At 43.4% G+C, this 288,358-nt stretch overlaps 10 protein-coding genes across 16 annotated transcripts; 6 read left to right on the top strand and 4 right to left on the bottom strand.

The window, feature by feature from the left end:
* Window positions 1–86,927: 86,927 nt before the first annotated feature.
* LOC112562026 (tensin-1-like) lies at window positions 86,928–119,625 on the top strand. The gene is given in 29 exon segments (XM_025234990.1): window positions 86,928–86,946; window positions 87,186–87,246; window positions 88,365–88,429; window positions 89,115–89,212; window positions 89,515–89,565; window positions 89,790–89,880; window positions 89,883–89,976; window positions 90,192–90,275; window positions 90,559–90,732; window positions 93,899–94,101; window positions 100,763–100,831; window positions 102,689–102,799; window positions 103,169–103,372; window positions 103,817–105,523; window positions 105,823–106,088; window positions 108,592–108,763; window positions 109,692–109,739; window positions 110,707–110,928; window positions 111,732–111,906; window positions 112,082–112,239; window positions 112,382–112,465; window positions 112,947–113,075; window positions 113,361–113,453; window positions 113,764–113,844; window positions 114,064–114,147; window positions 114,559–114,727; window positions 115,493–115,561; window positions 115,878–115,922; window positions 116,332–119,625. Coding segments are annotated over 28 exon segments (4,905 nt in total). The 5' UTR covers window positions 86,928–86,946; window positions 87,186–87,235; the 3' UTR covers window positions 116,480–119,625.
* Window positions 119,626–119,756: 131 nt separating this feature from the next.
* On the bottom strand, window positions 119,757–125,414 carry LOC112562083. Its single transcript, XM_025235086.1, has 8 exons — window positions 125,255–125,414; window positions 124,469–124,666; window positions 124,028–124,123; window positions 123,441–123,606; window positions 123,061–123,138; window positions 122,341–122,578; window positions 121,887–122,026; window positions 119,757–121,550 (listed from the first exon to the last, which is right to left on the bottom strand). Exons 1-8 carry the CDS (start codon window positions 125,260–125,262, stop codon window positions 121,548–121,550), a joined length of 927 nt encoding a protein of 308 aa, XP_025090871.1. The 5' UTR covers window positions 125,263–125,414; the 3' UTR covers window positions 119,757–121,547.
* On the bottom strand, window positions 125,309–127,811 carry LOC112557959 (uncharacterized protein PB18E9.04c-like; the record flags this gene model as incomplete). Its single annotated transcript, XM_025228162.1, has 5 exons — window positions 125,309–125,441; window positions 125,987–126,146; window positions 126,466–126,524; window positions 126,837–126,952; window positions 127,367–127,811. Coding segments are annotated over 4 exons (726 nt in total), but the record flags the coding sequence as incomplete, so codon positions are not given.
* A 5,938-nt stretch (window positions 127,812–133,749) lies between these two features.
* Window positions 133,750–141,789, bottom strand: LOC112562091 (protein FAM207A-like). Of its 2 annotated transcripts, none has more exons than XM_025235104.1 (6): window positions 141,702–141,789; window positions 139,361–139,506; window positions 138,636–138,825; window positions 138,109–138,259; window positions 137,688–137,747; window positions 133,750–134,060 (listed from the first exon to the last, which is right to left on the bottom strand). In XM_025235104.1, the coding sequence occupies exons 2-6, from the start codon at window positions 139,490–139,492 to the stop codon at window positions 133,937–133,939; spliced, it is 657 nt and encodes a 218-aa protein (XP_025090889.1). In that variant the 5' UTR covers window positions 139,493–139,506; window positions 141,702–141,789; the 3' UTR covers window positions 133,750–133,936. The 2 variants fall into 2 exon arrangements, with proteins under 2 accessions (XP_025090889.1, XP_025090881.1); XM_025235096.1 differs by lacking the exon at window positions 141,702–141,789 and adding an exon at window positions 139,963–140,073.
* Window positions 141,790–141,982: 193 nt separating this feature from the next.
* LOC112562060 (neurexin-1-like) lies at window positions 141,983–158,550 on the top strand. Its single transcript, XM_025235052.1, has 4 exons — window positions 141,983–142,832; window positions 156,887–157,101; window positions 157,724–158,161; window positions 158,411–158,550. The coding sequence occupies exons 1-3, from the start codon at window positions 142,079–142,081 to the stop codon at window positions 158,099–158,101; spliced, it is 1,347 nt and encodes a 448-aa protein (XP_025090837.1). The 5' UTR covers window positions 141,983–142,078; the 3' UTR covers window positions 158,102–158,161; window positions 158,411–158,550.
* A 1,153-nt stretch (window positions 158,551–159,703) lies between these two features.
* Window positions 159,704–177,125, top strand: LOC112562040. 4 transcript variants are annotated; one of them, XM_025235029.1, is made up of 13 exons: window positions 159,704–160,014; window positions 160,887–161,205; window positions 161,436–161,773; window positions 162,023–162,313; window positions 163,571–163,594; window positions 166,576–167,106; window positions 168,167–168,389; window positions 168,666–168,828; window positions 169,164–169,455; window positions 175,177–175,403; window positions 175,978–176,109; window positions 176,668–176,826; window positions 176,983–177,125. In XM_025235029.1, exons 3-13 carry the CDS (start codon window positions 161,602–161,604, stop codon window positions 177,013–177,015), a joined length of 2,247 nt encoding a protein of 748 aa, XP_025090814.1. In that variant the 5' UTR covers window positions 159,704–160,014; window positions 160,887–161,205; window positions 161,436–161,601; the 3' UTR covers window positions 177,016–177,125. The 4 variants fall into 4 exon arrangements, with proteins under 4 accessions (XP_025090814.1, XP_025090797.1, XP_025090823.1 ...); XM_025235012.1 differs by having other exon boundaries at window positions 166,495–167,106; XM_025235038.1 differs by lacking the exon at window positions 163,571–163,594.
* LOC112562033 (neurexin-1b-like) lies at window positions 177,020–190,504 on the top strand. The gene is made up of 17 exons (XM_025235002.1): window positions 177,020–177,280; window positions 177,945–178,295; window positions 179,643–179,835; window positions 180,392–180,609; window positions 181,127–181,235; window positions 181,588–181,877; window positions 182,279–182,543; window positions 183,113–183,277; window positions 183,695–183,820; window positions 184,241–184,428; window positions 185,120–185,291; window positions 185,564–185,662; window positions 186,036–186,147; window positions 186,435–186,770; window positions 187,046–187,152; window positions 187,764–187,930; window positions 190,375–190,504. The coding sequence occupies exons 1-17, from the start codon at window positions 177,212–177,214 to the stop codon at window positions 190,381–190,383; spliced, it is 2,976 nt and encodes a 991-aa protein (XP_025090787.1). The 5' UTR covers window positions 177,020–177,211; the 3' UTR covers window positions 190,384–190,504.
* Window positions 190,455–196,849, top strand: LOC112562068 (vegetative incompatibility protein HET-E-1-like). The gene is made up of 7 exons (XM_025235064.1): window positions 190,455–190,590; window positions 191,348–191,506; window positions 192,114–192,290; window positions 192,562–192,717; window positions 193,083–193,313; window positions 193,651–194,043; window positions 194,310–196,849. The coding sequence occupies exons 2-7, from the start codon at window positions 191,474–191,476 to the stop codon at window positions 194,556–194,558; spliced, it is 1,239 nt and encodes a 412-aa protein (XP_025090849.1). The 5' UTR covers window positions 190,455–190,590; window positions 191,348–191,473; the 3' UTR covers window positions 194,559–196,849.
* A 3,963-nt stretch (window positions 196,850–200,812) lies between these two features.
* LOC112563104 (inorganic pyrophosphatase-like) lies at window positions 200,813–212,085 on the top strand. The gene is made up of 12 exons (XM_025237254.1): window positions 200,813–201,021; window positions 202,574–202,692; window positions 205,582–205,701; window positions 205,847–205,933; window positions 206,136–206,199; window positions 206,483–206,545; window positions 207,526–207,566; window positions 208,805–208,891; window positions 209,153–209,244; window positions 210,032–210,101; window positions 210,276–210,315; window positions 210,779–212,085. Exons 1-12 carry the CDS (start codon window positions 200,853–200,855, stop codon window positions 210,811–210,813), a joined length of 987 nt encoding a protein of 328 aa, XP_025093039.1. The 5' UTR covers window positions 200,813–200,852; the 3' UTR covers window positions 210,814–212,085.
* A 565-nt stretch (window positions 212,086–212,650) lies between these two features.
* On the bottom strand, window positions 212,651–276,489 carry LOC112561450 (protein pangolin, isoforms A/H/I/S-like). Of its 3 annotated transcripts, none has more exons than XM_025235202.1 (10): window positions 275,669–276,489; window positions 275,464–275,524; window positions 257,486–257,571; window positions 230,560–230,674; window positions 229,889–229,982; window positions 229,430–229,615; window positions 228,072–228,267; window positions 225,830–226,010; window positions 225,530–225,602; window positions 212,651–219,402 (listed from the first exon to the last, which is right to left on the bottom strand). In XM_025235202.1, the coding sequence occupies exons 1-10, from the start codon at window positions 275,816–275,818 to the stop codon at window positions 218,976–218,978; spliced, it is 1,569 nt and encodes a 522-aa protein (XP_025090987.1). In that variant the 5' UTR covers window positions 275,819–276,489; the 3' UTR covers window positions 212,651–218,975. The 3 variants fall into 3 exon arrangements, with proteins under 3 accessions (XP_025090987.1, XP_025090136.1, XP_025091791.1); XM_025234351.1 differs by lacking the exon at window positions 228,072–228,267 and adding an exon at window positions 227,795–227,990 and having other exon boundaries at window positions 275,669–276,482; XM_025236006.1 differs by lacking the exons at window positions 228,072–228,267; window positions 257,486–257,571; window positions 275,464–275,524; window positions 275,669–276,489 and adding exons at window positions 227,795–227,990; window positions 242,963–243,787.
* Window positions 276,490–288,358: the final 11,869 nt, after the last annotated feature.

Here is a 288,358-nt window from a genome sequence, read left to right as displayed (position 1 = left end):
AAATATCTGTATTTAAATATTTTAAACAGACTTTAATATAATACTATTTGCAGCCTTTTTTGGGGGATATAGTTTGAATAATTACACTAATGACTTACTTTATAACAACGATGGATAGAATTCAAGCAGAGACGTTGCTTTATATGTTATATGCCTGTGCTTTTAACTTATATGTTTGTTGTTTTAATGTGTATTTACATAGATTCATTTATCACAGTTTCAGACTGGTGCATTTGTGAGCATTGTGAGGAATGGCCACAACAAATGTTGAAGCATAAAAAAATGTAGAGTAAAAGCTTAAAAGTGAATTGTCAGAAAAATTTCCCTATACATCATGAAAATTGTTCATTTTATCCAAATCCAGTTATTGGACACACTTCATATCAGATGCATCATGTATCTGACATGAATTGTAAAATAAAATCTTCCCTTTGTTAACATTAATTTCTTTTATTTGTTCAACTCAGGTATGGACACACTTTATCTTTATGTCCAAAACAAATCTTGCATGCATCTGACATTTTTATTTTACAAACATCATTTCTGAAATACTTGGTGCTGAATTTACCTTTCATTCTTTATTTTCTACAAACTAATAACAATGCAAGGAAAACTGTGTGAGAACTGATTTCTTTCTTTCACATAATATACAGACATGTGGCTTAATCTTTTTATTTCCTCAAGTTCCACTGCATGTGAATTTCATTTGATTGCTCTGTAAGCATTTAAAACAGTTTCAACAATGTATTTTGTCATAATTTTCTTAATTCTTGCACCAGTTATGGATTCCAATAAACCAAGTGGGACAATTTGAGATACATGTGTGTTTGTACTTGTCAAAGGTTGAACATTTAGGAAGCCTAAAAGAGTGTGGCTGTGATGTCCAGGAGTAATGATGGCCACAGGAGCTGTTCTTGGCATATGGTATAAATTTGACTTCTATGTGACACTCATCTATAGTTGTGATAGAGGGGTTGCTACACTGCCTGCAGACACTCAGCAGCTCCTCCAACTTCTTTTTCGTGAATGATAAATTTTCTTTCCAGGAAGGGATTTGTGCCCAGTTCATCTTTCTGAGAATTCCTAGAGACAAATATCGAGACTAAATCATAGTTAAAACCATAAATCATTTTTATAGCTAAATATCAGCTTAAATTCTTGTGCTAGCATGTTCTGATATAAACTATCAAGTACTGACTGTTTGTTAGTAACTGCAATATAAATTTGTTTACTGGTGCTCCTCGACTGCTGAATTATTCCACTCTGAGGTGTCATTTTTCATTTTCTGACTCCATATCAATATCAGGATCACACCTAGCAGACATTTATAGACACAATTTCCTTCTTTTTCATTTCATTATGAAAAAATTTATCCACATAAAAATTTTACAAAGCCATATAAAATTATTTTTTTATCTAAGTGTTTAAAACTGCACATATTTTTGGCCTTGAATATCCTTATAAGAGAAATATCTGGCACAGTTGTGGAATTCATGCCAATTTTAGATAAAAGAGATGTGTAATAGAGAAAAGAACTAAAAAGTGGCCATTACCTTTCAGGATTGGAGCTGAGATCTGGGTCTGGACCTCTTTATTTAAGCACAGTTGAACTGTTTGTTGTGACTGACTTGTTATAGTCTGAACATTAAAGTTTTATAAAGTAATCATTCCACAAAACATTAAAACAATATAAAAACATGTATGATTATACCATGTGATCAAGCTATTATTATTTTTAATTCTTTACAGTATCCAACATAAAACACAATCATTAATATTACTCTAATTTTCAAATGTTGAAATATCAATTCTAACTTCCGCAGTGTACTGCACATAGATTTCACTACTATTGTTGATAAGCTCATTATGTAGGAAATACCTTTCACATGAATTTCATTGTTTTTAGATTTCATAAACAAATAGGCTGTCTTTTCAAAAATATGAATTTAAAAATATTTCATTTTATAAAAGCAAACAATGATTTTTAAAAAAATAATGTAACAAGTGACAGGATTTCAACAATCATTTCTTTACACTTTCAGTTTTGATGCTGACATTTTCATTTATTATGCATGTACTATGAATTTTACCTATTGAAACACGCTTATTATAAGTACCACATAACACGTTTATTGTTTTATAGATATATACAGTCTTTGATATATGTATATTGTAATGTTATCTACCAATAATGAAAAGTGCATTTTGTAAACACAGTAACAGTACATAGCACTGACACTGACCTGTTTATGCTGTAGTCGTTTGCAAGTGAAACTCGTCTGTCAGATAGATCCTTCATTCTTTTTCGAGAAATTTCATTGTGTTGAAAAATGGTCGGAATTGCATCTGGCAGAAGCTGTGCCTTGAAGGCCAAATCTAACTGTTCGGACATTTCGGGTCCGGCTAGTAAAGCACTGATCGTCAACAAAATGCTTGCACAACACCTCCCACTCTCTGGGCTACCAAACGTGTGGCATCGAGCCTTGTTATTGTATGACACACTCTTTTTGTAAGGCTCGATCTGTCTTTCGGAAAATGATGACAATGTCGAATCTTTTCCAATTTTTTCGTGGCAATCGGGTGCAGGAATGGTTCGGTCTCACATGTAAACAATCCTACTGAAACGTCATAAGGTCACGTGACCGAGAACGAGAGTTCGTCGAAGCAGACGAAAGAGTCCGTGTAATTTCTCTTCTTAAACGCAACATTCTACTACAAACCTTCAACTTTTTTCACATGAACAGACATGAAAATAGACGAGATTCAAATTGATCCTACTATTTACGAGTTTCTAAGCAGTTTAATTTTCCCTTTAGTATCCCTTTAAGGACAAGGACGAGATGAATTAAAGAAAAAGACAGCAGTTTGCATTAACCAGGAGGCTAATTTGCATCCACCCAATGTCTAGAGATCTGGGTTTGCGATTGATCGTTGGCATCGTCAGAATGTGGAGACAGTTGGGAGGTCAGAAGGATCATGTCAGTAAGCTTACTCGTCTTTTAGTGTGTACTCTTCTTTTTACTGCTGCTTTTACTTGTGTAACAAATGTCAGTTTAGCTGCTGTTGTGTAGATTGTTCACGTGACTGATAGTTCAGATGACATAAATGAATTACCAATGCATGCTCTCACTGTGCTTCTCATACGCGTGTTTCGTCTGTTCCGGAAGTCCGTGTCTTTTACGACGCATGCGCACATAAAATTAACGTGTAGGAAAATGGGAAAGCATTATCAGCGAGGTCAAGCCAGAACGATTAGGCGAAATAGGGAGCTAATGAGGACTTCTAGTCTCTATATGTCAACAAGGGAGTCCTTTAAACTCTGAATGTCGCTCTGCAATGGAAGTCAGACCAGCAGAGTTCTTGCCAACAGACGCTGCCTTCTGCTTCCTCGCATTGTTGCAGATGCATCAGTGTGTGGATTCTTCTGTTTAAAGAGAGAGTGTGTAGGGGAGGGGTGTGTGTGCATTCTTCTTGCTCTTCTGAAGGATTCACGCACCAGGATCACCGAAATTAATAAAATAAAGGAGACAGGAGCAAGATAAGCGCAGGTCACAACAGTCTAGTAGAAACTGGAGCATGTGTAAATGAACGAGCGACAGAAAAATGTATTTCTGTGGCTGGGTGAGTGCAATGGGATAGAGAGATGAACAACCATCAACAAAAACTAAGCCATAAATTCTTACTATCAATTAAATAACAAAAAGCAAAAAACAAATAAATAAAAGGCCTTTGTCACGATGAGCCAGATGCACGATTTGGCTTGTTGGGTGGTTTTAGCTAGCAGTCTTATGTAATGATAAAATATCAGTACCCAGTTACAGCCTTTTATATGTATTCAGATTCATTCTTAATGTTGAAGCTGTATACACAGGGTTGTCCATGGGACATATTTTTCTATCCCGTCCCATCCCGTCCCATGGCAATTTATGCCTGTCCCATCCCATCCCATCCCACGGGACGTTTCCCATGGGATTCCCATGGTATTAACAATCCTATGGACAACACTGAAAACCACTTTTCGGCTTTTGTTCTATAATTCCTGCTACTTCACATACAATAGATGATTCAGAGGAAAGATTTAAATCCTTGATGAATGAAATAACAGTAAATTTATTTTGCAATATCAAGTATCGACTACCATGGGAAATACAAATGTGTGCTGTCCCGTCCCATCCCATCCCATGGGACGTTTCCCATGGGATTCCCATGGGATTCCCATTCCTATGGACAACACTGTGTATACATACATCAAGAATGTGTTGTGCGACTTTACTCGTCACTGAAGGTTTGGCCGATTACTTTCAAGCGCGATAACTTCTCCACTTTAAGGCCGTCCTAATGTTTGAATAAGTTTGACAACTTTATTTATTTTTTTTTAATTTACACTACTTCTATATACAGAAACTTGTTCCAAGACTGGCTAAACGTTGGTTCATGCTGTTTGCCCGTTAAGAAGGGGCTTTAGAGCGGTAGCTAGAGGTGGTCTCGGTTGCTTCCCTTACATTGTCGACCCTCCTGCACGCAGGCGTATTGCACAAGACTTTCACCATTAAGATAGAGAAAATCAAATGTCGGGATCAGATTTCACCTCAGGCACAAGTAATTTCTTTTTTCGAAGGTTGGACAGACTCGCCGTGATATGACCTTAGTCCCTGACCTTTCCTGTACTGTGAGGACTTCGTGTTCTCTCTCTTGTGTCTTTCTCTACATCACACGTCTGATGTTTCACTTGTTTGAGCAGAATGTAGAGTCGCGTGTCTGCACTGACGGAGCTAACATCATAGTTATCTTTCTCTTTCTTTTTAATTCAACAAAGAAAAGATCTGGTCGTTGGATGAAAACGAGAAATTAGAGACTTCAGCCTGGACCGAGGTCACGTGGTGCTCCTCATCTCTCTCTCCGCTTCCAAATGTCTCAGATATATACATTTCACCAGTAGCTAAACACCACACCGATTTTATACACCACTCTCAAACAACTGTCCAAAGCTAACAAAGCTGCTTATTTTTATAAAGATAGAAATAGTAAAGTAAGTGCTACCATGTATATATACTTTTCTTCTGTACTTGCTGCGGATGTTTATCACACGATTATAAATAGGTTATAATCATTGCGCTGTATTTTGAAGAAAGTATTGTAACGAAAACTCTTGTGAACTTCCCACTATGCAGTGTATTTTAAAGCACGTGCACAGCAACTTCATCCAAACCCGAAAACGTGAATCGTAGGCGGTTCGATACCCGTGTGACGCACCGCACTTTGCGCAGTTGACGCAGTTGTAGAGTGGCTGCCCGAGTCTTTATAAGGTTGGGAATTATAAAGCAGCCAGATGGAAGAGATGGGCGCAATCATCACAAAAAAAAAAAAAAAAAACAACAAACTGGCCGCAGGATCTGGAAGACCTCATTCCTCAACAGCCGAAAGGCAACAACATTGACCTTTGGTTAATTTTTAATATTTCTGTTTAAGAGAAAGAAAGTGGACATAAAGTGTGTGTGTGCGTGCATTTCCCACCTCGTTTGGGCGCCATTTTGTCTGTTATTCCCCCATCCTAGCGTCTTGTTCTCTCCTTTCTTTCTTAACTGGGCAAGACGCACGTGCATAATCCGAAGGAAGGAACGAGAAAAGGACTCAGGAGATACCCACACGTACACGTGCAAACACATCAACGTGTGGTGCGCATGGACATATGTTCACTTTCTTTGAACAGACTGGTGTTCACACGCTCTATTTATAGCACACTGGTGTTCACACGCTCTATTTATAACACACTGGTGTTCACACGCTCTATTTATAACACACTTGTGTTCACACGCTCTATTTATAGCACACTGGTGTTCACACGATCTATTTATAACTCACCCCTTCACACACTCTCTCTCGTGCATGTTATTTCCTCCATTAGTTTTCAGTCATCGTGACGATGATTTCTGTGAAAACGCAGACCACAGCTTTACCCTCATCAGCCCCGGAAAACAAATGTTCACGCCCATCCTGTGTCACAAGGTCGCACTGACTAGTAGTCACGTGATACCATCCTGTCGTCTGCTGTGGTAACCTGTCTCCCTATGTGGTAACCTGTCCGCGGTCATCACACGGCTGTGGGAGGGGCACCTGTCGACCTCCCTGGCGCCGCACCGTTAGCACATCAAAGACAAATGCCGCGAGGCCGACAACCGACAGCTAATCCACTAGTTCCTGACATTCCCATGACGTCACTGAGCTAACGTCATTACCGGAAGGAAAGAAGGAAGTAGCTACTAGAGTCAGGGGACGCCGAGGTGGCTGAATGATTTTCTCTCACTCATTCGTTGGTACCACTCGCTCTCAACTCAGCCCTCGTTGTTACTTATGTTAGTCGGGACCTATATTTAAACTGTGGGGAAAGGAAACATTTACTTGTAACGATCTTTTCCCCTTTCGTAAAAAGCGTATTTCCCCGATCAACCCTCATTTTGAAGTTTAAAATAGTTTGTCGGTCTCTCCATCGTAGTGTTGTTGTTGTGGCGTCTACAGTCTCTTGGGAAATGTGACAGAAATATTTAGTCCTGCATGTCCAGACAGACATATTATGGTTTAGATCAGTGGTTCTCAAAGTTTTTCGGACCGCGGACCACTTTACTTAAGTAAAACCTACGGCGGACCACCAAGGCCTAAGTAAAAAATATGGCGGACCACCAAGGCCTAAAAATCAGTCTGTACTATGAATTTCAAATTTAAATTGGCGCATTTGTTTCATTTTAATTCAAAACTAAATGTCCTTTTAAAAGTATATAGTAATAAGTTGACATAAACTACGTATACTTCGTTATTTGTAATTAAAATGTTAATACGAGGAATACATCACTTTAAACATCACTTTGCTGACATGACGACTGTCAGCCGCGGACCACCTGACTTATGCCCACGGACCACTAGTGGTCCGCGGACCACACTTTGAGAACCACTGGTTTAGATGGTTGTGTTAGGGTTTAGTCAGCAGTCGACATCACAACTCGGTCGTCGTGTTCCTGCTTTACCATCCACATCGTCAACAACTTCCGCTTTAAGTTCGAGTGTTCGATACCGGGTGAACAGATCTCATCCGATTTGTGAAAATATCTGTCAGGGTAGACAGGCTCGAACCATCGACTCCATCCACGATTTGAGGATTGTAGATAGCTGGCTTGTTAACGGTTTCTTTCCGTCTGATATAAAAGGCAGTTTCGTACATCGAGGTCGCTGCAACAATGAAGATGCTGTGTTCGTGTGTTTCAAAGGTAAGATGCTTCTTACTAGAGAAGTAGATGAAGAAGATAGGATTGCTTATAATGGCATGAAACTTTTTTAAAATGAAAATCGTCCAGTTTCAGAGAGAAAACTAAATTCGAAATTTTCAAGAATTTAATATCGATATTTTATCAGTCGGTAAGAACACCTGTACTTAACTGGTCTCACGATGGGAGGACTTTCAATAGTTGTTGACAAGACCCAAAGCTATTAATAGCTAGTGCTACTACAACTACAACTACAACACCACTTTCACCACAAACAATCTCAAGTCCACATCTCACAGAAGAGGCTGGTGCTGACACCATCATCCTCACAATCCTTTTACATGAACACCTAAAGGCAGTGGCGGGCGCAGGTGTGCTGGTCATCAACTACTGTGGTTAAATCTTTAACGACCTTCATTACCGTGCGCTTCTCAAACGTCCTGAATTATTAATTAATCCGTTGATGAGTCGGGGGTGAGCACGTGACATAATTAGTTGCTCATCCTCGTGTTTAACATTTCCGGATGTTCACTGTGGGAAACATGGAGCAGAAATCACCACAGTTTGGTCTGATCCTTCTCCGACAAAATATTGTGAAAACGGAAATTAATTCTCATGGGTTTAATACATTTTGTGTCATTAAAAATAGAAAATTTAAACTGCAATAAATTAATATTTCATTCCACAAAGTAAATATACAAAAAAAGAACTTGAGCAAGAAAGGTAGAAAAAATAACCAGACGGACGGACGGACAGACCTGTATCAGCTGTGTGTCATCAAGGACCTCGTGTCTGATGTCATCAAGCGCCTTTATAACCAGAACTGAACGTGACCATGGTGTAAATAGTTGCCTGTTGTTCTAGCTTAAAGGCCTGATAGGGTGACTTTTGTAATTACTAGGTACAGTTGGGTGAAAGATGTTGAGTGACGACCACAGTTCTGTTCTCGAGAAACCATGTTGAGAAACAGGTCAAACAGGTCAAACTCTTCCTTTCATGTTTGTTCTTTGTTGCTGAGTTTCAAAGGGAAAAATATTCCCACCTAAAGGCGACTTCGCACTTTGGGGAGAGGAAATATATACACAGTGAAAATACTGTATTCAAATATGTCTAATCTACATATCATCCCAGTTCTCCCATTGGCTTCACGCATGTAAACGTATTCATGAACAACCCTGATGTCATGTTGTTGACTTCTTTTTGAATCTTTCAGTAAGTCGTGACAAAAGGGAAATTTGCACCCGAGTAGACCTTTAAAGACTACTCGCAAGGACATCAATATTTAATCAGATGTCGCTCTGTCTTGTCTCTCACCTGAATCCGATTAGAGCATTATAAACCGCTCTCGCTCCCCCACCTCTCTCTCCTCCACACGCACACACGCGCGCACAGAATTGTAACAGATATTCAGACATTTTTTGAAGACAGACGATCCTCCGCGTCTGGTAGGAATTATTACTCATCTTAATTGCGTTTTTTGGGGGGTGGTTGGGAGCATCTCAGGTGCGTTGTGCGCGTGCTGTTAACGGTCGCCAGCACGAACAAAGCTTTGTTCCGAGTCTGCGAGCGACACTGGCAAAGACAGGTAGTCTTCCCCCACACCTGGGTCTCAGACGACAGCAGGTCGAAGACCACAGGGAGACAGAGAAAAGAAAATTATCTCTTTTATCTGGTGGGGAAAGCAACAAGCAGTGTCACGTGACAAAGGCTGGTTACATGTTGTTGCCCCCCCGACAGATAAGCGATGTTGCAGCTATTCGCGGCTTGCTCTCCGCCGCTTTGTGTTCCGTGGCCGTTGTGTCAAGGTTGGCGAGGACAAGCTAGCTAGGGGTCGGTGGGGAGGGGGCAGACCTTCCACAGTGCGCCGCCGATCAAACCCCCGGCGCACGGTCAACGCTGGCTGAATGTTCAAGCAGGTAGTCACGACTGGCACAGACAGGCTAGCTAAAGAACAAGTGTGACCACCAGAGACTACTTCACCCTACATCATCACGTGTCGTCGGTAATTTCTGATTTAGTCGACATCGGATCGTGTAATGAGTCCAGAAAATATGTCCGGTGTCTGATCATTCTGACCTGGCATGGACGTTGCTCGACTGGCCATTGCCTCTGCGGGTGGAGATTCCTTACCTGCGGACAGAGGACGAGAGGGGGACAAACGAGGGGCCAACACCGCAGAATGTCGAGGAAACATCGTGGCACGAGAAGCCGTGAGACTCACAGCGTGCCGAACGAGTGCTTGCCCCTTTGGCCTGATCGGGCTTCAAAGACAAGTTTCGTTTGCATTGAGATTCTGCTTGTCCTGCAGCCTGAATGACTGCGACATGTGGGCGGGTCAGGCGGTTTTTGAGGACGGAGAGAGAATTGGGAGGTCAGGTGAGACAGACCTATAGCCAGTCCCCACTACAGCAGACAGAAGCTGTCTTGTGACTGACTGACCCGCGGAAGAGTTTTCTTGCCGGTAATTAGTTCGTCAGGGCGAAATGGTTTGCCCCGTTCGATCGTGCTAGACTTATTTTTCTGTGGCCTCGCTCCTACTTTGTGTGACTCTCTCCTTCCTTCGCGGGAACTAGTTTCTGCGGAACCCATCGGTGAACCGTTTAAGTCAAGATCGATCAAAATCGCTTGTATCGATCGCATAAACTACCACCTTCCTACCTTTTGCTCCTGGTTGCACCTCCTCACTCGGCTTTGTACTGATAGCGCCGGATGTTGCAATACGTTGTCAAGGCAACTGCATGGAGGTTTTATGGACTGAAAAAAAGGTGACAACTCGATGGAGGGCCTGACCACAGATGCACTGTCTGCCGGTGATGTCGCAAGTGAAACATCGAGCGCCTGTAAATGAAATACCTTTGCCGTTTCTCAGCACCTCTGCCGATAAGCTGAGGCTCCTGGATGACGACCCCGAGTCGAGTTCTGATTTCCTGGCACGGCAACGGCGAGGTCAAAGGGCGGAAACAGTCAAGGGCGTGTTTAACACGGAGGTGACATCGAGGCGAGCTTGGTTTTCGGGTTAGGGGAACTTCCCGCCACCCCTACTACCCTACACCCTTTTACAACCATCAAGGAGTATTTGGCGCCAGGTAAGACAGCGGTCCCTACATATTTACTTCATAAACATGCCGGCGCTGGCTGAATGCTGACCGTCTTTTTTTTTTTCTTCTCTCTCTCCCGTTCCGCGGTGGGAAAGCAGTGACAGAAGGAGTTAGTGCACTCGCTAGTCTCTTGACATACACAGGCGCCATTCTTCGACTCCGTGTGCCGCGCAGTTTAAGTTAACCACGAGGACGAGTCGACTGACTGACGGGGTGTATGCGTTCCTGGGACAGGAGGACCACACCTTGCCAACAAAGAATTCACGAATATCTTTGGTGCCAACAAGTTAATAAATGTTCATGCGCAGACGGAAGTAAAGCACATATCCAGGATCAGCAAGATTATGAGATTCAAAAAATAACCATCCTGCTTCTCAAAATATTTCAATAACAGAGCAAGAGACCCCCTGGTGGCTGTTGGCCTTCACCTTTCTGATACTTCTGTGAACTTGACAACTAAAGCACCGCCGTACAGATGGTGCGGAAGGTGAGGTTCAGGTACTCGACTTGCTTTAACTGTGATCTGCGATTCTTGGCGTCCATCGTCTGCTCCATTCCATTGCCTCTTCTCATGATCCAACGCTCGTAAGACCAAACAGAAGCTTGGACTAACTACATTGACCGCACAGCCTGTCGGCGACCATCGATGGATGTCACGTGACGCTGCCGCAGGTCATCACGACCAAGAGGAAGGTCAACGACTCAAGTGAACTTCAAGTGAGGCATCAAGCCGACTGGTGATTCTTGGTAGGGAGACAACTCAGCGATCATTTACAGCAGCTTCACCAACCTTGTTTCCAAGTGTTCGGCAATTTCTCGGTGAGCTTAACTCGGCCAGAGTCAATTGTCTCGCACGTGCTCGAGACACGACAGAAAGGTCGTGACCTAAGTATTTAAGCTGATTTCAAGACCCTTGAACAGGAAACCCATCTAAAAGTTTGCGAATTAAGTCAAAGTATGTCAGCTTCTGAGATCGGACATCTTGCGGAACAGTATTCTCACATAAGTAGGACTAGTAACAATTCTACAAAAAAAGGCTGTGTAGAAGTAATTTTTTAAATACCTTGACAGCGCTTACATTTTTCTTCCTTCTTCAAATTACAGTTTCGCTTTGCTGGCAGCAGAGATATTTCTTCAAAATACAACGTCCGCTTTGATAAAATGCTTCGCGAAACTTCGGTAAACAATTTGCACGCCTCGCTTTGAAATTCCTTGTCCAAGAAAAAGGCGGAGACGAATAGCCCAATTTTCGGCATGTCCACACTGAATAAGGTTGGCGAGGGCGACACCGTGCTGGTCGATATGAAGGAGAAGGTATGGCGCTTGGTGAAGGAAGAAAACATTTCCCAGACATGGCTGCTGTATGCGGGTTCAGCCTCATTATCAGCACCGAGACGATGAAAGGGAAGATGCTACAATCGCCTGCCAGGCGCTGCAATCGGTCTCACCAGCACGTGACCACACAGGGTCGTCATCGCACCTGCATGGGGAGATTCGTAACGGAGCATTGCAGTCGAAATAGTTGAAAATAAACTGTCAAAAGGGAGGAAGAAAATCTCCTTGGCTTCAATGGTCTTGGCCTAGGTACTGAACTTCTTCTGGCTGTTGGTTTTATTCCATTTGAGTTTGGAATGAATAGTCTGATTGCTCTCGCGCATTTCCTGGACTCTACCATTGCAATATCAACTTAGTCTTGTGGCTTTGCCTGTTCATGTGGTGAAACCATTTAGTGAGGTTGGCAACAACTTGGAAGTGTTTGTGAGGAGTGTTTCGCTGTGGACCTGTCCAATAAGTGTCCCTCTGGGTGGTGTCTGGTCTTGGATAACCCACATGAAGACTATGAACTCATGCAAATTCTGCAGCTGTGGCTTGGCACGACAGGTAAGCAGAGCTGAATTTATATAGTAGACATGAACATGTTAAAAGTTATACCTGTGTTTGAGGCGACCTTCCTATGTAAATTAAAAAAAAATTAAATGTGTCTTGGTGGAAGGCGCCATGGCGCAGTTCATAGGTCACTTAAGAGCTGAATTTGTTGTGAAGGCAGAGCTAAAGAACGTAGCTTGTTGGTTAGTGTGTCGCTGAATACATGTAAAGACCAGACTGGGGAATGCCGGTCCTGTGAAGAGGGCATCGAGGTGAGAGACGAGAAAGAGTTCACATGGTATTTGGTTGTACATGAAACTTCCTGAAGACACTTTTCTCTTCACGTGGATAGAGTCTGACAAGTCTTATGAGCTGGTGATGTCCATCACGGAAATCACACTTCTGCAGATTTGCACAGCGCGCAGTTGACCGGAAGTGCTTGTGGACTTATTGGGCGTTTAGTTGCTCCTACAGTCCCAGCCTCACTTTTATAAAGTTCAAGGGCTTGCACTCTAAGAATTATAAATAAAGGGGGCGTACACACAAAATAAATACAACGGTTAAAATTTCAGTATTTGCATTTCGTCCCGAGGGCGCGTTAATGATTTTGGAAGTTATTTAAATAATACTACATTCTACGCTTTGGCGGAAATTACTATTCAAATCTTAGTGTCGTCTCACACGTTTCTGAAAATAAAATCTAAAAATATAAGCTGATTGGCGATCAAAAAATTTGTCTGCTTTATCGCCATATGCATGACCTGCGACCTGTGACGTCAGAAGTGGGAGAGAAATGGACGCTGGGAGACGCTGAAGGTTGTGGTGGTTGTGGGTTGGGGAATGATTAAAGGTATGAAAACTTGGAAGGATCGGAAAGTCCTTGGCACAGAGGTATTTATCTCAGGATATGGTAGTTGTTTATGTAGCTGGCAGTCAGAGTTGTCTTAGGTTGTATTCGTCTACTCTAGCTTCGTCACTCCTTCTCCCTCTCACCCGTCACTAAATTGAAAAATAACTATAAAAAATGAACTAAACAACCAATCAAGGAGGTGAAATTTATAAAATTTTTTAAAGGGTTAGTGGAGTGTATTTTTAATGACTAATACAGCTCAGTTGCAAGGGGAGAGATAGAGAGAGAGACAGAGATGAAATCGGAGGAAGCAGAAGTACCCGAAGACAACTCCCAACGACCAGCCGCCTACACAACAAAACGTGCTTCTGTCGAGGTCTGAACTCCTGGCCCTTACTGTCTTGGTGACAAATGTACCTTTTACTACTGCTCCTGTTTCTCGGTCAAGATTTGTTCTGGGTAGGATTAAGTCAAGGTAAGGCGTTATTAGGTCAAAGGTCACGGCTCTGTTGGCGGCATTTGCAGCGCCAGCTCGGATCATGTCCGCGCAATATTTGTCAATGTTCGGGCCTGCGTGCCTTGTACTAAACTCTCCTTCGGGGAGGTCTTCAGAGGGAGCACGCAATCACCTACTTCTTGAGGTAGTCCTTACCCATACAGTTGAGGTACAGCAAGGAATTTGAGGGACAAAGTCACGTGTCAATGGAAAGTATTCTCTTCGTTAGGGGGGTAGGTAGTAAAGAAAAGGACTTCCAAACCCCGTGCATAGCTTACTATCCCCACCCTCTCTAACCCCACTGACCCAGCTGTGGGGTGGAATTCCTGACTGGAGAGGTTTGAGGAATGTAAGGTAGTGAGGGAGAAGAGATGGACACCGCCTATACAAACACTGACCTCATGATAACGAGGTTTGTGACACCTCAATTTTCTGTGACAGGAAGGTCACGTGACTACCTTTTGTATGGATGCATAACGGAGTGGACAAACTACGTCAGCACAGATAATATATTTTAAAAAAATAGAGTTGAGCTTGTACAAATGAGAGAAGGGAGAGAAAAATAATGAAAGGAAGAAGATCGACACTATGCTGGCTGAGACAACACAAGCTCTGGCACTGAAGGAGTCCAGTTGCAGGCAGTGGTTGCAGGGAAGACCGGGAGGATATTTGTGGTGACCATGTTTCAGCCTGTATCAGCTGTGTCCAGCACGCACGCCTGTCAGCCCGCACATCCATTGTAGGGACCTTGGCGGGCCGCCTGTCAACGGCGCAAATGGCTCTCACAATGATAATAAACTGTCTCCACGATACCTCACTGAGTCAAGCAGCCATAACCTTTCATCATTTGTCTTGCCATCGCCTCTATCCTCATCAGCTCATTAAGTTCACCTCTACACAGGAAAATGCTCTCCGAAGTCGTCGTCATCGTCGTCATGAAAGCCACCATCACGATGGCAGACTTCCTTTCTGGGAATCTGCTGTTGCTGAAAAGTGAAATTTAATTGAACCTAGCAATAAATGTCAAAAAAAGAAGAAAACTTCCCTTATGTGTTAACTGCATTATCAAGATTACCATGACAACACAATCAAAACACCAGGAAGGCCAAGTGAATCAATGATACAAGGAGAGTAAACACTCTTACTCTTCTCTCCTCTTGTCTCTCTCTCAGGCGCCTGCAAGAGGGCAGAAGGTTAGAAGAGAAATAAAATGTTTAGTAGCACGTGCTCACCACTCGCGCACGTGGACAATAGACGGAGCCCGTTAATTGTACATTAACACAACATTCACGAGGCGTCAGAATCCTGATTTCTTGAGAGGCGGGCTTTCATCGCCAGAGCTGTAGGAACTGCTTACTTGACCTTAACACATCGTCGACCTTTCCTTTTTGTTGGGGTCAGAGTCCTGAGTGAACTTTCCGCTGACAACAGCATTCAGTTGTCAGAATACAATGAGTTTCACAATGTTTGGATGCGAGGCCTTGGATGGTCAGGACACCTGACTGCAGACCAGAGGGCAACCAGTTAAAGGTTGTGTCCGTTCTTGCAATTAAAAAAGTCCCTTGCTCACCCAGGATACGAGTGTCTGATTTTTCAGGAAAGGTAAAAGCCATCGGAAGGAAAGGGTTGGGTTAGTCTGAACACGATGAACCACTTGCAGCTCGCTGCCTCTAAAGGAGCCTGTTATCTTCGAAACATTTGAGAATAAAGCGTTAAGTTTTCACATGGTGAATAGTGTCATTGTGTTGCTAATAGTGTCCTTGTGTTGCTAGTTTTGAACAGAGGGTGTTGGGGTGAGGTCCTCTGTTTTCATCTGTTCATACCCTTGATTGAATATTTCGTTGATTGAAATAGATATTGCTTTTATTCATAATTCACCATTTCTATGATTGCAATAAACAATTTCTTTGACCGCAATTCAATATTCGAACTAGGACTTTTGTAGTTGCTTGTAAATAATTACAGGATCCAATATTTATAAAGTGCAAATCTCGCAGCAGTTGTCGTGAGTTGGTGTAGTGACCTGTAGCTGTGTTGTTAGTTCATCACTGTTTCATGTTAGGTGCGTGACACACACACTGTGTCTCCTTTAACGGGAAAAATTTTTCTTAGACTAATGAATGTTTCACATGGGAAACATGGAGGTACAAACACAATTTGCACTTACTGCCTGGGGGCAGATGTTTACACTGCTTAACCTCCTGACCAAAACAACCGACATAATAAATTCGAAACTGTGGACACGAGGGTTTTCGCCATGAAAAAAACAAAACTGCTTCTATCAGGAAAGCGCTCCGTTTAACGACTACTTTTGCAGTCTGCTGCTTTAAAAGTTCTTTGACCTGTTCGTGGATGAGTGAATGTATTTGATGCTTCATGGACATCGCCCTTTGTGTTGTCCGAATGGAGACTTCACGTGTTGCGCTGGGCCCATACCGAGGGTCGAGGCTGATCGAGTTAATTTTATAGTTAGACGAACCCGCATCACAACAACAACAAGCAGCACTTAACAATTTTATTCATTTATTTAGAAAACACAAACGGATGGACATGATGTTTAATTTCTGACATCACTAAAAGGTCTTTAACCAGATGCTCGTTGTCGACTGTGTGACTATGTTCAAATTCTGACTAAAGGGTCGAATATTCAGTCCAATATTCGACAAACTGTGTCTGAACCATAATACTATAATAAAGCTGTTGTTGTAAGATGAGTTTTAGTCGATGATATGCCGCCAGCACGTGACATTCTTGCTGTGCATTCACTGAATCCATCACTCGGTAGTAGCTGCACTGCAAGCACTAGTCACACCGTGTGCTGCACCACACAGCAGGCACGTGACTGGACGACAGGCGGGGCTACTCTCAGTGGCGGGGCTACTCGCGGTGCCAGTGTCTTGCTCGCTGAAGAAGTTTGTCTTAGACTGGAAATCAATGTACTTGACCGAGTTAAAGGGCAACACGAGCGCAACATTTTTTCTTTATGATCGGGTTAGGTTCATTTTTAAAATAATAATTCCAAAGTATGAGTACATAATTATGGTAAAGTTTCAAGATAGGAAAGCAAGAGGAAAGCAATTTTTTTGCCACAAAAATATGAAACAGCTGATTTTGAAATACAATCTTACAGATTTGAAGTTTATGTGGAGGCTTCAACTTAAAGAAAAGTAAAAAGATCCAAACCGAATTCATTAACAAACCTGTAAGTAAATCTTCTCCTGAACAAAATTTAATGGGCAACAATCACTGCAGTCTGCATTGTATTATTTATTGGTTTTCTGTTGCTAAGTGGGTGCATTTGAGTTCAATTAAAACAATGTTTATTATTGTTAAACTCCGTATTTTTTATTTGATAGATGGTTATTTTCAACATTGCATTTTTATTTATATTTTCAACCGACTTTTGATGATGACGTTTTTACCATTAAAACTATGATAATATAAAATTTTGAAAAAAACATATTTATCCATGTAACAACTTATTTCTTCCTTGATTAGATGCGTTCAAAATTTGTAATTTACTTACTTTCATGTAATCCTGTTTAAGCATCTGATCTTTTTGTTTGTACTGGGTATGGAGACGACTGATGATGTTTTTGTGACTGAGTCCGATGTTACTTGTAGACGAGAACGATGTAGAAAGGTTCGATGTTGAATATCCGGTGCTTGATTTTATCCTCTAATTCCATTTTCTCTGAGCGCTCGTGTTGTCCTTTAAGCCTAGGCTCGCTCCAGTCGCAGTTCTTTTGAAATGTTGCTCTTTATGACACTGCCACGCAGAAGTGGTCTTTGTGAAGTTCGTTATCCGTAGCCGAGGACTCAGCGGTACCCGCCCCTTCTCTCATTATCAAACCCTCCCACACTCTCCCCCTCTCCTCCCGATGCCTTTCTATCCGCACCGAGGACCTTCCCACGCTTGCGCAATGCCAACCCGAGTAGACTGGCCAACTGTTCCATCAGGTATTGTCCGCGAACGCCGAGGTTTATTTTACCTCCGCAACGCATCCAGCCAAAGCCTGCTCTTTCCCCTCGGTGGCAGGCTTTACAGCCTCTGTGGTAAAACTGTTTCCGAGCAGAACCATTGTTCTCTTAAAAAAATAAAATGTTGACTTCACGTGGTTCTGCATCTCCATTATATCTCTCCCTTGTCCTCCAGTCTGTAGAGAGTTGCCGGACTTGTCCTCGTGTCAACAGATGGACTGAATGTTACCGAGCCTCATCAGTTCAAGCACACTGACCGCAACAAAAGATGTGTGTGTCTGTTGGAGGGAGGGAGTGGGGATGCTGGGGGTCTGTTTTGGGTGCAATCATCACCATGATCACGAGAAGCCCACCCTACATGAGGTAGCTAGTCCGATGTTGCTTCTTCGAAGAATAAACTCAGCGAAGGACTCACGGAAACAGGATCCAAAACGTTACTCACCCTTCCCTCACAACCCCCATCTCACCAGTTTCTAGTCACTGAAGGTGGTTATCATGCTCCTCTGTTGTTGGGGTGGACGGAAGCCGAGACTGGTGCGTGAGTGGACTGCTAATGCTGCTTCAGTTTGGAAAAGTCACGTGTCAGTGGAAACTGTTCTTATTGCGTTGTTCCACAGCGCACGACTCACGTGACCGACATCCGCCGGCATGTGATGAAAGCGTGAAATGGCTATTAAGTATCATTGATTTCCTTCTCCTCGTCTCCGTCTTTGCTTGTCTTCCTTTTATTGTCTTCCATTGACCGCTAATTCAGGGCAGGGCGAGTGTTTGTCGCCAGTGCCTGACCTTTCAACTCGTGTGAAGTCGATCATAAGTGTTGGCAAAGAGACCCTAGGGGTTAATCAGTCGTGGCTGTTTGAGAACTATTAAAATTTACATTATTAACCACGTATAAAGTGTCGACGGCCGAGTCAAAGTTTCCAACCTTTGACTCTATTTTTTTTTGGCTTGTTTTTTTTTTCTTTTAGTTTTTAATTACTGCTCTGTCCTATTAACATGTGCAAACAAGACGATACTAATGTGTGTCTGGTCCATACACTTTGTACCCTGAACACTTTACAGATTTATACGAGTCTGAGGTTGTCTTTGATGTTTCAAACACTCCTTCTTTTTAAATTACTCTATTTACATGTCTCCAAGGGGATTCTATTTTTCATTCATCTACTTTGTCCAATTTATCCTTGACACGGAGTTTAAGAAGTTTAGAAGCCTACTCAAAAAATATTTTGTAGAACTTTCAATAAAACTTTGAGCCTATTTCCTCTACAAAACTTTGCTTTTAGGATGTTGTCGTAGAAGCTTGTGCAGGTCCGCTTTGCATCATTAGCTGATTGGCCGAGGGTCGAAGCCACGCAATGCTGGCGAGGACTGAGATTCCCTGTTGCGTGACACGCCACCTTCCCCAGTGTGCACGAGCCTGGCAATGCGGCGAAATGAATTCATTCCTCATTCCCATTCCCCGGGATGTGGACTTAATCATATTGATGTCCTCTCCCTTCTTTCCTCCGGTGTTAATCGCCTTCGGGAACTTCTGGAAACCCATGAACTAAAACATCTTACGTATGCGCAAGAATAATGTCATTATACATCCTTTGCTTGTTTTTCCTCCAGTCACGTGTTTGTTTAATTGTCTTTTATCACGACTCAGATTTGTTATTTCTGCTGTCACGCAATATGCAACAGTTTATTACCTTTCTGGACCTGCCTGGTGTGAGGAGATATGGTGTGATGGAGGGAGCGGGGAAGGAGAGGTTTCCATTTGATCTCTCTTGCTCTGTCCTTCACAGCGCGTGAGAACAGAGAGAGGGATATAAGCAATGATGAGTTGTTATGAAACTTTGATGGGTGTGCCGGCGTGTGCGCCATTATGCAAGTCATAACTTCCACGTTGAATATCAATTCAGAAAATGAAAGGGAAGTCGTTAGTTAGAGTGCCAGCATCCAGCCATGCATGCGAGTTTTGGTTCTTGTCGCTTCATCATAAGAAAGAAAGAAAGGAAAAAAATCCGGGGAATTTTGTTTTGTTTGTTTGTTCGGTGGCGAGGACATGGCTGTTGAATATTCTGCGTTGGATGATTGATGTGCGCCCGTGTCGGAAGTCCTCTCTGTGATGCGTTCGCCGTTTCAGGCCCGTTGTCCAGTTTTTCTTGTATTTGCAGATCATCGTGACCGACTCTCAACTTGGGATGTCAGTCGCTACTAGAGCCGAGCTGACAGAAGACATACCTTGCGGGCTTTACTTTGCGATTAGCTGTATTACCTGGAGCCATAGACTGTCCCCTATGATGTAGCTTCGTCTGTATTGTGCCCTGGTTCGCTCCAAGCTAGACTATGGATCTTTCATCTGCTCGAGAGTCCTACCTCAAAATTCTCGAATACTATTCACCATCAAGGGCTCCACATAGTTAAGAGCCTCTCCTTCTACTACCAGCTCTCCTTGGACCCTTCCTTTGTCTTGATCTTACAGCCTTTAAAAACGGGGACACTAGTGACCTCATCTTTCTCCAACGCTTTCAGGAATTCCTTTCTGACTATCCTGGATTCTGTTCTACCTTTGCAGATGGCTCCAAAGTCCAAGTCGCTGCGCTGTTTTTATTTGGGCTCCTGGCCATGCTGGTATCCCAGGCAATGTTCGAGCAGACCAGGCTGCCAATGGCTGCATGTCAGTCCCCTGGCAAATTACAGTCACTAGTTTCATCAGACTGCAAACCTTTCTTCTCGGCCTACTTTCAGTCCCTATGGCAACTCCACCGGGACACTCTGGGCCAAAATAGATTACATGCCACTCTTCCCTGTCTTTCCGACCTTAGTGCTATCATGTGAGGCGGGAGGAGTTGGTCCTTGCTAGATTAAAGTTAGGACACACCTATGCCAGGTAAGGACACCTCTTACGAGGTGAGCCACCACCAGTTTTCCATGGTGTAAAGGAAGTTTTCATGTGATACATGTTTGATTGTTTATCTTGAGCTCGAAAGTATCAGCGGGCAGTTTTTTTTACAACAAATTCTTTGTTTTCTTTGTTAGGTCCAGTCCATTGGCAGCAATCTTTGCATTTTAAGGAGGATAGGACTTTACCATCAGATTTATGAAATTGTATGTCCTGATAACTGTTATCTCTTGGGTTTTTGTTGGTTGGTGGCCTTTTTGGGCTTTAACACCCTTTTACACTTTATGCACTCTTTTACATTATTTTGTCTTCCTGCGCTGGTTTTTCTACTTCACTCTGTAGCATATGAAGATCGAGTGTGTACGACAAGCTTTCGCAGCCAGGACGGAGGATATCATTCATGTCAAATTGTTTCGTTAATACAAACACAGAAAGCCTTAGCAACTAAGTTTCTCGCAGTTTGGCGGCGAGCCATGGGTCTATCAGGTTTTCAAAAACGACAAGAAATAAAAGCCATCACATCGCCTCAGCTGTGGACAGGGAACAGAGGAGAAAGCTTTGATATTCCGGGTCTAGTATCAGCGACGACGACCAGACGCCGGAGAAATAAAAAAGAACAGACAACAGCAGCAGCAGGAGTAATTGCACGGGAGCCAATTAATCCACATGATTACATCGAGCGGCCAGAAGAATTCTGAACATTTGGGAAGACATCTGAGGTCCTTTGTACGACAACATGTCGGGAGGAAACTGTCGTTGTGGTTTGGGAAACGGAGTTGTGAGAACCTTTGCCACTACAGACAAATCGGCCATACAATACTATATTATACAGCAAACATGTCTGAAATGCTACCGTTTTCTTCTGTTAATGGTCTTCTTAACCACAAAATATGAACGAATGTTTGATCAACTTTGGCAAAGTGTTTGCTTGACGGTTTAATATCAAATAAATGCCAAACTTGATTTGTTTTAAACAGGTAGTCGTGATCATATCTATTCAAGCCATGGTCCAGAATCTTCTATCTCCTAGCTCTCCCGTTGAGGGTTTCATCAGCTAGACATCGACAGACATGTTTCCTTTGTCACACGATGCCTTTGAATGAACAAAAAATAAATACACACTGCTTCTCCAGGTATCCATAAAGGTCTGCAGTAAAATGTCTACCTTCACAGGTATTTTTGCAAAACAGATCAATCACAGATAAACTAAGCAGCTCTTCCTGTTTTCTTTTCTTTTCTTTTTTGTATCAATACATTTGGTAGATGAGTGCACTAAGTTGACCGTTTAGCCGCTCTGTTGCTGAGAATAATGAAACAGCGAGTGTCCAAGGTAAACGACTCCCATCCTCATTGATCCCTCCTGGAGCCAGTAACTGATCAACTTTTATTTCTCCCATTAATTTGGAAATTGCATGGTCGCTATCTTTTTAATCCTATTACCGGGAAAATACAGAGGTTGAATCTGTATTTGTCTCATTATCTGGGAATGAAGAAGCCCCGCCAGTCGCAAGGCAGACCTGCAGGACAAACTGAGAGTAAGTGCGTGCAGTAGATAATGAATGATATACACTCGATGACTGCAGACAAAATATGTCTTTGCGAAGTAGTATGGTCTGTTATCGTGATCACCGGAGCGAAAGTATTTATTAAAAGCACTTGGAATGGTCAAGTGGTGGAACAATGGGTTAGTGACCTACTCAGTGGCATGGCGAGTGTGGCGAGGTGCAGTGTGTGGGACAAACATCGTCTCATCTGGGGGCAGCGTGGTCCTGCAGCCATTCCAGCCGCTCCAGTTAAAGTCGCATTAATTCCTCAATTACCTAAAGAAATTATAGGGTAAGATGGATAATCCTACCGAGAGGACTAACTAGATTGTTTTGCCACGTGCATGGTGACCCAGTTGACCCCGCTGGCCCCTGTTGTCGCCTGTGAGATTGCCAGTGGAGGACGTCTTTGTCAAGAACAGTTAGCATCTCGCCCTCCTGTCCGTCACTGTCCACCCTGGGGAAAGGGAGGGCGCTTGTCGTATTATCCACTTTAGTCCCTCATCGCAGGTGTCTATCATTCGGTTTGTAGAGTCTGATCGAGCAGGAGTTATCTGTGCTGTCGTCGTCATGGTCATCCTTTCGTCACAGGCGTGACCGTAGAATGGAATTTCTGTCAGGAATGTAGACTTTGTGTGCATCACGTGATGTTTTCGCTCAGAATGAAAACACAGGAACAGGAATTAATTTGTTCATGCCTGTTAAGACAATTGTCAGGTTTAAAGCAAAAGCATTGCAAGCTGGGAAGGTGAGGGATGGGGAGTGGAGAAGAATATTTGCAGCCACTTCCGGTGTGTATGAAAATAGACTTCAATGCTTGATGGGTGTGCAATGTCAGACATTTGTTTTCCATCACATTACAGTCCAAGAGACCAGTTTCTCTGCTTCTCAACTGCACAATCTCCCTAACCATCCATTTGCATCCCTTCCACAGCATTTGTTGGAGACCTTGCCTGACTCTGGGGTTGGGTGCATGGCGGTTATCATCTGCATCAGGCTGGAATTTCAACATAATGTTTAGTCGTTGCCTGACACATGTTATTAAATATGACTGCATTGCTGCATAAACTCGATTGATTGTGTCTGGCATTGTTAACAATATTGGAACTGTTCAGTTGCTGGTACAAGCAGTGAGCACGTTTGGCAGTGACAAAGGACGATAATAGGAAGGTGTGGTACCGTCTTGCTCTTCCTTTAAACCAATGGTTTCCTTTTGATTTTTCTGAATATTTTGAGAAGTATAGTTTATTAATTAATTGACTAGTAACATGGGAACAATTTTTTTAATGGCTGTCTCACATTACCACACTTTTCTCGCCACTAAAAGCGCTCATTAAACATCCTGATGATATTTTCTTTACTGATAACATGTTGAAGATTTCGTTGATGTGGTATTTCCGGTGAGGCATGGAACACCGATGTCAGAGACTGTTTTACAAACTCATACCTCAGACTTGACCACGCACTTTAAAGCAAGACACCCGACTAACCATCAAACACTAGCAAGGCTTTTGTCACAAACACCGGCATCCATTGTGCTGGCCACCACGTGACTGATGCAAGCGATGCTCGTGGCGGAGGCTGATTGCCGAAACCTCCGAGGTGCCAGTCACTCGGGCGCTGAGACAACCTGTCTTGTGGCTTTCCACAGGTTTCTGTTTCCCTCCACCAGTGTGTGTAAACAAGGTTGTGGGGCTTACTCACCGACACTCTGTCGCTGATCTTACAAAATTAATTGCCTTGCTGACAGCATCGGCAGCAACCACCGGTCTGCTTCCTTCCATGACTTCCATCTAATCACAATGTTCCTGACAGACAACCGAGTCATTACAAAGTGATATCACACCGAGAATTTACCTATTCTAGTTTACAGATACCAAAAGAACAAAACGGAGGACCAATGCCCCGTTCATTTTCTAAAGAAATTGTAAATTGTTTCCACGTGTTCCATCGTTTCTGTTCATGACATGGGGGACGTATGAACAGGTAATAAAATCAACAATAGGTGTCGGTAAGACAGCAGCTGTTGTGAATTACAACAATTATCGGGGATGGGAGAGAAGGGGGTTAACTATCTTGGCTCACTCTGCCTAACGACCTGTGTATACCTAAGGTAAGTGGCAATAACGGTAAGTAGCCACTTCACCAGCCAGCCTCTTGACAACTCATCAAGACCGAGAGATTGGAGCCCGTTGCTAGGGACACGAGAACCGAGGGCTAAGAAATGAAACCATCTTCAGTTTTTCTATTGAGTCCACACCTAAAGCTCTTTGTTTTACACTCGAGCGGCGAAGTGGGGGTCAAAGCTCTCTCTTTCTCTCATTCCCCCCCTCTCTCTCTCTGCGCATGCGTGCAAAGGCACCGCAGGTTGCTGCATGCGGTCCGTGGAGGGTTGGAGTGGTCAGAGGGTCAAGTTAATCAGGCGTTGGACGAGGAGCTCTCGTTTCGCTGGACGCCATTTCATCATTACAACTGCCAAATGGATGACCGTGGCTGCCGCTGGGGGGTTGGTGAAGAGGGGGTGGGGACTGGGAGAGGGAGAGAAAGGATCGAGAGGTATGTGTGCAACATGGATACTACTGAGCTGAAAGTGTCCAGCATGTTCTTGTCATGTTTACAATCGCCGTCTTTCTTAGTTCATGTCTATTCTTCCTGATCCCCGGAACTACTTCGAACTCCACCCAATGCAAGGCTGAGCCTAATCAAGTCACCTACCCCTCCCTCAACTTTTTTTTTCTCTTCACTTCTCAGTTGTTTTAACAAGGATCACAAGGGACGATGCTCTTGTCGGATGAAATCGTCATCCTGTTTCTCCAAAGCTCTCTCGTTCCACTCTCCCCCACCTACCCCGACATCTCGCCCTGCGACCTGGCCTCACCCTCCCGTCCCTGTGGCGGCGCGTGCCGTCCCCCCCTCGCACGCCGTTGTCCCCCGTCCTCCCCCACCCTGTGCTGTGGGTCTGCTGGCATTCCCAGTCTTTTGAGATGGCCCCCGGTGGGAGGGCGTTACAGCTCGCGGCATCTGTCCTCAGAACTCTGATCCCGCGCACTGGCGGCCCGTGTCTCCAGTCGACCATGCCTGCACTCGGGCCGTGAGGCGGAAGCTCGAGGAGCGATGGAGTCTGGATGCTTGGGCAAGAAAAAGTTCAGCGTGCGGAGATACCTGACTAGAAAGCTGCGGGTCGTGAAGGTGAGCTGCCTTTCATTGTTCTCACTTGGGGAGGAAGTAGAAAGGGAGGTAGGTACCCGCCCCACTCACACCCCGTGTAGTTTTTACTCAAGTCGCCCGTGAGACGAGGAGGAGACCCGGGTGTAGCTGGATAAGGTGTAGTAGCTGGTGATGGAGATTCCACTGACAGTGCTTTCAGAAACTTTTGCGATGAATTGTTTGCTTTGTCGATGGATTTTGATCGTCCTAGGACATCGGTGACCGTCATATTTTTTTTTTCATTTTGAAGTCATTCCGACGCAATAATGTTTGTGTTGTGAGCACTGCCAAATGATGGGTAGCAATGCTCACAGTGTTATCGTGGCTTTATGAATATTTCATGGATATGTGTTGGGACATTTTACCCTAATTCACTAATTTCTGTCTGTCCTGTCGTATCATATAACAGGCTATAGATTTATAGAGTGAAAATTGTCCAATAATTCTCATGTAAACATGTACGCATAGAAGCAAGCGGAAGACAGGAGGGAGAAAGGGGTGGGAAAGGAAGAGTAATCCTGTGTCACTACTCCCTTCCTCCCAAACTGCGCGGTCTTTTCAAAGCACCGGGTCAAGGATACCCTGCATGTAGTTCCATGTGTCAGACACGAGCATCTTATGATGTAGACTTGACGGCGAACAGGGGTTTAAAATTTAACGGGTGTTTCTCTTCCTCTTCCTCCACCCCATCCCACCCCAAGTACAACGAGGCGGAACCAGTGAGTGCACTTGATTACCGAGTCGTCTTGTGGACCAACTGTTCCACGTTCCGCAGCACCGCTCCCCCTGATGGCAGAGGCAGGCTGAACTAAGGGAGGAGGTGGTGGGGTGGTTGGGGGTAGTTGGGGTGGGGTGAGAAAACGCTCGAGGTGTGTGTGGAGGAGGGAGGGGAGACGTCGGGACGTTGTTAACGGTCGGAAAATTAAACTCCAGGATGGACTCCACGCTGCTGGTTCCTCGACATTAACTATGATGAACTAGCGAAAATCTGAGGCGTACCTCATTCCTTAGAAGACAAGAAATTAGAGAATTTTGATTAAAGTTTCTGCATTTTTTTTTAACATCGGTGAAATTAATTCTAGCAGTTATTTGTCCTTTTTATTTATTTTTATGCAAACATACAGCTCTTAAAGAGGGGAGATAGGAGAGGGTTGACGAAGAAGGTGCAGATGGCTGAAACGATAACTTCAAAGATGCTGTAGGGTTGAAATTATCCCACCCTCTCCCCCACTATCAATTCTCGACTTTTAAATTACAGCATAGAAATCGGCCCTCTGTGAGAAAATCTGGGAATTCTTACATCCATTATTCCTGGATCTTCTGTCTCAGCAGTAGACATCCTGCACCTTGAGTGTTGTGAGTTGTCGGCGGTCTGATGTGGAGAGATGCCGATAATCGTTTGGATTTGTGAAGCTTGATGATGTCTGGAGAGCTTGATACACTCTAGGCGCCATAACCGTTAGTCACGAGGTCTGTACTTCCTACAGTCGACGTGCCGACCCTGCGCCACCAAGCGGGAGGTGACAGTTATTTCCGGTTGCGTGTTTACGAGTCTCTGCTTCCTCTGGCATCAGTTGTGTGAGGATGTGCCGGGGGAAGCACTGTCAGACGGCACACCCTCGCTCTCAAAGAAAGTCGCAGCCATGATATTAATGATGGGTTTTACACAACCTACTTAATTTCGTTTAACGCTTTAAGTGAATCCAGTCAATTCAATTCTGTTCAGAAAAAAGTACTTCCTTGCGTTTTAAGTTTCTTTTCAAAGAACTGCATGAACAGAAAGTTAAAGAACAAACTTGTGTGGGATGAACAAATTTAAATCATGAGACACAGGAGAATCCTATAGTGAATGGTGAGGGAAAAAACCCATTGAATGTAGGAACTGTACTGAGAATGTAGCGTGAAATGCACTCAGTACATGTGAACCCACACCCGCAATGACTCGGGTAACAATTGTTTCATCCCCCAAGTCCAAGTAACAGACTTTCCCCCTGGTATACTGCCGATATACGAGCTGAAAATAGACAAGCACCACCTACAAGGAGCCACAGATGTCCTGGTAACATTTGGAAGTGAGCCGGGTAGACAGGCAAGAGCGTACCCAGCATCACACCTGCACCCACTGCCGAAACCTGTTTGGAGGGCTGCGAGGTGGGTGGGCCGGAGGATGGAGGCCGGTACCTCTCTCTCTTAGTCACTGGGTGACGTGCCTGTTACACACCAGCCCCGAGGAACAGCATCTTCACTTGGCACTGGGTGGGGTCGGTGTGTGGCCGGAGCACTGTGCCGCCCGCTGACCCAGCAAACAAACTAGGTTACAGCGCGTGACCCGCGTGACCGCGTGACCTCCTTCCTCAGTCCGCAACCACGGCTTTCCCGCGCATCCTCCCTGTTCAGGTACCAGCAGCAACTTTCAGTAGATGAGGACGAAGTACATACACACGGTCAACAGAATTCTGCTGTTTCAATGTTCGTTCTCTCTTTCTCTCTCTCACTCTGTGTATGTGTGGTAGACGTGTACAGAATGCTGGGCCACGAGCAGAAGTTGTCATTTCCGGCTATCAACGGCTGGGTGGTCGTTCTCAAGACCGCCTAAAGCCACACTTTTTTTCTCCCTTGCCTTTTCCTCGGTTAACTTTTATACACACTGCCAGGACTGAAGGAAGGACAGAATTTGTCTCGCTCTTAAAGCTATGCGCCTCTTGTTTAGTCTTCCTGTCTTCTATCGCTCCATCACTACAACCCCAAGGTGTGAATATTCAACTGCTTTCTAAAGGTGTTCTTGCAATGAAATACTTTTGTTGAAGATAAAACACTCGTGTCACTGATCCCACATGGCTGAATATCCATCTTGTGTTTTTCAAGTTCTGTTCTTATGTTATCTCGGACATCTCTCGTTACAGCTCACTTCTGTCTTCGGTTCCATCATCACAAAGTCTGGCTAACAATAAAACAAAGAACAGCGAGGATTTTTTTAGTTAAAACCAAGCTTTTCCTAGGATAAAGGTTTTGGTCGGCGGCTGTGAAGATCCATCCGTGATCCTACTTCGCAATTTGTCATGACAACGAGCTCACAGACTTCTCGTCCTTAATTCTGTAAAAACTTTATCAAAGATGTTGCGGGCTTCGATCACGTGCATCCACAGAAGAAATGGTCACTACAGGATTTGTCCGTGGTTATTCCATCTTCCACAGTGACAAATAAGCTCAATTAAAATCCATAGATAGGATTTATTTATGTCAGCCTTTCTCCTGATACCAGCTGAAAATCTCATCATCACAGACTCGTGATTATCATCACTGATGTCAAATGTCAAGGCAACACATTTCCATAACATCGCCATTCATTCTCACTGACTGTTAATGTATTTGCTTCCAGAGCTTATAATGAGTTGGGCTGTGAATGAATAACAAGTATTTCAGTGTGACACTTCAATTACATTCATGACACCCTCTCCCATACTTTTTGTGGAAAATCCACCCGCCCTTGCAGCAGGTAGTCCTGATGGAGATGTATCTAGTCTTAATGCATCCTTCATTCTTTTTGTGTGTTCAGTGAGCTTGTCCTCGTCCTAGCGGTGCCCCGTGAAGAGTAATTAGCATAATTTGGTGACAGATTAGTTTAGAATGTTTTTGTGGTGGTCGCCGACACAGCTGAACATCCATCGTCACGTGACTTGCAGGTGAACTGTTTCCGTAATCAGCAGCAGTGGCTGTTACACATCGTCTGTCAGCGGCCTGCTGCTTTCATCTCCGGGGTTTGCGAAAGACGAGCTCACCCAGTGCATGTCTTAGAGCGAGTGATCGATGACCCCCATCTGTTTGTTATCTCCCCTTGTTGTGATGTAGTTCCTGAGCTGGTCGGCAGACGGCGCTGTGTCCGACCTTTTTATGATTTTCATTCTTTGAGACTGATTAGTGTCGGCATCACTTGTTGGTCGACGATGTGAACTTTCAGTTCATAACAGCGGCCTTGGTGGACCTGTGCATATATCCTCAGTCTAACACACACACACCCACACATACAAACGTGCAGCATTCGACTAAAATTCTATTTTATGAGGAACCGAGCTGTCTTGAGGGATGTCTGGTTCAAGCAAAGGTTCGGTCTCAATTGAAAGCGTCTCCATCACCAACCGCTTTCGTGTTAGTCGGTGATGTCTGTTTCGAAACAAAGACCGATGCTGATCCTCCTTCAACACGGCACAGACCGGAAGGAATGGGTAATTAAGAGACAACATTATCCCTGCAGCTCGTGGTTGTGCATCTCACCCCGGAGTGTAGCCGCGTGCAGCACGGAGTCCAACGTCTGGCACCTGTGTGGCTGGCGACCCAAGGAAAGACAGACATGACAGCTCAGGGAATGTTTTAATTACTTGGACATTTAATTAACTGTTTCGGTGCCGGAGATTTTTAACTGAGCATACTGACCGGACATGCATGTTCCATGTAGAGAGCTAGGATGGAAAGGAGAGAGAAAGAGAAGGGAGGAGACAGAGAAATAGAGAGAAGGAGGCTAGGGGAGTGACATGGGTCTTCGTCGGTGATTTATAGTTTGGCGGCGGCGGTCGAGTTAGTTACGGGAAGCTATCGGCGGCGAATGGTCATTAGGAGTTGCAGATCGCTGACAGGAAATGGAAGCTGTCTACTATATTATCGCGGGACGAGACGAGCGACTAGTTTAGGATGCTGCTGCTGCTGCTGCTGGGGGGGCCAGCGGTCAGTCCCCTGCCCGAGACCCTGGGCCGTGGGAATGTGTCTACCTGATTCCTTTGTTCGCACGCACACACACACACATGCCATCTCTCGCAAGTAATAACCATAATAGTCGTCGTAGTCATCACCGTCGTCGACGTTGTCAGTAGTATAAGTCTCGTTGTTGCCCTCGGTGGCACGGTTCTCATCACTGTGGTGTCGACAGCATCTTGAACTCTACTGGCTTCCGCTGGAGACGACAGCTTCTCGTCACGTGCAGTGTGTGGAGGGGTGAGGGACACGTGCCTTATCACAGGCTGGTGGGAGTGAGCGACTGGAGGAGGCAGAGATTGCAGGATATGCACGATGTCTTCTGCACAAAGTCTGCAAAAGGATGGAGATGTGAGAATATGGTGGGTGAGTGTAAGGGGTAAGGAGGTTGAGGCTAAGGTGCCTTGTACGCTTGTCTTCAAAGCATAGAAGGTTTGAAGCTTGTGACTGGAAAAAACTGTTACCCCTTTCCACCCTATAACCTACAGGTACTTGATTGATCAGGGAATGTTATTGGCGAGGGAACGATTGATAGGTTCTGTTCTCGATTTGCCGTGCTGTAGACACGGTTAATCACTTACTGCCCCTACTGCCACTAGGTGTGAGACCCTAAACTCTTTGTTCTTCTTGGTAGAGTGAGGTTTGCAGGCAGTCCAGTCTGTGAGATAAGTATGCGTGCAGGTAGACTATGTGTCACGTATCTACGTCCCGTACTAACACCATGTGGGGCGGTATGCAGCCCTACTGCGTCCACCTCACCTGCCCCTCCCTTCGTCGATCAAGCACTACAGAGGTGCTGCCGGACAAAGACAGTCAGACTTGCGACAGAGAGACACAGCAGGTTAAACGGTCACATTGTAACGGTGTGTACCTGTCGGTGACGTACGCTCACCTGTGCAGTATAAGGGACGTAAGTCGTCACACCAACCTTGTCGTTTAATCAACCACGTTAACCTTTCTTGCCGTGTATTTTTATTTCATTTTCTCCGGTCCTCCCCTTCTCGTCTGCTGTCAAGGCGCTGCATAGAATTATTTTCTTGTTTGGCGTGAATCTGTGAACTGAGGTTTCAAGTCCATACATCAGACATCAAGTTTGGATAATATCTTTAAGTTAGATCACAATAAGACAGTTTAGCCGCATCCAGTGAGAAATCGCCGCAGGCGAGAATGGAACTCAAGGCTCACGACTGTCACTTCATCTGTCATGTGTTGTACGCGTTCGCTAACGCGCGTGTGGTCATTTTTTTTTTTTTTTGCTTTCTTTTTTTTTTCTTTATATTCACACGTGTGCATCCATGTGGGCACCTGTGTACTTGTTTTGTTTGTTTTTGTTTTGATTTTTTGCTATTTCGCGCCTGCAGTCCTGCGAGCGACACTACAACAAAGACGAAAGTCTAGATGATGTTTATTGCTTGTCACATCATGCTGGCCTGCTGCAGCCAAAACTTTGTTTTGTTTTAATTTCAGCGACGCATTTTAATGTTTAGCAAATCAGACTTGGTTACAGTTTCACATTCGAGATTCTTGCACGCACACGTACCTATTCATACATTCACATTCAGACTTGTTTGTCCGAATGAAAAAAAGAAAATAAAGACACAAAGCAGATTTCACTTGATTAGGAGCTGTAAGTGATACATCCCACGCGAATTCTGTAAACAAAATGAAACATCCCTGGAGAAAGTAGGGAGGGGATGAGAAAAGGATGAGAGAAGGATCAAATGGCTTTACCTGTCCCATGTCTACAGTATCGTGTGGCGGGGACACGCAGTGCAAGGTGTGTGTCAGGTGTGTGTGTTTGTGTGACCAACGTCCTCATCCTTAAAGTGCACGACAGGGGACGCTACTCTCGCTGTCTTGTTTTTGTTGGCAGCCGGAGGAGCCGAGGGTGTTGAGGCATCAGTTTCGTCTTTATCACTTTCGTCGCCCGCACACCTGCTTCGTCTGCAAGCAGCTCGTCTTGAATCAAGGCTCAGCGTGCGAAGGTGAGCTGTGACTCCGGTTGTTTATCAAGTGTTGTTGTCGTTCTTGTTGACTGTTTTATCTACATTGCTGTGTTGTTGTCCCGTTGTCACCAACGTTTCGTCAATACTTTGTGATGATATGACTTGCACGTGTAATGATACTGTGACTGCCACATTTTTTCTCTGTTATAGCATCCATTATTGTCTTGCAATGACACATCGTTTACAGATAACTCTCTTGTCCGTGACTACGATGTCCTCCTCATCTTTTCTCACATTCCTTATAAATAGAAATAGCCTTATAAACATCTGGCTGCTGACAGTCCTCGCTCAGACCACATGTTTATTTAACCAACCATACAAACATCCTTCAAGTGGAGCTGCACTGTCTTCTAGCAGGACAACATCGGCATTTCTCTCATCCGCCACCAAGCAGGTGGACACGAAGACTAGCGAAGTGAGACCGGCGACATCACACAGGTGTGACCACAGACCAGTTCTTTGCTTTGCCGTTAAAGTGAGACTAAAGTGGGTAAGGGTGGGACTTTAACCGATTAAATTACCAGCCCCCCACCCGGAGACATGTGGGACTAACTGGCGCTGACAGGTGCTTTGTCACAAACTTCGCACTTGATGGTTTTACGTTGGTTTTCGGAATATTTTATCGAGCTGCGGTTTGTGTAGTTGATGCAAGGCCTTTTATTTTTTTGGGTCTGCTGTTTGTACAGCGGATTTGAAGTCTGAGTTATGTTGTACCCTGCAGGTAGGATGAAGCAGGTTTCAATACATGGTAACGACATTTTATTGACGGATCCCGCCGTCTGGGTGGTTACACGCGAGTTTAAAAACCCATCAGAAATCCGGAATCAGAATCATCGATGTTCGTGGAGCTCACAGATGTTTTAAAGTTTAGAAGACGATTAAGACAATGTTGGTGGTAAGCGGACAGGTGAGTTGTTAGATGACAGCCGAGATGGGCACCGTCCTCACAAAAAGCATGAGAGAAGTGTCCCGATAGAAGATATGAACTCAGAGCCTCTCACTTCTGTGGTGACAAGAGAGTTTTAACGACTACAGTACCGGGCGCCTCCGTCTGTGGGCGGGTCTGAGGGCAGCAGGTGAGGAACTAGACTCGTTTAACCACCCGCCCAGCTACCTACACTCCCAACCTACCGCCTACACATACCACTCACTAAGTCTCTACCCACTCAGTCGCTCTCCTCATTCTCTCTCTCTCAGTGACGACTACCTTGTGACAGTAGCGAGCAGACGACAGTCGTTCTTTACCTGCTGATGTCCGAAGGTAAGGACAGCCAGCATTATCAGATAGCAGAACACGCAAAGAGGAGATTACTAAGATTTCTTTCTCAGCCACCCACACCCAGCGCCCACTCAGCCACCCGACATCGTTTTATCTCTCACGTAGACAGGCGCCGCCATGTTGTGGTGGAGACTCTATCCTCCTCTATCTCCGCGTGTCTGAACAATTTGTTTTGCTTCTTTGCAGTGTGCAAGTATATCTGTCACCGGAAATGCGAGACACAGGTGAGTGGGCGTGTTTTTCTCCTTCTGTCGCCTTCGCTTTGTCTTATCATCAAACCTCATCTCCAAGTCATCTGGGGAAGTGTTGTATGAGGGTGCGCTCTTTCTCTCATTCTACCAGCAGCATTGAAGGAATATTTAACTTTTTGGTTGTGAAGTGGTTTAGGGTACATCAAACACTGAACACCTGTAATCTGACCTGCTTGAGGCCAGGTGATCGACTGCAGTTGCCTGTCATCGAAAGCAGCGGTGATTATCTAAACAGAGAGATGATCGATAACATCCCTTCTTCCTTCCTTTACGACGTAGTTTGGTTTTGTAAATAGCTGAATGGCCTGATATCTGATCCCCTCACCAGCAGCAGTAAACATGACAGGTTATTTATTTTTTTAACTCCGTAGTTTAGCTTTGTTTGCCCGAGTTAGAGAACAATTATTTTGCCGTAAGAGGTCGGGTTATATTCCAGAATGATTCCGGTTCCGTTTGTGAACCTCTCTAACGGCTGACATTTGTCAGACAGGTTTGTGGAGTACATCAGATGGTTTGAAGAGGAGAAATCGGTAGAGAGTGCATTTTGTTTAGGCAGACATGTCGAGCAGCCATACAGTCAGACAGAATGAGGTCTGGCACCGTAATAACTTGTCCTCCAGCCATGAGGCCTCATTTACATAGGTCAAAGACCCACTGAAAAATGTCAGCCTCTGTTGTTGCATAACATGATGGTCACCTGATGATGCGAACTCTGTGTGTGTGAGAGAAAGGGAGAATTTCTGTGCAGAGTTTCATGCAGAGTGCCAAAAGTTTGAAGCGCCATGTACTTTTATTTTCGGTAATTTCATGATCGACTATCCGCTTGAAAAATAAAAGTGCAAAGATTAAACGAAGTTTTGTAGCCCCCTTCGTGCACAGCCACACGTGGGCCAGAAACCCGAGCTTGATGACTGACACGACGATAATGAGATCAGTTGTCAGGTGGAGTAACTAACCCCGTGTGCCCGGATGTTCGTACGTCACGTGTCTGTGTGATGTCACAGTGGTTAGAAACAGGTTTCTCATGAAACCATTTCCAGAACAGTCTTATGTTGCTGTCTGGCTAACTACCAACCTTTTGCCAACGTCTGTGGTCAATCTGTTTGTTTGTTTTCTTTCTTTGCTATTTTGTGTTTTGTTTGATCTTTTGTCAGGACTTAAAAAAAATTGTTATTCTGTCTTGTTTTCTGCTTACAATTTAACACGACATACACCTGTTGCTAAAATGCTTCACGAGACAGTTTCGTTCCGTTGTGCAAACCTTGCTTCAGCCCGTGTGCCAGTAGCCTTAAGTTCAACCTTAATTACGACACAGACTGTGGAGCGTGACCATCTTGGCTAAATGTCACCATTGTATATCCACCTTAGTTTATGACAATCCATAAGCGGGACTTTATGGCGGGGACAATCCGGGGCTGGTGATAAAGTCTCCAGACAGCCTCGTGCGTTGACTCCACTGCTCGGCTTACCTGTTCGTGCGTGTGTACATTGATGAAGCATTGCCAGTGTGTACGACCATACGACGGTTTGGGTTCCATGCCCACCTGTGGTCGTCAGTGTTTTTTTGTGAGCAGTCAGGAATTTTCCTGGGTTGGCGTACACAGGTCAGGTGGGCCAGGTCCGCCATGCGCATGTTTGTGACATCATCGTGACGTATGTCGCGCCGTGCTCGGGGCTGCAGTATTCACAGGCGACACACCTGTGCAACACTTTGCAACACCGGCAAGTCGCTTCTCCGCCTACCTGGGGGGCAACCCACTGTACCCACCTCTCTCCCCCCACTTCACAAGGCTTCGCCAGCTTTTGTCAGCTGTTCTGTCGTAGAGAATACCGCGCTGGTCCCGGGGTACTGGGCCAAGTCGCGGTCGCCCTTGACAACCTTATCAGCCCAGTCCCCTCGGGCCACCCTCGTCGCCATGAGAAGCTGAGAGGACGGCGCACGCTGAGCGGTGAGGATCTGTGCTAATGAAGTGAGCGACCGTTATTTTCGGTCCATTCGTCAAAAATATTGTGCTTAGTCCACTGACCTATAGACCTGGCGAGGTAGGCGGCGCCTGTCGTGTGACGAAGACCACCGAAGCGCGACCGGAATAGCAGCGGAAGACCTTTGCTAAAGTGACACAGTGTGCCAGTGGTTTACCTGGCTGAGGTGACGTGCACAGAAAATCCATTTATGCACACCTGTGAGTGGAGCGACCATTTCGCGTGCTGTGAAGTTGACCTGAGAGGTGACGGTCCAGCGGGTGGTTCTGAGACTTCTGAATACCTGTGCCAGGTGAGTGCTGTGTAAACAGCAGGATTTACTTCGGTGTTTGTGTAGGTGATAGTGGGACAAAGGTGTATACCTCAGGACATCTACCTTACCCATTGAGGAGCGAGTGAGGGGGCAAAAGGTGATTTTCGTCGCGTCAAACCTGTTGGACGTTAGTGCCGGGTATCAGTGCCTGGCAATCTTTTCTTGTCATCGGAATATACACCAGGTGTTGCCAAAGGGTTTTGTTCACTATTTGTAAAGAAAAACAGATCCGTCAACCTTGACCTCAACTTCCCTCAACGTCGCGCCCTTTGGAAGACGACGCGCGCGCGAAAGAGAGAGAGACTGCGGTAGTGGGACAGGAGACGAGGAGAGAACAAATACAACGACAACGACTGGTGCGACACAAGTCAGTTACTGGCGAGCGCGTGGAGGGCAAGGCAAGTGCACTCGCTCCTCCTGTCCTGGTAAAAGGTGTGTGCTGAACTTGTCAGGTGTGTTGAGAGCTGAAAGCACAGCGACCGTGCTGCTGGCGACCCTCCGTCTCCTCCTACCTGTCCGCACGGGTGCAGAGTGATTGTGTACCTGGCAGCGCGCTTTGGATAGTCGGAGCGCCGCACACCTGATGCGCTGTATGCACAAGTAGGTCTGAGAGAGAGAGAGGACACGAGTGTGAGCTTGTTGCTGTCTTGTCCTGTTGCTTGTCACACCATGTGATGTCACGCCATTTTATTCCTCCATACCCGTCACGCCATCTTATACATGCATGCGTGGGCGAGGGTATTTCCCTCTCTCTCTGTGGGTGTGGGTGTGTGAGTGAGATCTTTGTTATGTGTGTGGTGATGGTGGAGTGGGGACTCACATCGTGAAATCTGCTTGCTGTTTCATCTTTTTTTTCGCTATTATCTGTTAGTTTTTTTCACCCACCCAGCGAGCTGCGACTTCTCCATGTTTGTCAATGAGGCACTGAAGCAAGAATTTATTTGCGTGTGCGAGTGTGTGTATGCTTTTACAAGTATGTATGTGTACACTCGCACCTTGATTCACGTTTTCTTGTATTCCCTTATTTGGAGCCCAGCAAGTGTCGGATGATGCAATGCTCCATTTTCATCCCTTGTAGCTTCCCGCAGGTGATGTGTCCTTTGATGATGCAGGTACAGGTAACGGCATGTTGCAATGTGTGACTGTTTATAATACGAGTCATATAAACATAGTATAGCAAACATTCTCACTTTTGACATTATGCGACCAGTTAGAAGCATTTCTACAGACTGATTGTATGTTTTCTTCATCCTTGTATGTTGTGAGAATAACCTGAAAATCAACTTTCACTTTCTAGAACAAAGTGTTGTGTAAAATATAGTCTGTGCCAAGTGGAATTTTCTCTTATCCAGAGCTCAGAATGTTCTTGACATTGACCTTACCCCTTGTCTAATGATCTTTCCTTCATCTCTACCACCCTCGTTGCCATCATCATCATCACCACCACCACCACCACACAGCAGCATGGCGTTCATATTGTGCACATCGTGCATACTTGATGTCGAGGGACTTACCCTGAATAAAATAAGTGGAAACAGGTGGTGCTAAGAAAGCAATCTCGAGCTGAAGAAATAAAAAACAAATAAATAAAAAAAGGTGAAGATAACAACGGAGAAGTGTAGTGTGGACCACTTCACGCCCAGCCCTTGTTGTGATGTTTGTCTGAAGCTGTTGGTGCTGATGTAGTGTATATCAGTGTGGCTCACTATAGTCTGGGCTTGCATACTCCTCTGATGTCAGATTATATTTCTCAGATGCGCTCGGTATTATGCAGGTTCATTAATTTCCTCTGATGTCGACGCTCGTGCACAGTATGGTGGACTGCTGATGTAGGGAACAGGGGGGACCCCCAACTGCCACAGCTGCTGCAGCTTTTCTCGACAGTTTTAGAGGTTAGACACTAGCAGTGACTTTGTTAGACAGAGGTTAGACACTAGGTGATCATGGTGGAGGATTTGTGCTCAGTACAACTTGCTAGGACGAGCCTGGCATCCTGTACTCGCCCTTCTCTTGTCCTTTGTAATGTGTGGTCTTGATATTGTGTCTCCTTCACGCCCTCCTCCCTCCTCGCTCCCTCCTCGCCCTCGCTCCCTCCACATTGCTTCATACTCTCAGTTGAATTATACAGCCCACTGTCCCTGAAGATTCCAAAATGTGACGGGTTGTGATGTACATGTCTAAAAAAATGTGATGGCATGTCTGATAAAAGCAAGTTTGCGCATGCGTGTGTGTTTATGTGTATGTGCACGTGCCTTTGCCTGCATAAAAAAACTGTCATGTTGGGTGGGCGCACCTAGCACTGATTCACACTCATCTCTCCCTCATTCAGCCCCAAAACTATAGCCCGAACACGATGTTTAGCGAAATTCATACCGGCTGAGTAACTATGACGACACAAGTGTTTTGCTGGCGAGATCGCTGTGTCAGCAGACTGTTTATAACGGACAGACCCTCCGGCTTCCCTCCGTTAATTATTCATGCGCTTGAAGACAGACAACAACAATAGTGGTGTACTCTGGCCACGCCTCTTGTCGGCTGGCTTAGTAGTTTACTTCCATCTTCTCCCATAATTTCTTGTCCGTGCAGATGGTCCTCCCTGGTACAGTCTACCCACATGCGGGTGTTGATTTAATCCGATTTCAGCAAATACATCCGTTGCTGAGTTTTATACCCGCATTATGCGACTTTGATTAGTGTTGACAAATATTTACACAAATATTTCGGATACACAGTGTCGTTCAGTGAAGTAGTTTGTGCAGGTAGCAGACTTTCAAAAACAGAGTTTTGTTCAGTAAATTAATTGTTTGTAAGTGCAAGGTAGATAATCCATCCTTGACATTGTGAAATCAGACTGTTGAACACTTGTGAACACACACACACTTGTCTGAGGACAGACATGCAACAGACTTTCTCTCGCTGCAGTCACCTGCGATGATGGAGTCGGAGGAGGAGGAGGGGGAGCTTGGCTGCCGTGGCATGACTCACGGGAATCTGAGTGCTCTCCCATTCATCGGGGCACAATCACGTGGCAGATGATCAGGCGCCGCGGTGTCCTTGTGTCATGAGCTCGGTGATCGATAAGCAGGTCACTAAAGTGCCCGGTCATCGATTGACCGCTGGAGACTGTGTACCCACCATGCAGGGGAGGGGGAGGATGGGGATGTCCGGGGTGGGTGGGGTTAGGACAGTGGGGGCCAACGGTCAGCCTGATGAATGACTGCTGGATGCTTCACTGGAGCCACCCGCTGCCACCAAACATTAAGGACAAAGTTTTATTTGTTTTGTTTCCTTCTTTTGAGAGTCACTTGTTTGTCTTCTTAATCGCCGTTTTTGTTTGTTTATTTGTTTATTGACAAAACAATTTAACAGCTGCAACAAATAAATCGCACAACAACACCAAGCCCACAAAACAAAAATCGAACCAGCGCCGGTTAGACGAGTTTTCCAATCTCGATTTCCAATCATAAACGCCACCATAAAGCCATTCATCCACTTAAAAATTATTTTTTACATTTAATATTTAGAAGGAGGTGGGTTTGCTCATCAGACCTGGTTCTCCGTTGTCCTAAATGATAAAACCTCTGTAGAGTATTATGGTCTCAGAGGGAGCTGGGTGAAGGGTGCAGGGTGAGAGGTCACGCTATTTTGTCCGTGACGCGGAACTGATTATTGGGAAGTCCTTGACGAGGGGAAAAGTTCGAAAGGATGGAAAGAGGAAATCAATGAAGTACCTCCCATGCTACCCCCACCCCACACCCCAACAATCATCCTCAACCTGATTAACCTGCTTGGTGGCGCTAATGACCGAGGACTTGAGGGTCAGATGCGTATCTGTGTTTCAGGGTGGAAGGAAAATTGTGGACAAAAACTGGACAAAATTATTCCTTTGATTGAGAAGTGCGTGGTTGGTGCCACATGCCCGCAGGGACCGGGTGGTTAGAAATTAAGAGTCTATTATGGCGTCATAGAAGAGGGACTTCACTGACGGGTAAAGAGATCGCGGGGATAAGCACTCCCCAGAGCTACCCGGCAAAGGCCGTACACAGGTTTCTGGTCTTTTCTTCGTTCCATTAATCACTGTAACTACCCTGGGTCTGATGAGTGATGAACCTTCTCTCCCCGCTACTCCAGTGATGAAACTGAGAATTGGAACAGATGCGTGTGTTTGTGTGGCTTGACATTAGCACTTCTCATCCACCCTCTTCCAATCCCGATACTCATTCACGAAAAAAAAAAAATTAAAAAAATAAAAACATCGCCAAACGTACCCGGAGTTGGATGGTTGAACGGTTTCTTCGACAGGAAGTGTTGTATGGAAGAAAGAGTGAATAAGGGGGAGGGAAGTGTTACATAGGGACAAAAGCCGTTGAAAAGACGGAGATGAGGTCTGACCTCGTGACCTCACGTTGTCGCTGTTTCAGAGGCACGCGGTGTGCCGCTGCGCCGGAGTGTAGCGGGTGTGTAGACGGAGTTGCCTCCCTTGACACGGAGGGGGAGCGAGAGGCCGGGGCTTCCTCTCTTTTACTCGTAAAACTTCTTGTGGTCGTTTCTGTCAGAATTCTCAGATGGTGATGAAAATTTACTTCTCACTTCATCAAGCTCTGTCTCCCGTGGAGGAGAGTGTCTGTCAGCGGCCTCTCACTTCCACATCAATCGCTCAGCCTCACTCGTAAATGTCAGCAAGCTCTCCAACACTTGCTAACCAAGGCTGCAACATGCTGCTGGTATATTTTATTATTGTTTTATTTGTGCAAACTGATGTTAATATTTCAAAAAAACTTTACTCCCTAATTTTGACAGAAATTCTGAAACTGTGGTAAGAACTGTGAGATGAATACTTATCACCATTTGGTTACTTCTCTAAGGTCTTTCCATGTGCCACCTTATTTCTGGCCGTGTGTTTGGCAGGGTAGACTTAATGGCAGCTCCACTTAAAGAAACCAGCTACCTCCCACTCACCCAAAAGAAGTGCCGATGCTTTGTGGTCTCATTAAATGCTCTTCTGTCCTCTGTCTTCTTGTACACTGTTCATGCATCCACTTGACTATTTATGTTATGGGGTTTGTATGTTGTTTCAACATGCTTCTCTCTGTGTGTGTATGTGTGACATGCGCTCGTGAGATTAACAGCACGAGAATACAGTTTTAGAAGCTAATAATTAAAGTGTCATGGAGTGCACAGTTTCTGTAGCTGGAATGTAAGTGAAGAGCTGTGCGCCTGTGTAATTCAGGAAGATCGCATTCCTTTCTTAATTGCATCGGGACTACAGCACACACTCGGCGCTTAATTAACAACTTTTTCACTGGTGTTGCTGTTCCCACTGCAGCATTTTTCAAGCAGTCGACTGTCATTATTTGAGTTTTTTTTTTTAACCTGCTACTGTGCTACCCTAACATGCTGATGGTTGCCTCCAGTATTTCAGTTCGGAAATTCTTGTACAGAATCTCAGTGACTGTAAAACTAACCTAATGATCTACTACGAGAATTCGGCTATTTTTCAGTGATTGTTTGTGAGACCAGCATCCATTATTATTATGTTTGTGTGTTTTTGTTTATAGTAAAGCGCTTTTAGCCCGCCTTTAAAGACCAACCTGAACGGTTTGCGTTTTTTCAGATATCAGTAGATGTAGGCGATATAAACCTGACCTGTAATATTCAGCCTGCTAAACCCATCCGTTAATTAATTATCCGCTACGATTCGCACCTGCGATTAACGAGCGCCGTAACAGTGTACTACGTCACGTTGGTGCACCATTCACAACATTGCCAGCAGTCAACACCAATCAGAGAAAGAGAGAGAGAAAAAAAAGACAGACAGCTTTGGATTATTATCGGGTGCTGACAGTCTACATTTCTCGTGGTTCTGAAAAAAAAAACTGCTTTAGCACGAGAAATGCAGACTCAACGTCTGAATCCTCCGAGCTGTCGCTGTGATTGGTGTCGACGGCTGGCAGTGTTGTGAATGATGTACCAACGTGACGTAGTACACCGTTAGCGTGACGTAGTACACTGTTAGCGTGACGTAGTACACTGTTAGCAGCGCTCGTTGATCGCAGGTACGAATCGTGCACTTTGTTAGCGGGTCATTTATTAACGGATGTGTTTAGGAGGCTGAATGTTAGTAATCATCATCTGTTCACTTGTCATTGCTAATCTGCGCAGTGAGTGCGATTTATCGTGGTCATGGTGATGCGCATCACAAATAGCCATTATTATTATTTAATACAAATACCCATTATCATTATTTAACTGCTATCTATACAGATTACCAACACTAGACTGTAAATGCTGTTTCATTGTCTGCGAATGGAAGCTATTCAGGGAAGGCTGGAAAACAACAGTTGTTAATTTGTGGTTCAGTTCAGCGGACCTGACGTTTGTAGCTTGTTTATTGGCCATTCCACCCTCCCTACCTGTCTGATTCCCCCTGAAGTCTCCCCACCCCCGCATTATCTTGTTTAGCTTATCTCCCTGTTAATATTTTACAGCCAGTTGTTTGAAGTTGCCCCATCTCGGGCTTCTTGCTTGCCGATTAATAAAGGCGGGTTCCTCATCAGGGTCAGCTGGTGACTCACCCGAGTCCTGGGTTAACCTCAGAGCCGAGTGCCGGGCACACAGGGAGGGAAGGTGTTTTAGCAAGGGAGATCAGCGCCAAGTGTTTTCCAAACTGCGTCCTTCCTGCAGGAGGGTTTGCTGTCACTGTGGATTCTGACCTCCTGTTTGCCAGCCTCGCTTTGAATCACACGGAGTGAGGTCAGCATGACCCACCTGGGTTTTTTTTTCCGCAGGTTTTTTTTTTTAAGTTTTTTTTTTTGTTTGTTTATTTTTTTTTTGTTGGTTGCTGTAATTGTATTCTTTTTTTCATTTGTTTTGTATGTCACATTGAAAAGTATCACCTTGTCTCGTGGTCAGCGTGCTCAACTGTAAAGCAGAAGGTGGGTAGTTCGAGGCCTGGTCAAGCTTCCATTACCCACATTTTTTTATGCATGAAGGGAGGGGTAGGCGTCGTGCTCTAGACACTGTAAGTTGACTCCCTTCCTCCTCCTTGCCACCTGCCCGCTGTGGTAGACTTTAACCTGTTACTGTAATTTACAGTGTGACGTCACGTGACATGTCATATGTCATTTCGGTAAAAGCCGAGTATAAGAGTGAAAAACATCTCCGCAGGTAATTCATATTTAAAACCTTGCCACAAGTGTGTTGTATTGACGTAATAAATAATTAATGCGAGGAAGAAGATATCGTTTTCGTGCAAATTAGTTGAGGTCCTTCGACGACATCGATCGACAGTTGAGAGGAGGAATGGTTGCGGTCCCTGAAAACTGCCAGCGGTCTGCTAAATGATATTCGAGTGGAGCCACACTTTGCATCACTAATTTGTCCGGTCACTTAGGGCCTTCCAGAGAGGAATTCGCAAACCGCCAACGGTCAGCCATCCATTGTCATTCTCTTTGCCTTGGAGAGAGAGACTTAGCCGCGGGTGGAGGACAAAGAGTATTTTCCTTCCATCGTCTTCATTGGCATTATTGGTTCGGATTTCTGAAGGTCTCGTGTTCTTATGATAATAGGGTTTGGGAAGTTTTTTGTATATTTTTAGACAAGCGGGTGGATATTGCAGAATGAAAGCCGCGCACGAGTCAAGCGCCGGTCGTGTGATCCGTGTTCAGTCGGGAGGGGATTGATTTCCCGAAGCAGGTTTATGGTACCAGACTCCCCTCTGGTGTTGCGGTTGGATGCACAGCAATGTTGTGGACCTCCCGACGCTGCCAACAACTGGATTCTATCAAGTCCGAGAAGTCGGAGGGTCACGGGGTCGAACTGTTTCGCCGGCATCCGAGGACTAGACGAGGCGGAGGAAAACATCGCAGTTTCAGTTGACGAAGTTTGTTTCTCGCTATGCCGCCTGCCAGCTGTGTATGCTGGTGGGATAGCTGGGGAGGGTGAGGATGTGGGACAATCACAACCCTCCCCCACATGTCCCTACACCCTACACAACCAGCTGCCTTTCATTTCGCACCAACGAGGTCGTCAGCTGTAGTCGCCGTGGTTGCCATCTCGGCAGCTAAGCCGTTAAATATTTTGCGCAGCATCCTCTTTCACAGATTCCTTTTGTTCTTGTCTTGTGCCAGGCAGGAAACATCAGGGCGCATGCGTGTGTGTGTGGTTTATGAGTGTGTGTGTGAGAGAGAGAGGTGGGGACGGGGTACAACATGTTGCAAGATGCTGCACCGTGCAGTATGCGTGCCGCGGCCTACCTTACCCTAGCTGCAGTCATCCCTGGTCTTGCAGCAGGGTAACGGTTAGTGGGGAAGCATGGGTGCTGGGGGTGGGGTGGATAGAACGAACTAAACTTAACGGGACCTGCCGGCGTGCCAGTGGCGCGTGAGGTTTAAGGGTACCGGTGTGGTGTTGGGGGGAATTTGATGAGGTGGGGAATGGGGGTGGTGTAGAGAGAAAGGTAAAGAGAAAGAAGCGGGAAGCCATCTACAAGCAGGTGAGACGGCAAAAGTCTGGCAGAGCACGGAGAAGAGGAAAGCGAAAGTACCCTGGTGTACCCGCCTACTCGTTGTAGAGCGGCGGGTGGTTGGGGCCGCCTCGCGTCTCTCGAGCTCGTGGCCATGTGGCGGCGCGCGGCTTATACCTGGACCTGACGTCACGTGAGCTGCACTCGGTCAGCTTCCCTCTTACCTTCCTGTCCTGCTCCAGCTCCGTCCTGCAGGCAGACCCACCCTCTTTTCGGCTACTCCGAGATTTGTCTCCCCCCTACCACCACGATCCTCCCCCCTCCCCTCACCCATAGGGGAGGAGCTCTTTTATCGTGGTCCTCCACCCCTCGCTACTGTTCCCCCAGACTTGCATCATACTCTCTCGATCAGTGGGCACGTGCCGTGTTGTCTGCTGTTTATCACTGCCAGTGTTGGCTATTAATACCCCGCCAGCTCATCATTAGCCCCGCTGCTGCCTGCTCCTTCACAACGCTGCCGATACCGCCACGGTGCTTCACTAGCTACCCCAGTACCCCGCTTAGAAAGGGTGGCCTGCCTCTTCCTCCCTCCCCTCCTTCTCCTTCGTCCGCGGGTGCGTACGTTAGTTTGATAATCGTGCAACTGCCGCACGAGCTGGCTTTCTTCTCCCAAACAGCTCTTCTTGGATAAATATCTTCGCGGATTTTTATCGCGCGGCCATCAGCAACGGTGACCTCTGACTGCTGTCTTCTGGAAGGTGGGACCTTAAAGACTTGTCTACCTGCCTGTCTGTCTCCTGTGAGCTCGACACCTGCATTGACTTCCTGCCGAGACTGTCCTACAAACTTCTCTTCACCCACAATTACCTGGTGGAGGACGAATCCTTTGCCCGCCTCGACACCGCTGGCATCAGCTGTTGACCTCCATTCCCTCCGCTGCCAACGACACACTTTATTACGGATACACCCACCACGACTACCACCGCCGGCCGTGGGTGAGCCAGTGACCTTCTAGCAGAGCGGAAACCGCCGCTTACGTCGGCGATTATTTTGTCAGACATCCATTGAGTCATGTTTTGAGATCCGCTCGTCGTGACCCCAGGGGTCGCAACCTGGCGCATCCCGATCCCTATCCAGAAGCGGGAAGGCAAGGTGTCCTTTGTCGCTTGCTTTGCAGGCTTTCATTCCCTCCCCCCCACTGGGAGGCGATTATTGCACTGCGGTGACACTTGGTGATAACATAGTCGCCAGCCCTCGCGCCAACGATGCCAATGTCTGTTGATAAGACTGACCGCATCCTCAGTCTCCCAAAAGCTCCTCGCCAGACCTTCTCGTTCTCTCCTCTTTGCCTGCTGCTGCTGTGTGTGGCAAGCGCAGGTGGAACAGGTGCTTCATGAGATATGAGTAGAACGTAGGTCGGGAATTTCTTACCTTGTTAATCTCTCACGAAGCTTATGATTTATTTCCTCTAAACCTTCAGGTAGGAGATGCCGGGTCGCGAGAAAAAGGATAAAATCTCTTTCTTTTCAAGAAGATGGTGGCATAGTTTTGTACAGAGTATAGATATTATCGTGCTTCATTTTTAAATCGAAACATAGTAGATGACATGGTAGATAAACTTGCAGAAAGGGTCACCAAAACACCAGCACAAGTTTCAAGTTACCTGAGATTGCGCTAGAAGGATTCAGAAGGATTGAAGCCAACTGACTCACCTTGTGTTTGTTGAGCGACAGGTGTGAGACGAGCCTACCCACTGAAAATCAATCACCGGTCGCTTTCTTGTGTTGGGTGTCCCTTGTGATCATGTCCAGCGTCTCCTGTCTCTCAACACACCTTTAACTTTTATTTATGCACCCGTCTCATGCCAGCGTACTCAGGATCAAAGCACCAGCTTTGCAATTCAGGGTGGAAGAGGTGCACGCACCGTGGTGCAGGATTTCACGGGTGTGTTTGAGTTAGAGGGCTGAGTGGAGGAGACTTTTTCGCTGCCCGGCCCCGCCACCCGATCAAGGACAGCCTGTAGTCGCTGGTTTGCTTACACCTCACCTCACCCGGGATCCGGTAGTTCATGAGGCGACCCGTGGGTGGAAGAGCAGGAGACGCGCCATGACACGGGTGTGACAAAGGAGAAGGTGGGCAAGTCATGCTCAAGTTCGTGCAGACCAAACCGCCCCGCGGCAGGTCGTGGTCAGGCGGCAGTCTGGACCGCTCCTCGTCCCCCAGACACCGCGACCGTACCTCGCCTTTCTCCTCCGCCACCGTGGACAGGGACATGACAGGCAGCGAGTCTGGGTCAAAGGTCAGAAGCGGCAGCAAAGGAGCGTGACATAGGTCGGGCCACGCGCTCCCCAGGCCGGGAGCCTCCCTTGGCTCCCCCTTCTTGGAAAGGAGCTGCCTGGTTTCCGTGGGAGGAGGAGGACCGCAACGTGAGTCCATTCCCTGTTTCGGAGGACGAGAGAAGCGTGGACATGATGCTGCCGTCAGCCCAACCGCCCCCTCCTCTTCTTCCTTTTCCTCCCAAAGGTCCCGGGGACTATCACACGGTGGACGGCAGCAGGACCCGGGAGAGAACCTCCTGGGCGGCGCGGTTCTCGCCCTACCCCGGTGCCGACCCTGACCTCAGCTTCGAGTCGACCTCTTGCAGCACGTGCACGTTCTCGCCGCACGAGGACGGCGGCCGCAGCGTCAGCGCCTCACCTGCTCTCCCGCAGGACAAGGCGACGACGGGCAAGACGACGGTCAAGACGGTCAGCTTCTCCACTCAGGACGAAGGGGAGAGGGGTGCAGTAGGTAGGGGGGGAGGCAGGACGGAGAAAGGTCGGGAACGACATGACAAGTGGCGCCCTCGTTTCTTCTCAGTCGGTTCGAGATCACCCATCGCAACTTTCCGCAACAAACTTTCTGGATCCAAGAGCGCTCATGTATGTATTTCAACTTTTCTTTTTAGAAATGGAAATTTAACATTGGACATTTTGAGCTTGAATGCACTGCATTGTATTTATGTCCTTTACTGCGGGTATATGTGGGTGTCAGGGGTGTGGTATTAGAGTACATAATCCTTACTCATTTATGTTCAGTCATCTGTGCCTCTGCTGGCCGTCTTTCTCTCTCTTGGACCTACAACCCAGCCCCTGTCTCTGTATGTATATATACCAGAATTCTTAGCAGATGGATTCTTGGCACACTATTACTAGACGAGGGTTTGAAACTCATCTTTCGATCTACTACTATCCACCCAGTGAGCTGGGAGTGTTTTGGTGATTGTTGTTTTTGTGAAGCTTAGCCGTCTGCTGAGCCTCTCAGGAGCTGAGTGCTAATTACAGGTGAGCGACCATGCAGACAGGTGCTGGCTACCGTTAACAAGAGATGTTGTAGGGCTGGCATGGTCGTGTGTTGCTGTCGCTGGCAGGTTGTAGCTGCTTGATGTGATGCATTCTTTGCTGGCAAGTTACAGCTTTGCCTCCACCCTTGACAGGCTTTGCTGGGTACATGTCACGAAGGGCAGAGTTCACAGCTCTTAAGTAAGCTTGCGTGTGTGTGTGTGGTTTGTATGTGTCATCTGATGGTCAGCAGGAAGTTTTGCTAACTTTGCGATCCACATACGTTTTTGTGAATTTTTGTTTGTTAATGTAACCAAAGAAATCTGTGAAGCTTAGTCGCATACCCGGATAGAAGGCTCTTTTCCGCAAGTGACTGCTCTAGTGACATAAGTTTACCAAGTGTCAAGAATGGTTACAAAAATGGGTATTTGCATACATCTGGTGTGATATTGATGATTCCACACACAACACGGGGAAAGAGAGAGTACGTGTCCTTAACCAGGGGAACAGGAACATTTTCACACAGAAAGTAAGAGAATGCGCCATGAGAGGCTGAGCCCTGAGATTGGTTCGGGTGGGCAATGAAGTTGAGAGCTGCAGACAAACGCGAATAGACAATTTGTTTAGTCCCTTCCAACAGAATGTAAACGACTTGTACAAAAAAGAGAGAAGAAAAAAGAAAAGTCTATTTTTGTCCTCTAAAGATTTGTTATCGCCTTCCTTCTCGATAAAGATGTCTGTTAGTAGCGGTGCTAATTCTTCTCCGAGGGATGCGAGCAACAGAATAAATGCAGCTCTGCTCATGTCTGTAAACTCCATTTTATTAAGACTTGCATGCGGGAGAAAAGCCGATAGGACTTTGTAATAAATTATTTACAGTGTGCTACACCTGTGGACGCCGGGGTCAAGTCCACCCTGTCTCCGGTATGCAAGGCAGACAATCATGGAGGTAGGCGAGAATGGACGGGTGCAGGCAGAGGAGGAAACACACGGCGGGGAATGTTGCTGGGATGGGTTAAGGTGTCTTGATATCCTTCTTATTTTTGTTTGTTTATTTGTTATCTTTTTGCTTTTTCCTTCTTTCGCGCGTGCACGTATATACACATTTTTTCTGTTTTTAGATGTTCACGAACAGAATATTTTACTGGGAGGGGTGGAAGTAGATTTTCCATGAGTTCAATTCTGTGCAGACTGATACCTGAAGACAACTGGCGATAGGTAAACATCTATTATCAACAGCAGCCGATATCAGTGAACAGTACCAGAGATCAGTAAACATTATGAACAGTAGCTGAGGTCAATGAACACTAAGAGAAATCAGTAAATGTCAAACATGACCCCAAGAGAGATCAGGAGATGTTAATATGAACTGAAACTGAGATCAGGAGATGTTAATATGAACAGTAGCTGCTATCAGTAGATGTTCGTTATGAAAAGCAACTGTGATCAGTAGATGGTAATTATGAACAATAGTTGAGATTAGTAGATGTTAATATGAACAGCAACTGTGATCAATGGATGTTGATTATTTTCAACACTATCGCCAATCAAGGATCGACCAACCTAAACTGTATGTTCACATGGCACATTTTCCAGCCGGAACCTGTTTTGTGTTACTATTTGAATCAAATCAGAGCGCCCCTTCCGCTGATTAATAATGAACAAGGAACCAGCGGTGATTACTGATCCCTTTGAACAGGAAGGATTGCCATGTTAAGACACGGATGTAGTTCTGCCCTTCATCTCACAAGAAAAGATCCATCAAGTCCTCGTTTCCTGAAGCTCGAACTCGGTGACCTGGCTGTGGATGTAGGGATGCCGACTGCACAAAAAAACAAGAAGATGGAAGTGTGAGAGGATGGACGATAGAAGGATGGAACAAAATCACGCGCGCAAAAGGGGGAGAGAGAGAGAGCGCGCGAGGGATGAAGAAAATAAAGAACACTAATGGTGTTGAAGGAATTTCGTGAGATGAGCGGAGGAAGGTAGACAGAACCTGAGGTAAACAGGTATCCGGCAGAAAGGTAGGTGTGTGTGGGGTGGGAAGTGGTCAAGGGCGGGTGCACTTTGTCATAATAACACACTTTTCTGAAGGCTGCTTGGAGATGAAAGGAGGATGGAATAATATTCACAGATGTGCCAACAACAGCCAAACACCTGCACGCGCTGTCTCTGAATCTTTTATAGTTTTTCTTTCTTTTTTTCCTCATTACTAGTCTGAGCTGCGGTAACACGAGGCTGTGCCTGGCTGTAAAGTGCTCCCCGATAAGCAAACGGTGCCAAAGTTTGAAACCTGAAACAATTTCAGCCTTTAGAACAGCTTTTACTTTTATTTTTAGTCTACCAGTCTTGATCCCCCCGCACCCTTTATATATATGTGTATGTTGAGGGGAGAGGTGTTCATCGAACTAATGTTCGGTTACACACACACACAGGAGATAGGTCAAAGGGAGAAAATAAAGACTTTTTCATTTCTTATCATCTTCTTTCTCCTGCGCAGTTTGATGAATTTCAGAGCCTCGAGAACAGGTGCATCATCGGAGTAAGCCAAGCAGGACATCTACCCACCCTACCCTCCTCACCCCCTCCATGGAAATGGTAGCGGGACTTGTTAACTGTGTTGCCTAGCAACGGGGTAGCCAACCGAATTCCCCGACCTTAAGTTCAGGAATCTGGGGTGTACATCCCAGGCTGTCTGTGTGCTGGCATTTTAGTTCTCTGAGGGCGAAGGAGGATTTCGCCAGCTAGTCATATTGACAGAAGGAATGTTCTGCAAGTTTGTGTGGAGTGAAGAATTTTGGGGCTTGAAAGATGTTTTGTCCCGTCAGAATGAAAATTCTTATGTCAAAAGTTTTAATTACATATTATCATTGATTTACAGATTGGTTTCCAAATTACATTTTTAATTTTTTTTTAATAAAAAGGGTTAATGTAATAAGCTTTATTCTCTCCCCTTTCCGTGTTGCATATACCCGTCCATTGGATCTTTAATGTCTCGGTTATCACACTTGCCAGTTACTCTTGAAAGCAAAGGCAAACGGTTTCAAGATAACTCTGGCCTTTCACGACCAAAGCAAAAGCCATATATTGTCCCCGCCCCCACTCATTATTATCTTTATTTGCGAGGATGTCCGCATTATCTGATAGAGAAAGGTTCGCCAGATTACACAACAGTCGAGTCGTTTGTTGTGCTAACACCTGAAGTCTCCTGCACTTTGTGGAGGATGCTGGAAAGGGGTGGACTCCGCAGTCGGCGAGCATTATTGCCCTTGTCTTATCGCCAGACCCTTGATGGTGCCGAGCTCACTGATTATGTCAAAAAAAATATAAAAACAAACTTCGTTGTTAAGGAATGATGGATTGGGAATCCTGAGGAATCGAACGGTTTACAAGCAATGTTTAATTAATTAATTAATTTTTTGGTCGGCCAGGGTTACCTAACTTTCAGTCCTCACGTGTGCATTTCCGGTATCCTGAGGACTGATTCATAAGAGTGGTCGTGGCCGAACGGAGTCAGGTAGAGTGATGAGGCTTGACGGGTATCAGATTTTAAAAAAAAATCTCTTATCTAACGGTCTCCTGGTCATCATCATAATTAGTGAAGTCTTGTTGGTCATTGGGAAGAGGACATTGAACCTGGCCATCTGTCTGTAAACGGATGTCAGAAAGTTTTCTTTCGTTAGCGATCCCGGGACCATGCCTGTCAGACTTCAAACTTTTGTTTAGCAATAAAGAGCTTTTCCATGTTTTCCTTGCTACCCGAGCCTTCCTTCCAGTGTGGCCCCCTGGGCCACAGGTCTGTGTCAGAAGTAATTATGGTGTCAGCTGATGTTCATCGTCTGCACAGCTTCCTTCTGTAATATTTTCTGCCACCCATGCTTCGACATCTTCCTTGGCCCAGCTCTAACCCCTGTCCCTTTCTCCGGGTTGTCAGCAAGACAGACAGTAAGAGAAAGCCTTCTGACAGTGAAGAAAATATATTTTAACAGAGATGAGAAGATAAAGAGGGTAAAGTGCTTCCTCCGTTGTTCAGACTGGCTCCTTATTTCTCTGAGTTCTCAACAGGGACCCACTTCGAGCAAACTCAGAACAACGTGCCAAGGTTGCTTAATGCGAGGGTTTAAAAATACGGGTGATGGATGGGGAAAGGGGTGGGTAGCTCGGAGAGCGAGAAAACCGTGTCACCAAGCAGGTAAGCCTACACACCTTCGTGTTACACATCTTAAGAGGAGCAGGGCCGTAGCCTGGCCATAAGAACAGAGCATGCGCCATGTCTACAGAGAAACGTCTCGAAGTGGAGGAGGAGCATGTTGGGCCCTGGGGCAATAACTTCCCGAAACATATTTTCTCGGGACGGTTGCACAGAGTTGTGTAGTGTACCCGACTGTTACAAGTGTGTGTGTGTGTGAGAGAGGGGATCCTGGTTGTCCTCGTTGACCACGGAGCGGCAGAAGGTAGACAAGTGCTGGTCTCACTGGAGAAACAAACTTTGTCTCAGTCACGTGCCACCGTACGTCACGCAGCGCCTCGTTTTGAAGTCTTCGACGAATGTGTAGTGGGGCCAAGGAATGTAGATGAGACAAACCAAAAAACAAGTCTACCAGGTCTTAATACAGGTACTTCCGAGAAAACTTCTGCGCTTGCTTTTGGCTCCGAGTTTTCTCGTTTTCAGGAAACGAACCGATCTTAGGAAGTGACGTTCTATACACAAATAATCACAGCGCGATCTGAAGAAGTGCATTCTGGAATTCTTTCTCGTTTTTTTTTTAAAAAGTATTTTCCAAGGTGAAAGGAAAGTGGTAGAATAGAAGAGTGTTTTGTCGGCTGGTCTGGGCGGTTGCGTGCCAGACGATTGAGAGACCGTTGGAATCCACAGTCGGACACGCACCACGCTGCCTGCAGCGTCTGACACTTCACAGGTGGAGCGGAGGAAATTAGTCAGCAGCCGCACTTCTACATTCTCTTCTTGCACCATAGGTGCGCATTCAATTATCTTAGCCACGCGCAATTAATCCCATCTATATATAGAGTGCGCGAGGTTGCAGTAGGGGGGAGGCGCATCAGACTCCCTCCCATCAGACCGGCCGGAGGGTGTGTGCGTCGCGCAAGTCGATAGAATGCACGTGCATTGGAGGAACAGATGGAGGGAAGTGCGCAGTGAGAGAGAGAGAGGGGGTAGGTATAGGGGGAGGAGGGTGGAAGACACCAGCAGAACATTAAGCAGATTGTGATTACCCATAATACTACCCAGATTACGGAGGACCTCATTTTGTATATGCGGTGGGGTGCATAGGGAGATGATCCCAAATTTTTCACACAGTTTTCAATTCAGTTGACAATTCAGCTTCATCAGTTTTAAGGACTTCCATATTGTTGCACGTCCACGTTTGCAAACAGCCTCCCTTGCCGTGTATTGACCATCATGGTGATACACCCGGGTGGGCGTCTCGGGGCGGGCCGTCTGCCAAAACGTGAAGTTTTCTTTTTTTTTTTTTTCAGCCTAGGTTAATTTGGGAGAGGCTGCCTCTAATCACCATATCATTCACTGCACTATTAGAGCTTAATTTTGTGGAGAACCCTAGATATCTATGTGCACTTCAAGTTTTTCTTCCATATTGATTCATTTTTCTCTCATTGGTAGGTGACCGCCTTTTGGAAAAACACTTTTTGTTTAGATATTTGGGAGGGGGAGGGTGTGCTGCTCACCAACGAGGATGGCCGTGTTTGTATGCGCTGTGTTGTTTATGTGATAATAACGACAGCTACACAACAACTTTCTAAATTCAACTTTTTTGCTAGGCAAGGTTTAGTGAGAATGTCAGAAGAAAATGTAAGTTTTTGTGTCATTTGAGGCCGCTTGTGTCGAGCTTTTTGGATTTTATGTGGACACAGTTACTGCTGGTTGATGCTGTGAGGGGAGAAGAAGGTAAGCATTTTTTGAAGAAGGAAAAATAATAAAATAAAAACAAACAAAACCTATGAACAGTCGAGTAAGGGATTTTCTTTTCGTTAATGTGAAACTCTCTCACGGTCCCTCCGACCGCAGGGTGGTGGAAGAAGGTCGACACCACGTGATAATGAGCGCTGTTCATCCTTCACTCAGGGGACACACAAAACTCGGTCTCTCGGCTGCTCAGGTTTACATGACGATGGGATTACAGGAGACCACGCCTTACTGACTAGTCAGCTAACTGCAGAATGATGTTAACAAAACGAAAACAAAAGTCTATTCCCTAATCTCCTCATAGGTGCCCCATCTACATTTTCCAACCCTCTATGGAATCAGATCCCCCATTTCTGACAGCCAGGTCGAAGAGAGAACGGGGGAAGTTCGCTCTGTAGATAATGTGCTGACTCGTCTCGTGAGTTTTTGACTTTATATTTAGACGAACTCAGCCATTGAGCGATCTCTCACCTGAACTACTTCACGCTTTGAAACTTTGTACAGAAGAAATAAAAGAATAACTCCGTGATGTTTTGTTGATCGCGATGTTGTCGTCAAACAACCTATCATTTTATATTTTAGTCTTGACAGCTGTCTTTAGCTTTAAAATACATATTTGTTATCTCCAATCAATCAAACCATTTTAAGTGAAAAAAAACTACGGTGTCATAAAATAAATAGTGTATAAGAGTTGTCATAAATCATCAGTACACCTGGGCACTTGTCATGCCACACCTGGTACCCTGAGTTAAACGTATTTTGTGACCACTGAATGTAAAGACAGAGAAAGAAAAGAGAAGAAGAACAATTTTTCTAGATTCGTTTCCAGTGTCTGCCCGTTATTCTCCGGGTCCTGGCAGTCTTGTAATCGTTCCACATCGACTGTCAGGTGCACTGACAAGAGCTGCTCACCTTACAGGTACTGTGTGCACAGACCAGGCTATTTTTAGCAACGGGTACTATTTCGGGAGGAATTCTCCCCACTTTCTCCTTGCAAGGTGAAGGTCACGATATAATAAGAAGATAAATAAAAGCAGCTTCCCCCCTCCCAGCTCCCCTTCCCGCCCGCCGTTTCTCACCTGGAGGATGCACCCGGCGCCAAGGTTCCGTTCCATTTTCTGTTTTGCTGAACACTGAATTCTAGGCATCCTTGTCTGTTTTAGGGGCTAATGTCTCTGATTGCAATCTCTCATTCTTCGGGGACTTGAACTGCTGGCCATTCCACGTTTACTCGTTGAACTTCTAAGCTCTTGGAATTCTCTCGATTTCTCCGCTCACAATATATATAAGGCATTACCATGATGGGGCAGAGTTTCTGGTGCGCTTCTTCATGGTCAGGACAGGCCTGAAGAATTTTCTCTGGATCTGTTCTCTGCTCAAGTCACAATTTGCGGTGATTTTTGCTAATTACAGCAGACAGTACTTTTTGGGAGGGCGAGGGGCACTGTTTTCTTCACTAGTGTCTTGTCAGCGACACCTGCATCAGGTGAGGTGAGGCCATCGAGATGCCATGTCGTAGCAGCTTGTTGTGTGGTCCACCATACCATGTGGTGTCCCTGCTCCTGTGGGGTCCACGACACTTGAGAAAACGACTAGGGGAAAGGGAACCTTTTGTGTGAAGAATACGCTTCTAAATATTCATCAAGTACATTCTGTTTCTCTTTGGGCAGACAGGTTTACGGTCTGTCCTACTTCCTCGCACAAAGAGGCGCTGTCATTGTGTGTAGCTGTGCACACTGACACACACACTGACACACACACGCACAGTGTAGCTGTGCACACACACACACACTGACACACATGCGCACAGTCTCTCAACCTCGCCATTACATTCAGAACGTCTGCACAGTCATGATGAATGATCATCCATCCACCCATCACCGTGGTGTGTGTGGATGGAGAGAAACGTGCATGCGCGTGTATATATATACTCCAGAAAGAGAGATCGTTGCGTGGTGGTGTCACGTGACACCCAAGTCGTATTTCTCACAGTGCTTACTGTTGTCGCCCCCACAAAAGGTGTGAAGAAGGTGGGTAGCGAGGTGATCTGCTCCTCACATCCTCCTCACGACGGCGGAGTAGCAGGGATGGTGCTTGAAGGGAGACAACACGTAAAAAGCGACCTCTAGACGCTGGCACCTCAAAGCCTGGGTTATAGAACTTGGCGCCGGCCTGAGACTTTGTTCAGACGACACCCGATCCCAGGAAGTGAACATAAAAAGTAAAGTGCAAAGACCCCGTTACTGAGGGAGTGACAAACAGCTTAACATTCTTTCTAAAGCTGATTGCTCACCTCCATTTATAAATAAAAAACAAAAGTTCGTTCAGTACACTCAGGTGTTGTGTACATCAAGATTGAGGGATAATGGGGAAACAGGGAAAACATTCATTGTAGGCCAGTGCACTTTTGACAGAAGGTAGGGGAGAATTTTGTTGGCTTGAGAAAGGGGCCAAGTTAATTTATTTACCTGTTTTTGCTTGGAACTGCTGTTCAAGGTTATGGCACATCTCTCTGAATTAATATCCTGTTCCGGAGTTGATTATCAGCACCGTAATTGTAGTAATTACCTTTACCTCGTTAATGAGCGATTTTATCGCAGCCAAAAAAAATTGAGGTGAGGAAAAGAGATGTTACTTCTGCACCTGTTAGCTGCAAATTCAATGTGAGTGTTGTTGTGTCATTCAGCTAATGTTTGCTTGTTGATGTCGATGAGCACCGTCCGACTGAAGTGGAAAGTTTTCGAGTATACTGTATATCTTCTTCCCTCCTTCCGCTCAGTAGTCAAGAGATCGCTGTGTATTTTACATACTTCAATTGTTTGCGACTGTCGTTACCTTTGACCGTGTCACCTATGCTTTGCCTCTTTATTTTTGTCTCTAATCTATCTCTTTGTCTCTCTTTTCCGATTCCTAGTCTTACATACGATCAGAAATAGATGAATCATTGCTGTGTCACATTTACCTGTCAGCCGAACACGTGTGTCTCGGTTCACCAAAGGGTCAGGGTAAGTGAGTATACCTTCTGTTCCATCCCTTCTCTCACCGCCCACAGCTTGACATTTTTGTCTCTCCATCTGCTCCTTGGTGTCTGACCGCTGTAACAGTTTGAACCACTTCCTGAATTTACCTCCCCATTCCCCATTCCCCACAAATCGTTGTCAGCTGACTTTGCTTCTTCCTGTTTTTTTGCGGCCGGCCTACCATCCTCTGGCTATTAGATGCCCCGCTGGCCGTGAAACTCCGGTGTTGACTTTTTCCAGTCATCTGCCACTGGCCGTCAGGTGCTGCCGTCTGTCCCTGGCATCAGATCCTCACCGGCGTGAACTGCGCATGACAGGAACACGATGCCAGAGCCTTATAAATAGAAATTGTTTTGACAGAGTGGCTACTGTTGGAAACAGTTTCAATACAATCCCGTCAGTGCCCTGAGATGACTTCTTGCTGCTGCTGCTGTTGTTGTTCCTACTGAGTGTACGTCTTGGCTAGCACCTATGTAGTCTCGGCTCGATAGGAGAGAGAGAAAGGGAAAGTGCGTTTACAATCAGTCTTTAACTCCCTGCTGTTTCCGCCGAGGAAAACAAAACCTACGAGTAATTGCTGTTCATATACTTTCTTTCTATTTAACTCGAGGTTTTTGTTGAGCAAAGAATTATTCTGCAGGCAGCCACTCCTCCCAAACTATTGTCAGCTTTCTCGCCGGTCTCGTTGGTGAAGTGAACAGACAGGTTCCTAGACTCGCTTGACAGCCTGCAAGACGCTTGAGTTACTACAAAGGGAATACACAGTCTCGGTTTGGTCCAGTGCTATGTAAGGCATGCGAGGGCGACATGGCTCATGGGAGGGGCAACTGGGGCAGGGAGGACCACAGAGCTACAGTGTAAGTTGGAGTCGCAGGCAGTGGAGGGAAAGCTTGTGGTTTAGTGGTGGTGGTGTGGTGGGGTTGGGGAGATTTGTGTCACCCATCCTGTCCTTGACCTCTGAGCTGCAGCTTGCGAGTCAGCGAGTTCAGGGCCATTAACAGATCGATTAACATCCTGTTAGAATAATAATTAAAGACAAACTCTCCCCTTTCACTTTTGTTGCTGTTCTTGGGCCATATACGTTGACTGTTATGTGTGCTTTGCCAGGTAGAAAACTACTGCACAGGTGTCGATGGTTAAAAAAAAATATATATAAAACTTTTATATATGGTTGAGTGCACTTGACGTCCGTCGTGATCCAAAAATTTCCGGTGAACAAAACTCGGGTACCTTACAGAAGCGATGACGACATTCTTAATAACAACAGTCGATGCGCTCACATTGCCGGTGGTTATTGTGTCTCTCAGCCCACCCATACAATGTAGGTCAGTGTTGGAGGTCACAGGGCTGTGATGTTATACTCACAGAGTCGACACTGTCGTACAGAGCAATGACACACACACCCGCCTCACCACGCGCCAACGCGCCCACCCGAGGTAGTATCCGCCGCATCTTCACATTCGCTACCGAAATGTGCGCTGGTCGTCTGCGATTGTAGGGATCGTCGTCTGATGTTTGATCGTCGTCTGATGTGAGGAAAGATGAGGGAAGTCGATGTCGCCGAGCCCATGATGGCAGTGGCATAGTGCACACGTGCGTTTGCGCGTGTGGTCACTGCGGTGACAGCGGACGCTATGCTGAGAACACCTTAAGTTCTTTCACAACTCCGACAATAAACGCACGACTGTAAACAAACATCCGGCGACGTGTTCTGAAGAGTAAACACTCAGGGTGGGGGGAAGGGAGAGCGGGAGGTACACCTCCCCCACCCCACAACTCTTTCTGTGGGTTTCCTGGTGGCGCAGTGGTGAGCAGGAGCCGCGAGGCGCGCGCTGAAGGGGGAAGACAACCGATACAATGTGAAGAATCCTCCGACTCTTGCAGGCGGCATTGCCTTATAAAGCGATCGCCCCTCCGCGCTGCTTGCCAGCTGCCAGTGTCGAGAGGAGCCACAGAGCTAGAGCGAGGCTTCCCTCCCCCCTACACACACACCCCCACTCCTCCACAGAGCTAGAGGGCGCTTTACTACGCGCCAAGACCAGGAGGAAGAACTCTGTGGCACCAACAGGCTGCGTGTGTGCGTGTTATTGTGATGTGCGCTCGCGTGTGTGTGTGTGGAGAGCGCGGTAGTGTGCCTGCGTGTGTACCTGTCCGGGGAAGGAGGAGTGGCAGGGTTTGAGGAGGGAGGTGAAGGTGCGGGGGACTCACTGAAGGCAAAGCCGGCACCTCCGGGACTCGGTGCTAAACTCGTCCTGTTGCTCGCTAAGCCCAAAAAAAGGGGCCGCCATTGGCCCACCCGCGCACCCGGCCTCCGCTCTCGTGACGTAAGCGCCTCTCGAAACAGAGTCAGCTCCCTTTGCCTCCGAGTGCTACATCACCTCTTACCTTCTCTGCGATTTGCGGCGTTTCGACTCGGGCAGGTAAGGTAGCTGGCACATTCTTCGTGGTCGTTGTTTTTTTCTTTCTTACAACTTCCAATACTACGAATGGCATGGCGATCAGTTTTCGACAGGTGGGGAGGGGTAGGGGCTCAGTGAGGTCGGGCGGAGGGGTATTTTTAGCATGTCTCCTTGCTTGTGGAGGGGTGTTTACCTGTAGCTGGGAGCAAGTTGGTGTGTGTGTGGAAGAGAGTGAGGATGGAGGTAAGAAATGTGTATCAATCTGTTTTCAACTTGGCGTGAGGAATGGTGTGAACCGGTCGTGAGCCGATGTGAACCTGTGTCAGAAAGTTTGCCAGAGTTGACCTCACCTGTCATACGAGGTTCCCCCTTTGCCGATCGTGTAACCGTAACACTCCAGGTACTCACGGGTGGATATGATTTTGAAATCGTAACTCTGGCTTCTCCTGTGAGAAACTTAATTACTCGCCGGCTGGCTTTGATAATAATACGATGATACCATTAAATCGCTTACATGACACTTTGAAACTGTTCTTTTCTTTCAGACATGTTGGATATGTTTCGTGCTTTATCAGTGTAATTATCTTATCAGTGTAATTATCTAAACTAGAAGTAGAGTAAACAAAGACCGCGACATTTCAATAACCGAAGTTTGAGTATAGAGTCGTTAACTCTGTCAACATGTGAAGAGGTGTGAGGTGTCTGTGCACTGAGATGACTTGTTATTGCTGTGTAAACACACAGTCACATGTTGAGTGTCGTGTAGTGGCTGTTGATGATGTACTTCAACGGTAGCTTTCCCGGCAGCTGCTGGCGTTGAAATGAAAACATTTTATTTCTCGGTTTGTCATTCTGGGGCTGGCAATATTGGGTGAATGTATTTCTGTTTATAAATGACACTGTGTTGTGTTTACATTGAGTGATGGAGACTGAACAGTGGCTGACTCCACGATGTAGTTGTAGGCTCATTAATACAGGGGTCAGAGGTTACAAACGATAAGCTGTTTTTGATTAGATGAGTTGGTCAATGTGTGTCAGGAGCTACTACATCTATTCCAGGCGTCATCGCCACTTCCTTCTTGATGCTCCTCCATTCTCTCCAGCATCCTGTTAATCTGTCTGTCCATCCGCACACCGAGCTCCAGCTGAGGTAACCAGCCTTTTTCGGCTTCTTTGTTTCCTCTCTAGAGACAGGGGTTAGGGGTCGGAGGGATGTGTGTAGGGGGGGAGGGGTAGTTAAACAACCTCCGCCTTGTCGGGTGCTCGCTACTGTGAAGAAAGAAGAAAGGCGGTTGTGTGATAAGGAGGGGCTGAGCGCTTATGATATAAACACACTCGAGGTGACCCCCATTGTCCCATCACCTCCAGGGTCAGACGTCGCTTGACCGCTGTTATAGCAACTTTTTTTTTCTCGATGTTCCCATCCTCCTCCCCGCGTTCCCCCTGCGTGCTTTGGGAAGGGAGAAAAGGAGAGGGTTGATGTTTAGCCTCTTTTTTTTTTTTCGCTGATGGTTTTTGGGGTCCCTCCGTGTTGTGCTCACCTGCATTTGCTGGGACTGAAGTGGCTGGCTGCTGTTCTGATCGTAGATCTTTCACTACCGGGGTCATGTCAGCACATCTGTTGCCGGACTCGTTGGTATGTGCGTACGTCTGCTACCAACGGGAGTGGCCACACTCCGCCTTAGAGGCGGGCGGCAGCGCTGGAAGGTTGTGAACCCTCGGTGAGATCAAAGAGGTGGACAGCGTGTGACCCTCCGTGCACCTGACTACAACTGTCAGTCTCGGCTATCTAGGAGTGTTTATGTGTGTCGACCCTCGGATCATTTGTGAGCAGTACATACTGCTACTGTTCGCTTCAGGTAAATGGCAGTAAGCGATGAGGTTCTGATCAGTCGTATCATCCGCTGGCATTATCCTTGACAAGCTTCTTGTTGCCTGGCGGTGTGATGGATGCTTTGCCGTCAGGTCTAGTACCGCCCCTTCACGAGGTTTCCTGCTTTCTGGCGGTTACCCTGGAGCCTGCCGCACAGAGAGGCGACGACAAACGTTGACAGTTGAGGCGTAGACGAGTTAACACGCTGAAACAGTAATTGCATCCGTTGCCCGAGAACACAACCCTCACAACCCACACAGCCCTCACAACCACACAACCCTCACAGCCCGCACAGTTCACTCAACCCTCACAGCCCCCACACAGTCCTCACAGCCCACACACCCTCAAACACCCTCACAGCCCTCACAGCCACACACCCCTCTCACAGCCCACACAGCCCACACAGCCTTCACAGCTACACAACCCTCACAGCCACACAACCCTCAGCCCTCACAACTCTCACAGCCCACACACCCCACACACAGTCCCTCACAGCCACGCCCTGGCCAGGTCATCGTCACAGTAGCGGTTCACATGGCGTGTGGGTCCGCTTCACCCACTCTTCACTTTTTCCGTGCGCCTTTCCTTTGTTGACGACCCCTGCCACCCACTAACCCCAACATTCCCGGGGTCAGGTCGCCATCTGCAGTTAGAACTTGTTACACTGAATGAGCGACGTCGCTGTAGTCAATGGCGGTGGACAATCGTGCATTGTAAGCAGCCAGATACAATGTGTCCTTTGTTGTGTCCTCCACCGACGTTTCCCACCTCGGTGACCAGCGGCGTTTCATTCACGTGCCGTGACGTCACACACACTCTGGGTCATTGTCAGTACTTGTGACATAGTTTTCCCCCGCCCGTTTATTGTCACGTGGCCATTTGGCGACCTCTGACCCACACTTACACACCCGGGTCCCTGTTGCGTGTGAAAGGAAACCACTGTTAGTACATGGACGGTCTTCCGTACGTCACTCAGGCTTGGCCTGCAGGGTAGCCTACTACTAAAAATAAAATACTGTTGTGTGTCTGTGTGTGTGTGGGAGTACATACAGTTCATTGTGTGTCCGTCTGCTTCTCGAAGATTCTCCGTGCTTTTCTTCTTAAGCCGAGGAGCTTTGAAGCAAACAAAACAACAAAAAAGTGTCTTGGCATGGTCCCTGCTCCTCCATCAGCTGATAGGAATGAGGGAGACGGTGCTTGACAAGCTGGAGAAACACTAACCTGTCAGGCAGTTGGATTGTCTGTGCTTGAGGAGCTGATGGGGGAATTGGCTGAAGGCACGTGCATGTGTGTGTGCGAGGGGTGAGGATTGGCTGAACCGGTGTGGCACCGACAAACGCGCGTTTCCACTCCCCCTCAGGCCGTGGCTCGAAGGAGGGTGGGAGGAGAAAAGGAAAGAAGGCGAGCCAAGGTGGAGGAGACTACTCTGAACACACGTTCAGGCTGACTACCTCGTCTCTCATCAGTTTCGTCGGCTGGTTCTTTCTACCCGGAGTGGACAGTTTCGGGGGTGTAACCTTTGTTGGTGTATCCTCCTCCAAACAGGAGGACGTGTCTGTTTTCAAGTCCACTTTCGGAATCGAGATTACGTCGAGTGTGTTTGTGTGTGTGTTAGCGATGGCCAGGCGTACAGTTGGAAAGACAAAGCACTAACCTCGGAACATCTCTCCCTCTTCCACGACCCCGCTACACAAACAGGCGAGCGTGGTAAGTCCCACCACACAAGCCTTTGTGGCGAAATCTCACCCGGCACATTAGCGTGACGTGTGAAGCTGTGACGTGCTTGCTGACTCGCCGCCAGTTCGACCCGGGTTTACCCCCAGTGCTCGCTAATTCTCGACACAATAACTGTTTTCGCCGGCCTGCCCTTCCAGCCTTCCTTCGTCGAGTATTGAAGCTCGTTTCGAAGCGTGCAGTGTACGTATTGTGTATGTGTGTATCCTGCACACCCACGGTTTGTGTTTCGAGTAGCCAAAGTTCAGGGTTGAGACGACCGAGGCAAGTATTCTGTGGATAAAACTTGCCTTTTGCGTTTGGGATCGAGTCCAAAAACATTAGTCTGTGCGCAGGGTGAGTCAGGGTACCGTTGTACGTACCCGCGTTCTGCCGTGAAAGTGGATGACGTCATGACTTCCAGCAGCGCCGAGGTGCAGCAGCCGAGTTACGACACCTTGTCCAGCATTGAAGACTGGTTCTGGCATCAGGGCAACATGCTGGACTGGCGACAGCAGGAGCTGGATTACGCCTACTCCGAGCAGCTGGCCCACGCCGACACGCAGAAGGCTACTGTGAGTTGTCTTAGCATAACAGCATACATGGCACCGGGGGGCTACTGTGAGTTGTCTGCGCTTAGCAAGCACCTCGCAAGCACCTCGCAAGCTCTCTTAATATTCATCTCGATGCTACTGTGAGTTTTCTTAGCATAACATAGTATATATGGCGCCGGGTGAGTCGAGTTCTGTTGATATGGCTACATTTGCCTCCCTTAGCATAGCATAGCAGCCCTTGCGTACTGTGAGTTCCCGTAAGGTGAGTTATGTGAGTTAACATACCGTACATCACGGACGAGACACGGGTAGCTACTTGTGCTTTTTCCCAGGTAAAGACCTTGACGAGCGTGGGGTGGCGGGAGGAGAGATGTATCGTGGGGAAGTAGAAAGCTGGCATGTGTAAACAAACGTGTGTGTGTTGCGCGCGCGTTTGTTTGCGATCCTTTCCGTTTCCTTTTGTAGACAATTATCCTGTGCAATGTGTGAGAGAGAGGATGTTACAAAAGAAAACCAAATTTACCCAAAGTATTTTGGGGGGTAGGTGGGGTGTGTGGAGAAACATGATAGGTCAAGGTGTACTGCCTTTGTCCCTTGCACCGACCTCCACCCGCTGGACGAGAGTCTGTCCCCAGAGAGAAGAAAGAAGAAAGCCGTGCGTGCCGTGTGTGAGAGGAGGAAGGTGACGTGCGCCGTGGAGAGTCTGCACGTGCGTGTGCTCGCCGCCAGCATTCCGCGCTCGTGACGTCGGTCTGCGTGCGGCTGGTGCATGCTGGCGTCGCGCCACGTGTTTCTTTGATTATTCCTGCAAAACATGTCAGTCTGTGATGGAGACTCACCTGAAGAAGCATTAGACGAAGTCTTTGCATTTTTGTCCCCAGACCCGAGTGCAAGGAAATGGCTGCCAGGCGATGTTTTGCTTGTTCCCCCTTCTCACTCCACCCTACCTTTGCACGCGATATGTGTGTGTGTGCGCGCGCGCACCCATGTTTAAAGTATCCCCCAACTCTTTTGTTTAGAAATGTCTATCCAATGATCACAGACACTTTTGTTTGTATTTATGTAATCCTGTCGGTCAAGTGATGTCATCTCCACCACCCCTCGACACACGACTTACCGCTCGGTTATCTTTTCATTTACTTTTACTGCTGAAAACTTTTCATTATTTTAACACGATGACATGGACCCACTTTAAATAATGATTCGGTCAGATATTCTACTTTCTGTTTGTCAAGCTTTAATCCCACCACAGTTTGTTTGTAACCCAATGATTTGTTTTTCTACCATTGCAGCCAGAGCATTGTATGAATTATGTTTGTTTAGCTTTGACCCTCCTGCTAAAGTACACCCTCTTGCTGGATGTCCGGCCATCATTTGGGTAATGAACGAGGGGGAAAGGGGGGCAGATTGGTGCAATCAAGAGAGAACTAAAGCTATTTGCAGGAGATCGATGAAATAGGGATGTTTAATCAACCCACGGCGAGCGGAATCTGGGGAAGTTGGCATCATTATTTCTCCCGTCAACAATTTTTGAGCCCAGCTTCCTGTCCCAATCTGGTTTCGGATAACAGCATTTGTGGCTTCGGTCCCCCCGTACAGCTGTGCTTTGAGGCTGCGACAATCAATTATTGCCAGCGAGTAGCTGCAGCCCCTTTAAAAAAGAAGATAAAGACAATAACAAAAACGAATTTTTGTAGCCGCCTGGCTATAAACATCTTGATGGCGTCCCTAACCCGCCACTTCCAAACAGTTGAGTTTCCCACAAAAATAATGTAATTGAAATCTGATGCGTTTATCCGGAAAAAATTGGGAGCTTTGGTGGATCTGGTCATGAAATAAAGAGAAAAAGGCCATCATTGGCGGCGCGGCACGTCCTGCTCAAGTGGCTGAGGGTGCGGCGCGCGTGGCCGCCATTGTTACACATGGCCACGTGAAGAGAAAGCCTGGTGTGTGTGTGGTTCTGGCAGAAAAGAAGGGTGGAGTTGGCAGTAGCGGGGTGTGAATCAGAAATGTTCGTGGCCAGATGCACCATGATTCACTCGTCCAGACACCGCGCGGATGTAAGGCAAGGAGGTCGCTAGACACTGAGGTCCACGCCAACAAGAGGACCACGTCTTCACAGGACGTAGTGAGCCATGAGTAGATGTCGACAGGGACTTGTTCTTTGGATGTTGTGAACCTGTGAGCCATGAGTAGATGTGGGCTGTTCCTCGGAACCTGTGTGAGCCATGAGTAGATGTCGATGGTGTCTTCTGTCGTTGTCGGATTAATATTTTTAGCGCCTGGTTCTATCCCACTACCATCCACTCCCATCCTTTGCTGGCACATTAAGAAAGTGTTGGGGAGCAACTGTGGGATCAAGTGAGGTGAAGGTCATTTCCACAATGAAGGAGCTTCCCAGATTGTGTCACGTGAACTGTGTTTTCAGTCACGTGTCCCCAGAGGGAGAGCGGTGCGACCTGGTCAGCAGCAGGGTGAGTCTATTCCCACACCCACACCTCCACACATACCGGGTACCGCCGACTCATGTTTTTTTTTTTAATTTTTGATTCCGTTTACTCCTCATCCGTTACGCTAGTGTCAAAGTTGATATACACACAAATATTTATCTATTAAAATCTATAAATGCTTGGGCTGCCATGCGTCAGTAGTTGAGCGTGACTGTCGGAAATGTTGTCGTTGATGATAAGGAATACGTTTTGCGCTCTTTTCGGAGCATTCTAGAAAGAACTGTGAGAGCATCAGTCATTGACTGATATTATCAGCCACTGGTGCTGCTTCGGTTCATAGCTGTTCACAGTATGAGGCATGTGATAAATAAAATTCGCTGACTGTATCATGGAATGCATGGCATGGTCAGAATTCTGTCGGAGGTCATTGATGGTGCGACACTGCGCTGTGTGGTGTGAACCTTCTGAACTTTCACCTTACCCGTATATTTCCTTCCTATTCTTCGAGGTCAGTTCATCTCAGTTCATCTACATTTTCTATTGAACACAGGGAGGTACACTGGCTGCGCGCGCGCACACACCCCGCACAAAGAGTTGAATGGCCAGACTTGCCTACATCGCACGGTGATCATTCAGATTGTCGCAGCATTCATCGCCAGTTTCTTATCCTGAATCCCTCCTCCCAACCTCATCCCCACCCCCATGGCCAAGTGTTTCTTTCCGCTCGCCCAAGTCGCGCACTCCCGCGTGTTGCGCAGGTCAGTCGGTCCCTCCATTCTTTGGCAGCCTGCTCCCTTCCTTCCTCTCTCAGGAGGTGTCGAGTATGTCACCACGTGATTATTGTGACGAACTGTGGCTGCGGTAATTATTGTCGGATACTTTTCACCTTACCACCTCGGGGTTTGTTTGTTTTGTTTTTTTTTTCTTTAGTATCCGTGTAACTAATGTTGTTGACAGTGCAGTTAAATGTGTGACGTTCTCTCTGTCTCTTCCCCTTCCCCCACCATTTCATTTTTCCACCTCACCCTTTACCACAGTCCTTTTATTTACTTCTCCTTTAACGTCCGTTGGTACCCTTGGGTGTTGTGGAAGATGCAAGCTCGATGGCTGGGCGTGCGGGCGGTCTCGGTGACAGGAGGGTCACACCTTTGACCCTGCGTGTGCGAGGTCGTCCTTTCCCTGCTGCTCACTCGACCCTTCTAAACGTTCAGGTTTACTGCACTGCGGAAAGGTAACTCTCCGTCGACGGTGGCGCCCTCTCCTGTTGACTGCGGTACTTGCCAATCTGACACCGAGTCGTTAACCAGTGATTTTGCTGGAGCTAGGAAGTAACCTCTTGCCCTCTCCGGCACTCCCATGTTCACTACTGTTTTGCCTGCCCCTCGCAGTCTGACCTGTACCACGTGATTGGGGTCAAGCCAGGTCACGTAGTGGTGGCCATGCCATCTAGCACCGAGCATGACCGTGACCTGAAGCCAGCTGGACGCCCGTGACCATCGCGTGGTAATAACGGTCCCTCCGGGGAGTGTCGGCTACTCAAGTTCTTTGAAGCTGGTCCGTTGGGGGGACGTTGACAGGTGTGGGGGAGGGTTTGAATGTGACCTCCGTTGGAGTTTGGGAATCAATGGCGCGTGACATGATCATGAGCGGAGATCTTCCACGGACCACTGGATGTGAGAGTTTTTCGCCGGAAGTCACATGTCGTGTTTTGGGTCTCTAGCCACGCCTCCAGCCTCCAGGCTGCCGCGCGTGTCGCAGGCTGTCTACGTCACTGTCCAGAACATTCCAGGCCTGACGTAGTCAGGGACACGTAGCTAGGAGCGACAACTGGACTGGGCTGACCGTTAATTGGTGTGAACAGCGGCTGTGAGCACGCCGCGCACCACTGCATTATGCAGGAGAGTCGTCTGACGAGCCCGTTATCAGTTGACGAGGGCTGGTATTACGGAACTTCACCATTCATCACCATCGGGTGTGGACATGCGTGTGATTGCATGAAGGACGAACAGAGAGAAAGACAGTGCATCTTGATTTAATTTGTTTAGTTTTAGTTGAAGGTTTCGTGCCTTCCCATACGTTTACCTCTAATCTGAATTTTTGATTTCTTCGTGTGTTTCAGGTGATGACGACATGTGTTCCTCAGGTCAGCAATGATTTGGTGAGTAGACATAGTCACGTGACATCTGGTTTTAGTCCTACATGATTACTTACTTTGTAGACATGTCAGATTAGTTTAAAATAATACAGAATTATGCCACATTCCAACGGTTAGTTAGTTCATTATAAAGATCTTCAACCGTCGAGGGCAGGGGAAAGCGCTGTGTTTGACTATTTCATATCAGGGGAAGGGAGGAAGGCTGTGTTTCATGGTTTGTTGTATTGTTTTACTCATGTTTCTGTTGTGGGACTATTTGTGTCGCCGTTAGACACAACAGAGACATTGAGTACACATTGCAATTGGATGTCATCCAAAACTCGGTATTGTCGATGGACACGTTGATGAAACCTGTGTGAGACAACAGGGAAACAGGTGGCAGCAGTGGGCCGTTGTTTGAGGGGACAGAGTTTCAGAGATAGTCAGGGATGGCACTTTGTCGATACAGGACTTTTTAAAGGACTCCGTGGCTGTTTGGACTCTCGTGATACTCGATCGCCATGTTCGGGAATATTTTCAGATGCAACAGGAGTAGCACTGTGTATACCTTGGGGTGCTCTAAGTAATTTCTATTTGGATTCCATCGACAGTTTGTCTTCGAAAATAAAGCATCTACTCAATACGCCATGATCTTGTAGAAAATTCTTCAAGCTAGTGTTCTGTCATGTCGATGTTGTCAATGCCCCAACGGTCGGTGATGTTGTGACCTCGCAGAACAGTTATTTGTGGCAGGAGGTCAAACCCAGTTGGTTCACACTGGTGACAAGATCTGTAGTCACTCGCCGACACTAACACCTTAAATAAACTGCAAACAGCAGTAAGGGACAGGTCTGGTGTAGGGCCGTGCAACTCACGCACCACAGACGGCAACGACGACAAACGGCAGTGGCGCCACCTGAAGGCAGGTGTAGCCTGTAGGGAGCCGGGGAGGCTATAGGCGTCGAAGTAAGGACGGTGACTCTTTGACTCGCTTACAACATCACAGCTGGCGTGGGCGACCTGTCTCCGTCGTCGACACCAGTGACGTCACAGTGTTGCTGTTGTTGCGGGACGGGCACGACCACAACGGCGACCGGCGGAGCAGAAACTGTTTCCCACGGTTAGTGCAAGGCTGGCTAGCGAGGGCGCTAGGGCTGAGAATAATCCATGTCCTTTGTATAAAGTGAATGATCTTGTGTAAAGCTTTGATATCAACCGATTGTCACAACACCAGCTTTTTATTATTGTTTCCTGGGAAGATTGGTAAAGATGTTGTTGTAGGCGGTTGATGGTTGTATGATGTATTTAATCATCCTGCCACCTGCTCGGACAGACCGGAACATCATGTACGGGTAGTGTACTCTACGGGTAGAAGGACACAAGGACCCTTGGGGCTGGTGGAGACAGCTGTCTGATGACTAACGGACACAGCTGTCTCGGACATATGGTCATAATTAGCGCTTGTCTCTGCCGACCCCTGGAGAGATTCAGTGTGGATCACTGGGATGTTATCTCCCCATTCTCAACGACATTTTACTCCCTTTCTCTTCTTTCTCCCTTTCTTTCTCTTCTCTCTTACACACTCACTCACTCAAGACTGTGATGGGTTCTCAGAAGGAGGAGTGTGCGCATGTCTATTATTTCCAGCCACGTGTACACAGAACAGGTTGGAAGATGGGCAGATCTTTCAGAAGAAGTTTACACCTGGCTGAGTGTTAGATGTTTATCAGAACTGCCTGGGGTAGAGGCCGGGTGCTGGGTGCGCGGATAACGGACCCAAGATGAAACACTGACATCCACAGCTTGCAGCTGCTGGCTTGTGAACCCTCACTGAGTCCCCTGGCGGGTAGAGTGTGGAATAGATGATACCTACCTACGATGTGTTCATATTTCTGAGCATATTTGTCAGAAATGAAGGCCCATAGATTCCACAAACACCGCGCATTCAGCAAAGCCATCATGGCCGATCGCCGACTTCCGGTACAGGCGCCGTCCACCAACAATAAATAGAATTTAAAAGAACAGCCATTGCTGGTGTTTAAATAATTGTCTTTGATTACCCTAAGTTGATTTCCAGGACCAATCCTTTTTCAACTTTCTCACCACAAAGCCTCCATGATGGATCTGTTGGTTAACCGGAAACTGTCAGCACTCCCTTTGTGTGTCAACAAATCAGTTTGATTAAATGCACTTTTCTTAAAGTTAATTAATTTATTACTAATGTACTTGAAGCTTCTATTATGTAAATCATTGAATGCTTTATAAGGTTGTAAACTTTATCATTTACCTGAATGTTTCATCGCATGTTAAACATCACATCATATTGTTAACGTGCATCAATATGTGACACTAATTAATTTAAAACATCATTTGATAATATTTTAATCAATGTTATTTCTTCTTGAAAATGTAACTTTCATGTGCGCTGACATGTTCACGTGTGTTTGATGATGACCGAGTATGTTCCACCCGTGTTTACACGTTCATTTACAACTAATGTAGAACTAATGAGGCCTGATGTAGCTTTATGCACCGTCGGCCACACTACGACAACGACACCACATGCTGTCGTCGACAAACCGCCGCTGTGCTTGTTAACGACCTTCGTCAGACCAGACGACGACGTCTGCTGCGTTAACACGCCGTCGCCCACGCGCCAAGATGTCGGCGCCAGTTGATGGCCGCGTGATGGTGCGACTCGCAGACTCACTGCGGCGGTTACAGCAGCAGCAGCAGCAGATGGCGCACGTCGCTGTTTGACGTAGCAGCGCTGCCGTCGTCGTCGTAGTAGTGACGTGGACCAGCCGCCTCTGTCGGAGGGTTGCGGCGCGTGCGATGACGTACACCAGACGCACGCGGCGAGGCTGCTGCTGCTAATTGCCGCTACCAGCTGCACGTCCTTTGAAGTTTGAAATTAAAATTCAAACCAGCCTTGATTTTTTTTCATCCGGGAACTAATCGTGTGGAACTCGTAACGACTGAGTGAAAGTGCACAGTCCTTACTCTCGAGTTTAATTAAAACAAAAACAACTTTCACAATTTATTCGCTTTAATAAAGACTTTATTTTTCAAAATGCTTCTCTGAAAAAAAGAAATCTGATAATTTTATCCGGACTTGTTCAAACTGTGTTGTGAATGATATTATCATTTATTGTTCCTTGGAACTGTAAAATCTGCTGAGGGTTGTGATCATGTAGGCTTTTTAAGCGCTGTTGCCATGGGTTACCGACGGCGAAATCGTCAGGTGATAAAGCCTGGATGTGCACCGTTGAGATGCGGTGAGAGGAGTAATCATCCCTGAAGGGGCCTCACTTCAAACTTTAAAGCAGGTCTTCTGCTGGGCCAGGGAGGTACACTGAGACCGGGAGGGTAGTGGGACGGGGGAAGTGGGTGGGAGTCTGGTTACTGGGGTGTAGTTTGGGTGTGTGTGTGTAGGGGGGAGATACCGACAAGCGGCAGTAGATTTTTCTCATCTCTTCCGCCCTTCCTCTCCTCTCTCCCTGCCTGCTGGTCCCGGACTGCCATCTTGAGTCGGAAGCGGAGAATAGGCGCAGGAGAAGTTTTCGTGGCACCGGCAGAATAACCTTTGTAAGCATCTTCCACTCTTTCCACCCACCCTGCCTGGCTTTCCAGCAGTAACGTTGGCAACAAGTCTTGTGACTTACATGAGTATGAAGCAGCGGGCAAAACCTGTTTGACTGGTGGAGTCGGGTGTATCGTCTGTCAGCCACCCCGTGTACACGCACGGAACTCACTTGACCACTTGCTTCTCCTCATCAACTCCTGCGAGAGCCGACACGCTGGAGTCCACAGTCCACAGTCAGGGGCAGTGCTGGCTGGCCTGCTGGCCGGACCTGCAGCGAGGACCGGAATGTTTGCGGCAGGTGAGTCTCAGACGCTCGCCACTTTCCCGAGGGTCGTTGCAAGGGTAACTCTCGGTTCGCCCTATACCGAGGGTTTGTCAAAGAAGGGTAACCTCTGTTGTAGTCTAACCTCTGTGGTAGTCTAACCTCCGTGGCAAGCATTCGTCTGACATTTAATGAGCGGTGGGGAGGGAAGCATGGTGGAGGTTTCTTACAGCGACTAAAACAACTCGTACATTATTAAACTGAAAGGTTTCGTTATTAATTTGATTTTTTATCTTTGCGTTTAAAAATAATGTTGACAACCTGTTACCATGGTGAAGGTTTATGTTGCCGAAGCCATTGTTTTGATGCTGTTTCTAATTTTAGCGCATGTTTGCCACGGTGGATAATGTTTTTATTGCCGGTGCAGCATTTTGCTGAGAACAGTTATCTGCTCGCTGGCCTGGCACTAATTCTCATCTCAGTATTACTCACACCTGGTAAAGTTTAGCTTGTAGACCAGGCATGGAGTTGCCGTTATGTGTCGTCCGAACCCCTTTTGACCTTTTTGTAGCGCTGCCATTTTGTGCTGACGTCAGCGTAATGAAAGTGTCACGTGACGAGGGCTTTGAAGCCAGACTTTTTATTTTTCACCCCCAACCGTCATCCTTAAGTGCAGCGTCCGCTTATCGTGTGCAGGTGCATACAGGTGTAGATGGTAGGCACACCTGTGGGGTTGATGTGCATTGTTTTCACAAAACAGATGTTGTGTACTTTTCTGCTCGACGGTGACATCCGGGTACATTCAGTGGCCTTGACACTGTTGGTTCTCGACGAATTTGGCAACCTAAGTTTGCTGACTGAGGTAAAATTTTAAGAGATTGAAAAGGTAGGAGTTTGTGTCTATAGTAGTTGGGGCGAGGTAGAGAGAGTTTCCAGTGTCCAACAGACTCGTTTCCAGTGTCCAACTCTAACGGTGCACGAGCGTGAGGACTGTGTGATCATGATTGAACAGCTTTGCACCCGAGATCACTTCCTACCTTGGGGTGCTGAAGAAGACTGTTGGCCTGGCATTGGAGTGTCTGGCGAGTTGCCAGCGATATTGCCAACAATTTCCTGTTGCTAGCGTCCTGGCTTTGCTTACCACCTATCTCTGACACGTGTTGCTGGCGGTCACACACCTCGTGCTGGTGCTGCCTGAGTCGGCTCCCTCTCCCAGACACACCGCCGGTTATTTTCGCTGCATCCCCTTGGGCCACATCCAAGCTGGTCCAAACATCGCCGTTAGCGGTCCGTTAGCTCACTCCTCCTCTCCTTCTCTTTCTGTATCGCTACCAAGGTCTGTATCTCTTTCTCCGGTGTCTATGTCTCCTTCATTCACTCTGACAAGCAAGCACGTTACCACATTGCTAACAGGATGCTAATGCTAAAAAAGCTCCGTCACGTTGTTGATACCACCGAGTGTTAGCACTAAGCGCCTTATCCTGGCCGGTCTACATTTCCTGCTGGAGAGGAGGGTGTAATCAGCGAGTTGTGATAGTCAGGTCTCGTGTATGTGTACGTGTGTATGTATACGTGTACGTGTAGGTGTACGTGTGTACGTGTACGTGTACGTGTATGTGTATGTGTACGTGTATGTGTACGTGTACGTGCTCGCGTGCAGCAGTACCTTGCAGCATGCATCACAATGATGCAGCGTCAGCTGGCGTTACTGACATCTTCCTAAACAATTCTTTCACCAAAATATATTTACGTGTGTGTGTGAAGTCGATAAATCTGTCGATGAAAATGTGCTTCTGCTCTTCAACTGTAATTAGAGAATAATTGTAACTGATGTCAAACAGTCGTGCAGAGTAACAGCCCGCAATAAAGGCACTTGATATCGGGACAAATAGGGGCTAGGGGCTGTCGTTTGACAAAGTGTTTACATGCTGGTGGGACCCTAAAACTTGTGATCCAACTCTCCTCCATATTTATCCAGTTTAGAAGTTTAGGAGGGTCAACTATAGCGTGTGTCGGTTTAAAACAAAAGTCGGGAAGGGAGGAGATGGATGGAAATGGGGATCAGCTGCTGCATGTTGCCGGGCATTGGACGTTTATCGTTCGCTAACTGCGTGTGTTGAGGCTGAAACAAGTGGTTCTGGTTTCATCCACATCATCCACCCACTTGGAGTGCGTGCGAGTGAGGGGGTAGGTGAGTAGGTACTGAGGAGAGTTCACATGACACGTTTACGGGGTCTCACAGCTTTATCAGCCCTCGCTGTGGTCTCAGTTAAAGGTCTAGTGGGTGTGTAGATTTTTTAATTATTATCCTAGTACAAGACACTGCCTCCCCAAATCTGCTTGAATTCATGCCCTACACTTAAAAACTCGTCAGAAGAGACCATCACTGGAGGCCAGGATTGGACATGAGTACGTTTTTTTTGTTAGGGCTTCAGCCATTGGACAGCCAGGAACATATGCTAATTAGGTGTCTGTGGACAAACATGACGTCTGTGCATGGTATCTCGAGAACAGAAAGGGTATCTGCACCCTGATTTGCCGAGGTACCATCTTACACCGAGCTTTACCAGTCATTGGATAAACAAAGCAATAAATAAATAAAATTAAAAATTGCACTCCAAGAGACCTTTAAGTTGCTGCTGTAATTAGCTTGACCCCGTGTCAGGTGAACTCGCTGCATGTGGGTTTAGTGACGTCATCGCGCCCAGTCGCCGCCGCTGCTTTTGCTCTCAGCACGTCACCCAGTGCGCCGACGTGTGCCTGCCGTCATGCCCGCTCACCGCAGCCAATCGTTTGCGTCCTTTCCGTGTCACGTGACGAGTCCACGTAAGGGATAATGGATTTCCTGATTTAATCATCATTGCAGCGCAGCTGAGCCCCACTGCCGACCACAGATGGCGGCTGGCGGACCGTAAAGGACATTTTGCATGCGGGTCGATTTCTATCGACAAAAGATCCAAGCTTTGTTTCCACAAAAGTCAGTTGGCCGACATTTGAAGTGCTTTTTACTTTTTTTGAAAGTTTTTTTTAATCATTCTTTGTAATCTTTTAATTGTGGAGAAAGGACCAATAGTAGCAGCCTTGTGATAAAGCAACGTTTCGCCACTGGGATACCATGATTCCGATCTCGCCCCGGGACACATGTTTTCTTTTATACATATTACTTGTTCACGGAGCTGATCATGATTTTCTTCAGGTACTGATGGGCTGGCGCAACGGTTAACGCCTGTCACCAGTACGGTGAGGGTTGGATCCTGGGTTCAGATCTCGTTTGGGGCATTCTGTTCTTTCTCTGCATGTGGCATTGTTTACAGGGCTGGCTGGCTGGCCGTGACATATCCTCAGTTGCTGGCTCGGCGTAAAACATCAGCTCCTCCTTTTCACTGGTAAAAAATATCCTTGCTTCAACCTTTACTGGTGAAAACTACATACTGTCATAGCCGCAGTCATTATTGAGCAGAACTTTTATTGCACAGGTGGCACAGCTGTACTTATTTGTGAGAGAATGTGATTGATGTGTGAGAGACTCATGTTGTAATAGTTATATAAATATTTATAAAGAGACGGTGAATATTGTCAATACCGCCGTTGCGCTGTCGTGGTGGTGGAGGTGGTGGATGATCTACCTACTATCAGCAGGTGGACCTCGTGTGTTCCTATGTTACATCCCTGGAGGGGTTGAGTCTCTGCTTGACTGTAACGTGGGAGAGTTGGGAAAAACCCTGATTTTTTATTTCCCTCCGTCTTGAAATGCCATTCACTATCATTGCATGCACGCACGTCACGCCCGGTAGTTACGCACGGTGCGTCCCTGTCCCCCAGTCAAGGTGCCATAAGTACAGATTTATCACTTCAATGCGGGGTTAGCTTGCCCCGATTTCCCACCGATAAGCCCCGATGCCGGTGAGGTTCCCAGACGAGTTTTTTTTCCCCATGGTTTGAGAATATTCAGTAGAAATCCGAGCCGCTCGAGGGTTGTGTACTTTCATAAACGTCACTCTCACGGTTCACACAGCGCCGCGATAAAGCTCGCTTTTTAAATTATTTTTATTCCCAACGACTGACATAGGAGAGGGAAGACGGGTACGCCCACGTATGTCCTTTAGCAGTAACAAACACCCTGCCCAATTTTTTTTTCAAGCCTGTTTTATCGTTTGTCGTTCTCGGTAGATGTCTGTGTTCTGTCTGTGCACAATGCAGCAGCTATCGTCATTATTATCGCCCTACTCCTCTTCCCCTTCCAAAAAAAGTAAGGGGGCGGGTTGGCTGATCTGACCCGAACTTTAAAGTAATTTCCGTTGCAGTGATGATGACAGTAAGCACACCTCTTGGTCCTTTTGTTTGTTTTGGAGGGCAGTGGGTGTTAAGAAAGTTGCTGTAATACGCTTTGTGCTGGCGACGGATACAAGACACGATGCGCCGGCTGTACCCTCCCAACCTGTCCACCCTCCTTGGAATGTCCCTGCACCCACCCCCATTGCCATTCCACGGGTGTCCGTGAAGGGAAGCCGAGGTCGTCCTGACGATGGTGAAGACTACGCTGCCGTTGTCCAGATCGTGAGATAACCCTGCACGACCACCTTTTTTATAGTTTGCGACCTGCCTGTAAAATATTTACCCGGATTACAGATCGGGATCCCATTGCGAGGTTCTTATCTAGCACGTGATAATGGCCGTCGCAATGCACGTGAAGATTACTGACTGGCGGCCTGTCCTCTGTGTGTCGGTTATTGCCCACGTCAGAGTTGGTCCCACGAGAGAGAGTGGATGAGGGAGGGAGAGGAGGAACACTATCCCTATACTTTGCCCCTACCCCCCTTTCCTCCTATCTCGTCTTGAAAATAACGTGGGAGGAAAACACCTCGCGGGCAAGAGGCCAGGAGATGGGGAACTTGATGGGAAGCGGTTGGACCAGAAAGTCCTGACCGCGTGGTTTGGTGTGGAGCCGCCGTGGCGCTGTCTCGCGTTGTCTCGCGTTGCCTGGAAGTCGTTGCTGACATTTCCCGCCCCTGTCTACCTCCAACCCCCCAAACCCTCCCGACCCCTTACCTCAGTGCAAGCTGCTGAGTGGAAGCACAAGGTTGTTGACTTGTTTTGGAGGACAGCCGGAAGGGAGGCGCTGACCTTTTCTTCATTCTCTCCCTCTAGCGCTGACCTGTGGTCGGTGATGTCTGTTGCGCTGGCGGAGACATTCGTGGTCTTCGATGAAGTCGAACTGTGCAGAAGATAGCAGCGCCCTCTGTGTGTTGTCGATGCATTTTCGCTGATAAAACCGTTAAAACTTTTTCTAACTGCCAACTTTTCCTTGGAGTTCGTTCGACTGGGGAGTCGAGTGGGAAGGTGGATTAATGCCTGGCTCCAGCAAAAATACATCCCCTCCCCCAACGTGTAGCGCGGACTACTTTAACTCCCCATTCCCTCCGCTGTCACTGCAACAGGCAACTGTCGTGGGGACAGGCTGCTGCACACTGCTGCATTGGCAGGTCACGTGACGCCAGCAGCGCAGCCCGCCCGTGACGGCGCCGCACGTCTGTTGCCTTCGAGCCAGTCTGTCGCCGTGCGGTCACATGGTCTCTCCTACCTGGCTGCCCGCTCACCTGAGCGTTACCAGACGTTGCGCAGTGCTGGCCCACGGCGGCTTCACTCCGATGCACTGCACGGTTCTCGCGCGCGCCATCTAGTGTAGATAACCTTCGCGTAAGTCATCTGCACGGGTTAGTAATACCCTCGCCACCTGTCCGGGACAGTGTCAGCAGCCATGTGTCCTGCATCTTCCCTCACCTACAAGTACCGGATTTACAACGTCCATCAGAAAAGCAGCAGCAACAACAATAACAACTACGATGCATCCACCACCAGCAACAACAACAACGGGAGACCTGCAGCGACGAGTTTCGACCGCCGGGACCTGGACATCTACCGCTCGTTCGCCAGGCCACGCCAGCGGGATGGCGGCTCCAACCAGCTGCATCGCTCTCGGGTAAGGCTCGGAGACAAAGACGAGTGGTCCTGCTGCAGGTAGGAAAAAGCTGATCGATGGGCTGTGACGATTGTCTCAGGTGAACGTGGACACGACTGAGCAAAACATGTTTGTTCGACTCCCTGTAGCAACAGCTGGGCTTGTTTATGTAGAGCAGACTGACTTATATATAGCTCGCCTTGTTTGCTGAGGGTTTTGTCGATGTGACGAAATACTAAACAGGGTGGTTGTAGTGATTTTGTTTGTTTTGGCTTTTTTCGTTTGTAAACATGCGGAGAGTATCGATGATTGTATTGGTGGGAGGAGCGGGGTGTAGGGAGGAAGAGAGAGGTTTGGTATGTCGAGAGTAGATGTGTTTGCCAACTTGCTGGTGTGTACGACGGTCTGACATAGAGTTCTTTGTGCGAGACAGAGAATGGCGGAATGCCTCCTTGTTCTTGTTTTGTTGTGAGTGCCATGCCCGTCAAGTCGACAAACAGGTTTTTGCTTGGAGACGGGGGTACCTCGTGAAAGCTCGAAATGGTGTGGCAGGAATGTGGTGGCTGTACAACCACTAGTGTGCGTGTTTTGTTATCCTCTCTGTTGTGGTCCCCACCCTCACCTCACCCCACCCACACCTCACCTCACCCACACGCCGTTCTCTCTCTGTGACTACACCCTAGGAACTAAGCTACTCAGAATCAATCAGTCGATCTGTGTATGTTCGTGCATGCCGAGAGAGGAAGGAGGAGTCAATACATCCTCAAGACAACGGGCGGAGGACGAAATCAATTGCTAGGTGTTGCATCATGGGATAGAACTCATTTAAAAACAGCGAACGACACTTGATCGGCGCTTGGCCGTAGTCGACAGGGCGCGAGGTCTTGTGGTTTGATGGCGAGACTTGGACGAGACAGGGCGAGCTAGGGTTTCTGGTCTGAACATCATTGGTTAGGTTGCGTTTCCTTGTCTGCACCGATCCCTTTCTTTTCACAGAACTATCTTGGTGTGCGTGCGTGTGATGTGTGAGAAGTTTCCAGGGGTTAGTCTTCATTGGTATTGCTCATGGGTCATTATTCTGTATTCAGCTTGATTAAATTGCAAATAATTAAATATATTGAGACTGCGTGGTTTAAGAAGCTGGGAAAGTTTTTTTAATTTATTATGAAAATCTTTCAATGCGATTGATTTGGGAAGTGGGAGTAAGCGGGTAGAGAAAGGTTCAGGGAAGGCTAAGATTCTTATCTGTCGCATTATTATAATTATACATCATGGCGGATTGTTCGCCCGATTCAGACTGTCACCATATGTGCAGATGGTGTACACAAGAAACTCGTGCACATCTGACTTTCTTATCCTATCGAAGGTGTTACACATTGCTATGTGTAAGCACAGGTCGTCTGCCTGCCAAGCTTTTTCCGCGTTGAAACGCACTTTCTAAATCAATAACTTGTCATCGCAGCTCTGTCGCTTTTACAATTTAATTACCTGAGGTCAAAGAAAATCGCCATGTGATTGGTTAATCAATAATTTATTTTCGCCGAAAGTCCTGGCGTTGATGAGTGTTGTTAAAGCTTGGCTGGGGGATAAATTTGATTAAGATTTAAATTTAATTAATCGGGGAGGCTGCACAGGTTGGTGATGTCAGCTGTGGAGCGGAGGGTCGCTGGATCGAGGCCTGCTTGTGGTCGAAAAACTAGCCCCTGCCCAGCCAACATCTGGTTAGCACAAAACGAAACCTCAGTTAGTCAGGGAAGGTAAGGACATCGATTATCTGGACGCTTACAGGATTTTCTGTAAACAAGATTTCAATGTAACTTTGGTTTGTTGGCGGCTGGCCAGAAGCATTTAACGGTGATTACAGATTAATCCGCCGACATTCCGCCAGGCAAAGGACTAGCTCGTCACCTGTCACGGCTGCTTGCCCTGGATTGTGTGTGAGGGCTGGGGGAGGGGAGGAGAGGATCGTCTCAGGACTGACAACTACTGTTGCTTCCAGCGAAGTCGTTTGCAGCCAGTCGTTAGTTCTTTTAGTGTTCACCAGACCGAGGCCGCACCAGCCACCTTCCGAGGGTCTTGGGGTTGTTTTTGGAGCACGTGTCTGCCTCTTGTTCACCCACTAATAGGAGGGGGGCGTGAACGACTGCACATGGGGCGCGAAGGGGTCGCGGTCCTTTCCACTTGGCAAGGCCGTCACGTGCCGCGAGGAGGACACGGGGTCGTGAGCCACTTACCTAGTCAGGTGTCTGCTGTACAACACAACCCCGCATGTTAAGTTGTAGGCTCGCCATTGTGTCTGACCCCAGGAGCTATTCACTGAATGACTGCTGCTTCTCTTGTGCGAGGAATCCTTCCTGGTAACCTGTGGTGACCCGACAACTCACGTGCTCCACCTTGTGACGTGTATGGTCGCCTTGGCAATCTTCTGTGATGTAACTGTCGTTTAAACTATTTAGTGCAGGGGAGGGATGAGGTGGGAGCGAGTATTTCGCTTTTCGCCCTGACACGAATATCCACCCGTATAATTTAGTCGTGTTAGATGTCGGTAGCACAGACTTACAACCCAAACAACCAACCAACCGTCACCTGATAGTGTACGTCACAAATTTGAAGTGATCATTATTTGGTAATAACCGGTACTCGATGGATTGTCTGACCATGTTAACCTTCAACGGTGTTACGACCTACCCACTTGTTTCATGAATCAGACCGTTTAGTAATCATTACATGTCATTACTCATATGTCAGCCATCAAAACATATCCTGTCATCCCTAGGAGCCCTGTCGGGTGTTGATCCTTGTTCCACCCGCACCATGAATCGCTCACTTCCGGTCGGGATGCTGTTTGCCTGAGTGATGTCACCTCGACCGTGGCTGTGAACGTTCAGATGCTGTCTGCGAGATGCTGTGCAGGATGAGGCCCTGCCTCCAACCCTGTGCGGATACAGAACGCAGTAGAAAATTAATTGGTCGGCGAGTTCCGGGTTGGCGAAAGCTAATTGTTGCTTTTCTTGGGTTACAGGTCATTTGTTTGAGAGGCTCTTGCTCTCTCTCTCGTCTCTGTTTTTCCTTCTCTCTCTCGCTGGCTGTGGCGGAAGGAGCGGTGTAGGGTGGCCATTATCCTCTGAGCGTGAAATGGATGTTTCGGTATTTGTCCTCAGTGATTTTTCTTCGCTTTGCTCGTGACATTCATTGCCGAGTGTCGTCAGGCCTGGAAGCCTGCATGATGGCAGGTCGTGATCGAGAGATGGCAAGCCCGAGGTCGCCTTCCCTTTTGGAGGTTGTCGTTTGGTTGGTGGGTGGTGGTAGGTGGTGGTGGTGGGTGAGAGCAAGACTATCAGTCACACACCAAGAAGACAACGACGACTTCCAGCAAATCCAGTTAGACACGGAAGAAGAGCCGACTGGGCGGTGGTGTAGGTGGAGGTCAGGAGGTTACGGCTAATGGAAGGTTTTGTGCCACCCTGGACGGTCCTCTCCCACCCTTGGGTAGATAGTATTTGGGTTTTACAAGATTTAACGTTTTGATACGGTTTCACACAGGTGTTTGTATGATTTGTTGCCATTTTACACTAAATCAGGCTTCAGTGACATCTTTTTCTCCCTGCACAGGAGAGGACCTTAAAACTTATCCAGGCCTTTTGAACTCGGAGTGTTGTGTCCATGTAAATAAACCTGTGTCACCAGTATCAACAGATTCCGGGTGTTTGGGGACAAAAGCGCTGGATTGTCAAAGTTCTCGGTACTTTTACGACGAGAGGTGTCCGAGACAGGGGACATACCTCTTCACGTGATACGCACATCACGTCGGCTCGTGATGTCACGTTTGTGGATAACTTCCCGGCGACATGGCGGGGTGCAGGAGCGGGCAGGGTGGGTGTGGAGGTGTGGGAAGCGCCGTTCGCACGCGCCGCCAGTGGCTGAAGGGGACTGTCGTGGAGGATGGAGCTGGTGATAGCCACGGCAACCAACGCTCGCACCCAGCGTCTGGCGTGCTGCCAAGGTCGCGGTAACCTAGGAGATGACACAGAAAAACTGGCAGAGCTTGTTTGGAGTGCCCTTCACTTCCCCCTCCTCATCCTTCCCCCCACTTGCTACTCCGCGTCTCTTCCTTGCACTCAGTAACGGTCAGGGTTACGCAGGCAACCGTTCTTGTTTTGTTTTTTGTTGTTAATAAAACTTTTTGGGGAGAGATAACTCCTGGACTACTTTTTGGAGGTGGAGGGGTTAACACAGGGAGTAATATTTTCGTTCACTGATTAAACCAAAAGATGTCAGAAAATTTAATTATAATGTTTCAACCGATCCCTTATTTTCGGTTAATAATGCGCACGTGCGTGTATGTGTGCGCTCACGCAGGCACGGGTTCAAGAGAGGGTGTGGGAGAGTGGACTGAGCAACAACTCCCTAAAAAAAGCCACACCCTTGTGTCTAACTGTTCCAAATTTAGACCCACATTGCTGTTACCTACTGAGTTATGATATAAGAGACGAGGTGGAGAGAGACGAGGTGCGTGTGTGTGTGTGGAGGGTGTTGGAGGGTAAGGGAGGGGAGGGTAAGGGCCGTGCGCGTGTCCGGGTGTGAGGATGGAGGCTGTGGAGACGTGGGCGGTGTAAGTAAACACGTGCACACAGCGCCCCCTGACGGGTGAAGGCTAGGGAAGGAGCCTGCAGGGGCCGCGAGATGTCGTTAGTATGTCAGCATCACACAATGTTACAACCGCCATCATCACCATCCATCGCCTTGTCACGCTCGCGCTTCTCTGTTGCAGAGCAATGAAGCATTGAACAAACAACAGCAACCCAGATCTGTGACCAGTGTGAGTACAACTTTTTGACAGTTATTTTCTTCTTTCTGCTCTGGGAGCTGAGTGTAGGGCGAGTAGGTGTTGCAGCTGTATATAATGGGGGTTGAGTGTAGGTGTTGCAGCTGTATATAATTGGGGTTGAGTTATCTCGTTGTGCAAATGGAAACCGTTGGAGGGGTATTCAAGATGTTGTGGGTAGTGTCATTGAATGGCGTAGACACAACACATTGAAAACATGATTTTCCAAAAACGTAGCGAGCATCTACGAGTGTTTCTCATCAGTGTGAAGCTAGTGATGGTATCTTGTGTATGTCAGGCTCGTGAAGGTCTGTGTGGGCGGGCAGCACGTGATGCAGGATGTTCCTCAGACTTCTTGGCCAACCTCTCAGGTCCTTCTCTACCAAACACTTTGTGGAATATGCACCTGTGTTTACAAAATACTTTAAAATGTTTTTTTTGAAAACATGGTCAGGTATTGAACCAACTGTCCGAGTTAGAAGGTCCTGTAAATGGAATTGTCCAGCTCGTGCATACTCGGATGTACCCTCCCTTGACAGTGGACCATAGGGCTGCACCGCGTGACCCTGCTACCTTGACCCGAGAAGTACGAGAGTGTGACCGTTAATTATGGTGGTTGTGGTCGCCAACCTCCGCCAAATACCATAAAAATTAATCGGGTAGAACTGGCTTGGGGTCTGTGCATTTGCTGACCCACACACATGTATTGTCATACCGACAGATTCCCAAGTCTATACTAGAAAGAAACACTGTACTATACAATGAGATAAAAAGAATTTTCTTTGACTTTAAGAAGAAAAAAAAAATAAAAGACGAAATGTTTAACATAAACGATGACAAGGGTGCGCCCATCCCTCCAACTCTCCTCCTTCCCAGGTACATGTCAACACATTAATAAGAGACGAGTTTGTCCTTGGCTGCCAGCCATTCCATGGTTCTTACCTTTGTTCTTCTGGACTCTGGAGACTTGTGCTCAGCGACAGGCGAGCTTTGTTGAGTGTACACGCGCCTCACAAGTGTTATTTGAGACAAGTGTTTATCACAGGACGTGCCAGCCACGACCCTAGCTTTGTGTCGTTAATAACGGCCATTGTGTATCTGCCGCCCTCCACACATCGGTACAAGCAACCAAACACTTTCTCAAAGTCTTTCTATTCGTCTGCATTGCAGAAATGTGATGAAATTCATCTCCCTTTTTTCCCTTAAAAATCCCGTCTCCCAGATGACGACCATGTTGAGTTGTCATCGCTTTCTGTGGATTAGGAAATGTGATAAGAGTAGATCGTGACGTAGCACAGTGTGTAGTAAACAATATTGTGACAACAAGAGAACTGGAACATCAAATACAGAGATAAAAATTGGAACAGCTTCCAACGATGGAGTAAAGAGATATCGATGCTAACGCTGCTTACACTAACGCAGCGGTTCTCAGCCTTTTACTTGTGGCGACCCCCCTGACGAACACCGGTACGTCCGCGACCCCCCTTAGCCAGCTAGGTCGGTGGAAGAGCGGGGGGGGGGGAGCCTTAGCTAACCTCCAATCCCGCGTCGAGGAAATCAACAACGGAAGAACAAAGTTCGTATCTGCAAAAAGTATAACTGTTAATGAAATTTTACTAAAGCAAATTCTGCGGTGCTAATAAATATTATTTTATTAATTTATTGGACACTCTCTTTGATTAATGAGAAGGTTGAGCCTGCTTGCTGTTGCATAGAGAAGCGAACCTGTGTGCGATGTTCGTACCCACTGCTATTCGCAGCTCAGCCTCTGCGTCCACACGATTTCTGTATTTCGACTTCAGTGCTGCAATGCTGAAAATCCTTGCTCACACATATACGAAGTTGAAAATGGCAGCAAACTTTCATTGCTTTCTCAGAAAGCACGTTGACGCTAATCCAGAATGTTGGCACTGGTGTTGTGTGGAAGACCATTTTCAGGGACTGGTCACTCGAAAGGTCGATGAGCTGCTCTTCTTCTTCTGTGACAAAGGATCAGCCAGAAATGGATTACGAATCCAATCGTATTTAGTCACATCAATTTCAGCGAAGTAATGCTGAAACCTTTCTTGCAGTCCGTTTAGATGGGCAATAATTACATTCTTCACCTGATCAAGATTCAAGTTGTCAGCCTTGCACTTACACAAGCACGGAAACATCAAAAATATTTTCTTTTGCGTCCACAGCGAAATTTTTCGGACGAAAGCATTCATCTTGTCAGTTGTTTGTAATATGGTGGTGTCTTTCCCTTGCAAAGACGTATTCACAACGTTCAGCTTCTCAAATATGTCGATAAATATGCCATTAGCAGCAGTCGGTCGTTCTTAAGCCCACCCGCACTGTCTGGTCATGGCCTTCTGTCAGGACCTATAGAGTACTAGGACTGAGCAGTGAGCACGTGCGAGGGCGAAAGGGTGTGAATGATGGACGTTTCCTGAATGCGTGCCTTTTAGATGTTTTTTTTTTTAAAAAGAGAGGTGTGACTGGAGAGGGAGAGGGGAGTCAGCGATGAGAGATTGGGGAGAGAGAGGGCAAAAGGCGAGAGGAGGGAGATTGGAGGCTTAATTGTTGAGAGGGGGATTGTGTTTTGAGTTTTGGAAGTGAGAAGTCACTGCATGCCGAGACAGTGTACTTGAATAGGGAGAAGCGATTTGGAGTTTGATCGCCCTCACCACTCGGTTACACAATCTAAGCTAATTTCACTAATACCAGTATAAGAAACTTTTAAAAAAGGACCACCTTCGCGACCCCCTTGTAGGCACGTCGCGACCCCCCAGGGGGTCGCGCCCCACAGGTTGAGAACCGCTGCACTAACGGGTGTGATGGATGTGTAATGATGCTGGCAATGAGATCGAGGCAGGAGATAAGGATTGCGATGACAGGTTGCAGAAGGAATCGTGTATCAACACAGGACAGGACCATGTAGGAACTGGGATCACAAGACATCAAGAGATTACATCAAGTTGGCGATTAAAGCGCATGAAGAGAGTATTTCAAGTGGGTGACGAAGACTCATCAAGAGATTACAAGAAGTGGGTGATGAGGTCTTGATAACAGTTGGTCGGGATGAACGAAGGCTGTGAATGGTTCCTAGCTGAACTTTTGCCGACATGTGATTGTCGGACGAGAGAGAAAAAAAAAACCAAGTCCCTCCAACGATCAGGCCCTTGTGAGTGTACTCCTTCTTCCCACCTGTCATTCTGTGGCATCCTCTTGGTACCTTCTGCGTGAGCAGCAGTCAGTCTCCATTACGGTCCCCCAGTAAATATGAGCTTCAACATAAAGATGTCACAGACACTTCCATGTAAGGGACTGATGAATAATTCATCGTACAGGCTTGGATAAGTGAGCGGCGCTGTCACGTATAATGTAACCAGCGCAGAGAAAATAATAAAATCGTAAGCACTCGAGACGTTCACCGAGGGCCCTATCCGCCGTGAACGTGTCACGTGACTGAGCAAGTTGCCGCGCTGACGGATAGCCCTGTCATCGTGGATCCTGCAGGGAGCAAAATGGGCGTTGACAGAAATGCTTCTGGACTTGTTCCTGTCTGCACGCGCACACGCGGCCATGCTTCTCGCGAGATGTGAAGAGATAGTCATCAGCACGGGCTTGAGAGCAGTGATGCTGTTTGTGCAAAACACCGGCAGCAAGGGTTGTAGGCGCGCAGACCGCTTCCCTTGCGGCGCCAGAGGAGGTTGTCAGACACCGAGTCTTCAACAGCAGCAAGACTTGTAACCTCCGCGTCAAAGAAGAAAGAAAAAAAAAATTTATTCCGTTTCAAGCGACTATAAAAACGCGTGTTTCTCTCTAAGTCCTAACCCTATATGAGAACCCTATTCCCCGGCTTCAGTTCGGCCCCTTTCAAATTTGAAGCAAACCGGAAATGGCACAAGACGAGAAGCGGCAGCACTAGAAGAGTCGTCCTGCCCTCAACACGTGTTCATCTACAACATGTTCCAAACCTATGGTGTTTCTGGCTTCTAGCTCCCTAGGGAGAGCGCCTCCCCGCGCCCCACCTAAACTCCTTTCATTTCTTTTTCTCTCTCCTTTCCTTCATCCCGAGGACATGCGAGGTGAACTTCGCCAACAGTTCAAGTTTCGCTAGGAACAAATCCTAATGTTCGCCGCCTCCAACTTTCCCTGGAATGTTCATCCCGGTGCCTCTTTCTTCTGGACTCTTGCTGGCGTGTCTTGTTGAACCACTCGTGTGTGCAGTCAACCACGTGGTCAGCTTAGAGAGAACCCGGATGAACACGACGGTTTCGCTAATTAAATGATTGCGCAAGTGGAAGCTGTGATCAGTGCTGTGGGGGAAGAGGGAGGGTCGGCGACATACAGCGGAGGCGTGTGAAGGACAGGTAGGGGTGGGGTATCACCGGAGTACTGCACCCAGCAAATAAAATTTTAAAAGACGAGACTTTGAAAGCTTTCGACAGTTGACATCACACACTACCGCAGGGTGGAATATCTATTCACAAGGTGGGTGGATGTGTAGGGCAGTGCATTGTGGATATTTCTCACAGTTTAACGGTGCGGGGTAGCAAACGCCTACAGACATCAGTTATCAAGATAATTGCTAACATTCACGTGGATTCCGCAAGGATCGACCCTGTAGAACTGCGACGACTCGGGGTTACAGGCAGTTAGGATGCTCTGTGGGTTTCCTCGCATGTCACAGAGGTAGAGAACTGTGAAATGATAGTGGTGAGAAAACGGATAACTTATGTAGGCTAACTTAGGTTTCATGTTCGTGAGGCAGATCATCGTTAACAAACATTATGTAATTATTGTAATGTGAACGTGCTGTAGTTATTTTAATATAAAACTTGTGTAATTATTGTAGGATTAAACTTTTCCAAGTTTGGAGATGTTTTTATACATCGACATATCATTGCAAAAGTTTATTTTCTTCCCCGCAGCTTGGACAGTCATCGCAAGGGTCAAAGGGCATCATGTCCAGCCTACGGATATGCTCAACAGGTAATCTTCCCTCATTTGTTGTTTTAAAACTTTGTTTCTTCATTTGTTTCTCGTCAGCATTTTGATGTGTGTGTGTGTGTGAGAGAGAGAGGGGTGGAGAGGCAGGAATCTTGTTTGGCTGTCTGATTCCTCAAAGTTAGTTTCGCATTTTACTTCTCACGACGGGTGAGTCAACTTGAAAGTCTGGTTTTCCTCAAGATATCAGATTTCTCTCACGCATTCGTGCATTACCAGTCATCTGACATCGTCTTATTTCGGCAAAATAAAGGTTTGCTTTTAGGGCGCAACTTCAAATACAAGAGGAATGTTTACTCATGACCTAGATGAGAAGATACGTTAAGACGGTTTAGGAGAGAAAGAAGAGGTGATAGCACACGTCCGCCGAGCGGATTTTCGCCCTTGTAAAAGTCTGTGTCGACATCAGATGTTCTCTGCTTGATTAAACAGAAATAAATCCCTGGGGTATCGTGCAAGACGCAAACTGAATTAAATGATTAAGATGATGGCAATAACCTGTTTGTATTGATGACAACGCGCAGACTTCGGTCGGTAGGGGAGAGGAGGAAAGGTGGATGACACGGCGTCGAAAGACAGACGGAAGTACAGGTTACTGTAGCCAAGCAGACAGTCTAGACAAAACCTTTTTATTTTATTTTTGTCGTCGATGTTCGGTGTGATTACCTTCCGGAAGCAGACGACTAGTGCTGGACGAGATGACGACTGACTCAGTACTGTCCTCCACCCGTCCACACCTACCCGAATTTTTCTGCTCAGTCTGGAGCATGAGGTGTACCTCAGTGACCCTGTAACACCACAACAGACTTTAGTAATGGCAGTTACAGCTCCATAAATGTGTAGGTCAGAGTAGGGGATGTTTGTGGTAGAACCAGACAAGTGAAATGTTTGTTGACATATCAGATCATCTGTAAACAGTTTGGAGTTAGGGTCTCTAACAGTTTGAATTTTCCGCCGAGAGGTTTAGCAGAGGCATCTGGGGTGAGAGTTGGGAAAGTTAACGAGTTGATGTGGGAGGATAATGTGGAGGAGATCGTTGAGGAGTTGGGATGACGTGGTCTTGGATTCGGTTGTAAATGTTTCTTTTTTCTGGGTTGATATAGGAGCCAGGACCAGGGTTCTGAGGAGCTGCTCCTTGACCTGACCTACGTCACTGAGCGCATCATCTGTGAGTAGACCAGTGTGTGTGTGTGAGTGTGTAGGTCAGTGTGTGTGTGTGCAGGTGTAGGTCAGTGTGTGTGTGGTGTACAAGTGTATTGCAGTGTGTAAGTGTGTGTAGACCAGTGTGTACAAGTGTATTGCAGTGTGTAAGTGTGTGTAGACCAGTGTGTACAAGTGTATTGCAGTGTATAAGTGTGTGTAGACCAGTGTGTACAAGTGTATTGCAGTGTATAAGTGTGTGTAGACCAGTGTGTACAAGTGTATTGCAGTGTGTAAGTGTGTGTAGACCAGTGTGTACAAGTGTATTGCAGTGTGTAAGTGTATGTAGACCAATGTGTATTGCCAGTTGCCTGTGCTCACAATGTTATCCTGGCCAAGAAAACAAACCGTCGCCATTGTTGATTGCTGCAGGACTTTCTGTTTATAATGTGCCTGCGTTTATTTATTCTCTATTTCTGGCATCGTTGTTGCGCGGAAAGTTGATGACAGACTGAAGAAGATAAATATCTACACAGTACACAGCTGCCTTAGTCACTGATAGTGTTACTGAGACATAGGAGAGTAGCATACTAGTTATGGCAACACTGTATTTCTGTGGTTATTGTGTGTGTGAGTGTGTGTGTGACAATACTGCAGTTATCAGCAATGTGTTTGTAGTGGACTATACTTTGCCTGTTTACCGCTGTCTTCAGCTATGTCCTTCCCATCGGAAGGGCACGAGACCACGTACGCTTTCAACTTGAAGGAAGTTGTCCGCATGCTAAAAACTAAACATGGCGACAACTACCTGGTAAGTTATTCTTTGCTTCCCGACTCAAACAAACAAACAAACAAACAAACAAACAGAGACTTGGCATTTGAAACATGTAATATCCACTTGTCCATGTCACTGTCAACTATTAAGACATTTTAACGGAGGTTCGTTAGGGTTAACTGGCGATTTTTTTTGTGAGGCGGTAGTTGGTAAGACTTTGCCCCTGGGGCAATGGGTGAGTCAAGAACTGTTTTATCTCCATAGTTACAGTGCCACAGATGCTGCGAACTTGTGTTTAGGAGACTTAATGATCAAGTGTCATCTTGCTCCTTTTGCAGATTTTGAATTTGTCTGAGAAGAGACAGGACTTGGCGAAGTCGAACCCACAGGTCAGTCAAGATTTTGAAAATTTAACCGTGCAGAAACACTTAATGTTCTTTTTAGATGTATATTAGAAAAAAATTAGTTTCAAAGGGTTACGAAGGTTGTTTCTAAATTATCACCATAGGGATAGTTCAGTCTACTTAGCTTGCAAAGTACATTAGACATGAAGTATTCCTGATGTTGAAGTGGTTGAATATTGCTATATATGTACACCTGGGGCGTCTGACAGGTAAAAGAGTATGGCTGGCCTGATCACCTGGCCCCTCCCTTGGAGCGGTTGTGCAGCGTGTGCAAGGCAGTGGACGCTTGGCTCAACGCCGACCCCACAACGTCGCCGTGCTGCACTGCAAGGGGGGGCGCGCCCGCATCGCCATCATCATCGCAGCCTACATGCACTACAGCAACATCTGTGCCAGGTGAGAGGTCACTGCGTGTTCACCATCACTTACATGTCCAACAGCAACATTCGTGATACATTAAGTGGCGGTCACGTGTTCACCATCACTTATATGTCCAACAGCAACATTGCAATAGTCTTTTTATGTTTTTCTTTTCCTGAAGACATGTTTGTTTTGCTGTTGTTGATTTTTTTTTGTCTTTTATATTCATAATAATTTTTTTAACCTTCCAGCGCCGACCAGGCACTGGACCGGTTTGCTATGAAGCGTTTTTATGAAGACAAGTTGGGAGGACTTCCGCTTCCGTCACAGAGAAGGTGAGGATAATTCCTGTCTCCTCTTGTCATTTTCTTATCCTCTCATAACTTTACCGAAATTCTTTTTATTATTATTTATTTTTACAATGAAGAGATCATTCTTGCGAAAGTTCCTTACAGTGTGTTGTCAGAAACCATTTTTTTTTTTCTGAAGAAATGCCAGAACTGCTGTAAGGGCAGTGGGGAAAGTGCACGCGAGGTCAACCAGAAGTCGGGGGGTGAACGGCAGGTCTGTAAAACACAGGTGTGATCTGGTGCATCAGTTGTTGTTTTTATCTGCCAGGTATGTGCACTACTTTGCTGGCCTGCTGTCTGGAGCCATCAAGATCAACAGCAACCCGCTGTACCTCCACCACATCCTCATCCACGGAGTGCCGAACTTTGATACACGAGGCGGCTGTCGACCTTTCATCAAAGTGTACCAAGGCATGCAGCCCATCTTCACTTCTGGCGTCTAGTGAGTGGCCTCCCTTTCACTTCCGCACTTCCCTCCCTTTGTAAGGCTTTTTTTTCTTCTTCTGTAATCACTGTACCTTCTTCCTCCGCTCTCCAATCAACCGCCACTTTCTAATTTTAGACCGTTTGCCGGGCGCGCGAGCGGTAGGACGTGTCGGGGGATTGAGGGAGGTGACCAGTCCTGTGATGTAGCTTCGGAAGTGGTTTATTCGCTTCATTGACTTTTTATTAGGCAAACGATTTGTGCTGGGCTTTCTAAATATATCTGAAATAACGAGAGTCGTCGATCCCCCGCTTGCATACGACTAACAACTTGCGGAAGCGGGTGGGGAGGAGGAGGAGGAGGGTGTAGAGTTGCTCAGTGCCTGTTGTTTACTCGCTTTACACATCGCTCGCAGGAAGAAAAACTGATGTCGATTGAGATTGATAACTAGTTCCGCGGGCCTACCTCCCCTTTTATATATTTTTCCCCTCTTTACCTCCCCAGCCTCCCGGACTGTGTCGCTTCTGTCATACAAACAAATTGCACGCACGCGCGCGCGTGCACACACACACACAGTGCGCAGTAAGAACAGGATGTTAATGAGATGAAGGCGCTTAGACAGAAAAGGGAGATTGTGAAGATAATCACCACCATCACCATTGACATTGAGATGTACTGGATGCAAGATCTTTAACATCTGTTACCTCTTCCAATTTCTTCTCGTTGTCCTTTGCCCTCGTCATCTATCATCCGCTAGTGTCCCCTGCAAGATTTTATTCGCAAGTCCTAAAAATGTGAAAAGCGCTGCAAAGAAGCAATTCTCTGAAACGAAAGACCTCCAGAGTCTTTCATTTTCACCTTTTAGTTTCCAAACCACTTTGTTTTAAAGGTTAAAGGTCATTAGATCTTCTCTCTCTCACACACACAGTGAGAGCAGGGGGTGTGTGAGGGAGAGGTGGGATAGTCAGGTGGTGGTGGTGGTGGTGGTGGTGGTGGTGGTGGTTGCCGGCTGAGCAGCCGATGTAGGAAGGAGACAGGAAGCCTGTTTTGTGCGGACTTGACAGAAAAGGCTGGAGCGCTATCGTCTGTTATCAAGCCGTTTTTAGAAACACTTCATCACGCCTGGTGCTGCGCATTAGGGTATCGTTGGGGCCACCCGCTATCTAATCTGCAGCGTCAGCTCTCATCCTGATTCCTCCTCCTCCTCACCGCGAGAGCGCGCGGGCTGTTCTCTCCTCCTCCCTCCGCAGACCTGTTGCAGCTTGATGATGTCACCAGACCTCGCAGCAGTTTTCTTCTCGCACAAGAGTTCAAAGTTGTAGTAGACACAAAGTCAGGATGCTTACCATTGTGGAGCCGTTAGCCGTAACTTACCGAGGTTTCGGTTAGAGAAGCGGGCTGCGAAAACAGGGAGGCGGAGGATCAGGGGAGGGCAGCACATTAATTACTCCCAGCATTCCAGTCTCGGCGAAATCACCCTAATCTGTCGTGTAGCCAATACATCACACTTCCCGCGCATGGCACCTGCAGGAACTCATCGCAGAAAAGTGCAGACTCGCCTCCCTTTGGTTTATTCGGCAGGATCCTGTCCTGCATTTACAGTTAGCGACCGTTACTACATGAACAGCTGGCGTTCTTCCTTTTTGAGAAGGGTGGAGGGGTGGGGTAGATGGAGAGAGCGGAGAAGGGTGGAGGGGTGGGGTAGATGGAGAGAGCGGAGAAGGGATAAGGTTTTGGCTGTGCGTGCTGCGTGAGTGAAACTACCCGGTGTGGAGAGACGGACAAGGTTTTGCTGCTTCCTGAAAACCAGCCTGAAACTGTTCAATCATCACGAACACCATGCCGGTCCGTTTTCACGCGGAATTTACCGGCCATCCAAGACGAAATGTGGGAGACTGGTTCCCGAGTAAACATGTGCGCGTGTCAGCGCCCGATCGCCCGGAAGTGGGGCTGGTGGGGTGGGAAGGGGGCTATGCTCGTGCGACACTGGACCCTTCCCATCCATCATCACGAAGGACTGCTTCGTTAGCAGAAGTACCCGGTCTTTGTGATTGATATCTCACGTCAGTTCATACTCAGTCCACCTGGTGACTATGCAATCAGTAGACAAATAAATAAATGTAAATCACTGCAAGAAAAACTTCAAGGGTACATTAGTGGGGAAATAACTGAACGTACCTCAGCCTGTGACTGGGCACTAACCGGGTATTTTAGCCCCTGTACTTAGCCTACCGACTTAAAATTTAGCTATTAAACCACCACAGCAGAGATTAAGGAATGAGAGCCCTGGCACCACGGTCTAGTGGTAACCAAACCCCAGGCCACGGGCACATGGTAGAGAACTCCCAACTCGCCCTTGTCTAGTCTGCAGGATCGCTCATTCAGCAGGTAAAAATAAGGTGGAATGCAGAAGATGAACTAATGGAGCGGAGGATTTTTTTTAATGGCACGTTGCCTGTTGGAGAAGTAAAGTTTACATCACAAGGTGTGCGGTAAAGTGCTTGCTTACTGCAGATGGCGACGGCCCTTAGATACACTGTGGGGCGACATAGAATAAACCTTGCCGGGCTTTCCACGATACAAAAAAGTGGGCAAAATAAGGGGCCCAGAGAGGGAGATAGGTGCAAAGTGAGTGTTGCTTGACAAACTGCTGAATGCGGAAAACAAGACAAGATGGCATCCCGAGAAACTTCCCATTTGTGGATTAGTTGCAGAAAAACTCATGACCCTAGCTTGTGACCCTGCTAAAGTCGACTGAGATGGTGATACAGAGAAATTAATAATAGAATTATGAATTATTATTTCTATCACAAGACTCGGCATTAACGTCGATCACCTGACTAACAAAACATCGCCCTCGTCTCATTCTCCGCTTTTTAGTTTCTAGATGGGACTGATAGTCCATGGAACGGTTGTAGTATCTGCAAATTTCTAGATGCTATGAACATAGGTCTTCCCCATCACCACCTCTCGCAACATATCTTTATTTCTTTCCTTTTTTTTTTTTCTTTAATTGATGACCGACAGAACGTATTAAATAACATTTGATGAGCTCTAGTGGCATACACACTTTAGTGTGCAGATGAATGTGGATCTGTTTAATATTCAGACCACGGATATGACCTATCCTACACGAGACTTGTTGTACTTGACCTTTGAACGCGCGTGCCTTGTGTGTTTACAGCAACGTGACAGACAACATGCAGAAGGTGTGCATCTCCATCTCACCTGGCATCCCGCTGCGGGGTGACATTCTCATCAAATGCTACCACAAGAAGGCCCGCTCTGGACAGCGGGAGATCATCTGGCAGTGCCAGTTCCACACCTGCGCCATCGAGGATGGCAACATCGTCTTCAGCAAGCAGGAGCTGGACGACGCCATCCACGGTCAGTTGACATCTCCTCCTTCCCCCTCCTGTCTATCTCCCCCTCCCTTCTTTCATTGTAGAGAGAGTTTGCACATCCCCTCCCTGTCTCCCCCCAAAATACCTCACCTGGTTCTCTCTCCCTAGACTATTTCTTACCTCATTAGACACACAAGTACTCTTCCTTCTTGAAGGTTCGATGGGTCACTGAGACATTTCATGTGTCGGTTCATCTGATTACACCCGTTGTATCAAAGATCCCCCTTGCACCCATATTACCCCCACCGCCCACCTCTTTTGGCGCACGGTGGAGTGGAGTGTAGGGGTGTGTCGCCGTTTTTAGCATCGCCCCATTTTTCTCTCTGATTGCGCTCCCAGGCTTTGTTGGTTTATTCCTCGCTCCACATCCTCTGGCAGGAGGAGGGTGAGATCAGCGAGAGCGGCTTCCAGTCACTTGTGCAGACTTTTGGCCGTGTACTTCGCTCCTTTTATCCTGGGCGCACGTGTACTGTGCGTGCGGCCGGAGGTTTGTTGATGTCAGTGGCGAGGAAGGCTTCTTGGCTTCTAGCAGCGCACCTTGAGTCTCTCTCTCGTCTTGCGAGGGCCCGGCGCTGCCTGCTAACTGTGGAGGCGAGAAACTCTCTTCCTCCGTCCACCCCTCCTTTCCTCCTCCCAAATCTCTGTCAGCTTGTACACAAGACAAACCAAACCGCGCGAGCCCGAGCACGTGCGAGCCTGCGAGTGCGCGCACTTTTCATGGTTTGAGAATTGAATGCGCCTGCAGGTAGCTGTATGGGGGACTGTAGTTTGAGCAAACCGTTTCCCCTTCCCCCCCCAAACACACACACACCTTTAAAAAAAAAAACTAGGGGTACGGTTGCGTGCTAGAGCAGAGCAACCGATGTTCATCAAAGAATGCTGCCGTCTTCCCAGTGGTTGTAGTCTAACTCTGTGGTGCCACCATTCCTGGCATCAGGGCCCACCTTCATGCCGCGCCCAGGCGAATGGGAGGTGCCCCATTGCTCACGCACACACGCATGAATAAGCAATCACACTGTACTTCACACAAACACACACACGCGCGCAAAGATCTTTCCTCTCATTCACCGAGTGTTGGAATGTTTCCCTGCACACCCCTCTCCCCTCAGAATCAAAATTTAGCGCTTACCACACAGTGCCGTTGCACACCTTTAGGGGCACGTGAGGTGACGTGCTGTCAGTGGCGCCCTCTACGCCTCATCAGCAGGGGGAGGGAAGCTGCAAATTTCGAAACGCCGTAATTCTGTGTGCCTGGGATAACCAGTCCTCGGGACTCCGTGCCTGACACCCGCGCTCTCCGGATACCCCAAGGAACGATTCTGTCAGTGGGAGATAAACCTGCGACTCCCTAGGGAGCAAAAGTGTTGTGAGGGGCTGAACACTGGATTATCGTTTGTTTCCACGGACAACCAGTTTCGAGCGAGGTTGTGTTTGTGAGTTTTACACATCTGCATGTTTGTATTATCAGAGTTGTTGTATTACACAACATGTTCTCGGGGTTGTGTAGGTGTCATGGCGTCAATAGTCAAAATATTTGTTTGTGTGTGTAACACACTGCGTTGTTTATTGTAAGAGATCATCCATACCCCATCCCTGAGCAACTGCGCATCATGTTTCCTGCTGAAAACTAGTTCACCATAGCTACCATCAGAAAATCTCCAGAGATGGAAGTCGGAGTTACCTGGGAAATGGAGGTGGTCTGTCAGCTAATGGGATTCGACTGTTCCGAATTTTTTATATATAGTAAGCCGTCATAATGTTGTATTTACAGTCCTTCTGTAAGTCGTTGTCGATAACCCTGCCGTTTGTAATTTTTTTTAATTATTTTTTTGCTGGCAAAGCATGACAGAGCCACATTCCATTCCAGACAGGTGACTTTCCCCTGGGGCAGGTGCTACGGCTATTTTTATACTGGGAGGCTGCTTGCACACTCGCGGGTGTGTTCCTGAGTGTGTGTGGGTGTGTTCCTGTGTGTGGGTGTGTGTGTGGGTGTGTGCGTTGGTGCATGTGTGTGCGTGCGCGTGAACGGAAGAGAGTTTATTAGTGGCTTGTGTTGTCAGCTGCTTCCAATAAACCCTTGCAGTGAGCTGGATGTGTGCTCAGGTGAAAGTCTGTACCCACCTGTCTCTCGTAGACAGTTGTGGGGTTGTAATTTTTTTTTCCCTCCCTGACCCCTCTTTCTCGTGGAATCTGTGCCCTTTCGTAAAATCGTGTTGCGTGTGAATCTGTATGTGTGTGTGAGAGAGAGAGAAAGCAGTAATGAGAGTTGTGTGCATTGGCTCACCAGCACTAAACATTTTTATTACTGCCTCACCCAGGGACAGTTTGCATTATTCCCACTGTTCGTTGCACAGCATTATCAGACTTATCGTGTACATATAGATGACTGCTTATTGTATGACTGCTGACAGGACACGTGACCGCTCATTATTTAATTGTGTAGACGTCACTACTCATCGTGAACTGAAACAAGAAATGACTTCTTATCCTAGACCTGTACAGTTGACTTGCTCACTTGATTACTCATCATTACAAATGAGCGACTACTCATTGTGGACTTAAGGAAAAAAAAGATGACCGTAACCTGACTGCTCAACCTTGATGCTGACTGTTCACTGTGCACGTGACTGCTGACCGTGGATGTGCTCACTTGCTAGAAACAGAGGGTGAGCACCTCGGGTGCGCTCGTGGCGACCTCCGCTATTTGAGCGCCGGAAAGTGAAATGTCAAAGCGGGAGGCAGGCAGCAGGGATGCGACCCCCAAACAGCTCAGCCTCCATATTAAGTTGGGGGCTATTTGCGATGGTGGGGAGTACAAGGAGGAGTTGCAGTCGTTGCTCACGTGGTTTGTGGAGGCGAGTGGCTTATTTGCGGGTTATTCATAGTGACTGTGACTAAGCCCTCAAGACTCTCAGGTGCACAGTCAAGTCTTACCTGGCAGAAGCGGCTGATGCACGCACTTTTTATCTGATAAATGTTTGCATTGATGTTTTCTGCATCAGAATTTTAAAAGGGGTTAATTGCATTTTCTCTAATTTTTTTTTTTTCGCTTTCCTTTCGTTGAAAATTGAATGCAGAAGTATGTTCTATACTGCAATGCCAGGGTATAATAAAAAGATCGGAAGAAGTTGCAACTTTTCCTTAAGGGTCTGAATTCAAATGGATTGTTTTTCTTTGCCAAAACAGCGAACAGGTGGGCGTGTGCTATGGGTGAGCAGAGCAGAAAACACTTGTTAACAAATTATTTGCTGCTAAAACTGCGCTCCATCCCAGTCTCAATCACTCCACACTCACACCTCCCAGGCTAGGGATGGAAATTATAATTTGCACATAACGAGCCATTATACAATTTAGGGAGGACCTCTGGCAGTTGCACAGTTTTACGACTGTTACAGCCGCTGACATTCATTCTGAGAGAGTTCATCTTGGGTGGAAGATCGTTTTATCAGCTTGCGTGAACGATAGATGAAGATCTGTTTGGATGTGGCAAGAGCAGACATCACGCAGTTTGTAATGGTGTGAACCAGTTGGCAGAGTGTGAGGACTTGTTACTCTTTCTGACACAGGAGTTCGGGGTGGGCCTTGTGCGGGGTAGGGAGTGGGGTTAGCACGTGACCCATCAGGATACAGTCCATGTCAAACGTCATCCAGGCAGATGACAATCACAACACGAGCTGTTGACAATCACAACACGAGCTGTTGACAATCACAGCATGAGGTGATGACAACCACAACACGAGCTGATGACAATCACATCACATCACGCCGCTGGGTAGTGAGTGGTGCAGTGGTCAAGGCCAGCAGGGTGCGCGCGGACCCAGGCTCACAGCTTGAACTACGACTTACCAAGTAGACCATAAATCTGGAAACCAACATCGAAGACCATCGCTAAACAACCTTCACTCCTTGTGGGACCTCAGCCCTGCTTGCCAGGGGTCCAAATGTTTTGTTTGCTGCTTTAGACAAGCTCATTAGACATCTTTTTTTCCGCGCTGTTGCAGTGGTGTGCAATCAGCATTACAACTTGCAGCAGGGAGGAGAGCCTGGCTTGCTGGAGATGCGGTTTAAACAGATGCGGGTCTGGCAGGCCGCCAGCCAGTGGAGCCTCCCGCTGCCTGTTCCTGCCAACTGACCTGCCAGCAACGATAAGGTCTGCGGGGAGGGGTCGCTTTCCAGTCCTGCCACTTGTTGATGGAGGTTCTAACTTCCACCTTACCCCATCCACCGCCCCAGCCCCTGGCTCAATACATGATCTTGTTTGTTTTCGCTGCCGGCAGGTAGACAGGAGAGTTCGTCTTGGTGCAGAAATTGTTTTTCTTTCTTTATGAGTATTGTGTGCAACTGCGCAGTGACACGGGAAGAGACGAAACTGAAATTTGTGTGAGTGCAAGATGAGAAAACAGCAGGTCAGTAGTCAGTTTGCTCGTTGGATGGGAGGTGGCATCGGGTGGGACTTGCTGCCCCTTGCCAGGTCTTGTTGGCTAGCATCATGGTCAAGACAAAAAAAATGTTTTTGTAGTCTTACCTTTAGCAAGGGAAGTCTAACCGAGATTTACCCAGAGTTTGGATTTATAATAAGGTCTTTATAATAATCATTTCGAAAACTTGCGTATTGCTCTCTTCATTTTCTCACTCGCTTATTTTTTTTTCCTCTTTTGAATACGCCTCCTCTCCCCAGCGCTGAGTCCCTCCCACACACATGTTGTCATGGAGAACTGGTGTTTGTGCTGACCTGTGAAGGCCAGTGTAATTATTCAGTGTGTGAATACCAAAGACAATCATAATGCTATCAGGGAAGCGGATAACAACCAGACCATTGCATCATTCAGTTTCAAAAGGACAGAAGTACAGGCATGAGTAAATAATGTTGTCTGGCTTTTCCAAAGACACTCGGCATGTCTTCACAAGCTGCGCAGTCGGCGGCAAAGCTGCGCAAAAGAAATGTCACGTGACACAAGCTAGGCTGGACGGGGGTTTGGGGCAAGATGGGCTACAAGTGGGGTTTGGGGGGAATCGCTAGACAAAGGAATGCATTGACACACGATGAAGACTGACTACTTCGCAGTATACACCTCAGACATTACATGGCAGTAGCTTGGTTGTGGACGAGTTATTCCGGCTCCTAACTTCTGTAAACAAATGAGGTTTAGTGCAGTACTTAGTGGTAGGGGGGGGGCAGCTTGAAGGCAGGGGGGCTGTGATAAGTGGAATTCACGTGTCATTTCGCCAACAAATGTCTGGTGAGAACACAGTGTGGTCTGTTCTGTACCATTCTTCTGCGTTCTTCTTTCGTCGTCTTGGGCATCTGTGTGTGCTTTCCACTTAATACACTCACTCTCTCATGTACATATACTTAGCCTGGGTTTTCTGCATCGGATGCTCTCTTGTTTGTACGAGGTTGTGTTGCAACGGTACTCTGTCCGTTATGAAAGACATGAAGAACATTCAGTATGATTTGTCCACACCATTGACCATATTCCGTGATATATATGTGAAGGGGTGTGCTATAGTTTGGAAAGCACAGTTATATTTAAAAAGGACTTTCAGTTGTCATGACTACGAGATATTCAGATGTAAACGACTTTGTAGATGTGAATGTTGGAAAGGTGAACTGTTTGTTCTGGTACAGAACATTGTACGATGCCAGCTTATCTTGGCTTGGCGAGAATGCAAGATATATAACACAGAGCGCTCTCACAGCACTAGAGTTCGAACTTGAAGGCATGCTAGTTCTATATCCGTGTGTCGCAAGTGAACTTCACCTCTCCCTACCCCCTTCGACCCAGCAGCCGGAAATGGATACCCGGATCCACAGAGGGTTGGAAACAAGGTAAAGCAGCAGGAAGAATAAAAACCCACACACCCCCACCACCACCCACACACAAACTTTCCCCGAGAAAAGTAAGAAAAACGACTTAAAAAAAATTAGGAAACGATCTTCACTTTTTTTTTCAAACCAGCACGTCACCTGTCCAACCTCTCACCCACCACTTTCATGGAATCTGCACCCCGGGATAAAGAAAACAGGCTTTTAACAATTTCCGCATGGTTCTTATCCACTCTGTGCCTTTATGCCTCCTTTCGGCCAGCTCAGTCGTTTGGTATGCCTTGAGGCTGGCAGAAGGATGCTGTGATATTTCTCAGGGCTCGGCAAGCCGGCTTCATCATCCCTTTCTCTCCCCTGTTCTTTCCTTCTTATCCGCCGGGCCTGGCGCGTTGTGGGGGAAGAGCGCGGTGGCCGTCATGGTAAGACTGACTAGCGCGCTATTCTTTGTACAGTATTGCGGGCCGAACAGTCTGGAAGCTAGACTGTTTTTAATTTGTATTCTCATCTTCTCTCAACCTCTCCCACCCCTCCTCCCTTCCATACCTTGCACAGACCAGGTGCAACAACACAGGTATATGTGTCACCCAGTCTTTCCCTTCCATTCCTTTTAACAAAGAACTTTCAGAGTTCCTTTCGGTTCTGTTCTTCAGACTGCCCTGGGTAGTGCAAGCACAGCACATTAATGGCCGTGTTCTTTTAAGCCTTGGCAGCACCATGAGTGAGATATTTACAGGTCATTATGTGTTTGACAGAGCTTTTACATTAATAAGTTTTTTTTTAAGAAGCACAACTATAACAACATTCTTTCTTTGTGCAGACCCCAGATTTCCAGACTCAGGAAAGGTGGAGTTTGTCTTTGGACCCAGTTCGGATGTCCCTGTTTCAGGTAAGGATAATTTTAATCAACGTGACAGTAGCATGATGGTGTCATGACATGACAGTATGAAATAAGGATGTGTCGTGATATGAGAAGGAATCAACATGACTGTATGACACAAGGATGGTGTCATGATGCGAGAAGGCAGAGAAGCATAAGTGGAAAGAGGAATGGAAAATTCAGAGATAGAGGGAAAAACAATGTGACAGTTCTTTATTAATGAGAAGTGATAATGTAAGCAAACAGAAAAACAAAGTGACAGCTCTTTATTAATGAGAGTGATAATGTAAGCAAACAGTGTGCTTGTTTTTATCTTATCCTCACCCTGACAAAGCAACATAATTTGTTAAACAAGAAAATACTGCATAATATATAAGAATGTACAAGGTATTAGTTATAATATCTGCATATTTTATAAAAGTTGCTGATGTCCCAAGATTTTGAAACCATGTATAAAGAAGTTTAGCATTGATCCTAAAAGTGTGTGTGTGTGTGAGGGAGAGAGAGAAGTATTTTTCTGTGAGTTGTGGGAATGTGGATAAAATGCAGTCACAGGTCTACAAAAGTGTTTTTGTGATACACACACAGATGAATACGAAATAAGCCTGTATACACCTGCACACTAAATGAACCTGATGTACACTAAATGAACCAGATACAGATGCACACCAAATGACAAACAATTTTCTTTGGCATTTATTAGGTTTCGGTTGACTTCATTTTTTTCCAAGCAGGGAGGAGGTGGGGGGAGCAGTTAAACTTTGGAGTGGGAGGAGTGCAATCAGGAAAACAAGGCATTAGAGCAATGTTGTAGTGTAAGGAAATGGTTTACACCACTTTCCTTTGGTGAAGTAGGATGGCTGAAAGAGGGCGACACCCATGTAACACTGTGCCCATGGCACAGTCAGTGCTGAACAGTTTTGTGATGAACTGCACTTTTGCTCAGGATGTTGGCATCCTGTGTGGCATTTTTTTGTTTTCATAAAAACACCATTGTTAGCAGCAGGAATAATGCCAGGCTGTTAGTTGCATGGAAAAATAGCAAGGATGGCGGGTTTAACATTTGCTTGTTCATAATTACCAACCTTTTGACTACAGCATTAATGGTCTGTCTGCCTGTTTGACTGGCTAACACTAATACTACGAAACTTGTGTGCTGATCCCATAAAATAGTTCAAAGCTTTCATGCACATACTCTTTTTCTGAAGACATATAGCACAGAAGTCAGGTTGGGGGGAAGTGAAATCAGATTGATTTAAGCATTCAGCATGAAACTCGGGCACATGTTAAAGTTGAAGTTGCTCTGTGGAATCACCAGCTATGAAGAATCTATTTTTCACTCACCCCATTGAGAGGATAAACCGTAGCTTTAGAGGAATAATACATCCACCATCACACCTATGAAGTACCTCTGATAATCTGATTGACACGCATATTTATAAGGCTGAGAAAAGATTGGTGCTAGACCTAAGGATACAATGTAAGGTAGATATTTCTTTGTTATCTAAAACCTTTTTGATTACGGCTCTGCAAGCATCCCTAGACCCTAAGAAAATGAGTTATTTCTTTGCGGCCCTATGCTCCTCTGGGAGGTGATTACGAACAAGAAGATATTGGAAATGATTGAAGGATTAAAGCAATTTCCTGGATGTCAAGCTTTGGAAATCAGCCACCATCTACACTTTTAGTTGCCTTCGTAGGACAGAGGATATAGGGTGCAACCACTTGAATGCAGAAGAAGAAGAAGCACACAAGTTTTCCCCTAACTTAGGTGTTAGAGAAAATTTTTAACTAGAGAGACATGTTTGTAATTATTCTATTAACCAGCTTAAGAATATTTGATGGTTCCATTTTTGCTGTGTGCAGTTTCAGGATTCAAATCTGATGTAACTGTTCCTGTTGATGACAATGAGGATGCCTTGACAAGATCTGATTCTTATGAAAACTTTCAGCGAGCTTTAGAGCAAGGACTTCAGAGTGAGTACTGATACAACAGAAATTGCTTTAACTTCTGATTGTTTGGATCCGTATTGGGAATTTAAATTTTACAGTAAGATCTTGTGATTTATTTTGCAGAACCATTGCTTTGCATTTTTCTTGAAGATTTTTTTAAAGGCTTGATTTATTTTTGAAAAAATCTGTTACTCAATTACACAAAGTATTTTGGTTTTGGTTATAGTTTCTAACAAAGTTTATCAGCTTGAAGTGTAGCATTTTTCTTTTTTTCTGCTCCACCCATTGCAAAAACTCTTTCCATTAGTAGCACATCTTGCTTTGCCTTGTTCTGGCCAATCAGCCATTCTTGCATGTGCTATGTCTTGCTTCACTGCTTCATGCCCATTGCAGCGGGCATCAGTGAGAACGGCCTGTCCAGGCAGCAGGTGAACCGAGTGCAGGTTTCGCGGGTAGACCACACCCAAGGCCCATGGGATGGCAGCCTTTACGCAACAGTAAACAAGTCACGGAATACGGAAGTGGAAACAGCAAACAGGGTGCATAACGGGCCCATGCGCATTCCCAACGGCTCTCTTGCTTCCAGTGTTGATTCGGGTGCGTGTGCCTTAGAAAATCTTGGGTGTGAAATTGGTATGTCTTTCATCATTTTAGATCTTTTTTTTGTTTGTTTCTCAAGGCACAGAGTCTGAGGGCCTGTTAACATTTTCTTTCTCCCCCTTCCTATTCCTTTTTTTATTTATTTTAAAAAAAGAATTTTACTTCCATTTGCTTCTGCTGATTGCTAGTTGATGCTTGATTATGTCTGTGGTGTGCAGCCATAACTTTCATGCCATACTTTGTTGAAAGTAATACTTTTTTATTCTGCTTTTAACTGCTTGCCTTTTGTGTACCAAGCTTTTGGAAATTTGTACCTTTTTTCTTCAAATATTGGATAACACCAGATATGCGTTTGGTGTTGTGTGGATGGATCAAGAGGTATTTAATGTAACAATTGAACAAGAACAGCTGGTGCTAATTCTGATCACTTTGTTCTTGCAGGGTACGCAGGGCCAAATACAAGCTATGGTTCCCAGTTCCAAAACAATGCAAGTTTTACATCCAGCGTGAACACCGCTCACACCTCATACAGTACTAGTACATCGTCTAGAGCTGCAGGGCAGGTATTAGATGAGACAGCAAACTTGAACTATAGCACAGTGCCTCGGCAACAACAGACAGTACCCCCATTAGATGAACGAACTCAGTTAGATGAGCTTTTGAGTGACCTTCTCAGTGATCAGGTGTATGTAACCAGCCCTCACAGTCCACAGACTTCCCAAGGCCCCTCAAGTCCACAGCAAGGCACAATGAGTGGAAAGACTGTCACCACTACAGCACATACTTTCACCACCTACTCCAACACTGATAGTGGGCGTAACCCAGACAAAGTTCTGATCCAGCGAGCAGAAGTGACGTACAAAGTGCCAGGAGTGGGCGAAGAAAAGCATCACTATACAATAGCAGGTGAGCCCCCAGAACTTGAAAAACCTCGTGTCCCAAAGGGTGCATTTTCCTACACATCAACATCCCCAACCTCCATAGACCAGTCACGCTCTTTCCAGACGCTGGAGCGTGAAGTTACTCGCTCTGAGCAAGTGAGCATGAGTGGGCCACAGAGCCCTCCTGGGCGAGCCCACACACTGCCATATCGCCCAGACTATGAAAATCGGTACCCTGCCGAATATAGCTACAACACGTTGGATGGTGAGCACTCGCTGTCATGGCTACAGCAGCAGCAGCAGAAGCTCCAGCGCATGAAAGATGGCCGAGATGCAAGTGGCCGCACAGAGCAGGAGAAGCAACTGGTGCAGGAGCTGCGCTATGCTCAGAACCGCTACTACAAGCAGCGTGCGCAGCATGAGGCCGAGGAGCATGCAGTCATGGACTCTTATGGACATCATCCCACCCAGAATGGTCCAATCTCTCCCTCTTCTGCCCCGCCAGTGTACACTCCTCCACCAAGAGGCTTTGGTTCAGACAGTGGACACTTCAACACATTTTCTACCCATTCATGGTCTGAGAGCCACAACAATTATGGAGAGCAGCCCAGCACCAAGCCTCCACCATCACCAACACAGCAGCGAGCAGCACAGCCATCATCGATGCCTATTCAACCCCCAGTGCGCAGCAGCAGCAAGGACTACATGCGGTCACGCTCCAACAGCAGTAGCAGTGCCTGGCAAACATCTCCTCCTCCTCCAAGTAACACCCTCACCCGCCAGTACTCAGATACTTTGTACAACAGAGAGCCTACGACACTAGGCCCACACCACATCGCCTCGTCGCAGTCCACGCCACCACACTCGCCTCGAGCTTTGTCACCCACTCATGGTGGCTACAGCACAACCACTTACACCACATACCGCACCATTCACAAAGATGTGCGTGATGACACCCTGTCACGGCAGCTGCAGCAGCAACAGCAGCTTCAGCAACAGCAGCAGCAGCAGCAGCTTCAGCAGCAACAACAGCTTCAGCAGCAACAACTGCACCAACAGCAGCTTCAGCAGCAACAACTGCACCAACAGCAGCTTCAGCAGCAACAACTGCACCAACAGCAACAGATGCATCAGCAACAACAGCTGCACCAACCTCCTCCCCCACCAGTTCAGGCAGTTCCACCACCTGTTCAGCAGCCACAAGGAGTACAGTCTCCTCAGACTCACCACAATTACATAACGGAGGTCTTCGTGCACCGTGTTGGAGGTAAACTTCTGGTGGAGTCACAGTTTGCTAACTTAGTTAAGATAAGACCAATCTTTTCTGTGGTGGTGGTAAGTGGCGAGGTGTAGGCATGTGCCACAAAGATCACAACAGTAATCAGTTGTAACGGGGTGAACTATTTGGTTCATATTTTCCATTGCAATTGGCAGACAGGTACAGCTAATAAATATCCAATTATTGCTTGCTATACCAGTGATCTAAAAATCAAGGCAAAGGTTTTGACCTTTGTGTCTCCACCACTTCCCTACACCTGTCTCATATTTTGGTTTCTTGTGTCTCAGCTGACAAGCAGAAAGCTGACATTGGAGAAGATACACGACTGGATGAGCTTACCCGCTCATTGCAGGCGGCTAGTGATTCCATCATGTCTCAAAGCCAGCAGCAGTCCTATCAGTGGCAGGAGTCCCATGTCTCGCAACAGTACCAGACCGTGAGTAGTGTTAACAACTCACAGGAGCAGCGCCTCACCCAGGGATCTGATGTCCGCATGCAGCCTGCTACCAAACCTCCCCGAAGTGCTTCACCCCTTCTCTGGGATAATGTCGATGTATGTTTTGTTTTGTTGTTTAGACCATCAGGAGAAAGAGACAAACACTTGAACAATAGGAATAGATTTTGTTTCACATAAGCTTAGTTCTGATTTTCTTTAAATTCTTCCCTCAAAAAAAAAAAAAAAAAAAATTATATGGAATCCTTAAACTAGAAAGAACACAGGTTACAAGTTTTGCATCCAGACAAATGCGATAAGTTGAGTGAAAAAAGTATTTTAGGTCTTTTTTATAATTCTTGAATCTGATAGCTACTCTTTTTCCTGATGATCACAGTGTTAACACCGCATATCATTATAGCACGGTAACATATGGCTTTATTGAGAAATGAAGCTTTCATAACCTTTGCATGGCTCAGTTCCATGGTTTTATTTTACTTTCCATTTGTGCAGGGATTTTTTTTTTAAATATTATGTGAAATCTCAGAAAAGAAGTTAGCATAACTAGACAAATATTATGGGGGAACTTGTTCATTGTGAGAGATGAAGAAATGCATGACTTGTAAACAGATATTTTGCATTTTTACACAGCCTTTTCCATGTGTAAGAAAGGTACCTTCTGCACAGGAATGAACAAAATTGTTTAAAAACATTATTTTTCTGCATCGTTCATTATCATTTGTTATTAATCAGCATGATACAAGTTCATAACTTGAAAAAGGAATGTGCATTGGTGTTGGCTTGCTTCAAAATGATCCCTTTCTTTGGCTGGCTCACGAAAGGCAGACAAATCTTAAGCAACAAGGCCTTTACAAGTATTTCATATATCCACATACACATGCCACTTGTTGGCCCTGTCCGTGACATCAACTTTTGCCCAAGATGCAAACATCTCTTGTCGCTGTCACAGTAAACTTCAGTAGAAGGAAGATGACATACTTTTCTGTAAAAGAATGACAAAGGTTTCAATTTCTTCCTTTGACTCCACAGTGGCTTTAACCACTCAATAACTGGTGTAGTATCTGACTTTATGGCCAGCTTATTTGTGGTGATTCAGTGCCATTCATTTAACCATCTTCTCTCTCAATCATTGAAAACAAATGACCATTTTGGCGGTAGTCATAGGAGACCAACAGTTGATAAAGTTGAAAGTTGGGGAGGAGAAACAAATAGGCAACAGGCAAAGGAAATAGTCCAGCCCAAGTAGGGCAACGCCAACAAAAAGTGAAGGCCAAACAGAAGGCACTCAGATCAAAACAGATCCGTGCAGACAAAAGAGCAGAGGGCTCGACCTCTCAAGCCAGTGAGGTGGCGGAACATTACCATTTCTGTTATGCAGAACTTGAACAAGACCAAGAATGGAGGTTTTTCTTTGCATAATTAACACTGAAAGCATGCATATTCTTGGCATGAGTTGAAATTTAGCTGAATGGCATGCTTGTCCTAAATAACTTCATCCACACCAGTTTCTTCTCATTTTGTGTTGTGACCTTTTGCCCTTCCTTCCACACCCTTCTCCACTTTATACATTTCTTGGATTTGTCATTTCTTCAAGTCATCCCTTCATATCATTCCCTCTTCCTAGATGTTTTTCCCTGATCTCATTTTCATTCTCTCTCACACCTGTGTGAGTTATCACACTCTCATTGGATACAAAATCACTCGTATCTGCTTGTTTGGACCTTTACCCAATCATCATGTTCTGTCTCTATGTTAGAAGACCAGCCTGTCTCCTGGGAGACCGACACATTCAGTGATTATCATCTCCCTGTTATTTAGATGTTTCTCCTTGTTATAAAGTACTTATTATAAAGTACTTATCTCTCTCAGAGATCTCCCACCTGCACTTAATGTTGTCTTCCCCTCATGTTGGATTTGTTAACCTTTCCTTGCCCTCGTTTTAGTTCTCTAAAAAGAGAATTTCACAAGCAGAATACTTGTTATATCTTAAGATCCCATCATAAGCAGGCGAAGTTCATAACGTGCCTGGTTTTTGCAACATTGTAGTGATGTAAGAATGCTTAGTAATTTGACCATTGTTTGATTGAGTTTTCATTTAGTTTTACCATTTGTCTTTGCCCATGTGTGTGTGAGAGAGAGACAAATGACAAATCTTTGTTTATGAGGGTAATAAAATAAGCTAAGCATAAATTATGCTTTTTTACATCTATCCCTTGATCAAAGTGGAAGAAACTGAAACGTTACATTAGTACAAAACAGAGGCATTAAAATCACAAAAGAGTAAATTTTGGGGGTTGATGTCTGAATGACAGAGATTACAGTTTTTGGCTAATGCATGTGGTATGTGTTCATTTTGTCAGTGTTAGTAATAGGTGTTTACATTGGATGGGAAGCCTCTGTAAACGATCAAAGGAGAGAGTTACATGTGTGGTTACATGTTACATGTGTGGTTAGATAATGTATGTTTATGTGGATACAATTCAGTGATAACTGATTGATATCATATAATCCTAGAAATGGTAGTCAGGAAAAGACCTTGACATAGGAACTTGTCTGTGACATCCACAAACTTTGGAGTAATCTTGCATCATTGTGATTCTAGTCTCAAGCTCTGAAGAATGAAGCGCCAGCACCAAAGCCAGTGCAAGTGGTTGAGGAGGATCGAATCATGCTTCGTCCCATTGGACCTGGTGTACAAACCCTTGAGCCAGAGGGGACCCATTCCACTGGCACCCTGGGACGGGCAACAACTCCAGGCTTCCCAACATCTCCAGGTAAGAAAGAAACAATTTTTATTTTGTAGTTCCTTCATTGCTACACCAGGACAGGTGATGAAAGTTCAGAGCCCTGTCCAGGTAAGGTATAGGGCATGTGACTGCTTACTTAAGGGCAAGGGGATGTAACCTGCAATAATGTAGGCTTGCTGGGTGAGTAGGAGTTTTCAAAAGTTTGTCATTATAGTGTTTACTGGTGTCCTTGATGGGGCACAGTATTTCCACAGAACTCTGTGTGAGCTACTCTACAATGTTTTACTTTGTGTTTTGAGCTAGAGAAGTTAATCTCCAGCAAGTACAGATCTCTGTCCTATCTTTATAAGAAATGCATGCATGTGTTCTCTCTCCAGAAAGTACAAGTTTAAAAAAAGGACAATGTCATGTCATATCAGTGTTAGTAGCATGGCTTATGAAATAGACATTTGAGTTCCTGTCAATTATATTCTGATCCTGTAGCTTTCAGAATTGCTTTTGTGTGAATTACTGATGTGCTTTACTGCTCAAATAGTCTCTTGTAGTGAGTGAAAGAGAGAAAATGTGTACATGCATGAGTATGTGAGAATATTTGGAATCCTGCCATTTTTCTTTCACCCTCATGTGAAACATGTGACTGTCACATTTCTCAACTTGCTGTAATTGTCTGCTGCAGTGTAAGAGCATGACTTTTTTAGGAACATGCAGTAGGAAAGCAGCTGTGGCCAAGTGTTTGAGTAATGCACTGGATCTACATTGTGAGTGTGGATGTGTGTGTGTGCATGCATACATGTAAAAAAAAAAAAGTAATGTGAAGAATTAAAACTGCTGTGATCTGCTGTGTGATGCCAAATGTTGGTCATAGATTTTTTTTTTAATTTGTTCCCTTTGATAGTACTTGCCTGCATGATGTGTTGATAATGTTCATTGTGCATGCTAACCTGTCTCCCTGCAGTGACACCACCCTTCCCAGTCTCACCAAGGACACATCTTTCTGCAGCAGGTAAAATATCTCGAATGTTGCTTTTGTTGCCCACTCTGTTTTTACCTTTTTTTGTCAAAGAGTCTGAGTTATTGCACTTAGAAATGCTTTCCTCAGATTTGACATTGCTACAAATTTGCACTTCTGTGTCTTACATCTTATGATTGCTTTTGTTTGTGGCTTGTGGTTATAGCAATAAATCCTTTTCGATAATTTTATCACTTTTTAATATATTTAATTAAAGCAGTTGCCCAATAATCAAAGAAAAATCAAATCATTGTTTGAAAATTTAGGTTAATAAAATACACTTCGGAACTGAGCAAAATCCTAATCATAGAATAGGAAGTCATTAGCAGTTCATAGAATAGCTAGGAAGTCATTTGCAGTATGGATTTAAAGTTTCTTCTGGTTTTATTTAGCCATGCCAAAGCTTCATTGTCTGCTTTTTGTAGATTAGGCAAAGGGTTTTGAATGCTTTTCACATTTTATTACAGCATAAAATTGTGCTTGTGTGAAAATTATGTCCAGTTTACCATTCCCTCCTTCAGCATGTTCTTATTAACACAGTGATGACCGGAATGCAACAATAAGCCCATAGTTTCATAGATGCTTTATTAGTTTAGATAACATAGAGATTTGTGGACAATTTCTGGTCTTTTTGGAGGGCGGGTGGGTTGTTTTATTTTTCTTAGCTGTGTGCTGCTAGTCATAATCATGAGTTTAGATGCTTGCTTAGTTTATAATAATATTTTTGTGTGCAACATGTAGGTTGAGGGGTTGGGTGATAAGTCTGTTCTGCAAACAGAGCTCTCTTCATCTTGCTAGTGTGAACAATAAGATGAGCATGAAGAAACTTGTGCAGTGACCTCTTTCATCATAGTTTGTAGAATGTAGCCTACTCAGCACCTGCAGAAACAAAAATTAAAAATCATTGGATTGGACATTTTGAGAGCTTACGCTTTTCTTGTCTAGCTTTTGGGTGTAACAGGTGCCTATGGTCTTGCTGTAGACGCCTTGCATGGCATGCACCACCCTTCCCATCAGTTCCACCCCATCAGTGCAGACACAAAGTTCTCCGCTTCTTCATACTTCCGTTACCAGAATGCGGAGTTTCAGACCAGGCCACAGACACCTGTATGTCGTATTTCAGACCCTGATTATGCCTCCATTCCTGAGGACATGCCCATCTCTGCCACTTACATGCACAAAGGTAGCACTGATGAACATTCTACATCCATTCATGTGAATGCGTCCACACACACATTTTCTCTCTCTTGCTGCCTAGAAACATAGTGTATAGACTTTATCTGTGTGTGTTAAAATCTGGTGGTTGCTTAGTGTTTTACTATTGCTTAGACTCTGGTAGAATGTGTGGCTTTTACTTGATGTTTGATGACTAAACAGCTTGGGTATGAATAATGTTTTTAATGCATGCCTGATGTGCCTGGCCTGCTGTAGGCATTCATGACATAAAATAAAGTGGGGCTGTTTCTTACTCCACCCACCCACACCTTCTTTGCACACTAGAAATAATCCTGACAAGCATGAAGACTTCCTTTGGTTCTGTATTTCCGCTATCTTGGTGATCCATCAAGCAGCATGATAACCCAACATAACTTAGAAATAATAGTTTCTCAGTATCTGTGCTTGATTACAGTTGTGGAGTCTCAGAGATGCATGCGAGATTAAAAATTTTACCAAGTCCTCCCTATGGAAGAACTTTAATCCATTTTGCTTTGAGAGTTCACATTTGAGGCTTTTAAGATCTAGTAAATTGTCCTTGATAAAACACAGATACAGAAAATTCTAAGCTGTGTGGATGATTAAGGACAGATGACAAAAGTAACAGTTGTGTAGTATCTTTGAAGATTAAAAATGTCAGTTTTGTTATCTGTAGAGCCTGCAATGCAATCACACGCAACATCCATCAGAGTGTGATTCCAAGTCACAGATCCGCAAATGACAATTTTGCTGTTTGTTGACATGGCTGTGGGTACATTTGTGTGGGAACAGGTGGAAGTGTAGCAGTGAGCCCTACAGGTACACTGACCAGTCAGACAGTGGTGCAGCAACAACAACAGTACCATCAGCAATACCAGATGCAGCAAGGACAAGCTACAGATGGCACACTTCACATTGACACCAGTCAGCGTATGTTGTCTCCTACTGCTGCTCGCAGTCCAGGAAGGTAATGTATCATTTATTAGTTTATTTTTTTGCTACCTAGTGTTATTTTTTTTAAATCTTTAGTGATATTTTCTGCAATATTATATGATACATGGTGTAAATTTGTCAGTTTTATATTTTATTCACACACCTATTTTTCTTTGTCATAACTCTAATGTGTGTGTGCAAATCAACAGTCCACCATCACCTGGCAACCTGAACACACTACGTCAGCAGCTGTCTGCAGCCCACAGCATGTCTGGCAACATTGTTGCTCCACATTCTGTCACAGGACAAAGTTCACCAAGTGTGTACTTCGGACTGTCACGGCGCGGCAGCTTGTCATCTTTGACAGGTCAGTTATCTTCAGCCAACTTTATATGTTCATATAACAGACCACATTCGTTTGAATAAATATATATAGTCTGAAAAAAATAATTTCTTCTCATAAGTGCAAACCTACACACAAATTTTGTTAAAGTTGATTTTATCCACAGATTCTGACATGGTCCACGCTACACCCAAGTTTGTGAAAGACACTTCCAAGTTCTGGTACAAGCCAAATATTACACGGGAAGATGGTAAGAAAACCTTTTCATAAAAGCCAACAATAAAAATTTTATATTTATGAAATTTACACGATATAAGTTCTACGTGATAAGATGATTTTGATGATTTTCCCAGTCCACTTAAATTTTTTTAAAATTTTATTAACAATAAGTATATACAGACTTGGAGCAGCTTCTGGTCATATATTTTTCATTTCATGCCTGTGTTTGTTGTGTGCATTTGTGTATGTCTCTTTTTTTCCTGTAAAGCATAAGACTGGCACTATGTAAGCTCACTGTAGTGTGATTAAGTATTTATAAGGTCCCTAATTTAAGGACACGTGCACCTACAGGCATGTTTACTCACTCACACACCACTCAGTCACACAAAAAACAACCAACAGGCAAGAGTTCTGCAAAAGAAGCATGTTGAGTGATGATTTTAGTTTATGAAGAAGGTTTTGTGAACACCTGGCACTTTTCAGATGACTGATTTCTTTGTCTCTGCCTGCAGCGATTGCCATGCTGAAGGACAAGGCACCTGGCATGTTTGTTATCAGGGACAGCAACTCTTTCCCTGGTGCATATGGTTTAGCCCTGAAGGTAGCACAAATTCCTCCAAATGTACAGGCAAAATCAACAGGTCAGCGTTCACTTATGTACACATTATAAATATGCTTTATTTAAAAGCATGTACATCTGGACCTCTTGAATTCATTTTACTTGCAATGCTTCAGACATAAGCATGTTCCATGAATTAATTTTGGTACAGTGAGTGTATACAAAAATTTTACATACATAGCAAATAAAATCACACACATTGTTAAGGACACAGCCACCTGCTCTCTACATCTTTTCTGATTTATTTGAGCTGTAGGTGTTGAGAAACATATTAAGCTATATTTGTTTTGTTGACTGGTCTTTACAGGTGATCCACAGGCTGATCTGGTGCGTCATTTCCTTATTGAGCCAACACCTAAGGGTGTGCGACTTCGTGGCTGCAGCAATGAGCCTGTCTTTGGTAGGTCTTCTTTTTATAATATGCTCTTGAAACAAGCAGCATAGGGTACAAGCCATGAAATCCTATAGATAACCTTACGCACAGATTTAAAGGTGTTTGTAATGATTGTTCACAAGTCAGTGCGCAGTCATTACTGTGATTGTCTCTTCTTCATTAAAGCACTTTACTCCAGTTTATATTTTCCTCTAAAAACATAACATTTCGTGTAAACTAATATGGAGATCTGTTTTGACAGAACGGTTTGTTATTCGCGCTTCACGTGTATTTCACCTTCCCATGTAATTAAAGTGTGTCCCTTTGTGTATTCCAGGAAGCCTTGCAGCACTTGTTTACCAACACTCCATCACACCACTTGCCCTGCCCTGCAAACTGGTTCTGCCTGATGCTGGAGGTAAAATTCTTTCCCATAGCGATTTTTAAAGAGAATGGAGTTCTGTATGGTTCAGGATAGAAAAAGGACATGGTAAAGATATGTGGTAGTTTACTGCAGATTTTTTTGGTTACATGTATACTGATTTTTATTCAGTGACACCATGCTACAGTACTATGTTATTGGCATCAGATTATTTCATAAAATCCCGATATGGTAAAGTTATTTAATGCATTACAGATACAGTTGATGGTCCACTTAGTCCAGAAGCAACCACTACTACTGAAATTAACTCTGCTGCTGACTTGCTGGCCAAAGGAGCAGGTTAGTTGAGAATGAAATGGGTTTGAAAATTATGAAGTGTAAAACAACTGGCACTTGAGTTATTTAAAATAATGTTACCTTGGTAACTGATTATGTTGGCTTTATAAATAAATTCTTTAAATATTGATTCTAAAAACTGGTAAAGTTGCTGCAGGGAGTGTTCATTTAAATTTACTGTAGGTCTGTGCTAGCAAGCTTTAAAGGTATTTAATAAAATATTTTGGTATTCTCTGGCACCAAAAGCATCTGAAACATAATGTATGATGAGAATTCTTCACAACAGTGTCCTTGTCACTGAATACCAAGCAAGAATTTTTTTTCTGTTGAGCATATCTGCATGTCTTCTTTCAGGCATTATTTGAAACTTCATGTCAGCGAAATCATAATAAGCATTAATTTCTGTCATTTCAGCATGCAACGTTGTCTTCATAAACACAGTAGACACAGAATCCTTGACAGGCCCTCAAGCTATTGCCAAAGCAATCAAGGTAACCTTTGAATCTCAACCACCCACAAGAACTACAGTTGTTCATTTCAAGGTTTCCAGCCAGGGCATCACCCTCACAGACAACAACAGGAAGTAAGTCCATTCATTTGTTTCAAACCAGACTGGGGGCTGGAGGTATGTGTGTGGAATGTATGTGAATGGAGAACATGAGTGTAAAACTTTTACCATTTGGTGTGTATATGTATATATTAATATCATCATTCATGGTACAACCAAGGTAGTCCATAATCCTTTAAGGCTTGAAAAGTTTAGACATTGGTATTTTTTCAGAGTCTTTTTGTTTAAAGTTCCTGCCTCCCTTCACTTCACTTTGTATCTTTCTGGCACTAGGTGTTTAAAGAGCACATTTCACCCACAATTGTTTCCTTTCTGGCCTGTGGTAGATATCTTCCCATCTACTCATCACCACACCCCAAGTCCTACAGGCTTTGCCTTTTCAAATTTTACTTTTCATTTACCTGTTCAAATGGGGTTTTTTAAAAATCCATTTTCTGTATTTGGAGCTTCCATCGCCTGTTAAATGTGTACTCTGAATCAGCTATTGTTATCATTATTTTATTATATTCTGTTCACACTTTATTGTTCAAATCAAAGCTGTTTTTAATGTTCATAGTGGTTTGTTTACTTTGTTATTTTGTCCCTTTTAGGATTCACAATTTTTTTTCTTGATCATCAAGTACTCTAGTTTATTATTGTAAATGTAGAATCTCGCTTTGTATAATAGTGATGATAAAAAGAATACATTGAAATAAATATCTTACATTAAATCAAATATTAAAGCTATTCTTTCAATTGTTCCCTCTCTGTAGAGTGTTACATAAAGATTTTATGTTGCAGGCTTTTCTTCAGGAGGCACTATCCAGTATCAGCAGTCACATACTGTGGAATGGATCCACAAGATCGGCGGTAAGCAGGGCAGGCTATTACCCAAACAGTATAACATTTAACTTGATCCTGGCATGCTGAAATGGGTGGTGCACAGTTTAATGCGAAGTTATTTTGAACATTTGGTTTGATCAAGGAGGATTGGGTTAATCAAAGGAAGGAATTGCCCATTCAAAAGCAGTCACTTGAAATTTGTTAAATTTAAAAGAATTGTGTTAAAGTGCATTGTCTTTACTGTCATTGAAGCTGATTCAAAATTAACATATATCATGAACATTTTGACATGCTTTAGTTGCATTGAACAGATGGTATTCCACATGGAAATTTAATTTTTCAGGTGGAAGCGAGATGGTGAGGCGCCCGGTGTGCAGGTGGATGCTAAGTAAGTTTAACAGACTTCCATCAGGGATTATAAAGAGCTAGTTAAACTGGGGAAGGGGAGTAATGGACATTTACAGCATATCATTGACCACAAGTTAAATTTCTGTTTTGAAAATATGCTATAGGGAGGATATTAAAGAAGTGAGGAAGTGTCTGAGTATACTGTACTGAAGCTAACTCAGGAAAAACAGCTGTAATGTTACGTATTTGCTTAGTAACTTTAATGTTATTGTAAACAATGTTAACTTTTTGTTCTACAGTATTGTAGATCTTTTAGAACAAGTGTCTCTTATGAATTTGTTTTGCAGACATTGATTGCATAAGCCAGGTGTCTACATAGTACTACTTCTCTTTCTTCAGAGCTTTCCATTGTGCAGACAATCTGAATTGCATGCTTTCTGTGTGTGCAGGATTTTTGGTTTTGTCGCACGCAAGCAGGGAGGTGTTTCTGACAATTCATGTCACCTGTTTGCGGAGCTGGATCCAGAGCAACCTGCTTCAGCTATTGTGAACTTTGTCACGAAGGTCATGATTGGACAGAGCAAGGTCAAGTCCTAGAAGCAAATGAGTGACTTGCAGATCATTAGGTGTATCATTCGTTACTTGGTTCTATAAATATTGTTTTTTCACTGTCTGCCTATGCCATGCATTTCTTCTGAATCTGAGCAGCTGCGCTCAGTGTTTGGTTCATATTCACGCAGTAGCTTTGAGCAAGAAGAAATGAGTCTTTGCCCAAAGATGCTAACAATGGCATAGCCTTGTCTAGGGCCAACCTGGTCCGCTTCTTGTTGACAACTGCTGGCAGGCAAATCTGGTCATTAGTCTGGCTGATTGGTAGACATTAACAAGACATTGAACATAGACCTTGTTTGGTGGAAAATTTTGCCTTTTAAAGTTGTGGTTAAATGACAAGTAATGTGTTCACCAGGCATTTCTTTCAAATATTCATAGAAAGTTTATCAGGGTTTTTTTTTTCCACTTTAAAGAACTTTTTTCATCAAGTGTACTCTCTTTTTTTTTTAAAGTGGCCTGTCACAGTTTTATGTAAACTGTCTCTTTTACTTTTATTTGGCTGTATATCTGTAGATTTGCAGTATAATAGGAGACTGGCTGACTGTACAATGAAGTTTGAGCAACTTAAAGTCATTCATTTGCGGCAGATATGATGAATTCATAGTCCAGGGCATTGTGGATGAACAGAACGTGTTGGACTGGACATATGAAGCATAGTGATCATGATAGTGACTCCGTGTACTATACAGGCTTATGCCACCTGTGTGCTGGCCAAGATCAGGGGAGAGTTAGCTGGTGTGATGTGCAGATTGTACCATGTTTATTGCTTGCATTGTTATGAAATTGATGACATGTTATGATCTATATTGTTCATATTTTGATATGTTTGCATTTCAAGTATGTTGCAAGTTCTTTTTAAGGAGAAAGATGTTGTGTTCTATTTGGTGGTAAATGTTCTGCTGCTTAAATATACTCCTACCATAGCAGAATACTACTCACAGATAACAACACTAGAAATAAGGGGCAGTTAAGCCCAGATTTGCCATCTTGCTAACTACCTGCGTCAAACGAGTATTTGCTACCGCATATTTGTTTCTCACCGTAGTCTCAAAGTGGATGTTTCTTTGCAACATATACCTCTTTATATATGTATATATACACAATAATTATTTGTTCAGTGTCTCCACAATACTGGTGCTACTTCAGCCTAACTGACATGTTGTGAAGCCATTTTGCATTATTTAAAGACAAGTAAAGGAACAAAGAATAGACTGTTTCTTATGCTAATTCACCTTGTAGCCATGGTACGGACATGGTGCAAGGTGCATGCCAGCTTCTGTAGTCTGCCTGTTTTGTTTTTGTTCTTGTTTTATTTTTTCGGTAACTGCATAATGACCAGGTAAAAGGTCATTTCCTCTGAGCTCAGTGCAAAGGTGAAGCTGAGAGTTGGGCTTCTGCGGCCAGACTCCACAGCATGGTTGTCAAAACAGAATAACTTGTACATCTATCTTTGTATTGCTATTGTACACAGTTCTTGTAGTGTATAAACTTTGTTACAATTGTGTAGACAGGTAAACTTGAGCGATATGCAGATAGCAATACGGGAAGTTTATTCAGCCTTCTTGGAGTTGTAAGGAATGTGGGAGAATTATTTGGCTTCTTATATATATTTTTCTATTTCTTCATCCCCTCTCTCTCACACACACTCGCATATGCCAAGAACTATTCCACAACACAGTCATTGGCCATAGGAATGCTGGTGGATGGTGGAAGGCATGGCAACCCCATGCCATTTATGGGCGCTTGGACCTTGTCACAAATAGAATTTAACTCTGGCAGCTTCTTTAAGTTTTTTTTTTTTTTTAATTTATTGCTGTTCATCATACCGTCAGAGTTTTAATCTCGATCCTTTTATTAACTGCAGAACAGTTTTGTGGTAAATTTCCAGGGCATGATGCTTACAGTCCTGTGCACACCATTCTCATTCCCATGAAGCTGGTAGCAGGAACTAAACATATGCATGAGGTGGAAGGCATGCTTGGATGCCAGCGTCTTCACAAACAAAAAGGGAGAATCACAGCATGTTCAGCTTAATGTAAAGCACAGATGTAGTGACACCAGACCTAGTGTACACATGGTGCAACAGGCACAGTGATGTGATGGTGTACATCTGCCATGGTTTTGTTTTTCCCTAATTTGTAGTAAAGTTCCTTCCCCAAATGACACTACCTGATATACCCGGATGATCCAATACAGTTAAGATTATAGCCCTTTCGTTTTGTATGGCTTGGGTTTATTTTTTTTTTTTTTTTAAACTTTTTGCCTCGTTTTATATCTAGTGGTGATTGCTGTAATTCTAGAGTGCATGCAGTTGAAGACTTATCACGCCAGTTTCACTGTCTCGTCACTAGCTTGCCCTTTTTTTAACCTCGTTACATGTATTTAGTATGATGCTTGCTGAATTCTCAGTAGACTGGTTAAAACATGCTGTTACCTGGATACTGCAGGTAGGCGCCTCAATGTACAGCCAGTCAGGCTGTGACACAGAAGGTACCAGGATTTTTAAGGGAGGAGAATGGTAGGGGCAGGGAGATAATAAACTTGCCTCGGGATACCTGAAATAGATCTGAAAGATAGCAGGTGAGCAAGTTTGTTTTTTTAAAATCGGATTTTATGTATGGATAATGTGTCTTGCAAAATGGGATATAGTTTGCATCTCTTTGGTTTAGGACAGTCTTCATGGAGTTGTTGTAGTCATTTATTACTGTCTTTTTCACAGAAATCTCTTGAAAAGGAAATAAATCTTTGATGGCCTTCCAAATCAAAGAATTTTAGAGTCAGCATTTAAAAACTAGCAGAAATTTGAAATTGTGCAACATTAAGTTGGTCTAGGACTGAAGAGATGTTAATATAGAGTACACGTGCAGTTTAAGATGAAATGGTGTACCTAGAAGCAGGATGATCAGTGAAATGTTCTGGTGCCAGACGAAATATAAATCCCACATTCTGTAGTTGTCAGAATTTTTTTAAATTGACAAGAAATGTCAATATGGTCATTGTCTTAAGGGGTGTAAGTAAAGGAGCCTGTTACACTAGGGTTGACAGAGGTCACGAGACTGTTCAATTCTATATCTTTCTTGCTGCTTCAAAGAACCAGAGTCGGTGTATAAATAAACAATCTCCATGTAAAGTCTCTTGTGTTTGAAAGTAATATGAACATTCATTGTGTGTGTGTGTGAGAGAGAGAGAACTATGGAGGGGTCAAAGTGTACGATTACCAGAGGGTAGGCACTTCTCCAGCATAATGACCGCAAACAAGACCTTGCCATGTAAAAACATATTTATCATCATATTTAATTATTACCATTGATGGTAGTAGTGATCAGTAATCATTAAAAGTGACTAGACACATTTCCTAGAACAAGATGCTAGAAAAGGGAACATGCAGTGGTTCACTTGCATATGGGTGAAAGCAACTGGGTTTTGCATGCCACTGTTGTCATCATGGGACCTTTGGTGCCTGCGCAAGGGCGTTCAGAATTATGCAGAGCAAGAGGGATAAGATAAAACATTGCATACACAACAATGCGTACAAGCCATGTAGTGCCGAGGAAAAAACATTTTACAGTGCAGGAACATTAAAAACACTTAGTGCCAAAAGCTGGATCAATTATGATTCAAAAAGAAAACTGAAAGGGAACTAACCAACGATTGTTGGCAGACCGTGGTAATTTATGCCAAAGTCCTTTTATGGCGTCCAATATGCTGGAGTGCAGCTAATCCAGTGTCAAATGAATTTGTGGTGGAGACGATTATCCCGTGTCTAATGAATACGCAGTGGCGAGTAGTGCCGCCATCATACAATTAAACAGGTTTGATAATATGCTTCACAAGTCTATGGAAAGATGACACCATAAGAGGACTTCACATGGTTGACGAATTGAAGCACGTGATCACAGTTCATCGATCTTGAAAGACATCATAGACAGGCCGCTGGAGACGAGGTCGCCATGCACGTCACTTGTTCCCGTTTGTCGACAAGGGCGTTGAAATCATTTTTGTGTGACAATGGTCGCCACATTAAGCAAAAAAAAAAAAGAACTGGCCTGAACACCGCGGATATTGTCGCTGCCAAGTCGGCTCCATGTCTGAGAAATCCGTCTACGCACGTGACAGAAGTAGACCAAGTGACGTAACAAAGGCCTCCCTCGTCCCCAGACTAACAAAACTAAAACACAAGTCCAAAGATGGTGCATGGTGCTGCCAATGCACTCTTCTTGCTCTGGTAACCAAAGAAAACTATGTGCTCTTTGCAAGCCTCCGTTTTCAAACAGATGATAACAAAAGGAGAGACCGCAGCCACTATATGCGCCTCACATTTGACAACAATCAAAAATAAGCACCTCAATTTTTTTAAAGGGTAGAATCTTACAGAAAAATAATAATTTATATCTAAATCGTGTTATAATGTATATAACAGTTGCACATAGAATAAACATGCTGGTGCGTTTGGTAAAAATGAAAAACATCAATTAGTCAATGGCCCTTTCCGTTGTCTCGTAGTCTTCCTTACTATTAGCTCTCTAATTTATAGTTTGCTCCGCCTTCAACGAGGATCAACAAAGCTAAAAGCATAAATACTTTTTAAAATAACGAATACGTTTTTAGTGTTTACTAAAATTGTGTACGATGGTCGACGCTACTCTTACTCCAAAAAACTGTAAACCCAATGCAGACTGTCACTCCAGGGCCCAGCTCTTCTGGCAGTAATTCATTTTTACTACTGCACTTCAAGGTTTATCATCTTGGGCGCATTTTACCTGTTGACGAATTCCTTCTCCGCAGAGACAACTATCTGATGATCAACGACGTTCATAGAACAGTCAAAAGAGATGTCATCTCTGATAAATCCGGAGGAAGGACTAAAATTGTTCACATAACAGCCATTGTCTTCAGGTATGTAGGCCAACTGGGGTAGATCACACAAAGGTATAACGCACTAGTGAAGTCAGCAATCACTCATAGTTAATGATGTATTTGTCTGCTGACAGCAGCATCAATCACTTATCATATGCTGCTGATGACATTTCTGCTGAAGATTGTATGATGTCACTTACTGCAACAAAAGAATTTGTATGCAATGGTTTATGATGTCCATCTTGCACTGAGGCGATTCGCTTTTCTTTCCCCAATTGTAACACATTTTCCTCTCTCAATTTTGAATTATTCTTCGATTTCATCTACCTGCCAACCAGAAACAAAAGGCTGATCTCACACGGCAAATCATCAAATCATCAAACTATTCATCAAATCTTTTCAATACCCAAACCAATCATCATGCACTTAAAGTTAAGGTGACCAGACGTTTCGGGGGCGAAAGCCCAAAAAAAACGCACTTGGAAGAAAGATTGGTCCCGCCCGATGGCGGGACACGATAAAAGCGCTTCCCGCCGTCTTGCGGGTCCAGCTGTGTAGTCAAAGATCTGGCCCCTAACTCGGGCACTGGGGTCAACGTCCCCAGGAGGTCGAAGGTAAGGTATAGGTACACCTGCCGACGGGCGGTCAAGCCTGGGCTCCGGAGCATAGCGTGTCCTGAAAAAAACAGACACACAGCTAGTGCGCACACAAAAAAAAACCCAGTATACATTACATAATTGTTTCGCACAGCTTCGTCTGAAAAAGACGATACAAAGTGGAGCACAGAGTTTTAAGTTATATAATCTCATATAAGGTCAATGAATGATTACATAATCATTGGCGTGTTTTTCCCTCTCTGTTCTTCAGATAGTGTGTGATGTGCCAATGAGAGAAGTTATGAGGATTTATATTAGTTTTGGGTTTTTTAATTTTTCGGAAAGTGTGAGGAGCAACAAAAGTCAAGATTCAAAATGTGGAATTTCACCAACCTGTCATCGAAGCCATAGTTATCACGTGACACGGGCTTTGGTTTGAGTGCCGAAGCCTCGTAACTCCACTTCCCGGGATGGGAAGCCAAAGGGTCGTGGCGGGCGGGAGCTTCTTCCTCCCCCATGGGGCGAGAAGCAGATGCCTCCGATGGGTAGGCGGTCGAGTGGACCAGCGGGTTGTATCGGATGGCTGACGTTGGAATGGTCTCTGCACTCCCCGGGATGGATAGACCTCACCCTGAATAACCGAGCAGATAAGCCTAGTGCAAAGTTGCATCTCACCCCACCCCCAGGTGCTAGATCGATGTTGATGGTTACATGTGGCATTTAAACACGATTCTAAGCTACATTTCTGAGTGGCAATTACAGTCAAATGGAATGCATCGTGTCCATCAGGAAGCTAGGGTGCCCACTTTTGCAAAGGTATTTTGGAGAGGAATCCTGCTTACATCCTAGAGGTGCTAGCTTAGAACTATCACCTGTGACACTTCCTGTGTTAAAAACCACTATTTGCTTAAACGATCGCTTTAAGAAATTACGTATATGCTTCTGACAATTAAGCAGTTGCTTCCTGAAAACTGACTTCGAATCAGTTTTTACAGTTACTTGCACATTTCAGTTTAAAATAAAAATTAAGGACGTCATGTCCAGTCACACAAGGGGAAATGTACATGAACATTATCTTCAAAAAGATATTTTTTAAAAGCTGTATTGTGTCACCTGTCTTGCCGCCGTGAAATGTCCTGGTTCTGGGAAAGACTCGTATGCTTGATTCCGAAAAAATGGCGACACTTCCGGCTGTGGAAGAGATTTGTCATGTGCAATATCTTCAAAACGAGCGTCTCATTTTTCAATGCAAACATCAATATTTTTCTATTAGATGAAAAGTGTTACGAGTGTGGCAATCCTCTCACCGATATGAGAGTTAAACAGACCCCCTCTTATCTTCCTATTGATACACACGCGCGCGCACGCACTAAAGTTAGTCTGACATACATCTACAAAGAGATGAATGAACACATTAGGTTCAGAGTTTTGATTATTCTCTTTGATTATAATTTGTATTAAAAGCTTGAGTGTTTGCTGGTTTGTTCACCTACAGAGTACACCATGACTTCATTCGTCTCGCGCTGCATCCGCTGGAAGGATGGCTTGTCACTTCTCGCAGCAGCGTCTGGCGCTCGAGGTGCAGACGACCGGAAGTCAGCCTCAAACTTGTCCTGCTCCGGAAGTCCCGAGTCCTGTCGCCTCATGTTCTCGTAACGCCTGCAGCAAAAGACCAATTAAAAATATACTCGTTCGTTGGCTGGTCATCGTATTTTGCATCCTCGAGACTTGTCAACAACATTCCCATCATTCGTTGCGTCACATGCACAGTATAGCAACACAGCTCACAATACGCACGCGACAAATAGAATACACATCATGTACATATATATATATATAATCTCCTTTTACGCTCTTTGTTAAAACAGGTGGTCACTAGATATATCAGACTGAAAAGAAAAATTGTAATTTTTTTATTCATACAGTCTCGTTCTGACCTAGGACTTCTCCACTGCTGCTTGTGGATAACGATTTAGCTGTACGAACTTATAATGAGGGGCTCTCGCTCGTTATGGCAGACTGTATTGCGATCTTTTGACCAAGTTGTTAGCTGAGCTCAGAGAAGCTGTTAACACCTTACCTTTCGTAAGGCTCGTTGTATGGGTCTTGATATGCGCTGCTCCCTGACCTGTCCTTGGCATGTGTCGTGTCGTTAATATCGGAGCGAAATGACTCCCTGTACCACACACAAAGCGTGCACCCATAAAATATAAGTATGCAAGAGATAAGTTGCAAATAATTTCTTTAAGTTATTAAACTTTCCGATTTAAAATCAATGAAATATTGATAGAAATATAGCCGTTATCCTATCGTGAAGGAATCGCAGCATCAGCGGATCCATGGCAGACGTGGATGTCACGTGCCCCAGACAGCCAATCAGAGGCTCAAATAGAGACTCACTATTTGGAAGACAGTTATATCTTGAGTGCGTAATCTATGACCATGACTGTAACTTAACACTGAATACAGCTTACATGGAGCTGTAGGCTGGGCACCGAAGACAGACAACTATTTTACTTACACAGATTTGCGGTCTGTCTCAGGATCTGGTTTGCTTCGTCGGCAGCAGGTGACGATGAGCGCGATGACCAGTATGAGGACAACGCCGCCGCCCACGCCGCCGCCGATGCCAATGATGTACTCGGAACTCAGTTTCAGGGTCTCACCTTTCTTGCTGCAGTCGTCGCCGCCGTAAACGTAACGGTTGTCACTCGTACATCTGCATCACAGAGAGATGACCGGTCAGCCACAATTATCGCCTTATTTTTATGTTTTGTATTTCATTGACTCTATACCCCAACTATTCCAATGCTACACTTTGAAAAAAATCATCTTAGATGACTTAAGTTTAAAAAAGCTTCGTCCCGTGGCCTTGCTGTCGCTGAATAGTGAGGTGTTAAAAGACATCAGTTGCCTCGAAACTATAGTGTGTGTGAGAGAGAGAAAGAGAGAGAGGTGGTGCAGGTCTCATCTTGAGTGTTGACCTTTCTTTCCCAACCCTTCAGAGGGTCAGGTACCCGATCAACATTTGGGTCAACTGCAGGAAAGACACTGTGCCTCAAGGATATCACGTGGGCCTAGGTTACTCTGACCGCTGGTCTGTCCGCTTCCCTACATGTAACATCGAATTCCGGTAGAGCTCAACTGCAAACATTTTTGCCACCAAGTCTTTGCTGTCGTCACCATTTTAGGCAAATATTTGCTATTTGTACCATTACGCCATATCTTGTAGTCAAACTTCTATCATTGTGTAGAAACCCAGTGTATAGTTATTATTAAAGAAATTATTATGTTATCGCCATCTGACCTGCACATAGGTTTCCCAGCACTGTTCAGCTCACAACTGCCGTATGGCTCGTTGCACGAGACGCCTTCACAAGGGCTTTTGCACGTGATGTAGTTGCCTTGAATCCATTCTCACACGTGAAAAATGGATCGCAGGGAATGTCAGCATAACACCGGGTCTTTGTCCACAAGTGTAAGTTTCTCGATAGCTGAGGGATAAAAAGCCATGAAGTCATTAGCTGTATTATGTCGCACCAAACAGTGGCTATATATATATACGATAAATAGCGTAGAGTTATCTTTAGCTCAGTATAGCCTGCAAATATACATCATCTCAGGACAAACTTTTGAATATAACAGTGCATTCGTGTCCAATAAATATAACAATATACTCATGTCCAATAAATAAAGGACTGTGATGTGAAAATACTTGTTCTGACGAGACCTGGTTGAGGTGTTTGTAATCTGTGTGTATATGTATGACAATGTATAAGTGCTTTAAAGGCTTGACCATAATAAAGATGGAAATAAATCCACATTATCTTTGGCTCTTTCCCTCGACTGACGGAATACGAGCTGCTGTCTAGGAGGAGCTAAACACTGACTAGCTGCACTAATTCAGATGTCCTACAAACCAGTGATAAATAATAACAAGTAAATAATAATTGTATTTGCATCTAAAACAGTATATGTTGGTATGTTCAAGCTTTCGTCTGCTCATCTCGCTTCGTTTGACCTGTATAAGGCTGTTTACCTGAAGCCTTTTCTCCCTGAAAAACATTCCTGATGTAATCTTTGTCAACGTCTTTTAGTTTGTCAAGTTCTTCTCCACATCATTTTCGAGGATGCCTTGGATGTCTGTGACATCAAACGCGTGTAATACAACTGTATAAGCAACTCCTATACTGCCATTCCTGTAAAAAAAACAGTAATACCTGTTTGACAATGCTCATCTACATCAATAACCAAATATAAGTTGGTCTGACAGTTTTAGTGCAGTCAGCCATGATTTTCAGTAACTAGATAAACTAAACCTTTCCCAGTGCCCATGCAATGGCATTTATTTTGATGGGAAGGGTGAATATCACATAGGTAGCGGAAACATTAAGTTACTGTTAAAAAAGCTCATCGAGTTTATGAGGAAACAGTGACAATTATTTCCATAGGAGTGTTAGCCAAACAAGCCTTCATTATCTTTTCACACAAGTCTGAGTAGAATCTAACGACACTCACCAGAACTTAGTAATCTCAATTCTGTCAAACGAGTCTGTCTTGTTGAATATTGGTGTCAGCTGAAGGTATAGAAATGACAAATAGCCAACTTTATTATTTATTAATCCCAGTGGACAGTCGTACTCCGGAAGTGGTCTTAGTTATAAGTTACAAAAATTACAAAAATAATGAAGGGTCAGAATAACAATGATAAGTGTTTTTACAACTTTACTTTCTTGATTTTTTAAATATTTATATAAATGGTTATGACTCCATGATATCTAGTTCAGATCCTTGCTGGAGTTTCAGCAATAAGTAACATTTTACAAGATTTTGCCTTTGACATCGGGATAACAGTCACTGTAGACAGAACTGCTCCTGTCGTAGCTCACCATTATGGTGTAGTTCTGTTTTGCTTCTCGGAAAGCGTTTGACGATTGGTTATGAAGGTCTGGATTGAAGGGGGTGTTGAACTTGATGGTGAAGTTTAGTGACACGGTAAGGCCGCCTGAAATGAGTATCACACACACGAACACACACACACACACACACACACGTACACACACACACACACGTATACAAATACACACAGATACAAATAAAAAATAGAAAGAAGTAGCTAAAAAGTATTTTATATAATTACAATTCTACAAATCACACCTGTAACGTGAAAAACAGACACGATAAAAAGGTGATAACTTTACCAAAAAATTAGAGCTTTGTATTATTAGGACCAAAAGTATCTTCAATGTAAAACAATAAAAAGTAATTAAAGACCAGAAACAGAAAAATAGTCCTGTCATCTCGTGGCATTTATTGTTTATGTTAGGTCTTATTGCGTGTGGTGTCTGGACAGGTGATGTATCTTTCATTGAATCTAGTGTTCGTGTCAAGGGTCAAGAGAGAAAGAAAACCAAATTACCACTGTTAATTATGTAGCCTGGATACTTCGGGAGTTCTGTAGTCGATGTAGATGGACTTTTCCCATTGGTCACAGGAAACGTGGAGGGTGAAGTGTTGGGTGAAATGGTGGATGAAATGGCGGGTGAAAAGGTGGATGAAGTGGTGAGTGAAGTGGTGGGTGAACAGATGGATGAAGTGGTGGGTGAAATGGTGGATGAAGTGGCGGGTGAAATGGTGGATGAAGTGGCGGGTGAAATGGTGGATGAAGTGGCGGGTGAAATGGTGGATGAAATGGCGGGTGAAAAGGTGGATGAAGTGGTGAGTGAAGTGGTGGGTGAACAGATGGATGAAGTGGTGGGTGAAAAGGTGGATGTAGTGATCGGAGAGGTCGCCGTCGAGGTATTGAGAGCACTACTCTGTGTATTTAAAGCGGGTCGTGGAGTCTGAGCTGGACAAGCTAGACATTATTGTTGAGCTAGCAGCCGATGTAAATGGTGAGGAGGACTGTATATATGTCGGAGAAAGTGTTGTTAAGTTAGTGGTTGTGTTAGTTGGTGAAGGAGATAGAGATGAAGTAGGTGAAGGAGTTGTCGAGGTATTTGTACATCTGCTAGATTAGTTTGAGCGCACAAGACGACTGCGACAACCAGCACGACCCTCTCTGGACACCTGGTGGCCATGTCTGAAAACAGAGTAACGGTAACAACTTGGTTATCATGGCTACAACAGTTGGATACCTGGTGGCTTCAATGAGCTGCCGCATTTTAAATTCTCCTCTTTCCGGCTTGACAAACAGATAAACTAATGATAAAATACTAAATCAATGGAAATCACGGAGAGCAACTCAGCATGCATTATCCATCTTCCTCAGCAGTTTTACACTTGAAAAAAAAAATCCCCAAAAAAGATTTGGAAAGAATCTGTTTTCATCCTTTAAGGAACCAGTAATATTTTTTTAAAAAAAACAACAAATTTATCACAATGTTAAAAGTAGCAGAAATAAGTTAAGTCTGTTGTAACAGTCTCCTTTCATGGGTCTCGTTTCGGTTTGTCCTGATGATGATGTTACCAAGGACTGCCAACCTCCAAAACAATAGCCACTGTGTATCAAACATGTTGTTACTATACGTGTGTGCACACTTTGCATAAGGCGAAAAATGACCAGTCGTTGAAAATTCTGACAAGTGACAAATGTCCAACTCTATTAATCATAACGGGAATTTATAATTTGGGAAAATGGGCTTACGAAACAAAACCCTCAAAAAAAAAAAAAAAAAAAAAAAAAGAAGGGCAAGTGGTTCGTCATAGTAAAACGAGTCTTGATAAGAAACTCAATCTGACATATAAAACTATTTTAAAGACACACCTATAACATCTCTCTCTCTCTCTCACGCACACACACACCTGGACGTTCACCTACTGTTGAGCAGATGAACTTCTGAGGGTAATAATGATTTCAAATGTCTGTTGCTTCTGCATACAGGCAAAGCATAATTTGTTTGGGATAAAGGATATCACTCACAGGCTATTATCTGCAATTATTTATTATATACTTCAACTTATCAAGGACTGTATCAAAGACCGGGCTCGCCGGGCTTCATAAATCACATCGTTCACGCGTCCAGGTGTTATCGCTGATGTTTCGATCCCCACCCTGTCCTGGCGCCACCCCGCCCTCTAACCCCGCCACCTCTGCTGCGTAGAGTGCAAAGTAACGGACACACGTACGACGAGACGCAGACACAGTAATACCGCCTAGTTTTATTGCAATAATACCTCCTAGTCTTCTTACAGTAATACCTCCTAGTCTTATTACAATGATACTTCCTAGTCTTCTTACCAATCGCAGGGGTTAACTTCCTGAGACCCCAGCGATAGGTGAAAATCCGTGAAGTAGCGGAGTTATATTTATTTTATTATCTAAATATATTTTAAGGCTTTATAAACTCTCCCCACATTCTTATAAACACTTCATATGCTCTTAAACACTTTCTACACTATTAAACCTATGTAGTTTTCACATATAAAATTCTGTCTGGGTACTCACCAGAGAAGTATACTGCATACCTATACACTGTATACCTATATACCGCAAAACCCAACTATATAGCGAAAACTCCGCGATACAGAATTTTATATATATATCTTAAAAACACAATCCTGTGAAACCGCGATATTGCAAGGGGTTGTTGTATTCCTATTCTGTTTCAAAGACTGGGAATTTCTCATATTCTGTCACATTGTGACACTTGCTTTTGAGACTTGCAGCCCCACCTCAGTTAGTTGATTAGGTCACCCATACACATCCGTGATGAGATTAGCAGGAGGAGGATGGTGGTCACTGGGGGAAGGGGAAGAGTAGAGATGTGAGTGTGAGGGTATGGGGTCTCCATGTGTTTTCAGGCTTGCCTGCATATCCCATCCCAGATCACGTGTCATCATCCAGATTATTTCTGGAAAACTACCGTTTGCAACGATAGAACCAGGCCTGAGGAGACGGAGGAGCAGGGAGGGATGGTGTACCTGGACCAGGTCTTGAGCAGTATTTGTTTTCGATTTATTTTTCTTTTAAACAAAAGCAAAAGAAAAGGCTAACGAGAAAATAAAAAATAATAAATAAAGCTAGACTTCAAAAAACGCTGTAAACTGAAGACCTCACGTCAGATTATAGTCGTGGACAAAAGATTCCTGTCCTCCTATCCCCTCGCCACACACGCACGCACGCATGCACGTCCAGTTAGCAAAGCTGCCTGTGCAGCTCGCAAAACAAAAGTATACTATGGATAAACCCATGGATAATGCCATACACCCCTCAAAGTGATTTCTTTTTTGACTGATAAGAAAAAACCAAAGGCCATTTTTACCCGAGGCTGGCCTAGGAGAGACTAATTAATCATGGCAGCGACCATTCCTAATGGGTGGCCAATATTTTAGAATCTACACATTAACGAACTTTAAAAAAAAAAAGAAATTAAATGAGGGCTTGAAATAACCCGAGAGTACGCACGTTCTTACCCGTATTGAAGCACACAAACCACAGGCTGGGTGTTTTCTAGTCGTGAGCGCCACCCGGCGACTGCTGTTCGTGGCGACTGACCCTCGACCCTGATGCCCTAGCACACTTACTGTATACAGCAAGCTGTGGCTGCTAACAGGTGCGCTCTACTCCTTCTTCTTTGAGCATAAGTCGACCAGGTTCTTCTGTTCCTTGAAGCCCTGACTTATTTGCTGACCTGTTCATAAAACAAGGGCTAATATTTTAAAATCTGTCAACAGCTTTTCATGGTGTGTACTTACTGTTTTCTTACAGAGTGCGTCCTCGCTGATTGAGTATGAACAGTGAACATTCACAAAAAACTGCAAGATCGAAGATCGTCAGTGTACGACTGTTCCCTCGATACTATAAACACCGCACGACAGACCTTTTTTTTTTGAACTCTTGTAACTTTGTGAGCAATTATACTTTATTCCACCGGATGTCCCGGCCGGCCTTAGTCTGCAGTTACTGTGAAGGTATCTGTAACACTAATTGTTTAATGAGAAAGGCAAAGCCAAGAACACGCATTGGTCCTTGTGTATCAGCAACAGATAATGCGATTGGTCATTGTGTATCAGCAACAGGATAAAGGAAGCCGTGACATTTTTTTTTTCTAGGACGCATGTTGACCTGGGCTTTACAGGCCTGTTGCCATATCTTTAGGGCGGAAAAATCGGCATAAGACCAACTGTTGACGAAAATAGTTTAATCATTTAAAAAGAAACTAGATTAAAAACATCGCCTGCACAAAGCATCCGTGTCAGCACTTACACACCTGTATATATACACATACACAACCTGATATGTAGGTTGTATTACGGCATCAAAATTACGAGTTTTGTGTCGACATAACATCACCATCAAACATTTATTCCTAACTAAATAAAATCTGCTCTGATGATAACCCCAAATCAACATGATTGACAGTTACTGATTGTTAGTGAAGAAAGCCAGGTACACTGCTATCGTTTTAATAATTTTCAAACCACAAAACCAGACATAGCGATACCGAACCTGCCGTAGTTCGAACCACCGACTCCAGTCTTGCGTAACTTGGAAGCAGCACTCAGTCTCTCGCAGCTTCTAGGCGATGTTTGAGAAACAGGAGGTCACTGGGTTCGCTTTATCTCCTCCCAAAGCAGCAAGAAGCGTTAGTGCTGCGTGCATGCTCTCTTTGTTATCTCCTGTTATCAGCTGTACACGTCGTCGATGTGAAACACGACCACAAGCTGAGGTGCAGTGGGTAAGAGGGAGGCAGGGAGATTATCGCTAGACAATGACACAAAGTGGCGACGCCTGGCAACACCTTTCCGTCACCGACGGTAATAAAGGAGATTTGTCACAGTTATAAAGCCCAGCCCACCTGTCGTCATTTGTTTCCTTGTCGATAACCGTGCTGAAATTTATCTCAAGAGGAAAATAAGCTAAGCATGAATGTTTTTAACATGCTGGGGTTTTTTTTCCCCCACTTTCTCTGTCGGAGCTAAGCTACAGTAAGCTTTTAGGAAATTCGGGTCACACCACTAAGACAATGTCGAGTGTTTGGCTTTTTTAATGTAATCCATTTATCTGAAGGTCGATCTGTCACCTGTCAACACTCTGACATCAGGCGGTCAACAGCTCTGCGGGTATCACCTCTTCTTCCTGCGTTCCTTGTCTCGAAAAGCGAAAATAAAAATTTATCGCCCAGTGGCTCTATGGGGGACAGGTTGTCGAAGGTGGAACACAGCACATCCACCGGCTACATTGTCTAACAGCCATAGCTGTCTGGACTGTAGTCGTGAAGCAAGGGTAAGTGGTTACCCGTGGTCAGAATGGGAACCTGAAGGAGAAACGTCTCCTCTCCGTAATGACGACGTCGTGTCTCCGTAACTACGTCTCACTATCCAGACCCCGCGGATGTTGGTGTTTCCTTATCCCATCCGATTTATGTAACTACAGTCCCAGAAATAAAGCAACACCTGGAGTGCCCTGGGTACCATAGCACCCACCAAGGACACTTACTCATGCCTGTGATACCCTTCGTAGTCACTGGGGTATTATAAAATGGCGGCTGCCAGCCAAGAAATAGGGAGTGCCGTTGTGGTCATCAGTAGTTATGATGAAAATGAAAATACTGTAGTCTATAATCACAAACTTCAATTTCCTTGTCAAGTACTACCAGACAGAAAAGGCAAAAGCCCACAAGAATAAAAGATTGTATTGAATGGACAGTGCTTGCGTATTGTGAAATATATCAGCACACCCAAATGCACAGAACGGATTTGATATTGGTTTGTAACAACAGAGGTGCGATGTTTGCCCTCGATTTTCTCGGGAAACCATCGCTTCCGCGGAGTAGTCCACACCAACCAAGGTGAGACTGGACTCATTATCCATCTATTATAAAGGCAATTATATTGAACTCAAGGCTACTGCATGCCCGCTCCTTCGCTGGCCAGCTTGTTGTAGTCTACTGCAGCTGTTGATGGAGTTGCCCTTTAGTTTTCTATCCGGTTATTTAACTCACTGTGTATTGGGAAAAATCAAAGGCATAACAAAATAAGACTGATCCTCTCTAACCACCATTTTCGTCCCTTTCGCTTATCATCAGGAAAATCGATCGAGGAATTTTGTTGCAAGCGAATGAAACATTGCTGTTTTTGCACGATCGATAGAGGCAGCTAAGGCTTGTTTACATTTTCCGGATTCATGAACGCACGTGCTCGCATATGAGCTCGAGAATGGTGGACGGCGTGCACGTGAAATTTCTTTTGCTTCCTGTTAATTTCCTTGCAACTGAGGTCTGATCACGCCGTGCTGTTACCTAAAATCACAATACCTTCGGGCACGCAATTGTCACAGACCTGCAAAACTTTTATGCTGGAAGATGAAAAGAGGATTGACGTTTTGCCTTTGATGAGTCAAAAAACCACAGAATCCATGAAGGTGCAATGTGCCATCCAGTGAAGTTAAGGTCACTGGGGCTTAAGTTCTGAACAAGCATATTTTACGGTCCCGACAGGACTTGGTAATATTTCTAAGACCATTTGTTGGATTTAACATATTTCAATGGAAGTTTTATAAATCTGTAGTTTTGTGAATGTTGTTGGATGCTGTGGACACTGTCCAGATTTTGATTTTTTGCTTTAAGGACAATCAGCCAGGAGAAAAATATTTTAGAGTAAATATCAAGTGCCGTGAGAAAATTATAATATACATAGAAGTGCATATGTTGTAATTTACTTAAAATCATATCACTCGTGTTAAAAATGTATTGAACACTACACTTCTTTGAAAGTTCATACATTATTGGTGTTTATGTACTTGTGTACCATTTCATCTTGTCCAAACGCAAAGATATTAAAAAACGAAACAAGACACAATCAAGTTTTCACAAATGGTTTTCAAATCTGACAGCACCAGCAGCCACACAAATTCTATTCAAAGTGCTTTTTAACAGTTTGTTTGCTTCTTTTATATCCACATATCTGTAAATATGTCAAAGCACAAATTTGTATCCAAAACACACACACATACATAGGCACATACAACACACAAATACTCTTTCTTTTAAATATCCATCTCCTCTTCTTGGAGAAGTTTGTTTCTTAGATGTTCTGATATGGTTGCAGCAGGATTTTCTTTGTAAGCTGGGTGCTCCAAGACTTGCCTGAACAGCGACACATCCTTCAACCTGTAACATCAACTGTTAGATTTAGTTTCTCAAAACACAGCTGGCTGTGAAACCAGTATTCTATCTATCTATTCCTCTTCGTGCATCAGGTTGCACATAAGGCCTCAACCAGAGTCCGCCACCGATGTCGATCGGCTGAAACCCGCTCTAGGTGACCCCATGTCCAGCCCTTTCCCTTCATCTCCCTTTCCACTGTTCTTCTCCAAGTTTCCTTTGGGCGGCCTCGTTTTCTTCGGCCGTCTGGTCCATCGTAGGGCGACTCTGGAAAGGTCTGCTGTCTGCTGGCGGAGCACATGTCCAATCCATCGCCAACGCCTTCGTTGAACCTGCGTGGTGATGGACTCGGTTTCAGTTCTTCGGTGGAGTTCTTCATTGGTGATGGTGTTTGGCAAAAGATGTTAAGTATGCGCCTGAGGCATCTGTTTTGGAAGACGTCAAAGCTTGTTACTGATGGTTTTGGTCATCTTCCAAGATTCTGATCCATAAAGGAGGGTGCTGATCACATTTGACTTGAAGATTCTCAGCTTGATCTTCTGGCTGATGTTTTTTGCCTTCCATGTGCTCCTGAGTGAGGCGAAGGCCTGGCTGGCTTTCGCCAGTCGGGCTCGAATCTCCACCTCCACATCCCCGGTGTTTGACATTTTGGACCCAAGATAGGTGAAACTGTCAACTTCCTCAATCTCTTCTCCATTTAGTTTGATGCTGTCTTGGACTCTGGCGTTCACTCTCATCCTTTTCGTTTTCTTTGTGCTGACCTTCAAGCCAAGGTTTCCAGCTGTTTCTGAGAAGGCCTTTGTTTTTTCCTGCATGTCTTGTGGCGGTGTGACAGCAGGGCAATGTCATCACAGCAAAGTCTAAGTCTTCTAGCGCTGTTGTTGCTGTCATAGTCATGGTCCATCTGATCCCTCTCCTGTCACTGTTGGTGGAAGTCTTCATGATCCAGTCCATGGCCAGGATGAAGAGGAACGGCGACAGAAGCAGCCCTTCACCCCGGTACTGACGTTGAAGGGGTCTGTGAGCTCCGTGTCACAGACAACCTGGGATTTGAAATCGCTGTACAGCATTGCAATGACCTGAACAAGTTTTGCAGGGACCCCGTAATGTCTCAGGATCTTCCATAAGGACTCTCGGTGGATGCTGTCAAAAGCCTTCTCCAGGTCGATGAAATTGATGTACAAGCGGTGTGTTCCATTCGTTGCTCTGCTCCAGAATCTGTCGCAGAATGAAGATGTGTTCAGAGCAGGATCGCCCAGGGGCGAAATCCTGCTTGCTGTGGTCGGAGGTCTTTCTCAAGAGTTGCCGTCAGTCTTGACAAAACAATCTTGCTGAAAGACCTTGCTGGTGAGGGAAAGAAGTGTTATGCCCTCCAATTATTGCAGTCTCCAAGATCTCCTTTCTTGGGTAACTTGAAGATGAGCCCTGTCTTCCACGCAACAGGGACCTGCCCTGATTCCCAAATTTGCCTGAAGATTTCAGTCAGCTTGGAGCTGTCACATTTATATCTGCTTTCAACATCTCTGCTGTTATTCCATCTGCCCCTGGTGCTTTGCCGCTCTTCATTGTTCTTGACTGCTGCTGATCACTTCTTCCAGGCTTGGTGGGTCTGTGCAGATGTCAAGGTCTATAGCTGCTGGCTGGATGTCTGCAAGCTGAGGGGATCTGGTCTGTTCAGAACCGACTCAAAATGTTCCCTCCAGCGCTGTAGTTTCCTGCCTCTCCCTCTATAACATTACCGCTCATGTCTTTCACTGGAACATCACTGTTCTTAAACCCGTTGTTTAGCTGTTTGTTTATCTTGTACAGTGTCTTCAGGTCATTTTTACTTGCTGCATTTTCTGCTTCATCTGCCAGTTTCTCTATATGGTCTCTTTTGTCGGTTCTTGCCATCCTCTTTACCTCTTTGTTTAGTTTTGCATATCTTTGTCTGTGTTGTTCCTTCAGGCGTTCAGATCTGGTGCTGTTGATTCTTTGTTTGGCTGACTTTCTCTCTTCTATCTTCTTCCATGTCTCTTCTCTGAATCCACTGTTCTTTTCTTTTTCCGTTGGAAGCCCAGTATTTTCTCTCCTGATTCCTGTAAGACTCGATTGAAGTCGTCTAAGGTCATCTCTTTGTTGGTCTCCTAGTGCCTGGAACCTGTTTTTTACTCCACAAAGGCCCTTTCGGTGGCTGGATTTTTTAGTTTGCGGAGTCCACTCTCTGCTGACGTGCCTGTTTTCCTCGTGATCGACGCAGCTTCAGAGAAACTGTGGCTATCACAAGATGTGGTCACTGGCAATGTCTGCTCCTCTGTAGGCTCTAACATCTTGAAGTGAGCTCCTCCATTTTCGTTGATGATGACATGGTCTATCTGGTTCTTTTGTGATCCCATCTGGGTGATGTCCATGTTGCCTGTGGATGTCTTTGTGTGGGAAGAGTGTGCCTCAATCAGTAGGTTGTTTTCTTCACAAAAGTCTGCCAGTCTCTCTCCGTTGTCATTGATGGTTCCGATTCCATGTTGCCCATGACATGCTCCCTGTAGGTGTTTGTCACTTCCCACCTTGATTGAGGTCGCCGATGATGAGCAACATGTCGTGGGCTGGAACGCTCTCTGAGGCTGCCTGGAGCTGATCGTAAAAAGCATCCTTGTCTTCTGCCTCAGAGTCATTGTTGGTGCATAGCAAGCTAGCACTGTCAGCTTGGTGTACTTTGAATGGAATCTTGCTCTCAAAAAGCCTGGTCATAAGGCTTCCATTCCAGCAGTGCCTTTTTCCGTTTTCTTGTTGAGGAGTAGAGCTACTCCTTCAGAGTGCTGAGCGTCTGATCTTCCTGAGAACAAGATGGTATGTCCTGACGCTAGTCTCCTCTTTCCCGTGCCGGTCCATCTGACCTCACTGACTCCCAGGATGTCCAAGTTGTAGTGTCAACTCCTTGACTAATTGGAGCATCCTGCCAGTCTGGTACAAGGTCTGGACGTTCCAGCACCCCACCTTCAACTTTTGCCTCGGCTTCAGTAAATCCGCTGTCGGGGCGCCAGCTCCCTTTCGGGTTGGCTGTCGTCCGTCATTAGTCCAGTCTCCTGAGTGTGCTTCATTACCTTCGCCATCTGTGACGAGTTCTCTGGTTTTTAGTTTCTGTAACATGATTTTTTTTTACATGGTGGGGTTGTTAGCCCTACCACAACCTATTTTACCTCTAGGTGAGGTGTCCACCTTAGTCGCCTCTTACGACATGCCTGGCTGGATGGCAGGGACCCTATTCTTACAATGCTTGCTAGGCAAGCATACCCCGGGGTCCCACAGGGGGAAACCAGTATTACAATGGTGCAATAATAAGCAATAAGTTCTCTGCATATAGTTATGTAGTATGCATGCATGGCTAACTTCACCTTGCAATAGCTCTAGTTGGATGTTAAAGTACAGGAACTTGATTGATAAGATAAACCATAAAGAACAACCACAAAAAATTGCATCAATGTTAGAGCTCTGAACAGATGCAGATAAGATGACCTTCCACATTCTGTCATTCAAACCATGAATGTTTTGGACAGTTGATAAATATTCCTTGTACACTTTCACCTGTGACCAAGATTTTAGAAATACAGTACTAATACAAAATATCCTGATATGCATTATCATTTATATACGTACATCTGCTTTTGCTGCTGTTTTTCTGATAGGATTCCTTTTGGTTTTCTCTTTTGCTTTTCTCTGCAAGAAGAAAAAGACAACAAATCTTTGTGGGAACAGAAATGCAGTTATTAATAAATGTTTCAACTGTACCCAGTTTGGGAATATATAATTCCAAAGATAACTGAAGAACAAAGGCTAAAATCTTCAGCACATCATAGTTAACTAGACCAGGAAAATATCCATAACTGCATCCACAGTTACATGCATTCTTCCTCATTTTAACATGTCATGAACCTGTTTCTCTACTGAATAAAAACAGCAGAACAGAGGGAAAGAGAAAGCAAGAAAAGGGAGAGAATGGATGCTTGGCTTTGACTTTCAGCTCAAAAAGTACCAAAACATAAATAAATATACAAAGTAAAATTAAAAAGTTTCACACCTAACTGATGATGATGATGATGTATCTTTCAGCAACAATTCTAATGTGGGTAGTGCATCTGTCATGCCAGACATATCACCAACAATAACAGTTTGCTGACGGCGCCGCTTCTCCCTCTTCTCTTTTTTAGTAGCAGTGATTGCATCCATTTCTAAAGAAACAATTATGATTCTATTAGACTTGACAACAAGCAGCTTCTGTCAAGAGAGTGCTTAAAAAGCTTAATTATTATTAGTAGTAGTGCTAGTTTTGTGCAATGATAATTTAATGCTGTATATTTGCATTTACATTTCTCTTGACTGCAAATGGCGCACATACAATCTGTAAGTTCTTTGACTCTATATTTCAATGTTATTTGATTTTATTTGTGTAAAGCACACTATGTATGCTCCACAGCGTGTGAACTGCACCATATAAATCTTTAGTCGGCTTATTACTATTCATAAGTGAAAGAACTCAATCTGAACCTAGATGAAATTGCTTAATAATTAAGCAAGCAGATCCTCTACTCAGTTTTATCTCCTTACTTTGTAGCCATAGTTCATGACGTATCCTTTGTTTGTCCTTTTTTTTCAGGTTTAGTGCCTTCAGTGTCTTGCTGGTAACAGTGCTGCGAGCATCAAAGTCTGGCAAGTGCTGCTGTAGAGTCTCTGCTGTGATTTTAACACCCTTAAAGATGTTGGAGGCTGCTTTAGATCCAGCAATGGATCTTGCTCTCTATAACATACAAGTAAGTAAATTTAAAAATCTTTCTTGATTTAATTCTTTTTAAAATAATGTTCTTTCCTTTTCTTACAGTAGGACCATGCATTGCTAAGAGATGCTATAATTTAAAAAGCTCTTTTTTTAAATAGGCCACTCCTCACCAATCAATCACCTAGAAGATGTGAGCAACATATTTCCTAACAAACATCGAAGATAAATATAGATTTCCTGTAAATATAGAAGATTAAAACATCTGCAAAGGGCACCTGTGAAAGAAAGAGGACAACAGAGCTTTCCAAAACGTTTTTATATTATATCACCTGATGTCTCTACAATCAAATGAAAATAAATTTCAATGTTAAATTTATACTTGCTTCTGATGTGATGCGATCCTTGTATTACTATATATAAAGGTGACACCCATGTATCTCAAAATGGTAAGACCAATAGAAATCTTCACACTTGTATAAAACATTTGCTTAATAATTCATCGTTTACACCAGAAAAGTTTTGATTGATAACCAAAAAAGACAGCCCTTCACTTGACCTTTTCGGACTTAGTGTCTTTGTCATCTTCTAGCTGCACTTCTCTTTCTGGTTGATTTTTGTCTTTGCTCTGGTCCTTTGCAGTAGATGTAGAAATGTGTAGCTTTTGTCTGCTACGTTTCACCTTTCCCATTGTGCCTTTTTGATCTAGGAAGACAAAAAATAGCCTTAATAACTGACCAATGCTTTTTTTATTTTTAAAGAATTTAACCACATTATGCCTGTGTAATAAATTAATAATTTATCAAGCAAATTTTCTTACATGCTTTACAGACCTCACAATGCCTTAATACAATCTACTATTTTAGATTTTAAACTGATTTTTCTTTTAAAAGTTTGGATGGCGTCTTCTTTTTCAAGATAGTTAATAGTATAATACCGTACGCTTTACTCAAAAATTTTAAGAACTTCTACCTAATAATTTCTGTGGACTTGTTCTATGATGACATTAAAAAATTCACTGCATTTCATCCTCCAGAAAAAAAATTCCCATTGGATCTTTTCCTCCTTATAAATACCCGCTGAAAAAAGTCTATATCAAAATAGTATTATAAGGACAATAATCATATGACGAACAGCCTAGTAGCGATGTTAGTAACTTACATTTACTTCGTACACATGATAACCGCCATCTTGAAACATTTAAGGAAGAGAGTAGTCTCCTCCTCGTTCTCGTACTAGTTACATAAATCTGTGGTACTAACTGTCCACGATGCAGTCTCTAGCAAACTTTCATAACTATGAAAAAGTTTAACTCTATGACAATAATCATTTAATATATTTCTATCTCAAAAAAATGACCTTAAGTTTTTCAATAACCAACGCAAAGTTTTAAAGGGAGGGAAGTCTTTGAAAATAAATTATAGTTAAGCGGGCATTGCTTCCCCTGCTTATGAAAACGTTACAATGATTTTATCTGAATTTTTTTAATGTTAGCGAGAAAAAAGACGGTGTCAGCACATTCATGGTGCCAGCAGCTCCTCCCCATGATTAAATGTATGTGGTTTACTTTGTGTCCCATATTAAGAAAAAGATTCAGTCTGCACGAAGGGCTCTGTTAGTTCGGGAAGAGCGAGTGTGTTAACCACGAACTAATATCCCATGTCGTAAGCCTTATGCTTTGGGAAGTTAATTGTTTATTTGGTGCAAGCTTTTGTAAATTTATGTTGTGTTTGAATGGGATGGTGTAAAGAAAGTTAAAGACATTTAAGAGATGACGGGAGGAAATGGCAGGACTGACGCAGTTTCTGGCAGCCTTTACACCAAACTGTAATGCCGATGATGGCAATTAAATCTGCGAGTAAACTTTGACGTCTGGCACAGGAGATGACCTAATTTACCTTTTATATCTTCCCCGCAATAAACATAACTGATAACAGTTGTCAGATAATTTTAATTAAAGACTCTCATGGTCCATGTATGCGATTGCGTGTAATAGATCCCTCTAGCTTGCAACAAGATACAGTATCATCTCAGCATCACTGTCGGTTTGCGAGGATATGTTAGTTTTGCTGTCCATCTAAATTCAATCTGAAAACGAGGATATGTTAGTTTTGCTGTCCATCTAAATTCAATCTAAAACCAGTTATCTGTTAAATACCGAGGAATATAATATAGTCATCAAGGGAACAAATCGACATTAGAATGACGGAGTGGACAACCCTATATGGCATGTGAATCATTGTCTCCCCTTGAAATTAATAAAGCGATTTAAAGCTACCATTAAATTGACGTGTATTATTAGTTTATGTGTGTGCGCTTGGTCTCGGAAAAGAACCGTCTCCAGCACACTTTATTACTGTTCTCGGCATTGAACAACCCTATAATAACCGAGTGGGACAAAGGAGCCAGAAGTATGACGCGGTCGGGTCGCCATATTAATGCAGGTTTACTAGGTCAACAGTGACAGTTTTGACATGGTAACTGCACACGCGATTTCCAGTGACGTAAGAGGGTGGGTTTCCCTCTGGGTATTCAGGTCGAGGCAGCGCGTCGTGCGCGACATGCGGGGGAAGACAGCAGAACGGTTATGAATAGTAACATCGTCCCCACAGTAGAAAGCGACATACCAACATTCGCTCCGCCGCCGGGCCCTTTTCCTGTGCCCTACCTGGCTAAACAGTCGACCCGGTGTGCGCCCTGTGTGGTGACGTATGTTCAAGTGCGCGTGCGCGTGTGTGCTGCGCAGCGTACTGTGCAGCCCCCGAGCGGAGACCGGGGGGTTCGACTGCAAAGCAGCGGTGTGAAGGAGAGCATCAAGCAAGGAGGGGGCGGTGGGCCCACTCGCATACTGGAAGAACGAGGAACGAGGAGTGGCGATAGACAAGTTTACCAACACTCACCTCACCTCCCTTCGGCACTTGGCGGCCTTGCTCGGCCCAAGACGCGAGGAGGAACAGACTGAGTGTGCGTGTGCGACAACACAAGGGGAGTGCACTGCAAGCGGGAGGTTTGTCGTACCTGAGAACACAACACCGCGCGGACAGAAAAGGGAAGAACGGAGAACGAACATGTGTTGGAGCTGCTAGTGTTTCATGGATCATAGAGCCGGCATTGCACAGCAGCCGAGGTAGTAAGAGAAAGCTATTTTCTTCACGAGAGGAAATAACCACAAGGACAGTCACCTTTTGGGACTAGTCTGTCGGTGTCAGCGATTCAAAATAATAATAATAAAGGACAGTGAATCGCTTTATTAAAAGAGACCTGGGATCAGGTCATCATGGCTGGTGACTGTGTGTTAGCATTACGGACGTTTCTTCCTGCAGTGGTGGTGATTGTGCTGACTTTGCTGGCGTCCTCGTCCGAGGGTCTGAGGTTCCTGGGACAGCCCGAGACCTACGCTCGCTACCCCAAGTGGAATGCCTGCCACAACGCCTCCCTCAGCTTCGAGTTCCGCACCAGTCAGCCCACAGCACTGCTGCTGTACACGGATGACAATGGCCGCTACGATTACCTGCAGCTGGCGTTGACCAAAGGTTCTGTGCGTCTGTGGATCAACTTCGTTGGCGAGGAGAACCGCTATGTGGACATCGAAGCCAACACGGAACCGCTCAACGACGGTCGCTGGCATCGTGTGGAGATCCGCCGCAACCGCATGGAGACCGTGCTCCTGGTGGACGGCACCCAGACCAGCAAGGTGGCTCTGGGATCCGACTTTGAGTTCGGCCGCGACCCGGCGCAGAACAACTACATCTTCTTCGGTGGCGTGCCCAACAGCTACGCCAACAACCTACGAGGGCTGGCCCTGCCATCGGCCTTCTTCACAGAGAAGTTTCGTGGCGACGTTCGGAATATTTTATACTTCAACTGCTCTTGCATCCCAGTGCGAGCCTCCTTGGTGGAGGGGCAGGGCGTGACCTCCGACCCCGCCGAGGCCTGTGAGGTCAAGAACTCGTGCCCCGAAGACTGCCCCTGCATCAGCGCCGATAACGGGTCTGGATGCGAGTGCAAGTACAAACGAGAATGTCACAAAGGTAAGGGAAATTATTTTTGGCCTATCCCTTTGTCTGTCGTCTTTCACTCGACTTAAAATGTGGTTCTAAGACAGTGTTGTCTCTGAGGTGAGCTTACTAATGTCACGTCTAAATTCTTATCCACGCCATCGTCAGTCTCATTTCCAGCCCATCTTTTACATCTTTATATTGATTGCTGCTTTTTCCTGACTGACCATACATCTTTTATTAATAGTGATACACATATTTTCCTTAATAAAAAGGATGGGACTGGTAACTTGCTGTTGGGGTCATTACGCTCACTGAGCTTGGCAGTGGCACTGGAAATAAAAGCAAAGACTAAGAATGTATAAAAATATATCTCTATCAGTCATAAAACAAGAAGCGTACAAATCACAGGATTATAGACGAATGCTATCCCCAGATTACAAGCTGGTATTATACAACTGTTATTGATACACTGAAATGTTTGGGTGGCTCAAAAGAATGATAGTGTTTAGAAAACATTCTTATTTCTAATATTCGATGGTACACAACGTATAATAATAAACTCAATGCATTTTTAATAATGTTTATATTTGAGAAAGTCTCTAAAATATTACACATGCCATGCGCACTAGTTCATTCACAGAAGATTGCAAGCGCATATTGGAAGAAAATGTTGAAAAAGATGGAAAAACTAAAACTAATTGACACCGACCTGATGTTTGTCGCCCAAGCCTTATTCAAGGGGCAAGGCTTGTCTCCCATTCTTGAAAACAAGGTTATTTTCTTTCTGAACACCCACCCCCATTCTCCTCTCAGTCCTACACTCCTTAAAAAAAACAACAAACAAACAAAAGCCGCGAAAACACCAAGGCTGCCAGACAGACAGAACAAAGCAGTCAGGTGGATGAAGGAAAGAAAAGAGAAGGAATACTAGAAGGCATTTCACGACTAAATGTGTGTGCATGTTATATTTGTATGTATGCAAATGGCGTGCACACACACACACACTTTTTTTTTTGGCTGCCAAGGCACAGTGTATATATATGTCGAGTCGCATCAGACTCGCTAAGTAAACGGCAGCAGGTTAGACCGGACTTCTTCACATCAGCGCTGAAGTAGCGAGGGAAGAAGGCGTTAAGAGCATCCTCGTGTATATAGGTATGGCGAGAGCTTTCACCGAGCTCACGCACAGGGATGGGCTGAGTCTTACCTGCAGGAGGCTCGACATTGCCAGTGCTTGACCTGCAGGTTGTCGGCAGGAGGGTCGGAGGAAGGCAACTAAAGCAGGGGGCAGCAAGGGGTGGGCGGGGAGGCAAAGTAGATGTTGACAGCTGGTTTGACTCCATGCACGCAACATATGGGGCGAGGTAATATGCTTTCAAACAGAAAGACGAGCAGACAGACACTGTACAAGTCGGCACAAATATTTTCGCATTGAGCTTCAAATAGTCGCCTGATACCCTTCCTTGCAAGCAGTTGGGAAAATTCGAAAGAAAAGGTTGTCGTGGGCGTCATGGTTAGTGTTGAAGGATGGTGCAGGTATGAAATGTTTAGAAAACCTATCAACAAACCTGCTTTGGTTTAAGGTGTGGGACTGATGGAGGGGTAGGGCGGTGGTAACAAAGAGGGAGGTGTAAGAAATTAGCAGATGTCAGATTCAGGAACAGTTCCACCGTAAGCTGACCCGTCCGTTACATCACACGTGTTCACTGAATCACATCCTTTATAGATTTCGAGACAGTGTGAGATATCTCATGGTCCATTGATAAAACTGGCGTGTCTTTCTTATATCCACTGCCCTACCCACCAAGTGCACAAAATATGATCGGAGCACTATTATTCGCCACACTTCATTTCTCTCTGATATCAGATAGTCCTCCGCAAACGTCACCCATTCTGTCGAGGGACACTTGATAGCTGGGGGACCGCGAACAGTATGTGAGAGAGGAACACGAACATGGGGAAGAAGGGAAGATAAGTTACAAAAGACATTACTTTGTTTAGAAATAGTTTTAAAGGACGCACACAATAAGATTATAAAATTTAAAAAAAAAATAGACAAAGCAGTGAAAGAGCCCCGGATGTACCAGCTGATGAATAAGTCACAAGATGAAACAGTATTGTAAACAAGAGTAACATGAAGGGAGAGAATAAGTTGTTTTCTCAGTAAGCTGTGTTCCTCTCCTCACCCCTCTCCTCCTCCTCCACCTCTTCTCCGTTGTTTTCCTCGAAGGTCGTACCTTGATGACGCATGCGCGTGCTGGCAGGTGTATTCCACATACCGGAATCAAACACGAATGGAGTAAATGGCGAAATGCTGTGTAGTCATTGGCGATGGTGTGCTTCGTCAGCGTTGATCCACCCGACATCTGTAGCGGTTGCCAAGACCTCACCCTTCTTGTTGGCCATGATTCAACATTTGTATACACAGATATTCATAACAAACTGCATACCACTTGCAAAAGTATTCCATACTACAGTCGCTAAATACTTTATAAATAAACCTTATTGAAGCTATTGATCTTATACATAATATAGATGTTTACAGTTTGCAGTTTGCTACAAAACTACAGCCTGCATCCTGTGCAAATATCTTTATTCTCGAATATATGTAAATAACTATATAAATATCGTTTATATTGTGTACACAATATCTGAAGTTTCTCTACCCATCTCAGCTCCTTACCTGTGAAAGTTTGAAATATTAGCAAAGAAAAATACATACATGCAGAAATGGTGAGAAATGTAATTAATGCCTTCATCCTTTCTTTTTAAAATGTGCACATACCTGAACCAATTAATGTTTTTTTTTCCCCAACGAAATTATATCTTTTCACTAAAGACAATGAAAAAGCTCAAAGACCGAAAAGGAAAGAGTGGCTCCAGAAGAATTCCTAGAGCTCAGCTGAATTTTTAGAGAAAGAAGAGGAATTAACATGGTGGAATCTCGAAAAAGTGCATGAGCCACGAGCCATGAACCATGATCCATAAGATATGGACTGAACAGAGTTATGGAAACAACAGTTGCTTGTCATCTGGTCTTTCAAGAGCAACATTCTGCATGCCTCATGTGCACGCTCCTATCTCTGGCGTGCGCGTGCGTGTGTTTGTGTGTGTGTGTCAGAGATAAAATGAAAGAGTGAAAGATATACCGAATAAACAAAGGATCCTTCTTAGGAAGATGTTTCAGCTGGAAAGGCTGACAACAGCATATTTCTATCCTGCTCCTGCCATGTCAGAGCAAATTCCTGACCCCTTTATGTCAGGCGTGTAATTTCTTTTCGGTTTGTTAATGGGTAAGAATAAATAGAAGTGAACCTTCACTTCACTCGTGGATTGGAGCATCACCACTCTACAGACCGTGACCGGTCTACCTGGAGGTCAGGTGGGAAAAAAGCTTACATCCGTCCTTGAAAGTGTCAGTGCTTTACACAGAGCAGAAGGCCGAGCGTACCTGTTCACTGCAGCCTCGTTCTGAGTTCTCACCTCTTTTGAAGTGGGAAAGCAGGCAGGTGGAACACTTTATTTTGGCAAAGACTGGCTGATGCTTGCCAATTCTATGACACTGAAAGTCACTTAAGTTTTTTAATGCCTACTGGCTGATGTACAATAAATATTGTACTTATCAATAGTCCTTTATATCTTTCAAAATTTTGTTATTTATTTAAGGTGGAAAAGTTTAAAAAAGAATTAACAGTGTTTGTGCTGGAATTACGAAAAGCCTGACATTGACCTCAGTGCCTTGGGAGGTCAACAGTTAATGGCAGACGCCCACGCGCTTACACTTCATTTATGTGAACAAGACATCAGTCCCACAGTGGAAGTAATAACCGACCTGACTAAGTGCACATTCTATCCTGTTCACAATTGCCCTTGTCAACAGGCGAAGTGTTTGCGAGTCCCGCCTCTTCACACTTTATCAACAGACCACTGTCTGATCAGGGGTGAATGACTTTAGTCCTAACGGCGCTGGTCGTTGCGACAAACGAGAAGGTCGAGCAGGTGTTTACCAGGGTCCACCACGAACTGCCTCAGTCATCCATGTCCACGAAGGTGGGCTTGTTGCTCAGGAATGCGCACATCAGTCAGGTGTAACATCTCTTCTGGGTGTCAGCTCGTCTGTCACCTTCTGTACCGCTGTGATCACCTGAGACACCAACTCGCCGACAGGAGACCCCAGGCAGGACTGACTACTGTTGGCCTCGTGTGGCGAGGACGAACGAAATGGACCAACGGCCTAAGTAGGGGAGGGGAATGCCTTGTCTGTGGGGAACACCGTAGGGTATTAAGGCAGGTGTCACTGTGTTTCCTCTGTTCTCATGCCTTTACAACAGGGAGAACGCATCACCCCCCATTTTACATCTTGACGGTTTTCTGGGTTAAAAAAAAAATGCCGCTGATTGTGAGCCTCACCGCTCCCAACCCCATCCCAACACAACCCAAGAGGCTGTGTGCTGCATTGTTGTCGATGTTGTACACGGGATCCGTCGTCGGCTAGAACATCTGTCTGAATGGCGGGACCATCTGTGTTTCCTTCGCGTTGCTGAAAATGTTTTTGAGGAGTGTGTTTATGTACCCACAGTAAATACAGGTGTAGATGCGTGTGTGGTTGTTTTGGGTTGCCGTACATAATTTTAGTTGGGTTCATACATTAATTTTATCACTTGTGAAGTCGAACTAGACAAAGGCAAATCAAAAAAGATGATGGTTTTTGAACAAATAAGTGGTTTCCTCTCACTCCTTTAACAAGGGTTTCCCTTCGTGTTAATTTTTTCTCGGGATGTACGGACATCAGACAACACAAAAGTCAACTGTATGATAAGTTTAATAAGTAGTATTGTTTAGCTGTAGTCGAAAATCATTCGTACATATGAGACACTGGGTATTAAGAGATTTGAGTCAAACGAAGGTTAACAGGCATTGAGCGTCGGGACCACCGGGGTTCCATTGTCAGGGTTACACACAAAGCAAGAGAAGACTCGCATTAAACCCCGCTAACTCCTCGGTCCATCTGAGAGGGTGGTATTCAAAAACACATTAGCATTTCTCTGACTGTCTGTGGCTTGTGATTTTAAAAAATACTCCTCTCTAGAGAAGAGACACCTGTTGGTGAAAAAATGTATGTGCGACCCTTGACCGGGGCCGGTACCGCTAGTCCGGGTGGCTTGGACGTGTGAGAAGAAACACCCTGGGTGCTAGTGTGTGTTTTTCACCAGAATATCCAGTTGTTAGTGTTGTATTCCACACCATGGAATATGACATCGTTTAGACTACAGAATAGGACCCGGTTCGAATGTAATTTGATGACAGGATTGAATTTCACAGAGGAATTGTTGAACTGTTACGCCTATGGCTTGTCACAAGTAAGGTGAAAGGTCAACAAACTTCAGTTCCTTGAGAACTGCTCCCACAATGTGGCGTGGGAGACAGAAGCCTCCCTGTTCTCGCTTTAAGGCTGTGAGATGCACGAGGTGACCACATGGAAAAGAGAAAGAAGTGCAGCACAAAGATGCTTGTGACGAGGGCGGATGAGGTGGGTGTGGGCATTCGTACATGTGTTCGCTGTGGCGAGAAACACTGTGCTTTCAGTGTCAGTCGGCTGGGAACCCCTGTTTTGGAATGTCGCCAACACTGCACCCTTTAGTGCATTGAATGACTTCACAGGGGAGTGTAATGTACAAGAAAGAATCATCACCAATAATAATAATTATTATAATCATCATCATGATCATTTCCCCCATCCAACACCTGAGACGAGGCGACTTGTTCCACAAATTATTCTGTAACAAAATTTCAGCCATGCTACCAGTGGTTATGGAGGCGACAAAAGGGGTTAAGTAAGACCTGGGCAAGGGGCGGCCCGCGGGCCGGATCCGGCCCGCCTCCTGTCTCAGACCGGCCCGCCCGCCAGTATATATACTATATATACAGTATTGGGTAAAACCGAGTTAACTACATTAGTCCGGCCTTCTAAAACCATCCCAATTTCTCACGCGGCCCCTTGGGAAATTAATTGCCCACCCTTGGGTTAAGTGGTACTAACCGGGTAACACGATGTCTTTCGTGGGCAAACAAAAAAACGAATGTTTATTTTGAGGAATATATAAATACGATTGTAAAACAAATCATAGAATGCGCAAACGTGCAGTCTTAATAATCATATATATATATATAAATCAATCGGGTTTGGATGTTGTACCACGTGGCAGACCAGGTGAGTGAGAGATGTAAAGCTGAATCGACCCGCCGTGTTCCTCCGCCAAGGACAGCAGTCTTTACCTGAGGATAAATCAGGTCACACCGATCGACAATGGCATCCTCCAGGTAGAGGGGGGCAAACCGACCTAGCGATTTAATTGCATACATCGTCTGTTAGTTCTGGAGTTCTGATGTACAGAACGAGGTGCTAACAGATTCACAAGCTCAGAGTGGCTTATGTTACCTGTGGAGGGTCCCTTTGATCTCTGCAGACATGAGACCTATCGTTCTACCTTGGCAAAGAGAAAGAGCACACATTGAAAATAACATCCAGTGACAGCTTGTCGCTCAGGTATCGAACCTTCTCCCCGGTTTGCTGTGTAACGAGGCTTTCCCGTAGCTCTACACACAGCCAAAACATCGCTGACACTCATCGCTGTCTAGCTCGCCATTCTCCATTTCTTTTTTATATTAAATTTTAATTAATTTTAACTGAACAAAATATCCAGCAGTGTCATCTTACGAGATCCCACGTAATGTTTGTCTCCAACCACTACCACAACCATCCCAGCAGCAGCAGAAGTACATGATTCACGCTTTACTCACAGCACACAGCCGAGGGTGCGTCAGGTAAGCGGGTATTTACAATCAATGCTCACGTGCTGTGAGTCCGACAGCAAGGTGCACATTGTCATCAACAGCGCAAAGAAGGGTGGCGAGTACATGTGGTCGTTTAGCAACAGTCCAACACGCATGACTGGAGCGCGATGGGAGCTGTGATCACCGGTCTACAGTGAACAGCGATTCTCTAGGATAGCGAATATGAAGTACCTCGCGCATATAGCAATTTTGATAATTATGCACACATGACTTATTTATCCCCCATACCTTCCTGACACACGCTACCCCCACGTTTTCCATCCACATGACTGACAGATATATTCCCGCCTACCCAAAACGACTTTGATCCTCCCACCTGACGGAAAAGCTTCATAATATTAATGTGTGCGGTTGACACCTGGTGAACCCACCACCCACTCCTCCACTACCTCTACCACCACTTTACCCTCAAACTTCCAAGTCGGAAAGAGCAGACGCAAGTGTTACTGGGAGAAGAAGCGAACGTTGGCCGTTGGAAAGGCAGACCCACCAACATGTCGCCGATGATGTCATCGTCAGCCTTGCAACCCAGGCATCCGCGTGTACGTGTAGCGTGCTGTGCAGTCTCTCTGCACACAAACGGGAATGCAACGTTTGCCCACCACCACCACCAACACACCACCACAGCGGGTTAATTGGCAAACATCTGACTCGTTTCATTTGCTGCTCTTTTTTGAATGCACGGGTAGTGTTTGCGCATGTCCGGAAGGCAGCAAAAGGCTGCAATCAGAAGTTTGCATGCCGGCCTCGTAGTAACTCTGCAGGAAAAAGGCTAAATTAATGAGATAATCAATGACGGTTTCGACGAATCGGTCTGTAACTGAGCTGAAGTCGGTGAAGCGTGGAAAGTTTTTTTTTTTTACATTTTGAATTCAGCCGATGGCCTGTCAGGGCCGTTACGACTGTTTAGTGTCACGAAGCACATGATGACTGTGTAATCGTCATAATGGTTGGGGGTCACACAGCCGCCAAGTTTTCCACCTGGCTGCTTGCCAGATGAAGCCGAGCGTTCTTGTTCACTTCCCCCCGTCCATCCACATCCCCTCTCTCCCTCTCGCTGTCGTTGAAGAACTGTTGTTGCTGTTGTTATTCTCTCTCACTCTCTTGAATTATACAGCGTTGAGCTATCCAGTGAGACTTGCTTGAGTGTCTGGTAGTTGCTTGCTCTTGTTGCAAACGTCCATGCAGTTATGTAGCGAACACAAATGATGATGAACTCTACACAATTTCCCTGCCGGGTCTTTGAGGACTGCTGCAGGGAGTTGCAACACGCGCCATTTCTATGGACAACATCTAAGAGCATTGTTGGACAGATCAGACCGGAGCTACCAGGCTACGAAGATGTGTACTCTCGTGTGACCTCGGGTATATTTGGCACCCTTAAGTGCTTTTTATCAAATCTTGCTTTTAGCTCGTCGTTAGCGTTAACATCCAGCTATGAATGGTATGATAACTAGTTCCTTCTGGGGACCAAATCTTTGAACGTAGTCACTCTTGTCTTGAACTTCCGGTTGGACGTTCTTGCATTGTCCGCGGCCTTCAGTGACGTCATAAGTTCAACCTTGAGGTCAGTCGACATGTACTTGTCGCCCCTCATAATTGTAGTGAAAAAAATGGCACAAATTAAGCATTAGTGCGGTAACTTAAGCCAGCTGCCATCTAACAACCTGTCAATAACTGTCAGCTTCATTTAAGTTTGACTGAGCCAAGCAGCCAAGGTTTTCTCTTTGCAGTCACCATGGTGAAAATCACGAGTGTGTGAAGATACTGTGCCCCTGTGAAGCTATTGCAGTGTCCTTTTGTGCATTTTCCTAACCAATTTCTCCTGACCTTTAGCAATGCACTAATCACAGCCTTGACCTCCTGGCAAATTGCCGCCTGTGGTTTTCTGATGTTCATCATGGCGAATCTGAGCTCTTGGTTTGGAATGAACTCTGAAATCAACAGCAGAAGTTATTTGCCACTTCTGTGCCAGAGAGTTAATGTATTACAGAATGAAATGCTGATTATGATGATTCTCAGGTCTACTAAGTTTCGTTCATAAAGATGTTGATTACACATGAAGAGAAGTTAGATACGAAACTAACTTGACCAAAACAAAAAAAAAAAAAAACGGGAGAAAGGAATATAACAAGGTAATCAAACTTTGACATAAAATTCACAGTTATGCGGTTTTATTCTAGACGAAAACAAAAACCACGATGAAAAGAAAACAGAAAAAATGAAATAAAGAAGGTAGGACAGATAAACGGAAGACTCAACCTTGTGTCTCTGTCTATGCGTTTGTCAGTCTCCCTGTCGACTGGGCGATGCCAGTGACATTTGCACGTTTGCTCAGCTTCACTGAACAAATAAACGATGTCAGCTGCTGGTTTGTGGAGTAACGAGGAAGGTAGGCAAACACCTGTAAGTGGCAGCTTCACCAGGAGTTTTAAAAGTGAGAGTTCTTATGAGACAGGATGATCTTTACATCAATAAATAAAACTAGTTTCAATGCATTCTCTTTTCTTTTTTGTCGCTTTAGAGCAAGTTGTCACAAACTGATTTACGATAAGAAGTGGATAGTTTCGTCCCTAACTAAGAAAAACTTCACCCTCCCCGACGATATAAGGACTAGGCTTCAAATGATGTGATTTAATGACAGGACGGGCAGAGCAAATGGTAGCGGATGTCAACCTGACTGTTAGTGAGTTGATGGGTATGGTGCACCGAGTGTGTCAGTCTCCTCCTCAGCCTGCAACATTGAGATGGAGGAGATGCCACTACATGCCTGCTCACGGCGGGGCGAACTTCATTAGCATTGTAATGAAGGTAAACAACCCATCGTGCTGAGCTTGTGGAGTGTGGTGGCACCTGTGCTTACACTTTGACCTAGGAGAACAAGATCCTGCGTTTGTTTGTGTGTTTAAGAAAAGCAAAATAATGTCGGATCTTTTTACACTTGCACTCAAGGCCGAATTCCTCTCGCCCACGCACCCTTGGCTCGCTTATCTCCAGTTTGGCAGCAGACTGTACAACACAAAACATTTGCTTTGTGTGTTATGTTTCCTTTGTTCAAGACAAAACAATCGTAAAATAAAAACACACAAGTAAATATCCTGTTTTCAATAAACTAAATCCTCTTCCACCAGTCACCAGCTTTAGACAAAACTGTCTTGTTACGTCCACCCCTTGCTGACAAACCGTACCCGTCTTCTTACAGCCACCCCATGTCTCCTTCCTTTCCCTCGTATTTTGCTTTTCTTTCATTTATTCATTCCTGTCTTCACTGTTCCTGGTACATTTTTCCCTAATAAATATTCCTTCAGTGACTTTTTTATAGTCCGGTGAATAAGCTGGTTAGCCTCGGTCTGCGGTGCTAAGCAGATGTTGCATGTACCCAAGCCTCCTATGAGGAACTGTGCCACTGTTGCCATGACAACGGCAGTGTATACCCACAAGGTTATTTAGCCCCCATCTTTTCATTTCCCAGCTCAGATATTTGGCTGTGGCAGTGCTGTGCTACATTGCTTGCTGTGGGCTTCCCTCGGTACTCTAGGTTTGATACAATTTAGCCTTACCTACAGTTGTATTATTATTAAATTTATTATTGAAGTTCTGTGTCGGGTCAGGCTAGGCTGTCATTCCTTTGCCAGACCTTATTTGGTCGCCCAGGTCTGTGTAGTCACAAGTTTCACTATTTTTGTTGTCTGGAGTTCTAAGATAAACTATTTTTTTTATTTTAAAAATCCATAAGAGAGAGGTGCATACAATTTTGGCCATCTAAAATTTGAGCATGCAGGCACATTATAAATTGTCTTTCAACATCACCATATCTCTGTGATTGTAGTAATGTACACACAGACGGCCCAGCTCCTAACCTGGTCTGTGTACTCTGGAACATGGACAGCATGAACTTTGTGACACCCTGTGAACACACCTTGCCCTGGATAACTATAATCTGGTCATAACTCTGTAAATGCCTCTCTTAAACTGACAGGTGGCACCGTGACATGAGCTCAACACTCACATGTCTTAATGACCCTGCCCTGCCCCTGCAAGCAATTTAAATCTTTGGTGTAAAGAAAACCCGTTGATTTCGGTTAGCAGACTTCGTTTATGTCCTGTGCCTCGCCGTTCTCATGCCGTGTCACAAGGCGTGCTGGAGGAGGTGCGGTTCGAATTCTAAGCCTGTAGGAAGTGGCAGTCAAGCCACAAAGCCACCTAGCCTTGATGTTGTTGTAGGGGGCACGGCTGTTGTAGGGTACAGCGTGGGCGTGCACCGCCTCCACCGCCGCTCACTCGCAGACTACACTAAGCTCCCCTGTGCTGCTCCAGCTTCTCTTTTGCTACAAAAGGCAACTTCGTTAATTGCTAACACGCATGTAAACTCCACTTGTCAGCTGACTGGTCATGTGAAGAGTAAGGTGTTGGGGAGAGGGTGGGCGGTGGCTTCCAAAGATATGCCGACGTTGCACCTTGTTTTACAGTTGCAAGCAAGCTGTATAACGTCTTGTCTCTTTTTAAAAAAAAATTTAATACATCCAACGGTCAATGCTACCTGTCAGTCAGCAGGCATGTTCACCAACGTTCACCTGTGTTCATCCAACCTTAGCTGCAGCCGCTTTACAAGGTTTTATCCCCTCACACAAAAGGTGAATTCCAGACCAGCGAGGCGGAACCTCGCGCAGGTGTGAGTGGCGCAGGGGGACAAAACCAACTCGCAACAAAGGGGGGAGGGGAGGGAGGGGAGGGGTATAATTAGCCGGCGGGACAAACCCGTCGGACAAGTTTTTCCTGTCTGGACCTCTGGCCAGGTCTGGCTGATCTGGAAGACCTGGGACACATTCCTTCACGCGCAGAGACCGAAGGGTTCAGGACCGTTATTAATGTTTTGGTTTGCTGTGCTGTGAAATGACATTTCAACACTGCAGCTCTACCCTGTCACCACGGGAGGTACACACACGTACAAGCTCACTCCTGTAGGGGAGAGCATCCCATGACGTAAGGGGACGTAAGACTGAGGTGCAGCACAATGCAAGACGGGATAGTCGAGCTTTGGATGACGTCACGAGGGTTCGAGAGAAAGGGAGAGGCAGCAGCTGATGATATCATCAAAGACAACACAGCCGCTCGTGTGTGCACGAGGGTAGAAAATCTTCCCAGACTGCACAGGTGGATGCGCGAGACCAGCAACTGCAGCAATAGAATAACACTGGCGGAAGTAATCTGACAGCAATCGGCCAATGAGACGACGTGCAAAGGTCAACACACTTCCGAAGGAGAAAGTGCTGGAAAGGTTAACGGAGCCAGAAAAGAGGGCGGCGTGAGCTGTTCTTTATGACAGCTTGTTGGAGATAATCTGGTGTGCAACACGATAGCGCCTAATCTTAGTCCTTCTCGTGTCTTAATCCTGCATGTGATCATAGAAACAATTGCGAAACGTGTGTAAATAAATATTCATAATCTGTACGATTTATGGGTTTTTTGAAAGTTACTATAGCAATATAGTACATGGTTTAGAGAACAGTCTTGAGAAAATACCCCTTTGTCATTTATTTCTCTGTTTTCACTTATTGCTCACTTATTTTCTCTCGCTCTCTCTCTCTCACACAACATATCGCGCACTATTCCGATATACTTACGGACGTGAAGTGGATGCAAGTCACATGCATGTGTACTGCTAGGTGTCAAAGGACACCAGAAACTACATCTCACAACAAGGTGCAAGAAAAAGATAGTCGATGTGCGCCCCTACCCACACCCCCGCGCACACACAGACACGCACGCGCGCGAGCACACGAACACAGACGCGCTGGTTATCGTCACATCGCATTGTTTTCTCAGTCGCTCCAACAGTTTTGGGATAAAGCCTTCGCTCGCCTCCTCCCATTGTTGGCGGGACCTCGTTGTGACTCACACTTTTCACCTTTTAGCTGCTGCCATGTATGATGTTCTAAGGGCAATCTACGCGACCGCCCACCGCCTCCTGCACCTCCTCCCCTTCCAGCACCTCCCATCCTCCTTCCTCTCCCTCCACCCTTCACTGCTCCTCTCACAGCTGGTGGTAGCAGGACCTCGTGCCCTGCCCCACGTACCCCCCGACTACACAGGGCTACTGTCTGAGGTCGAGTAGGACCACATGAAGGATCGCTAGACGACAGCAGAGATAATGTCACTTAGCAACCAATTCGCAAGCTTGTGACAAGCTTATGGCAAGCTGTCGTCACTAGTTTGCTGACGGCTGGATTATGCTGCAGACCCGAGCAGCTGTTGTTGACTGCTGCAGCATCTGTCAGGACGACTGGGTGTCCCCCATCCCTGTTCGCTAACAGTACATCTCATTAGGTCTTGCAGCATCATTGCATTATCATTGCATTTCACCTGGATCTCTTCACCTTCTCCACCTCACCTCACCTGTCACTCTCGCTAGTCATGCTTCAGTGTCGGTTGGATGACAATAGAATGGCTGCTGCGGTGCTAATCCTTTCAAGAGAGGTGTCACGTATCTTATTACTGCCACAAAAACAACAACAAAGCAGCAGGTGTGACTTTGAACTCGCCCCTAGGCGTGGTTGAAAGAACTGGAGGAGAATTCTTGTCTCTCGGCATCGTATTACCTTGCCTCCATTTCTAGTCCCTGTTGAAACCTGTTTGGGCTATTTCACGGTCTGGTGAAGCTTGCTCTGGTGTCAAAAACAGCTCGAGACATACAACTCAATGTTAAATATAACAAATTTGGGGAAAAAAGAGTGAGAACTTGAGGGAGGGACAGCAAGGTAGAGTGTCTCGCATGATCACACAATAGAGTCGGGTGTCTAAAGCTTTCGGGTATATTTTCGATAGTCACGCATGCAGTGGAATATCATCACTTAACATACTAAACATACATTCGTGATGTGTCCCCTCTGTCCAGGCTATACTATTTACGGATTCATTTATTTGGAGATTCTTTCAATGATGTACACCTGGACACGTGTCGTCTGCTACTTTATACACACGCTGAACCTCCATGTTTCCCGCCTCTAACAATAACTATAAACCCTCAAGATAATATCGTTTAGTTTACAAGACGCCGTGTTTAAAAGTGCATCTTCATTTTACCTTCTATCAAACTTTCTGTGAGATATTCTGGGTGTCTAGGCTGTCTATGTCTATCTGCATATCGGGGGTGATTACCTGGTAAACTTAATGACTGCATGGCTGAAGAGTTTGTTTAACCTTTGACCTTGTGCTGCCCGGTGTTTCAGACACCCTGGCCAGCTACCACCTGCCCATGGACGAGATCATAGACGGTGCTGTGGTAAACCCGTCAGGCCTGGACAGTGTGGTGGAGGGAGGAGCGCAGCTGACCCAGGGGGTGAGACGCAACGCGCTGGTCATCGACGGCCGGTCCCAGTGGCTGAGGGTCACCGGCGCCCCCATCGCCTGGAGTGCATGGGCGACCTGGCACGCTGCGACAAAGGTGAGCGACAGCTTCAACCGCAGGTTAATTGGATAATGAGGTGTTAGAGAGACCCTGTTAAGTCAGAGAAAGCTCTTGTTCGTGTAAGGTACCCAGCTCTCCCTTGCTGCCTTACACTCCTCAGGGCAGTAAGGAGTCGGGTATTCCACAGCTTGGGTGGCATTGTTTGTATCTTCAGGTTAAGATGTCTAACCACTAGGCTGTCTGTTTCTGCTGTAATAACATACCCTGAAAATGTCTACATTTGGGACTTTAAATACCGGGTGGATAATGTTTGTGACTTAAAGACCAACCGGATAATTTTTGTGTAATGGTTGTCCTTAGTTCATGAAATAAATAGGGAGTAAACTACTTTCCATGGGGGTTGGGAAGACAAGATTTAAATATCATCATTTTCACCTGTGTACAGGTAGACATCAAATTCGTAACTTAAAGTACATGAATAAGCCTGTACTAGATGCTTATAACTCTTCCATACCCTCAACCGAAATGTCATACCAAGCAGCATTTGCCGCCACCCGTTTAAAAACCACTGGATAGTTCTAGGGTCCACGATCCAAGTTGTGATGAGGTGTTGTTGGCCGGGTGGCGTAACCTTGATCATGTCTTCTTCACCTGTCAGGCTACTTCCTGGCGATGTGGCTGCAGTTTCGTGGAGTCGGGTACCAGCGCGGCGTCTACCTGTCCAACGGCGGCCACAGCGCGGACAGCCACGGGGTGGCGTTCTTCTACTCCAAAGGCAAGCTGGAGGTCGTCTTCAAGATGGCAGATGGTCGCGAATGGCGAGCGCGCGCCAGCGACGTTCTGGAGGATCGTTGGTATCACGTTGCAGCCACGTGGTCGCAAGATGAAGGCCTGCACCTGTACATCAACGGGGAGAGAGTTCACCGCATCAAGACGCCCACCAGACGGCAGGCTGTGTCTGAGTCGTCACGGTACAACGGTTTCTACGTCGGCCGCGCCAACGACAACACTGGCACTGAGCGGCTGGGACGGGTGATGGTTGATGACTTGATCTTCGTGTCGGCTTTTAAAACCGAGGCTGAGGTTAAAGAGTCAGGTGAGAAACTGTTTTCTTCTAGGGCTAGCATTGGAGTTTGGCTGTGTTTTGTTTGTCATTTCTTGCTGTAGATATATTCCGCTTTCTTCAGCTACCACCCTATCTAACTCCCACCCTAATCCCATGAGCTTTTTGAGTAACCAGAGCTTTTCGTCGTGTAGCAGTTAAACATTTTAAGAGCTGTAACATTATCGACTGGACTGGGATTAACTATTCGCAGTGCTTATTTTTGGGCAACATTCAATTCAGGTCCCATCTACCATTACTACCTATCCATGGATGAGATGCAGCAGGACCAGGTGACAGGCGAAGGACTCTCAGCTCGGGTGTACGGTCCGGTCAACAGGGGAAGTGGCAAGATAGAGGGCGCTTTGTCCTTCACGGGTAGCCGGTCGTACGCGGACCTGGGTGACATGTCGGGTACGTGCATAGCCGACCTTCAGATGTGCGAATACGGGTTGTACTTCTCCTTCTGGGTGACATTCGGTCGTCTGGACAACGGCCCAGCAACCCTGCTGTCATCTCCGTCTGTCAGGGTGTACCAAGACGGCACCCAGCTGGTGGCCAATGCAAGGGTAAGAAAGACATCACGGTTTGTTTTAACTCATCCCTTTTCTCTCCTCATTCCGTTGCAGCTTTTGTGGTTAATACCGGATACTATAATTATCATTTACCTAAAATTCTCTCGTATCCCGAGTGGATAATGTTGCTTGCTTGGGTTCATTGCCTGTGAGCGTAAAACTTCACGATTTTGCAGAAATCCACCGAGTTCTGGGAGACCCGTTACCAAGGCCTGCAGCCTCGCGCCTGGTACTTTGTGGAGGTGTCATGGCACCCGAACGACGGCATCTCGTTGTACGTCAACCTGCAGCGATACGGGTACCAGCCTAACCCAACCTACAGGCCCCAAGAGACGCGGCCCACTGCTCACATGTACATGGGTCGATGATCCTGAGGGGAGGAGGTACCCAGTTGGCCACCCTTGACGAGCTGGACGTGTACTACGCCGACAGAGACACCCTGCTGAACATCGACTTCATTGAGAGAGGTGAAGGGTCAAAGGGAAAGGGTGCAAGGGTGTGAGTCCGGCATTAGGGACTGCCATAGACGTGACGGTTACGCCTTTTCGTAGTCTTGTCCACGTAGCTGCCCTTGTATGCATTTTAAAATATATTTTATCTGTAGGAGTGCCGCTTATAGGCTGGGTGCCAGGTTGGCGCATTAGTCTTGATGTAAACAATGTCGGTCGAAAGTTAAGGAGTGTATCCGTTTACTAAAAATAGTTGGTCACCCTGACATTAGGAGGCATTCTTGTTCTGCCACCATCACTTTCATCCATTCCCTCTTCTGTTTTATCTCCCTCCGTCCATTTGTCTCCTTTCTTCCAGTCCTTCCCCACTTCTTTTTATAATTGTTTTATACTTTCTTTTATTCCTTCGTTACTTAATAATTCTGTCGTATGTAATTAGTAACAGTTATCTAGAAGAAGACTCAGCTCCATCAGACTTTTCATTCTCCTTCGGTTTCCTTGACCACAGGACGACCTACCAACATGCATTTCACCATGGACAGCGTGACCGACGGTCGTCTGGTGCACGAGAGCATGTCCGTCAACATGGTGGGCCGCCCCGCCTAGTGCCGGGCAAGTGGGCCAGGCCCTGCAGCTCGACGGCGAAGACGATGTCATCGACTTTGGGGTTCAAGGCCGTAGCTGCTTCGGCAACCTTGACTTATGTCCCCATGGCGTGACCCTCGCCCTGTGGCTGAAGCCGGAGCGACTCCTGGACCGGATGTACTTCCTGTCTTCTGGCAACAACGGGCTCAGTATCAGTTACGCTGACAAAAAGCTGCAGGTGTGTGGATCCTTTCGCGACGCTCGACATGATTTTTTTCTGTCTTTTTTTCACTCGTCTACATTTACATAAATGTGTAAAGGTTAAGTGAGAGATCGCCGTCTCAGTCTGGTGGTTTGCATTTACTGCCAACAAAAGCTTTTTTGAAAGCGAGGTGTAGCGTTTCTTGGGGGTACATATTCACAGAATTTTTATTATCTGATAACAAAATCCATTGAGGATTAAAAAATAAACGACTCACGCAACTTGTCACCTGAGAAAAGTTAAGTAAACGCGAAGAAATGGACAGAAAGGCATGCACGAGAACTGCGTATTCGGCGTTAAGGTCGTGTCTAATTCTATCCATCATTCTCGGTCTGAATCTGGTCCAGGAGGATCGTCGATCAGTGTCGATCCCTATTTCGTCCACACCCGGACATAGGGGTGGAGTCGTTCTAGTTGGGGAAAGGAATTAAAAACCATGTCGTCTGTCCGAGTTTTAAATTCGGGTTTGATTACAGTTGTTTACTAGTGGCAAAAGGGTTTTGTCAAAATAGACGAGGGGGAAAAACCTCTTGAGCTCTCCTGTCGAAACCTATAACGAAAACTTTCAAATTGAAATAGAAAAGCAGATAACAGCAACGACAAGTTGCTCATTTATTTCATTAATTTGTGGGGACAGCGTCAATGTCGCCTCGACCACATTCGTTGACTGCTGCTGTAAAATGCTCTTTCGGGAGCGCCAGCTTTAGGTTTGGGCAAGTTAAGAACAGCTGTAAGATCCCAATGGCCACGAAACAAGTTCACGGCTGATAGCCTTTTAATTCAGCACGAACCTCTGCCTGAAGTCAGAGGAAATCGTCAGATTAAAACATGTCACTTCCTCCGCACAGGTCACGGCCGCCACCACGACACACACATGGACTGTCTCCACGGCTGACTTCCCACCGGACAGGTGGCACTTCCTGGAGGTGTCCTTCCACCCGGAACGAGGCCTCCGTCTGTATGATGGTACCCGTCTGGTTGCCGAGAGCTCGGTGAGCCTGGCCCGCAATGTATCAGCACCCGAGAGCCTGGAAATGGACCGCTTCTACATGGGACGGGGCAATGTGGACATGTCCAGCAACCGCCACGCCGGCGGTGTGTATGATGAACTGGACGTGTGGTATGCTGACCGCGACTATCTGACATCACATGGCTTCCTGCAGAGAAGTAAGTGATATTACATGGAGGAAAGTACTTTTGTTAAAGCCAGTAAGAGTTTTTATTCGTATAGAAGAGCTTGGGATGGGAATGGCTGCTGGCTGTGTAGAGTTTCGAATTTTTATGTTACGCTAAGACCTAGGTGGCCTATAAAATCTTTACAGTGATGTATGAACACTTTGCAATAATATGTAAACATCAGAATCCTTTCACGTATGCACTTCCTTGCGTCGTTCCAGGTCAGCCAGAGAACATCATCGTACCTTTCGAGGAATCTCGCGACTTCACCCAGATAATTCACCCCACTTTGGATATCCGTCTGATTGGGCGGCCCGGACTGTGCCAGGCAAGATCGGCAACGCCTTGGAGCTGAGGGGCCGCGGACAGTACGCCGACCTGGGCGCAATGGGCCACACCTGCATGGGCAACCTGGCCCGCTGCACGCAAGGCATTACTCTGTCGGCTTGGATGAAGTTCCGCAGCTTTGAGAATGATATGGTCTTCCTGTCCACGGGACAGAACGGCCTGTTGATGATATACCGCGACGGATACGTCCACGTCAGCGCCGACGGCAGAGGTGAGTCACAGTCATAGCAAAGCTGCAGGAATTCGTCAGGTAAAACTTCATGAACATCGCAGCACAAGCACAGTTATCTGCACATCAGTAAATAAATAATCACCACCTGCACCAATAATACTAACATATAAGGTTTTCATAATGCGAAAGAAACCCAGTCGACCCTGACCTTAAGCGGACCTTTGTTCTTCTTGTTCCTCGCGAGAGTCGCTGCCCTTCTCACGTATTTCACGTGCTCACTGTGTGCAGGTCTGGTGACGACTCCCAGGTTCGAAACGGACCGCTGGTACCACGTGGAAATCTCCTGGCACCCGAGCTATGGCCTGCGTCTCTACGTGGACAACGAGCTGAAGGCCGACTCCCCCCGCGTCCCCATTGACGACCGCGGACAAGACGGTGAAGGGCGCTTCTACATCGGTCGCCCCAACAACGGAGACATGCCCGGAGGCCACTACACCACCGGCAACTTTGACATCGATGAACTGGAGGTGTGGTACGGTCGTCGTGAGGACCTCATCGCCTTCGGCTACATCGACCGAGGTTCGTTCTCTTTCCCTTCCTTTATTTCTGTTTGACCTTTAAGTTAGCCAACCATGACATGATCTAATTTTTTTCCCGAAGGAACCCTACAGGAGAAAAAGTGTCGTTTTGACTGCTTCTCGTGAGGACTTGAAATAGTTAAATTCGTTTTGATTTTTCAGTCGCCCAACCACCCATGGCATATTGATGTGATAGTCTCGAAAAACACTGTAACACGTAAAGCGTATAACTAATCAACTAGTTGTTTTAGGACCTCAGTTCATCTCCTTTTAACGTTTTAGTCTGCGAATTTTCCATGCCATCATCACAGTCCCTAGAAACCTTGCAGTAAATGTTTGACCATAAACTGCAGGCAAAGGGGAGATAACCTTCCTGTTTACAATGGGAAGTTATCGTTCTTTTGTGCGGAACATAAACACGGCAGATGGACGACAGATCTTGGATAAAACTTGGTGCCCAACGCCAACCAAATCCCCTCAGCCACTAATTAATGTTGTCCAGCAATCAGTGATAACATAGCACGCGATATTTTTGGTTCAAACTCAAGAGACACGAAAGGTGATTTCATTTTTTTTTAACATCAGAAGCATTTTTTTTAACGAGCTTACTGTCTTGTATCGTCGACTGCAGAACATTAGAACATTTCACTGTTTTATTGTTAGTTAATGTAGCTGCCCTTTGACACTCGTGTTGTTTGCCTTGTGTCCCACTCGCCTCCCTACCTCAGTTCACTGTAGTGCCTGGGCGTGTAGCCATATTCTACGTGTTTGTGCCAAAGGTAGATGATCAAAACAAGGCTCTGTAGACCAAAAAACTCTGGCACAGGAGGAAACCATTCCTATAGAGTATTAGGTGGGAGAGAAGTAGGTGGCGGTGGCTGTGACAACGATGCCTGAAGTCAAAACAGTAATAAAGTATGCTCACCTGTTCCTTTTTTCATTGGGCACACACACATTTGTTTGCTTGTTTTTTTAATGAGTTTTTTCTTTTATTTTTGATGGTTTGTTTTCTTTTGGCTTTTTGACCTGCATTGGAGATTTGGGAGCCTCCAAAACTTACTTGCATTAAATCCACATTTTGTTTTTTAATCATATCTCCTACACTTAAAATGTTTATTTTGATCAAAGTTTTGTTTGTTCATTCATTTATTCATTCATTTAGTCAGACTTACCGTTGCTTTCGAAATATCATGTATGCAATGTGTTATTTATAGATCCGGGTTGGCTGGTTTATTATACCATCAAATTAAATTAACAGGCTCACCTGTCTCATCAAACTCACGTGAGAATTCCACATCATTTGCATGTTTCTTGCCAGTCCACTAGATTGTCCATAGTCTACCCTTTTTCATCTTGTTATTCCATAGCTAGGGCCAGACTTTTCACATTATGCAAATATTAAGTTTTGTTTTTATGTCAAACATGTTTAAGCAAAATAATTAAGGTTTTGTTTGGGGTTTTTTGTTTTGTTTTTTTGCTAGTTTTCATCTTTAGATTTTTTTAATCTTTGCAAAGATTTTGAAACTCTCTCTCTCTGTGTGTTCAAATAGCTTCTAAGTATTTCATCTTAATTTTATTTACAAGTAAAATCTGCACCTCAAAGAAGGTTTAGTTTCAGGATGCACTCTTTCACTCTAAGGTAACACTTTTTGTTATATTGGCAGCATCAATGTAATGATCGGATAGAAAGATTGTTGTTTTCTTTTGAAATCTTTGTGATTTATTGCTGCAAGCAAATATAAGACTTTATCTGTGGAGAAAGCCTTCAAGGTATTGTGTTACCCTGTTGTATAGTTGTATATCATTGATAAACAGCTCGGACTATCTTGCTGTACAGTTGTATAACACTGACACAACAGCTCAGACTATCCTGCTGTACAGTTGTATATCATTGACACAACAGCTAATGACTGAAGATATTATAGCAAGCTTAACAGTCTGCATGTCATATTATTTTGCACATCAACGTAATAAATACTGTTTAACCTGCTTTTCATGCACTGAAATTAAAGATGTGCATTTGCATAGTAGAAAGAAGATACTAAACTGAGGCAATTAAGTGCAGTTTTATTTACAATGACCACAGTGTTAGAACCTAGATTGTAAAACCATTCTCTGAAAATTACAAAAATGGAAAAACATGCAATTAGAAAAGTTAATAACTATTTCTTTATTGTTCTGAAATTTTAGTTTCACTCATTCTTTGAATCAACTTGTATGTAGCCACGCTTCTCCATCATCATCATCATCATCATCATCATTGCCACCTTTATTTTTTTTTTTAAACTGCTTCTGTAGAAATAGATTAGTATTTGCATTACCTGTGCCCTTATTTTGTTCATTCTTTAAGAGTCTCTTACTAGTTTTTTTTCATCAGCTTGTCACATCAGTAACTGGCATGATTTTAGGCATGTACATAGTAGTCATTGTTCGTCACTAAATACCTCGCTGTTTTTCTGTGCAACTTCCCTACGTTTGTTCATGGCGATGCACATTGGAAAAGGGGAGATAAACAAAAGACTCGTGAGCATCCTGCCCCTGCATCACATTACAGATGTTTACAGGGTAAACAGAGCTTGGGAGCCAGATACAGATATGATGCCACGCACGAGCATTTAGTCACGTGTTTGAGTATACACCGTTAAAAAATATTGGGTGGGGATGACCCAAGCTTTATTTAGCTCGCGCTTTGTTGGAATTAGCATGAGTCGCCTGGCTGTGTCTATCTATGGTGCCTGTCATCAGGCACTATGGACATCATCATCATCATCGAAACACACTACACAAATAGCATCCTGAATATAATTATGCAATTTTGGTTGTACACGGGAACATATCTCCTGGGTAAGTGGAGGTATGACTGTGTTTTCTTGATAGTGATGAACCTTGCATGAGCACCATAATGAGGTTGTTGTCACAGTCAATTACTCTTTGACACCCAGCGGCATAAACCGGTGGGAGTCAGAAGTGCTGGGACATTCATTCGTATTTCCAATGGAAGTCCTCCACAAGCCAGTCGATACGAGACTACACTTAATTCTGCCTGCTGATAACCTTTACTATACATAATCAACCCCCATTACATGCACCGATAACAGGAGTCATTTCCTGATGCATTCAACAAAAGTACAATCTTCCTAGCAATTTAGACTGTTATGAAATATTGCCGAAGGACTCAGAAACAAGGTTCTGCATGACTGACTTTCTTTTTTGCACGTGAATATTTTTGTCCAACACTTCGTATCTTGATGTATCAATTATATGCATAGTTATTACAGCTTTTTTTTTTTTTTTGCACGTTTGAATCGACATCGTGCGATATACATGAACATGATTTTTGGTTATCCTAGGTTTGAACACATTTTATTGACGAGTTATGTTTTAGTTATTTTTTAATTTAGTTAATTTCTCTCCCAGAAAAAATGATCATGCATTACTTAAAGTTTAAGCATGTTATGCAGTTAGGAATTTAACAAAAGCATTACATATGTTGCTTACTTAGTACGAGATATGTAATTATTTGCTTTACTGGATCAACTATCTTTGCATTTCTTGTCCCCATATTTACACTTTTGCTTAATCTAGAAATGTCACAAAAAAGGTTGTAAGAATGAAAATGAGAGTATAAGTAGTACGTATTGAATTTTGAGACAGTGTTATCAAACAGATTTACCAATTCACATAGAAGACTATTTGTTTTTTGTATTGTTAAGGCCATGGTTTTAACACCCATGGGATAAATAACTTGATGGTGTAACAAATGTTGTAATTCCGGGAATGCTGCGATACCAGAGGGACAAGTAGTAACTGCATGACATTAATTAATTTTCATCGCTATTCATTTTTCACAAAATTACCGATTTAGAACTGACAAATTTATAAAATTAAAGTCTTTCTACACACCGACAAGGAGAAATCTGTTACTGGTCCATGCCTTTGGGGGATCGCAGCAGTCTCGCTGTGTAACTATGTGTGACTAGCACGTGCTCGTTCGGTAACGGCATGGCCTGTGCTAGGCATTTGTCTCTTGTCTGCTGTGCGTCTGTCCACGTGCAGTGCTAGCAGCAGCAGCAGCTGGAGCTAGTCGTTGTGATGTATGTGCCACACTAGTGCATGATGCAACAAACTGACTAGCCGCTTTCTTATTCCTCCTACCTTTCCTCCCCCAATCACCCTCCACAGACGATCTGGGCTACGAGGCTTTCTCCATGGATAACGCCATCGGCAACCGCATCGACCACAACAAATACGTCGTGCTTCTAGCGAACGGAGCCAGCCTGGTGTCAGGTCACGTGGGGCAGGCCGTCGCCCTGGACGGACGAGGGCAGTACGTTGACCTGGGGTCGCATATTGACAGCTGCCTGGGCAACCTGGATCTGTGCCCGCACGGATTCACCATGTCGGTGTGGCTCAAGCCGGGCGAGCTACGTGAAAACACCCACTACATCGCCGGGCCCGCCTACTCCCTCTTCTACGAGGACGGCGAGCTCAAGGCCGAGTTCAGCGCCAAGGGTCGTGCCTGGAACGTGGCCACGCCCAACTTCCACTCTGGGGAGTGGCAGCGCGTGACCCTGGCCTGGCATGCCAAAAGGGGCCTGAGCATGTTCGTCAACGACGAGCTGATGGACACATCCTCCGGCGAGGACCGCGTGCAGGACAATCAGCCAGCATCCGACCACGTGTACCTCGGTCGCAACCTGGTCGACACGCGTCTGACGGCCGACGTGCAAGCGGACGAGCTGCAGGTGTGGTACGACCAACTGGACCAGCTGCGGGCCACCGGCAGGTACGAAGGTGAGTCGCTCCGCTCGCTTCCAACTGTGGATCATCACTCGTGTGACACGTGAGACTGTTGGAGGCGGAAGCGTTGCCATCACACGATGAAATGCAAAATCCATGTTGGTTGCTCTGTAAGACCTAGGAGGTTAATCTACTTAAGAAAGAATGAGTTGAAGCGACATTTCTGTCAATCATTCTGTATTTGGGGGTCTTCAAGTCCCTAAATCCATTGGGTATGATTGGTTCTTTCCCTTTTTAATTTGCTTTGCTTGTGTTTTATTTTGTTTGTGGAAAGGAAGAATGTTGTCCATCTGTTTGCCTGCCTGTCTGACTATATATTCGTATGAATGTCCTGCTCCCTACCTGCATATCTCTAGAATTTATGAAAACACTATTACAACTGCAGACTATATCTCTTTTTGCAGTCGATCTGTTTCTACATAATGCGAATAACGACACACGTTGCCTTGGAAACAGCAGTTCTTCTATGTCCTGCTATGTATTTTTTATGTATTTATGTCCTACCGTACTTATTGTAACCCAGGTTTTTCACTGTCGAGCACAACATTCGAACGGCTGCTTGCAGTTTGTTGCAAACCACGAAGCATGCAAGCGTACCGGCCGCTTGTCAGTCTGTTTACCATATCACTTGAATGAACGCCCGTGCCCTTCTGTGTATTGCATGTTCATCGTGAACACCTAAAGCTTTATTTGCGATCTCAATTTCAAGTAATCACATGTAGCTCAAACCCTTCGTGGCTCCATATTAAATGTTTTAATGGTTGCTGTAGATATTCAATCCTGCATAGCTGCTACGTGCTTTTATCGTGCACCAAAGAAAAGATCTCTTTTCGCATGCCTTCCACGAGTCCTTTATGGTCGTAATTAGCAGAATAAACTAACTAAACTTATTTGTATCTAAAACCTGTTTACGTTTATTGCACACAAAAATCTGTGAAAGACAACACGAAATAAGTTGTTTTGTCCAGTCCTAAAATTCTCGGGGAAAATCTCAGATTATTATCTGAGAGGTAAACAGCCGATTGATTGCATCCTTTTGCCGGGTCCCTTGCAGTGCAAATCATGCCTCGCCTCATTAGCTTCGACAACTGGCGGGACGGACGCCTGACGCTGAGAGACCGAGTCATCTACGCCATCGGAGAGGTCCGTCTCGTCCCAGGTCTGGGTCAAGGTTCCTCGGCAGTGTACCTGGACGGTCATACTCAGTACATCGACCTGGGCTCAAACTTCACCTGTAACGGCAACCTCGACATGTGCCGACAAGGTGCTACCATCAGGTAGGTCACTGACAGGTTAGGTTTCAATACGTAAAGACTTTGGAGGTGGAGACTTGACGAAAGGTCTAACGTCTTTGAGGACATCGTGTGTCACAGCAGTGAAGTCGTTGGTGACTAACTGCTCTGGCAGGGACGTCAATGATGGTGAGTGTAATGGATGACAAAAGGTGAAGTCATTATAACTACAGTGTGTAAAATCAGTGATGACTGTGAGGGCAAGCCTTTGACAAATCCTTTGACACCGTATGAGGCATTTCTCTCCCCATTTACCTGCAGACTGGCGCTAAAGCCCAACCAGCTAGTGGATGGAGCCTACATCCTGGACAGCTTCCCCGTCAAGGTGTATTACAAAGATGGCCGTATCTACGCTGAGATGCAGACTTCAACACAGGTGTGGCAAGTCAACACCGCCGACATCAATCCGGGAGAATGGTCCAGGGTGAGTGACCTCAGTCAACCTAGGGCTGCAGCAACTAGAACCTTTTAGAGTTGCCTCCTTCATTCCCTCCTCCTCCCTTATAAACCTTGTTTCCGATTATAGCAAAATAGAAGAAAACTAAAACGATACATGAAACGTTCAAAACTTTTAATGGAGTTTGATAATTAAAAAAACCAACTGCGATAGATACAGGTTACAGTTACACGGGCAAAATGGTTCCTGCTGATTTCTTTCTAATTCTTCAAATTTTAACGCCCCCCACAGACCTGAAAGTATGTAAATGCATCTAGCCAGATTTTCGTCAAAAAGCTTATCGCCCGGCGCTGGTTGTGCAGATGGAGCTGACATGGCACCCGACCTTCGGTCTGGCGCTGTACGTCAACGGCCGGCGGGTAGGTTACCAGACTTTCCCCCGCACCCGTCCACCCGTCAGTAACAGCGACTGGCGCTCCTTCCTGGGCCGACCGCTCAACGACGCCGACGGCAGCCACGCCAACATTTATGTTGACAACCTGGAGTTCTACAACGGTTACCAGAGCTACATCCCACAGGACAATTACTTGTCCTTGATCCAACAGCAGGAACCACTGCCAGGGATCACCACCGAGATTATTTGGGTGGATCCAGGTAGGCTTGCTGTTGTGTAACTCCGAGTGATTCTAGGCATCTGTCAGTTTAATCAACTCAATTTCCTTTAGGCTAAGCACAAACACTTGTTTATTGTCCAAGATGTTGCTTTCAGTTTGAGTTTTTAACAGGCCATCAAGTTGCAAATGAAATCACAGATTAATTTAAAATGGATAATGTTGCTTCTTTCCGTTATCGAATGTTTTTTTTTTCACGAGGTCTAAATCTACTGATTTCTTAATGGAATCAATCGTGTCCTATACATCAATCCTATGTACATATTAATTAATTATTTTTGCCATTGGTGCAAATCTTTGGTTATTTAAACGTCGGGTGTCGCTCACTTATATTCCTATTCATGTACAACGAGGCCAGGTCGTAAGTACTTTTGATGCAGGGCTTCTGCTTACTCAAAAAATGCGTACAGTACGCATTAAAAGTTCGGAGGACCCCTTCAGTTTTCGTCAATGGGGTCCCCTTCAAATTTGGACGAAGAACAGGGACCCCTTACAAATCTGAAGAAGGGGTCCCTGGGACCCCAAAGAATTTAGCCTTAGCAGAAGCCCTGTGATGTATTTCATTTATTGTCTGGCGATGCAGGTGAATGTTTCTGTTATGATAGCGTGGATAGGAGACCGGTGCTGATACTTGATTAATATTTCATTCAGCCACAGGATTGAGAGGACAAGACGCTCTAGCTTTGGTTCAATATCCTCACAACCCAGCTCAATACTTCGGAATTTCTTGTCACCCTCATCCTGGCGTTCATTTGTTCCCTGCAGTCTCTCCAGAACTGCTCCAAGCACGTTCATGGTTCCCTTTAAATGTATCGAGGTTTGGGGTCACAGGTTTTTCGCTTACTGAATCAGGTCCTCCCCTCCTCGAGTTGTAAAACTTTACCCAGACAGGGCTTTAAAATGTTTTTCTGCGATTTTTTCCCCTTACTTGAACAGAGGTGATGCCCTGCCATTCATTAGGCTATCTGCAAGCGCGTATCACCTTGATAAAGCTGACCTTTGACTCCTGCTCCGCTACTGCTGCTCTCATGTCACTTCACCCTCGGCGCTTTGCATGCTCCTCCAGCCACACTGTTAAGAAGGCGGATGGAGAGAATATAATTAAACAATATTATTTCGACTCAGTGGATTTTGTGGGAGTGTGGGGAGAGGTCGAAAGATCGCAATACACAAGCGAACACAAAACAAAATAAATTACGAAATTCTCGTCATGAAAATGGCGGGCACGGTGTCGACATGCTCAAAGACAGTTTGGAAAAGCGTAGTGAATACCGTGGCTGTGGAAGTTTGGAGGATAGAGGTCAGAATTCCAAACACCCAGGCGAGATGTTTGTACAGCGGCGCCGTATCTCGCGAGAGTATTTTTGAGGCACGCCATTCTCACTGATACCAAGCTTGTGTTATTAGCGCAGGTCAGAGGGCAGATGTGCATCTCTCATGGTGGCGCTTCAGGTTTTTCTCTCTACACCCGGAAGTAACTTTTCGGGAGATGATAAGTGAAACAGTTTGGAGACACGAGGCGCTCCGATAGATCGATCGGCAGATATCGACGGATTGTCGTGATTGCTTCCTGGGGATGGGATAATAAGAGGAGTGATCGGGATATACAGGTGCGTGACTGAACGGTGATCAAATGTTAGAGTCGGGAGAGAGAGAAAGGAGAAAGCCGCCTACACCTGTCCACGAGTCTCTGACGAACAAAGCAGAAGCACTGAGGAAACAGAGAACAGCATTAGTGCGAGAGAGAAACCAGAGCAGAGAGGAGGAGGGAGAAAGAGTAAGATGCTACATATTACGATGTAAGCTGAGATGCCAGCGCCATCTCTCACCCCTACAGCAGACAGTTGCCACCTTAGCCCTCTAGCGGAGAGCTACCAGCGTGCTTCCTCAGTCCTCAGGAAGTTATCAGTGAGCTGCATCGTCCCTCTAGCAGACAGATGTCAACGAATCGCCTCATCATTCTTTCACACACTTGTCAGGGAGCCGCCTCATCCTTCTAGCACTTTTCAACGCGCTGCCTCGTCCTTTTAGCTGGAAACATACAACCAATGGTCTAGCTAGCAGACAGCTGCCTCAGCCCTCTAGCGTACTGTTGCTACCGCACCCTCTCAGCCCTCTAGCAGAGGGAGAAGTGTTAAGCTTCACTTTACGTGATGGGGCAGTCAGCCCGCACCCGCCACCCAGCTCTTCTCTCCAACAACCTGCTCAGAAACCGCAAGTTATACAAACTAACCACCCCCTCCACCTCCTTCTTTTCTTTTTCATTAACCTGCGACCTTAGGATTGTTTCTAGCTAGCATCGATCATTAACCGAAACAGAATTCCGGAGATAATGGTGCTGGGCTGTACGCTGTATTGAGTGATGCTGCACCAGGAAACCAGTTTCCACTTGAGCATGGCTGGCATCTTTCACATTATCTCCGGCGCTGTGAGTCACTGGCACAGAATTCTGCATCGTATGCTCTTCCAGCAGAGCCTTGCCAGGGAAGCAGCCACATCCCTCTGTGTATAGGGTCTGACCTTTATAGAGGGGGGTTGATTTGAACAGTTTCTACTTACTGAGATCAAGAGGTATCCATAATAAGCAGCCCACGCAGTTTTTCTTTGGATGGGTGGTAGATGTGGGAGGGTAATAGGAAAAGATCCATCGTGATCTCTATTTTATTTCTACCTTTAGTCACCTCAACTTCCTTTTTTTTTCTTAGTTTTTCATTGGAAATCCTCATGTGAATACATAATGTAATGCTTAATAAGACAGGTTAGAGTTTGTTAAACCAACACTAACCTCACATATCTGGTTCGAACCAGGACCTTAGGCCGCAAAGATGACCTTTTGGTTAATTTTTTCGCTCATCCTCTGGGGCCGAAATCTTGTTCATGGTCAAGAGAAAGAAGCATGGTTTGGGAATATGTTTAGTGACTTCGCTGTTGTTGTTGTAGTTTTTGAGGGAATCAGATTACTGGCCGGAAGAAGGGGGCGCCTGACAGCTATCCATGTGATGAACAGCTCTCATATTGTATGCCCGAGATGAGCTGTGAACTAAGATGTTTCGATTCTTAGTTTGTTGAGAATCGAACTTTCACAGACTGTGCTACCGGACCGCCCCGGAAGTGCAATGCAGATGGCGCGGTCCAGTGTCAACGCCACGCTTTTGGAAGACTCGGCTACTCGAGTGTGCGCACTGCCGAGGGCGCGGTTGTAGCAACATGTTCGCGACAGACGACGCTAGAACACTTGACGAACATTTATCTGCTACCCCCACACCCATCAATCCTCCAGAGAAAGAGAGTGTGTGTTGAAGACATGTAGGGAACTGTAGTATAATGTCAGTTGAAGTGAAGATGGTGGTCAGTGCACATTATGAGAAACCTGTCATTAAATAAAGACAAGTTCTCAGACTATGTTTGCTGACATTTTTAAGTGGTGTGGTGTTTGTTAATTATGCAAAAAGTGTTTTTATGCACTATATGTACATAGGCGCATTTAAACTTTTTATAAACTGGACAAGACCGTAACAAGTTTTGGTAGGCAGGATCGCTGGTCTAATGTCACTTGAGAATCGCGTCCAGATCTCGTGGTCAGCACTCCATCTCGCGAGATCTCACACGTGACTGGCCGGGCGTTGTAGGTTGTTCATGTGAAGATGGCACTCAGAAAAACGGAATGCTTTCCCGCTCAGCTGCCTCCAGCCGGCACCAGCACGTGCCGCGCGGGTTTGCCTTCTCTCTTGCCACTACCCTTCCGCGCAGCACGAAGTTCAGAGGTGCCGCATGCCTTCCCCTGCTATCCGTTCCCCTCCCACCCTCAAAGACTCACACACCACACCCCGCGCACGCTTAAAATAGCGCTGGTTTAAGTGAACCTGTTTTAGAAGTTCCACATTCTGAAAGACACTCCCTCCTCGTCCTCCCCGTTCCCCTTTAGTTTTCCCCTGCTGTTCTCCCTCTTTTCCCTACCGGCTCATCGTCGAGCCTGCTTCAACCACCGCGCTTGCCGTAAGAGAACAGAACTCATAGACTTTTCTGGAGTTGGTGCCTCGGAACACACCTGCCCAGAACCAGCATTATCACGCAGGGGGGAAAAACTGGGTAAATCATCTGGAAACCACCTATCGCATTAAATTATTTATCAGAAGGCTATCCCCGTGGATACTGGGTACTCCACGTTGCAGAGGCTACCATCGAAGAAGACCAAGGAGCCAGTAGGCCTCAGGCAGGAGGAGTGTTGTGGTGTGTGCGTGTGTGTGGTGTACCTGCTGGTGTACGTCACTGGCTACTGAAGTGACGAACTTTCTTCGCTCCTGAAACTGTTTTGCTTTGCGGTGGAACACGAAAACTACTCAGCATCCTTCCACGGGCTAGAGCAAGTTCAGAGCAACAAGTAGCCGGATAATTTTAGCCACCGTGCTTTTTTTCCCCCTTCCTGACACCGGAAATTGCAGCACTGCAGTGTCAGAGATTGTTACAGAAATGCGCCGTTGATGTGCCGTGGCAGTGGGCGTGTGTTCATTCTGAGACTGGCCGCAAGCTTGGGTGTTCTCATCGATCAAAGCCACCGTCACCTTCGATTCTGTGGATACCTGTGCACCATCGACAGCAGTAATGGCGGAATGGGATGCTGCCCGGCTACGGGATAGCAAGTCTGCATGACTGTTGCGTCCCAGACTCGCTTGGAGCAAATTTACCAGCTGGTCGCACTAAACAGCTAGTGTCTGCCCTCCCAGCCTCCTCCTTCCCTTCCTGATTAGCTCAGAGGTCTGTTTTTCCCCCCAGCACACCCCCTCCTACTTAACCACCCTCAGCAGCAAGTGAGGGGGTTACGCCAGGAAGTAAGTGATTGGTGGATGTTTGTGGTGAAGTGGACAACCCGAGCACAGTCCGTCCATACTTGATGAATTAAGCTCGTTTGCGCCATGGGGCATCAGAGATTGGTTCCAGTCCTCGCCGTCCTTATTTTCCTGACATTTGGTAAGCGCTTACCTACGGGCATGACGCATGCCATTTGACTGGCTTAACTTTGACCTTTGGTAGGGGCAGGCCGGATCTTGTGCTGTCCTGTGTATATCAGTAGTGTGTGGGCGATGGTTATGTTCTATCGTGTGTGGTAGACTGGTGTGCCCTGTCCCATGGTTGGGGCTCGACGATGTGAGACGGTTATCACACGGCACATGATGGGGTCCAGCGATCAATGATGAAGTTAGCAGTAATAAAAAAAAAATTGCGCTCATTTTTTTGTTTTACAAACTTATGTTGTTATTACTTCTTAATATTGTTTGTATAAGTTCATGTTGTTACTTATTAACATGCTGAACTTTAAGCTCTCTACGTCTGTTCCCTCTCTCTCTCTCTTTCTTGTTTCTTTCCCTTCAGTGTCCTAGCTGGAATGAGTGTGCTGAGAATGTAGGCCTTGAGCCATTTTTGGGCCGATTTGTTAGAGATAATTTTTGTTTCACCTTCTTGACTGAAGCAGTTATGTATGGTTCCCATGATCAGCTATAAGTGGGCCATCATCATCATCGTCAGATGAAGTCAGCTAATTGTGTATTCTTTTTAACTTCAAATCCCGTTTTGTGCATAAATCTGTGGTGTCTTAAGCTAAGATTATTTCATGTTCATGTTTTCAAAAGAAGCATCTGTTTACTTTATCTTTAATAGATGTTTGTGAAGGGAGACAACTGTTGTTTTTCTGTTTTATGAAAAAAAGTGACTACTCAGCGGCCACCAATCATACAACCACGTCCAGCCAGCCCAACTACCATCATTCGTTTTAATGGAGCTTCCTACGTCAAGTTTGATTTTTCACAGCTTCCATCACAGTATCTCACCTACTCTCCAGATGAAGAGTTTTCATTCTGGTTTTTGACTGACCAACCAGAAGGTCTTCTCTGGTATCATCAGGAGCCCAAAAGAAACCTTTACCTGGCTATAAAGGTAGATAAGAACATTACAATACTAACTGTAAAACATCTGTTAACAAAAATTATTGCAAAAAGAGAGAAAATGCCCTGTGTGCATACATTGATACATATGCACTCTGTACACATGCATGAGTATGTGTGTGAAGTGAGAGAGAGAAAATTATTTTAGACTATATGGTCTTAGAAGGATCTAAGTACAACTTCATTAATTTTAAATGATGAAATGGACATCATTTTATTTGAGACTGGTACTTCTTTGTGCAGCGATCTTTCTATACAAAATTCTCATTTCATTGTGACATTTGAGATCATCCACAAAAAAAAGCAGTGATTTCATGCTCACAGAGAGAGAGAGAGATGGGGAAAGAAATAATTCAGTGTAGGTTACAGAAATAATTTCGTCATTTATTTTGCATTTATGTACTCTTTTCATTTGAACAGAAGAGTAAAGCTAAAATGAATATCTTGTTATACTAGAGCTGACAATTATAACTTTGTAGCACTCTTTATAAACTGTGTACATTTACACTGTATGTAAATGCAGAGTGTAAACTGTGAATAAAAGTAAAATTTTTTTGCTGTTTCAGGATGGCTATTTAGTGTTTGTAAATGACAATAAAAGTAGTCCACCAGAAGAAGTATACATTGGTCGTCGGGATGGTAAACGCTTCAATGACTTCAAGTGGTATAAGATTAACATTCGCCGGTCTGGAAGAAGAGTAAGCTTATAGCAATGCTATTGAGAAGTGTTTTATGTCCATAATTAAGTAGTTTTGTTGTTGAAAGAAAATTTCAAAATTAAGTGGTATTATATGTATTGGTAAAAGATAAGGAGCCTTATTGCCATAGGAACAGTGAATTGAAGTGGTTCACAGCATATAGAGGGCATAGTGTAACCCTCTCTCTGCCTGTACCTTTTACGAAAAATGCTTTCAATATTCTTTTTGACAATATGACTATTGTGTTTATTTGATTAGAAATTACATTCTTTTTTCTAGTTGTAAATTTTTAAATCATTTCTCTTGCATTTTATGAGGGTTTGCTTATTGTTGGTCACAAGTTTAGCATTTGTATTTTATGATTTTCTCAGCTATGAAGAACAAACGTGATGAGTTTGAGGGAGATTGACAACGTATTATATTGTTTCAATATAGCCTTTGAAAAAAAGCATAAGATTCTCTTGGTGTTTGTAAGTGCAAACAAAAGCAAAGAATGGTTAGTAGGATGACAATTTTATGAAAAATTCAACAGCTCATAATTTTATTTTCTGTTCTTAGATTCGTATAACAGTGGACGATAAGTATCCAGAAGAGTACATCTTTTCAGAAAATGTGCAGTTTCTCGTTCGTGCTTTAGTTTATCTTGGTGGCAGTGATAACACCATAGATAAAACAAGAAGCAACATTAGGCAGGATCTTAAAGGTGGTTTAGCAGAAGTAAGTATTTTGCAGTCTTGTTGTTTATTTTTTTTCTTACCTAAAAGACTTCTCTAACTTGCATTTAGTTTTTTTTCACTACCTTTTAGAAAACTTCAGGATTGTTTTTTGGTGTTTTTCGATCATTGCCTATGTGAGTATCTGTGTCTGTGCCAGGTTGTCGTATGTCACCCATCAAAGAGAGGGTGATCGGATCATTCGAAATGAGGTCAATCTTATCGCACAGCTGGCTAAGGGGGATATATTTGGTCAAGTTGAAATCCAGACTTTACCATACCCCTTTAATGGCGGCGGAGTATCAACAGAGCCAAGACCTACTCGCCCCACCGCTCCTCCTACTTTACCACAGACAACGGCCATTACCTTTGTAGAGCAAGGTGTAGGCATGTCTGTTCCCCATTTCAACCTCAAAGATGGATACAGCATCACATTTAAATTCCAGACAATCAACCAGGTATATTTTCTATTTTTCCATTAGAGTCTGGATAAGGCATATACTAAAAGACATTTTAAATCAATAAATATTTCTTGGATATGGACATCTCCACTGGAATTTTTCATTATGGTATTCACTTATAGAAATAAATTGTGATTCTGTTAGGAATAGACAGGCTGCCTGTTGCTTTTTTTGGTTGATTTTTTTTTTAAACTAGAAGGTCTGTTATAAGGGGTCCATTTTCAGTTGCTTTAATAGTCACAATTTGTGTAAAATGTTTTGTTTTGCCTACTTTCACAATCATACATAAAATAATATCACATTTAAGGATATAAAATCTTTTCTTTGAAGACTGTGATTTAAACACATATTGAGGCCAGAAAGCTAGTTTTACATTTCACTTATTTGTCATATTTTGCACCCTCAGCTGTAAAGGAATCTATACTGCTTCCAAAAATATTAACATGAGACAAGATATGTTATTGTGCTGCAGTGCAATGATTTGCCAGTAATAATTTGCTATAATGACATTTTCTTATAAATTTTAATATATGCTGAAACATTAATTATTTTGGGGTAAGTTCTTGCATTAATGTTCATCAGTGGCCATTGTTCTGATTTTTCGAATAAGTCTCTTGAACTAGCTCGGTTGAAAGCCTCTTGTTCTTCCACTTGTCATCAGAATGGTCTTATCCTCTTTGCTGGTGTTCCACGTGGAGAATTCCTAGCAGTGGAATTATATGATGGGCGTCTGTATTTCATCCACAACTTCGGTCGTCGTGACAAGCGTACTCCATTTGCTTCTCGTGTCATGGCTGATGGACAACAGCATGAAGTGCAGTTGAATTTCTTTGCTAATTCACATGTAGACCTTCGGGTGGATGACATTCGGGAGAGACTAGCATTTGAGAGTGGAGAAAGGCTTCCTGTGAACCTTGGCCCGCTCTATGTGGCTGGATACATAGATTATAATGGGCTGCCTTGGATGGTGTGGTCACGAGAGAGTTATCTTGGCTGTCTAGAAGATCTGCAGGTGAGCATTGCTTTGAGCCAATTTCCCACATTTTAAAATGCCATAATTGTTGAACTTTAAAACCTGTATTATGGTTATTTCAGCAGCGAACAGTGGATGCAAAACATATAGAGTACATCATAACAGAAAAACTGAACACTAAATCCTTAAAGAGAACTGATATGTAAATTTTACAGTTGAATAATTTCCCTGATGTTTGCAACACTTATGCAATTACCACATGCATACATCCCAGCTTTTAAAGTTTTGCTTCCAAATCCAATATTTTGCTGAGGCCTAATGCAGGAGGAAATATTCTCTGCAGCACACTGCCAGCTCCAGCTACACAACGTCTTCATATCCAAAGAATTTCACATACATCAGCGTCCCCCTCAATGTGTTACCCACTTATCCCACTTTTATTAGATGCTACATAAAACGCTTTTATTAAGGTTTTTCCATACCATAACCTTACACCTCATGTAACAATGTTTTCCAACAAGCAGATATTATACTGCATTTTTTGTATTTTCATTCCACTACAAATATGTGACCTGTAACAAAGGGGCAGTGTACATTGTGGCACGATAAGTGGTTAGAAAATAAGAAAAGTACTGGCATGAAATATACATGAGTATCTGTAGCTAAGTATCTGGAAGGTAGATACAGGTCAAAGGCAGAGCAGGGTTTTCTAGTCACTGGGATAGAACTCATAGGATGTCAAATGACTGAGAGAGATGTCTTTCATCTGATCCATAACAACGTTCATGTGGAGCTGACTGGGCTTTTAAAGTTGTGGAAGTAGCAATGGAATTCATAGCTATATCCCCAACTGAAGTACTATAAAGGAGTTATAAATCTCCAGAGCAAAAATCTTCTGCGTTTTCAATGGCTTTATTTCAAAACATCACATTTTTCTTTTGATATATTGGTTAAATGATGCTGCCAATATTACATTACAGGTATGTGTCATTGAAATAGAGCAGATTATTTGTAATAATAAGTAATAATAAATGCATTTGAAGAAGAAAGTATTATACAAATGAGGTTGGATTTTTCAGATCATTATTGAACATTTCTTGTACTTTGTTTCAATCTAAGAGCAGGGCTACTGAGAACTAGCACAGGCCTCTTGTAATTGTAATCTTAGATTATTTTCCCAGTATGTCATAAAATACTTTGAATTGACCTTTCACATCCGCAGGCCTGAGTACACCACCTTGTCGGGCCTAAGAGCATGTATACTTAGTACAGTCTTTCTACTTTACTGCAGATGCTAGTAAAATGTAGCGAGAAACTGACAAACTCTAAAGATGGATGCACACTATCTTTTGGGTGCAAAAAATAACCAATTAATATTTATTGCAGGTGGATAATGTACTTGTCGATTTCCATACTGCAGTACTCCATTACCCTGGACAAGTGCGCCGTCAGTGCTTGCCCATGCCTCAAGAATGTGCTCGCCAGCAACCTTGTCGTAATGGTATCTGCCGTAACGGCTGGCAAAAATATTTTTGTGATTGCAGAAACATGCCATTCAGGGGTGATAGATGTGAAATGGGTGAGTTAACATTTGCAGTGGAACTACTTTGAAAGTCTGTAGGAGCCTTAAGTTTCACTTATTTTTTTAGAAATGCAGTGCAATACCCAAAACAGTGTCTACACAGATATTCCTTTAAACAACTGCCTGCACACACAAAATCTCAAGTAAGAGGATGAAGATATATATGGATTCAGCCATACAGGAAGACCAGACAAATAATTTTTTCCCCTAGGAAAGTTTGACAAAGTTTGTGAAAATAAAACCTGATTAACTTAAAATTAGTACAATCTGCTGATTACTGCTTTGCTCACACCTGGCTTCATTTTGCTTGACATTGTTCTTACAATAATATCCATTAATCAGATGTTAATATCAATCTCTGGTTTGTAATCAGACGTTGCTGAGAAATAATGTCTGCAAGTTGTAGAGCCCTTTCTGCACTTTAATTCCTCTCACAAATCTTCCTATGAGCCAAGCAAACAATTTTACAGAAAACATAAATGAAAAGCATAAATAAATTAAAAGACTCATTCTTAAAAATTTTTGTTTAGCACAACATATTTTGCTGTTTCAGATGCCTGGACTGCTCTCTTCAATGGAACAATGTTTGGAAGAATTACTTTCACAAACACAATTCGATCACATGTGGACAACTTGTCTGTTCGTTTCAAATCACTTAAGGCAAATGGTCTCCTTTTTGAGACAAAATCCCGCGACAATAATGTATACTTGCGTTGTTCTCTTGAGAATGGCACTGTCAAAGTTGAAACCAATTTGGGTGGAGAAGTCAGGGTAAGTTTTGTTTGCTTCCAGTCCCTTTTCTTACATTGCAAGTTTTATTTTCTTTTGAAAGGGCACCATTTTGTCAAGCACAAATGGCAACAACAAATTTAACAGTTGCTTAGTCCAGTTTTTTGGTTCTTGGGTTGTTGTGGGAGATAATTTTGTAGGTATTTATTGAAGTGGAATTCATTTCAAAGTTAACTTTTAAAATTAAAAAAAAAATTTGTTTTATTATTGTTTTTCCTCCTTGTGATTTTGCATCATTCAAATGCATATACAGCATGCAAAACATAAAATAATTTTTGAAAAATTTAGTTACAATAAACCCTTAGACTTCCCATTTTACTAATGATGAATGCTGATAATGTTAATTAATGTATATTTTCATGTTGTGGAGGAATATTTTACAGGAATTTATTTTTCAAGTGGAGCGTATTCTTAGCTGAGTTTTTTTAGTTTTGATTTTGAATTATTGGTTTTTCTTCTTGTGATTTGGTATTATTTTTATATTTCAATAATTTTACAGACATTCTATGCTGGAAACAACTTGAACGACTTTAAGTGGCACACTGTATATATCCAGCGACGTGGCAATGAAATGGAAGTTTGGGTTGACGATGGTGATCATTCAAAGCGTAAGTTCTCTATGGTCACAGATTATTCCTGTTGCTTTATTTTCTTACTAATATCAAACAGATTTCAGATTTCCAAACCCATATAATTCTTATCACATCTTTTGTAGCAGTTTGTTAAAAATTTGTGTAATAATCAGATCATATAATATTAGTAATAAGGAACATGTATGTAGCGCTTTTCCAGTGATTTACTCAGAGCCCTTTACAGAAATGATATACAGATCAAAGGATGTGTAAGGACTGTTGCTCAATTGCCAAAGATTTACATATTACATGGATTATTTAGATTCAGCTATAAACATAGCTTGCTGCTAATCTTTTGGGGTTTTTTCCCCCTAATCCACACTTTCAGAATTACTGGCTGGTGAATACTACTCTTTCAACTTTGACCAAGTGTTTCTTGGAGGAGTGGACCCGAATACAGAGAAGAATGCCTATGTGGGTTATCTCCAAAATCTTTATCTCAATGATGTGGATGCTCTAGAAAAGCTTCGTGGCTCAAGCATAATTGTCGATAGTTTTCAGCGACTTCCTCCTCTTATCTACAGCCCAGTAACATTCCCCAAGATTGACACGTTTATTGAATTACCTCCTTTGCGATTGCCACCTATTACGGTGCTGCACTTCATGTTCAAGACAAAGGTACCAAAAAAATGTTCTCTTCTTTTTAACTTTTTATATATATTTCTGTCTTTACAAAGTTAAAACCAAGTTTTAGTTTTCCACGTGGCCTTTATCATAATCTTGTTAAAGAGACCTTGTTTAAGCTTGTTCACAAAAGAAAAACCATATTTTAATCCAAACAATGTCACTAACTGTTTGTCTTGCCAGAAGAGGTTAATATAGAGCTAAATAAGAAGAATCACAATGCAGAGAGAACTCTTTAGTACTGCCCCATGTATGCAACCTAGTGGCTTGAAATTACCTTTCTCTGACAACCATTGTTCATTGAATGAAATGTCTTATTTTACATGACTATATATAGTTATAGTTATATAGTCAATCCAGAAAAGAGCCTACATGTAATAATTTTCACTGTGCAGGAATCTAGTGGCATATTGCTCTTTGCTACTAGCAAAAGCACAGATCACTTGGTGGTCGAGCTGTTTGATGGACAGCTACATATACAGGTCAACAGTTTTAAAGCCAAAACTCAACAGCGACTGAATGACAACCGCTGGCATGCCGTCACAATCGAGCGAGCTGGAGTTGATCAGCAGCAGTTCTCATTGATAGTGGATAATGTTCCATCCTCATTTGCCTATCCTGGTTATGATGGACTTCTCCTGAATGGACCATTATATATAGGTTAGTAGTACTCCATATAGTGATTGAGCAATATTTAATGGTCAGCTTCCTTCATTATAACTGCGTCTTGATACATAGAACATGTTTGAAACCATAGATGAAATGCTGAGGCATGTGATGACAGTTTAAATGCCAAAAATTTGGTATGAAAACAACTAAATCTTGGCTGGAATGGTTGGCAAGTAGGGTAAGGTGATATGGGGAGTATTCAGTATAGAGAGTTGTGAGTTGCCAGCTGGAGGAAGGAGAAAAACATTTTGGTATGCTCTATGTTATGCTTTTATGAGGACAAAGACAGCCCATAAAAACCCTGTAACATTGTATCTCATGACATCCATTTTTGAGTATCATAAAGCAATAACATAATATGTTAGGTACTGAACTGTTATTCTGGCTGGCAAAAGTTCTTATTTTCATTTACTTTAAAATCCCAGAGACATATCTGTGTTTGTGTGTGTGTGTGCATGCATGCCCATGTGTAAGAGAGAGAGACCTATAGGAAATGTGCGAGATTTGTCCTTCAGGAATATTAATAGCTCTCCTTCACAAAATCTCTGCATGACCTGCAGGTGGAGCCCCTCAAGAACTGATGCAAAAAGACTATATTAAGAACAGCGTCTTCTCCAAAAGTGGATTCAGAGGCTGCCTTGCCTCACTGGACCTTAGTGGACAGGTTCCTGATCTCTTAGACTTTGCCAAAAGGCAGTCTATCACCGTTTATGACTCCTGTAGAGGTGAGTCATCCATTTTTCAATTATAATGACAACAACAATGATGATGATGTTGACAATGTACCATTCATTGTAGCTGAAGGTCTGAACAATTATTAAAAGAAAGCTAGACATATTAGAATCTCTCAGCATGTCATAGAAAATGCATTCCTGAGTATCTAAAGTTGTTTGATGCAATAAAAGCATTTTTTAAATGCTCATTTCTCCTGTTTCTGACTCTTTGAATTTTCTTCTTGAAGAAATATACAGACAAGTGTAAAAACTGGACTTTAATCTGAGATAAATGCCATGGAGCTTTGTGTTTAGTTTTGAGACCTTAACAGAGTCACTGAAGAGTATCTTACAAATCAGTGGGAATATTTTAGTATGCCTTTTAAAGATGTTTTTGCCCAGAGATAAAAAGTATGCTTTTTCTTGCAGATATCGAACAAACAGTTTGCACAGAGGCATTGTGCAAGAACTTTGGTACTTGTGTGGAAAGCCATGGTGAAACATTCACCTGTGATTGTTCCATGTCTGCACATGCAGGCCGTGACTGTTTAGAACGTGAGGATTGCATAAAACAGGCTTTTTTTATTACTCTTGCAATACTGATACATTGCAATACCAATAAAGTATGTTTGCAGAAATTCTTAAAATCCTTTCCTGTCTACACAAAAAAACCATTAAAAACCTGCCAGAATTATCTGCTACTTTGCTAAAAGTATTCAAAAATATAGTTTGAAGGCACTTAAAACTAAAAGACATGGACAAAGTAGTGCTAACATTTTTTTCTTTGCCATTTTGATTCATTTTGGCTTAAAAGTTGATCCACAAGAGGTCACAATGCTGGAGATAAACAAGCACACCCATTTAAACACAAGTGTACCATATCATTTCAAGGTGCTTTGACGATAATGTATTATATATTATGAATACTCATGATCATAGTACTAGCTAAAAAACTATATTTCAATGTGTCTTCAGAGCCTAATGGGTACCGTTTTGCAAACTTCTCAAAAGAGGTCGGCGGTTTGTTGATATACTCATATACACAGCCACCCACTGCAGAACTTGATCAAATTGCCTTCGGTGTCATGACAAAACAGCAGACAGATGCCACTCTCTTAAGACTTTTCTCTGAAACATTTAGAGACTTTATCACATTCAGACTGGTAAGCATTTTTTTTCCTCTTTTTTCATTCTCTATGAACATCAGTTGTTTCATAATTTCTTGATTTTAAATTGGCTTGTGCTTTTGTCTTATGTCATATGCTATTTAGAAACATTTTAGAGTGTGTGCAATAGATTTAAGGATAAAAGTTTGTAAAGTCAGCCATAATTCATACAAACTTTGAAAACCATTTCTTAAACAATAAAATTTTTCATTTTAGTAGGGATCTCCTTCATTGATTTCTTGTAAATATAAGTTAAATAGTGGTATGGGAATAGAATGAGTAATGAATAATAATTTCAATAATTTGAATAACAAAAATTCTTCTAACAACTGTCATAAAATTTGAAAATGCATCCATGTTTCCAATAAGAGATAATTTAGTTTTATTTTTGTCTTTCTCATGATTTATAGTGTAAACCCATTTCAAAATGACCAAACTCAGTTAGCGTATTTTCCACATCATTGAGTGGTCGGATGCTGATAAGCTGTCAAAAGGAAGTTATTTTCAGAATAAGCTTGTTGATTTTCTTCTGTTATCAATCTCAATCTCTACACTGCACTTGTAAGAAAAAGGACTAATCCAGGAGGACTAACTGAACTGGCTGCTGAATGCCTTAGCTAATAGTTTGACGCAAACTCTCTTTCATCTAAATAAGGCCAACTAAATCATGTTATTTTCTATTGAACAGGCTAATGGCCACATTGCAGCTGATTATGACACAAATGGAGCTGGAGGATCACAAACAGTGATCGGGGAGAAAGTGAATGATGGAGCATACCACATAATACGTTTCATAAGAGGCCCAGATAATGCTAAGTTGTATGTTGATAGACTGGGTGCTGTTATCAATACGCACACGTGTAAGTTTTCTTTTCTCATCGTTAATTATCCTTTGATAAAATAACTGCCTGATGAGAGTCTAAAGTTTCCTGGAACTGTTCCATTAATCATTTGCAAATTTGAAGATGTTGAAATTGATGAAACTAAAGATATTCAAGAACATATGAAAGTCACTCCTTAGATGAAAAAACCCCAGCAAACTAAAACAATGGACCATTATCACTTTATTGATAACATGCGTCTGAGAAATGGTTACCAAGTGATATTTTGCATTTTTGGTGAATTTTTGCAGTTAAACATGGAGACTTTGACAGATTAAGCAAAATTTACGTTGGAGGAAGTGCATATGACAATAACCGAGTTCAAGATGCCTTTGATGGAATTATTGGAGGTCAGTGCTTTTAATAATCTTAGCTTTAGAGCGCATTTTTTTTTAGCATTTAGCTCCAATGCTAACACATTTGTCTTCCTTTACAAGACAAAGTAGTACCAAAGAGTATCTGGCTGAACGCAAATTTTCAGGCAGTCAGTTATTCATTTTCAGCTTTCGTGTAATGTCTTTTTGTTGAGTCCTAATAAGAAAAGGATTGGATGTCTGGAATGTCGATCAGCATTAGCTGTACTACAGTCTATGTCACAGTGACTCTCTCTTATATTATCGTAGATTTTTACTGTTACAGGTTGTTTAGCTTCCTTCATTTGTACTTAAATACATACATAAATGATATTTTTATTTGTGTCTTGATGTAATGCTTTATTTACAGGTCTGAACGTAAATGGTTTCCACGTTTTTGTGGGTGATGAGGCCCACAGACAAACTCAGTACATTCAAGATGTCAAAGTTGCTGACAGACCTTTTTCACTTGTGGGAGGAATGTGAGTTGCAATAATTTTCAAGATTGGATGGGTTGGTCCTGTGTGCATGAAGATTTCAAAAGATTTGATAAACAGCCAAAAATATCCACTAAGGGTTGAATTTACAGATGGAAAATACATTTGCTAGTGTGAGTGAATCATTAAAAATAACTTATTGAGCTACATATTTTTTAGATTCATATTCTAATGTGAGCCCTGGAAAAATAGACACGCTTTCATGTATATTTCAGTCAGTGCAGTTTCATGCATCTTGATGGCAGATGTCTTTGATATTGGATTCTTTTCAGTGATGTGACGATCTTTACAACTCCTATCCCTGTGACGACACCTGTTATACCCACAACGCCACCTCCCCTTCCTCCTATTCTAACTGTTCCTGGGGATGTTGGAGGTGGAGGAGTTGGCTGGGTCCCAGGTGAAGGTGGGATTGTGGTTTACCCTAAAGGTGATGGAGGGACTGGAGTTGTTTTACCAGGCTCTGACCTCCAAACTAATCCAGTTCTTGGTGCCCAAGTGGCAGCGCCTCCACCTTTACCTTCTTCAGGTCCAAGAGCTGGTGCTGTTGTGGGCACAATCCTGGGTCTGCTAGCCCTGGCCAGCAGCATGATGTGGGCTTTTTACAGGTCAGTCTCCCCATCCTGATTTTGTCATCGACACTGGTGGCCAGTATGTTGTTGTCCTGTTACCATAGTAACATTCCAAGCAGGTCGAGCAATGTCATTTCATGTAATTCTTTGTGTGCCTGATATATCCATGAGCAAAAGGTGTGTTTTTTGCTTTGATGCAAAATATATGTATGCAGAACCACTATATCATTATGTCTGCGACAGCAATTTATATTTCTATAATTCACATTTTTGTGGTGACATGATGATCAAATAGAGTTTGTTTCATGCAGGTGCAAACCAGGTTGGTGCACATGCCTGAAACCATCGTCAGCATCACCTCTGAACATTTCATCTCCCCGTGCTTCAGGAACCAACAAACCTCTTCTTACAGCTGTTGGTATGTCAAGTGTAGCACAAAAGCATCATAATTGAATATTTCCAGTAATCTCTGTAAACACACTGAACAGTATGCAAATATCTCGGATAAACAAAAGCAAAATTTTTTTCCCAATGAGCTATAATTACTGGATGTGGTAGACACTTCGATTTGTAAAGCTGCTTGTATGCATATATATATGCCAAACAGACATTCTTACAATGCTTTTTCAGTAGATCAACTTCCTAAACCACATTACAATTAGATAATATCCAATATTTTATAAATATAGAATATCTGGTGATTCATAGGCCTAAGCAAATTAAGTGATGTATTTGCAAATCATTGCATCAAAAAAAGGAAAAAACCCAATGAAATTCAGTAATGCTAGGAAAGATTTTTGCAAAAGTTTAAACAGTTTTGAAAATGGTTACTTAAATAATCTGAATAATAAGTGGTTTCTTTGACAATTTAGACAGAACAGTTGACTCACTTATAGAGATGAACTCCTTTCTTTCCTCACGTGCTCCATGCATGTAGACACCAAATAAAGATAGCATGTTATTCTGTTCTCTTTTTCAATAGAATGAATCCGCATTTTACGTCTGTTAAATTGCTAGTGGTGGTTGCAGGAGGTGGAGGGTCTGGCAGTGGAGGAGCGTCTGCAGCCAGCGCCGGTGCTGGTGGTGCTGGTAGTGCTGGAGTGCTGGTGGTGCTGGTGGAGCAGGCGGTTTCAGCAACTTCTACTTGTCATCATCCAGTGCTGCAGGAGGTGGTGCTGGTGGTGGTGCTGGTGGAGGTGAGGGTTATGACACTGCCACGCTGCGCGCCACAGGCACCTTCTCCAATAAAGGTGAAGTTTAGGAACACATGTTCATGCCTTGTGGCGAAGCAGAGCAGGGAGATAAGGAAGGCGTCCTGATTTTCACCTTTGATGGGCTGTGGATGTCACCTAGGAAGAGAATGCTGACAGATGGTTGTTGATTGCTTAGAGAACTAGAGAGGCTGTTCAGAAGTAATGTTTTAGGGCTGTTGGATGGCATGGCTTGAATATTCCCTGCCCCTTCAATCATGTTTGTAGGGTACTGATAAATATACTGTAAGGGTCATGCTATCTAATTAAATTTCCAGGTTTTGGGGTAACGTTTTTGAATGTCAGTCTGTTGCATCTGCAACATAGTTTCGGATTCTTTTAAGAAAGTCTATCAAGCATATTTTGAAAACATGATTCTGTTAAGAGAGCTTATCAAGCATCCCACATACACTGACTTTTGTTTTGGTAAGAAAATTTGAAATTTAGAAATTACATTCCATGTTGAATAATAATGATTAGTTGGAAGAATGATGAAAATGGAAGCCTCGTTCTCCATATCCTATTTTAAACTTGCAACTCAGCATGCCTAACAAAGTTTGACGTGCTTCCACACGTGTTCACCATTTGCTTTTAAAATGATGTTCATTAAGCAGAACTAAATGTGAGTAAATACTCACATCAGAGTGCTGCTTATATAATGATAAAATTTTAAAGACGAATTGACTTTGGAGGGAGTCGGTAACTGTAGCAAGTGCATCGTGACTTTGTGATGCTGGTGACTGCCAAGCATTCTCTCGTATGTTTTGCATCTTACTCCGCCCAGACCTTATCATTTACTATATCTGCTTTATTTTCTAAGCATGTTTTCTTTGGCCAATTTTTATTTTGTGTTTTCTTTTCCTTATCTCCTGTTTTGCTTCCCATCTGGTCTTTATTATGAGTTGGTTTATGATTTTTAATTTATGGCATTGGTAAGTGGCAGAAAACTGGTTTAGAAGTTTTGTCTAAATTTTATGACAATTGAAAAAAAATATCGTATTGACAATCACCCTAAACTATCAATAATGAGAAAATTATGTAAATTCAAAGCAACTAAGGAAAAAGGAATTATGCTGAGATGATAAAGGGTGAATGAAATGTAATTCATTTTTCATATAAAATGTTTGTATTATTCTTTTGACCATCAAAACCACTTTCCCAGAGCCATTCAGCACATTCATTTCCATTTATCAGTTTCATGCCTTTTAGAGTAGTGACAGAATGTAGTTTCCCTCACTTTTCTGATCCGTATTTCACCAACCTCTACCACACATTCACTTTAAGGGACAAATGGCCCTGGATCAGAGCCCTTATTTTGCATCATGTTTGTTATTCCTTGCAATACCTTGAAACCTCTATTTAGCATTCGTTCTGTGAATTTCTATACCCATATAAAATTATTGAGTACTAATTTCTGCATCAATCTGAGTTATCCACTTTATTTGGACAACTAGCATAGCCATGCTTAGTTTGCAGTGCAGTTACTGTCCACAATGGCAGTGTAGTGACTTTGCATCTTAGCCTAAAGCTGTAAGCTACATGTAGGCTAGTGGGAGAACAGGGATTTGGCATGACCAATTAGAAATTGATCTTCTTTCTCTTCATTAGTTGGCTTTGGTAGTAACTGTGCAGATTTGCTTACAAGAGTGTTGATAGTTGCATGCTCCGCCCTAACACTGTGTGATGTTTCTCTGAAATTGATGAGATGCACTGCATTAGTGTGTGAAATTCCTTACGACAAAAGCCGTCATGTAGGTGGTCTGTTTAACATTATTCACGTTTTCTAAGGGTGTTTTTTGAGGGAATGATGGGAATTGTTAGACTGACAACAAAGTATTCCTTAATCAAAGAAATAAGAGCCAGAGGTCCATGTAACATGCAGCAGATGTTTGTTTATTGGTGTTTTATGCCATGCCAGCAACTAAGGCTATATCATGGCAAAGCAGCAGATGTTCATGTTACATATTAGCAGGTTCAAAGAGTAAAGATTTAAGTAGATTGGGGTGACTGGAAAGTCATTCTCTACCAAGTCAAATTGAAGGTTAATTTGGGTACTCTGCTGCTTAGAAATTATTAAAAGAAAAAGTGGAATTAGACAATGACCTTTAACACTAGTGCTTCTTGCATTTGCTTAATGCCATGTTCATGTGACTTCGAATGTTTGGTAGTCTGCTGTGCTCCTGCCATCCTTCATGCTTCCTTCCCATCCTCACATCACCCATTCTCAAAAATCACCTGTGCATTGTACACCTCACAAATGTTCACCCTCACTGATCACTTGCTTTTATTTGTTTGGGGCGGGGGTTGTTTTGCATTTCTACATCACAAGCCTTAGGTGTTTTGCTAACACTTGTGTGGGTTTGGTGTGTTGCCCATCTGCTCTGCTGTAGGTACAGTAATAGGTACACCTAAGCCAGCTAGAGCTCATCTTGGTTCCACAGCATCTGGGGTGTCAGGAGGAGGCTATTCCTCAACATTCCAAGAAAGCAGCCATGTCCGGTCAGGCAGCAGTGTAACAGATGGGCCAGGTCTTACACCTGCTTCAATCCAGTCTTACCACTATGAAGGAGGTGGTAGTGGAACTGCTGACTATGACCTGGTCACAGGTGCATAACAAACACATTTACTTGATGCTTTTGTTGATTCATTTGTGTTTGGATTCTACAACATTTCTAGAACATTTATCATGACACTTTAACCCTCTTAGCACCACATAAAAATATACCATTACAATGACTGGCTTATAATTGAAGACTGTGAAGACGACAGTGGGTAAAGTTTGTTTTTTTATTATTGCTGCTCTGAGGTAACACTTAGACCAAGAAACCTATACATTTTTGGAAAGGAGAAAACTTCAACTTTGCAATAAAAACAATGAAAATCGGCTCCCCATGCCTCCTGGCAAAGCCACATTTGTGGCCCATCGTGCTAAGGGGGTTAATTTTAAGCCATTGAGTTGGTTCATGGGTATTATTTAATTGTGTTTGCTAGGAAAAGTTTACTTCAGCATAAGAATGTAAGTGATATTTACCAGTGTGCATTAGACAAACCTATATGTAGCACATACCAGTAGACTGACCCGAAGACCAAAGCAGACTTGGAAAAGAACAGTAGAAAGCGAGGCAAAGGACGTTGGAACTGCATGGGCCCAACTGAGGGGAGGTGGAGCTGCCCAAAACCCGGTTCACTGGCAAGGTGTTGTTGCAGCCATATGTTCCTCGAGGAGTAACAAAGAATAAACCATCTAAACTAATACATCATGGAGGAATTAGAACCTCTTTCCCAAGCATATCTCATCTTGCATTGTGGATTCTTTGTGTTGTATGCACTACATTTTAATAATATTGTTCTCTGACATTTCAGGTGTTCACTCCAATTATCAGAGTAACACCCTAACAGCTGGAGGAGGCAGCCTTGGTGGAAGTTCCTTGGGCTATTCTGGTGGTGTTAGTGGTGGTGGTGGGTGGTGGTGCTGGGGGATTTTCAACTATGTCATCCAGCTATAACTACTCTGTGAAGACTGTGAGTTTTCAGAATATAGTGAACTGGCATTAATTTATAGCTTAAGTCAAAACTTGAAACATTTTTGGTGTAATATTTTCATGTCAGTGCACTAATGAAATGGCAACTTATTTAATTCTTGTGATTTTGTTTAGTTTTTTTTTTTCTAGACATGAATGTGTTGGGGGAAGGGTGGTGGGGTGGTGGGTTGACTTAGTGAGTGCATGTCTTTCCGGGGTGCCAAGAAGCTAGGTGGGTGGAAGTTTTAGAGTTAAGGTTTAGGCAGTATAGTGATGTGAGTTAAGTTAGGGTCAGAGGTCAAAAGGGGAAAGGGTGAGTTAACCCTACCTAGAGAGCTAAAAACCTTTTCAACTAAGATTTTGTGGGAAGATGGAAAATTGATGTATTAAGGATTTTTTTTTTTTTTTTTGCTGAGACCTATGGAGGTAATGTGAATCAGGAACCTCTCGATCATTTGTCATGTGTAGCTACTGGTACACACTTTTATAGTTTCTCAGGCCTCCATTGTCAAAACTGTGTGAGAGTGTACTTTGTATGCTGATGGTTTGCAATATATTCAGCAATAAATCTACTGGAGCTATACCAAGTTGTTCATGTGGTTTTCCAGGTACGAACAGTGTCAGGTCAGCAGCAGATGATTGGCTATGCAGGTGCTCCTCATATTGGTGTACCTCCTGGTGCCCTGGGGGAGGAAGTCCGTGTGGACTGCTGCCTTATGACAAATGATGGTCGTAGTGTGGTGACAGGCTCAAGCCTAGGCCCACCCCAAGTCTGGGACATGCAGGTATGTAACAATCCAGGGTCCATGGTTGAGTCCATGAGGCAAGAGTGTCCAGCATAAGACTTAACAGTTTAAAATAAAAAAGCATAGGTATGGTACCTGTGGTATAACATGTTGCTCTCAAATTCTTTTGGAATAGATCACTTCAGCATATCTTTTTTGTTGTAAGTTTAAGAGGTTCTATATACAGTACAGTACAAAATATTGAAAACAATACATAATTGTGTCTGTTGTGAGTACACAGTGTCATAACAGTTACCAATTGTTCAAACAGACTGGAGAGCTATTGCGGATCATGCGTGGAGAGACTGTGGGATCTACCAATCTCCACCTGGCATGTAATGACAGGCTACTAGTTGGAGCCATTAATGCTGACTTGGAGGTCAACCAGTCCTCTATTCCCAAGGGTGTGCACAACTATCTGCTGCAGGTTAGCATTTTTCCATTCTTCTGTCAATTCCTCATTTGAAACCAATCCCTAAGGGAAAGGGAGTGATAAGCATGTATTGACTTATGTATTGAAAGCCATCATTTAAAAAAAAATCAAATAAAACTAGTGTCACTTGACAACAAACTGGTATTGCTATTGGACAGAGTATTTTCAATGATTTTCAATAATTTCAGGACAAAAGTCAGTTTTTGCAACAGTTAAAAAGAATCCAGTGAGAACTGGAAAATGAAACAAATTAACAAAAATTTAAACAAAAATTTGGCTTGATGTTTTGATGTTTAATATATTTGATAGATCTGAAGTTTGGGACTCTTAATTTCACAAACGTTTTCATTGTTCTTCAGATATGGGATTTCAGCACTGGCCAAGCTTTAGAAATGGCAGACCTAGAGGTGTGTTCAGCTCTAGCAATGATGAGTGACAATGATAAGGTGGTCTTTGGGCGTTCAGACAAGTTTGGTGGTGGTACCAACATTGTGGTCTGGGATCTGCTTGGAAATCAGCCTATCAAGCACATGCGCTTTGATGCACCCATTGGCAACAATGATTATGTTCACTTCCTTGCCCTATCTCAGGTGAGAAGTCATGCATGCAACAAGCATAGTATGATACATAAATCTTCATTTTGGCATTCTTTGCCTGTCTGCCCCACTCTCTTACTCTATTCCTTATCCCTGCCCCCCCCTCCCAGTCCTTGCTTACTCTTTCTGCCTTCCCCACTTCCCTTTCTTGTTCTGTTTTTTTCTACCCTGAACATATTTCATGCATGCATTTACCCAAACATGCAAAATTACGGTATCTAAATGTATGAATATGCACTAAATGTCACTTTGATTTGTAATTTTTATGATTCTGTCTGTTCATGTTCAAAAGTATTAATAATTATTGTGGGTGTTCTTCTTGCTTCTCCAGAATGACAGGTATGTCGTCGCTGGTTTTACCAACAGCTTTGACAACTTTGCGGAGTTTGTGGTGTTTGATATGACCCTTACTTCCTACACAGTCTCAGACCCCTCCATTTTGCGCCTTGATGCTAGTCCAGAATGCACTGCAGTGCTGCCCCGTGATGAAGCTGTCACTGGACTTCGCAATGGGGACCTTGTGATCTGGAGTCTTCGCACTGGTCAACCTAGCCGTCAGTTGCTGTCTGGGTCAGGTCGCCATGCCCATTCACGAGAGGTCAAAGCTGTTGCCAGGTCAGAGGACAACAAGTTCCTAGTTTCTGCTTCTGCAGATGGTACTCTGAAGGTGTGGGACGTTGAAACTGAGCGTCACATCAATACTTTGAATGGACACACAGATGAGGTGAGATCAAAATGAATTTTGTTGATATTTCTGAACGCTTCATTATCATAATCTTTTTCTTAATCTGTCTATGAAAATTAGTAATGAAGTTTATAAGCATCCTACCTATTAATTTTAAGGCATTTTAAAAATAAATCAGCTTTTTTTTTTCTGTTCTTAATGATTTTTTTTTTTTGTTTTGCTCAAGGTGAAACTGTAAATTTACACTACAAGCATAAATTAAACATGAATTTTTTTTTTAGTGACTTTTCTTATGCCGTCTTCAGGTTTGGTGCTGTGCCATATCCCCTGACAATGAAATTGTGGTGTCTGGCTCCCGAGACAAGACCATTCGCTTGTGGCGCCTTAAGAGTGGTACAGAAATATGCAGCTTCAATGCAGGTGTAGACATCTTCCATGTCACAATGTCTCGGGACAAGTCAGTCATTGTTGCCTTGGGTGACAAGCTTGGAGCCCGCAAGCTGATCATGTTGCAGGTTGTGCGTACCAAAGTGCGCCGACAGATCAGCAGTTAGATAACCTGGGCCTGCCAAGAGTTATGTGGCATAGGGAGAGCATCATTCACTGCTTGAGGCCTCCGTTAAGGATTTATTTGCAACCCTTGGAACGCTTTTTGGAATTCTTTGCTAATTATACAGATAAATTTCTCTCGAGTTTGTTTGGAGCATGTGTTCAGCTGTTGCCATTTGCAACCTACATTAAGAGAAGCTTTAAAATATTTAACTGATTAAACGAACTGATATTCAGTGTATAGCCAACAGTTGTATTTTATTCTTCTTGATAAAATTTTAAAGCATCTCAATTTTGGCATACTCTTTTTGAAAAAAAGAATAGTATAAGTATCCAAATGCAGTGCTGTTGATACTACTTTTTTTCCTCCCAGCTTTCTGCTGGGTTTTCTAATCTTTGTTAAAAATACTGTTGTTCCCTCAGCAGCAGGTAACAGTACGAATGTTTCATTTTGCTTGTTTCAGACACTGCTTAGGATAGTCCTTAAATACATCTGTTTAGAATGATAATATTTAAAGTGTGTGATAGAAATAATATTATTTAACAACAAACCTCCTGTGGATCATTAAATCTTGTGAATTTTCCCAACAGCTGGGTCTTCACATTAAACTCAGCCATGATATTTTACTTGCTTATGCCTTGTGTTTGGAATGTAATGAAGAATTATGTTTCTTTCCCTTCCTATGGTAGGGTTAAAAGAAGTAATAAGTGAATATTTTACTTTAAGAGACTCTGGGATGCAATACAATGGTAAACACTGTATTGATTTCCCCTACTAGAATCCCGTACTGTTCCATCTTTATTTGTGGCAGTCATGAACATCATCCATTTGTTCTGTCAGTGTAATTATATGATTTCTACCAAATTACCTCTAAAGATCTGTGAAGCAACTGCAAAAACCTAATTTTACTCTAGAAATAGACATTTCCCCAGCTAGCCAATCTAGCAGTAGCATATTCATCTATTTTTACATTTTTAAAATTCAGAATACATTGGGGTCTTTTTCACCATTTATTTTTTGTGTCATGTTCAGGTCCTCTTTCGTGCTTCTGAGTTTGTTGCTTTGTCTGCTAGGAGGAAAAAACTGCTGTTTCCAGGGAGAAAGTGTTGCCATTGTAAATGCCCCGCTCCAACTGCTGTTTCTCTGCTATTATTCTCCTATTTTTCAGATTACCAGTGTTTGTTACACTGTTGATGAATGATATAAGAGATAAACTAGATGCAGAGAAAAAAATTTTAATTTGCCCATAAAAGACTTTAATTTTTATCAAGAATGTCAGTTCCTGATATTTCAGTTACTACAATATTTTTCAGTTTAGTGATTTGCTTAGTCTCAGTGATGATTTAAGCTGATCCCATTCTGCAGCGTTATTTTTATAGATGCTATAAATAAAGGAATATGATGAACTAAATAATACACTGTTTAATGGCTGTATGTGTGACTGGACATTTCCTGGAAGGATTATTAAGAACGAAATCTCCAAAGAAAATGACTGATTTAGAGATTCACGAAGAACTAAAACACCCCTTCTTACTTCTCTAACCAGTAGGCACATGGAATCTCACGACTCAAAGAGAATGTGAATATGATAATTTATATTTACAAATGTGTTGATGCCTGAAGAAATATTACAAGTGATCGTGATTGCTAAAATTGTATGTATGTGGTATATCTGAATGTGATATAAACAAACATTATATACACTGGTGCTAATTTTTCTACTTTCACACTGTACTTTGATCACTGTGTATAATAGCACTGATTACAGGTATGTATTGTAGATGTAGCATGTAATTTGATTGCGGTAATTTTAAAGAGTAATCATGGTGACTGTTAAAGATTTTACTTCCTAGTTTTTACATTTTATTTACAGCATTTTACAAGAAATCATGACACAGCTACCCAATTCAAGCAGTGCATAATAGGAAACAAAATCTTTAGAGGAGTCATCTTTTACTTAAACAGCAAATTTTTGAGATGATTGAAAAGTTGGATGGTCTTCTACCCACCTGCCAAGTCACTGATAACCAATATCTATATATATTTTTTTAAATATGTGCATACATGCATGAACACTCACTCTCATACAAAGACTGATTTTTTTTCATTATTATTTTTTTTTTTGTGGTTACTTTTGGTGTTTGGTAAATGTTGTAAATTTACTTGCAGGTCTTGTTTTGGAAATTTTGCTATGCTTGCTTTTCCTGAGTGAATACTGTGTTGTTTCACTACACTATTATTACTGTCAAGTAATCTGAACATTTTGTAATAAATATATGCAATTACCAAATCGTTCTCAACAGTCTTTGGAGCCATGTTCAAAGCCTGTATGGTGCATTTATGATTCTTTTGCAAAAAGCAACTATGACAATCCCTTGCCAACTATTTTTCCTAGACATATATTTGGTATTTTGTTTTGATGTTGCATAGCAATAAGAGCATGCAGTTATTAAAAAAATAAGATATGAAGTAAAGACCTAAAATTAATCATCTCATAATGTGTAAGTTAACTGTATACAGCCTGAATCTTTGCCAATCACATGTGTTGATCTTTAGAATCAATAAGCACCATCTGCATCATCTAATTTGAAAGACTGAGCAATTATACACCATATGTCTATGCACTAAATCAATACAAACCTGGTGTCTCTTCATTAGTCACATAGGTCCAAGAATTTCGATTTGCAAGTACCTGAGTGCATTTTATGTAGGCCATATATGTGCAGACGTGTGCACAAGCCATCTTCCACTTTACAGTGTGTTTGAACAGCAAAAATACATAAAAGTGGTAATAATATATAATAAAATTTATACAGTTTATTTCTGCCATACAAATAATCTTAGGAAACAGAGGGCTCCTCTACTCCTCTATCAATCCTCGATTCATGTTGTTATGATTTGAGTCTCTGCTTGACTGCTTTGCAGGTCATTTAACGGTCACATTATCTTCCTGTCTGAATAGTTTGCTCCCTTTAGCATGTAATAGTTTCTTGAAAACACGAACAAAGTTTTTAAAAAATCAACAACAGCAAAAGGAATGCTTGTTTTCTCAGCCAAGGTGAAAGGTGGATCTCATTTCCGAGAAACTATTACATAATATGTTTTTAAAGTCTAAACTATGACTCATAGTATATTGTTACATGGCTGTGTGCCTGTAAATTGCGCTCTGCAGTCAGTATAGTTGATGGTTATGCAAGAGTGTGAGTGAACGTCTGCGCTGCATGCATTAGTTTGGAAGCTGAAAAATCTGGTTGCAATAGTGCAATAGCATGTGTAATTGTTGTAGGGTGTATAGCAGGCTTCTGGAAACTTTATCTTTCTTCCTTTTTATTTATATTATTATTTTTTTTGTACTAATTTACATCCTTTCAAGTTTGCTTATGTGATTGTAGTCTAGCCGTGTCAAATTCTGTAGTGCTTGCCCATGTACTCACATCAAATTTACATATTCTGACTCCTATCTACATTGTATAACTTTCAAACTGGTTGTCCTTACATCTTGCCCTCGACACTGATGCGCGGAAGTTTAAGAGGCCTTCTTTCTACATCTTGTGGAAAGCCTTCTGGCTATTAATGATAATCGGCAAGGTGATCTGCAGAGTTTGAAAAAGCCAGCGTGAATAGTCGAGAGACTAAATTTGGAATCCCTATAGGCAGATCGAATGGGTTAACCAGTGAATGTATTCCAGAGGCTAGATTTCTGACAAGGCTGGCAAAAAGCGTGCACAATGATACTCATTCCAGCCCCTCCATTAATTCCCCGTCTATGTTCACAAACTGACGAGGTCAGCACAGCCTGCAAGACCTTCAAGTCAGGGTCAGTGTGCCGTGTCACATCCATAAGCAACTTCTTTGGGTTTGGACCTACACGAACATCAGCAAAGATTTCTGGGACTGGTTGGTCGCTGAAGGATATATATAACTGCCGGGGTCGCAAAGCATTAACATATATTGCTTGCTACGCATGAGTGCTTTATTTCGGTTACAAGGTTAAGATGGCTGCCTGGCACTTTTCGAGCATCATTGCACATGAGTTCTCTCGACATCTATATATATATCACCTGAAAAAAGTATTTAAAGAACGCGCGCCCACACACACACACAGGTGTACGTATATTATTGTCTTCTTCCTTCTCAACCTTATACTGTACAGCTACTTTTTCAAAGCTATATATATATTATGAGTTGACAAAAATGTTACAGGCACACGCAGCCCCCCGACTCACCCTCCCTCTCAGTCACAAAACAATATATAATACGTATCTTTGACTCCGAGTGGCCTGCGGCCTTGTAGTCTGATCACGGACATGCACGTCTCCGTCATCTGTTCCGAGTAGTACGTATACGCTGTATAGTACGTGTGAAGCGCGCGCCAACTTAAATGTGTACGCACGTGTGATCCTCAATTTTTTTAATATTTGTTTTTAAGTCTGTATGCGAGCGTGAGCACAGAGATAAGGGTGTTGAGATCCATCAACAGGTTAAGGGGAAAAAAAACACTAGTTTATGTTAATTAGTCCTTAAATTGTTACTCGATCCTCGAGGAGCATATATATATGGTCGCAACAAAAAACAATTATCTCATCTCAGTTTGGCAGGTAACTTGACTTCTGCAATGCAAACGTGACATATGTTCTTGTGTCACAGGGTTCATCTGACAAATGTCACGTTAAGATACCTCATACGTGGAACTTCAAGCCTAAAACCATCTTCAAGGCTCGAGAAAGGGCGCTGACAACACGTACTTCGCATATTGTCAGCAGTTTTGTGCGCCTTGTAGATCCCCTACAAATATATGTCTACCACGTACAATGTCTCCACCTTGTTAATATATATCTGGTCTAGTCCGTCTAGAAAGAACATATTCTAGATGCTCTACTTCTATGCATTATACTCGGCATATATACACATTATCGTGTGCGCACATATGTGTGTATAATGTTGACAATGTAAATATACGTATAATGTATAAATAGTTCCTCGTTTACAGTATATATATATATTGTATTACCCAAACATAAACTTTCTTTGCCCTCCTCCTTTTTTTGGTAGACACCACATGGTATTTTTAACAAGCGATTTTAACATCCAGTTGTCGCTAACAAAACCAATCAAACCAACTCACCGGGAAATAACAATTTTTATTAGCTTTTATCTATGTCTGGCTATTGGATCACAAATAATCAAAATCAAGACATGAGTTCATTGGCTTGAATGGTCCTGCGCAGGGCACCCAACAAAAATCAGACGCGCGGTATTGTTAAGCTCACGAAGTGAGAAGCTCATACAGTCCGTGTATAGCACGTGCTATAAGTTACAGGACAATTAATTAATGTGCTAATTGTATTACAGTTCGGCCAACTGTAAATTTCCCTTGGCTGACAACACCTGAAGTGCGTACGTGTTCGTGGAGAGATCGATGGAGGGAGAAGGAAAAGAGATCATCAATTGATCTGCCCACGCCCTCAGTCAATGATTAATTAAACTAGTATTGTAGCTGTGTCGTCTATATACTAATATATAATTTCTTTATTTTATGATGTACATGCACATACACCATAGCTATTATAATATGCACATATTACCTTCATTAATGGACATTAATATACACATCCACCTGAGACTTAATTACAATTTTATATTTTAAATCATATGAAAAAAATACGAAATAAATAAAACACACAAAACAAACTCCATACACAATTAAGGCACCGATCAGTCACTTTCACCAGAAACAGACCAGTGATCTGTATTTATTCACACTTCCTGGTCAAAAGCAGGTACACACTGTAATTGAAAAAGAAGCATTCAACGCCAGGAGTAAAGTAAGATATATAGCAGTGAGAATGTCTCACAAGTCACAATGGCTCGATGACCCATTTTAAAGCAAGTTGTTCCACTACAAATAAAGGTATTCAGACTTATTAATTTCGAAATACTATTGTTTAATTAAAAATAATAACACGTTGATATCTACATAGCTGTTTCACTACAGAAAAGAAAGCGACAGTCAACCCTTTCATGGACATCATGCACGACCTAGCCGTGACACAGCTAGTCCAAAGCCAGCGATAGGCGCTCGCCCCACCTCTCTTTTGTTCTTTGCTTTCATATGCTGCTCTTTTTGTTTAATTATCCATGTCCGCATTCTTGCTGTTTGTTGTCAATCTGTTGAAGTTCTAAGAAACACAAGAGTGAGAAACGAAGTCTGTCGCTGTCAGCCATGTCCGCTAGTCCAATTTTGATTGGTTGTAATTGTGCGCATGCGCACGGGAGAGAAATTCCGCGATCAAGTTCGATGCAACGTGGGTCGTTGTGTCTGATCAGCCGGGCGGTGCTGGGTGAGCGCAAACCAGCAGTGCAGCGAATCCGTGTCCTTTCCAAACACCTGACTTATTCTAACACAATGTCGTACTCCACCGTAGAACGAGGACAGCCCAACACCCTTGATTACCGGGTGTTCTTTCGTAAGTACGATTTTATTTTTGAACTTTCACCCCTTGACTTGGGATGTCAGCTCAAGAGTACGCGGGTACACACGCTTTCGTTTATGTGTTGCATGTTTTGTTTGTTTGTATCTTTAACGTGCATAGAGTTATTTATTTTCCTCCTGTAACGAATGCTGGTGCCCATGCCTGTTAGAGCATGAATTGTAAGTGTGTTACTATCTGAAGCTCTTGTATGGCCACGAACTTCATTGATTCAAGCGAAGTGACACCATTCTAAAGTTTATTGAATACACTGGCAAACCCTTGCAATGCAAACACAGCAAAAAATGTTAAGTTTACATTTTTCTCAGGTAACTCAAGTGACTACCAGGATGACAGACTTGAAAAGTCTGGTGGAAGAACTGACATATGAAGTGCTTTTACCGGGCTTGTTTATCATCATTAAACCAGTAGAAAGGCTTAGATGATTTGATATCAGTTCTTAAATGATACTTTGTTTAGGTACATTCATACTCGACACAACAGCAGCGTTAACAAAATATAGAACAAAATAAATAGAGTTGTCAAAATTAGTGAGTCAGTGTATGTATCAAGTATAAAGTAATACATCAAGATAAAAAGAAAACAACTCGAGATAGGATGGTTCATACATTATGCACTGTATAGGTGTGTAGCTTTATAAAAAGTAATCACTTGGTTGCTTGAGCTGTTAAGAGCGTTAGATTGCGTAACCAGAGGCGTTTATTGTAGCTGATAAGATAAGACTATTTGTTTTAAGTATTACATGGTGTAAAAATGGGGCATGGGGGATAAACCCTTTGACAGTACAAGAAAGTGCATGATTTCTTACTTTGCCAAGCAGATTAAACTGAAGCTCTTTGTGGTTTATTTTAATCTTAATTCATAAATATTCTTTAATAAATTTATATTAAAATTAAATAAAACTATAAATAGCTTGAAACAATTGTTAAAATTGAATTTTTATTTAAATTGCATGTTTATGAATTATATTATTTTAGTTATTTGAAATTGTATGAAACAGTTTAGGAGAAAGGTTCAAATGTGTTTTAACGAAAAATGTAAAATAAAAACCCTTAGGGTGGAAAGGTGAAGAAGCATAGTATATAATGAAGCCTTTGTAACCAGGCATAATATGTTACAAATATAGTAACAAATTTATTTGCAGACAGCATATGTAAGACTGTACAATCTTTAGCACACACAGAACTTTGAGACATTCTTTACATCTATTAATTCAGTCATTCATTGTTATTTCTTATTTATTTTAGTTATTCATAGCACTAACGTTGCAAGTCTCCATTTGGTTCAGAAGGGATCTCTTTCATTTAAACGTTCTCACCTTAAGTTACGCATGGGTTCAAATGGACCTCAGTCACTCTTTTGTACATTTCATGGTATCACACCATACAGCAAATTCAAGAGTGAAGCATATTTACTACAGTACTTTGTAGTCCTCACAACAAGTACTTGTTCAGAACTTTACTAAATGGGGTAGAGGTCAACTGCAAAAATTTGGCAAATCAACATTTTCAAACAAATCTTGTAACAGGATCACCACAAGGGAAATTGATATCTCCATTCCATGACATTCCTCTGTATGCTAACCAAGAGAAAAACATTTTCAACATGGTGGTCGAGATTCCACGATGGAGTAATGCAAAGATGGAGGTAAGCAAGCAAAATATAGGCACGTCAGTAAGCATCTAATAATAACATTGGTGTGACCCATAGTGTTCCTTGCAGAATTGTATCTTGCATAAGAATGTCGTCATTGTCATAAGATGAGCATGCTCTCTAGCATGATAAGTTATCTTAAATAACTGAAATTCTGTTAGGAATCATTCCAAGAATCGTGGTACAAGAGCAGATGTGCTCTACACCCTAAAAAATATTGCATGTGCTGTCATGTTAATGAGGACAATATTAGTAAGTGGTCAAAAGGAAAGCTATTGAATTAAGAGCTCAAAATCTTTGCTTAAAGTCTTCTGTATTTCCCTAAAGTTACAACAAGCAGGAAAGCTGACAAAAAAGACAGTTTGTTTTGGTGGTGCATGCGGCTGATGCAATGTTTATATGCAAACACACCTGTAGACACATTCATTCTTAAATGCACAGTTTTATAGATCTGTTACAGCATTTCCTGATTGTATACACAGCATTGTGAGGAAGTTTCATAGATCTATGGGAGACCTTTGTGAAAAACTGTTAAAAACATCTGATGTTGCCAAGTGGCTTTTTTGTTTCAAAAGCAAGACAAAAGGCACGCACTAAGATGCTGACTCAGCAGGCAAAGTAAAGCCTGGATGATCATCACAGGAAGAGGGGCCTGGCACACAGCTGTGGGCCTCAGGGGGGAGCATGTTTGTGGGGATCAGTTGGTGGCCTGCCTGTCTCTGGTCATTTTGATGTGACAGATTGTCACAAGCTCACTCAGCATGTTGACTTGTTTGATCATCCTTTCTTGAGAGGCTATTGATTTCACTGTTTCTACAGTTTTTATAATCATAATGACGTTGGTCATCTTTTTCTGCTTTAGCAGTTAATGATGAGACATGTACCTTTATTCGGGAGCTTTACAGACATGATGCCACTGTCCAAAATGAAACTTTTCTGTGCTTTATGGCCTTTATTTTTGTATCGTTGTCTTAGATTCTGATATGAGAAATTTTGAATTGTATGGGATAGTCTTCTGTGATTAATGGTGTGCAGATTGATTTTATTTAATTGAAGTGTCAAAGATAATTGCTCATGTACAAGTTTAATGTTGATATGTCTTCGGCATAAGCTTCTGTCTGTATAGTTGTCATTCACTCATGCCAGTATTGCAGTATTGATCCTATGATATCCATTACTAGTGGACCTAATTAATGTACTTATGTTGCAGCTGTAGCCATTAGGCCATACTACTGTTCTAGTTGTGTCCTCAGTCCTGAGAGTTAACCAATTACAAGTATTAATAACAGTATTGTTGGCAACTATCAAAATTAGTACATTCACATAACTGCTAAGACTACTATTACTGCAGGGCTTAGTTTTAACACTTCTGAAAACTCAAATCATAGTTTTTATATGAGAAAAAACATTGAAATAGCTTGCATAATACTTAAAACTGACAAGCATTCTCAGTTCCTTCCCTACTACATTGAATCAGCATTTTAAAGCAAGTGTAAACAATAAAAATTAATTTTAGATGGTGGTAATGTAGTTTCAGATAATGCCAATGATCAGGTTGGTATTTTTTGTTTTGAAAAATACACTTGTCTAGGAGGGGATTGGTTGTGTGTCATGTACTGAAAAAAAGAGTTTTCAAAATATTCTTGCATTATACAAAAATGTTGCATTTTAATGTGCAATGTCCTTGTAAATTGTTTGGAATTGGGTTTTTTTGTTTTTTTATTATTATTATTGAGAACCACATCAGATTTACAATACTTCACAATGTACAAAGAAAATTCTCACATTTTCTAGTTATGCATCCAGACCAGCATAATGACTCTGAATGCTATCTTATTCAACCCTCTGGCAGCCAGCATGTGTGAGTTTTTCATACAGTATTGTAGGGCTGCTTGAGCGTGCCATGTGGTGAACACACGGGCTCTAGTCTGAAGGGGGTTCAAGCCCAGTGACAGGCAGTTATGAAATAAATGAAAGCTTACAGAATTGTTTTAAAACAGATGCAGACAGATATTTTCTTTCCTTGAACAACCATCACACATTCACTAATAAGCTACAGCTTTATCTGTGTAGGCTTTAGTGTATGTTCAGAGCCAGTCCCTGGTGACAATTTGTAAATATGTCCAATAGTGACTAGAATTACCATAGGCCTGTGCTTAAGATAATATTTATTTAGTGTCACATCCCATCCTAATGATCAAGCTCATGGTTCTTTAAAAATATTAATAATTTTAACAATAATAATAATGATCATGATATAGAGAAATTGAAGAAACCAGTCAAGATTTGCTGGGGTGGATCAATAAGTTTCTCCAACAGTGCTGTGCACATTTTTATTGATTTTTTCCCAACTGACAAGCAAAAGCTCTTATAGTCATTTATGCCATTGTAAATTGTGTGGCACTGTTGATGCATATCTGTGGGTATTATAGTATATATTTTTAGGATTGAACAGGCATAAATAATTGTATGCTTATTTGTGAATGTGAACTTGCAAGAGTGCACATTTTCAATGTGTGCTGAAATCACAAAATCACAAATTTTAATTTCTCTGCTTGTTTGTGTGTATACTTAATATTTTATACCAGACAGTTAAGACTGCTACAGTGGAAGATGATCTTTTTTGCATTGGGAAAAATACCTTAGCGAAATTTTTTTGTGGAGGAGGTAAAAGATGCCGGAAGTTCTTACTTTTGATAGTGTGTAAGTAACTGGCAACATTATTGTGGTCACTATCCTGAAGACTGACAGTTTAAACCAACATCTTGACTTTTTTTTTTAACTGGGGGGCAGGGGAAACCTGTATCTCTTAATTCCTTCTCTCTATTTTTTTTCTTTTTTAGTCAAAGTTTGGTGACCAACAACCACAGTTTAATATTCCAGATTAACAAGGAAGAGAAACTAAATCCCATCAAGCAAGATGTCAAGAGCGGCCGGTTGCGCTATGTCAAAAACATTTTCCCTCACCATGGATACATCTGGAACTATGGTGCATTACCACAGGTAAATAGGCTATATATAATTTAAAAATTTTTAATTCTGTCATCTCTTTTCTTGTTGATGATAGATCTCATAAGAAATTTTAATCCTTACTTATGTATTTTTGGTAGAAATCCACTAATTGGAAATATCTAATTTTGCTTTTCAGACTTGGGAGAATCCAAAAGAAAAATTTCCTGAGACTGGTACAGCTGGAGACAATGATCCCTTGGATGTTTGTGAAATTGGTCACAAGGTGGTTATGTAGAAGCTAGTTCCTGACTACTACTAGTTTAATGCTGTTTAATATTATCATGCTCAGGCAGGCACTGTGTTTATTTTAGTGTGGGCACTGAGTTTGCAATAGTCCATGTTTTGACGTTCACAACATTTTGTAACTTGTCATGACCCTGACCGGCAGAAAAACTTGTACTGAAAGGATGATGAAATCTGTGCAGATACAAGAGCGGGGATCAGTCATTCAGGTGAAGGTGTTGGGAACTCTGCTGCTTATTGATGAGGGTATGTGTGAGCTATTGCAAACCTTTGCAGGATTTAATAAGGTTTTTGTAATTTTTTTTTTTTTCTATGTTTGAACAATATTGAATTTACTTACCAATCCCTCGGATTATTATGGGTAAAATATGAAAGGAAAGTTTTAGTATAATGGGATGCTGTGATCCTTTCCCCAATGATCTTAAAACAATAACAGAGAAAATATCTATTTAATTTTTGTGAGTTTTAAAAAAAAATGTTTTAAGCATTACAAGTGCATTTTATGTTACTTTCCAATGGTTATTTGCAGGTGAAACAGACTGGAAAATAATTGCCATTGATGTCAGTGATCCATTGGCCAGCAAACTGAATGGTGAGAATCTGCAGTTGTCTGTGTGTGTGAAAGAGGCTCAGAAAGCTATATCTCATTCAAGACAAATATAACTTCAACCAATTAGGAAAGAGATTAAAAGAAAACTACAACGCATATTCTGTGAGCATTAAGTATTTTGGTTGGATTTTTTTAAAAGATTAATTTGCTTAAATGTGTTTGTGAGTAGATCAGTTGAAAGCAGACAAAAAAATTTTCAGGAAAAGTAGAAGAATGTGGGTCATGGGCCAAAATATTTTTGACCTCCAACTATTGTTAGGAACTATTCATTATAAATTATTAAGACAGAGATGTTAAAAGATAGTTTTGTATTTTACTTTGTTTTTCTTCAGTAATATTTGTATTAAACACAGTATTAGAGGGAATCTGCAATACTATAAATTTGTACTTGGCGTTCCTGCTCTAAAAACAAACCTTTATAAGTACAAGGGGAATAATTCAATTTTTTAAAAAACCCTTAATCGGTTGTCAGGAGTTGCGTCCCTTGGGCAAGTTAATCTTTAGGCCTGTGTAAGCCAGCTATAGTGACCTATCTTTTGCCCTGAAAATTGTTTCTTGCCAATAAGGTGCTGCCCACCGAAAGTGTACATTAGTTTCTAAGCATGATGGAACTGAAAAAGTAATTTGAGGGCTTAAAAGCTGTAAGTGTTTGTGAAGTATTTCATAAATGGGGAACAGGACAAACGCATTATGGTTTAAAAGTGCAAGGTCTGCAGAATACTATTCCTTAGTGTTTTATCATCATAGAGGCTGTTGAGATTAGTAGCACTGTGTCTGTAAATCTTTTATCTGATTTCCAGTAATCTTCTATGTCTAGCTTCATTATGGTTTGGGGAGATTTTGGTATGGATTTTTCTCTATTTTTTTCGTTCTTTTTCTTTTTAATCTTTATGTTGGGTTTTTTTTCATTTTGGTTTTGCAAACAAATCTTAGATAATCTGGTATGGGCTTTCTGTTTTCAGACATAAACGATGTTCATCAACACATGCCAGGATTTTTGAGGGTAAAGCACTGTACAACTCTGTTTATTTGGGGTTTTGTTGTGTGTGTAAGCCATGGTACCTTCATGCTCTTAGGGCTATTTTCTTTATTATTAATTAAGCCATATTAAGCCATATTTTTGGTGCAGTTGTCACATCTTTTTTTGACTGAAGTTTTCTCAGTGGAATTATTTTAAAAGAAAGGTTTCTAGTCATAGGTGATTGTGCATGTTTGTACATTTTGTATCAGCTTGTTATAAGTCTAAATTATATGTATATTATATGTGATTCTGTTGTAAAAATTGCTTTCAGTAACATTTGTGATTAAATTTGATGCAATCCCATATAACAAACCTAATAACCAGAACGTATCTCATGCAACTTAAAGCAGAGCAACAACATATTTTTAGTTACTGTGCAGCAAAACAATGTTACTCTCTCCCTTTCGTTATCTACCACTATTGAGTCCTTTAAATGTAAACTGAAAACATCTTTTCCTTAAGAATTATTCTTAACAACAGTTCACAGTCCTTTTTCATGCACACCCCCTTCACCCCACCCCCCCATTTTAGCTTATTGTTACTTCCCTGCTTGTCTTCCTTTTTGCAGAATGACGATACTTTCAGTCCTTGTTACTTGGATCCTCTTTCCATTTTTTTTATATTTGTCTTTTATTCGTCATCAGTACTGTTTTGTTTATCATTCTTTCCTTCGTGTGTTGTTTGCTTGTTCTTCAGTTCCTCATACATTGCCCATTTCTCATCCTTGTTCTTAAGCACTAAGAGCATGCTCCTTAGGAATGCGAGTATGCGGTATATAAATTTTGCATTTTGCATTATGAAAATGTAGGAATGGACAGGCTGCTTTAATAGCAAGCTCACAGTTGTGCTTTGACAGCTTTTGGCACACTTTTTTATGTGTGTATCTGAGTTTGAGAGTACATTTCTAAGTGCTTTCGTATGAGTATATTAAAAAAAAAAAAGCGCATTTGAACGGCAAAGAGACCAGCTTGATGCAAGAGGAATACCAAGCATTTGTAATATTTGCATTAATTTTCTGCATAACATCATTCCAGTAAATTTAACCACTTTCTTTATGGATATTGTTGATATTGATAGTTACACCAACCTCTTGCCATCTTGCTCATGTTGGAATGTTACAGGAATAGTGATACCCTAGCACAGATGTTAGTAATAGTTGAACTTCATGAGATTTTTGTATGTTTAATATAACATCTGATGCTCACATGCTCATGTTGTAGGCTACATATGAATGGTTTCGTTACTACAAGAAACCTGACGGTAAGCCGGAAAACACCGTCCACTGGAATGGTGAATGCAAGGGAAGGGTAAGTACTTAATTGCGCTTTTATCTGAATTAAAAAAACACAATATGGATTTGATTTTTTTTCTGGTGACATTTTTGTTTTGTGTATAGAATTCTAATGAATAAAACCCTAACTGCAAGTAAAATTTTGTTTGTTTATGGTGTTCCACATTATTTGTTTTACTTCTTGAGTTTAAGATTTTTTTAATGTGCTTTGAGGTCTAACAGATAAATGATGTAAACTGTGGCTGTAAAAAGTCAATTTAACACTGGTTATTCTTAGGACTTTGCATTGGAGATTGTGGAAGATGCCAACAAACAGTGGCATCGGCTGGTGTCCAATTCTCGTGAAGCTAGTGGGGGATCGATCTCATGGTAAGTTTCCACTATAGGCTAAGCTAAAGAATAGAGGAAATGGGGGAAGAATGTGGGGTCAAATAATGGTGTCTGTGCCAGTAGTCTTCTTAGTTGCTTGGATCAATCTAAAATGGCAGGCCAAGGGTTGGGTGCATGGACGTCGCATTCCTGAAATGTGACAATAGCACATCAGATGCCTACAGTGGGTGCTGGACTCAGATCTTCCAGGTCGTGCTCTTTCTGTTCTGTTCACACCTCTTGCATTCCAGTTGCACAGAAAAGCATGAATAGTCTGTAGTGCTAACCTGTGGGCAGCAGTGAGTGATAGAAACTGTGTCAAGCTCATTATTATTATTAATGATTTGTCTACAAATACCTCTCCTTGATAGGAGAAGCTTATTGTGTTTGAACAACAAAATATATATACACATACACACACACTCTCTCAAACATCTTTCCATCCAATAAAGACTTTTTAAAATAGTCTGCAGTATCTGAAGGTCATATATCCTGCAATGTCACAAAGACTTGCTTTTTACAATGTGCTCAAGCCATCATATTCCATCTTCACTGGTCTCAAAATTAGGCTGAGGTTAATCCACATGTATTTTAAGCCTAAAAACTGCTATTTTCAAGGTTTCGAAATGACAGCACTATATATATTTTTTTTTATCTAACTCGGATATTGACATTATTTCATCTACAACTTTCACTCATGTAGAGTATAAGGATTTCCATGTGCAGTTCACTGTCTACCAATCCTGAAACTGTGCACAAAGTGGAGATTTATTGTGGTTTATTTCAGTGCTAATACCACTCTCTCGGGATCCTCAGACACCATCAGAGAAGAAGAAGCTGAAACCACTGTGAACCAGGTGAGATAAACGCTTGCATTTTTAGCCTTCTTCTATAGTTGCAAAGTAGCACATAAGAGATTTTTTTTTAAATCACTTTGTCTCAAATATTTACTGTAATTTTTAAAGGTTTTTTTTTTTTTTGGCTGCTGCTTAACATCTCTTTGATATTTGCATTTTGAAATTTATTTGCAGAAGCCTGCATTAGGTCCAGCAGCACCTGTAGATCAGGAAGGTATGTTTGTGCTTTTGTTTTTTGTAAGCTTGATGCTGCTTCATGAGGGTTTTGCTTTTGTGCTCTCTCATCACCTGCCCCCTCCCCCACAAAAAAAAAATTGTTTTCTACTGTTAGGCTTTATCAAACAGTGTTTAATCATATAAATATTGTAGAGTATGCTAGATGCCTAAAGACTTTTGCTTGTCTTTCTGAAATAATGCTTGTATTTTTTTGTAACTGATTTTATAGATCCGTTTGAAAGTGAAGTTATTGTGTGTTGTACCAACAGTTGCAGGCGACAGAAAGGGGTGTTAAAACATTTATCACAGGGAGATAATTTATATCTAAAAATTTGCACTGCGCTGTAATCTTTCTTTGGAAGTCAGGTAGACTGTCATGGGAATAACATGTTTTGACATTACTTTTTTTTAATTCAGCAGATATTTCCCCACCTTTTTTGACTCTAAATTTTTTTTTTCAGTGAACCAATGGTATTATGTTATACCATCACAGTGAGGAGGAAGAGCCAATTTGCTACAAGCCAAATTAACACAAGAAAATCCCTAGAAAGCTTTGGACCACTGCCAAAAAGGCACTTCTTCATGTTGTGAACGCAAAGCTAGCATATTGCTAGGCTAACCATCGACTAATTTCTTATTGCTTTGTGAGACATCAGAGATTAGATAAGCAACTCCTGATGCCTAGCTTTCAAATTTATCTGGCTGATCCTAAAGAGATGACGCTTGACTAGTAAATAAGGCTAGTGGATCGAGGTGTGGTTAATGAGCTTTGATATTAGTGACAGCTCAGTAGAATTGGGTTAGAGACACAACCCTAGTCTTATCGGCATCAAATAAATAAAAAAATTAAATAATTTAAAAAAACATGCTAAGTCGGTGGTTTTTCAGCATTCAGAAGCTTTATCCTCCTAAAATAACAGCAGATTTCTTATTTGTAGTTGTGAAAAAAGTGTGTAGCCATATCTTTCCTTCCTAAATGCTTGCTTTTCTCAGGAAAGAAAATATTTTTTCTGAATATGAATTTATACTGTCTTGAGAGCCTATACAAATGTTTTGTTTAAATGGTATGTATTTTGACATGTTTCTTAGCTTGTTTTTATGCTGCAAACCAGCTTGATAATTACCGGTATAACAAAGGAATGAAAGTTTGTATAGTGGGAAGAGGAATCTGAAATCGGTTTACAGCTGTTTAAAAACTGTAGATTGCAGAAACTTTGAGTCTTTCTCCCTGTCCACTCCCACCCCCCAAAAAAAAAAACTTTCGGGCTTTTTTTTTTTTGGCAATACATCCATTGCAGAGTTGTGACTTCTTTTCTTTTGTTACAATTTAGCTAAAGAAATAATAGAAAATGTATTAAGTGCAAGTATTAGGGAAAATGATAGTTCCATTCCCAACCCCCCAAAAACCTCAGGTGGCACTGGTTTCCCAGCAATGGTGTCATCATCACTAGTGGGTGAGCAGGTGCTATAGTAATCACATGTCACAGTTTAGATAGGTAGAGCCTGAATCAAGACTTGTTACAAATGTTGTGCATTGGAATGTCAGCTGTCACAGACTGAGGTCACAACAAACTGGGAATCAAGAAAATGGTTGTGTAATCTTTCTTTGTGGGAGTGAGAAAACTGATTTGCTTTATGGCACTTTTTCCCTGCTGTCAAGCGAAGTGTGGTCCATATCCCTATAGGATCACTTCAGTGTGGCTATCCGTGATGTACCAGCATACCAAGCATATGCACAGGGAGTCTATATTAAAATATTATATAGGTGGTTTTTCTCATGGGTTTGAATAAAAATGGGAACAATTTATCAGATAAGATCTGTGTGGGCAAGAGTTTTCTTGCACTAAAGACTTTGTGAGCCATGATCGACATGCAGCAAACATTAACAGTTCTATTGCAATTTTGCATGTTGGGCTTGCAGAGAATTAATTTAGGGAGGGGGTGTTATTTGTTGCCTAAATATATGGCTATAAAAGAGATTTTTAGATTAAAAAGAAAATGTTTTGTTGCATTTACAATTTAAGGCCAAACATACAGTTTTAGCATGAAAGAATGTTTTGATGCAGAGGGAGGAGCACACACCATGCCAGCTATCCTTGCAGTCATGCTTTGTTAATTGCCTCCATTTGGTCCAGCAGGTACCTTCACCTCCCTCCCCCAGGTCAAACATTCTTTCCTGCCACAGAGAAACTGCCTTCAAAGATAATCTGAATGTTGATGTGTCACCAACAAAGGTGGAAAAAAATTCAATAGTATCCTTACCATTGGATGACTGAAGCGCTGAACAATACACACATCCAAACACAAGACCTAAATAAATCATAATGCAATTATTCAATAGTCAACTCAATCGTTTTATTACTGTTATTAGACAGCAAATTATAAATACACGATTTTTGAGAACAAAAGAGGGAATTATGATAATGAAACACAGCCAGTGTTTACAAGCCAATGTAGATACCCGCTTATCAAGAGTCAACAGACGAGAGACAAAATTGTACAGCAATGCATTAGCAAAGTCTGGTGACTGCACTTCGTGGGACTTTTAAGTGATGGCAATCATGAATATGTGCATCCAGGTTTAACTGTCTTAACTGTACCTCAGTAACATGGTACTGTGTAATAGTTTTCATGTGAATGTGGCGAAAGGGAGGAGGGGCGTAGAAATGATCCTTTTTAATCATCCCAGCTCTGTAGGAACGATCAGCTAGCTAGTCAGTTATGTAGTGCATGTGTACGGGCTTATCTACAACAGGTGTACTTTGGCACTTGTGTTCTTTACAACCGGACATAGCAGCCAGACGGACAGTAACTTGAAATCATTTGTTAAGATCACATCTCTCTGCTCATTTCTTTTCAGTTTTGTTTACTGGTATCCTTTACTGATACAGTTATAAAGATTGTACATGAAAAAACAGTATCCTTTGTGGATACGCAAACATTATCTGTGATTGTCATTAGTTAATAAAACAATGAATATAACTAAAAGTGAGGGACAGAGATACTGAAATTTTTGTTTTAGACTGGTTCCACAATATATTAACATATCCCTACTTCATTTTCTTTACTGACTTTTTAAACAGACATTTAAGTCTTTCAGAGGAATTCTGAAAAAAAAAAAAAAGCTTGCAAACCTAGACCTAAGGAATCAACTTGCTGAGAGTTTAGACAAATAACACAAGGGAAATATTATCAAAAGGAGAATGTAAAATTATTAAAGGCACATACACAAATTAAGAAGCAAGTATTGTATGTCTGACAATGAAAGCTAATTAAAATAAAGGCACAGCTATTAGGAATTGACATCCCTGTTCAGTTTGCTTAAGGAATACAAGAAGCTTGCCATAAGCTGACGTCATGAAATTACTCCCTATGAAACATCTAGCAAGGCTAGCTTCATAGTCATCATGACCTTATAAATCTATCATCCAGCAGTGACACAACAGTAAAGAGTGGATCCTGTTATGTCAATGATTTTGCATCACAAACTAATGTTCACAATTCATAAACGCAACTTGTTAGTTTTTACCCATTTAAGGTCCCAAATGGCATGCCAATCCATTCTTTAACCACTCATGGGCCTTGAGCTAAGTCTACCTCAGATATAGCTATGGCAGGAAAGCATGGTTTACTAAAAAAGAAAACAGAATTTGGAAATCGGGCTGCCATCTGTGGTCTATTCCAAGGGCTATGTGGACACCAGGTCATCAGCTGACCAACAAGACCAGCCTCTGTTAGCACCTACAAGACCCTGCTCTTCAGACCCTAGAAAATGCCCCCAAAAGATTGTTCTCCCTAAATCTGTGGGGTTATTTGGGATAGGAAAGTGCAGCTTCAAATAGTAACTCATCACAGCAAATGTATCTTCTTCATTAAGAAGCCATATCCTGAGTTATGAAACAAAATTGGGTTACGTGCACATAAGATTCCTAAGAGGACACCAGTGTATTACACCTGGGTCACCAGAAAATGATTCAGTCATCACCTAACACTATTTTAAAATAAAAATAAGTGTCTTATTTCCCCATTATCTTCAACTTTTAACTCATACCTGCTTTGGAATAAAAAGCTAAGGTATGACAAAAGACCCTGATAAACATGGATAAACTGTTCCCTGGTAGTGCTCATGTTCCCTATTCCTCCTGGGAATTTGATAGCTCTTGCATAGTTTTTGAAACCAACAATTTTCTTGTTAACAAAATCTCTTCCACATTTACACCTGTTGTATTTCAAATGAAGAGTTTATATAATGCTGTTTGAAAAGCTCTACATTAGAAAGTGCTTACATCTCTGATAATGCTGTTTGATTGGCAGCAAGACCCACAACAATGATTTGAGGTGTTTAACAGACATCCCCCAACCTTTTTTTTTTTAAAAGAAAACCATACCAATATAGAGCAACTTGTCCATGTCTGCTTAAACTTTTTTTTAAATAAAAAAAACATGACATTTACTTCTTAAGATTTGGCCACTGTGAACAGATCACAATTTTATGCCAGTGTAGTGATTAACATAGATATGACCTACCTGGAAAAATAATAATGAGAAAGAATGGACCAAGGAACTCAACTGTATGGGGTAATGTGGAATACCTTGTACCTACACACTGTGTTGTGGCTGCCAAAAATGTCACTTCATTTTCTCAGCCATGACTGCACTCACTCTTCCCCCTCTCAATGACACCTGCTCTCTCTCTCTCTCTCATACACAAAGCTAATGAAATATGTGACATGTTTCTGTCTATGCCATTATTATAAACAAAAAGTTACCTTTTTACATAAATGTTTTTCAACATGTCTTCTATTGGTGTGTAAAACTTGTACATAAGAGAATGAATTGTACAAAGACAATATTTGTCAAGAATGCTTTCTGTCAGAACCACATACAGCGCTATATCCAACCATAAAGCTTTTAACAATAAACCAAACTGACGGCAATACAGAATTAACACCACTATTTACAGACAGACATGCCTTAGGATCCATCGCTGTGTATTTTCCCCACATTTCACAAACTGTATGTAAACAGGAGTCCATAAAGTCCACAGCCACATACCTACTGTCTTCCATTCCACTATCACACTCCACCGACTGCATGTTCTTTTCATTCTAAAATCCCCAAGGATGAAGATGATGATGACAATTAATGGTCACTTTAACAGTTATGTTGCAAACTAGCATGGATGCTTATGCTGAGAGCATCCCCCGTTTAGATGATCAAAAGACTTGAACACATACAATAATTGCAATAAGCATCAACACCCTCTTTGCAGATGTCAGATTCTCCAGTAGTCATGAAAATCCAAAGAACTGCTGCCAACTGAAAGAATTTTCCAGAGAAAGCGTCAGAAGGCAACTTGCCATCATGTCAGACCTATGATGGGACATTGCCTCCCTTGACTTCATTGCACAGTTTGGAAGAACTTGATTCCTACAAGTGGAAAGAACATGTGGGAAATATCCTGTCGCTGAAGGGAACAGACCAAGTAATCTGCTTGCTATTTCTTTTAATCCCTTCCCTCTACCTTCTCATAGTGTCCAATGTCAGCAATCTTGCAGACTCCCCACTCCCCTTTTTTAAATTTTTTTTTACATGTGACTTGCCCCAAAAAGCAACACAACCCCTATTCCAAAACAATCCCTGCACCCTACAAGCAGTACAACACAGCATTCTCAAGGTCATGGGTACAAATGCTGACACAGGAAGGGCTTCTAGCTCAAGGCATACATCTCATATACAGCTTTTTATACACAGAGCACCATACAAAAAAGTGGTTAAAACAATTTACAAGCCTAGAAAAGATTCTGCAACATACCTGAAGCTTGCATTGTAAACCAAAACAAAACTGAAGGATGTCATCTCATGGGACTTAGTTTAACAGCATTAAAGAGAATGGTCAAACAACTGGGAATATGCACAAGCACAGCAAGCTGCAACCTTGTCTTCTCACAAATGGCTCTCCTCTGCTTCAAAAGAGGCCTGTAAGTTCAGAGTACCATTTTTGGTTTGGCCATAAGTGGTTTTAATTCCAAGAATATGTTAATCTGTCTCAGTTTGGAGAAAACATTTCATCTGCCAAAAATCTGTTTTAATTAATCAAGATATTTTCATCAACACGATGAAGCTTTACTTCACAATTGTGTTAGTATCTTCCATTTTATATTTTTCTGGACACATTCAAAATCACCTTTTGTGGAGACAATAAACCTTCTAAAGCAAGCTGAGACTAATTCAAATTTCTTTGTACATAAGACATCTTGCCTTCATTTTAATAGACTTCACATAAGAGATGCAATACAGACATGATGTTTGACCATTTCTGAAATGTAGTTGTAACAGAGTCTCAACAATTCCTGGCATGCATAGGAAGCCACCATTCAGTCTGCTAAGAGATCAAGGCTACAATTAGCAATACAAACAATTCTTATACTAAGCTTTACCAGAGAGAGAAAATGCCAGTCTAGAGAGATGAGCAAATTACTGGGCTATTTTACTTGCAATGCATGTTTCCTACCAAATAAATATCAACACCTTATTTTTTTCCTAAATAAAAAAAATATGGGTTACAAAAAAAGAATACTGCTAAAATATTTGTAGCATTAAGGTTCAGCAACTTCTCTGCCACAAGTACAGCAATGACAACTTTCAAGCACTATTTCAACAACCCCCTAAAGTCTGCCTCTCTCCCTGCTCACAAAATATGAGTATAGAACAGCATCTGATTTTATCAATTTGTCTACATTTGTTACAGATCTCACCTTGTCATGTGCTCTATGAGAAACGTAGGGCCAAAACCAGGTAATCACAGATTAGATGTGACTTCTAGAAAAATCCCAGTGACAAAGATAATCATGGATAGCAGAGTGCTTCTTAATTCCTGTTGTCATAATTGCTGTAAATTTTAACATAAGTAGTTTGCAATTTTCTAACTCCTGAAATCTCCTAATTTTCAACATAACATCTGCCGCCAGTCCTTTTAAAAGTAATAACCATGTTAATGAAATATTTCATCTTCTCCAAACTTATCAATCACAAGCAATGCATATTTAGTATTTCTTGTCAATATTTTTTCATAGTTAATACTAATATTATAATTGCTTGTAAATCTAAAAAGTAAATAACTCATAATAACTAAAAACCTTTTACACTGACATATTTATAATGCAAACACATAATTTTTCATAAATTCTTTGGAAATAAAAATAATCTGCATCTGTTCCAGAAGAGGTGGGATAAAAGTTTTCCAGATGGGGTGGGATAGAGGCTATCTTGTTTTGTTTTGTTTTGGTGTTAGCTGAGTTTTGAATCCTTTTAAACTTCTGCAAGTGGGTTACAAGCGTCAATCTGCAACTGCCTACATAAAAACATTTTGAAATTAGAAAAATCTCTCAGGACTTTGTTATAAAGATTCCTCCCTTCACAATGCTACTAAATGCTATTTGCTCCTCCTGTGTTATGTTTCCAATAAAGATTTTGGCAGCTAAAAGCTGGGGTACAAAGGACAATTTTTTTTCTCAGTGCTTTTATTACTTTGCGTAGGCAAGAAAATTCAAGGTTTTCTTGGCACCAACAAATTTGACTCCACAACAGATAATGAAGCATATGAATGAAAAAGTCTTCTACTCTTCTATGACAGTCTTCTCAATGAAACAGCTCACTGCAGCAGAGTTATAAGCCTTTTGTTGATCTACTGAAAGGGGGATACACTATACATCTACCAATGAATTTATCAGTAGACTAGCTTTGTTAATTCCTTATCCCAAGCTGTTGCTAGCTTAATTTAAAAGAGCATGTCATGACCTGGTATGTTGATAACAGTGATGTAGAACCCACATAAAGAAACAGAAATGCTCTCTTTCCCGGTCCCTTCTACAAATATCATTGCTTTCTATTAGCCAGTGGCTCAAAATACTGGTTACAGACTTATATAATGAAAAGGTTTGGCTAAGCTGAATGCTTCTCCCCATTTTGACGTCTAGCCAACAAAAAGCCAGGAAGGGAGGAGGAAGCTTTTCCCAACCTAGTATGTGCAGCACCAGCTGACTCCTTTCAAGAAAGATGAGTGAAGTCATCAACACAAATCTGATTTCCACAGATAACTCATTAGGTAAGAAAGTCACAGGGAAGGCTGGGTCTGTGCACTGTTCTCTCCCCTTCTGTCCTAAATTTTCGGTCCTGGCCGTTCAAGCTTTCACCACAAAAATGCAGTGGATTTACTGAGGAATGTTGCCATTCTCCCACTGAAAATACACAGAGGCACCGAAACACTGCAGAGGTCAGGGTTGAACCTGTGGCTCCTGCTGACTATTCCAGTGAACCATTCAAGTAGAAAACACTCCTCAGAAGTTTTAGTGTTTCTGTCACAGTGAACATTCTGGATCCCCAAGAAAGAGAGAAGGCAATGTCTGCCAGCTGAATGTTTGCTCTCCCAACGTTGTTAAAACTATTCACAAGCAGACTCGGCACCCAGAACTTGCTGTCTCTAGCAATCACACACACCTGAGACGCGCAGGGCCAGCAAGCCATTCCAGCAGAGGGGATCACGCAGTCAAGGTCAAGGTGAAAGAAGTCTGCACACAGCCAGCGAAGGCTGCTGTATTATGCCATCAGAAACCTTTCAAGTATTTTAAGCGCATTTTTCTTGCCATAGGTGTGCTACTAGGTAGCCACTAGGTTAGGTGAAGACCGAGAGATGGGAGATGCACATTCTGCCTTGATGGGTGCAGTCGTTAATGCTGCCTTGACCACAGGCTCCAAGGGCTGAAGAGAGTGCTGAGTGGTGGACAACTTATGAACACCTGATGCAGCAGCGGATGAAGAAGAAAAACCAATCAGCCCTGCATTCAACTGAACTTTGGGATCAAGTTCATCATCCATGTTTTCACTGATGAGAGGCGAGAGAGGAGAGTGGTGGTCGGTGTACGACGTCCGGTGGTCAGGTCGTGGACTGTCCAGATCAAGATTAGAGTCTGTGTCACAGCCTGAGCGCTGGGAACTCAAGCGCGAAGACTCATCATCACAGTCCTCGCCATCTGTGCTCATCCCATTCTCTCCATGCTCATATCGAATACACTTCTTCTTTCGCCTGCAAACAAGAGAGGGATCAAAATAAATATGTTTGCCACTTCACAATCCAAAATCACTGCAAACGTCACAGGAGAACTTTATTGAATACTATAAATACTTTGTTCTCAGGTAGTTATGATTATATTCACTTCCAACATAACTTGTGTCTAGTCAGGAGCTTTCAAAGACTGGCAACACAGGTCATTTGCCATGTATTACATCAAAGACTGCTATAGTAGACTGTTCATGCTGAATAAGCTTCATGTTTCACAGTTCTTAACAAGTACAAACTGATGTATTATTTAGAAGGAAACTATTCACACTCCATCTATTATCTATACAGAAAAATTGGAATACATGTCTACACATCAAAACCGATTTTAAAGATCAAGAAACTTATTTTTCTGCTTCATAATCACTTATAATAATATTGTATCTCACTTCCTTAATATATTGTGGTTTTTAGCCAAATTTCATTTGATCCTTCTAACAATGGTCATTTAACAGGACTTTATTTTAACTTTGTATAACATTGCTGTCAAAGCACTCTTCAATTACCATGAGGATTAGCAAATGACCTTTTCAATTAATAAATTAAAACTATCCATAGCAACTGTCTTAATGGAACTGGTCTTCTTCGGATAAAATAAGTGCAGGCTATTTTTTATTTTTAAATACAACCTTTATTTTCTGATACATTTCTGTAAGTAGTTCAGATCAGTGTTACTGCACTTTGTTACTGTTTTGGGTTTTAGTTTCTCGTGTGTATAATGTCAAGGGAAAAGCTTATGAGGTCAGAGCTCCTACATCACTGCACACATACAAAAGTTGGAAGCAGAAAAATTATAATGGCGATAAACTTTGTAAAAAATTCAGGCAATAAACATTTTTCTTCTGTAGTATCAGCAGACACAATTGAAAGCATCTTCTATGTTTGTATGCTCAATAAAGTTTCTTCCCTTAATTTCTCTATGAGCTGTGTCAATTCTAAATGTGCTGGTTCTATGCTAGCAATCTTGCAGCAATGTCCTCGAATGACTACCAAATAAATGAAACTCATATACTAAAGATCCATACAATAGTTAAAAGAATGACACTAGCTTACATACACACAACTTCATGACACTAACAAGTGCTCCAAGCAAGGGAGTAATTACATGGTTTGAGGGAAGAGGATGTGGTGATGCATGGTGCAGCAAAACACAGACAAAGAAACAATATAGCTTTCAATCTACAACACAAACAACAAGCAATACATAATCAGTACAGTATAGCTCTCAATCAACAATACAGAATCAGTACAATACAGTATAGCTCTCAATCTACAACCACAAATCAACACCCGTCACATCACCACACTCAGCAAATATAAGATTTACTTATGTTTTAGCTTCAAAGCTACATTAAACCGCATCTTCCCTGCTAGCACAGGAGTTCATTAAAAAATTACTTGTCTTACCTGTTAACAGGCAGACCTTTTAAGCCCAAAATGACTAGTCCTCACAGATAAGCCTTTCATTAAAATATCCTGTTTAACAGTATTGCTAAAATGATAGGGGGACAATTTATTACCTCAACCTAATGTAGATCAGACAAAATGTACTAGTTCCCAAAAATCAGGTATGTTGATTTGTGCACTCATGAGTGTGCAAGTGTGCATCTATGAGCATCTTGTTTGGTTCTAGCTTTATAACTGCCAGGCAACTCTCTGCAGCTCTTGTATTGCATTATGGACATTATTTTACTGGTGTTAAAAACAGCCACACTTTCATTCATGTACACAAAGCATGCTCCAATCTTTGTATACTGTTGTACACAGACTACACCAAGGAGTATGGACTCAACATGCATTACCTTAAGGACTTCTAAGCTAATTTCTAAAAGCACCACAAGAATCTATTAAGCTCCCCGTATATACACTCCTCAAAAATATTCAAAAGCAAGGGAAAGCAAAAATGATCTAAAAAGAACATAATTTTGAGCCATCAAGACATCAGTCTTCCGATCAGAACCCAAAAACTAACAAATAAAAATAACAAAAGTGATTTTTAAGAAGAAAGAAAATAAACAGCAGGAGAGAATTAGAAAGAAAAAGGTATTTTTCGTGCTGAACGTTTTGCCTATATCTGCAGGTGTAGGGTCTAAAAACAGGGAGGTCATCTTGGTGGAAAGAAGAGAAAGAAGTAACCTTAATAGGCATTTAACCTGTTAAGCAGATCATATCTTGTTTTGTGCATTTTTCACAGCTACTCCTAAATTTTAATGCTGGTGGAAGGTAGCCAACAATGACCTTCTCATGGATATATATCAGCACCCTTTGACTAAAGTGCTTTGCTTTGCATGGTTACATGCCACTGTCCTTCAAAATGGTTCTGTGCTTCATTCACTTAACTTAAAACTTATTTCAAACCTCCCCTTGCAACAATTTCTCTGTATTCCTATTGATTTATTATCTCTTGATCTCCTGTTGCTATGCGTCTTTACTTTATTTCTCCTTTTTCCCCCTACTAGGTAAACCTTATCCACACTGCAATTAATAAAAATATCTTGTATCTTAAATGCAAAATACATACATGTAGTGAACAGAATGGTAGAAATGACACATAAATGTCAAGGTCAGGAGGGAGAATAAACACTTCACCAGACCAAGTCCACCACAAGGTGTTCAGCCAGCCTCAAGGAGCATGCTAAACCTGAGCCTGCCAAGCAGATATCTCTACAACAGGTGAGCACTTTCTTACAACCACATGTTAGCAACATCTCAACTAGCAATGCAGCAAGCAAGCTTATAAAAAGGCACACTTGCTGGATTTGGAATACAGGGCACACAAAGTGAACGACAACAGCCAGGCAAAGCTGTGAGGACAACAGTTTGCACAACGCAATAAAGAGGGAAGATAGAGCTGCTGACAAATGTTTGGAAAAGAGGCACAGAACTCTTTATTTTAAAAAGGCAGCTATAAAAAATGGCACAGGCTTATTAATGAAGTGAGAGGTGCTTTGTCCTATGCAATGCAGCTTGATGGCCAAATAAAAAGAACATTTTAGATGGTAGGAAATCCCCGCAATATAAACCCTGCTACGGAGACTGTAATTAAAAAATAAACAAAAAAGGAGCTCATGTTGGGAGTATTTTTTTGTGGGGGTAGGAGATGTAAGGAGACCACTATGCCTAGCACTTATGACAGAAGTTTAAGAAATTAAGAACAAAGACACTGCCTATTGTATGATAATTATGAGAAATATATTGAAATTGTAAACAAAACAAAAAAAAAAAACATTAGACAGCAGCAGTTTTAGTACCTAACCCAAAGCTTTGAAAGCCCGCATTAAGGAAGAATGACTGAAATGATTGAAACACGATTTACACTCACAAGAATCTCTTTTGGTCTTTTGTGGCTTTGAAGAGGTCTATTACTATATATATATGAGGCACTGGAGGCCTCTGTGTACAGTGTATAAAGCTCTGAAGGTCTTCATGTATTATGCATGAGGTTTCAAAGATGTCATGTGTGATGCTCAAAGGATCTGTGCCAGGACACATGAAGCATGCAAAGCTTAAGGAAATATTATAATCCCCATAAAGTATCAGCATACCATCACTTAATTCGTAATTGGTGCACAAAATGGTAACTCTTTTGTAATCTGTTCCTCTATGAAAACAACCACTTTTGTATATAAATCACAAATTCAGCATTCAGAGCAACATTACCTCTTATAAACAACTCTATGCAGCCATTGTGACCAACAAAATCAGTAATATCACCCGATAACCATCCTGAACAAAATCTAGAAGGATGTGGATGTTTTTAGGGAAGTATTATGTAGTAAGGCACCTGTAGTAGTTTAAGCTGGCAGGCGGACCAAATCACAGGTTCAGTCCCTGCAGGTCTTATTGTGACTATCATAGAGACAGATGGGTATCCTCACAAGATCCTCACGACACAGAATTTTAAATAATAGAAAGACTGGACTGTATACAAGTGTGCGAAAGGTTTGGTATAACGTCTAAACCAATATGGCTTATGATGCTTGTCTCCAAGCTATATTGTTCAATTAGAACATATGGTAAACATGTCCCTTGCAGCTTACAGCATGTTGTAAGGTAGCAGAACACTAGGAAAAGCCTAGCCTATATTGTAGTTATTTGTGGTTTCTTACATCTAGATAAATAACAAATTATCAGCCAAAAAGATTGTAAGCCTTTATTGCTTGCTAACCTGACAACAAACACTAAAAGCAGTAAAGTAACAAACACTAAACAGTGCTCCTTTGCAAACATTCACAGACAAAATTTAATGTTAAAAGAATGTTTTTGGTCACAACATAGTGTCTAAATAAATATGAATGCTGTGAAAGCAGCAGAAAAATATATCCAGTCTGACACCCTTCACCAGTATAAGAATGACACTTGTCACAAAGTACTCTCCTAAACTTTGCCAACCTCCACCATCGAGGAAAAAACCCTGTCATGTTCATGTTCATACTTTCTGGCCTGTAACTAGAGCACCTTCCCATGTTCAAATTGCCCACTGGGCCAAATAAAATTGATCACTGTTATGGCCACACCAAAAGTGTGACAGCTATCTGACATTTCTTCTGAATGAGATGGTGCCTCCATGGGCTTGACTAGAAGTGCTAGATAGAAAGGTCTTGCCTTCATTCCCACCCTCCACTCTAACTCACAAAGAGTCATGACCAGGTCTCCTTTGTGCCTATTCAGACTGTCATTCTAGTTCTTCTTTAGAAGGGATAAAAGGAACTTCCAAAGAAATACAACTATGTTTTTTCGTACACTTTTAGTACTCCTTTCGCTTAAATCCCATACACACCATCAAAATAGGTATGTTCCTTACTGACCCATTCATAACTCTTTCCTTAAGCTATGTTGTCAATTTCTATATTTCTCATGAGTGATCCTTTCCCTCCACTTCTATTTACTTCTGAACATGTTGATAAAATAAATAACTGAATGTACATAAAGAGTGAACAGAGAAGGGTGGAAAAACAATATGCTTGCAGAGTTCAAAACAAAGCATGCCTGATTGCAGTATGATACACAAGCCAGCAGGCATCTAAAAGTCTGTACAAATAAGGTATATAGACAACCATACAGTAGTACATCCAGAAATCAGTTCAAGCAAAAGCAGAAGGCAACCCATCCAGCGACAAAAATGAACATGTATAGGTGAATACATCACTAAGACAGCTTAGTACACAAGTAAACACCCAAGCGAAAGGTTTTTGTTGTTTGTACATAAACAGCACGCAGGGCTAGGAAGAAAATGCGATAAAGACTGGCTGACAACAAAGATGACCCTGAAACAAGGGGTGGAAATGGGAAGAGCAATACTGGTGGCAGGGTGGGAAGGCATGTTGGGTAGTACCAGCAACTATTCTGATCCCTGCCCAGGTAACAGCATGCAAAGCCACGCCTGTCCACACTGATACTGCAAGCGTTAGCCATTCAGCATGCTCCAGAAGGTTCCGGCAAGAATACCTTACTATTTTATGTCCGTCGTGTTTTGCGTTTCTAATTCAGCAGTTGACTGATCACACTTTTCATGCAGAGATCTGAAACGAGACAAGACGGCCATTGCAGAAAAGTTCGGAGGAGAAAAAAATACTGAACACAGCTGTCACTCAGAAGGCAAAGGTTACGGTCTGGGTTTGGGGCATAACTCCAAAAACAATGGGAACGCACGCCCAAGGCATCCCTGGGTAACAGCCTATGCCCGCCTGTAAATAAATGAGAAAAAAGTCTGAAAGTAAGAGAAAGCTGAGTGAGGATACACGTCTAGATTGCTGGCACTGCATGAGATCTCCGTCACCTCCATTTATGAAATGCTGAGATACACGTTCATGCAGTATAAGTGTAGCAGTTCCCAGATAACTCCAAGTATCTTGTGATTTCTCACCTGGGAACACCTAGGCAGTTTGGTGGTCTGTTGGAACCAGACTGCTGTGTGGCTGACCCTGCACGACTTTTCTGCATTAGCCACACTGCTGTCTTTAGACAGTCAGCTATTAAAAAATAATAAAAGAAAAGAAAAAAGAAAAAAATTTCGGGTGGGCATGGGCAGAGGGACAGGGCACAGGGCAGCGCTGGGCAGGGCAAAGCAGGCCATAGGACAGAGCAGTCTTACCTGCAAGGTTTGCACCACTGGGACTGCTGGTCCAAGCCATAGCGTGCACGACACTTCTTTGCATTTGGACATTCTGCAAGACACAGGGCTTTCTCAGGTGCAAGCCTACGCAGACCTTTCAACTGCTTTCAACAGCATGAACATTTGAAGATATAAACAATTTACAGTAAAATTTGCTTTTGGCTTTCAATATAGCTTGCAATACTGATTCTGAAACCAGAATTACAATCCGTGAACAAAACAAAAAAAAAAACCACACACAAAATTTTGCAATCCAATGACAGTGACCAAACGCAATACCTGAAGAGGCACCTTTGTTCTCCTGAGGTGTGACTTGTTCCTTTTTCCGCTTTTTCTTTTTATTGTGTGCTGCGTAGTTGTCTCGAGCTGACCAACCAGGATACAGTTGCATGTGTAAATCCTTCTCCTTGCGAGCCATCTCATAATATTTGGCCTGTTCTGACCTGTCTAGTGCGTGCCACTGCAAAACAGCATCACAAGAATTCAATAAAAAATATGCACAGTGCAGTGTTCTTAGCAGTTGTGTGTAGTCTCCTGCCAGATGCATAAGGTGGCAAGTCCATCCACATGGTCTTGCATCTCTCTCACTTGAATACCCTACAGTCAAACTGCCTGTAGTTTGAAGGTCTCATTTTGGTCCATTTTTTTACCTCGAGTGTTTTCTATCCAGGTTACAATCCACAACCATTTGATTGTATATTGGTTATGTTATTGTACCTTTTCCCTACAGAATGAAGAACAGTTCAAATGGTGCAAAGCCCACCTATTTTTTATGCTTTTATATCAATTACTGTCTTTGCCTTCAGTCATGATTGTTTGGTCACCCATCTGCTAAACTCCTTATGACAATCATCATATCTGTGTGAAACTATAAAATCATATGAAGTTTAATGAGATTTTTTTTTCTTTAACAATTATAAGATCTAATAATCATTTTCATCAAAATTGTACGCGATGGAGACAAATTTACAGAGAGAGTGCAAGAGATCAATGCAATGCTGTATTTCAGTGTACAAGTTTATTCTTAAATGTTTTTCCAGTGTGTATTTTTTGTCCAAAAACTATTCATTTTCTTGCTACCATTTGCATTTACAGGAAAGCTTTGTTTGAAAATATTGATAAACATCAGCCATGAATGGTTAGGCCCAGATGTCCAATAAGTCTTGTACATTAGGAATATGTACTGACAATGATAATGATAACATGGTAAAGCTTTTTAGGTACACTTACGAATACGTACTGACAGTGAAATGTTTTTATATTTTTAAATTTTTTTATATAAAATATATTTTATTATACGTCTATTCTGCAGATGAAAGATCCAAAACATAAATAGAAGAGGAAGTGGATCTTTCTTTAACGATGGGTTTTAGTAATAGAATATTTCCCAAATCTTACAAAGCAGCTATTTCCTTTTTCAAGATGCAAGCTTTCAAACACCAATATTCTCATGTGTTTATACAACAATGACTATGTAATGCAACGACATCAACATCCTGACTTCTTTCTATGCCCATGGGAGATAGCTAATGTTGACGACTTGCCAATAAAAGAAGACTGGTTAGTCTCTTTAATTACTGATCCAGCCATTAAAAAAAAATAATTAGTTTGTTGAAGCATATATTTTACACACTAGATAAATCTATGTTAAATGCCTCCAATTATATTTGTTCTGCTTCACTATCTCTGTAGCTGCCATAGCACCTGAATGATACGCTTTATATTTTCTTCCACAAAGCATGCAGGAGTAAATAGAGGCTCAAATTGCTACACAGAAAAGCACCTTTATGCACATACAGTGCTACAGACCAGTGGTAGAAATATAAAAGAAATTGCAGAAAAGACACCCAACTACTCCTCCGGAACAGATTTATACACACATACTTGTTCTCTCCAAAGGTTGCACTTATTCATATCAAGATGACATACAACAGTATATATATATATTTTTTGGAAATTAGGGGAAGTTGCATGGCACTCAAACAGCTGCAACTCAGGTTTTCCGGTAAAATTTATGTATTACCTTTTCTTAGGTACACCTAGTTATCTCCCTACAAACATCTTACTTATCTTATACATCCCCCACTACGACCATTCCCCACCCCCTACTCCCCAACATAAAAGATTTGATAAAAAAAATTATGAAAAACCCACCATTCTGAACACGAAGGAAGGAGAGGGGGAAATGCATATAGTCCGTAACAGTAAGGTAAGCCTGCGTGTTTTCCTCACACCTCTACTCACCTTTCTGCCAAGGATCTGGTTAATGGCAGCTGACTCCTTGAGAGTACATTCCGCTATCACCTTTGGTCTCATTTCTTTCATGAACAACATAAAGGCATTTAGTGGTTTCTTTACATAGTTCCGATCCTTCTTGCGTGCAGCAGCGGAGTCACTGCTCTTACTACTACAGTTTTCGTTGTCCTGAGACCCTAGCAATCTGCAACGGACAAGAAAGAGACAGGCTGACGAGAAAAGCAACCTAATCCCTTTCCCTTCTTCTACTCTGGCAATGACTTACCTTCCTGCCTAGAATTTGGTTGATTGCTGAAGATTCTCTGAGGGTGCACTCGGATATAACCTTGGGTCGCATTTCTTTCATAAACAACATAAAGGCGTTAAGTGGCTTTTTGATATAGGGCCTTTTCCGCTCCCCCTCCGGCTTTGAGATCTCCTCTGTTTTACATCTACCATTTTCTCCTTCATGTGAAACTAGCCTGAAAGATGAGAGAGAGAGAAAAAAATGACAACTTGTTCTCTCTGAAGGTTGTGCTTATTCATATCAAGATGGCATGCAACATTAAAGTGTATGCACTTTTCAAGAGCTGGCCAAGTCTGGTGTCTTGCAACCAAATGGTTCATCATCTGAAGTGATGCTGTCAAGCTTCTTCTCCTTTAGAAGGAGGCAGGAATAAGCTAGAGTTCTCTCTGGATCTCAGCTTGGCAAGGAAGCAGTGATGGTTCCATGGTCATGTTTGATGTATCTGCTTTGAGCAGTAACAGGAGCACAGGTGCTCTCACTGCTGCATGCCAACAATGAACCAGACAGACTGCATCTTCTCTACCAGCTCCATGGAGAAGCAAGTGCAGTGAAAGAGGACTGTGCAGGACTGACATATTGATCGTGAAAATAGTTCCCGGCACTTATGGAGACGTTTCTTAAAAGCTTCACTAGCAAATGATGCAGTCTTTCCAGTATTTTTTTTTTTAAGTTATGGCACCAGTGACGCTTGCAGCAATGATCACACACCATCAAGGCAGGCAGACTTGTCATACCATTTCTTAAGCAAAACCTTTGTATAAAACAGCAACAAAACTAGAAAAGCCTGTTTTTAAACAAAACACACAAATAACAGAGCCTGAATAATTGAGGTAAGGAATTTTAGGTTTCTGAACTATACGAGTGTAGGTACACAGCTTAAAACAAGGTACAGTTCACTTTGCTTACTTGCATGTTGGATTTAATAACATTCTTTTTAAAAAGTACACTAAGAACACACTCCTGTTTTAATTCAGTTTGATAGATCAAGCTTTGACATGCTTGAAGAAACTCATTAAACTGAGTTGTAAAGAACATACTTGTTAATGCTTGAATGCATCATATCTTAGATTGTACATTAACTATGCTTTTACAAAACTGGGTAGAGACATCCCTGTTACAAAAGCTTAAATAAAACCTAATGCTTTACAAAATCATATTTATAAACTAATAGTCATCTTCCTCAAAGGAATATCACTTACAGAAGTATTCTGTGGATACCTAATACTCTTGCACAAACAACAATGAAGTTGTGGCCAACTGACATTGTTGCCAGTCACAGTCTAGTGCTGCTGCCTTGTACACTCAGGAGAAAAAGCATTCTGATACGTCTCACTCACCTGTGACTGTCCTGCAGCCCGTGCGTAACCATCATGTCTGTCTTGTGGCCGGGCAACACCCCAGGATGAGGCATACCTGGATGCGGGAGGCCTGGGTGAGGAAGGAGGGATGGAGGCCCATATCGGGATATAGAAGGTGGGTATGAGCCAGAAAAGGCACCACTAATAGGGTATGCTGGCCTGTGCCTGCAAGAGACCAGGTGGCACTACTGAGATCCAAACCATAGGAATTATAAACACATCTCTTATGCTCCTGATCTACACATTAGCTTAGCAGTCCTTGAGAAGTTTGTCAAACAATAACCTGGACAGGAAAAAGAAAAGGTAGGTTTGGCAGGTGTTTGGGAGAATGTCATTTTAAAAAAAATCTCTTCCCCTGTTATGGAACCAATTTCTTTCCACCACCAACAATTCTACAGGATAATGTCCACAAGCAGATAAACCAGCCAAAAAACTCACCACTGAACTTGTGGAAAATCCGGTCCGTACAAAGGATGAGGAAACTGACTGTGGGGAGCAGGATATGCTGCATACATTGACGGACGTGGTAGCCCTGTTAACAAAAAGACTACACTGCCATTCTGAAATTTTTAGCAAGGCTAATACATTCCTACACATTCCACAGTGAAGTGAAATCTACGAAATTTAAGTCCTTTAACAATAACAGGCAGAAACTGCAAATTCAAAAGGCATCTGGATTTTTTTTAAAAGTTGGAAATCTGAAACAAGCTAACACAGACCTGAAACCAGCTTTTAACTAAAATCGATGATTACTTTTAATATGTCTCTAATGCAGTAAGCTAAGAATTGCAAACCTTCTGACCCTCTGACACGAGGTCACCTGGGAACAGCAGGGTTTATTCTATTTCAATTCCATTTCTAGCTCTATTTTATTTCAATATATCAATCTACTGGTTTTGGCTGGTATGTAGAAGACAACCTTTCAAAACCAAGAAAACCTTTTACTGCTACAAGTCTGGATGGAAGCTGAAAAATCAAATGGTCATTATTCAAAATTTTTTATATTCTTTCTTATCACAAAGCAGCAATGGTGTATGTGAGAGAGAGAGAGCCAAGGAGAGAGAAATGAAGTAGGAGCAGATTATAAAAAGAAAGACATTTCTTTTTACCTGTTTTGGGGTCTGTGTGAACCGGTGGGATACCCATGTGTGCTGGTGGGGGCTGTGTGAAGTCATTGTACATCACAAGCCCTGGATAGGGCGGCTGCATCCCAAACTTCCCACCCTGTGAACAAGACAAACTCTGCACATGAATACCGACCACTAATACAAACCAAAGCGGCATTAATGCCAACATCAATAATCAAACCTGTAAAACACAGAGAAAGGTGCGCATCATGGTTTTAATGTTTTAAATACCACTGGACAGTGTTCTGAAACTAGGTAAAGATGTACTAACATGCAAAATACACTTTAAATTACTAATTTTTTACCCACTCCAATCTCAGGCTATAAGCTGTTCAACACACTCAACCTTTCCAGTTGCAGTTTCACCAAGTGCGGTACCGACAGATAAGCAGTCACACTAGAGGTCCTGTTATGACTGTGCTACCAAGCAGAAGTTGATTTTAAATAGCTGCTGTCGGGAACAAAATATGAAAAAATGTTGAACCTGCCATCGTTTCCAAAGTACTTACAAGGACCATTATACCAACATATCTAATTAAGTGGGAAAGAGAAAATAGGACGTCTTCTGCTTCCTTGTGGCAAGAACGCAAAGGCGATTGGCCAGGCTGCACAGAACTACCGGCAGCGACCGACAGCGGGCAGATGCCAAGTAGATCAGACCGCCGGCAGTACCCACTGACATCAGAGACCCTGAAATGTTGGACCAGAAATAAAAGCTGGGTAACTACTTCCGACTCATATTCGAATGCCTGGATCAAAATGGACTGGTCGTTATCCTCCATATGCAAGAAGAGGAGGAAAAGCCACTAGCGATTACCACGAGCCACAGGGGGAAAAAATGTACAAAGCATTTTCTTCTCCCATTTGGGGGTCCGCGTATGCGCACAGCAACACCAATGTCTCCCCCTGCCATCTTGCACGACTTCAAAGAGACCGCTCCTTGGTGGCAAATTGTAATTGAGTCACAACCTTTTCTATCGGGGCCATAATCTCTAATTGACATTGTAACTCGATTGTCATTCTACCCAGGCAAATTGCCCACCCAATTAAACGCGGCCTTCCCCAAGATCAAAACCCCAAGGGGCAGGAAGAGCCGGGGCACACACCTGCATTTCTAGCAGACTTCAAAGGGTTCCGCCTAGTTCGGATCACCTGAATTCAATCACTGCGATGCAGTTGCACGTCAACTGTAGGGCCTAGTGGAATAGGCTTTTTGTGCCTGTGCTAATCAGAGTCGAGAACAGCGGTGCAATTTTGCATCCAGCGGCATCCGTGGCAGATCGTGATGGCTGGAATTATCCAAGAAAAAGAGAATCTAATTAGGACTTGAAAATAGCCTTTTTTGCTCTCCTTTTTTCCTTTCGGTGGAAGGGGGCTGATGGTGGTGCTTAAGGCTGAGACCCTCTTGTTTAGATATGATACTGTGGCCTCACTTCGCGTGACTTGGCGCCTCACCTCCATCAGGAAAGGAGAATGGTTTCCGACACTCATCTATTACTGAAGGCGTAAAGGCTTGTCAGCAGGACCACGGCGTCTCTCCCCTTCTCACCTGGCACGTCGCTCTGTGCATACACTCAGCCAAGACAATGCCCGCTGACATTACCCCTTGCAGTACCAACAGAGATTGATTTCACCAGTCGTAATCAAGCTCAGTTTACTAATGACCAGCGACTACTAAAAGGAAATTACTTCTGTGATGCTTGAACATTTATATGTGAGACACGTTTATTAGAAAGTTTGAGGACCACTTTTTCCGACAACAAAAGGTTGATGAGAGCAGCTCTACGCCTGATGGTGTATAGGAGGTAAAAACAATATTTCACGCCATGTGTGTTCAAGTCGTCTGTGGCCATGTGGAGCTGATCACGCGATCAATTTCGTCAGCTGCGACTGGCTACAATTACAACTTAGATGAAGCTAGTTTCTCGCAGGTGTAACAACAGACGAACAAGACCACTGGCGTATGTGGCGAGAGCTCACCGCCAGAAAGCAGCACACGGTGGAGTGCAGATGCTGTCTTCAAACGATCACCAAATCCTTTCCTCACCCTTTCTGACTAACAATCAAACATTATTTTATCACCTGCGAGGGATTTTCTCCACTCGCCCCTCCCCCAACCCCTAGGGACTGGCATGAGATGCTGAAGCGTGGGTTCCACAACACACGACTGGTGTAACTACTCACTAATACAGAATACTGCTGTTAACTATGGACCCTGAGCGAACCGTTTAAGCAAAATCTGTTTCTAGTTCCTTTTGTATTGTCTGGCTCGACTAAATAATGTCTCACACACCTGGGAAGGGAGGGGTTAATTTTTTTCATCATGTGTGAGCGCGTCAAGCAATTACATGAGCTAAGATTCGAATTGCTCCAAGAACCGACACAGTGATTCTTTTAATCACATCCTTGGAATAGCGGAAAAGCACAAAAGGCAGAAATATCATTGTTTTTCCACTGAAAATCCAATTGGACTTTTTCCTATCGGTGCACATATATTACAAATGAGCGCTTATTTTGAGAAGAGGAAGGTGTTAAAAAATATAACCCTTCTTAAAAACTGTGAACACAGAACACAAGAGATAAAGCTGTTGAGCTGTCCTCGAAATAATCGCCTATATTGACCTGACATTTCTGCATCAACCAGAAACGATGGCAAAATGCACAGCTGCACGATTTTCCTCGCCTTGCTTCCAGCTGCTGTGTTCATCCCTGTTCAGATGCGACCTACACAAAGCATGACTGGCGTTCTTTCAGAATCACCGCCATCATTTCGGCAAGAAAATCTATATTAAAGGTTGGGACATGTGTGCCTCTGTGGTAAGACATCGGTGTTCACGCACAAGTTCCGTATCCTGGCTCCTATCACAAGAGCTTCTTCTCTGGACACATAAGACCAAATCAAACTATGGCAACTGCTTAGACAAAGCCAATATAACCATAAACTGCTAAATGTCACATATTCGACAGTATTATTACAATGATGTCCGGTTAAAAGCCTTGACCGGCAACTGGGCCTACACGAGGTAGTTGCGAATTAACCGACAGGGTTAGTGCTTGCCAATAGGAACAATGATGTCTGTCTGCTAAGCAGCCCCCGACAACGACGACGACCGAACTGTGAGGAAAGTCAATCCCCACGTGTGCCCACGCTCACCACTGGAGTCGCTATCGGATCAGCCATCTGTAAAGGTTCATGTTGCTGACACCAGCCCATCGTGCCTGCTGACAGTTTCACTGTATCAGTGCTGCTCCCGATTTTCAAGTGCGTCGCGTGCGTATCAATTTTTTTTAAAGTGAGGTTTTCTAAGAATAAATTTAGTAGCTAGCAGATTAAGTGGTTTTTTTAATTTAAAAATGTGGGTGAGAGGACAGAGGCAGAACAGGCAGAGAAAATAGAATCAACGCTACCCGAGATTAATGGGGAGGATAGGTGTGTAAATTGTGTACCGCCGTAATATTTCTGTTTAGGCGCCATCAAGAAGTTTCGTTAAATACACCGAGGACATTTGATGCAATTTATCTTGCGAAGCAACACATCAACTCATTTTTATTTGTATATAACTGCTAGAGTTCACATAGCCGGCAGAAATCAATGCGCGAAAGAAAACATTAAACATCGCAATAGCAAAACAAAAAACCAAAACAACAAAAACCCAAACTAGTCTGAATTAATGAAATTAGTGAAACTGATACCCTAATTCACAGAAGTCTAATGTTAAAGGTCACGCACTGCATTCTCTTTCAAAAGGGAATGGAAGGAGTCCGCGAGAACTGTAGAGGAACGTCTACATTCTTGCTACCTCCCTCAACCATAAGATCACACAACGAGCCTTCACACCCTCCGTCCTTGTTCCTGTGAGGCCCCGGCCAGTTTCAATGTCTGCTCTTCAGCAGTTGCAAACACACCACAAAGCGTCAATGGCCGTCAGTAAGAATAGGGCCCAGGTTTGCCCAAAACATCCCCTCTTAGATCGTGGCAGGTTTTTTGTTGGGTTACATGATCATTAATCACAGGGCAATGGATATTGATGCTTCCTGTCAGGTTTACTGAGCATGACAAAAATGAAAATTTGGTTGGCACTTGGGTCGGTCCTGCGCCAGGGGGGTAAGCCCTTCTCACACTGGGATGTGAACTCATCCGGCCAATTAAACAAGAAAGATCAGCACAAAGCCTGTAACCGTTACATACGCCATTGATCTCTATCAATTATATTATCTATATTACATCTACCAACAAACACTCCAGTCACATTCAGGCACATCGGGCGACCGCCTGTAAAAACCCAACTCCCCTGTGAACAGCCTTGCTCATGGACCCTTCCAGTGTGACACCCGTCCATCAAAGCAAATGACTGCAGGGGTACAAGAGGCCTGTGTCTGAAAATATGAACTGTACTTGAATTTGTGGGGCCAGGGCTCTTTCACCTCTGTTCCCCGGCCGCTATCTGATAAAAGGGCACCCCCGGCAGGCACACGAGAGCCAGAAAATGTTTTCCGAATCCTCCATTCCACCAATGTTATTTGTAGGAAGGCAGAAACACTAGTCAAGCGGTGGGGAATCGCACGATGTCGGGGAGGGGGAGTAGTCGTCCGCGGCGGGGCAGTCGGGGGAGAAAAGACATGGGAAGAAGTGTTAAGAGCGTCAGGTTCTCTTCAACTTTTGATAGGATGGGTAGTGATTGTGCAAGCAGCCAGCGATAGCAAGGCTTTCTGTGCCACACATCCTGCAGCAGCACATAGTACTGCTGGTGAACACTTCCTCACCCACCACGCGCCGCTACCCAAACGCATATACGCCGCACAAAAGATGGCTTGAAAGGGAGTTAATCAGTAGTCGATACCCATACCCCAAACACACAACGCACGTGAGAAAATGGCAGTTATTTATGGCAGCTTTTCTTGCATTTTTAAACTTTTTCTCCCCTACAGGCGTTAGAATCGCTCAAACTTCCTACCCCGACAGTCTTCATGTAATCAATACTGCTTTCATCGCGATAAATATTTAATACAACTGTTTATGCAGTCATTTCCCCGCGGCTATGAAATCATGCTCATTCTTTGCATTATTACTTCTGATGGTGTCTTGTTAAAAGACAGGCGAGAGAGGGGATGCTGAAGGCCTGTATGTAAATATACGTGGGTTCATTCATTTGTATGTCGAATCGTATGCTCTACTTCACTTGAAGTTTCTTACCTGGTATCTGGTTCAATCTTACATCACAAGTAACCGTAAGAAACCAACATCAACAAAAATCCGTTTCCCTCTCTCTCAGACAGAGACCGACGTCTATTTGGTCCCTCTTCTCTCCCCAAAAAAGTCTGGTTTTTATATTTGATCAATTATCACTTAATCTTGAAGACATGCAACTTTGGTGTCGTAGAAAGGAATCTACATGTGTTGGGGTTTTTATTATTATTTCATCCGTAAATCTTTGAGAGAAAGCTGCAATAGTTTATCTGTCTAAAGTCCTAACAACTGGCTGCTCGACTCTTAGAAGTAGTCTTGTGCTTGTATGTGTGTCCCTATAGGACTTTAAAGTGCGGATGCACAGTCGTACGGTTGGTGGACATCAGCTGGCGATACCCGGCTTTAAGATCGAATGCGTTTTCAAAACTACCAAGGAATGTTGTTCAGATGAAGCTACAGCTCCTAGCTTGGCACGTGGCTCTTTAGGATGGGAGATAAGAGGCTAGCTACTAATGTCTAAGCCGAGGTTTAAGAACAGCTCACACTTAAGCACATTTAACAAAAATCATTTCAGAGCTTCATCTTTTGTTTATTACTTTTAGTTACTGAAAACGCAACTTCTCTTTTGTTGAGAACGATGATGGAGAATGTTTCGCTCTGCACTCCATCTTTCACAAAGTAGTGGTACTTATCTTTAACTGAATAAACTGCATGAACCCCAGACGATCCTTCTGTCCGCTGTTTCTATTTGAGTGTGCCATGTGCAAACCACAATGGCAAAAACAGAAAACAAAAACACACCTGGTACAAAACCATTTCTATTTTACAACTCAATTAAAATAATGATTATATACACGTGACTGAGCTGGTCAAATGTGGCCCCCGGATCAGTGATAGGCTAAGGTTGACATCTGCTTCTACCTGTGCACTTTAGTGGTGATTTTAGCTGCTTAAAGTAGACAGCAAACACGCGCGCATGTACAAACACACATATAGAAAGGGATCAAGCTGTCACTGTCGAGCTTTTTGCGGTGACGAATGCTCGGCGGAGGACGGACAACTGGGAGCATGTCGACTGCTTCAGACAGGTAACACAAAACGTAAAAAAGGTGCGCTGGCAGGCAATATCCAGCAGGCAAACGCAGATTCCAGGCAATAGCAAAAACTATGGAAAAAAGCACTCTTCCGACAAAACCAAGAACTGAGCAAACATGTATTTTCCTGGAAAATGCAGGAAAATGGCAAACAGCAGCTTCCGAGAAAAACAGGAACTGGACAAGCACTCTACTGGGAAGAACAATGTGGCAAACTGGACTCGCGGCAAGAAATGGAGCTGAACAAACACTCTACTGCAAGAACAAAAACGTGGACAACTGGATTCACGGCAGGAACCGAAACAACACTCTACTGGCAAGAACAAGGTGGTGAACAGCAACTCGCGGCAAGGACAGGAGCTGGACTAACACTATACAGGCAAGAACAGGAGCTGGGCAGTCATTTTAGTGGCAAGAACAGAAACATGACAAGAAGGGATTCTTGGGAAGAACAAGACACCGCAAAAATATATATTTAAACACCATGTGAGTCAATGGTAGTGGCGTACTGCGCACGGGTCATTCGTGTCTCTTCAATCATTCAAACTACAAAATGTTGTTAAATAACACTGATAACTAGTTCGTCAAAGTACAGGTACTAAAAGACTGATTATGGGAGAAGAAAAGTGAAAATAGGCTCTACTTTCTCACAAGGCGAGCCTGCCTGCTCTGTAGCCTGCCAAGCAGCCAAGATTGAATGTTGCCCAATGCTGCCTCTCACGTTCGTCTACTATAATCACATGTAATGTGCGAATCAACAAAGCAATCAAGTCGGCGAATCCTCCCCCGCCCATTTCTCCCTTCGATGTCAACTTTAATAAATCTGGCCCTCGCAGGACTAGATCCACACCTCCCCACCCCTAAAAGCTTATAAACAAATCTCGTTGCTATCTGATACTACTGGGTTTCGCTGGCACCCGATACTATTGTTGTTTTAAAAAGCAAGCCATAAGCTGCAGCTGATTTGTCTTGACTATACTTGTGTTCTTCGATCCCCCTCTACGCCATGCAGCCAAAAGGCCAAATATCTGTTGGTCAGAAAGCGTGGAGTGGACCTAAAACCAACCCTCGATTTTAAAAAGAAACTGTCGTTGGTTAGACAAAACTGTTTGACTAACATTCTTAGTCGTCAGACGATCTCAAAGCATACTCATGACGCCTGTAGACAGCCAGCGAAGTGGCCAACCTGAGCTACCGTCGTCTGACGACAGACAGGGTACACACCCGACATCTCCGCCATCTTATCCGGAAGCATGAGAGGGAACATTCATGTCGCTGCCTCGTGCCCGGGTATTGCCATTCAGAGGCAAGATCGAATGTACGGGAACCGTTGCTACTCGCGACGCTCTCTCTGATCCACTAACCGGTACTCCCTTGCTGTTACCTTACCAAAAACTCTGATTAACCTGTCTCACCGTATCTCACCACGATGAGCTGGCATGCCAGAACTTGCGAAAGAGGCGGCAAAAAAGCCAGCTTTTTCTTGTTCGCCAGGTGATAAACAGTCCGATCCGCAAGCCGCAGAACCGCAATAAAGCTAGAGTTTGCAAAGATTTGCAGCTAACGGACTCAAGAACAAATACTTTAACCCATCACGTCTGAACACATTCCTCCGCTCGTTGAAACGCCAGGCAGCAGCCAACGGATGTGTATCTACATGTCAGGTTTAGCAAAACGGTGGAACCTCGGCATATTTTTAATACTATTATCACATCATCGGTAAATCGTATCTGTAACAACATGTGTCTATGGGTTTGCTGAATGCGTGCACACGTATTTCTCACTGCCAAAGGTGTGGTAAACTGATTGTGTACACTAATTGTTCTAGGAGATACGCCTGGTTTGCAGCCTTTCGCGCACAGCTGGCAGACATAAACCTTGACCAGTTGACTACTGCATCCTCACCACCATCCTTTGTCCCTCAGTAACAACAGAGACAAATATCCACACAGTACCAGATCCACTGCCCAGCTCTCCCTCCCTCAATGGTTTCTGTTGTTGCTCTCGTGCACGCACATTAATGTTCACAGTTGAAGTTCTTGCCACCGCGCAGTACCGACAAAAGATGTCCTGACTGGTGGAACTGTGCGTGTGTTCGCGAAACTACAGGTGTATTTGCCGTAATCACCGAGCTGCAGATTATCATGTTTATTCGTGTTTAATTTCAACGTGTTTAGACCGCAATCACGGGGTTACAGGTTTATACCGTGTTCTTGGAGATACAGGTATATCTACACCATGACCATGAAGATGATGAGGCATATACTTTCACCTCCGAACTGTAAATTTGCTTTAAACTTGAAGCTGCATAGGGATGTAATTTGTGTAGCTGTTAGTGTACACACCAAGTTCTTATGTTCTTCGACCACCCATATACAGAATGAAAGAAAGGTGATTGTGACAGACTAGGTCTCTCCCCGTCAGATGTTCCTGTTTACGCGTTTAGTCAGAAATAACAAGCTCATTGCTAGTAAATGTGAGATGGCTAAGCTGGCTGATCGGGCTGATATCTCAGGCCTCACAATATTGATCTCCCCTACCCTGTTACATTCTCGATTGCGATTTTGACTCTAAGTAGTTTATCTTTAAAGACTATGGGTGCATAAATTCTGACAACAGCTGCAATTTTGATAATATCGCCATCGACCCGCCCACCCCAAAGCACTACCTGAGACATTGTCCAGGATAGGAGTTTCTTCTACTTTCTTTAGCCCGACATCATCTTTATCCTCGGCGATGAGTGGCAATGGAGAGGAACGCACAGACGAGAGACGAGAGTCCTACAAGCAGGCAGCACAGGACACTGTCGGCTGGCAGCCTCGTTTCCGAGCTTGTGTTTATTATCATGATTTTTTTTTAAACTTGTGGTTATGATCCTCACGATAGTTGCTGACATTTGTTGACAAAGTCAGAGCCCTTCACTCCCGATCTAATCTGAGTTGAGCCTTGGTAACAAAACCCGCCACAAACGAAATACTTTTTATTTCACGCTACACCCGCTCGAGGTACACTGAAAAATAGAGTTTGCGACACCAGGCCACACACGATGTAGAAGTATAACGATTGTAAAAACAGACCATACACGATCTCACATAAACATCGCAGCAATCATCACCTGCCATCTCAAAGCCCTCGCACACTACGTGATCTCACGTCAAGCTCGGGAACGTCACATCACACCACGTCCGACTCCAAAATAAGCAATGCGAGGATACAAGAGGAACCAATATCATGATGAGTGTTGGGAAAATGAACCAAAAAAAAAAAAAAAAACTCTGGAATTTCTAGGAATTGGTTATATTACAGTTACACGCGAGTTTACAAATGCCTCACACCTAAACTGATCTTAAAGGAAGAAAAAATGAAAAAAATATTTGTATCTGGTGTCAAACACCGCAGCCTTTAAACAGGATCCGGAGCAAGATCGCGACAAAGCAAATAAAGATTTGTAATTAGAACTGTGCTAAACCTTGTTGCTGGAATTCGCTTTTAAAATGTCATATTTTCACGCCTTTCACTTACGTTGCCCCTTCACCTCACTCCTCCCACCCACCAAACAAGAAAAAAAAAAAGGGCGGGGAGGGAGTAGAATGGTTAAAAAGACAGTATTATATAATCCTGGGTAGGTTTCTGCATAACTTCACTAGCTGCGTGCTGGAGTCGACACCGACAAAAGACAAACACATCAGCTGACAATCAATCTGAACATATTACATTTCGTGTAACCGACAGATTACATGCAGGATTCGAGTTAATCTTCTCTGCTAATGTAACCGCTACTCTCTGGCGATTACAAAATAACAACAAATTGGAAAAAAATTGGAAAGGTGAGAGAAGCACAATGAAGGGATATAAGTAGCAACGTTCGGACCAGTCAGTGAGTGCGAAAAGAGCCTGCAATCTCAATGGTAGGGTGGTGTAATTTAAAAAAAAACAAAAAAAACGAAGTACGAAGATATTTCTCTTTATTTGTTGGAAGCTTATCAACAAGCAGCATTGCGCCCTAAGTCTCCATATCAAACACGCATGTCATAGGTGGGATGAAAAGAAAGGAAACCCGACGATGACATTACCGTGGCACGGACACAGTTATTGTACTAGAGAAAATAAAGAAGCAGAAGCCATTTTGGTTTTTACAATCTAAATCAACAGCCTGGAACCAAGGGTAGGGGAAGGTCTTCTGATTAGGAAGGACTTTAAATGTACCAAGAACAAAAACCGACGGGTGTTAAACTGGTCATCCGCTGAGTGTAATCCACTGGAAGCAAGGTGGCGTCGGGTGGGAAGAGGCGGATCAAGGAATAAGCGGAAGAATTCAGTAAAGACCAGCGGAAACAAAATCTCACAAAAGAAACCCCACGCCAATTAATCTGTGTAATCTGCCAAATAAAATATATATTATTACTCAGAATAATGTACGAATACGCTTTCTAAGCTTCCCATCGCTGTGTGTACGTGTGTGATGGCGGTGAAAGGGGATAGTATACTATTACTCAGAACTAGTTAGGTGGGGCGAAGAAATGTGCTTATTCTCACATATTAAACTATTAAACACAAAGTCCATTACAAAAGTTATTGGATTCAGTTTGCCTTTTTTATGCAAAAAAATATGCAAAGAGTAAAGGAAAAAAGAGGAAACGGAGAAACAGATTTTGTAAAATTCTAATTATAACCACATTATAACATTTTAAATAGCCAGACGTATGTACTAACATTTGCCGAAATAAAATCTTGGTACGTCCTCGTGCGACCAAACGATTCTAGTATTGCATTATAAACGTCTGCAAAATCAAAATTTAACCAAAAAATCTACCTTTTATTCGATTTAATTAAATTTAATTAACACTGCTGAAGCAATAATACAGAAGTTTTCTCGATATTTTTATTCGATTGGGTACTGCAGTCACTGTGCGCCCTTTGCTTGAAACTATTAACGCCATCGCAGTACATATTTCAGATTAAGTTTACCCACTGGGCTTCTGGTCCTAAAACAGTAAGAATTCAACATACTGTCGGTCTTTACTTTGTATATAATGAAACTTTTAAATATACACGCATACCTGTGTGCATCAGCACGTGTGTGTGAGAGAGAGAGAGACAGAGAGAGGATCGCGGCGCGTGATGACAGAGTTAAGATACAAATAATCAAAAACATTTTTTGTTTATTTAAAACGGAGAATGATTAAAAACAGATCATAAAGATTATTTTCCCATATTCATTGAAATGCCAAGCGGCGCTCCAGTCCAAATGACACTTGCTGCTCTATAGCTGGGATGAAGTGACCTTAAGCTGCAAAGATGATACAAATGCATTCTTCGATGGCATGAAATCAAGAAGCGGCAGCTACTTCACGCAAAACAAACCTCCGAGGTAAATTATCCTTTGAATAATTACAGTGCATTTCTGTGAAATTAAAGTGTGTGGCATGCAGCCAAAGTGTCTAGCAAACATGGATTCCAGCGGCCAGCAGTTCTGACGCATGCGTCCATACATCACTGCACACGTTTTTACTCGACCATTCAACTCACCTGTGTCGTTAAAAACTGTTGCGGTCTTTAACAAGGAAATGCAAAGGTGTGGATTTGTGCTTCTATGTGTGCAATCAGGATTGTGCATATAAACATATTAGTGCTTGCGTGCCAAGATGAAAATACGAAACTAAAAAGAAATCAAAAAAATCTTTTCCATTGACAGTAAGCTGCACGGTCCTGTAAGACCAGTCATGCGAAGTAATCCGTTTGTTTTCTCTCCTCGGTGACTTTCTGTAACGCAGGGTTGTAAACAAGCAATGGACTTGATATTTGTTTACATAATCTAATCTCGACATACAGATACAATGTCATATGAGCATTTTTAGGCAGTCCGATAAGATGAACAGGAATTCTCCGAAGTACTTTTCATTCCACATAAAGAGAGGAAGGACAGGTAAAGAGGTAGGTGTGAGTTTGGCTCAAAGGCTCCTTACTTGCTCCTAATTAGTGGACAGGTGTAAGCGAAGACAAGACAAGCACTCTACAACCACCACCATCAAAGCTGTAAGGGGGGAAGGGGTCAAGAGAAAGCAGGACCCGTCAACCCCCCCAACTTCTCCGCCTCACTTACCAGTTGCAGAAGGCACCTGATGGTGCAGGCGTCCGGCAAACAGTACGGACATGACGGACACACCGACGGACACACAGGCATGGCTTCCACGGCTAGTCCCGCGCAGGTAGAGCACATACTGGCAACACCGGTCACGGGGTGGAGCGGGCTGTGTCGGGCTTAGCCCCCTGTTTGGTTTTAATCCTCTCGCACCTTATCCCCCACCCCCGGCACCTTGTCCGGCTGGCCGTTCACGCAACAGTTACGGCAGCGGGTCGTTGCAAAAAGCGTTACATCAACGCACCACGGCCTAGCACGGCAGTGGGGGCCCGAAGACTGCGAGGACACACGGCAGCTAACATCTCTCTCTCTTCCCCCTGGGGGCCGAATATTGTTTTGACTGGCGAGAAAGCAAGTAAGCAAAAGGTAGCGGAGCAAAAGGCCCCTTCTGACGGCGGCGGTAGTGGTAGTGGCGAAGAGGCAGCGGCAACAAGAGAAGGGAGGGGGAGGAAGGAGCGGAAAGGAGCTGGGGAGGGCTGCGGCTAGGGTAGAGGTGGCGAGAAAGGGGGGTCTGGGTGGGCTCGCCTGCCGCTCGGTGACCCTCGCCCCCACTGACGGCTCGAGCAATATATCATGTCAGTCCCTAAGCTGTGACACTTGACAGATTGGCAGCCCGGCCAAACAGCCGCGCAGGGGAGGCAACCACTCAGAGCAATACAAACCGAGGCGGGCGAGTATTGCCGTGATTCGCACCGGAGAGCGCGCACCGTGCGGCGAATTCCGACACACGGCAACCTTCTCACCCTCCCCCTGGCGGACGTAATGAACTGCGCCGCTCATTCAGAGCATCAGAAGAGACCTCTTATAGATGCCGCCGTCAGGCCAATAAAAATAAATCCTGTGTCAAATCCACGACGTTTTCCACCAATCCAATCGAAGATATCGCCACCTTGCTCACCCCAAACTCTACCCCATCTTCCCTTCTCTCAACTTTCATATCATTCAAGGAAACAAAGCCAACTTAGATCGGAAAGAGGTGGGTGGGAAATTTCCGCCAGTGACCAATGCGGGCAAGAAAAACATGGCAGTGCCTTCCGATCTGCGATAATTGTTCCTCCATCACACCTCCAATCTTTTTGCCAGGCGAAATCTGGGCGAAGAGAAAACAATAGGTTGGGTGCGCGGGTCCGCGGGTGTTGTGTAGGAGGCGAAAGGGGAGGAGACTTGAGTGGCGGATGCCCACTGCGCATGCACCTAGTGCATCCCGACCAAACGTTAAACACGCAATGAGTTGTCTCCCCCTCCCCCTCAACTTCCAATTCGAGAACGAAACCTTGCAGAGCCCTCGACGGCCCAGATGCATGTCTCACCGTCCAGCATCTTTCTCGTCCGTAATTCAATGCCCCAGGAGACTGCCGCGTGTTGAAGCGCACTGTGTGCTTCGGACGGGGAGGAATCGGGGGGGGGGGTAAGCAGGAAGAAGGAACTGTAATACATGTACAAGTCGCATGATGGTCAATATGTCGTCAAGATTGTGTTCCCTAGTCTGCGTTCCTCCGGGTCAAATATCTCCTTCTCGTGTTTGACATTTCACGTTTCGCGGGACTGTCTACACTTTAACATGGATAGTACTACTAGCTTGGGACTTTGTTAATTAAGCTTTGGTGTCAACTTCGTCTGTTTATGGTTTTGTTAACCAAGCTTTGGTGTTGATGTCGGCTGTTTATGTTTTCTTGCTTTCTGCCAAATCCATTCCACGGTGTGCTATGAAAATGGAGAGGTAATCGAGCCGCAAAGAGCGAGCAGAATAACGTTTGTATGGAAGGGGATTTCAGCAAGCCTTCTCTAACACTATACATCTTACTTTGTCTCTAAACCGCTAGGAAATGATTTCAAAACTGTGCATCATGCTGTCCACCTCCCAAATGTCATTTGTCTCTCAAAAGAGCCACCTGAAGTCTGTTGGGTACGTTAGCCAAGCGGACAGAAGGGGAAACCCGGGACGGCATCCAGTCCAGACTATACAGACAGCCGCCCCCTCACGTGTAGTTCTGATAGGGCTCTCGTCTACAGTGTGGGAGGATTTGAGGTGTGCACATGCGAATCCCGCTCTCTCGTGTTTTATAGATGCATGGCATTTCTTAATATCAAAGAAATTCACTCCTTAATTATGTTTTCATACTTCTGTTTGTTTAAAAAAAAAAAAAAAAGGATTCATGGTTAGTCAACTATGTTTGGACAAAGTAGCACTAACTGTTGAAAGTCATGATCAGCATCTGCCAGTCGCAAATATTCGGTCATCGGTGGCCGGCTAATCGGAGAAAGAGAGAACTACGTCTCCCTGGACCTGTGAACTGCTCACAGGGTTTTCATTTTTTTCATTTTCACATTAAAAGAAACTCTCATCTTGAGAAATGCCTCAAACTCTCGCTGACTCCCGAAGGCTGTACTGTTGAAGCCTGTCACAATTGCTTGCTTAGTACCATCGTCATTTGATGGGCCTGAGTAAGATGACTGTGTAGGTGTTGTCCGACTCCGATGTCACGCTTTTTAGGACCTCCCCTACCCCGCTGACAAAGCTGTCGCAAGGATAGCAATCATTTTTCTCCAGTTTGATTATTTTTCATTTTTATCACCGCTCACATATTTGAAGATCGACAGTGCTTCATTGATCCTCGACAGGATCGTATCCGGAGATGAGAGAGACGTTGATGCATTGGGTGAAGTTCATGTGTATGTGTCAGAAGGGATAAGTGTGTTAAATGTCGTTATGTGGGTATGTTTAAATATATTGTTTACATGTGTAAATTATTTTTGTGAGCAAAAGGCAAATTTTTGAACTGGATTATGCCTGGTACAGACGATAAAGATTGGCTGATTAAAGAGAAATAAGAAAACTTTCAAATTAACCATTACATAAAGTGTTATTTCATGATATTTAAATATATTTTCCAATTAAATGATTTTGTTAGTAATCTAAACTTTAGGTTCGAGTGTGTTTCTCGCAGTTTGTAACAATTCTGATAGTTCCACTGCTGAATTTCGTTCAGAATAAGGCAGCTAGGAACTATCCAAATATCTAAAAGTCTACCGGATTTGTGATGTCATTACCGTGCTAAAAAAAAAACATGCAATTTATATTGCTACTTTAAAGTTAATAAAATGCTTATTATATTTATGTTCTTCAATATTTGATTATATATATTTTAAAAATATATTGTTGATATTGTTGGCTTAGTCCTTTGACGACCCTTGTAATCTGTCTTCCACAGATTAATCAACTATTTTACCTGGTGTAAACAAGGGGCGAGTTGCGGCAGTGGCATCGAAAACATTCACTTCGCTACTGGAAGACACATCTTTCTTTTTTCTCACAGTGAGGAGATGGAAAGAAAGTAGAAATAGAGAATTTTAGAAAGATTTCTCTCTATTTACCTATCTTTAAGTTGTGAGGCTATTCTGCGTTTCTGCTTTCATTTAAAAAAATCTTTATGGAAATTTTGACTGTACAGTGGAACAGAGTAAAAAACATTTGGAAGAATATATTTAAACGTAAAATATTTTATAAGCAATGCTCCTCACATGGAATTAATGACCTGAAAGAAATGCATTCAAAATAAAAAAGTTTATCGTAAACCTACTTTAATTCCCTAATCTCTATTTTCTAGAACGTGGCCCATCTATTCAACGTCCCAGGTTGAAGCTAGGATCACAACAGTTCACAGGTCTCACAAGAACTTTCTCGTAATCTTGATTGTCTGGTCCTCGCGTGTGGAGAAATAACAAACCTTTGTTTCGACCTTTGCATGCAGAGCAGCCAGGAATCGCACAGTTAGTGCCTAGCATCTCAAAAATAATTACAACCGTGGCTCTGTGATGCACTGCTTCGAGAAACATCGCAAAGACGAGATACCTTAGCGCATGCGCGTCGCAAGTAATCTGCTAACGTGCGGGAATTGGTGGTCCATCGGCCCAGTCTTATTCAACCAGCGATAGAATGCAAAATTTAAATTTATGCTGACTAGTATACAACGATGACGACTATGCTGACATGGCGATGCAACTGGTGCAGTGCAGCAATGGTCAAGCTCCTGGCCGAGCTACACGTCACCTCCATTTCTATCAGCCGAAAACTGGCCTGAAAGGCATTTGAGAATTTAAACTAACGCACCGTCCTCTAAGGTGAACAACTTCATGAATTTATTGATTGTCACACAAATTTAACGCCTGTCCTTCAACCCCCGTGACCGCTTCAACTGACATTAACGGTTTTCCATTAAAACACAAAAGAAAATGAAAATTACAAAAACTCTTAAGTTTTACGACACAAGCCGGCGGCCACACCTGCACAGAAACACGCCAACACCAACACCAACACATACAACAGCAGTCCCCCGCCATAGCCGGGAACAGCAACGACGACTGGAAGACCTCAAGACAGGCCCTGCTTCACTTTCTGGGAGTCGGGTGGAAGAACCTACACGCACTTCGTCACAGATGTGACAGACAACACCACCGTCCATAGACACAGATATCACTAGATGGGCCCGAGAACTCACGGGCGACCGCTGGCCATTGCCCCTGCCTGCCAATCTACAGACCAAGCTACAAAGATGAGGTAGGGGGTCAAAGGGCATACCTTAAAATAAACACACCGCGGGTTTTACTTGCGCTCTCTTCACAACCGCACAAATGAAGAAGGAAAGAACAATAAACGGGTGAAAATGTCACAATCACTTGACTCTCGTGGGGGGAAAAGCTGGCAAAGATGTGCTCCCCTGCCGGTGCTAAAATCAAACAAAAGTGGACGCTTAGAGCTATGGGGTGGAGGAATGAAGGGAAAAGGGTCGAAAGGATGAGAAAGGAAGACGGAAATAAAAGACTAATACGTCGAAATGGCTAGTAAATCCCCTCAAAAACTTGAGGCTGACACTGCTCCACCCAAGACAAAAATGAAGGTTGACATTAGTTACAATAACGCTTGACAGATGTTCACCACATTCTGAGGGTAGTCGGGTGAGGGGGGGACCACCTCGGAGCTAGGCAACGTTAAAAGATAAGGATGGGCTCCACATTTATGTAGACCTGCACACCATCTTCCCGTCATAACTTTACGCAGTCAAAGCGCAAAGGCGCCGTGAATGTCACGCTATCGTTGTCGAGCTCCAAGCATCAAGCCACCGAGAAAATACTGGTCAACGTCTTGGCAGGGCGCGTGCCCCAACACGTGCACGCAACGCCGCGCGGCAAGCCTGACGGGGAGGCGCGCGGTCCGCTCGCCGGTTTGGCTGTGCCGCCTGCCGCCACCGTGAAGGTTACGACCCGGGGTGCCACCGAGTCCTCGCCGACTTGGCGAAAGGCTCCGCCCCTCCCGCGCTTTTGTCCGGCGGCAAAAGACAACCCCCACCGCCACCCGTCCGTCTGAGGAGATGCATGCGGGGAGACAAGCACAATGCCGCCATAAAAAGTGAGCGGGACAGGATGCGTGGCCTGACCAGGTAATCAAGCAAGCCACCCACCAGCGCCTCGCGCACACAAGATAGTGTTTGCGGCCCGGCATTCCCTGTCAATGCTGCCGGCCTCTCCTTTCACGTGTCAACTTGGCATGCGAATCCCCCACCTTCCCCTGCGTGCTTTACCCCCCAGCACGGCCCCTCCCCCCCCTTCCTTCGCACACCTTCTCTTCCTTTTGCCACTCGGCGCCTGGAGAGGGTTAGTAATTCTGTGGCACTCTCAACCTGCCATTAACCTGCACTTGTCCGCGGCCCTGATCCCTGACACGGCCCAAGTTATCTGCAACCAAACCTGCACGTTGACACCTGACCTTGGCCGCTTGTCCCCCCGACCGAGGGGCCGGATTAAGAACACCTCACTAAATATCCATTAGGCCATTCGTACGCCAGGCGGCCTGGCTGCCTCCTGCCGGTGATGCAATATACTCACCTAGGCAGCTGTCGGGTGGCGGCAACCCAGCAAGCACAGCCGTCCTCTCCCCACTCCCATACAGAGAATAAGCTATTGTAAAAAGAGGATTTGTCCTATGAACAGCCATCTCTGTAGCTAACAAAAGGAAGAAAAAAAAACTGGTCACTTTTCTCGGGTATCATTCCGTTCTTTGAAACTTTCAGCCAGTCTCAACGTTCTGGCCGGTCAGTATTTACTTTCTGTGGCCAGCAACCACAGTGGTATCGCTGCATGTGGCACATATGTAAAAGATCGGGTGCTTGGCCGTGATGTAGCCCTACTTGCTGGCTCGGCGTAAAGCATCTGCCACCCGCCCACCCCGCCTCGCCGCACTGCTGCATGCATGTACATCCCCGACGATCGCACGTCTCCAGGCGCGTGGGAAGCAAACGCAGGCCTTGCGAGTCGCAGGACAGCCAGCGGCAGATGGAGACCACGAGTCTGCCTCTGAAATTTTGGTTGTCGAGCAACTTTGCCTTGGCTTTACATTGTGTCTCCGGGATTCTTTCAAATTGGTGGAGTTTTCTGCTCCAGTACTCTTCGCCATCGGCTCTGCACATGTCCTCCAGTCTTTAATGCGGTGCAACGAGTAACTGAGCCGTGCACTCCGACATCTCCCATTCCCCCAATTCACGATCGCCGCCTGTTCCTGCTTTTCAACGACGGTGGTTCCTGTGCAAAAATCTCTCCAGCTGCACCAGTCGGTGCCTGATCTTAGCACTACAATACCCATGGGATGTGCGAGTAGGTCTATGGTGGTGGAGGACATCCTCGTAATCTAAACAAGGAGGTAACTGTCCTTGCCCTCTAAATCCGCTGCTATAGCTTCGGCATCATCACTTCGATCAGTTGTTGTTACAAAACTTTTCGGGAATGTGAACACAATACCACCTAAGTCCCCACCTCCACTGCTTATACTGAGCTCTTTCGTATTCTCCATGGAAACCAGACGCTTCAATTGCACTTCTGGCAAAATGTGTTTTCGGGTTCTTCGTGGCTCCTTTGCAACCTTCTTTACATCCTTCATGTCGTCCACACCTAACCCCGGACCAGTAGTGACCAGCTACTAAGGAATGTCCGCAGCACACTATGTAACTACTCGTGTAAAGTTCCTTATTTTCATCAACTGCTTTACCCCACAGAAAACAGCTTTCGAAAAATGTGGGGAAACTTCCACCACACCCTTCCACTAAATGTCTCTCTTTTTTTTTTTTCAAGGGCCTACTAGATACTTTTTTTCAAATTATGAAACTGAACTAGGAGATGCTAACTCTTTTTTTAAAAAAAGTCTTTCAGGAACACACAAACCCTCCAAATTTTCACTTGTGACGCCAGGATAAAACAAGTCCAAATAGAATAGGTTCCAATTCTCCCATTGAATGCAACTTTAACATCAACCTATTATACATTACCTATCAACATTACATCATAAATATCTACTCTTTCTACGCATGTCCATGTCCCTGCCATCTACGGTATTCAATCTTAGGAACAGCGATCTCTTATAATTTATATCAGTCTGATTAATACATGTAACAAGCCCGGGTTGAATGCCGCCATAAACTCTTCCAGCCGTTATTTGTTGTCAACTTTGGATCTACTGCTTCACTTCAACTTATTCGAGCGCGGTGTCAACGTAGCATCAATGAAACGCCTGTACTATGAATGCCCCTTCCCTAACCTGACAGGTTGACAGCTCATGTTCGGCATCGAGTGAACGACGAAGCGGCATCTCTCTCTCTCTGGCACCGTCTCAAATTACGACCCTGTCCACGCTTGTTTTGGTGGGTACGTCGCAATATCTTCTGGGTAGTATTTGTTTTTATTTGGACAATGGTTACGGGAAGATGGGGGAAACATTTAAAAAACACGCCCGAGGCAACGCACGTTAATCAACAACAGCCCATGACCGCTCCATTATCGACAGGAATATTCCTGTCAAATTTTGTGGGGAATGGACAAACGGTGTGGATTTATACAGATTTCAAGGGTATCCAGCCCGCTAAACAACTTCGGCGCACTAAGCTATATTTATATGACTAGCAAAAATAATAGGTGTGGTCGGATGGTGCCGCTGTTACCAGAGAGGATGTTTGGACATGGATGGTGGTCTGGGTGGAAGTAGAACACACGTCCGATCGTGTACTGGAGAATAACCAGATTATGCGCTTAATCAACATCTGAAACGAGTTTTTGTTTTAAAGTACAACTATAATATAAATATCTTCCTTCGAAAGTTTACTTTAAAATGTATGGGAAAAATGATCAAACAAGAAATAAATATGATAGAAAGAAAACAATGTACAACACATACTGTGATCTGGGCTGATTTCGAGAAATAAAACCACAGTAATGTCTGCTAATCCATGCAACTTTCACATGCAGACATCCGTCAATCATTTGCACGCAACTATGTGCCAAGAGTCTACTATACCCAGACTATACCCAGACAACTGTTCATCCCTAGACATCGCCTTTCGTTCTACCCATGCGACTTGCAGCCTTCAGCAGCCTCTGAACCAGATCAAAGAGCAGTGGTGACTAGGTCACGGCCAACCGTTTCTAGGGAAGAGGGATAAGCAGTGCCAACCGCCAACCCCCCCCCCCCCCTCTCTCTCTCTCGATCTCCTATATTTGATGCCCTCTAAATAAAAGTAATAGATTATTTATAGTTTGGTGCTAACGGTATCCGGGAACAAGTAAAATAAGGTTACACAAGAGCAAAATTCGAAAACCAAACTTTATCTGCGACCTCCCCAAAGACGAATACATCCATGCAAGTTCTGGTCAGGGTTGGATAAATAGCATGAATCTGCATGATGTTCAACTCACACTCCTCTTTTTTAGTTGTAAGAAAATAGTCGTGATAAAATGAATGGGTACGACTTTTTTTAAAATGTTAGATGACAGTTATCAGAATTTTTGAAAACGAAGTATTTTACATATGCAATGAAAGGATTTATGTTTATATTAATTTATAAAATAAAAAAAACTTGCATGCGTTTGTTTTATTTTATATACTTTTTCTTTCTTATAATTACAGGGTGTTATGGTGTGTTTTAGTGGTGGGTTATAATTCTATGAAGACGCCGTAGTATTTCAGCAGTAGCTGAGCATCCTTGCTCCATGTTCTTCTGAAAGTCTGGGTTTGTTGTACTGGTTCGTGGTCTTAAACCTATTTAAAATGTTTTAAAACACAGTTTAGAACTCTCTCAGGATAATGTCGCCTAACGGTTATCACTTTCTCCACACAAAACGCTCACATTCAGACACATCTATGAGGTTTTATAGTTTATTTTGTCTCCATCAAACTGTCACCCCTATCAGAACACATTTATTTTAAAAATCCACGCGTGGACTTTATCTCCATGGCTTTTAAATGCATATATACAATAGCAATCAAGCCCCAGTGAAAGGTAACTTGCTTGTCTTGATGTTGATCTTTACGCGGCCTTGCAATGTCTGCTCATCGGGGACGAGTGCCACAAGATGAACAACAATAAACATCTCTGGCTGTACCACAGACGCGTGACACGCGCCATGACGTTGGTCCCAACTCCTAGACACCACTCTGGTCTTTCAGTTTATTGTCAAATTCTCAAAGGAAAATAAAATCCTTCAAAACCAAATTTACAGGTCGTTTTGCACAAAATCACTGCGTCTGCCAATCTAAGCGGCGAAGCAAAATAGGATGGAGTAAAAATGAGCTATTATACAAGTTCTTCTCCGATGCCCGCAAGCTTGGAACCTTCTTCAACAAAAAGTTGTGCATGGTTTGCCCAGACAATGCGGCCTAGCCAGCTAAGAAAGAAAAAAAAGGCGGCATTAAACGACTCGGACTTAAGGTGGATTGTGCGGGTCCAGCACAAAAATCAACTTTTTTGTTTTTTTAACAACCGAAGGTTTAAATGCTCTCGGTAAGGCGTAAATAATATCAAGTGGCAAGGATTTCGTGGCCAATCGAGTAGGACATTTCAAGACTTTATCAGCGTCCTGCTCAAGTCGTTTACTGACGGCTTCCAGAATCTTCTGCCGGCTATAAACGCTAGGTGGCTGATGGTGGGACTAGGCCATCTTTGCACTGCTCAGGCAACCTATGCAAGACTTGGTTCAGCGACTGAAGTAGGTGAAGCTGTAACTGCACTGTCCAAGAAGTGAATCTACCATGTATACATCGCTTTAATAAATATAGTGTACTTCTCTAAAATAAAAACTCTTAACCGGCGGAAACAGGCTCAAATTTTAAGCAAAATGAAGCAGTTCGCTTTCATTTAAGTTGGAAGCTAGATAAGAATCCCCACCCCTCCAGCTTCTTCGCTTTTCACCTACTTTCTGCTCAGTAGAGTCCAAATATTCCATTGGACAGGTGTGAGTGCTTGTTGGTAACTAGCACCCAGCACAGGAACTATTATACTGCATGGCTATTGTGATGGTGGATACGTGGCGTCGGGAGTCTTGTGAATTAGGCACTTGAATAAATATGTTGGTGCTCATTCTTGTGCAAAAACTTGAAGTTCGCACCCCCCTTCTCTTTCTTTATTTTCTAACCCCACCCTCCTCTATTAAACGTCCAACTCGCCCAAAAAACAGAAAGGACGACAAGTCATGCTTGTTATCTCCGGTGGAACTCCAACTGTTCCCTTCCTTGGAAGAAGCCCGTGTTTTGCCATTCAGGACGTACGAGCTGACCCGTGCGAAAGTTAATTCTTCACTAATTCCATCTGATTAGATAACCCAACGCTCGAGTGTAGTATAAATTTGAACTCGACTGGGCGGAAAGAAAGAGGAAGGGGTGATAACAAAGTAAAACTAAGCTCGAGCAGGAGTCATCACTTTAGGACTCGAAGGCCACACCGTCTTATGTCATAGACTGTAACTCTCCAATGTACCCTGGTCAGGGGTTGACCATCGAGGAAGTACTTTTTATTTTAAAAAAGCATTTCTCCGAGTAGTTTTACTTTTGATTAGTGATCGGTGCAATGGAATCTCTGCCAAACACCTAAGTGTGCGCTGTAATTTTGTAAGTATACGTTTAACAAGTAACTTCTAAGATGAAAGGTGGTACCGAAGCAGTTCTGAGTATGATATGATGCTCTTTTGTGAATTATCTGCTCCCGCAGTCCCTGCTTTTCATTCCTCAAATCTTCATCAGCGACGAAGTCTCTCACACGTCTCCCACCACATCTGGCAGAAATGGACTCGACTGAAGCCAGGAAACACAAGTCGTGTGCTATTGCAGACCTAGGTCACACAAGTCCCATCTGTCACAGCATTACTAAAGTTTCTCATCATACAGGGACAGGTGAGCACAGAGTTAAGGGGTAGAGATCCGCTGAATGAGATCCTCCAACAAGCTACAATTACAGCTGGGTGGTAATATTAACACCTCGCAGGACGTAAGCAGTCGCGGCCCCCCGTCACATTCATCATGTGATTGCACCTGTCCGTTGCGACTGGTTATAATTACGCCTAGTTGGTTACACAAAAAAAACAACTCCCGACCCCCATCGTTCTCAAGGTGTTGATAATAAACTTGTCTTAGACATCGATGGTGTAACGGCCAGGCCACAGTTAGTGAAGTTCGGGGGTTGGCGGGAAGCAGAGGTTCGCATACTGCTTTCCCCAACGGTCCTCCCATCAGTCAAACCAGAAGTTCGCGTTGCCAAGGCAACTGGATATCTTCAAGTTTTATTTAGTATCTTCGTTCTTTAATATTTGCGGGAGAGAATCCGATAAGTGGAAACACCTGCCGCGTTATCGTCTCTTGCTTGTTAGGCAACCGCGCAGCTGCCGCGTCTGCCGCCTTGTACTTTTTTTTGGGGAGGTGAGGGGTGGAGAGGGTGGAAGGGAGACGAAAAATCTGCCTGTGACAGTCCATGACTAGACCCTCGACAGACGAACAGCACATGGCATTCTCCAGTTTCTCCTACACTGCCATATCAAGCTATGACACCAATGGGGTAAACTGTCCAAGCGAGTACGGGTATATAATCGTCTGTATGTCCGATTAAATTGCCGAATACGCGAAAAACTGGTGTTGGATTTCATGCCTCCATCTAGAAAAAAACAAAAACAAAAACAAAAAAAGTATGCTAAATCGCGTTTTCGTATGAAGGTAAGTCACAGGCTCCAGATTAACTTTTAAAGTAGTACTCGTAGTAGCAGCAGAACGTGTTTGAAAGGATGGAGGTGAGGGAGGAATGTAAGGTAGTCTCGTGACCTTACGTCGTTGAAAGTGGGTATTAAGACAACCTACTTATCTCGCGGCCAGCTTTTTTGTGAAGGGAGTGACGAAGTGTCCATCTCTCCGTCGATGCCTTACTTTCGCCAACCCTCTACGAAGTCATTCCATGGCTGGGTCAATCACGGAGAATACTCCGTCAAACGGGAATCGAACCGGGTAGTGGCGTGCTTTCAAATTCAGACGTCGTCGTCGTTTCCCCAGAGAAAGACTAGGAAAGCATTGTCTCAGTGAATACTATTGGCTGACGGTGTTCGAAGCGAAAATACCCGAAGTAATCCGACCAATCAGCAATCAAGGTCAACAGCACACTGGCCGCTGCGGCAACTGATAACCGGGTTCATACCCGAGGTGGGCGACATTTCACACCGTAGATTTTATGCTTTGTTATCGAGGTTTGAGTCAACGACATTACACGTATTTCGCCAAAAGCGAGACCTGGCTGCTGAACCACCGGATATTAACAGCAGCCTCTGTCCAAGAAGCCAAATGTAAGGAAAAGCGCTGATGATCCATACAATACATAGTTTACAACCCAATTGTGTGTATCACAGAGCGAGAGATATATTACGCATGAGTTAAAAGAAGCAGAACATGTTTTACAAGACGAAATTAAAATATTTAAAAAAAACAGTATTTTACAAAAATTACGATAAGACCAAAACTAATAAATCGCTCCTTAGTAGTCAGTCAATACCATAAACAAACGCCTCGGGATGAGTGGGAAGAGAACTCACGAAACTCATTTTCAGTAATTGAGCTCACCTGACTTTTATCATATCGCAACCTTTTATAGATGAACGCACACGCAACTCGCTTGTAACATTGCTCTCTCTCTCTCACACACACACCATCTGCTGCCACGGCTTAAAGACTGGCGACCACACAGCCGTTATCTGCTATGGTTACTAGTGCCACACCACTGCACCTGGTGCTCTCTACACCACACCACCGCCATCAACTGCAAGTCGATGAGCATCACACACTTGTCGCACCCAGCTCGCCCAGAGCATCGCTAGACCGAAAGATCACGCCCAGCCGCTTCGGGTTTCTGTCACAGCCTTCCAGAATCTTCGATCCTATAATATACACATACACACAACCACTTGCACCCACCCAGGAAGAAAACTGCATCTGTTGCATCTGAAGGAGCGTCGCCAACTCACTTGCGACTCAGTTCATCCATCCTCTCTCCGCTTCCACCCCTGGTCACACGTCGATGGCTGAGGCAGAGGACCAGCTGCACATCATCTAACAGTATGCTAGTGTCGACACTGAGTGCGGTCTGACAAACAGAATGTTTAGTGTCAACACTCAGCGCGCTCTTTTTAACCAAGTAGTTGTCGGGTCCTTGTTAATACTGCCTACAACAACAGATTATACACGGCTGCCTCGATTACAAAGAAAGAAAAAAAGGAGGGAAAACGTTCTTATTCAAGGATCGTGGAGCTTTCACAGTGATACGAAAAGAAAGGTCGGGTGATGTTATTCAAGGAGCATTGTGTTTCGGCAGGATGAAAAAAAAAAGTTTTTATTTCGATGCGATGAAACAACAAAGCGGACTGTCCTGTTTTTTCGCCGAAACTTCACTCCAGTAGTGTGTGACTGATTTAAATTAGTCTGGTTGGTAGGCAGTGGGGATAGGAGAGGGAGTAAAAATGTTCTTTCCTCAGCTGAGAGTAGTCTCTCTTCTTCATCTTTTCCTCTTTCCTTCCTGGAGACTCTTCCTTTTCTTATTTTCTTATCTACGCCTTCGTTGAAAACTGCATTTTATTCTGGCCGTGGATACTTGTTTGCCGACGAGGCCATCTTGATCGCCCAACGCTTACATTAAGCTTTAATGGCGCAAAGACTTCGCAGGTGCGGTTTACATGCCTTATCCGAGCAGTTGTCAACAAACGAAAGTTCGAATGATATCCTGGTGGTAAGGGAGTTACCTCTGTGCTAGCCTGGAAGACAGTGTAACGCCAGCTATGACCAGGCGCACAGTACTTGGTTTGGCCTAGCTGGCTAGCTAACGCTTAGCCGATAATAATATTCATATATATATAAGCATCACTGCCGACTGCTTCACGATATCCATTCCCCGTAGCGCGTAGAGACGTGCTGAGATGGCCACTGGTCACACTCTCCACACTACCAAAGTAGGGGCAATGGGACAGAAATAGTCGGCAAGATAGCTGCTAAGACGATCAGTAACACTCTCGCAATTTTTTGTTGTTAGGTTTTTAAACGAGGGCTTACTGATGGAGTTATTTATTTCCCAGCCTAATCTGAGATACAAACCGTTTTATCAATACTTGTTGGTCTCTCATAAACACAAATGAAGCACTACTCACCCCGTTGGGGTAGGGGGCGTAGGGTGGGAGGAAAAATCCCATGGATCCTTGTGGTGGGACCGGTCCAGGTGCTCCGGCTGTTTTGTCTGCAAAAAATATTTAAAAAATAAGCATCACCAGTCAAGCAAATATCTTTTATATCTAGATGATATCTTCTAATATATATATAAAAGATAAGTGTGTGTGTGTTAATCGAAGTAAGCTTGTGCTAGAAAATACCACTTGCATCTCATCAAAAGGTTACAGATAATGAAAGAAAGAAATCGTCGATCAATTCAAGTCCCCGACAGAGTCAATAAAGTTGGCAATGGCAAACCTGTGGTAAACCGCAAACATATCATTACCATCTCTACCAGTTTACCGCCCATCCATCACCACCATCATCATCATTATCAACAAATCCTAATCCCGGGGAAAGTTTTTTTTTTAAACAGCGACTTTCCCCTGTTCGTGTGTCCACTTAACAAAACTGCGTGCATCTTGCTATCACGTGATCAATCAGCGTCCCCATCAAGGAGCAGGTCTGCGCGTCCCGCACCTGTACGTCGCCGCACGTGGCGCCATGAGAGCGTCGCGCCGTCACCGTCAGGATTCTCATCGGCGCACCTCAGCAGCCTTTCTGCTCGTCCAGCACCGCATCTCCAGCGAGCTCAGAGTGGGATCTGATCGCAGGCACCGAAAACATGACGACCGCAACGGGGGCAAAGGGTGAGAACACCGACACAATGCGGAGAGGCACAGCAACATTCAACTGCTATGAAAGAGGCTGTCGCTGGCACCGTGGCAACAAGGGGGTGGGCAAAATCTTCCACATTTCCTCCACTAAGATTCCTGTGTGCGCTTTGCTGCCACTTTCACCAAAAACTTGGGGTCATTTGTCGAACAAAGTGCAGTCGGTGCACCAGTGCACAGAAAATAATCTTAGCATCTTTTCGCTCCCTCTTTTGATTGTATCTTTAAAAAAAAAGTTTTTACACAGCCCTTTAGACTCCCTACACACCTGTTACTATTAGTAAAACACACCACGTACAATTTTAACAATCGAGCCTCTTTTATAGTTTATTTTTCCTTCGTTTTACTCTCTGTTTTACAGAAGGACGCTTGGGGTAACTTAAGGCCAACCTGATGTCTGGTTCTGCCCCGACACGGGCCCACTGAAGGATGCCACAAACTAGAAAGACTATTAGAAAGTGAGGTGCATGCCTTGTCAACTACCTACAACTATATTACCTATCTTCTCCCCTGACTTGCACAATTGCAAAACCGATACCCCATTTTTTTTTTTTTTTTTTTTCAGTTTCCCTAATCATTTTAAAACGGACACGTAAAATACGGTTCTCGGCAGCATCTGGCTTGAACCCAATGTATGTTTGATGAGAACGGGATGCATGCTCTTTCGGTTATTTGTGTTATATTTTTCCATCTCCATCCCTACTAGAAGCCTCGCTGTGGTTGACAGTTCATTGCCAACAGGCATTCACTGCCGTGTTTCTAAAAAGTCGGCTCTCCGATATACGACTGATAATGCCAGTTTTATGAGATAATAGAAGACGATGTGGACGGTGTAAATACTGATGACATGAATCGTTATACAGTCAATATAATCAACGACTTACTTCTAAGAGGTTCATCTTACTTTAGCTAACTGTAACCAGCGACTCATAAAAGTGTCACATAAAGACAGCTGATTGCAGCAGCTTTCTCTACCCGCCCTCTCTCTATGTTCGCCGATGTATTTACAAGCACTTGACCCGGCACAAGAGCACATGCATATTATTCATATATCAGTAAACAGACGGGTCAGCAAGCAAAGGTTGAAAGTGTCAACCCTTTTCAAGTCTTGTCTGAGACAGCAGAAACAGAGTTTCTTCGCTTCAATGCTCACTTCAAGTCAATTCAAAATGTCATTTTGGACTGAAACATAAGTAAAATAATCTTGATAACTTCAAACGTTAAACTTCTTAAATTGTTAGAAAAAAAGGCATGACGAAAAAAAAGGTGGCTGGAGGTTTTCAAAAGAGAATGGCAACATCAAAGTTGGATTGTGAAGACAACAATCAACAACCCCCAATGACAGGAGCACAATGATCAACAACCCTTTGAGACTGATGTACAGAGAAAAAGATTCCTTTAGGACTGGATTACTGACATCAACAATCTTCAAAAATAAACACAAGAGATGAATATTCCTTTTAAGAAGGGTCCTAAAGGGAAAACGCACAATTCACGGTGTCAATTAAAGTGTTAAATAGCAATATCTGGATACAAACCATATGCAGTGGACAAATCAGATATCTTTTTATTCCTCAGAAAACTAATCTGTTCATGCATAAATCTACGATGTAAATGACAAGAAGACTGCCTTTTTTCTTATCTGATTTACTTTCTTTAACCTCACTCTCCTTGAGATCAATATCTGAGGGACACTGCCCATCACTTTTTCATTGTTTTAGCTATTCATCTCAATTCTTACAGGTAAATGTTTTAAACAAGTTCATAACATTTTAAGTGCTTACACCTAGAGGTAAAAAAAGGTCGAGTTTTTATAAATATTGGTAAGAATATTGTTCACATACATGCATTAATGAAAGGGCAGTTGGTGGTGGAGTGGCTAATGCGCCTGTCACCACCACAAAGAAAATCTGGTGTTACCGGTTCGTTATCTCTGCTCCCACATACCTCTTTCTCTCTCTCTGAATGTGACACCTGTTTACAGGGCTGACTGTGGTCTCCTTCATTCTCCACAGAATGAGAGAGACAGAGAAAGTGTGTGTGTTCACAAAGATGCATTTGATGCCTACTCTAAAAATGTGTGCTTGTGTGCCTGTTCGTAAAGCATTCTGACTCTATGTGGTGCTTGGGAAAGGCACTTACATATATGCAATAATTAAATTAAACAGAATTGTGTGAGCATTCAGACTCCATGTTGTGTGCATGTGTGTGTGAACACTGTTCTTAACCAGACAAGTATCCTCGATGCTTTGCAAAGTTGTGTGTGATGGTCACAGGAAATCTGAGGTTGTGGGGTGAACTCATGGGACATTGTAGCTCTGGTCAACTAGCTATTTCCAAACCTGTTTCCCAATACATCTGCCAGTACAATGGACTGTGGGGCACTTTAGAGGCTTAAAGCTTCAGCTCTTTGCCCAGTTAACAACAGCCTTGAGAGAGATCACCAAAGGGCAGGCTTTTCTAAAATGTGGTCAATGATCGCTTTAGGCTGTTGTTTTGAAATTACTTTTGTTTTCATTGATAACAAACACTAGTTGTTTTTTTTAAATGACTGGTTATTCCTACATGCTCTTTCATTACCTTGATAGTATCTAGTTATAAAGTTCAAAGGACAAGTGCTTTGTTTGAATAAGAACTGTCTCCTGCAGCTCACTGCTACTTCACTAGATCCCACCTGACTGTTAACTAAGCTTCTGAGACAAACCAATCCTGCCCTCTAACTTCCATGCACACCCTCGGATACGAGATGAGGTAGGCGATCAGGCTCATCGCTTCAGCCGTGTGAAAACAGCATCAGACACTAATACTGTGCCTGATGTACTGCATGAGGAATGGTACATCCCATCAGAAAGGCTATGGAGCAGCAAGAATGCTTCTGGCTTTCGCGCAGACTTAGAGCTGCATGCCATCAGTTTTCATTGACACCTTCGAATTATAGCCAACTATGACAGAGACGTTCTACTCTTATTGAGTGTTATGATAGAAAAAGAGAAGGTCTGCTAGCACCCATGCAAGATTTGTAGTTAAGCGAACCCCCTCTCCTCACCTATCCACCCTTCAACAAGGATATAGCGCTCGTTTTAGTAAAACTGATATTATGGAATCGAATGTTTTATGAAATTCCGGACTGGGTCCTAATGACAGCAAAAACAAAAAAAAAAGCAAAGAAAACTTGCCAATATGTGACATACAGAAACATGTTGTTTGGTGATGCTTTACACAGAGTCAACAGATGCGGCGGCTAGTCTACCCTGTTAACAGGTGTCTCACATACAGAAAGAAACTGCGTTATGCCCCTGAACAGATCTGAACCCATAACCCACGATTCTCAATGAAAGGGTGACTAGCACTTTACCCATGTGCCACCCGACCGTCCGCCGATGATGAGAGAAATGACATAGAGGTTTAAAAATAGAAGCTCCTGTCGTTGATAAACGGACCCCACCAAAAACCAAAAAACTTGGGGCATTATGGCATCACAAATCTGCTGACGCCTCTTAACGTTTCAGAGTCGTCGCTGAACGGTAAAATCCGATAGCCACCCCAATCCCTCCCTCAGACAGGACGGCGCCCGAAAAACCGTCCCAATCTAAGGGAAACAACTCCTGTGCTCTTGCTGCCAAAAAACTTTTCTCGTTTGTCCGCACATGGGACGTGGGCGAGGGTGAGCAGCGCGGACATGGTGCGCCTAGTGTTCCCTCCTGGCTGATCGGCATGTTGAATGTAGGGAAATTTTACCACAGCATTCTAGCCCCTAAAATGATATATATAAATACAATTTTCTCAACTATTGAAAATCCTAAATATATTTTTCCTATCGCCCCAGGGATAACGGGGTACGCAAGCACCCGTCTGCCAAAAACGCTCTATCACACTGCGATCAGAGAGCTTTGAAGTTGACGGCCAGCTTCCTGTCTGATTAGCATCAAAGAAAAGTTTGAGAGAGAGAACGAGAGAAGAGAGGAGAGAGGGCTAAATTAGTAGAGAAGACAAAAATTAGGGGTTGGGGTGGCAAGGAGAGAAATGAATCCTTGCTTTCCTTTTTCAAATAAACCTAAAAAATAGCACTATTACTATATAGAAATCATTTATTTTGGTGTTAATGTTATTAAGCCTTGCCAAACTTATCGACATATATTCCCAAAATCGTAGGAAAGCAAAACAGAATGATTTACTCCTGTATCTCACTTGGCAATGTCGCTGTGAACTTCGTCCTCTCCTCTCCACCTTCGCTAAGTGTTGTTTGTTTTGTTTTTTTTCCCTAATGTCTGCCGATCTGATCAAAGTTAAAAATTTCATGCTGCCTTCCATCACTGATCAACTTTACCTTTCAAAAAAAAAAAAAAGTCTTGAAAGAGCAAACGAAGGAGAAGGCATTTATAGAAGCAGTTATTTACCACCAATGTCTATAAAAGGCCAAATTTTGGAATGAACTGCAAAGAGCTTTCTCCTAATATTTTGTCAAAATCGACCTTAAAAAAACCATATGCCGACGTACGTACTAATGAGCCAAGTGACATTAACAGTCAGGCACTTATAACTGTCATGTCCGCTACCTCTCTATCTCGGTATAAAAATCGGTGTGTGTGTGTGTTAGGGGGTGGAGGGGTAAGAATTCCAGCAATTTGTTTCTCTTCTCCAGCTACATCACCCCGATGGCACCACCACCACCACCACTACTACTACTACCCGTGGCCGCCGGGGGACATGTGCCCCTCGTCTGCCCACCCTCACCCCACCCCACAACTCCCTCCCACTCCCTCCGGGCTGCTGTCAAATGGTGTTGCACGACAAACACGCCAATTCCCCGTGACCAGCGCGTAACGGCAATCAATAAACACGACCAAGCTCCAGCCATTCAATTCAAAACTCCAAGCCATCAACACTAGTGAAACCGCCTCCGCTTCCCCTCCCGAACCTCTCGTTCCTATCTGTTTTTGTAGTTTTGTCAACGCTGGGCCCAAGGTCTCTTCCACGGAACTCTGTGTTCGGTTCTTCACGCCATCATTGGTGATAGCAACGTTCAAAGTAACTCATGTCACCGTGTCATCGACTGCAACCACGCACCTATTCATATGTCTGCGTGTATGTAAAGGTGTAAGGAAAAGCTGAGCATCACAAAGTCCACGCTCACACGTACACGAGACAGCCTTAAAACCGGCCAATGGAAAATAAATCATGCTCGACCACTTCAGTCCACTCTCGTACAACTTCCTCCGTCGCCTACAAAAGACATAGGTCCAATCGCATTGCAGGGTGAAGAGCAGCAAATGGAGAGAGAGAGGAAAGACCAGCTACAGCGACCAGAGTCTAACACAAGAGGACAGCACGGCGCACTGCATTCCTGGAAATGAAACCCTTTGTGCGCCGGGCAGTGTCAAGTGGTCAAGTGCATCATCCACCATCACGACAAAGACAGCATCCGACGCGAGATGCGCACTCCAGTTTTAAAATGCGTGGCGACATCTGCCAAAGAAAAGGAACGGTCGCGTCGCCCCCGACCCCCACTTCTCTTCCCTTTCACATCCTCGTTGACGTGTACAAGCTGTGATTATTTGTCCTGGCAATTAAGATGAGTGTCGCCGCCTCGGACCTGGGATTTTTCGTGACCGGTGCGTTTGAGGGGAGGCATGCACGACTCCGGCGGGAAAACGCCACGGAATGCGAGGGGAAGGAGGTAGGAATGGATGGTGACTGCCCAATGACCCGAGAAAGATATGGAGGAAGCAATCGCTGAAGAGCTGCAGCTTTTCTGAGTCGCAGTGACACTCGCGGTTGTGACCGATAACTTGTTTGCTGTGTCTTACTGCTAGACACTCCGCACAGGTCACACCACAGGTCGTTCGCACACATTTCCAAATAAGCTATCGCTCATTTCTCACAAGCCTTTCTCTTCATCCTTCCATCATCCCATGCACCCAATTACGATGGTCTAGATAACGAATTTCAAAAACATAAAAGAAAGAGAAAAGAGAAAGAGCGTCAAAAGACTTCAAAAGCGCATTTCACCTTTTGATCTCAGAACTATTATGTGTGCGTGTGTCTGTCACACCTGGCGGTCACCTCCCTCCCACAGCTCACCGTTCCCCTACCCCTTCCTCCATGACCGACCGTCCAACACCTTGTCCTGCAACCACCGCCAAGGCAAAAAATCTCGGCGATGTATCAAGAATTTACCTCCGGACTACGGTGCATCAGGGTGCCCCACTCCAACCTCGCCCCCACACTGCCCTAGTGCCCACATATCAAAAGTCGACTCTTGTCGGCGACTCTGCGAGCCCGAGCAGATGTCTGTTGACCAGTTTTTCCGTTAAGATGACAGGAATATGGCTCGATAACCGGCAGAGTGACCAACAGCCGTCAAGCACGATGACACTTGAGTGCCGCCTCGACTGCACAGCATATTTGGCTTGACCACCTGTACACTATCGCGTCTCGTATCGCACCCTCGGGTGAACTCTGTGGACGCGTAACATCCCCAACTCCCTCATCCCCACCCCCAGCTTACAGCTACAAAAAAAAAAAGCTGGCACCGAGCGCTACGGATGGAACGGGAGCGGGAAGGGGAGGAGGAACGAGAGAAGGAAGGCGGCGTGGGATGAAGGTGCGCAAGAAAGGAATGCCACAACAGGACCTTAACAATGGTGCCGGTAATTGCCAGCATCGATCTGACCAAGGCACTCCGCCACTACTAGAAGGCCAGTTATACCCCTAACTCCACTCGCACGACCTCACACAACACTTTCCTCTCGTGGCTTCTAGTATTTCCCCTGCGCTTTTTCTCCGCTCCTTTTACGTCTTTTGTAAATTATTTTTTAATTTACGTTTTGAGCGTCTGTCGCAGTAGAATCTGGTCAGTTTATCCTTAATTCTACGCTTACATTTGAACGCTTATTTTGCCGAGCTTCTGAGGTCCCTGCGCCTCGAATGTGAAAACTATCACTCTAGCTCGCCACATTTGCAGACCGCTCATAAAACACTATCAGGTCCCTACCAGTCTAACATCTAAGCACGTCACCTTGGGGTAATGAGATTCCCCATCACCACACGACGCTTGTGTCCACCTACATTCAATCAGTTCTATGACCACTAAAGCTTATCTCACATCCAGAAATGCTAGGCGGGAGGCAATGTCTCTGGAATCCCGGCGTGGTGGCCATAGGCTAGCCCAGCTGAAAATCCAGCGCCAGGCTCTGTGGGGGCGACACAACTGAAACGGACCTCGATTAAATTAGTCCGCCCAATCACCGAAGAAAATCGCTGCATTTGGTCCATCAGGAGATTAGGGGAGCGGGGCTCCGTAAACGTGTCGGCTCGTATGTCGGGGCTAATTTGTATTATCGACAGTGGTCTTTGAGCTTCCATCACTGTCGCCAGTGAACTCCCCCACCCCATCCCACCCACCAAAACAGCCCCGAGTACCTGCTGGCCTCTTGGCTGCGGCAGCTTACGAGCGTCGTACTGCGGGTGCCTTCTTGCAGCGAGGTGACACTGCCTTCCACTGCACGACACGCGGTGCCTCCCGTCCCTCCCTGGGTGTCTCCATCCCTCCCTTGCTGCCTCCATCCCTCCCTCTCGGTGTCTGATCGACCCCTTCACAGATTATTTTTAATACAGTGCAAGCGAACGCTGTCGGCTGCGACTTGGACGGAGAGCTGGAGTCAAACCCTGGGCTTCCAGCTTTAATGTCCGCGTAATAAAACATGATGATCCGATTTAGTTATTTATCACCAAGTCTTGTCGCGGCTCATAAAGGTGTCACCGTGCACACAACCGACCTGCCTACGTGTTTTTGTACGTGCGTGTGTGAGAGTGAGAGAGAGAAGGGGGAGGGTGTCCAAACTGGTCAAAACGCAAGAGGGATGGTGGTGCGGGACCGCGCGGCACTTGGTAATAAGAAAGAAAAAAAAAACCACTCTGATATGCTAGCCTGCAAAAAAAGGAGAATTTTAATTGTGAACATATGACGCTGTCACACCGGCCATTATTCCAAGTCAAACAAGACAAGCAAAGTCAGCGACAGCCTGCTGTCTCACGTCACGTGATGTCCCTCCTGCTGAAAACGGACACGCCGCAGAGAAAATACACAAACCAAACACTCCACTTTGGCAAACCCCTGCTGTTGGGATTAAAAATAAAAAAATATAATCCTAGTCACCGCAAAAAAAATATTTACAAATGTTAGATTATTCGTCTGACTTTTGCTAATCCTAGGCAGATACAGCCTCGGTCGGCTGAGTTGGGGATGAAATTTTCTTTTTTCTTCTCTTTTGAAAGTCTTCGCACTTCTGAAAAAATTGTGACTTAAGACACGATTTCGAATGCATATCGGCAACACCCTAATATTGTCCCAAGGTTTTGCGGTCGCTGTGGCATGAGAGAGGTTTAACGGGCTTTGCTTTTTAAATCAATGCCCCCTCGCCCCCCGTTCCAACCCACACACACATCGGGAGCCTGCTGCCTGCCCCACGGAGGTCTGGCCTGCCAGCCACGTTGTGTTGGGCCATGGATGCCAGTGTGTGGTGGTGTACAGTCGCCCGGCCTCGTCCCTCCCCGAGGGTGTAGATGGCCAGGGAGGGGTGTAGGTACCCAGGGGAGGGGAGGGGTGTAGGTACCCAGGGGAAGGGAGGGGTGTAGGTACCCAGGGGAGGGAGGAGTGATGAGTGGTCACAGAGTGGCACGCCTGCACTGTTGATGGCGGCAAAAAGCGCGATGGTGCAGCTGATGGCTGGCCGCTGCCCACGTCCTCGCTGGTGCCAAACGGCAAGCTCTGCACCTCCCAGGTCATGCTGACAAGTCGTGTGTGACCACACTCGCCGTGACGGTCAAAACACTTCTCCCAATCTCAGACTTTCGTCGTGCAGTTTGCCACGTCATCTCGTTGGCTATCAACGACTCGCCGGATCGGAATGCGCGTGCGCAGCGCACACACTGAGAACCAAACCCTTTCCCTTTCATGCGTCTGTGCTTGCCTCAACATCTGCAAGGGAAAGGGGTGGGGGCCTGTGAACACAATTTTCCTTTCAGCGACTTTTTTTTTTTTTTTTGTCTTGATGTTCGTCAGTGGGTGCACAACCTCTGACCACAGTCTTGACTGGCACAGCGCGGCCATGTCTATGGCAATAAGCGTCCAAGAGCTGGCGCCCACGATATGGACATAGCACCTGGCGTGGATCCTCAGCTATTAAACACAAAGATGCCGCCGCCAAGCTTTGACAGCGCGGCATGAGGTTCCAGTTCTCACACCTTGCCACCTTTATACATATAGACACTGACACTTGGCGTCTCACCCTCTGAGCTCTACTCCTGTAATTTGCTGCGTTTTCTCGGCTTCAGCGTGCTTTAATATAGATTTTTTCTAATGCATCGATCAGCACAAGGGAAAGATGTAGAAAATTGATAATTTGCGTAAACCCTCTCACACTCACTACCCATACAAGGTTTTTTTTAAACTTAAAATGAACGTCATTTACCCTAGCACCATCCTATCAATCCATTTTCAAGCATCTCATTTAGAGAACATTTTCTTAAAATTTCCAATAGCAGAAATCATATAACTCTTTAGTCGCAAGCTTTCCTATGAACACTCTCAACCCTTCCACGGAACATTTGTTATACATTTTAAGTTACCAACAGTGTTCACTTTCGAGAGTTTTCAACTGTCTTAATATTTATCTTCACCTTTCTTCCGTGCCCACCCCCCACCCCACCTGTCTACTGCTGAAGCGCTCCACATTGGATGTAATAGCTCCTCTGAGCTGTTGTCTCCAAAAGTAGCTGAATGAAAACAGCAACAAATGACAACCCTCCACCTCAAAGAACACAGGCCCATCGCTTACAACATGCAGCAACCTGGTGACAAACACTTGACCTGCGGACTGTTTTATCTAAGCAATAACAGACTGTATTATATAAGCAACAAAATTAACATCAAACATAATAATTATGATACTTTCTCTGCACTTGGGCTGTTGATAGCTTTCTTTTAAAACCTATAATTATATAGCAGCAAACACAGACTGCCCTAACACCTGATTTAACAGGCCTCAATGGTGATTTATTGTGACTAAAGTTTTCTCAACACCACTTGTCAAAGAAAAAAAGGCAGTTAAAAAAACGTAATATTGTTAACTACCTGGCTATTTAATGTTTTTTCCACACACTAGTTCTATATTATATATAACAAATATGTATGGTTATTCTGTCTGACATGGAGGTTGAGTGGAGTGGGGAACTGACTTGTTTCACTGAACATTTATGTTTTACACGACATTAAATGACAGTAATTTTGTGTGCCCAACACAGATACAAATCTATCAATTTTTCAGATAAATAACCATGCACAATGTCAGGTTAAGAAGATATAAAGCTATTGTTGTGGCTGATTATTTACCTTATTTTATCCCCCCGTGCCATTATGTGCTTTTGCATTCAGCAATATGTAGTGAACATAAAAAAGAAATTATAAATAAAAGCTTAAGAAATTACTGAAATGGAAGCAAGGAATTCCTAACTTCTTCTCCCCACATACCCCAAAAATATATTTGGGAAAATTAAAAGCTACCATAACATTTTAAGTTTATTAGTGACCAATATATAAAAAAAAAATAGGTGACTGCAATGCAAAAACTCTCCTAGTAAAATTCCAACAGATTATTGATATAATTGCAATAATCTCCAAAAGCACATCCAAACACATATCATCTACTCTACCATCTCTTACCCAATTTTATAGTTTTTGAAAATATGAAAATCAAAAGCTTTTTTATTGCAGTTACATTTTATTTGGAATAGAGATAATAGAGATTAGTGTAAAACTAATTTACCACATTTCTATCTACTCATTATTACTCAAATTAAACTGCTCGTACTGAAATTGTGTAAAATATGCCATACTTGGTCAAAATGTGAAATTCAAGCCAACAAATTATTTAATTGGAGATGATATTAAAAAATAGCCCTACATTTTCTATGACATTTTACTAAATAACAGTGGATACTTTTAAAAAAGCACACACGCTGGTGAACAATTAAACAAACAAGCACTTAAAAAAAAAACTAATGCCAATCCAATCACCCTGATATCATACTGGAAAATGAATTTCAAGATAGCAGAGTTTGATCCCATAAATATCATACATATATAAACAGCACATACTACAAGAAACTTACAAACACATTAGCTGTAAGAAAAATCATTAACTTGATATATACATGATCTCAAGCCTTTTACCTCCCACACAAATACTCTAGCAAGAACTTGGACTGAAGGACATGCCTAATGCAAAGCATGCCATAAAGTTTGGTTAAGTCCATACAATTAGGAACTACAACAGCTTTTAGTTTTCCACGTACAAACCAATTACTGCAACTACAACTGACGAAAATCTTGTAACACAACAGCAACCATGGCACAATTAAAATTCATTAATGGTAATCTGCCAAAGTCATTATAGTTCTTATAATGGCATAGTCCTTATTCACTCTATCTACATGAGGACAGGAGCATGGCTTACAATGACAAACATAACCTGGCCATGTTATGGAATTAACTCTACATCAACATCTGCCAGTCAACCTGGAGGAATCTATTCTTGTTGAAGATTATGAAATATACATCTCCAATGAAGTTGCTGATAATGTAACGATTGTGGACAACAATAAAAAAAGCTCATCATATCTGGACCTCCCTATGTTCCACAAAAAGACCAACGCTGCATCACTATTGCTGTATCACCATTAAGCACATCCTGCTTTTAAAGTTTTGGGGGGGGGGGGGTTTCTTATCCTTCTACAGTCCAAAAATTCATAACAATAACATTTCTTGCTGGAAATGTCTAGTATCTTTTAACGCCTTTTGGACTAGAACTTTTAGTTTCTATTACTTTATTAGAAACAAGCATTTTTAGAATGCCTTGATTATTAATTTAGCATTTGTGTTATCCCAGTGAGATGTTCTACACCAAGCCCAATATTTTCGATGGCTGGATGGATTTAGGCATACTACTGATGCATGCATCAGAATACTGAAAAACCTACTGTTGAAAATGCGTTTAGTGTACTTAACCTACCGTCATAACTTACCCTAAATTAACCATAAACATGCTCAGAACAATTACATTAGCCTACAGTAAGGCTGAATTATTTAACACATGAGAGTATTGTACCACACATATTAAGAGACCAAGAATGTCAGGGACTGTCTGTATAACATCATACTGCACAGTGGGAAGTTATAGAAAATAACACCAATACTAAGCTGCTATAGATCATGTTATTTGGAAGTCTAAAGATATATACCATATATATACCTATGACTATATAAGTTTTCTTGCACCAACTTACCAAGCCAAAAGAGGTCTAACCAGTAAGCGCATGTTGCAAGTGCTGGAACAAAATCTACTCAAACTTGACACCTCATAAAAGTGAACAAAAATGCATTCACAGGCTACAGCACCACTAGACACTTCAAGGCTGAAACGAGTGATTTCTCTAAGCCTTCTCCACAGGTCATGGCGAAACTCAGTTCTTTGTTGCCATGCAAGAGTTGAAAAGACAAGCCGTTGGTTGAAGTCAAAAGTTAACAGCGTTTAATAGCTTGCCCTCTTTAGAAGGCAGGGATAAGAAAATCCCTAAACTACAAATTTAGTTTCAAGATGTCGGCGTCGCAGATCTGCAGCAAAATGTGAGGAGCATCTCAAGAGTCGCTGCCGTGCTGACTCCGTCACTTAAAATACAGCAGCACATTTTGTCTCTGGGTTCCTGATGAAATTCGTTCTTGGTCAAATAAGGAATACACACGTTCCCTCTACATTATCAAAAGCTAGCAGGCAGGTGTTCAAACACATCAAACTATTTGCGACTAACAGTGTAAAGCTAAGATGAATAGCCTGCTACCCCGCCATGGCCGCTGAGGAACAATGACAAAAAACTGTTAAGGTAAAACGTTTGTCGAGGTTGGGATGCTTTTTGTAAGAAAGTTTTTAAAGTCACACAAATCCGTGGTGACATTTTAAACTGTTAAAGACAACTGATCATGTTGGGTACCTATCGCTGCTTTTCAATGAGTACATTGTTCTAATTTCCATGCTACTGGCTCCCGACCTCCAAGAATCTAACTCGTGCGCAAATTCTGTTAATCAAATTTTCTTTTTTTTTTTTTTTGCCGCTTCTGTTAGTGTTTTAATTTGTTTTAAGTAGCTACTTTCACTTTTGCTATAGGACCGCCCGCCCCCCTCAAATTCACCGAAATCTAAGTATTGTAATGCCGAGTACATCACACCCAATGATCCCTCCAACAAACCACATACATTTACACTTCCCAACTTCTTATTTACTAACTCTGCTGCGTTAACAATAATGTGAAGAATGGCTTCTTGGTATAACCACACAAGACAGATAATATCCTAGCACCAACAGGTATATGTTGAGCAAAATAAAATGTCTACCTCCAAGTAATTCTATATTTTATTTAAAAAAACAAAATAGGGCCACTAATAACAGTGAATCATTTTGTAAAATAAGCCAGGCTTGTGTTCCATCACTAAATACAACATAAGGCATTTGAGTCCTCTAAAGCAGTAGAAGCAGAATAAACAAATGTTACGGTGAATTCAAGTAATTGTGTGTGCATGCTGTTATCATGTATGATTTGGTATGTGATTATGTCTTGTCCTAAAATGGATTAAGCTATTTATAAGACAATGCAAATGTGTATGTACAACAGTGTGTGCATATACGTGAAGATGAGTTTGCTGACAAACGGAAAAAGAAAGGAAAAACAGCCCTCTTGAAGAAGCAACAGTATTCTTTGTGATTCCCCCTGAAAGTACAACAGCCCTTTGGTATTTTAATAAACTGACTGATCAGCGAAAACAGCTCTCTGCCCCATTGTCCTCAAAGAACATATAAAAGAAAACATGCTGGGCTACAAGCTGGAGAATAAATGTCAAACAAAAATGTAGCTCCTTGATGATACCTTAGACATGAAGGATAACTTTGCGAAGACTGCTGGCATTACCAATGATGATTGCATTTAAATGCTAAGGACTTCTCTTTACTTCAAGAGCAAACCTTCTTTACACAATCATGAAGAGATCATATATGTTAAACATAACATTATGTATGTGAAGGTTTTTCTGGTCGCAATACAAACAATACTTTCCTACTTTAAGTCAACACAGTCTTCACTTTAATAAATTCCCGATTAACTCTTTTCATTTTCTATTGCAGATACAATAAATATATATATTTTCAAAGTTTTAAAAAATTCATTATGAAACTCTTTCCTTGCTTTATATATTTTAATGCATGTTTCAATAGATAAAATCCAGCTACAGAATAAGCAATTCCAGTACTGTTAAATCAACTGCAAAAAGTAGCAGAAATCTTAGAAACATTCTTTACATGTCTTTACATGATCAGAAGTATTGTTTTATATAAATCCTGGTTGTTCTCATATTTAATATGTGCAATTTTCTGAAAAGATAAAATATGAAGCCTCCGACTAGTTTTGAAATCATATCTAACAGTCATCAGTAATTAAAATGTTTGCAATGATATTCCATTTAAACATTTACATATTTTTCAACTTTCTGCTATTTTGTGCATCTCTTTCCTTTTCTTTGAGTTTTGTGTTTTGGATTTTTTTAGAAGGAATTTAAGACAAAAGAGTGAAACATTACTGAAAGACATAGAGAAGCAGGCTCTCATTTTTACAAATGCAAAAAATTATTTGTTTTGCTCTCTAAATAAGTCACATCAGCAAAATTATGTGCTGAAAAGTAACATATCAGAAAATAGAGGCCTACTTTATGTTCATTTGAAGATTGAAGATGCCTGCTCTTTACATCATGAAACACTAGATTATTTGCTATTTTTCAATTCCCATCAAGCACTAGCTATTAAAGCACGGACCATCACAAAAACACCTCTCCCTCTTATACACAAAATGATATACTTATTAAATCTTGGGAAAACTCTATTAAGACTTCAAGAATATTTACTAATGCTGTTGACAGGATACATAACAGATTTTGTTCCTGTATTCCCTAAGGAAATACCTGCCCAAGTGCCAAATGTCTATCACTTTTGTCTATCACTTTTTTCTATCACCAGCTCTTTATTTTTCTAAAAAGTGATGTTAACATAACTAGCATATGGAGGTTTCTGACCTAACTTGATCTGTTCATTCTGTTTTGAATCAATGTCATCTTCTAGATAAATCTTGCTAAATAAAAATTTCCCTCACGGCACTTATCTCCAAGACAAAAATAAATAATGGATTGTGAAATTATGTGGACTTTACCTTCTTATTTCAAAATAGTATGCAAATTTTGCACAAGGACTCTTCTTTATCTAATTTTGATTTAATGGCAGCCTCACTAACACTAACTTGAGAGGTCAAGAGAGACTTGGATGTTAACCCTAAACAAAACAAGTAATATGATAATTTGTTATGAGACTTGTCAGCTTTCCCTTACATACAAATTTCTGAAGGTTTCTAATATTTTAAATAGAACAGCCAACAATACAATCACAAAGGCTAAAAAGCAGGCAAATTCTATTTATGCACTTATATGCCATCATCTTTCTGCCTATTGAGGATAGTGGGTTTTTCTGTTCTCGACAAAAGCATTCCACTTACTTTAATTGGACAACAGGCACTCTCTCAAAGCTTCTTTCCTTTCTCCTTGAACCACGTCCCCATTTACCAGTTCATAATTGTAATGATAAACAAATCTGAGTCTAGAGTTATGTCTCAAAAAAAAAAAAAAAAAAAACTGTCACGCTAACAATTTATCATGTTCAAGATCAAAATTATGAATTTGTTCAAACCTACATCATTACTGTTACAGCTTTTAGTCTTAGCAAAATATATTGTTCTGCCATTTAGCACACGTATAAAATTTAATAATTTATATCTAATGGCGATGGAAATGTACAGAGGGCATACAATTATTGTTGTTGACATGGATGACAACCTCACTTTTATCTATTTCTCACCATATAACTAAATCTTCTCTGTGCATGTGTGTGTTCCCACATGTGTATTTGCAATATAGATAATCATCAGAGCAGCAGCAGCCATAGCAATAAAAATGTTATTTTTAATACAAAAATGAAACTAAACTGGAAGTCCTTTCATGGCATGGTTATTGATTAGAATTTGATCCTCTCAACACACCCTGATTATATTTTCTTAAAAAAACTGAAAATCCACAAAACATTTAAGCATTTGCTGCACGTGCTTAACTGTTCAAAGCTAAACTGCAAAAACATCTGTCACGTTCTAAAAAAGTTAAGTAGTAAACACTGCCATCTGTGCGTTGCAACCAATACAAAATCAGTTTATTTAGATAATTTAGAATAATTTATATTTGGTTATAGCTAAAAAATGGGCAAATCTCCTTAAAAAAAATTTTTTTAATGACAGTACTGACTTTGAGAAGATTGACAGTCACCATCTTGAGAATGTAACTATTCTTACACATTTTAGTATGCCTGTTCATTTAATCATAATCTGTGCATCACAGCTGTTTTATGAAATATTTCTTTAAAACGAAAAGCATGGATATTTAATAATCACTTCTACCCTAAACTGTTTCCAATGATATAAATTATACTCTAAGCCTAGACTGTTAGAAATTTAAAAAAAAGTACTCTGAACAATCTTGAGTCAAAAATTCCATTAAAAAATATGTAGACTTCGTTTCATGACAACAATGTTTTTGAATAATAACAACCCCTGTTATCATCTGTGTTGAAATAAAATCTACGGCCTACACATATCTGCCTTTCTTCTCCTAATCCACAACATGGCCTGACTACTGTCTTTCCTGATGAATAGGTAACAGATGCACGTTTAAAAAAATATTACTGAACTATGCTTTGGTAAAAAAAAAAAAAGCACAACTTGATGCGGGAGGGCGGGGCGAATGGTAAAGAATGTGGACTGCTGCGCAGACTGGCCATAGCCTGTTGTCCTGCAAGCTCTAGCACAAAAGGGCCCGGGGAAGATATAAGGTGCATACTTCCATACTTCAAAGCACGCCCCGGCATACCTCAAGTGCGTGCAGAAAACACTAACAACTCGGATGAAAGGAATAAAATGGCAGATGTGATGCACTATACAAGCAAAACAAACAATGGAGACTGAGATTCAGACTTTTCACATATACCAAGCATGCAACTTTCGGTCAGCTCAAAACCCCGTACCACGCTCCGCTGAGCTCTACACAACCTACCATCGTCCACTCGCGGACCGCTTCCCTCCTTAGATCCCGCATAATTCGACGAATTTTTACCCTGAAACAACAAAGCAGAAAAGTTTCAACGTAAATAAATCCAGATGAAAGGGAGCGCCGGCGCTACAGTTAGGCAAATCGGACCCGCGCGACCTCGAAAAAGATCAAAGGCTCGGCATTTGTTTGAAGAGACCCAAGCACTCACCTCCTCCGTCTCAGTGACTAAACCCAACTTTTCCTCCGAGAGGTTTTCCGATGAACGTTTTTCCTCGTCTTTATTTCCTTCGTCCTTGTACACTTTAACTTCATCTGTAGAGTAAAAATCCTCCGAACCGCCTGAACTCATATGCGGCATGGTCAAAAGTTCTCCACTGTGATCTAATTTTTACACAGGATATTAACGACCCTCAGCACACGTTTTGAATCCGCCATGAATATACTACGTAAAGGCAACTCATAACATCCAATTACCGTCGAGCACTCGTTTCCACAGCCAATGAAATCGCTCGTTACAAGCTCACTTAGTCATGCGGTGTTCCCGATATATTTAGGAACAGAGAGAATGTTGTTCCCTCGCTCGTAGAACTTCGTTGTTGTGTTTCATATTTCAAGCCACTGTGGGCATTGATACCTCCAGCTAAAAGCATGGAATCACAGCAATGAATCGCCTGAACAGAAACCAACACCAACTTCCTTGCCCGGTGGGTAAATTTCCTCACAAGATCGGCGTACGACCTGTCGTCTCATTCTCTCTCTCTGTCTTGCTCACAGGCTGGCTGGCTCGCAGCTCTCTCTCTCCCTCCCTCCGACACAGCGTGCATTCTGTGAGAGTTGTCCGGTCCTTCCACTCCCTCCCCCTCCTTGACGAATATTCCGCACTCACAAACACCTCCAACACGTCAATAAGTTGTGGAGAAAGCACAGCATTAGAGTTGTGTTGTGGTGGAGGGAGGGAAGAGAGGGGGAGAAAGATTAAATTATGACCACAGCCATGACTGCGTGCACCCTCGACCAAGAACAAAGCTGCAGTGAGCCGCGCTAGGCCGTCGCCGCCACCACGCTTGTTATGCGTCTGAATTAGATGTTTTCAGCGCGTTCCCTTTGATCTCGCCGCCGATCTACAATCTCAACCATCTAGCAGGCAGCGGCGTGTTCGCAAAGGTCAAGAGGCGGACTGCGTGGAATGTTGCGTTTTGAGGGTTGCATAGACGTATTACCAGCACAACTAATTCTGCAAAACTGCTATAATGATACTTGCATAAAACCAAAGATGGGTTAAGGTTGTTTTTTTTTTTTCGGGTTTGTTTTGGTTTGGGTTTTTTTTTCAGCTTTGTGTAAATTGTAGCTTTTCGGAAAAGTCGGTACATTTTGACCTCTCGGCGGTTTTCTTTGATCTTTCCGAAAGCCTTTGTGCCACCTTATATGGTATCCGAGCTCGAGCACAGAGGCGGGATTTGTTTACACGGTTGGTTAGGATCAGACCCCTCGCCTCTTTAAACGGACGTACAACTGTAACCAGTGTGAGTAATCGTAAGGCTTAATGTGTTAATCAGAGTTAACGGAGCTAGCTCACGAGTCTACAAGCACCGTTTTTAATGACTCCAGTCGTGACCTTTGTGTCGGATTTCGTTGAAAGCGAGGCACCGAGGAGGTGGGAGCACAAGGAGTGGAGGAGGGGGACAGAGTGGGCCTGGGACCTGTACAGAAAGGAGTGCCCTTCGTACAGAAGGGAGTGTTTTTGTACAGGAGACAACGCTACTATTCCTTATCTTGTTGGAGGACAGGTAGGTTTACAAAAGTAGGAAAAAAAACAAGTTTTTTTTTAAAAACATCACATAGGTACATGCTGATGGGGTGTGTCTCGGGGTGGTTTGGGTTTTTTCCTGGACGGGTGGTGGAGATTTAGGGAGATAACAACAGCCTGAAGGCTCTAGACTTTGGTGGGCACCAGTCCGACAGCTGCTGTATCAGCATCCGAGGGAGAGGTACTACCCGCGCCCCGGGCGGTCAGAGTGCCCTTCCTACTCACCGGCCAGTGGTAACATCGCCATCTTTCTCATTATCAGAGATGCGGTCGCCCAGTTGGGACGATCTGACATCTGTGGCGATGATTAGGTTCGTTTTCGACTTCTTGGGGAGATACCAAATGGGACTGGGGCCTCTACCTGTACGACTGTAAGATTTTTCACAGTTTGTCTCCCCTGTTTTCGGTGTCCATTTGTCTGCTCTTCCCACCCTCAAGAATACCATCTTGGAACAAGCAAGACATTTGCTTCCAGATGATATTTCATTGAGTAAGCTCTGAGACAGCCCAGTATACACATGCGTTGTTGGAACAGCCAAACGCTTGGCTGCTAGTGGGAGAGAGGGAGGAGGGGAGGCAGAATGAGTGCTGTGATTGAGGAGGACATGCAAACCTCTCCGTCCACCCTACCCCATAGATGAAGCGACGTAAAGTGTCTTTGTACCACCTTGCGTGACGCTGACCCATGTCATAAGTAACCTTGACGACAGGTGACACCGTACAAATTATTTACTGCTCGAGGCTGGCGGAGGAGCTGCGGGACACATCAAAGAGCTATCGTCGCTGATGTTGAACCCTTTCGTCTTGCGTGATCTCGCGCAGTGCGTGCCACACGCCACCCCCCACCCACCACCCTTTCCCCATCCCCCCTATGCCAGATCACCACCTCGGCCCTTAATATTTGCCAGTGGTATCTCGCGACCTGTCGATCGCTTTTATTGCTCGACCTGCCTGGCTATATCTTCACTGTCAATTGGCCGACACACTGTTGGGCCATGAAACAATTAAGCGGGCATTACGGTGGAGGGGTGGGATGGGGAGGGGTGAGTCGCAGAGACACACGGGTGTGTACATCTTGTGTGGCCCTCCAGCGTGGCCTGATGGTTTTACGATTTAGTCGTAACAGCGTTTGGCGCGGGGGTCTGCCCACACTGACGTTCCTCCCGCGCGGTCCAGATGGCGCTGCCTCGTTGTTAACCCTCGCTGCGACGTCCCAACTCTTGGAGCAAGTGGCAGGCAGCACGAGGAGGTTTGGGTGGGGAGTGGGTGGGTTGAAACGATGGGATGGAGAAACAAAATTATAATACTGCGCACTGAAGGAGCGCACGCGCACGCTCGCCGAGGGACGACGGAACCACGCACTCGCAGACGACGTTTCTGCTGTGCTCGCGCTGTCGACTGCCACAAAGGCGTCGGGAGGGAGATGTGGATGACGAGAAACGCGACGATGTGTTTGCTTGTTGTTTCACCTTTGACATCTGTTAAAACATATTCCTCTCTGTAGCAAAATACTAGACTCAGGATTTATTTACTCTGTGTGAGGGGGAGTGGAGAGGTTCGGGAGCCTGCGTGTTGATAAATGTCCGTTAGAGAGTGGTTAAAACTCACGAAAAAGTGCGATGTTTGATTGCGTTCACTAGGTTTTTAATCAGCGGAAGGACCGCGTTGCTTAATCAGCTGAACGATCGGGGGACAAACCTTCCACGTCACTAACAGAGGGGAGGGAACATGATGGTATCTCATCGAGCGAGGACTGGCCTCGCGTTTCTTGGTCATCGCAACAGCGTGGACATCTTCCCACGCCTCATTCCCGAGCTAATGATCGATCAAAGAATTAAGATGTAAATATCATATCGCAAGGTACACATGACCACACCAACGCTGAACTCATCAAAGAGCTCAACATGATGCCACGACGCACCTGCAGTAGAAAGTATCCCTGCAAGACTTCGAAATGCAGGGACACTAAATCTACGTTATTCATATAAGACATTTTTTTTTTAGAAAATAAGTCGACAGAAGGATGAGTGATGAAAGGCTTGAGCAGCTTTCAGCAAGTGCGTGGGTGCAGAGGTGCTTGCAAAGAACAAAGTCAATGTGAACTGAGAATCGGGGGTTCTGATGGTAGGGTAACGCAAAGGGTCGACTAAAAAAAATCAACTGATAAGAAGAACAAAAGGGATCAAAAATTAAATGACAGAACATCAGAGAACATAATTTCAATTGTAATAAGAGATTGCTGATGCTAGTCTTCTCGCTTCTTTGTATGCTGGGTCTGACAGCGCTGCGCTTTTGCTTCGATTTGGATGAATCATTGTTTTAACGATGGAAAAGTAGGTGGGGACGTAGGAGGGGGAGGGAACCTTTGAGTCAAGATTCGGATCATGCAAATGATGAAGATGGGGTTGAGATGAAAACATTTTTTTCTAAAGCGCCGACAGTGGTATCGATGAGACACTCTGTCAAGGCAGTTTGCTTTCAAAGAAGGCGGTGACTAGGCAAGTAATTTATAAGACAGCAGACTGTGCACTCGTGTCGTCTAACACGTGCTCTCGTGTTCGAAACCTTATGAAGAATGAGATTGGAGGTAGCTTTAGATGAGGAATACAACAAGTTATTAGTACATGTAACATGTAATGAGTAGTACAAGCGACTAGTAATGTACAATCTAGTAGTAGTAATGTATGCACCATTGGCAAATACTATTTTTGGTCCTCTAGAATGTTTCCAAAAAGCTGCCAGCCATGTAAACAGATGCCACATGCAGAAAAAGAACAATGCCCGAGACGAGATCCGAACCTACGACAGCCAACCCTCACTGTAGCTGACAGGCGCTATCCGTTGCGCCACCGTGTATAGCGAAGCTGGTTAAACGTCTCCACGTATTCCATTCGAAATGCGTCCGCGGATTTTGAGACCCAAACCAATATTTAACCGGGGAATCTTATTACTCGACGAAATAAAGATAAGTTTGGTAAACGTTTCACTGCAAAAACTGTTTGCCGAAGAAAGATAAAAATGTGAGCTTATACAATTGGTTATACAGTTAGGTACTCCGCCGCCAGCCATCCCTCCCTGCCAGCACTCCTGCAGAATGGAAACAATTGCATCGAAGAGGAGGGAGAAGTCAGGCGGTTCTCAACCACACGAACCCCAACGGCTCCAGGAAAATGTAGGGGTGGGAGAGGAGGTTGGGGGGAACGGCAGCGCGGCGCTAGAATGCAGATAACAGGATCCGACAATTAGAAAGCGAGGTTAAGCGAATGACAAACAACGGAACCAGGCGACGCAAACACACTCCAGAGGAGTCGGTCAAAATCAAGCTAAATCATGAACAGGCATCTGTCAGCATAACTTCTTTGTAAAGAGAGCTGTCTGACTTCTGTTCTCAGGTTACCCAAAGTAGGCAGACAAGAATTTTGCTTAAAAAAAAGGGAAGATGAAGAAGGTATGTTAAAGGTATGAAAGATGTAGTAGCTGCTTGCTTTGTCAAAATAAAATCTAAAAAGATGGAATATACAAGTAATTTTTGTTGTTTTGTTTTTTTTTTTTTTTGTTTTTTTTTTTTTTGCTTTTCCAAATCGACTGATAAACATGTATTCCAGGTCATGACCCCGTGGATAGTAAACAAAGCGGAAGCCCTTGGTTTAGAGCGAAACGCAATGTTTACAGTGTGTTTGCTAAATATTTCATCTCTCTCTCTCTCTTGATATGTCATATAACTGAAACGCATACTGAGACCAAACATAGTTAAATCCCTTTACCGAATTCTGTTTTCTATTAAGCTATCATATTAAACCATCCTGTAGGTCTTAGTCATGGCGAGGAAATACTCAAGTAAATTTTCATCATCTTGAGTGCACGAACAGGTTTATCAAACAATATTATTAATGTGTCGGTAATGCCATGAGGGTTTTGAATACGAAGAAATTAGTTGCGAACGAATATTAGATAATATTTTAATACGTTTGGTAAAAAAAAAACTATTCGATTTATGTCAGTTATTGAATGTTCTATACTTAATGGATGTAAATTCTTCTATGCTGTAACATTTAGTTCTCAGGCAGGGTTTGGTGTCAGGTTACTTGTGTTTATCCAATGAACTGTGCAAGGAAGAGATATTTTTATCACTGAAAGTTGAGAACAATGTAGAGTCAGACCATTTACTCGTGTCACTGATTGCCCGCACGACACCAGCAGGCCGAGTGAACCCACGTGCAAATGGAAAACGTAGCGTGGGAGGCTGACAGAGTTTATCTTTTGTTAGTAGCACTCAACACGGGGAAACTTGCACATTCGTCCTCAGAAACAGAACAAAATGTGAACGAAGCGACTGGTCAGTTGGTGAACTGTTGAGAAAAAAGATTTTCATAGACTGCCGCAGAAGGGAAGCAGAGGGGTTTGATCACGAGTGCGCACAGGTAAAGAAGATCGCCATCTTGTTTACGTAGATACAGGTGTCAAACTGAGGCAAGGCATCAGTACCGGAGACCAGTGACAGAGGAGAAGAGGAGACTGTGAAAAGTGAAAGCAGAGTGTTTGACAATGTGAATTAATAATCTAAAGCTATTTTGGAAAGAAATAAAATCCTGACTGGGTGAAAGTGACAGTCGTCTACCTGGTGAAAGTATTGCAAATGAATGGATAAGTCATTTTAAAGATTTTTTCAGGCTGATGACTCTTACCACTGAAGTAGATAACACTTGTTTTGATAAGTAGACTAGACTAAAAGAACTTAACGAGAATATTAACGAAGACGAGGCGTGAAAACGTGAATAAACGAAAAAAATCATAAAACTGAAGTAGTTAACGCGTAGGACACATAAATTGCTAGCAGAAATGCTAAACTCAGCTGAAAAACAGGTTGGTGAGTTTTTTTAGCTATATCAATTTAATATTATTTGTTAGCGGGCAATGTGCGAATATGTGGAAGGAAGCTATAACTGTTGCAGTTTATAAGAAAGGAGACCCCGAGTGTCCCAGTAAGTGCAGACTTCTCCCATCTAATTGTGGTTGGAAAATGTTACTCATTAAGATTAAAATGCAACACCATATCACTGACTTGAACAAAAACAAGTTTTACCAGAAACCCAAGCAGGTTTTAGAAAGGGTCATTCAGGAACAGACTTTATATTTTCTTTGTATGCTGTTACTCAAAAATATCATAGTAAACCTGCCAAAGTACATGTTTGTGAACCTAAAAAGAGCTTACGACTGTGTATAGCACATATTGTTGTTCAGTGCCCTAATTAATTGTATGTCCCACTGATGTATTCAAGCAAAAATGTCAATGTAGGATTTATTAAAAGCATGCATTTGAATGAACAGGCAAACGCACTGATTTCTTCCAGTGCTCTCTCGGCCCCCTACAATAGCGAATGGCCACCTTAACATTATTTTCACTTATTATAAATGAATAGCTTAGAAAATATCTGTCGGTACTAAACAACTAAACATGGTGTTCAGCTGTGTCCTGATCATGTGAAACTGCTCATCCTTGCGTTTGCTGATGATTTAGACATATTTTCAAGTTCACCAATTGGTTTTCAAAATCAAATAAATTGTCTTCTTTCGTCTTGCCAAAAGCTTGAACTAAAAAATTAACTGTGAAAATTCTAAAGGGATGATTTTTAGAAAGAGCAGTTTCTTAGGACAATGGAAAAATGATCTACTGAAGGAAAAAAAATGAAGGTTATTTATATTTGTGTGTTTTTGGGACTCGCGAAATGTAATGTTACAACAATGAGTCCTGTCCTGTCCTTTTCAGCGAGCAAGTTAGCAAAAGGAAAGAAAGCTGTACAGGATATAACTGTTTTAAATTATTTGATTCTATTGTTCATATGCTTTATACTTCATATGCTGTATACTTTCATATGCTTCAAAAACAAGCAGGATGATAACCCTGTTGAGAAAGTGCACCTTGTCGCCTGGGAAATAATGTCTGAAGGGTCCAGTCCGCACACAAATAAAGTGTACTGAGAACTCGGGTGCTACCCACTGCTACATGACAACAATCAAACTGTAGCACCACCGTATGCAAACAAACAAAGACCGCATATCCAAACAAGCATTTATGTTACTGTCCACCTAGATGCTCAATATAAAAAGAACTGGTGATGAAAATACGAGACACGTCGGAATCTATAGCTTTCAACCACGGACAATAACATATTTTTACTTTAAATTGTCTTTACTTTGTGATATTGACAGTTATGTCCAGATGGCAATAAAGAGTTCTCTCTCTCTGTGTGTAAACAGTCCTGTTAAAAAAATCAAGACTTGGGCTTAGGTGAACGCATGAAAGTTAATAGCGCCCATCTCTAAGTACGAACTTTTGACAAAGTTTGACAGAATGTTCACATGACGGTTATAAAACCGTTCTTAACTGTAAAAAGTGCCGAATCCTCAAACATCCAAAGTGTCCCACTGTCACACCGGTTTGGCAAATGTATCGGCAAAAATAAATCAGGACTTGGCGCAACACCTTGACCAAGATTTCAATGTCCCGAACTAAAAACCATTGGTTTCCTGTGACCTTTGCCAAAGTTTGTCAGGCATTCGGCGAAGTCCCTTTCCCTGTTGAGAACAATCTAGATGGAACATGCACTCTTCCAGCAGCCACGAGGTTGAGACGTGAGGAGTGGCAAGAGGTCCTTCCTTGGCTCACGCTGGTTGTCTCCTGCCAACACGTGAAGATGTCATACTAACCGAGAAAACCTTGAGGTTGTGGTTGTTGTTAATAAACATCAGTTGATGAGGTTACACACACAGCCAGCACGCGCAAATAAGTAACATTTTTTATCATGCAGTGTTTTATTATTCAATTTTTACTAACTCATCATTGGTCAGTTCGTAACCTTTGTAACAGTCGCAGTTAAACTACAAAAACACAATGTGATATTTATAAACTGAAGGATGCACGGGGGGAAATACAATGGTCGAAAGGACTTTGTACTGTTGTGTCTCAACGACCATAACCTTCGCGTGATATTTCCCCATTCACGTCCGTTTCATTCCAGTACATTCAGACAATCAGGCGCAATCAAGCATCATGTAAATATGATTATGCTGGTGTTCGAGTAGAAGGAATATGAACTTTAAATGAACCTTCTTTTTCCCCAAACCGCGTTGAACACGCCGACAGTTAGAAAAACGTTAAGTTCTATTTCATTACATATTTGGTGCTTAGCGTCTTCACTGCCATGGCAACATTTCCATTTCCATCGACTTCCAAAAACCTAACCCTTGAAAACTATTAATGAACAGAATATTTTTTTCCTGCACTTGTTTCGTTCGTCAATTATGATTCATGACTGTGTGCGTTACAGAAACCTTTTTGAGCTGGACGTGGAACTGTAAAACTGTAAAACTCTACTTGCAGTCAAATAAGCCACCCTGAATTGCCTGCCACCCCATACCCTTCTAATTTTCATGCATTTGCTTTGAAGAATCAGCCTGCAAGCTAAGAGAACACTAGAAAGCAACATCCAACAGTCTCTGGTTAATTTGGTTTTCAAAGTACGGAGTTGTGGTGCGCGGAAACGGATGTTCAGGAGAAAGAATGTCGGCAAAAGTAGTTGTGTGCAAGGGATGGGCTGCACGCGCGTTTGTACCTTCTGTTCAGATATAAAAGTGTCCAGAATTTTCAGAAGGTAGACATAGCCCTTCTGGAATGTTCGTGTGTGGACAAGATGCGATTCGCGAGCTCTCGCGCAACCCAGGTGAGAGCAAAGAGAGTGGATGGGGATGAGGGGAAGGTAGGTGGGTGGGAAGTGCATTTCCACTTGCACAAAAATATTTCTCAAGTGATCGGGTGTGACGTAGGTGGGTGGGTGGGATGGTTCCAGGTCAGTTTGTCTCTTAGCTTGCTATGCCCTTAGACTGCCATGGATATTTTATTCAAGGTACTTGTTTAAAAAGTAACGATCGAGACAGATGGATAAAAATGTACTTAGTTCTCCGACCAACGACCGCACGCTTCAGCGATCACGTGACTGACGAGGTCGAAGAGATGTCTAGTGCGCGGGAAGGTGGGGGGTGGGGAGGGAGAGGACTCGGGTGATTGGTTTCAACAATGGCGCACACGACGCCAGAACTGCTGGGGGTGATTCCGGAACTGTTTGAAGTGGTCCGAACTGTTGATTACAGAGTTCCTGACGATCGCTTATTTTGCGTTTGTGTGTTTGTCATGTTTGTGTTTACTTTGTGTCGTGCCGCCGCGCCGACAAGTGCGCAAATTGTTGCAGATCAGGTCCGATATGAGTCATTATCTCTATAGACTAAGCACATATTACTGCAAATATGACAGAAGAACAGTTTTTTAACGGGTAATAATTGCTAGACATAAGACATGAAAGAGGGAGGGAAGGGGAGAGAGAGAGTCTAAAAAAACAAGATGAAGAGGAGAAAATGGATAAATATTTACCTGCCACTCACTTTATTGTTATAGTCCGACCATAGCTTGCGTATTAAGATGTAACGAATGACAGTTTGAATAAGTGTAAACCACTTCCCAATAACATAAAGATCTTATAAAATCGCCGCATCTTTTAAATAAAACAGTGTCATGGTGTGTGTGTGAAAGAGTGAAACCTATCGAAAGCCATACTTAAACCTGATACTCGCCACATTTGGCAGGAATAATCTTTTTGTCAACCTGAATACCGTAGGCTACATCTAGTTGGTATAGCTGACCGTGGAACGTACAGTATTTTAATGTTTATTTTCTGAGTTCTGTTATAGATGGTTCTATATTTTTTAAAACTTTTTATGGAACAACTTTCAGAGTGCATCAACTAGAGAGCGAAAGGGAATAAGAAAGGAAAGGAGGGGAGTCACGTGACGACTTCATTCGAAATGTCGTGACCCCTTCCCCTCGTTGTCGAAGATGAGCTGTCAAACAGTCAAGTTAGGAAAGAGGCAACTATGAGCACACGTGTTTGGCGATTTCGCTGCACTGACCCCCGTACATGAATAAACTTGACTCAGAAATGAAGCATTAATAACAGCTTACAATAAAATGACAGGTGGAAAGAGTAAGTATTGTTAATTTGAAATAATCCTGATGAAGTTTGTCCTCAGACCACCCAGGAAAGTCCAAGAGTACTTCCAGAAATCCAGTTACCTACGAGGTTCGGGTCAAATGTCACACCTGAGCTCGGCGTCTCACGTGACCTCGTGACATTCGCTCAGTTCGCTGGTCGATGCGATCCGTGTCTGTGACGAACAGGTCTTTGATATATGAACAAGTCTGTAATATATGAACAAGTCTTTAATATATTCGGCGACAAAGCTGTTGATTGCGAATCTCAGGACTTGTCCTAAAGACCAGCAACTCCAAGCTGGCTGATTTTTCTCCCAGCTTCTCTTGACATCTGGCCAGGTGCCACAGGTGACTACCGGGGTATTCTGAGGTCAGGTTGTGCTTGCCAACCTCTAGGTGTTGCTGGCTCACAGCCTCCATCTACATGGACAGGAACTGTCAGGAAGTGTACATGATAACAAAGAAAAAATAAAACAATCACCCCAAAACTTCAAGGCTGTATCACTTATAGCAGCGAGACTTAAATAATAAAAAGGGAAAAAGAGAAATGGAAAGAGGAGGTCGGGTGGACAGGGTGGGTGTGGGTAGGTGTGGGGGAAGAAGTCACAGAGAGAATTACAACTGACGTGGTGGGGAGCGTTGTGTGACAAGTTTACACATTTCCGTCTAACATTTCCGTCTAACAAGAGCCCCTGCCCTCCCCTCCCACAACTCTGCCTCCATCTTTCTATCACAGTTGACGTAACTTCCGTTTGATCAGGCGAGATGAATCAGCTTTTGTATGAAGTGTGGGTTTGTATCTTTCTAACCCGCTCGTTCTCTCACTAGCGGCCACTGAACACGTATCAGCTGCTCTTTACCTCCGGTTTACTTATTTATTTCAACATATACATTCTTGCACGTGCGTCCATCTTCCTGTTGATATCCGTCTTGTCCCCCCTGGCCACTTCTCGTCCTCTGTCTTTTTCTGTGTCTACTTTTTCTCTGTTTCTGTTTCATCAATGTATGTTATCCGGTCCAGATGTTATTTGTTCACTGTAAAGGGACATGACCTTGAACGTCTGTCCATCTTCCTTTTGATTGTCCTTCCTCTCTGGGCCAGTTTCTGTCACTTTCTCTCTCTCTCTGAAAATTGAGTGTCCACCCCCCAACTCCAGTCCGGCGAGCAGTCTCTCCCACGGCCATAAACATCGCCGTGTTCAGAGCTGTGATGAAGCGAGTTCTCCGTGCTGCGCCTGATAATAAGCGGGAAATGAGCGCCTTCATTTTCATCTTCCTTAATTTCGGCTTCTGCCGTCTTCCACTCCGCCCAGCCATACCACCGCGTTATCTCCCTTCTCATCTTACGCGCTTGTCGCGCTCCGTAGTGCACGTGCATTGCCCAGCGAGTTGCCTGCCCTTGTAGCGCTACAGGTAAACTGTAGCCTCTGAATCTGAAGCTGATAAAGGAAGAGGGGTATGGGAGGAGAGGAAAAAAACTCTCGATAAAATACAGAATTTGCCGAATATAAGATCTCCTTCCTCTGCCTCCTCCTCGTCTCTTTCTCCTCCTTCTTAATCATTCCTCATCATCTTTTATGTCTACTTCTTTCCCTTCTTCTGAGGTTTCTTCTTTGAACGCCAAATTTATTTTTATTATTTTTTTTTACCCACCGTGTCTGACGTAAACACTTTCAGCAATAATCTGTACGAGGGCTGGAGAACTTAATCTGCCGAAGATTGCTTAATGTCTCGCTGCTCCTTCGCCCATGAACGGGCTGGCAGTGTTCGCTGTTGAAGAAACATTTGTCAAATTCTAACCGAAATATTGCATCTCTGATGAGATTTTTCTGCCCAGTAGCTAGTCCTGCAGACTTGTAGTGGTTCTGCTACGTTACAGATTATTAAAAAAAAAAACTATTCATGTTTTAAAAGTGGATTACAGCCGTGTCTTTCGTGTTGATAAAAGTGAAAAGATAAAAGGTCGCACAGCTTGGTGGCAGTGAAAGTAAGTGATCTCCGTGGAAGTCAGAGCCTTACCCTCTCCTCTCGCTTCATTTGCATAAATT

Source organism: Pomacea canaliculata, linkage group LG1, assembly GCF_003073045.1.
Source record: "Pomacea canaliculata isolate SZHN2017 linkage group LG1, ASM307304v1, whole genome shotgun sequence".
NCBI lineage: Eukaryota > Metazoa > Mollusca > Gastropoda > Architaenioglossa > Ampullariidae > Pomacea > Pomacea canaliculata.
This window is presented reverse-complemented; position numbering and strand designations above follow the sequence as displayed.

What these genes read in the sequence shown, in the direction of transcription:
- LOC112562083 (XM_025235086.1), bottom strand. An exon ending in ATGAAGTCATGGTGTACTCT is followed by an intron (nt 123,139 to 123,440) that starts GTAGGTGAACAA and finishes TCTCTTCCACAG; the next exon opens with CCGGAAGTGTCGCCATTTTT. An exon ending in AACTATGGCTTCGATGACAG is followed by an intron (nt 122,027 to 122,340) that starts GTTGGTGAAATT and finishes TGTTTTTTTCAG; the next exon opens with GACACGCTATGCTCCGGAGC.
- LOC112562033 (XM_025235002.1), top strand. Translation starts at nt 177,212, where the DNA reads ATGTCTGTTCCCCATTTCAACCTCAAAGATGGATACAGCATCACATTT. An exon ending in ACTTCATGTTCAAGACAAAG is followed by an intron (nt 181,878 to 182,278) that starts GTACCAAAAAAA and finishes TTCACTGTGCAG; the next exon opens with GAATCTAGTGGCATATTGCT. An exon ending in TTTTCACTTGTGGGAGGAAT is followed by an intron (nt 186,148 to 186,434) that starts GTGAGTTGCAAT and finishes GATTCTTTTCAG; the next exon opens with TGATGTGACGATCTTTACAA.
- LOC112562040 (XM_025235012.1), top strand. Translation starts at nt 161,602, where the DNA reads ATGGGCCACACCTGCATGGGCAACCTGGCCCGCTGCACGCAAGGCATT. An exon ending in ATCCGGGAGAATGGTCCAGG is followed by an intron (nt 168,829 to 169,163) that starts GTGAGTGACCTC and finishes CTGGTTGTGCAG; the next exon opens with ATGGAGCTGACATGGCACCC. An exon ending in ACCTTTACCTGGCTATAAAG is followed by an intron (nt 175,404 to 175,977) that starts GTAGATAAGAAC and finishes TTGCTGTTTCAG; the next exon opens with GATGGCTATTTAGTGTTTGT.
- LOC112563104 (XM_025237254.1), top strand. Translation starts at nt 200,853, where the DNA reads ATGCAACGTGGGTCGTTGTGTCTGATCAGCCGGGCGGTGCTGGGTGAG. An exon ending in ACTATGGTGCATTACCACAG is followed by an intron (nt 205,702 to 205,846) that starts GTAAATAGGCTA and finishes TTTGCTTTTCAG; the next exon opens with ACTTGGGAGAATCCAAAAGA. An exon ending in ATGGTGAATGCAAGGGAAGG is followed by an intron (nt 208,892 to 209,152) that starts GTAAGTACTTAA and finishes GGTTATTCTTAG; the next exon opens with GACTTTGCATTGGAGATTGT.
- LOC112562091 (XM_025235104.1), bottom strand. Translation starts at nt 139,492, where the DNA reads ATGGGAAAGGTGAAACGTAGCAGACAAAAGCTACACATTTCTACATCT. An exon ending in TCATGAACTATGGCTACAAA is followed by an intron (nt 138,260 to 138,635) that starts GTAAGGAGATAA and finishes TTGTTTCTTTAG; the next exon opens with AAATGGATGCAATCACTGCT. An exon ending in TCATCATCATCATCAGTTAG is followed by an intron (nt 137,748 to 138,108) that starts GTGTGAAACTTT and finishes TTCTTCTTGCAG; the next exon opens with AGAAAAGCAAAAGAGAAAAC.
- LOC112562068 (XM_025235064.1), top strand. Translation starts at nt 191,474, where the DNA reads ATGTCATCCAGCTATAACTACTCTGTGAAGACT. An exon ending in ATAACTACTCTGTGAAGACT is followed by an intron (nt 191,507 to 192,113) that starts GTGAGTTTTCAG and finishes GTGGTTTTCCAG; the next exon opens with GTACGAACAGTGTCAGGTCA. An exon ending in ACTTCCTTGCCCTATCTCAG is followed by an intron (nt 193,314 to 193,650) that starts GTGAGAAGTCAT and finishes TTGCTTCTCCAG; the next exon opens with AATGACAGGTATGTCGTCGC.
- LOC112561450 (XM_025235202.1), bottom strand. Translation starts at nt 275,818, where the DNA reads ATGCCGCATATGAGTTCAGGCGGTTCGGAGGATTTTTACTCTACAGAT. An exon ending in GGGCTGCAGGACAGTCACAG is followed by an intron (nt 228,268 to 229,429) that starts GTGAGTGAGACG and finishes CTCATCTTTCAG; the next exon opens with GCTAGTTTCACATGAAGGAG. An exon ending in CAGTGGTGCAAACCTTGCAG is followed by an intron (nt 219,403 to 225,529) that starts GTAAGACTGCTC and finishes TCTTGTTTGCAG; the next exon opens with GCGAAAGAAGAAGTGTATTC.
- LOC112562060 (XM_025235052.1), top strand. Translation starts at nt 142,079, where the DNA reads ATGGCTGGTGACTGTGTGTTAGCATTACGGACGTTTCTTCCTGCAGTG. An exon ending in CAAACGAGAATGTCACAAAG is followed by an intron (nt 142,833 to 156,886) that starts GTAAGGGAAATT and finishes CCGGTGTTTCAG; the next exon opens with ACACCCTGGCCAGCTACCAC. An exon ending in CCTGGCACGCTGCGACAAAG is followed by an intron (nt 157,102 to 157,723) that starts GTGAGCGACAGC and finishes TTCACCTGTCAG; the next exon opens with GCTACTTCCTGGCGATGTGG.